The 288,358-nt window shown below is 44.0% G+C and overlaps 2 protein-coding genes, 1 non-coding gene and 2 pseudogenes across 3 annotated transcripts in view; 1 reads left to right on the top strand and 4 right to left on the bottom strand.

The window, feature by feature from the left end:
• Nucleotides 1-4,940: 4,940 nt before the first annotated feature.
• LOC116894642 lies at nucleotides 4,941-5,526 on the bottom strand (annotated as a pseudogene).
• Nucleotides 5,527-62,479: 56,953 nt separating this feature from the next.
• On the bottom strand, nucleotides 62,480-251,973 carry Mthfd1l (methylenetetrahydrofolate dehydrogenase (NADP+ dependent) 1 like). The gene is made up of 28 exons (XM_032894796.1): nucleotides 251,579-251,973; nucleotides 244,869-244,953; nucleotides 243,428-243,478; nucleotides 243,288-243,341; nucleotides 238,879-239,003; nucleotides 237,115-237,215; nucleotides 235,002-235,138; nucleotides 218,739-218,850; nucleotides 211,374-211,465; nucleotides 210,050-210,147; nucleotides 199,805-199,978; nucleotides 189,382-189,518; nucleotides 187,307-187,353; nucleotides 184,960-185,067; nucleotides 183,990-184,064; nucleotides 182,062-182,164; nucleotides 175,865-175,941; nucleotides 170,161-170,301; nucleotides 169,719-169,787; nucleotides 159,755-159,866; nucleotides 131,199-131,338; nucleotides 126,802-126,843; nucleotides 125,507-125,607; nucleotides 124,518-124,695; nucleotides 111,778-111,885; nucleotides 108,228-108,380; nucleotides 69,777-69,896; nucleotides 62,480-62,939 (listed from the first exon to the last, which is right to left on the bottom strand). Exons 1-27 carry the CDS (start codon nucleotides 251,800-251,802, stop codon nucleotides 69,807-69,809), a joined length of 2,934 nt encoding a protein of 977 aa, XP_032750687.1. The 5' UTR covers nucleotides 251,803-251,973; the 3' UTR covers nucleotides 62,480-62,939; nucleotides 69,777-69,806.
• LOC116894907 lies at nucleotides 110,249-110,409 on the bottom strand. Its single transcript, XR_004387109.1, has one exon. It is a non-coding gene; the product is annotated as a U1 spliceosomal RNA (small nuclear RNA).
• LOC116894766 lies at nucleotides 134,079-150,974 on the top strand (annotated as a pseudogene).
• Nucleotides 251,974-261,675: 9,702 nt separating the features above from the next.
• Nucleotides 261,676-288,358, bottom strand: part of Plekhg1 (pleckstrin homology and RhoGEF domain containing G1) — a 197,319-nt gene continuing 170,636 nt past the window's right edge. The window contains exons 7-16 of the mRNA XM_032894795.1: nucleotides 287,775-287,906; nucleotides 285,603-285,785; nucleotides 285,415-285,510; nucleotides 285,222-285,308; nucleotides 279,751-279,784; nucleotides 279,168-279,251; nucleotides 277,291-277,329; nucleotides 275,198-275,220; nucleotides 269,245-270,880; nucleotides 261,676-263,203 (exon numbers count right to left, since the gene is read on the bottom strand). Coding sequence (XP_032750686.1) covers nucleotides 262,152-263,203; nucleotides 269,245-270,880; nucleotides 275,198-275,220; nucleotides 277,291-277,329; nucleotides 279,168-279,251; nucleotides 279,751-279,784; nucleotides 285,222-285,308; nucleotides 285,415-285,510; nucleotides 285,603-285,785; nucleotides 287,775-287,906 — 3,366 coding nt within the window. The 3' untranslated portion in view covers nucleotides 261,676-262,151. The remainder of the gene's footprint in view (nucleotides 263,204-269,244; nucleotides 270,881-275,197; nucleotides 275,221-277,290; nucleotides 277,330-279,167; nucleotides 279,252-279,750; nucleotides 279,785-285,221; nucleotides 285,309-285,414; nucleotides 285,511-285,602; nucleotides 285,786-287,774; nucleotides 287,907-288,358) is intronic.

Here is a 288,358-nt window from a genome sequence, read left to right as displayed (position 1 = left end):
AAAACAAAAGAGATACTAGCAAGCTGAATTCAACAACATATTAAGAACATACAAATGACCACATTGGTTTTATCCCAGAGATGCAAGGTTCGCTCACATATCCAAAATGAAAAAGATTTGAGTGTCTCCCTGTTTAACCCGGGTTAGCCTAGAGGTCTCTGTGCTTCCAAGGGCAAGTGTGCACACACGTGTGCACGTGTGCACACACACACACACACACACACACACACACAGAGTGACTTGAAAGTAGACTGATTTTTGGACTGTGGAGACACTCATGAAGGATTGGTTTTCCATGTGAGCATGTTAGAATACCTAGAAACAAAAAGACAATTCCAGTACATCATGACGTCATTATATTTGTTTATTGACATTTTTCTTTTCTTCTTCCTTTCTGCTTAAATTCTGAATCAGGGTCCATGTAGTCCAGTGTGGCCTTGAATTCAGAATGTAACTAAGGCCACCCTTGAACTTCTGACCTTCTTTCAGGGGGCAGAATGCTGGGATTTCAGGTGAGCCCTACCAGGCTCGGATCCTTTTTATCCTTTAAGTAACTTGCAAACAACGATGACAGAAAGAAAGATACCGTTTTAGGATTTTGAATGTGGTGTCAGATTCATATTCTCATTAGAGTCTCCTGTTTTGTTTTGAGTCAGGATCTCAGGTAGCTCAAGCAGTGCTCAAACTTGCTATGTAGCCAAGGCTAGATCTTGAACCTCAGCCCACCCCCACTCTTTTCTGTCTTCAGCTCCTAAGAGCTAGAATCACAGATATGCACCACACCCAACTTCATTCTTCTCTGAGAAATAATGATGAGATATTGTTTGCCAGCTCTGTTGTCATGGAAAGTTAGCCGCAGCAAACAAACAAAAAAATGACAGGCAAATCCATATATTAAACATAACTGTGCTTAGGCTATTCAGCATACTTTATGAACTTGATAAATTCCCTTCTGTGTTCATGATGACCTCTAGTTTGGAAAGAAATATTCAGATTTATTTCCATGCTTTTGGAATGTTCAAGAAACCCTCTCCTGATGGGGAAAGGCACACGCAGTCTTCTGGGAGTTGCTGTGCAGATCAGAAAGGGAGTGTGATGTGTACAAGAGCCCAGTGATTGTATGTGGCCACACAGGGAAGGGCAGCTTCTGTCACATACAACATGGGGAGATGCAAATCTGAGCCGAGTTGTGGGACAGAGCATATCTTTAGTGTCAGCACTCAGGTCTCTGGGTTCTGGATTACAGAGTGAGTTCCAGGAGAAGGAAAGAGGAGGAAGAAGGAAGAAGGAAGAAGGGGAAGAAAGAAGAAGGAGAAGGAAGGAAGAAAGAAGAAGAAAAGAGGGTTCTTCTGTTCAAAACACAGACTATAAATAACCTCCCTCTGTTTTGTCAATACTGCCAGACTAGACAATTAGATTAGCCTTCCCCATCCAACGCTTCTTGCTGGCTGTGGGACTGAACTGTGCACATGTGTGTGAAGGAGTATCTGTATGCATGGGCGAAGTTCAAGGAGCTGCTGAAGACAGATGACCAGGAGATCAAAACGTCAGGCTAAATGGCCCCCACCCCCCACTTCTTTCTTCTTGACATTTTAAATACCATTATGCCATAAAAGCACATAACCCCTTTGCTCATCAATTTCCCGACCTTTGGAGACAAGAACGGCAAATGTGAGGCCCAAATGAAAAGCATAAACGTAGTGGCTTTCCTTAGCTGTACAGTCACCTCAGAATTAGAGTTTCATAGTTAAAGCCATTAGTGCCAGGTGATTTTACTTGCAAATATGGGATCTTTTACTAGCAGTTCAGATTTGTCACCTCTCTCTTTTTTTGTTGTTTTTAGATAAGATTTTACTGCAGTTCAGGCTGACCTGTGTTTGTTATAATCCTCCTGTCTCCATTTTGGGTTTTTTTGTTTTTGTTTTTTGCTTTTTTGTATGTCTCCCTTTTCTAACAATTCTTAAATTTTATTTTATGTGTATGAGCGTTTTGCCTGCATGTGTGTGTCTGTGCACGTTGTCCATGTCTGAATCGGAAGAGACTGAGGGATTTCCTGGGGACAGGAGTTACAGACAGTTGTGAGCCTCCATGAGGATGCTGAGAATAGAATCCGAGGTCTCTGGATTCGAGTGCTTTAAACAGCTCGGCCATGTCTCCAGCCTCCTCTCCTTTGAAATCATGACGACCCTTTACTTCCACTCAGCCCTGCCCCCTTCCATGTCTTTATCTCTCCTATTTCTTTGCTGTTCTGTAACTACACTGGAATCACTGTGCCATTCAACACACACGTTCCACCCCTTCCTTCTTGCTGTGGTCACAAAGATTCACTCAGGCACCCACACCTGCTCCTCCCATGTGCTTTCTGGGAAGCTGGCTGCCTGGTGGACACAGAGAAGTCATTTGGCTCAGGTCCAGATTCACTGACATAACAATTTTCTTAATCAAGGATGGCCATGTGCAGAGGCCTGCTGGAGCGCCTGGTGTAAGGCTGCCGATTCTTCCTATACAGTCTGGGGTTGAGCATGGTCTCTCTCTGTGCTTGGATGGAGGAAACTTGAGCCCCAGAGTAAGCTTTAAGTCAGGGAGCAGAAGATAGATAGAGACACTGGGTCATGAGGACTTTACCAGCCCTAGCATGACTCTCAGCTCACAGCCTACCTCCTTTTGGGAGTGGTGATGAAAATTGGGTTTTCTGTTATTTAAGCAATGAAATATTACTTAATAGATATATTGAGAATATAACTAGGTCTAGTGATATACACCTGCAGAAAATCATTTGAACCCAAATTGTTTTAACACACACACACACACACACACACACACACACACACACACACACACACACACACGAAGACCTCAAACTTGCTTTGTAAACAAGGCTAAGACTTGAACCCTCGATCACCTCCCAAGAGCTGGGGTCACAGATATCTAGGACACGTAGCTTCCTTCTGCCTTTGTGAGAAGTAAGGACAAAGCATTGCTCGCTGGCCCTGTTGCCTTAGCATTTGTCACCTCCAACAAATGTAGAGCTCTGTGCTGGCTGGTTTGTGTGTCAACTTGACACAAGCTGGAGTTATCACAGAAAAGGAAATGCCTCCATGAGACCCAGCTATAAGGCATTTTCTCAACTAGTGGTCAAGGTGGGAAGACCCAGCCCATTGTGGGTGGTGCCATCCCTGGACTGGTGGTCTTGGGTTCTATAAGAAAGCAAGCTGAGCAAGTCAGGGGAAGCAAGCCAGTAAGTAACACCTCTCCATGGCCTCTGCATCAGCTCCTGCTTCCTGACCTGTGTGAGTTCCTTTGGTGATGAAATAGCAATGTGGAAGTGTAAGCTGAATAAACCCTTTCCTCCCCAACTTGCTTCTTGGTCATGATGATTGTGCAGGTATAGAAACCCTTACTAAGACAAGCTCCATACAAAATCCATTTGTTAAAAGACAATTGTGGGGCTGGAGAGATGGTTCAGCAGTTAAGAGCACTAACTGCTCTTCCAGAGGTCCTGAGTTCAATTCCCAGGAACCACATGGTGGCTCACAGTCATCTGTGATGGGATCTGATGTCCTCTTCTAGCGTGTCTGAAGACAGAGACAGTGTAATTAATATATAATAAATACAACTTTAAAAAAAAAAAAGACAATAGTGCTTGGGTAAGCAGCATGTGTTGTGAGCTTGACAATTTTTCTTTTGTCTTCATAATTGCCTCCAGTTTGGAGATAAATATAATGGGATGTCCAACAAACCATCTCCTGATAGGGAAAAGCACACAACCTTCTGGGAGTCGCTGTGTAGGTTAGGAAGAAAGACTCAAGTGTACAAGAGCCCTGTGATTTTATGCAACTGAGTGTGTGTGTGTGTGTGTGTGTGTGTGTGTGTGTGTGTGTGTGTGCGCGCACGCGCGGTGTTTTCCTGGAAATTTTGAACTACTGAAGGTGAACAGATTATAGCATGACTGTTATTAAAATGGTCCTCACAGTTCCAAGTGGAGGGTTTCATCATACCATGTGTGGGGATGGTGGGTTTGAAGAAGCACCTGAGCTGTTGGAGGCCAAGGTGGAGCTGTGGTCTCTTATGTGGTTTCTGTGTGTGGGGGGGGAACCACATGAGGCCACATAAGCAGTTTAGAATTAGCTGCTCTGAGTCGCTTCAGCAGTTTTGGGGAACCAGGGCCTGTTACTGGTTGTTTGTACCTGGGCTGCTGGGATAACATGTTTGTACAATGGCTGGAGAGAGAGAGAGAGAGAGAGAGAGAGAGAGAGAGAGTGTCTGTATTGGGGAGTAGAATAAGGGAGGGGGTTAAAATGTTGACCCTAGGTTGCTGCATTGCCTTATTGATGAATCATTATTTCTAGGAATTCACTAACCCTGAGAGAAGCAGTGGGTGAACAAGATTCATCTGTGTATCAAAGCCTCAGAGCAAATGGAATAAAGTCATAGTTAATGGATATACACTCCGAAAGTTTGGTCCAGCACTTAGGAGCTCATGATACTATTAGCACAGCAAAGAGAACGGAGAAACCATTAGAGATGGTCCTTCCCAATGCTACTACATTTATCTGAGCAAAAGGAGCACACACAGTCTCACGGGCCGGGGCATGCTCTATTGATGGGGAGGAGGCCTTCTTTGCTGGATTGCTAAGCGGATGGGATTCTCATCCAGAGCACTGGCTGCTATTCTCAGCTTATGAAATGCATGGAGCTTGGGGGAGCACAGCCAAAGCTACACCCTCATGGCACTACATCAAAGAATGAATTAGGTATAAACAAAACCAGAAAAGGGCTGTAGTGTAGTGTCCAGGGGGCTTGGGCTTAAAAATATTAGAGATCTAGATTTTATCATATCCATATCAAACAAAAAATTTTTTAAAAGCAGTCATGACATAAAATAGCAGCTCCTGTATGTAGCTTCTGCAAGTGTCACCTTCTTCAGAAGTTGCATCAATTCAATTTGCCTCATCAAAATTCTCCACCAGATCTGGAACTTCACCCTCCTCCTCCTCATCTCCGGTAGCAAGTGGTGCTTTTCCATCCACAGATTTTTCGGGCAGAGCTTCAGCCAGTCTCCTCAAACTAGTCAGACTGTCTGCAGCATGCTGGTTGAGGATGCCGGGAAGCATTTCTGTCAACCGCTTTGTCTCGGTGTGGCCTGTAACGGGGAAGGTGTTTGCTGCCAGAGATGCCTGGACTTGAGGGTTGTTAAAATGGATCACTGTTCCTTGGTTTGTAAACATGTTCATCTCTTCATACCTGTGTTATTGTTTACTCCTAACTTCTTAAGGAGAACTGCAGCTATTTATTTATTTGTTTGTTTGTTTGTTTATTTTTGTTGTCTTCTGTGCTGTTCTATGAACCACCTTCTTTCTACGAGCATTCTCCCCCATCCCCCCAATAAATAACCTCCACATCTCTCGGTGTCAGTCTCCTTTCCCTCGGATTTGCTAGCTTTGCAAACTTCCCCTGCTTTCCCACCAATGCTCACTTGTGCCTGCAGTTGGCGAGCTTTTCCTGGTTTATGATTGTTTCTTTCATCTTGTTGAAGTGGAAATGGGGCTTCGTGGGGGACTAAGGTTCACGTTCAGGGAGTCTCGGGCAGACCAGCTGAGATAAGGCCCACACACACAAGGAGAGGCAAGATGGCAGCTAGAGGGAGGCAGGACCTTTAGTTCTTTTAACCACACAATCCAACCACCAACCCCCTCCCCACTCTCTCCTTTCTTCTCTTCTTCCTTTGTAGAGCAGGATTAAACTAACTTTACCTTAAGCCATAACCTGAAAGTAAAAGATGTCAACTTAAATACATGGTTGAATTTATTCACTGGACATGTGTCTGTATTGATTGAGTTTATTCCTCAAGGCCTCCATTGGACAACGTGTATCTGTACCCTTTATCGTTTATTTGAGCTCAAGGCTTTCTGGCCTCTGACTTGTCAGAGAACTGATTATCTGAGACACACAGTTTTAGTTGTCCCACAGATGCTGCACTGTCAGATCCACAGAAACTCCGAGTTCATCACTCCCCTGCATCAGCCTCTTTTCTCCCATCGATGCTTGGCATTATGGGCCAAGAGTTCCACCTGTTTTCTCCAGGCCCCTACTCTTATCTTACAAGGCTCTATCTGCCAGGCTGGGAAACAGTAAGTCACTTATTGAAGGTCACATTGTTGGAGTGGGAGGAAAACAGCCCATATTGAGCCTGGGACAGGGAGGACAGCTCAGCGAGTATGAAAGTGCCAGGCATGAAGGTCCTGACAACCCGAGTTCAATCCTCAGAACTTGGGTAACAAGCCATGCAATGGCAGAAACCAGAGGTCTGACCTCAGTAAGGTGGGGAGCAAAACTCAAGCCCCACAAGTTGTCTCCTGGTCTTTACAAGCACACACAGACAAATGAATAAAAAGTAGACCTACAGGAGTACCTCCCAAAGCACAGTGGCCTCACCTAGGGAGAAGTTTACTTTCCCTTCACCCAAAATAGAAAGTGGCAGCCAGATGGCAAAGGTGCGACCTGGGCACATGGAGTCAGACACAGGGCTTCTTCCTTCTCAAAATGCCACACAGAGAGGTGACTCATTTCCAAATGTACCTCGTACAGAGTGCTAGCAGGCAGGAGGGAGGGAAGAAAGAAACTGTTCTTTTCCCATTGGAATCCCTGTCTGAGGCTGACTTCTTCAAAGCTGGCTGCTGACTTCATTAGTTGGTCACCACCATTCCTCCCTTCTTATGAGTACTAGATGAGGTCATCAGAACAGGACTCCAGTGTTGGTGTTTGTGGCTTTAAAAGAAGAGAAATCTGGGGGCTGGAGAGGTGGCTCAATGGTTAAGAGCACTGGCTGCTCTTCCAGAGATCCTGAGTTCAATTCCCAGCAACCACATGGTGGCTCACAACCATCTGTAATGGGATTCGATGCCCTCTTTCTGGTGTGTCTGAAAACAGCTACAGTGTACTCACATACATTAAATAAACCGAAGAAGGAGGAGGAGGAGGAGGAGGAGGAGGAGGAGGAGGAGGAGGAGGAGGAGGAGGAGGAGGAGGAGGAATCTGAGTTAGCTGAATTGCTATCTCACTCTGTGATGCCCTCTGCTGCCATTTTATTTTAAAGGCTTATTTTTAATTATGTGTCTGTGTGCTCTCATGCGCACATATCTATTTGTGTGTGTGTGCATGTGTGCATGTGTGTGTGTGTGCTTGTGCTTGTGTGCGTGTGCTTGTGTGTGTGTGTGTGTGTGTGTGTGTGTGTGTGTGTGTGTGTGTGTGTTTATCAGTGCTCTCAGAGGCCAAGGGCATTAAATCCCCTGAAACCAGAGTTACAGGTGGTTGGGAGCTGCCTGACATGGGCACTAGGAACCAAACTTGGGCCTTCTTCAAGAGCAGTGTGTGCTCTTAAGCCCTGAGCCATTTTTTTAGCCAGCTACTTTATTTTATTTTTTATTTTGGTGCTGGGGATCAAATCCAAGCCCTCATACATATTGTAACTCAGCGTGCCCCTGAGCTGTACTCCCAGCTGCTGGGCCCTGCTCTGAGGCAGCTACAAGGTGTTCAGCAGGTGCCACAGAGATGCTGGCACCATGTCTACAGTTTCACGTAGGCTTGGAAGTTAGCTCAGTTCTAGGATCCTGAATTTACCTTTCAGAAGTTGATGGACCTGGAAAACCAAGTCTCAGCTTTTGGAGTCTATTTTCTTTAAAAGAAAAGAAAAGAAAAGAAAAGGAAAGAAAAGAAAAGGAAAGAAAAGAGAAGAAAAGAAAGAACCCCACAGTATTTTCTGTGTATGAATGTTTGTCTTCGTGTGTGCATAGGCACCATGTGTGCACAGTGCCTCCAGAGACCAGAAGAGGGCAGCAGCTCCTCTGGACCTGAAGGTACACACGGGTGTAAGCCACTATATAGATGCTGAGACTTGAACCCAAGTCTTCTGGACAAGTATTCAATAATCTTAACTGCTGAGCCACATCTCCAGTCCAGGAGTATGTGTATTTTGCCAACATACATGTATGTGTACCACATGCATTTCTGGTGCCTACAGAGGTCAGAAGAGGGTATTAGATTCCCTGGAATGGGAGTTATAGATGAGTGTGAGCCACCATGTGGGTGGTGAGACTTGAACCTGGGTCCTCTGTCAGAGCGATTAGTGCTTTAAACTTCTGAGCCACCTCTCCCATCCCAGAGTCCCTGTGCATGTGATAGTGGATGGGAACAGACAAGAGCTAGACAGCCTTGTGCGTGTGTCCAACTCAGCAGGCGGAGGTCACTCCAGGGTGTGAGAAGTGTGTCTTGGGCGTTGTAACTTTGGCCTTTAAGATTCAGTCTTTGTCCTTCAAGAGGAAAACAAAGGATGATTCCAAATCGAGTCACAACGTTAAGCAAGAAGCAGCTTGCTTCACTCGGGATTGGGAAGGCTGAGTCTATTGGACCCTTTCCTTGCTTGGTGGCTTGCAAGCAGCAACTATAGTTAATTATTCAGTAACATCCCAGTTACTGTCTCAATGCCTCTGCATCTCCCTCTTCTGAAACAACACAGGTCATTCCCTCAGAGACCTTCAAGAAGTGATTTCAAGAGTTATTACCGCTGTAACTCTAAGACATCACAGTTGTAATGGGAGAAACCCAGAATTCTAACTGCCTCTTTTACTGTTTCTTTGAGACAGTAGGTTACTGTTATCTTTCAAGATTTATTTTATTTTGTGTATTGAGTGTTTTCCTTGCAGGTATGTCCATGTACCTTGTGTATGCCTGGTACCCTTGGAAGTCAGAAGAAGGGCCTCAGATCTCCTGGAATTGAAGTTATAGATGGTTGTAAGCTACCATGTGAGTGCTAGGAACTGAACTTGGTCTTCTACAACAGCTCTTAGCCCTAAGCCATCTCTCCATCCCTGTTATTATTTTGAGTCAAGGCTTGTATATCTTAGGCTAGCCTCAGATTCACTGTGTAGCTGAATTTTTTTTAAAGAATTGTTTCTTATTTTATGTGTATGAGAACACAGAAGCTGTCTTCAGACACACCAGAAGAGGGCATCAGATCCCATTACAGATGGTTGTGAACCACCATGTGGTTGCTGGGATTTGAACTCAGGACCTCTGGAAGAGCAGTCAGTGCTCTTAACCATTGAGCCATCTCTCCAGCCTGAATTTTGAAGCTCCCGTCTTCTACTGCTCAAGTTCTGAGAACATAGGTGTGTGCACAAAACCTGGAGGACAGTCGGTGATTTTTTTCCTAGATACTCTTAGCTATCATCGGGGCATCAAGAAGCATCTAACACATGCAGAGTGTAAATGACCTGTTGTTTTTTTGTTTTTTTTTTTTCTCCTTGCCAAAGAGTTCTTTCTATAGTTTAGGTCAGTCAGTGCTGTATCCATAGAGTGTATATCTGTCACTACTTTGTCACAATTCACAAAAGAGACAGAAGTTTCTTAGAACAAGGAGCTATTTCCAAGATTGTTCTTTTCTACTGACTTGGCCAAAGGTGGACTTGCTTAAACATCTGCTGCTTACAATCCGTGCCCCTCCCCCTCCCTCTTTATTTCTTCCTTTGTCCCGCTGAGATTGAACCTCCTGTGAGCTAAGCAAGCCTCTTACCTTCAAGCTGTATCCCCAGGCTGCTTTTCAGTATCTTTGGTTTTTGTTTTGTTTTGTTTTGTTGAAGACGGGGTTTCTCTATGTGTAGGCGTGGCTGTCCTGGAACTCACTCTGTAAACCAGGCATACTTCAAACTCACAGAGATCTGCCTGCCTCTGCCTCCTGTGGGCTGGGACTAAAGGCAAGCGCAGCCACCACCGCCACCACCACCACCACCCAGCACCTTTCAGTATTTTAAGAGGAGTCTCATTTAGCAAAGGCACTGCAGAGCAGTCCACGCCCGATGCCTTCTCTCTTTCCTTACCCTGCTCCAGAGAAAATACTTTTTCTTCATCATACTCTCTAGGTGGGGATAAAACGTTTTCTTGACCAAAAAGAATAAAGTTACGTCGTTACCTGAAAATGGGCACAACTGGACATAATTTAATATGAATTACATAAGTAATCTAATAAGTGAATTAAATCACAGGAAAACAAATATCAATGCTTTCTTTTATTTGCTTATCTTTACATTTTATATAGGTTCATAAGATCATATATGTACAGATACATATAAACGGAAGTAAAATTTTCTAGGGCAACAATCGGGGCTAACAAGAGAAGAGAAGGTGATGAAGAGTGAGGAGTGGCGTGAAAAAAATATGCTCAAGGGGTTGGGGATTTAGCTCAGTGGTAGAGCGCTTGCCTAGTGAGTGCAAGGCCCTGGGTTCGGTCCCCAGCTCCGGAAAAAAAAGAAAAAAGAGAAAAAATATGCTCAAAACCAGTATATGCTTGTATGAAAATGGCCTGGATCATGGCCATTGAAAAATAGCTCAGAGTAATGAGATAAACAAGTTCTGCTCAGAAGATTGATTCCAAAAACCAAAGGGTGTCAGGGCAGATTAATAATAACAAAAAAGGGACAGAGTGTCTAATTACCCTTGTCTTAAGAGGGACCCCTTTGCAGATGAGGACACAGGGCGGATTAAGCCTCTGCATAAGTTCATCTGAAGTTCAATGGCAGCACAGAAACATATGAGGTCCTGGAGACACATATATTATGTAGATACAAATGTACACATATGTAGAAAACTGTGACAATAAGCCAAATTACCCATTATAACCACTGCCCCTGGTTAGGGAAAATTTCCATGTTGTTTCTATCTGCACTCATGTGTACATGTGTGGTTATCTTTCTGTACATGTGTGCTGTGTTCAGTGGCCAGAGGTGTTTGAGCCCCTGCAGCTGGTGTTAGCGATGATTGTGAGCTGTCTAATGTTGGTACTAGGAACCAATTTGAGTCCTCTGCTAGAGAAATACACATTTTCTTTTTTCTTAGTTAGGATCACTTTTTGTAGTTCTGGTTTTTCTGAACTTCACTATGTAGATAGACCAGTCTGGCCTCGAACTCATGAAGATCCATCTGCCTCGGACTCCTGAGTGCTGGACTTAAAGCTGTGAGCCACCATATGTGGCTACAAAACACCTCTCTCTCTCTCTCTCTCTCTCTCTCTCTCTCTCTCTCTCTCTCTCTCTCTCTCTCTCTCTCTCTCTCTGTAAAATCCTTCTCCTGAATTATCTACCAGTAGCCTGAAATTCAATATGTAGACCAGGCTGGTCTCAAACTCCCAGTGATCCACTTGCCTCTGCCTTTCCAGTGCTGGATTAAAGGTGTCACATCAGGCCACCTCATCGTTATTGATGGACTAGTTGCTTGATGCTGTGTATACTAAGCACATATCGTGCGTATTTGCCATGGTGATACAACCCCACAACCCCACCTTGATATTATCTTGCCTTTTTTTTTTATCTTTTCTTTCTATACTTGAGGTTCTTTGTTTCTCTGCTCTGGAATAATTGGCAGAGATTCCAGAAGTGTGTTGCTTGATAATGGTACAGGACCATTCTCATTGCATGCCCGACTTCAGTAGAAAAGAAGCATCTCTAACTTATAAGCATTATTTTTGTAGTTGTTGTTATTATTATTATTATTATTATTAATATTATTATTATTATTATTTGCAATACTGAGGTTTAAAACCAGGGCTTACTCCATGTTAGGCAAACATCTTACCACCAAGAACTTTAGGGACATTGTATTTGGAAGAAACCTCACCAGGTTGCCAAGGCTAGACTGGAACTGACTCACGAAGTCTAGGTTAATTTTGAACCTGCAATCCTCCTGCCTCATCCTCCCAAGTAGCCTGCTCCACCTGTTCAGTCAAACAAGTGTTATTTTAAAGGCTTCCATAATTATAATTTAAACCTATAGTGGTTAGTATTGTCAGCGTGGTAGGATTTTGATTCACGATGGAAACAAAACTTTGGGAATGAGTGTGAGGTGTATGTGTGAGGGTCCTAGACTTTGTTAAGTGGGAAAGCCCACCCTAAATGTGGATGACCACTAAAGTCTCACACAGTATCCCACTTTATTCAGAGCATATGACAATTTATACTCTGAGGGTTAAGAGAGAGTCATGGGAGTAAAGTGTATAATCACAAGGGTAAGGAGCAGGTGACAGATGACAGTTTTTGCCACATGTAGCAAAAACATGTTTCCCATAGAGGTTTATAAACAATAATAGCCAGTTACAATAAATAATATGAAGTGAACTCACTCCTCTCTGCTACACCTGAGAGGGCGTGAAAGCACATTCTAAGAACAACTTCATGTTCTGAAAAAACTGAGGTCACAAGACTCTTGTCTTGCTTTCTTGATGTTTTCTCACGAGCACTCAGAGTTCTCCTGCTATAACTCCATTCTTGGACCATGACTCTGATCTTGCATTGTATTCTGACAAATCAGTAACTAGGAATCAAGGATTCAATGCCTGAATTGTGGGGTACCTCCCTGTCAAACTACCTCAGCCTTTGGACGGAACATAAGAGGAGAAAGTGACCCAAGCACCACCATTCAGCTCTCTCTGCTTCTTGACTATAGGGGCCACATGACCAGTTACCTCATGTTCCGCCACAGTGACATCCTTACCATGCTGGACTTACCTCAAACTTTGAGCTGAAGTAAATAAACCTTTCCTGCGGTAGATTGAATAGGAATGGCCCCCACAGACTCATGTGCTTGAATGCTTATCCCATAGGGGACAGCACTATTAGAAGGTGTGGCCTTGAAGTGAGTGTGGCCTTGTTGGGGGAAGTGCATACGGTGTAGGTGGGCTTTGAGGACTCCTAGTGTTCGAGCTCCATCCAGTGTGGAACAGCCCCCTCCTGGATGCCATGCTTCTTACCACGGTGATAAAGGACTAAACCCCTGACAGTGTAAGCCAGCCCTGTTTAAATGTTTACCTTTATGAGAGTTGCTGTGGTCATGGTGTCTCTTCATTGCAAGGAAACCCTAAGACACTTCATTCCTTAAGTTATTTTTGTAACTTAAGACTTTTAAAATTACTTTTATCAGTATTTTGTCACAGTGATGAGAAAATAACTAATACAATATCATAGAAGGACCTTCACTAGGGTAAATGAAGACCGTTTCTGTACAAGCGTGTAACATAAGGTACGCCATGGGCAATTTTTACCACTGACTCTCTGGAGTACAGAGAACTGAGTATGGAAACATGAAGCCAATACAAGTGTTTGGAAGCTCAACAATGATTCATCCTCTATTTGACTAGATTTTTGAAGACTTAGTTTTATAGATAAAGTTGAAGACAATATAACCTGAAAGCTAAAATTATATTTATCTCAAAGGAATGGGAGGGACTAAAGGTACATAGCTCAGTGGTAGAGCACTTGCCCCTCATGTGCAAGGCCCTGGGCTCAATTCCCAGCACTGAAATAAAAGACGACAAAGCTCAGAGAATGAGGAAGGAGTGGGGTAAAGGTGCAGTCAACAAAATATTCGCATTGTAAATCTGAGGAGTAGAGTTTAATTGACAGGCCAGGTTGGTGAGCATCTACTTGGAATCCCAATGCTGGGAGGAGGAGTGGGGACAGGCGGATCCCTGGGGCTCTCCTGTCAGCCAGTGGATTCAGAGAGTTCCTGACCATTGGCAGACCCTGTTATAAAAAAATGAGGTTGAGTCCAGCCGGGTGGTTTAACAGGTAAAGATACAGGTCATGAAGGCTGCTGATCAAAGCTGGTGACATGAGTTCAATGCCTGGGACACACAAGGTGGAAGGAGGGAGCTGGCTTTCAAAGCTGTACTCTGACCTTCACATGCAAGACATGCAAGTCACAGCACACCTGTGTACATGCACACACACACACACACACACACACACACACACACACAAATATAAGGAAGGAAGTTAAGAAGTTTTTAAAAGCAAAAACAACTCAGGGGCTAGAGAGATGGCTCAGAGAGGATCTGAAACCTTGTTGATCCTTGGGGACCTGCACTCACGTGCACATGCTCCTTCCTGCACACACATGTAGACATAACTAAAGAGAAAACAAATCAACAAATCTAAAAAAAAAGAACTTAGGGGGGACCTCATAGTGCACAGACTTAAGTGAGTTTAACTTAAACTCACTAAATTTAAAGCAAGGCTCTAAACTCTCTGTGAGTTCAAAGCCAGCTTGGTTTACATAGTGAGTTCCAGGAAAGCCAGAGCTACAGAGTGAGACCCTGTCAAAACAAAACAAACATACAAGACCAAAAACAAAAGCCAAAACAAAAACCAAAGAAATGATTTAGTTTTTGTTTTAATTACTTTTAAAAGATGTGTGTATTATGTATGTATGTGTATGTATATATCTATGTATGTGTATGTATGTATGTATATGTGTATATGTATGTGTATGCATATGTATGTATATGTGTGTATATATGTGTATGCAATGTATATGTGTATGTATGTGTGTATGTGTGTATGTATATGTGTATGCATATGTATGTGTGTATGTATATATGTATGTATGTATGTATGTATGTGTGTGTGTATGTATGTATGAGTATATGCCATTCTGGGCAAGTACCTAAAGAAGTCAAAAGAAGGTATCAGATCCTCTGGGGCTAAGTTACAGGTATTTGTGAACCACCTAATACTCAGGTCCCCTGGAAGAGCAGTAAGGGCTGTTCTCTGCTGAGCCACCAATACTCTACCCCCTTTATTTTATTTTAATTAATTATTTTCGTTTTGAATTCAATCCCCCCCAGGGTCATTAGTCACCTTTGTTCCAGAGATGAGTTTTGTAAATAAAAGTAAATCCGAAGAATCCTGCAGAACTCAACATTTTACAAGGACAGTAAAATTCTATTTTAAGGCAGACGTTATGGAAACAATGCTCGGATCAGCTATTTTGGGAATGGGGAGATAATTTTCTATCTTAAAGGGGCTGTCCTGCGACTAGAATAGCAGGCAGAAAATTTGACTCACTAAAACATTGTTTTTATTTGTTCATGAAAAATAATTCCCCAGCTCCACCTTTCTATCAAGATAGCCCAACAGTCTCCCTTAAAGCATTGTTTTGATGAGTTCAAAGTAGCCAAGGTTCATGCCATCTGCACTGTTGCCAGGGTTTGACCTGGGAATGTCAGGGGTTAGCTCTCTCCTAATGCTGCACAACTTCAGAAGACACATTTAGGTCCCTAGTCAGATATAATAAGCAAGAGTCTACTCACCATCTTTGTCAGCATGGTGGCACATGCCTTTAATCCCAGCACTCAGGGGCAGAGGCCAGTGGATGTCTGAGTTTGAGACCAGCCTGGTTTTCAAATTGAGCTTCCAGATCAGCCTGGGAGGGTTACACCTGTCTCAAAAAACAAACAAGCAGAGGACGAAGACAACAAAAACCTGAAGACCAGTTTCGTCTACATAGCAAGTTTGCTGTTCAAGTCCGAGTGACATAAGACCCTGTCATTAAATTAAAAGAAAAGTTTCCACACAGGCATGTACGTGACACATTACATGACTTCATCCTGAGACAGCAATCTCCAAAGGCAGCTGCAATGGAAGACCTGCTGACGCTGAGGAGCTAATGGAGAAACCCAATCCTGATGACAGCGAAAGCTGTCAGTGTGGGGGACTGCCTCGAAGCTGAGAGGGCACAAATTCACACAGAAGGAAAAGGGAAGGGAACAAGGCCCAGCCTGAAGACTGCATATTTGTGGGTTTTTTGTTTGTTTGTTTGTTTTTAATCAAATTAAAACTAAAGGCTTTGTGCTGGGCAGGGTAGCTCCTGCCTCTAATTTTAGGAGGATGCCAAGTTCATGGCCATTTAGAGCCACTTAGGTAGGCTTCATAGCAAGGTCCTGTCTAAAAGACCAATCAATCAACTAGTCAGTCAACCAACTGATCAGGCTCTTAGTGGCATCACTTTTAGATGAAGGCATTGCACTTTCTGAAGCAGTAATTCAAACAGGTATTCGAATGAACCACAGAGTTCATAAGAGACCAAAGCAGAGACAAACCAAATATCCACTAACAGGTGAAGGCCAAGTCTGTGGTGGCTGTGAATGCCTGTAATCTCAGCACTTGGAAAGAGAGTCAAGGGTTCAAGGTTACCTTCAGTAACCTCAGAGTGAGAATTTGGGATCTCATCCTGGGATAACTGTGACCTGTCTCGCACAAGCATAGCCTCCCCCCAAATTAATGGGTAAGTAAAATATGATATATTCGAGCAATCAAGAACAGTCATGATCAGAAGAAATATAATTCTACTGTTAACTACATGACGAACCTCAAAAACACTGCACCAAGTGAATAAGTCAGTGATAAATGTTGTGTAGAAAAAGCTCACCAATAAGTAGCAAACTAGAATAGAACTGGCTGAGGGCCAGGACACAGGAAGGGAGTGATGATGCCCAATGGACTTTCTGGGGTTTTTGGGTTTTGTTTTTGTTTTTGTTTTTTTTTTTTAGATTTATTTATTTTATGTGGATGAGTACACTGTAGCTGTCATCAGACATACCAGAAGAGGGCATTGGATTCCATTACAGATGGTTGTGAGCCACCATGTGGTTGCTGGGATTTGAACTCAGGACCTCTGGAAGAGCAGTCAGTGCTCTTAACCACTGAGCCATCTCTCTAACCCCAGACTTTCTATTTAAAATGATGAAAAAACTCTGGTTAGTTTTACTGAGCTGTGCCCTTAAGACTTACTCCATAGATACTGCTTAACTACCTCCTCAACTCACTGAAATTACTATTGTCAAAGTTCCTTGTTTGCCCAGACCTGAGGTTAATCGGCTGTGTGTCCTCTTTGTAGAAAAGAACCCTCTGCAGCCTGGTCTTGACTTGCCACGCCCTCCCTCCCACAGACAGGGTTTCTCTATGTAGTTCTCACTGTCTCCGACCAGTCCAGCTTTGAACTCAGAGATCTACCTGCTTCTGTCTCCTGAGTGCTGGAATTAAAGGAGTGCCACACTGTTTGGCCGTCTTGACTATTGTAACGTGCCTTTCTTCTGACTTCTAGTTCTTCTCAGAGCCTTAGCTGGTTCCTCCCTGTATTTACAGGTTGAGTTCTGTTTTTCCTCTATAGCTCTGCCTAGTGATCTCAAGCCATCTCTGGCTGTAAATGTCACTTGAAGACCAACAGATGATTCACAGCTTTTACCCCACCTTCCCCTGAATGCCAGACACATTGATAGATGCTGCCAAGGCTGTTGAATGGGCACCTCAAGCTTAAGTCTAACACACAAGTTCCATCCAACCTCAACCATTCCCACCCCAAACATGCTCTTACTACACTTGACCCATCTTTCTTTGTGTTTTCTTTTTTGAGACAGGGTCTCAGGCTGTGTCAAGGCTGTCCTGAACTACCCATTGTGTAGCTCTGGATCCCTGGATCCCTGTCTAACTCTGGGACAGCCTCTTGTGAGCTACCATACGTGGCTCTATTAAAAACATTTTTAAAAAATCTTTTATGAGTGTCTGCCACATGTCCACAGGTGCATTCAGAGGCCAGAAGGGTGTTAGATTCCCTGAAGCTGGAGAACAGGCAGTTGTAAGTTACTCACCTGGGTGCTGGGAACTGCATGGGTGCATGAATCCTCTGGAAGAACAGCCAGGGCTTCTCAGGGCTGAGCCGTCTGTCCAGCCACCTGGCTCTATTTTACCCATCTTAATTCAGTTGCCCTTGGTACCTACCTGTCAGAGTCTTTGGTCCCGGACCAAGTTGGATGCTAATATGTGCAGATGCTCTATTCTTACATGGGGGAAGGGCTGTACTATTAGCATCTAACTACTACATTCTTTTCTATTTGTCCATTTGCTTTTTGTTGTTGTCGATATTATTGTACTTTTCATTTTATGTGTAAGGATATTTTCTCCATATATGTGTCTATGCATCATGTATGTACAGTGCGAAAGGAAGCCAGAAGAGGTGTCAGAGTCCCTTGAACTAGAGTTACTGTCATGAGTCATCAAATCCAAATCCTCTAGGAGAGCAGACAGAGCTCTTAAATGCTGAGCTATGTCTCCAACCCTTATTGCTTGTTTTGTTTGTTTGCTTGTTTTGAGACAGGGGCTCATAGATAATAGGTTTTCTCTACTAGAGTAATAAGCCAATTCAAGCCGAATCAAGACTGCAAGGGTGGGTTTATTAGGAGGCGGCTCTTGTTGGGTTTGCTGATTTCACAGAAGGATGCCAATGGAGTTACATACCCAGGATAAAGCAAGGGCGTTTTATAGAGTTTAGGTGAGGAGTAATGATCCCTTAGCTAGGAGCTGGGATTGTGTCAACATTCGGTCAAACACTGAGCCCCTCTGCAGGCACTCTTGGGTGGGTTGCCGGAAATGCAGAGGCGCAGAGTGATGACGTGTTAGCTGGAGTTTTCTCCCTGTGGATGGGTTTGGGGGAAGAAGAGCAGACAGGGTTTCCCACCTTGTGCAGGGGCGGGCAGAAGTCCGGGCCTTAAAATGTAGATCACTGCGTACCTTTAACTTACGATGTAGCGAAAATTGGCCTTGAACCACTCATCCTCCTGCCTCTACCTCCTGAGTGTTGGGATTACAGGAATGCTTGACTTCCTCTTACGTGCCCTAGATCATCTTCCGCACTAACAGAAGGGAGTTATGTGGTTTAAATGTTTGTCTGTATCATTCAATTGTTGGTACTTCAATCCTCCAGATTATTTTTCATTCCAGTAACGGCGATGGAACCCGAGGCCTTTCACACACAGGTATTTGCCACTGAGTTCCATCCTCAGCTCTTGTGGTTTTGACACTTGAATTCACATGTGACCCAGGCCAGCTTTGAACTTGCCACTCTTCAGTCTTCCCCCTCCTAGAGTGCTGGTATTACAGGCTTACACCGGTGCATCTGGCTTTGGAGATGTGCTTTAATGGCAACTGGAGATGAGGCAAGATAAAGAGACAGGATGCCATGGGAAGGGAATCATAGGAAGGAAACTGCATTCCCAGAACCTGGTCTACTTTGTTGTTGTTAGAGGCAGGAAGCTTTAGACATTACTGAAAAAGCAAAACTGCCTCATCGAGAGTTTTCTAAAGACACCTCAAACAAAGACATCAAAGATAAGAAATCAACTGTGTTTACATTGGGCTCAAAATTAGACCTATAACCTCAAGTTTCTAACACCCCCCTCTAACTCCTAAATCTGGACAAGACCCTTCATAAATCCATCTTACAACCTTATTTACTAAAGAACATTCTTTAACCTTAAAGCCTTGTAAATTATGCTCACTGAGTGAAATGCTCACAAAACAAAACAAAAACTTAGAACGCAAAACATCATAGATTGAGCCATTGTGCAGACAGTTAAAGTGATTCTCCCACACCTATAAAGTAAGTCTTATTTCTCCCATGAATGTCTATATATTTGCTTCTGGGCTTAAGATTTATGTTAAGCCCAGGTGTGGTGACATACACCCTTAGTCCCAGCACTTGAGACAGAGGCAGGGAGATCTCTCAGAGCTTGAGTCTAGCCTAGTCTACATAGTTAGTTCTAGGTTTGGCTAAAGTGGAAGTCTATGTGTCGATTATTGTGGGTCCTGTTTGAGAAAGGGCAAATTGGGACAGCATGATGCTAAGTTTCTCTCTCCTGGACTAGGGGTTCTCACAGTTGATGCCTTCTTGGTCAAGTTCATTCCTGTCAGAGTAGGAGGTAAAGATGGGGATCTGAGGTAGAGGAAAAGATGAACACACACACTCATACGAGTGCTCACAAACATACCCACCCACACACATGCATGCACAAAATAAATAACAATGTAATAATGTGATTTTTAAAAGTGAAGAAGGAACTGAAAATGTGTTTCTGTGTGTGGAAGCCAAACAATAACCTAGGCTGCCTTTCCTCAGGTGAGGCTAACCTTAGGGTTTTTTGGTTGGTTTTGTTGTTGTTGTTGTTTGTTTTGCTTTTTGAAATAGCACCTCTCCCTAGCCTGGAGCTCTCCAAATAGGTTACATATGTTGCAGGATATTTGATCCGACAGTGAGCCCCAAGGTTGCATATTGAAAAACTTGTTCCTAGTTGTGCTGTGACTCAGCCCTTAGTGCACACTGTTAATCCCAAACAATGAAGGTAAAGTTAGTTTGTAGAAGGAAGCACCCATGTTTGAAACTAATTGACAGACAGACAAAGTGACATATCAGAGAAAGATTTGATGGAATAGGATATGCTCAGCTCCCACGAAAACAGAGAGGAAAGAGATGCTACTTAAAAGAGAGCAGTGCAGGGTTGGGGATTTAGCTCAGTGGTAGAGCTCTTGCCTAGCAACCGCAAAGCCCTGGGTTCGGTCCCCAGCTCTGAAAAAAAGAAAAAGAAAAAAGAAGAGAGCAGTGCCGAGGAGAGAGGGGAGGAGGCTGTTTTACTGGGACAGATGTACAGAGACATGTTGCAGAGAGAGAACAAGCTAGACACAGACAGTGGAGACAGAACAAGCCAGAGAATGAGGGGGAGAAGTAGAACACATTGCCAAAGACAGTATGAGGCCAAGCAGAGTGATTCAGTAAGAAAGCGAGAGAAGCCAGACTGAATCAGTCAGTTTGGAGAGGAATTTGGGCCAGTACAGCTGAGTTGAATCATCCAACCAGAGATGAGAAAGAATAAGAATGGGTGACTTAATCAGCAATAAGTCTCAAGCTGAAAGCATTCTAGGCCCACATAAGATTGTACGGAGGTCAGAAGCTTTCAGGACTAGGGCTAGGTTAGCACACAGAGGCAGTGAGCCTGGGAGAAGACAATTACATGTGATTAAAAGTTTCATTTACATATGTGTGTCCTGGAAATGACAAACCTGCTACCACACCCAGCTTCTCTTTTAATTTCTGGGAATCAAACCTAAATCCTGCTTTCAAAGAGAGCAAGCAGTTTACAACAGGGCCGACTCCCCGGCCTATAACTACTATGTGTTAAAAGTAAGGCTTAACCACCAAAGGAAACTCGTGTACCTCAACAGTCAAGTGATCCCTTACTGACTCACAGAAACCAACTGAAAACAGTTTCTGAGAGAGGAGCCCTGATGGATTGTGATTTAGACAGTGTCCGAGAACAGCTACCAGTGTTTTAAGCATAACAGGGCATCGTGTGTGTGTGTGGAAGAAACACCTGTGGTTTAGAGAAACATCCTGGGGTAAAAAGGGATAAAGTTACACCATGTCGGAAAGTAGCTATAGAAAACGAGGAAACTTGAGCGAGATGAAGAACTGTTGTTGACTGTCGGGGTCCACTCCAATACACTCTCTACTTGTGAATATGTGTGACTTTTTCTCATAAAAATGTTTGGAAAGGGGGTTGGGGATTTAGCTCAGCGGTAGAGCGCTTGTCTAGCAAGCACAAGGCCCTGGGTTCGATCCCCAGCTCCGGAAAAAAAAAAGAAAAAAGAAAAAAGAAAAAAAAATGTTTGGAAAGTTAACAGCTGATGCTAAAATTAGGCTATCCCATTCCACCTATAATCCTCAGGTGCGTAAGAGCCTGTTAGTGACCTCTTTGCTGCAGTGTGGGTGGCAGAGGTGGGTGGGCTGCCCCCCAACCCTGGCTCAGCCAGGGTGGCCTCTGATCTGGGCTCCGGAGTTGGGAAAGGGAGCTGACCCATGGAAGACCCCGTCCTCATCTACGCTCAATGGCTGGGAACCCCCGAGGCTGCTCTCTTGGCAGCTTGCACGGCTCTCCAGTCCAGGAAGACAGACTGAAGGATGGGAAGAACAGAAGTTCCTTCCCATTCATGTGTGTCTGAGCCCTTAGCAGCTCCTGCTACCCTACAACTCTCAGCTAGGGTGTGAGAAACAGTGGTTTATGGCGGAAAGTTTTGCTGTTTGTTTTCTCAGAGATCAAAACTCTCATCTCCCTCCGTTAACATAAGCCATCAAGGGGTGATCTGTATTTAATTTTCCCTGGGTGGTCCCTGGTGACATCTTGCCCTTTTGTCTGACAGTAGGAACTTGGGAACCCTATCTTTCGTTCTGTCTACTTAGAAGACAGCCCACCTCCTGCTGCTGGCCTGGCATCGTTGTGTGGATTCTGTTTTGAAACTGCTTCTAAAGTTACAAGGAACAAGAGCTCTTACAAGTGAGTGCTCAGGGCAGAAACCACGTGCCCTGGCCACACCACAGCAGACTGGTCCAGCAAGGCAAGAAAAAGCTGCTGAGGGCTCCCTGCCCCCACATCTTTCCTTTCCTTCTTTTTCTTCTTTGGGTTTTTGAGGTGGGGGTCCCAAGCTGGCTGGGAATTCCTGACAATCATTTAACCTTAGCCTTTCTAGTGCTGGGATAACATTTGAGGCACAATGTCTGGCATAACTCTTTGTACATCTTCCTTCCTTCCTTTCCTGTTTTCACTTCTTTTTTTTTTAAAGATTTATTTATTTATTATATATGTACACTGTAGCTGTCTTCAGACACAGAAGAGAAGGGCATCAGATCTCATTACAGATGGTTGTGAGCCACCATGTGGTTGCTGGGATTTGAACTCAGGACCTCTGGAAGAGCAGTCGGTGCTCTAAACCACTGAGCCATCTCTCCAGCCCCTTCACTTCTTTTAAGATAGGGTCTTATAGCCCACCTGTCAAATTGGGCATCTCTCCCAAGGTTTTTTTTTTTTTTTTTTCTTTTTTCTTTTTTCTTTTTTTCGGAGCTGGGGACCGAACCCAGGGCCTTGAGCTTGCTAGGCAAGCGCTCTACCACTGAGCTAAATCCCCAACCCCTCTCCCAAGGTTTTACAGGAGTATGTTACCATTCTTAGTTCTTTTGTAAGCTTCAAATTTTTAATTAATTAATTAATTAATTAATTAAATTTATTTTGGTTTTTCGAGACACAGTTTCTCTGTGTACTCTTTCTACAGACCAAGCTGGCCTCAAATTAATAAAGATTCGCCTGCCTCTGCCTTCTGAGTGCTAGGTGATCCAGCTATTTTATTTTACTTGAAGACAGGGTTTCTTTGTGTAGTCTTGGCTGCCCCGGAACTTGCTCTGTAGATCAGGCTGACTTTGAAGTCACAGAGATCTACCTACCCCTTGCTCCCAAGTGCTGGCTACCACCCAGCCTCAAAGTACATTGTTGATGCTGTCCTTGAATTCCTGGTTCTCCGGTCTCTTCCCCACAAATGCTAGGTTCCCTGGTTGTACCGCTATGCCTTGAACCTTACAAGATTTATCATTTTATTTTCAGTTCCTTGGGTTGAACCTAGGACCCCAAGCATGCTAAGCAAATGATCTGTCACTGAGATAGACCCCCAACCGCTCCCTGCCCAGACGGAATAAAGCCCCTTGGGCCAGTAGGTGGTTCTGCCTTAGAGTAGTGGCTTTGCCTCCAGCAGCCTATTGGTCCAGACTTCACACTGTCCCATTGGCCTGTGGAGAAGACTCCAAGGAGTGGATTTCAGAAGTACAGATGTCAAGATGAATAGCGCTTTTTTTTTTGGCTAGGAAAGGAGCTCACCTTTCTTTCTTTAATGGGAATAGTAAGACCTTCCCAGGCCATCTCTCCGTGCCAGCCTCCGAAGAAGCCCTTGCAAGAGTGCTCTCCCCGGGAAATGCAAGAGGCTCCTAGCACGTGATCATTCACAATCCCTAAGCACAGCTGGAGCCCTGTGGAGCCCAGGAAGTTCTAGTGTCCACTGTCCTGTATGGCAACCTGGACGCACACCCCGAAGTGTTCCAAGAAACGCACCTTCGAACAACAGGGCTGGGCACAGAGCAGTCATTTGAAATATACCATTGCCCTTTCCTTTCCCTGGAGCCTGAAGTCTGTTTTTGTTGGCTCAGCTAAAAGGTAGGCTTCAACTCATGGATTCAGCAGCACGTCTGTACAGTAATTGTGATACAGGCACTTTGATTTCATTACATCGGTGACTTTATACGATTTACTTTTAGTATATGCACTAACGTGAATAACAACTTTATGATTCATTTTGTTCAACAAGAAGAAGAGAATGAGAAGAAATTAAGTAGCACCCGGGCACCCACACCCTTGGAGAAGCCTCAATACTTTCAGGTAGAGCATGTGGATTCCAGGGACTAACGCACACGCCACGGCACGCTAGCGAGCATGCGCGTTTCTCCCCGGGCCCTGCAATCCCAATTTAAAAGGTTCTCTCTTAACTGCTTGCGAATCTGCTCACATCAAACTGCCTCATTACTTGAAGCCAAATTGTTCACATTTTTCATGTCGATGGAGACAGTTATACATCTAAGAGGCTGAGGCTGTTGCTCACCTGTACACAGACATATATCCAGTCATGCCCAAACTTTCCTGGAGATAAGCCCAGAGATAAATCCATCTGAGCATGACCACGGAACTGCAGGTGGGAACACAGATTTGCAAAGCTGCACCGAATCCATGTTGTTTTTCAGGTGAAGCAGAATTCGGGTTTATTACCAGCCGTTATAAAATGGAGCGCAATCGTGCATTTCCTTGGCATTACCTTCCCCGGCACCCTTATTACAAGGTCTTTATGATCAGTTGGGGAATTTCTGATTATCAAGATAAAATGAATAGTTCCAGCTGGTTTGATGCCTAAAATAAGTCAAAATACATGGAAGAGAGCAAAGATTAGCACATAGTAACCTCTAGCGATTGTTTCAAAATCTACTTTCTAAGCCCCAAGGCGTATGCACACAGACATGTACCTATAAATAAAATAAAAATGTTTTAAAAAAGAAAAAGAAACTAAAAATGGCGATTATAGAAAGGCATATATGGTGTGATTACAAGTGCACACAAAATGATGTAGAAACGTGTAGCTACATACATATGCATAACGTGTCCTACATAATGTGGCAATGACAAATTTATACGGTAGTGAGATTTGGGATGATTTCTCTCTTCGTGCCTTTTCTATGTAGGAAAAAAAACAAACAAAACAATATATTTCAGAATGAAAAAAGGGCCATATATTTGCAGTTAAGTGTTCCCCAAGGAAAGTGGTTTGTTGACAAGTAGAAAACATTAATTATAAGGCAATCAAGTCTGATACCAAGTAGGGTTGGTTTTTAGATTTAGCAAATAAAAATAGAAGATTCCTGTTTAAATATAAAGCTCAATAAACAGTGTCAGTTCATCTCCATGACATAGCTGGGACATGGTTTCTTCAGTTTTTGACAAAGACAGGAAATAAATGTAGCAAACAGTAAAAGAATAGTTTCTAAACTACCAATACATGTAAATACATTCATGGCTGCGTACACCTACCACATATATGTTTCCTTCTTTTTCAGCTTTGAGTCTTGTACATGACAGGCAAGCAGTCCAACATAGGCTACATCTCTGACTTTCTCTCTCTCTCTCTCTCTCTCTCTCTCTCTCTCTCTCTCTCTCTCTCTCTCTCTCTCTCTTCTTTTTTGCCTCCTCCCCCACCCCAAAACAGGGTTTCTCTGTCTAGTCCTAGCTGTCCTAAGATTCACTCTATAGACTAGGCTGGCCTTGAACTCACAGAGATCTGCCTGCCTCTGCCTCCTGAATGCTGGGATCAAATTACCCCCAACCCCCTGCCCCAGCCTTTTCTTAACGTTTTGTTTTGAGGCACTGAATTACCCATGTTGTTCCAGAACACCTTCTGCAGCCTAGGTGGACCTTGAATTTGTGACCCTCTTACATTCGCTGAGTGGTGCCTGCGTCATTATGCCAAACTTATTCATACGCATGTTTTCGTTCTTTTTTTTTTTTCTTTTTTTCGGAGCTGGGGACCGAACCCAGGGCCTTGAGCTTGCTAGGCAAGTGCTCTACCACTGAGCTAAATCCCCAACCCCCGTTCTTTTATCTCTATGTAATCTTTGCTTCAGATGGTACAAGGTTGTACCATGCACATGCTTCTTCCTAGGAAATGGGTATGGAGCCCAGCATTCCAAAAAGTCAGAGGTTCTGTGGTTTTGTTTTGTTAGATTTTATAGGCGGAACCCAGGTCCTCAACACGCTAGTTAAGTGCTCAAAACTGAATCATACCTCTACTCTTAGAATATATTTGACCTGGCCTCTACTCAGTATAAAATTATTTTACATCACTTTATATACAACATTATCTAAGCTGGAGAGATGGCTCACTGGTTAAGAGCACCTGCTGCTCATTGATCCCCAGTACCCCAGCTCACAGCTACCTACAGTTTCGATTGCTCTAATTCCCCTTCTGGTACTGGCCTCAAAATCAGGGAGCTACCTGCCTTTGCCTGAAGAGTGATGGGATTAAAGGTGTGCACTATCGCCTGGCATTGTCTATAATTTTTGCCTGATTTTGTTTAGACATTTTTCCATGGATGTGTTCATTAACTTTATTTGCTAAATTACCTTTGTACTTTTAGGGAGATGATCTTGAAATAATTCTAATTTTCTTAATGACTTTAACTTTAATTGATTAAAGGCACATATCTTTTGTTTTTTAAACATTTATTTATTTATTTTATATAGAAGTACACTGTAACTGTCTTCAGACACACAAGAAGAGGGCATCAGATCTCATTACAGATGGTTGTGAGCCACCATGTGGTTGCTGGGAATTGAACTCAGGACCTCTGGAAAAGCAGTCAACGCTCTTAACCACTGAGAGCCATCTCTCCAGCCCATAAGGCCCATATCTTTAACCTTGAAACTTGGGAAGTAGAGGCAGAAGGATCAAGACTTCAAAATTATCATCAACCACATAGTATGCTTGAGGCAAGCCTGGGCTACATGAGCAAGAAGGAAAAAAATGGGATTCTAGAGAGATGGCTTAGCAGTTAAGAGCACTTGCTGTTCTTCCAAAGGACTTGAGTTCAAATCCCAGCACCCACATAAAAGTGAAGTGTGGCTGCGGAGTGGGGAGGGATATAGGCAGGTAGACCTCAGGAGCTTGCTGATGGGCTAGCCACCAACAAGTAAACTTCTTATCCAGTGAAAGTCCTGTCTCAAAATACATAGTAGAGACCAGTAGAGGAAGACCCTGGACATCCTGCTGTGGCCTGGACTCTCCATGTGTACACAAGATTCATAAACCCCCACACACAGTTGCACTACAAACTACAAACATACCCCAAAACCAAACAAAAACTTGGAAAAGTGAGATCCTTTTGTGTTACATTGTTCTTAGTGACTCCCCTGCCCCTGCTGAAAGTGTTTGTTTATTTTTGGCTATTGGTTTTATTTTTGCTTTTTACCTAGAGCAAATTGACATCATAGCTATTAAAATCTCTTCAACTGTTTCTTAATGTAAAACATCATTTTTCTGCCCACATGTTTACTACGTATCCAATTCTATTTTATTCTTTGTTATATTTAAAAACAGAGATCATCTGGAATTTATTGAGGTGCAGGTTTGTAGTGAATAGCTGATAAGATTTCATTTCTCCAGATGACTTATTTGTTATTTTCAAAGAACGTTCTGTTTTTCTTTCCTTCCCTTTGATTTTTATGACGACTTTTTATCACACATTTAACTTTTAATAAGTTTATCACTAGACTTACGTTCTTTTGATCCATCTAGCTGAACACCATTATCACATTGCTCTGTTATAAAACCTAACAATGTAGTATAGAGAGTGTTAGAACATAGGTTATGTGTGATATAAATTATTATAGCTTTATAACATTTTAAATATTATCATTATTTCCCTAATCCCCTCGTCCTAGAGATTTCTTTCTTTCTTTCTTTCTTTCTTTCTTTCTTTCTTTCTTTCTTTCTTTCTTCTTTCTTTCTTTCTTTCTTTCTTTCTTTCTTCCTTTCTTCCTTTCTTCCTTTCTTCCTTTCTTTCTCTTTCTTTCTTTCTTTTTAAATTTTCTTTTTAAGTCAGGGTCTCACTTTGTAGCCCTGGTTGGTCTGGAATCCCTTGTGTAATCCAAGCCAAAGTCACAGAGATCTGCCTGCCCCTGCTGAGATTAAAGCATAGGCTATCACTCCAGCTTCTTCCTCCCTCCCTCCCTCCCCCCTCCCTCCCTCCTTCCCTCTTTCCTTCTCCTCCTTCTCCTCCTTCTTCTTTTCATTCTTTCTCTCTCTCTCTCTCTCTCTCTCTCTCTCTCTCTCTCTCTCTCTCTCTCTCTCTCTCTCCAGATTTCCAGTAGCCTGAAGTGGTTTTGAACTCTCCACAGCACCAAGGCTCCTGTTACTTCATCCTGAGAACTGGAGTGGGCGTCACCATGACCAGTTTACTTAGAGCTGAGACTTACCAAGGGCTTTATGCAAGCCCAAGTACTCTGCCAACTGAGGGGCACGCCCAGCCCCAATCTATTCTCTTTCTGAGAAAATATTAACTTCTACCTAATTTCCTTTGGGACCAATGAAATTATACAAAGGCTATCAATTGATTGGTTCAGCATGGGCAGGTCTTCACACAAGAGCATCACCTTTCTCCAGGAAATCAATTCTCTTATACATAAGAACAAAATCAGGCCAGACATGGCAGTACATGCCTTTGATCCTAGCACTTGGGATGCAGAGGACTTCTGTGAGTTCAAGCAAGTCAGCGCTGTTACACAGAGAAAAACAAAACTAAAAAAACCCCAAAACCAACCCCCAAGTCTCCCTTATGTAGTTGACATTTGCGTTAGGCAGGCTATACCTGGCTCCCTGAAATCTTTCATGGCTGCGTCCCATTGGGTCCACTTTGGCCCCATACCAGCTCTGCTCCAGTCTGTTCCATGTTCTCGAAGTAATCATGCTAGTTAGTGAGCAAACTGGGCAAAGTGTTAACCACTTCTCCACTCTGAAGCAGGAATTGAAGCTTAGGGCAGGGGGAGTACTGGGAAGTGCCCAAGGACATAAGGTGAATCATTAAACTGCAAGATATCCTCCTTAGACAAGGAGGCAACAGTCTTCCGGGGACATGTTCTTTCTTTGAAAAGGTCAAGCCCTTCTCAGAAATCTGCTCAGGGCAGGGCCCTAGCTTTGCTTAGTCCGGCAGTCCGGTCCCGGTCCCCAACAAATCTGATGCCCTCTTCTGGCCACCTTTGGCTCTGGCATGCACACGGTGCCCGTATACTCACCCAGGCTCACACACATAAATCAATAAAAACATCTTTAGAAAATAATCAGTGGCCTCAAAGAGGACACAAGAAACTATTCAAATGAAGACAGGAAACCAATCCATGATCCAGAGAGAAGCCAGAGACCAGCGAAACAGAAGGGACTGCAAGTAAGGAGATGGAGATTCAAGCAGAGCAGCAACTGGCAAAACCCCACACAATCAGAAACAAATGCAAATACTGAAAAAGGCTGTGCATGGGTAGAATTAAAAACACAGGAACAACAAAGCATACAAGTAATGATTGGGCAAACAGGTTGAACAGACATTTCTCAGAAGGGGAAAAAACCATCTAATGTCCAATAAGATCATGAGAAAATGTTCGATGCCCATAGCCACCGGGGAAAGCACATGAAGATGGTTGTAAGACTCTGACTCATCAGAGTCAGGTGGGAGGCCGACAATGACAAGAAACACTCAAAGGTATTCCGGGAAAGGAGAAGCCTCAGACCCCTTTGGTTGGAGTGTAAACTGGAGCAGCCATTAGGGAAGTGAGGGTGGAGACTCCTCAACAAATAGAAATTAGATTTACCATTGACCCAGCTGTACCATGCCTACCCCAGCCCCCACCACCACGCCCTTGCTGTACTTTTCACACCCGCCAACCTGCGGAAGCAGCCTAGGTATCCATCAGCAAGGGAATGGATAATAAAAATGTGCTATACTCATACACACAACAGAGATTTATCTAGCCTTGGGGAAGAACAAAAATTATGTCATTTGACGAAAATGGATGTAACTAGTGAAATAAGCCAGACTCGGAGAAACTAATCCCGCACGTTCTCTCTAAGAAATGTACATTTATATTTATGTATGAAAGCATGATTCTGGGGGGCAGTGAGGTCTAACGGAGGGGAAGGGTGAACAGGAGAGTATGGGGGAGGGGAGGCCAATGTCACATGTGTTCTCTCATATATTCGATCTAGACCTAACTATATTGCACACCACATATGTAGCATGAAGTGAACCCTAGAGGAAGAAAAGAGACATCGTCAAGGGAAAAGGAAAACTGCAAGATGGTTTAGAGAGAGACAAATAAGAGCTAGGTAGAACACTCCGTGTGTGTGTGTGTGTGTGTGTGTATGTGTGTGTGTGTGTGTGTGAGTGTGTGTGAGTGTAAATGTGTGAATGTGTGAGTGTGAGTGAGTGTGTATGAGTGTGTGTGAGCATGTGTGTGAGTGTGTTTATGAAAGTGTCAATGCAAAACTCATTATTTTGTATTCTTACTAAAAATACAATTATATAGAAGGACAAAGCTTTCAATCATTGCATCAAGGTCTCTCCCTCACCCTCACCCCCTACCCCCCCTTTTAAAGTTGCTGTATTTCCAGTAAGCTTACTCCTGATCAGTGTGGATGACACTCAACTTGTTGAAAATCACATTATCTTTTGCAAATACATCCAGTCAGCTCCTGTGTTGCAGTGGATTAAAAACCAAGGGTTTAAAGAGTGAGCCACAGGAGGGATACCTGCTCCCCGCCCTAACACACACACATTCTCCATGTTTGTCTTCGCAAAGATGTGTGTGATCACTCTTCAGTTACAAAACACTAAAGAAAGCACAAGAAGTTGCTGTCTGGGGCAACTGGCAGCAGTTGTGGGATTTTTTTGCTTTTGTTTTTGTTTTTTTGTTTTTTGCCAACTGGGCTTTTCTATGGTTGAGATAACACAGCACAAACCAAGAGGGATTTGCCTTTTGGATAAAGCAAGGCATTCTGAGTGCATGCTTTGGAAAAAGGAGACCTTTTACATCTTTGCACTTTGGCAAAACATCTTCATGAATGAGAGTAAGGTCTGTGGGGTTGGGCAGGGGCCGCTGGGGTCACCGCAAGCCTCCCTGCCTCCCGCATCCCTCCAGCTCTTCTATCTCAAGCACAGGAGGAAAGTGGTCTTTTGAGAGTCTGCTTTGTGTTAGCTGATATTGAGGGGAGGGAGGTGTTGAATCCAGGACCCCAGGCATATAATCTACTTTGTGTGTACCCAGTCCCAAGGAAATGGTGTGTTTTTGGTGGGTAACTGGGGTATTTCCTGTTGTTTATTCTCCATCATCTAAATTACTAACAATATACAATACAACATAAATGACTATGGTGGCTTGAGTGGCTCCCATAGACTCTGTGTGTGTGTGTGTGTGTGTGTGTGTGTGAGAGAGAGAGAGAGAGAGAGAGAGAGAGAGGCAGACAGACAGACAGACACGGGAAGGGGGAGGGGGGAGAAGGAGAGAGAGAATGCTTGGCCCAAGGTGGGTGGCACTATTAGGAGGTGTGGCCTTGTTGGAGGAAGTGTGTCAACTGTTGGGGCAGGTTTTGAGTTCTTAGAAGTTCAAGTCTGGCCAGCATGGCTCACAGTCTCGCTCCTTCTGTTGCCTGCAGGTGAAGGTGTACAACTCTCAGCTTTTTCTCATCACCACATCTGCCTGTGCTGTCATGTTTTTCCGCATGATGATGATGGACTAAACGTCTGAAACCATAAGCCCCCCTCAAATAAATGTTGCCCTTTATAAGAGGTGTTCTGGTCATGGTGTCTCTTCACAGCAACAGAAACCCTAAGACGATGGGATATAAACAGGTTTTGGATTTATTGTTTACAAAATAATGGTTAAAAACAACAACGAAAGAGAGAACTGTTTGGTGCAGACTAGCATTTCTCTCCAAGTATTTCCCATTGTGCTAGAATTCATAAATTCAGATGGAAAGCTGTCTGAAGCACTCTGTAATTTCGTTCACCCTACCCCTTTTGAGTGCCGGCCGCTGACTCTGAAGTCCTGCACGGAAAGCCTCCCTATTCCTAGTCCCGCTTCATTGTGCTGACTCCTCCAGCCCCTTGTATTTAAACATTGATTTCCTAAGCAGAGCAGGGGAAAGAGCTTTAAATTCGTTGCCCCTTTGGTGCAACCTTCTAAGAGCACACAGCAGAGACAGGCTATACAGGGTCTCCAGAGACAGTATCCAGAGTCTGTCAATGAAGAGTACCGAGAAATCACCTCCCACAAAGGAGGAACGGATGACGAATGTCAACTGTCTGCTGTGGGAGTAGACCAAGCCTTGAGTGCTTGTGTAAAGATGAAGTCCTGTGTGGATGTGTATCTTTGGACACACACAGCCATGTTAAGAACCCCAGGGACTTACTCAGACCCATGGAGTGGCAAAAACTTCCCCAGGTGAGGCTCAAAGGGATGGTAAAGCCACCCTCCAGTCCTCCAGTCCAAAGGTGAATGTTGACAGTGTGTGAAGAAACCTCCACAGATACCTCCTAGTAGATTAGCTAGCCCTGCCTCCTTGTTCAGTGCTACGCTACAAACCTGCCTCCTTCCTCATTCAGCTGTATCCAATAAACCTGCCTCTTCTATTCGGGTGCATAAAATAAATGAAGTTCCAGGTTGTAGCTGGTGCCCTCTCTCAGAGAAGCACAGCCCATCTGTCCCCAGCTTTTTTGTCTGTGTGTCTGTCCAGCCTTCCTTTCCTCAGGACCCCAGTTACACCAATCCCTTACGCCGTGCAGATCTCAGCAGCTTGACCATTCTTGAGTCTGGAAGTCTAACAGCACCCTTTCAGCCATGTGGCCCAGGAAACCTGGGGACAGGGTGATTGGGGGAATGAGGAGCTGGGGGACATTTAGGGGATCATGTTTACCCCAATCCTGGGCTCATAGATCCCTCCTCCCGCCCTCTCGCCCTCTGTCTCATTACATCACCATCTCCCCCCTTCGTTCCATCTTCTCTCCTCTCCTCTCAGATGGCATTTATTGTCCTTTCTATGTCAGGGTGATCTCAGCCGATTCTACTGTAACATCCTATTCTAAGTTTGCCACATTCCCACCTACTTGATCAATAAGTAAGAATAAGAATACAGAAGAAAAAAAGGGAGAGAGAAGGACTGCCTTCTATGCCAGATCCTAAGGGCAGATGCCCCTGGTGAGAGAGAGCTCTCAGCAGAGAGCACAGGATGCCTGAACACTTAGAAATAAGGCAGTGTCTATGGTGCCTATGTCTCAGAGAGGCAGGAATTTTGAGGGAAAACAAATTTTCATGTAAATTGCCCAGATGGGCCCATGCTTGTCCCTGTCCACCAAAAAAATCACTCTGTTCTCTATTTTGTGCCAATTACCAGGTCAGCCTCATGCCTGTGTTCTAGAGTCATGACTCCTGACAGTTACTCCATTTGGACTTAAATAGCAATTTCAGGTTAATTTGAAAATTGATTAGGTCAGGCATTTTCGCAGACGTGATTTTGCCCTTTGGGAGTATGGGAGTTGGAGTGGGGGTCAAAGATCCTTTTATATCTTATGGATCTAGGATGTATTTGTGAAAACAGGCTTTCCAGTCAGTTAGCAACACTCACTGGAGTCAAACCGTGACCACTGGCAAAGAGCAGGGTTTATAGGAGACACCACTAGAACATTTTCTTTCAGTCTTTGTGTGAGTGTGAGAGGGCCAGGTTGCTCTGCAGATGCTCAGTCACTCCAGGACACAGACATATCTGTTTCAGATGATCATTGCTGATCACCCAGCCAAATCAATTAGAGTCGCCGACAGTAATTCTCACATCCTCCAGATGAAGGACACAGCATGGGATGATGCCGGGGACGTCTCCCTTTCCTACCCAAATGTCGAAGTCTAAAGGTCGGAAGTGATTAGATTCTCGTCAGCTCCAGCTGCTTCCCAGATGCCCCAAGGTCAGGCTCATTTGCTTGCAGGTCTAGAGTCACCTCAGCATGCAAAAGCAGCTAGCTACCGCTCTCGTCTCAAAGTGCTCCCTCCCACAGACAGTGCCAGTGCCTTGGTCCTGGCTGATGAAGCAGAGGCCTAGGATTCTCTCTCCCACTGGTCCTGCCTTCTGGTATCCATCCAAGAATCATCCACCCCACTCCAGGCAGCAACCCTTGCCAAGACTAAGCATCAGGATCACCAGAGAGACTTTTAAATAAATGACTTCAGGCTCTCCCAGAGATGCTGAGTCAGCACATCTGGGGACAGGGTTGGGGGATGGGGTATGGGAGGGGGTGGGATGGGGGCAGGGTTTGGCTGAGTGTGTTTTAAAAATCCAGAGGGCATTTGAGGTTTACCAGGATCAAGGAGCCACTGTCCTAAAAATGTTATTACCCTGGTTACATCCCCAACACCTCCATTTAATGTCTGTGTTCAAGTCTACCTCTAATCCTCATGGCCTTGACAAAACATCCATTTTGGTGCCTAGTGTTTTATTTTAGGAATTTTGCTGGACTAGTCAATGTTTTCTAGAATGAACCGCAAGAACGAATATCAAGTAGAATTTATTAGATTGGCCTATGTGATAGGAGCTAGAGAGTTAACCAAAGTCCGATTCTATGTTGGAGGGGCTGGTCAGTCCATGAAACTGGACTCGATCTGGGGCTGAAGGCCTGGAGAGTTTCGAGAAAGCCACTGGTCTTCAGTCTATGTTGACTGTAGGCTGCTATGCTACTGAAATGGGGGGAGAAGGAGTATTCTATGTGACTCTATATATTTGGCTTTCCTTTGGTCCCAAGTTGGAAGTAGGGTAAAAAGGCACTGAAGTTGGCTATCCTGGATCAAGTCCCATCTCTTTGGAGCAGTTGGCCCAGGGCTCAGTGTCTAGTTTCTAGACTGTTACTAGAGAGAGTCTGGCTGGTCACAGGCAGCTGCCCAAGCCATTAATTGTACACATGAGGCTGCTTTCTAAGGAGGTGGATAGAGGTCTCAGGACAGTCTTTTATTCCTACATATGATCTCTTGTCTGATTAACACTCAGTCTTTCAAGTTGAACTAGGTGAAGTAGTAGTTGAGTATTATATTTTAAGTTAGTGTGTGTTGGCACATGTGGAAATTAGAGGAAAATGTGTACCAGTCAATTGTCTCCTTTGACTGTGTGAGTCTCAGGGATTGAACCTACGTTCTCACGCTTGGCAGCAGACACCTTTATCCGTTGAGCCATTTTGTTGGCTTTGCTGTCTTCTCTTTACTTATTTCTGATTATTTTGAGGCAGGGTGTCAGTGAGTTTCTCAGACTGGTTTTGAACTGTTTCTGCAGCCCAGGCACGTCTTGAACTGGCCATCTTTCCCTGAGCTCTGGTGCCACCAGGCTTGGCTTAGTTCAATGACTCTTCTTAGACACAGAATAAAGACCAGATTTGTGGGCACGTCCCCAAAATCTTGCCAAATTCTCCTACCAAGATCCCGTGTCACAGAAAAATGACGCCAGCTACCTATTCCTAGTTTATGCTGACTTTCTGATAACCTTTGATCCTGAACTTGGGATGCCTTTTATGCCCTTGTCTGGGGGGTTGGGTGAATGTGTCATTGTTTAAGACCAGAGTTGAGGAGTGAAGCCTCACTGCAGCTCTTCTGGACCTTGTCCCTTCCAGCTATAGGATCTAACTACATGTGGTCTGCCTCATCATCTGTAGGCCAGGTTAATAATCCGTACAAGGTCAGTTGGAAGATTTCAAGGGAAAAGTGCTCATTAAAACATTCCCAGCCTACTGCCTTCCTTCTGGTCAGGGGTAGGGAGACAGGCATTTATTTACCCTGTGTGAGTTCATTGCTACCATGCCTGTGTACCATTCAATGCCGACACTTGTTAAAACTAGGGACAGCCAGATGTGGTGGTTCATGCCTGTAATCCCAGCACTTGGGAGGCTGAGGCAGGAGGATCATTAGGAGTTTAAGGCAAGGTTGGGCTATATATATTGAGTTCCAGGTCAGCCTAAGGCAGTGGTTCTCAATGACTGTTTCATACAGTTCCTCAAGTTGTGGTGACCAGAAACAATAAAATGACTTTATTGCTACTTCATAACTGTAATTTGCTTTGTTATGCTTGAAATGGGAATATCTAAGAAGCAACAACCCCTGTGTGGGGGTTGTGACCCACAGGCTGTGAACCACTGGCCAAAGGCTAAGGCATGAAACCCTTAAGATATTGTAAAGCTTCACATATTTGAAAGATTTTTTCCCCAAGAGTGACTGGAATTGTTGATTTATTTGAAGGAAAGCTTAGTTTTGTCAACTTAACATGACCTAGAGTCACCTGGTAAGAGCCTCAGTTGGGTAGGTCAGGTTGGCCTTGAGCTTGCTTGTGGGGGATTGTTTCGATGGCCTTAAATTGATGTGGAATGACCCAGTCTGAAAGCGGGCAGTTCCATTCCCTGGTTTGGGACCTTGGATTGCAGAAGAATAGGAAAACTTGTTACTCAGTAAGCATGCATGCATTCATTTCTCCTCTTGATGTGGGCATGATGTTTTAAATTCTATCATCTTCAAGCTGTAGAATAGGCTGGAACCTGCACTCTAAAACCCCACTCACCCTTAGTTGCTTCTTGCCTTTTTGTTTTTTTTGTTTTGTTTTGTTTTGTTTTGGTTTTGGTTTTGGTTTTGGTTTGGTTTTTTTTTTTTTTTTTTTGCTACAAAAATGAAATTAAAACAGGTATTGATATGCTGACATCTTAAGTCTCTTCACCTTGTTGGAAAGTAGGGGCTTTGCAGACAGCATCAGATCATGAGGTCATTAAGATGGGTTCAAATCCCAAATGATGAATGTCCTTATTTGAAGAGAGGAGACATATAACCAAGGAGATATCTATGGCAGACTGTATGGCATGGGTGAGGGCAGAGAACAGAGTCATGTGGCTGCCAGCCAAGAGATGGAAGGAGAGGGAGCCCAACCCTGGTGACACCTTATATCAGATTTCCAGACTTAAGAACTGTGGGAACTCTAGAACTGACAAAGCAATTCTGTTGTTTTAGTCATTAGAACATTGGGTCAGCAGCCCTAGGCTATGAATATACTAAGATCTCTACCCAACCTTTGAGTTATCATTAGGTGGATAGCAGCAGCAAAGGCAGGCTTGTCTTACAACTTCCTCTGGGGACACACACACACACACACACACACACACACATTCACACACACACACACATTCACACACACACACACACTTACTTCAATTGTTGGCTTTTTCTGCTTGGTGACTAGCTACATCTCAGATACTTCTGGCCTCATAGCCCACCTCGGAAACACCCCTGACACTGAGCGCCTGCACATGCTCTACCATACTCTGCTTCTCTCTCTTTATGGAACCCTTCCATGCCCAGGTGGCCCGGGGACAGAGTCTAGGAGCTCTGTGAGACTCAAGATCCAGACGAGGAACTCTGATAACCCTCCAAGTCCCTATCCCCATCCAGAGATCTCTAAGGTTAGGACTTTCTAGCCAGCAAGTCTAGGAAAGGCTTTTTGAACTACTAGGGTTGACCTTCAAAGACCAGTTTATAGATAAGGTTGAGCTACTGTAGTTTACTGAATCAGTCAACAGGCTGGAGACATGCAGAGAGCCCTCATAAATCAATTCATTTCTTTCCACTGAAATTCAGGAATGGCTTATGAGAATGTTTGCTGGCATAGGAGAGTGGTTTGTCTTTCAAAAACTTGTAAATCAGTGTGTCCTCATGACCTTGCCCATCCCAACTACTGTCGCATAGAAACTCCTCTGGGTGTTCGTCCTGGTTGCAGATTACCAACCCCTGTGGATTGAAGGCCAGTGCTAGAGAAGGGAGGAGATGGATGGGAAGTTGTCTCCAAGGACAGCAAAGACAACAGGTCCTTCCTTTGACCTCCTAAGAAAGACCTCTGTGACCTGAGTGCTAAATCCCTTATAGTTCTAGTCCATCCCCATCCCTAGCTGAATGCCTAGACTCCATTGCTTCAGTGTGGGTACCACATGAGATTGCATTTAGAAACTTTATTAATGTGTGTATGTGTGTGCTCACATGTGTGCATGCATGTGTGTACCAATTTGAAAACTACCCCTTATAGTTGGAAGGACACAGTGTGTGGCTTGGTGCCTGTTATGTCCTTACAATGCCCCTTGGAATTGTTGACTTGACTTTAGTTGGGAAAATATCTTTGTACTGAAATTGAGTTCGGGATGTTGAGCTGAGACAATTTGGATGGCTCTGTACAGTCAAAGATGTGTCTTCATGTGACAGAGGTGGCTGGGGGTACAGAGCAGTTGGTCAAGTACTTGCCTAGTGTGCAAGGAGCCCCAGGTTCTGTCCTCAGTGCCATATAAACTGGGAGTGCGGTGCACACCTATAACATCAGCACTCTGAAGTTCAAGAAATTCAAGGTGATCCTTAACTACATAGCAAGTTCAAGGCCAGCCTGTGCTATGAGAGAAAGAGTGAGAGAGAGAAAGACAGAGAGAGAGAGAGAGAGAGAGAGAGAGAGAGAGAGAGAGAGAGAGGATAAATCTCATGCTCACTACCATTTCCTGCTGACGCAAGTTTTCACCGCCCCATTCAGGAGGGCCTCCCAAATCACCCTTTGCAAACTGCTGCTTCCTTATCAGGGGACTTAGCCAGTTTCCTTTTTCCTGCTCAAACTGAGCATAGGGTTAACTACAGAACTCTCAAACTGGACATGGAGGCACAAGTCTGTCATCCTAATCCTTGCGAGGTGGAGGCAGGAGATCATCCTTAGTTATACAGTGAACTTAAGGTCGGTGCAGGCTGCACAAACCCTGTCTCAAAAAAAAAAATAATAAAAATACAAATTAACAGTTGAAAATGCAAGCATTTGGATCCCTCTCCCCACCTCCTCTTCTGCCCCTTAGGGATCAAGCACACACAGGCAGGGGCTGGATGCCATCTCTCACCCTGCACAGGACACAGGAGGCCCTTTCCTGAAGGAATGTGAGGGGACATCCTGTCCTGATAGGAAACTCCTGCATTTTATTTCCTGCCCTATAGCCAAGCACCCCGTTCCTGGCTAAAGTCCTGGCCTTTGTTGACTCCCTTCTTCCTGTTGTCCCTTCCTCTCCTTGCTGTCCTTCCTGTCTCTACAGGGCAGGGGACATTAGTAGGAAGGACAGCCCTAGGTACCTTCGCAAGGGAGACTGATAGTTTTCTATGGCTCTGACTCCATTTCTCTCTTCACTCCATAGCAGCTGTCACCTGTTCACTTGGCCCCAGAGATCCAACTACCCTGCATGGCTAGGCCATTTCCTCTGTAGCCTGAGAGCATCAGGGTCCTCTTCTCTGTCCCTTGCTTCCTCAAACTCCTCCTCTGATGATCTCCATATTCTAAAGGTCAGGAAATTCAGGGGAGAGGGAGGGGAGGGCAAATGAGAGGAGCAGCAGGAAAGGGGAGTGGAGGGAGAGAGAAGAGCAAGAACAAAGTATACATTAGAATGAGATGATGAAGCCCTTTACCTTGGATGCTAAATATACCACCAACAAAGCCCGTACAGTATGTTCCTCTGTCTCAGGGAAGCTTGTCCACCTGGTTTTTTGGTTCTTTCTCTATCTGGGACACAGACATCTAGGCAATTCCAGGGCAGGACCCTAGGCAGCAGGTTGACATCTTGTTGCATAGGCAATTGCATATGACACGAGCTGACCTTGATGTCATCTTCTGTCTCCTGGTTCCATCTAAGCCCCCTTGATCATATGGCCTTCACACCTTGCAGATTCAATGGTACCTCTTTGTTTCCAGAGCAACTGGTTGGGGGCAAAGTCAGACTCCTATGTCAATAGTTTTACACCTTAGCAGAGCTGAGGAGATGAGACTTTGGGCATGTCTGTGAGGGCTTTCCTGGATTAGGTTGATTGGGGTGGACTCCCCCTACCTGTGGCTGGCACCATTCCATGGGTGGAAGGTCTAAGACTAAACAATAAAGGGGAAAGCAGGTTGAGTACTCATCAGCATTCATCTCTGCTTCCTGCAGATCCAACGCATCCAACTGCCCCATACTTCGGTTGCCTTCCCTCCATGATGCCTTCTTCACCATGACGGACTGTGCCGTAAAACTGTGAGTCAAAATAAACCTCCCTTTCTGCCTTAAATGGCTTTTGTCAGGGTATTTGTTCCAGTAACAAGACAATGAGCATCTATGGACAGTGCCTGCCTTGACAACTTCCGATTCAAGATTGAAGGAGCTGGAGACTCAGGTGTCTAAAGACTGACTTTTTCTATGTCGGCAAAGCATTAATGGTCGTAACAAGGCTATAGTTCGGATGCTCACTGTCCCCTAAGCCTATAGGGTGCTACTAATGGAAAGCAGTACAACGTTGAGAAGACTGGGCATAGTGGGACACCCTTGAGTCCCCAGGGAGTGCCCCAGGTGGGTTTTTGGGTTCCTGGCTTTCCTTTTTGTCTTTGTTCTCCGGCTCACACAATTCCATATTGCTGGGTTGCCACAGGCCCAAAGCAATCAGCTCAATGGTTTTTTGATTGGAACCATTGAAATGCTGAGCTCAAAAGCAAACCAAACCCTTTCTTTCTGTAAATTCATTGTTTCAGGTATATTGTTACAGTTACAGAAAAACTGATGAACTGATGAATGTGGTCCTGCCACATTGTAGACGAGTGACCTAAACTCCTTACACATCAGTTTTTGCATATTTAAAGAAGATGATGACCATCATTTGTTTCTTAGGGCTTGTGTATTAATAAGTGTTAAGTAACTGTGTCCAGTACATAGTAAATGCTTGGTTAGTGATGGTCAGTTTTTTGTCAGCCTGACCCAAGGGAGGGCCATCTGGGAAGAGGGAATCTCACTTTTTTTTTCTTTTCTTCTTTTTGGACCGAGGGACTGAACCCAGGGCCTTGCACTTGCTAGGCAAGCACTCTACCGCTGAGCTAAATCCCCAACCCCAAGAGGGAATCTCAACTGAGGGATTGTCTCCATCAGGTTGGCTAGCAGGCAAATCTGTGGGACATTTTCTTGATTGATGTGGGAAAGGTGAGCCCAATGTGGCAGGCTGTCCTGGGTGGGATAAGAAAGCAGACAGAGAAAAGCCAGGGAAAGCAGGCCCATAAGCAGTGTTCTTCCATGGTCTCTGCTTCAGTTCCTACTCCCAAATTTTTGCCCTGCTTGAGTTCCTGCCTTGTCTTCTATCAGTGATGGACTGTGATCTGGATGTACAAGCCAAATAAACCCTTTCCTCCCCAAGTTGTTTTGGGTTATGCTCTTTATTAGACAATCTTCAAAAAAATTTTTTTTCTCCCCTGGCAATGAATATTTTGGCCCGAGAGCTACGTCTGTCCCTTGAGACCATCAAAGCTGGATCATACAGAGAAGATGAGATTCTACTTGGCTGGTCTTATCAGGAGTCTCTGAGGTACCATGTGTGGGTTGATCTCCTGTCTCTGGGATTTGGTATGCTACAAAGAAACATCTGGAACAGTCAGACCAGCTGGAGGCAGCTTTATGTTTGGACAATGGCCATTCTCACGTATCATCCCAACTAGAGTAATCGTGGCCTTCAACGGTTGGCTCAAAAGCTAAGAAAGACAATGGGAGAAAGATGCAAGGACTAAACGACCTTCCCTGTCATATGGGAGTTTTCAGAGAGAAGGGCTTTGGTCTTAAACTCTCCCCTAGGGGCCCAGATGTTCCACACAGCTCTTCATCAATTGGTTTTCACTGATCGATGGGGGCATTTGTGCACCTTTCTCCTTCCATGCAGAGAGCAAGCACAGCTTTGACAGCAGAAACTCCAGTTAGTGGATAAGCACTGGAGACCACTTGCTTCAGCTGGATTGGTCTCAAAGCCCCATTTTCTGTATTTTGGGTTTAACCAGATGTTTCTTCCCTGAGAGAAGAACAAACTTTGGGCAGCCATAATTTCATCTGGGGGCTGGTGGTTAGAGACAGTTAAGAGAGCACAGACCTCTTCGGGGGAACTCAATGGCTTCCAGAGCTGCTTTAGCTGTGGTAGCTTCCCAATGATAGGGTTCCTTCCTATCCCTCCTGGCAGGAGGAAATGGCCTGTGTTAAAGGAAGTATGCCAGTTCAGTCCTTTTCCCTGTGACATCCAGATGGCTTTCTCTACTAGGCACAGGGGTGAATACTGGGGGTCCAGCTGTTAAGAGTCAGACACTGTCCAAGTTCTGGTGTGCGTACCTTGTCAACAGGGAGACATGGGCATTAAACAACCTTCCACTCTGGTCTGGCAGATCTGGACCTCTTGTCTTCTTAATAGCTCTCTCCCCTAAGACACGGCTTTGGAGGCCAGGTTTAGAGAATGGCTGCCCACAGCAGGCACTGGTGACAGAGACTGGCTCTGCTGGCCTGGAAGGCAGTGGGACCCTGAAGCAGGGATGACTATCTGGAAGTCTTTACCTCTTCCAGTGTCCTTGTTCTGGCTGACAATTCTTAATGGAGCTCAGTTGTGACTTCTTGTAGAAGCTTTTCCTGCCTGTCAAGGTCTGAGGTGGCTGCATGGCCTGGTGGCCTTTGGATCTCTTCATCACCCTGCCACTTCCTTGAACACACAATGCTATAATGACCAGCTTCCTGCTGAACTGCCAGTTCCTTGAGTGTCATTAGGCAGGTCAGACAGTCTGTAAGTCTGGATGTCACCTGACATCCATCTTAGCATGATGCCTGGGACATGGCAATCTACTCTGTACATTAATTTCATAAAAGAAAATGGCTGATGGATACACACCTGTGACTCTGGCTAGTAGGGAGCTGAGGCAGGAGGATTTGACTTTGAGGTCAGCCTATGCTGACTATATAGCATTTGCCACATAGTGAAGACTCATCTCAAAGAAAGAGAAGCAGGGAGAGGAAGAACAAAAGGAGAAGGAAGCAAAGGTTAGATAAGATGAAGTCGGGGACCCCGTGATCACTCAGCTACAAGTCGGCTCTTTCTGCCGAGTACTGGGCTGGGAGGGCTTGGCTTTTCTCTCAATTTCTCCACTGATCTTCCCGTTTGACTTGGGGCAATTTCATATATGGTTTCTGCGGCTTCTTTCTTTCATCTTTAAAATGAGGTTAATTATAGACTTGTGGTAAAGTTCAAATTAAATAATGTATATAAAATGCCATAAAGATTCTTGCCAAAATAAGCTATAAAAACGTTTACATTTAAAGCATAGAATTAAGGGAACTTAAAGATGATGGAAGCCACTCTGCACACACGGTTTCTGTAATCATCCCTTCATCATGATGGCTGCTGCCCAGACACACTGAGTAGTGTCACTTCTCAACTCACATCCTCCTGGGAATATCACTCGACTGTATTTGAAACTAGGGTCAGAGTTGTAGACGTGGTGAGCCGAGCTGAGTGAGTAGGCTAGAGGAAAGGGCTATGCTTAGATAGTGTGCAGAAACTGCTTCACGTAGAAAGGTTTAAGACGGGAGGTGGTGGTAGCAAGGGCCAACTAAAATGAAGGATGTGTGCAAAGAAAGCCTTAAGGAGACCCGATACTTGATAAGCTAATTAAGAAACAAAGTAGGGGGCTGGAGAGATGGCTCAGTAGGTAAGAACACTGACTGCTCTTCTAGGGGTCCTGAGTTCAAATCCCAGCAACCACATGGTGGCTCACAACCATCTGTAATGGGATCTGATGCCCTCTTCTAGTATGTCTGAAGACAGCTGCAGTGTACTCAAATAAATAAAAAATATTAAAAAGACAGACAGACAGACAGAAAGGAAGAAAGAAAGAAAGAAAGAAAGTAGGTAGAGAGTGAACTGGAAGTGGGGTGAGGTTATAAACTCTCAGAGCTCGTCCTGAGCGCTTTGCTGGAGCATCCTGTGTGGTTACTGCTGTGTCTCCCGGCCCACCCTGTCTATGACTGCATGGAGTTTGGCAGAAAAGGATTCTTCATTTGCCAGGAGGGAAGAGGAAGAGGAAGAGGAAGAGGAAGAGCCCTGAGAACCAGGTCAGTGACTTGCTGATTTGCCACAGGCTAATTCTTTTAACTAGGTGAGAGTGGAGCCAAGAATGTGGCGAAGAGTTCCAGAAACCTGTAAATGATTCCTCCATAGGTCCTTTGTGCAGGGAAGCCTGTGTATCTTTAAACTTCACCTCTGTGCTTTTCACCAACCTGGTCAGAATATTCAGGAAAAAAAGGTTTGAACGCAAACAGCCTTTGTTCTTGTTAATTTTTTCACAACATGGCAAACGGTTATTTACATATCATTTACACTGTGCTGTCTTCCAAGAATTCCAGAGACAGTACAAGATTCAAAGTATATAGGTTAAATGCAAATACTTCACCATTTTATTGAAGGCTTGAGCATTAAGGGAGTTTGAGATTGTCTCTCTCTCTCTCTCTCTCTCTCTCTCTCTCTCTCTCTGTGTGTGTGTGTGTGTGTGTGTGTGTGTGTGTGTGTGTGTGTATCTCTGTGTGTATGTATGTGTCCTGAACCCAATTCCCTTTGGCTATTGCAGAACAACTGTAGTCATTTGCTACTACTGCCGTGATAAATAGCTTAAATGACAGATATGGGTTGTTGTCTTATAATTCTAGCAGCTGAGGGTCTGACAGTGTGGTGTCAGCGGGGGTGGCTCCTTTTTAAGGATCTGAGGGAAGGGTCAGGCCCTTGCTCTCTCCTAGGATTCTGCATGACCTTCACCTTGTATTGTTTCAACTCATTTGTATGCATGTCTCTAGTTAAATATCCCTCTTCTATTGGAATGCTAACTCACTTTATTGGATTAGGATGGAGGGTGGCGTCCAGATGGCCTCATCTTCATTCAACAGCCATGTACAGGTTTCACAGATTTACCCTGCAAAATGCAGGCTGTCTGGGTGAACTAGGCAATCACTTCATAATTGATGGTAGATGCAATTTAGGCGGGCTTTATTTTAACATGGCTAGAGCTTTTATAGGAAAAGACAGAGATGGAGGTGCAGGGGGAATGAGCAAAGAGACGAAGGTTGAAGTGACAGCCATAAGTCAAGGAGTTCTGGTGTCACTAGAAGCTGAAGAGAAAAAAGACTCTCCTATGGGGGTTCAGAGGAAGCATAGCTCTGGTTTGTCTCTCTCTGTGTGAGAGAATATGTTCCCATTGCTGTCAACCACACGGTCTCCGGTGCTTTCTTTTAGCAGCCTTCAGAAACAAATGAATTCTTGCTTCCTGTGTGAAAATCAAGACCATCCTTATTGAGTAGACTCCCAGCTCTCTCCTCTCTGATGAGTCCAACCTATACCACTCCAACTTGTCTACATCCACACAGTTCTTCTAATGCCTCCCCAGTCTGAGACTTGGAAAGGGTGGTTTATTGGTGTTCAAGGTTAAGTCTCTGCAAACATTCTCAAGCGATCCTTCTCCCTCTCAGTTCACCCTGTCTTCAGGCTTATTCCTCTTATTTTATGTTTGTAGCTTCTTCCACAGAACCTGTGCTGCTTTAGGTTTTCTTGTCAACTTGATGCAAGCAGGAATCATCTGGGAAGAGAGAATTTCAAATTGAGAAATTGCCTGTTTCAGTTTGGCTTGTAAGCAAGACTATAGGGGGATTTCCTTAGTTAAATGGTCGATATGGGAGGTCCTGTCCACTGTGGGTGACTCTATCCCTGGGCAAATGGTCCTTGGCTGTACAGGAAAGCAGGTTGAGTAGTAACGTTCTCTACGGTCTCGGCTTCAGGTCCTGCTTCTAGGTTCCTGCCTTGATTTCCCTGCTTGACTGACTATGATCTGGAGTATAAGCAAGTAAACCCTTTCTTCCCCAAGTAGCTTTTTGGTCATGGTAATAGAAAACAAACTAGTGCAGGCCCCATCCAGTTTCCCCAGTTGTCAAGAGTCAGCATCTGGTGACCAAACCCAGTATGTATTTTCTGCATCTCTCTTCATTTCCCTGATTTCTTCTTCAGCGTGGTCTCCTTCAACAGCCTTGCCCGCTCTTGGCTTCTGAAACACCCTTAGTTCTGTTTCCTTTGTTGACTCTTTTTTCTTTTTTTTAAAGATTTATTCATTTATTATATATAAGTATACTGTAGCTGTCTTCCGACACACCAGAAGAGGGCATCGGATCTCTTTACAGATGGTTGTGAGCCACCATGTGGTTGATGGGAATTGAACTCAGGACACCTAGAAGAGCAGTCGATGCTCTTAACCGCTGAGCCATCTCTCCAGCCCTCCTTTGTTGACTCTTATATTGATAACTATCCACTCTTATGTTGGTGTTGTCTGGAATTTTAGCACATTTTCTTGTTAGGACCATCTCATTGATACCCTTAGTCTGGATGTACACGGTCAGTAGGACCATGATCTCCCTAAAGATGGCAGAGACCCCATCCACACCCCTGTTAGTTTGCTTCCAAGTGTTCTGGGTTTGTGATGGAAGTATCTGCCTCTTTTCCTTCACAGCTTTCTCCTCTGCATGAGTCTCCAATCTCCCTCCCATCTCTTGTAAGTTAATGCAGAATGATTTCATGTCAAGACCCTTAACTTAGTTGGATCTCTGGAGATCTTTTTCCACATAAGGCCACACTCATCTGATTCTGGGTAGATATCTTTTGAGGGACCAATACTCAATCCATTCTTGGCACTCCACCGATCAAGTGTCCTCTGCCGCAATCCAACATCCTTAGCCCTTGTCACTTATCAAATGGCTTGTTCTAAATCTTGCCTTCTTGGCCCATCTGTTCTCCCCTAGTTCATTCCCCAGGGCAGCATCAAATATGATCTTTCCACAATGTGAAACCGACCATATCGCTCTGCCACTAAAAAAAAAAAAAAAAAAAAAAGCGATGTTTCTGAAGAGCCGGGCAGATCTGTAATGTTGAATATTTTATGAACTACCTAGCAATGGAAAGTCCCCTAGCTTTAAACTGCAGAGAATGTGCTCCAGTTTGTAGAGTGGCAGAGCTAAAACACATTTTTCTGAGCCATGTCTGTTGTGTGTACCCCCGGACTATCAGGGCTCCAGGCTCTACCTGACTTTCCCTAACTCAGTGGTTTCCAACTGTCCTAATACTGTGACCCTTTAATACAGCTTCTCATGTTATGGTGACCCCTGGCCATAAAATTCTTTTCATTGCTACTTCATAAACTGTAATTTTGCTACTGTTATGAATTGTAATGTTAATATCTGATATGCAGGGTATCTGATGTGACCCCTGTAAAAGGGTTGTTTGACTTCCTGAAGGGGTCGAGATTCACAGGTTGAAAGCTGATGATCTAACAGGATGCAAGTTAAATGTCCGTACTTGCTTAAAGTGAATTTGGAAAGTCCGAAATCCCTTTGAGGAAACAAGTGTCCAAATGTTTGATACGGTCAAGCAGTTGCCTTAGACCCCAGTATAAGATGGTATTTTCAATGTTCCTCACACTTTGTCTCAAATAAAGAATTCAGTACTCTCAGTATGCACAAGCTAACACAAGAGCAAGAAGTGGTCAGGTGGGTCCTCCCCAATTCGCTCTAGATGGTTTCTGCTTTACCAGTGTGTCTTTTTTTTTTTTTCCGGAGCTGGGGACCGAACCCAGGGCCTTGCGCTTCCTAGGCAAGCGCTCTACCACTGAGCTAAATCCCCAACCCCTACCAGTGTGTCTTACAGAGCCACATCAACACTTAGGGAAGGTAGGTCACTAACCCTCAGAAAGTGGACCATTTAGTATCACCTGTTGGAAACAAGTAAATTTCAACCAAATCACCAAGCAGACCAAACTCCCAAGCACCCATGAACCTTCCCCATTGGAAAGAAAACCATTTTATATATTTATTTAGAGACAGGATCTCACATCACCCAGGCTGAGTTCGAACCAACCATGTAGTTGAGGCTCACCTTAAACTCAAGATACTCCCTTTCCACCTTTGACCTGCTGGTATTATATGTGCTCTATTGCACTCTGTTTATTTGATGCTGAGGACTGAGCCCAGGCGCGGTGCATGTTCAGCAAACACTCCCCGAACTGAACAATATTCCTAAGATGGATAGGTAGTTGAGTGGTAAAGCATTTACCAGGATACATCCTTGAAGCCCTGGCCTTGAAAAACCAACAAAACAAAGTTAGCACCAAATTGATTCTTTCTCATTAGGTTTGCCTAAGACAACTCAGCCAGACCTGTGGCGACCTGTGGCGTGACGTTCCCCCAACCCCCAACCCCCAACCCTCAGAATGGGTTCCTTACAATGTGCCATGACAACTTGGCTCCTGTTATAATTTTAAGTCTCTTGAGGTAGCAAATGACAGAAACACAGCTCAAGGCTGGCAACAGTGTGCATTGGCTCATGAACTGCAAAGCTTTGGGATGGTTTGGTTTAGTCCTGATTGAATCTAGAGGCTTAGAGAAATGTCCTGGGGTGTGGCTGCTTTCTCCATAGTTCACTTTCTTTTGTCTTCTGCTGGTTCCTTGCTCAGGAAGACTCTCACCAGGAGGTACTTGCCAAATGCAGGCTTAATTCTCACTAAGCCAGCAGCTTCAGAGGCAAAACACCTGTCCTTCCTCTCCACGGGGAGGGTTTCAGGCTGTCCCAGGGAGCCCAGATCTGCAGGCACACAAGTCCCTTATATCAAAGGCACTGAACACCTTTACGAATAATGTGATATCCTCTCCAGTCCTTTAAATCTTCAGGTGCAAGGCAGAATGTGCAAATGCCATGCAAGTCCTGTTGTTCTACTGCATTGTTCAAGAATGATGGCAAAGTCCTCGCAGGGTCAGGCCAGGTCCACTCATTTCTCTGAGTCTTTCTAATGCATGGTTTCTTGGATCTCTGGTTGTGAAGGCTGCAGATATTTCATGTCCAACGCCCTTCATTCCTCAAGCCCTGCCACCACCACCATTTTTAAGATTGACTTATACTCTGCCAGTTTGAGTGATGTTTCTATCCTTAACACAATACTAGTACCTTGTAGATCCAGCTCTCTTTTGGATCCAGGGATGAGCTTGCCCTACCAGAGTCACTTAAGCGTAGAAATGTGGTGTCCCAAAGGGTCAGTATGGTATGGTTTCTAGGAAAAGAGGATTGGATGCTGGGCGGGCAGAGTATGAAAGTATCAGAGTATGAGTTGGTAATAAGCAAAAAGAATAAGAAAAGCAATATTTGGTAACCCAAAAGGAAGATATTCTCTGGTGCAAAATAAGATTGTGTGTGTGCGCTCTCGAGTGAGAGTGAGCATGCGCATACACACACATTTCTTTTCTCTTTTTACAGAAGAATCAGGTAAGGGGAATCAGGATGTTCTAAATCCTGACTACACAGAGTCATAATCACTGGCTAGGGCAACCCTAAGCATTCCACCCTAGTCCACCTTCCCAAAAGGATTGTCCCATACAATGTATAATTGGCTTTTTGTTGAAGGTACAGCTTCTGGACCTTGTCAAGTGCTACTCTAAATGAGGTGCTGTTTGTTTGAGATGAGCTCCAGCTAGCCTTAAACTTGCATTCTGCCCTACCTCAGCCTCCAGAATGCTGGGGTTTCAGGCAGGAACCACCATACGGGCTGCACCATATCATGAATGGGCAGTCAGGCTTGCTTGTGATTTACAGACACCATCATGCTTTAGGATTGATGGGGTTCTCGTGTGCATACACACCCCTTCCTGCACAATTGCATCAGGCCTGAGTTTCTGGAGACCTCTCTCAAGAGTTGCAGTCTGGCAGCTTGGCAGAGCAAACCATCGTTGCTCCTAGTTGTGTTTTCTTCTGCCCTACAAAGCAGCAGCTACCCAGCCCTGATTTAATGAGCATAATTTGTCTGTTTCAAAGCTTAGAAATGTTGTTCTTTGGGGAGGAGGCTGGAGAGATGTCTCAGCAGTTAAGAGAAAGTGCTGCTCTTGCACAGGACCTGAGCTCAGTTCCCAGCGCCAATATTGGGTGGCTCACAACTGCCTGTAGCTTCAGCTCCAGGGCGTCTGATGCCCTCTGGACTCTGAGGAGACCTGCACTATACATATGACATGCTGGAGTTCTACCCACGGTTTCCTGTGAGCAAGGCAAATACTCTTTTAATTGACCGACATCCCTGTTCTTTCCTTCCACACTGTCTTCTTTAAGATAGTCTAACAATTCTGTACTTCCCTACAGCGGGAAGTTGGTGTTTAGAGATCACCCCACCTGCTTCATTGTGGAGAAGTTTCCACCATGAGACATTGATCTACAGTTGCTCTGTCTAAATTCGTCTTCTTTCTAGCAACAATGTGAGTTTTTAGTTGTCTCTCTATGCCACTTTTATACAGTAGATCAGGGGTTGCAGGTTATAGGGCCCCTGGCGTGTGCTTTTTGTATGAGTCTAAGGCTCATCACCTTGGTTTCAGATCAGTAACAAAGCAGGCTTCTGGAATGTGTATATGGTTTCAGTATAAACAGTCCCCAAACTCATGTATCAACCTGACAAAGTCTAGACTCTAAAGTTTGTTTCAGAAGAAAAAAAAATGAGGAGGAGGAGCCAACGTTTTTAAGAAAGAACAGCAAATGTGAAAAGCTGAGGTGTGTTTATATAACTAGATTGTATATTCTAGTAAACCAAAGAAAAGTGAGCTAATCTGCAACTCACCATTGTTACTGCGCTTCAAAAGGGCCAGGTGAAAGGGCAGCTCCCTTGTCCTTGCTTGACTGAGCAGATGGCCAGCACCTCAGTGCATCGCCTCCAGCCGTATCTGCTCATTACCATCCTTGCTCTGAGACTCTTCGGTTCAAAGGGATGAACTGGAGCCTCAGCTCAGACAGAACATCCCTCTCAGGAGCCAGGCTGGCCTGTGGGTACTCTAACCTAACGCAGGTGACAATTTACAGCTGACTCATAGGACCCGGGGATGCAGATTAATACCCCAGAGCTATTTCTTGGTTCAAGAGAAAACAAACTCCCAGTCGAATTTTTCTCATATTCTTCAGGGTACCCGGGACGATCTCCGTCTCTCCCATGGTTTTCTCAAACTTCTGAAGTATAGCTCAACTAGCAGTCCTGTTTGCTAGAGAGCCAGGGACACAATTTACCTCTTGATATTTGGCTTATGCTAAGGGGTCAAGCCAGGTTGGCAAAAGACAGAAGGACCGAAGCCCTGTGTTTGAATGAGACATTAAAAACAAATTCAATAAATGGCAGGAGGCAAATGGATGGGGCTTATGAGCAAAAATCAATGCGTTCTAAGACTGTCTAGCCCCATGTTAAGTAAGTACAATTTTAAGGCAAATTGTTTTTAGTGATATATTTATTCTCACAAATGCAAAACTATATATCAAATGGATATTTAAAAAAACTGTATGCTGGGCCTGTTGATATATATCTGTAATCTCAGCTACCTGTAAGGGTGAGAAAGGAGAATTACAACTTTGAGGATTACCTGGGCTACAAGAATGAGTTTAAAGATGGCCTGGGAAGCTAAGTAAGATCCTATCTCACAACACCAAAATAAAGAGAGCTGGGGATATACCCCAGCAGTATAGCCAGCACTTGCTTAGCATATATGAAGCCTTGGGTTCAATTCTCTTGACTGCAAAAAACAAGCAAAAACAAAAACAGATTAAAACTCTGCTCAGTTCATTCATATTAGATGCTGCAACTGTTTGGGTCCTAGTTTCTTTTCTAATTATTCAGAAACAGAAATAGACAAATGGTCCAGACTAGTGCCTCAGGGCTGCAGACAAATGCCATTGTCTAGACTGCTTTTCTCCTGGAGAGTTTCTCTCCCTAATGCTCTCCCTGTTTCTTTGCTAGCCTTTCTCCAAGCCATCCTCTTCAGGGCCATGATTGTGATCTCTGCAGAAAAATGCTTCTGGAGCACTCTAGTGACCCCATGTGACTCCAGGTCCTCTGAAATTGGGCCACAGCACACTTTTTCTGCTTGCTTGCTTGCTTGTTTCCTTCCTTCCTTCCCTCCTTCCCTCCCTCCTTCCCTCCCTCTTTCCTTCCTCTTTTTCTTTCTTCAATGTTGAGACAGGGTTTCTCTGTGTAGCTCTGGCTATCCTGAACTCATTATGTACATCAGGTTGGCCTCAAACTCATGGAGATTTACCTGTCTGCCGTCCCGGTGCTGGCATTAAAGGCATATGCCACCATGCCCTCTTTACAACACATTTTTGTAATCCTATCTTCCCTCCCATCATGATTTTTTAAAAATCTAAGACTTGTTCATAAAGCCTTTGTACCAGGGGTACCTCCCTACAGAATTCAGGGGTACAACAGAGTATTATAAGGGAAAGTTGCACTTCCCAAAGCAGGGCCACACCCAGAGATGCTTCCGTGTTCTACACTCTTACACCATGTGGTGTGGTGTTCTTCTCATGGAGGACTGCTGTGAATTTGAAGCAAGCTCAGCCATACAGTGAATTCAAGTCCTATCTGAGAGGATGAGAATCCAACCTCAAAAAAGAGAAAGAAAAGAGAAAAGTAAGTGTGCGTGTGTGCTTGTGTGCCAGCGGAATTATTACTGCAATGGCCACGAGTTTTGGCCAATTCTGTGGTGAAGGAAGGGTGTGTGGAGAGGTGCCTAGGTCCCTGTTTGTATTTAGGCTGCTTCTCCATTCTATCCTGAACTGTTCTTTAGCCACTGTTGTAACACTGGCTACTATTAATCTAAGAATAAAGCCCTTTGTTTGTAGCCCAGGCTGGTCTGGAACTCACTATCAAGCTGGTCTGACTTTGAACTCCTGATCTTTCTGTCTTCATCTCAGTTGCTTGATGAGAGGTGTGTCCCCCCACTGCCCCCATGCCTGTCTTGGTTATGTATATTAATACTGTTTTCAGATTTGTCTTTGTCACATCCAAATGATTATTTTTCAAGTTGACTGCATTTTTCAAAACTTAGTTCATTGGTTTGAACATTGAGAGGTCTAACTCATTCTTCATGGGTATATAGTATCTCAATTATGGATGTTTTAATTTTTGTTATCTAATTCGATAATTTTCCCCTCCCCCCTAATTTGATAATTTTAATCATCAGAGGTGGATGTTCCATGGTTTTGTTATACATGGTGTAACCAGCAGTCAATGGTTCTTCTGTGGTTTTGCCTCCGTTCTTTCCTGGGAATGACTGGGTAACACATGGACATGTTCCGTGTGCTTTTCAATAAGAGCTCTGATTTTGGATGAGGTTTAGGGAGAAAGAAAAAAATAGAAAATATTTGAATATCCATTGATCTTCATTGCATGCCTGGGAATCAGCTGATGTCTGCTTCCGGGCCTGGTTGCTAGAGGGCATTGAGTCTTGACTACATCATGGTAGGAATGGGGAGTGAGATGGGGGTGTGGGGGAGGTGTAAGACATCAAGCTGTGTCCTCATATACATCTTCATTATATTGAAATAACGGTAGTGCTTAATCCTGGGAGGGCTGTTTCAATGCGCTTAGAGCAAAATAAGGAAGTCTATGCTGCAGATCTGGTTCAGAAAGAGCCATAGGCACCAAGGCTTGCCCTGTTTGTCACCCTTCATCCCCAAAGGGAGTTAATTTTCTATTGCTCAATAGGACATGAAGCATAGCAGAAACGGCTGCTTGTTTTAGACTGTTCTGTACCAGGCTGGTTGCCTTTCCAAATAGAAAGCCTGTGATTAGTTTGGTTCTGGTATTCTTCCTATTGTACAATCAAGCAACAGCTAAGATTATGGGGTTGGGGTTCCTCCAGAGCCTACCTCACCCACCTGATAGCTGCTCATGGGAAAGTAACTGAAGTTCTCTAGGCCTGGCTTCCTGTGTCTCAGAAGAGGCTATCTATATCAGTCATAGGCCCTTTGCGAGGGACATCCTGTTGATAATACAGGTAACAGAAACCCTGTACATGCAGTTGTGGTTGAATCTCAGCACTACTGGAAACATAGTAGGCATTCATTCCTCATTGTATAAAGGAGTCATACTCATTAAGGTGACTTACTCAAGGCAGCTTCATTAGCTTGCGTTAGAACCCTGTCAACAGAACCAGGGTTATTTGAACCCTGGCAATAGCATTGCTAAGCATAGAGACACAAATTTGTGTCCGATGAGTCAAAAGTTCTGGAGGTGTTGATAATTAACATACTGAAGTTTTTGATGCTGGGACAGGAAGTAGCAAACCCCCCAGTCTCTGGAAGAAAAGGCAAGTGGTTCTCTGTGACTGGCAAGGTCAGCCTGGTCTACATAATGAATTCTGGGCTAGCCATAGGTACAAGAGTGAGAGCTAGTGTGGTGGTATTCTTCTCATGGGGGTTTTTCCTCAGATCTGTCTTTGGAACCGTTAGCTGTTCTTAGTCTTTTTTTTTTTTTTTTTTTTTTTGAGATAGGGTTGCTTTGTGTAGCTCGGTCTGTCCTGGAACTCACTGTGTAGACCAGGGTGGCCTTGAACTCAGAAAGATGCACTTGCCTCAGCTTTCCAAGTGTTGGAATTAAAGATGCATATGTACTACCACCTGACTCTTTTTTTAAAAGTGTTTTCTAAAGCCTAGTCTCTCATTTGAAATAATGCAATTTTGTTCTGATAATATTACAATAATAGTTTGAGGCCGGAGAGATGGCTTAGTGTTTAAGAGGGTATACTACTCTTGCAGAGAACCTGAGTTTGGTTCCCAGCATCCATGTTAGGAGGCTTAAACCATCTGTAATTCTAGCTCCAGGAGATCTAATGTTGTTGTTAAAAATCGACTCTCAATCTGTCCAGATAGAGCACACCAACCAACACCAACATGGTTCCATGTGGAGAGACTTAATGGGAGAACAAAACAAGGGGAAGAGGTAAGAGAAAAAAAAGAGTGAAGAGAAGAGAGAGCGAGAGCGAGAGCGAGAGCGAGAGCGAGAGCGAGAGAGAGAGAGAGAGAGAGAGAGAGCAGAAGCTGTCTGCCTTTTATTTGGAATATGACATAACTGCTTCCAGGTGGGGTTGCGAATTGAGCCAAAAGGTCTTCTGGGAATGTATGGCCGTTGCCATGGCAACAGTGACGGAATGGTGTCGCTGCTGAAGACAGTTCCAATACCACATCTAATACCCTCTTCTGGCTTCTGCAGGCACTTACGTGCACATACCCCTGGTGGCTTGTTTGTTATTTGTTACTTTTTTTTTTGTTTTTTTTTAAAATAGGGTTTCTCTGTGTAGCCTTGGTTGTCCTGAAACTTGCATGTAGACCAGGTTGGCTTTAAATTCAAAGATATCCACCCACTTCTCAGCCTCCTGAGTTCTGGGATTAAAGGTGCATGCCCACCACCTGGCTTATTTTGATGTTTTGAGTCTAGCCTTAAACTCACTATGTGGTCAGAGGTCACCTTGAAGTTCTGATTATCTTGCCTTTAAATTTGGGAGTGTTGCAATTACAGGTGTGCAAACACCCTGGTTTTTGGTTAGTTAGATTTTTGGTTTTGTCTGCTTTTTTGAGACAGAATCTTGCCAGCGTAGGCTGATCTCAAATCCTCCCACATCTTCCTCCTGAATGGTGGTATTACATACACGTACCATCAACTCAGCCGTCAATCATGTTCTTGGCAAAGTATTTTCAGTCTTCTCTTCCCCTGTTATTTGGGGCAAGGTTTCCATATGTAATTGAGGCTGGCCTTGAACTCCTGATCTTCCTGCTTCTACTTTAAATCCTGAGATAAGATGTGTGCGGCCACTGTACTTGGCTATTTTTTAATCTCCAAAATTAATTAACTTATGGTAGGGTGAGCACGTTTATGGCATGGCACATATGTGGGGTCAAAGGACAGCTTGCAAAAATTGATATTTTCTTTGACTATGAATGAAGTCAGGTTGTCAGTAATTGGGCAGATTCTCTAAAGGAATAGAACTCACAGTTTCTCAGTTACAAGACAGGTTTCTTGGTAGTCCCAGTCTGACACAGGAGGACCAGAAAGTTGCTGGAGAGCTGGCGGTCCTTATTCCCATGATGACAGCTTGGAAATGCTGATTTTGTCATCTGGGAAAGAAGCAGCAGCAGCAGCAGCAGCAGCAGCAGCAGCAGCAGCTGAAACGGGGCAAATCAACAGGGTGGTAGGAGGGAGGCCGAGCAGGCAACCGGAGAGATTAAGGACAGCGTTTCAAGGAGTTTATCACTGATGCTGCCAGAAGGTGCCGCCCACAACTGCGGTGGATCAATCCCAAGGCAATTGCGACAGTTCTTCAGGTGAGGCTTCCTACTCAAAAGTTTCTAACTTTCAGCAAATTGATATTAAAACCTACCATAGTACCTTGCTGAGCCAGGCTGCTGACGACACACACACACACACACACACACACACACACACACACACACACACACACCAATTGACTGTGAAACTCTATTAAAATTTCAGTTTAATTAGGCTGAATCAAATTGGTGATAACGAAAAGTTTTTTTAAAAGGTTTTTCTGTTTTAGTGCCTGGCATGCAGGCTGTGCTTCACAGAGCCGATCTGGCATTTATAGTCGAGTTCCTTGGGTGTGCACTGACCAGGGGTCCTGTGAGGTGTTGTACTGCAGTTCACACTATGGTGATTTTTACACCCCCCCTCCTTTGTTTATTACATGACCCTGGCAGTACCCAGGCTTCAAACATAGCAATCCTCCTGCCTCAGCCTCCTGAGTGCTGGGATTACATGTCTATGTCACCATACCTGGCTTCTGTACTTTAATAGGCCTTCAAATCATCTGTGTAGAGGTGACATTTTTTCCCCTCTGTTTCCAACTCCTACTGGAAGCTGCTAGGTTGGTCTTAGTCCAAGCACCTTAATGGAATTTCACCTCTCTGAACACAGGTTTATCCCAACCTGGATCCAGGCTGAAGTGTTCAGTGGGGTTAAGCATGGCTCTAAGGTCAGAGAGACCATGCTGAGTCCTAGAGTGTCACTTGTGAGGTCCTAGGCCCCCCGTGAGGTAAGGTCCCCTTACCTGTCCCAGACTCAATTTCCTGAACTAGAAAATGGGGAAAATATGAACCTTGTATTTGCTTCCTTAGATAATAAGTGCAAAACGTCTGCATGGCTCTTGGCAGGTTATCTTTCAATAATGTTACCATCAGTAATGCTGACGACTATTAGAAGGCATTGACGAAATAGCTGCCCACATGCATAGCTTGCTTCCTGCTTCCTGTTAGTGTTTGTAGGCCCTGAGTGCTCCGTGCAGACTGCTCCTGGGTATGCAGTCTCGGGGCATCTGTGGAATCGGGAACCTGTGCCAGTGAGGCTTAGCTGCCCGAGACTCTGCTCCCAATGAGATCTTGAAAAGCACAGCCTTTCAAATTTCATTTGCCCTTCCGTGTGGATCAATACCACTGGCTAATCCTGGACTTCCATTTTCAGGTCGTTTGCTGATGCTGTTGGGTTACAGCGGGGTTTCTCTTGGTTGAGCACATTCGTCTGTGGAGTGGGAACACACTGTGGTGGGCAAAGGTCCTGGGTGAGGCTGAGAACTTGGAGGGCCACAGTGTTCTTTCACCCTTAAAACTTGTGTACAAAATGGCTACTTTGAGTGCTCTCTCTGTATCTCTCTGTCCCCCCCCCCCCCCCTCCCCGCCCCCCCCAGTCTTGCTGTGTAGCTCATGTTGGCTTTTTTGTTTTCTTTTCCTAACCTCTCATGTGCTAGGATTTACTGCTCTGTGCTGCCATGCCTAGCCCTACTTTTAATTCTTTTTTTAAATAGGAGAATCCTGAACCGTAGCCAGTTGCATTTTTCTGCTTCCGAATCACCACTCACTCACAATAGGAAAGAGCTGTTTGTGAGAACTTAAAGAAATGTATATAATTTTACTTTGAACCAAACATCATACATATGTATGGTACACAATACGACCCTCCATGTCCACGCACAATGACCAGGTCAACATGTAGGTGAATCTAGCCCTGACACAGTGGCTTTCTGTTGTTGCTATTGTTGTATCAAGTAGCCTAGTGTACTGTGCTTGCCTAGAACACATGAGGCTCTGAGTTCAGTCACCAATCCAGCCCTCTCCAGGCCTCTCCTCCTTCCCCTCCCCTCCCCTCCTCAACTCTCCCTATGACCAGTCTACCCCTGTCCCTACCTTCTCTTCCATCTGTAGCAGTAGGGCTATCACAGGGATAGCCACCGCTGACATTTATCTATATGACTTATGTTTATGAACTTAAAAAACTATAGCAACGTGGAACACATTAGCTTTAAAAATTAATTAAAAAAAAAAACAAACCTTTTAAGTAATCTAGGTAGTCTTGGTGCTCACCTTTATTTATTTATTTATTTTTTTTCTTTTTCTTTTTTTTTGGAGCTGGGGATCGAACCCAGGACCTTGCGCTTGCAAGGCAAGCGCTCTACCACTGAGCTAAACCCCCAACCCTGGTGCTCACCTTTAATCCCAGCACTCCAGAGGTAGAGGCAGATGGATGTCTGAGTTCAAGGCCTGCCTGGTTTGCACAGTGAGTTTCAAGATATAAGGAACTCCTGTCTTGAAAAACAAACAAACCACATGCATGCACACACGCCACATGTACACACACACAACCGCTCTCCGTTCTTTGGGTTGGGAGTATTCACCGTGCTCCGCACTGGTGATCTGAAATACCAAGTCCATACACTACACGGCAGAGCAAGGGCAGCCAGCCATTTCTCTGGAGAACCTTTGCAGAGCTCTGCAGTGCAGCCAGTCCAGGCTGGACAGCTGAGATGTCTCCTGCAGCGTGCACTTGCTTTTTGTCAAGAGGCCCTATCTGTCACTTCTCCCTCAGTTCGGAACTGTCAGAAGCCAGAACCCCCTGCACACGGCTTTCTCCCTGCACCAGCCTGGCTCCCTCGCTGGCATTCGCTGCCCCTGCTCCACCAGCAGGTCCCTCTCCAGGGTCCCACCCCCTGCCGCCTCCACCTTTGTCCCAGCTCTCCCCAGTGACCTCCCCCCATCCTTGGCTCCAGGCCTCCCTAATTATGTAGCACTTAAGTGGGTTTTTCTGTCCATCTGCAGTTTGCTGTGGATGAGTCCCTTCCTGTCAACGTCTGTTTATACATATTTACAGTTACTTCAATTATCTATCCTAATGATGAGCTAGGTAGCATGAATAATTTAAAAATAATTTCTCTTCGACTTTGGAATAATATCTGTGCTCACATTTTGAGGTTGGTGGGTCCTTGGGATGTTCTGGGAACTCAGATCTTAAAAGGAGGCCCTAAATGCATCTGAAACTCAGCAGGAGGGGTTGTTGTGCTGAGTGCTCTTCTTCCCCTGGTCCCTGTAAACTCCTTTGGCTCCAAACTCCATACTGAAATTGGAAAGCATTTCTGTAGTTGGCTTGTCCTGAACCCAGGAGAGCCTGTATGTTCTCTCACCGTGTCTGTCTCTGCTCTTTGTCTGGTACACATTGTCTCTATCAAGGCGGGGCCTTGTCAGGAGACTGACTTAGAGGAGAATTATCAGGACCTAGGCAATTACCGAGGAAGAAAAATTCCTTAATTGTAAGACTTTGCCAAGCACACATTCATTAAATGGCTCTGCTCTTAAGCATGTGCGTGCAAACAGACTCAGTCTGGCGGTTTTGATAAATTGTCTCTTTGCCATCTTTACAGCGAGCACGCAAGCAGCTCGATGCATGCTTGAAGTATTAACTGGTTTTGAACTCTCCGGGTCCTTTTGCATAAACATAGATGCCCACACAGGGCTGCATAAACACGTGACATTCACGTTGATGTGCTGGGCAGAGGTCTGCAGCCCTGACCGCGCAATGAGAAATATTTAAGTTGAGCTGATTTGTTACATAAACACTGTAACCTCAGGCAAGGGCAGAGTGCTCCTGCGCTCTCCTCTGAGCTCAACTGTCCCAAAACAGAGACGGGCACAGGTCCATTTTTGGAACAAATCTGCCGTAAGTCTAATCTTAATCATGACATGGATACTTAAGAGGCCCAGCTAGACTGTCTGGGGAAACCTTACCAGAATATGATTTTTATAAAAATGAACTCAAAACCTGGAGGGAATTCTCTGACAGGTAGGCACGAAGCCTTGCTTGCCTCCGATTTTTGAGAGAGTTCCTGCTACTCACTTTGTGGGTTCTAGAGCCATCTCTGGGGAGTCTTTCCTCAGCCTTATTTCTGTTATCCTCCCAGCTCTGTTGATGTCCTGTCTGAGTGTGTACTCAGCTCTTGGTGGCTTGTTAGACAAGCTTCGGAGATGGGGGGATGGGAGATGCGGAACTTGTATGACCTCATCTCTCCATTGCTGTCAAATGCATCTTCCTAAGGGGCCACATAAGTAAACCAGGAGCCGGGTATGGGCAACAGTGGAAGGCAGGGGCAGGAGAATCTCAGGTTGCAGGCTAGCCTGGTCTACAGAGTGAATCCCTGTGTCAAACACATGTAGAAGAATTAGACTCGGGGGACTTGGTAGCCTAGAGAAGAAAGCCCGGGGAATCATTTGAGTTACTTGCTCTGAAGGGGAGGGAGGAAGGGACAAGGCCGTAACAGGGACATCTATCAGAGGGGTGGCACTGGGCCAGACATTGCTACCATTGGTGACCATTCAACCTTTCAGGGAGTATTTACTTAGACCTCTCGTGTGTTTAGTATTGTGCTGGCTCAGTGATGATGCGAAGGGGAGGTCAGGTTAATCCTTAATCCTCAGCTCGGAGAATAATCATCTAGTAAACATGTTAAAATAAAAATCCCCAGGAGCATATGGAGGAAAGCTTCATCCATCTATCTGTCTGTCTGTCTGTCTATCTATCTATCTATCTATCTATCTATCTATCTATCTATCTATCTATCTATTTTTGAGATAGTCTCATGTAGCCCTGGCTAGCTTAAACTTGGTGAAGTTGACCTTGAACTCCTGATCCTCCCATCTCTCTTCTTGAGAGTTGGTTTTGTGTGGTGCTGAGGATGGAGCTCAGGGCTTCCAGAATTGGTTGGCAGGCACACTACCAGCTGAGCCACATCCCCAGAAAAAGCTACACTTTAAAAAAGGAGCTCCGGTAATTCTAATAAAGATGGTCGCAGAACCACCTTTTCTAATGCAATGCTTGTAAAGCTCCTATAAATGTAAACATTAGCCCAAGTGTTTGGGGGGAAGGTTCTGCTGTTAATAGTCCAGAGAGATTATTCATGTTCACTCACCACATTGGTGGCAAACAGCTTAAACACACAGGGCCTGATCAGTTACTGCTGCCTCATGGAACAGACCACTGTAGCTAAAACAGAGCACTCATAACCTTGGACTCAGGGAGGCAATGCTAAGTTTGGGTACTCTGGACCTGTGGAACTGCCTAAGGTTTAAGTATCACAGAGAAAGAAGAACAGGAGGAAAGCTAAGATCACAGGAGGGAGACCTTGCTTCAGATTTGATTTAGTTTTCAACTTGAAGGCGCAACGGAGGTCTCGCTCTGATTTGTGACATCTTTTCTTCCATTTCAGGAAGCAAATGTTAAGGAAGGTCAAGCAGTCATTATAATGCATGGCCCCTTGGAAAAGCCATCTCTGTCTTACATGCGTGTGTTCTGTTTAGAACATGGACTGCCGGGCTGGAGAGATGGCTCAGTGGTTAAGAGCCCCGACTGCTCTTCCAGAGGTCCTGAGTTCAATTCCCAGCAACCACATGGTGGCTCACAACCATCTGTAAAGAGATTTGATACCCTCTTCTGGTGTATCTGAAGACAGTTTCAGTGTCTACAGTATATACAATAAATAAATAAATCTTAAAAAAAAAAAAAAAAAAAGAACATGGACTACCTGTGACAGCACCCTCCCCACACAGCTGATAAGAAGTTGGGGATCTCACCTTTTGGGAGCAGGCACAGTTTAGTTTACTCTGACCCTTCTGTGGTGCCCAGTGTTGGTTGCCCAGGCCTGTGGACACTAACCTGTTTTTAGGAAATTGGTAAGTTATGGACATTTTGCTCAGCTTTTCAATCTGACTCCAAACTGTTTTTCTATATAGGAGATTGGATTAGAGGTATCTTTTGCCCTTGTGACTAAATTCCTTACAAAGGAACCTAAGGGGGGAAAAAGGATTTATATTGGATTACAGTTGAAGGGAACACAGTCCACATAGCAGGGAAGGCATAACAGCAGGTGGCGGCCATATTGTGTGCAGGGAGTTGGGGAAGGCTGTGACCGGGACTCCTTAAACATGAGCTCACCATGAGCTGCTGTTTTCTGGGTGCATTCTGTAGAGAACTTATTATCACATGGGTGCAGCTATTGAGAATACAGGGTAAATGTGACTCTGGAGAGGTGGGCTCCCCAAAAAAAGGGCAGAGACATGGAAGGACACCTTAGAATCGCTAAGCAAAATTACTTGGGAAAGGCACTGACTGAATGGGCCTTTTGGTTTTCAAACAGTGTTTTGAAATAAGCAAAACTGGTACATAAAGACACATTATGAGCTGAGCAGGGTCACTGGAATGGGTATCGTAAAGGGATACAGGAAGGATCCCGCAGGATGTGCCCGGGGATATTTAGGATATTTATGGTGACAATTTTACTTATATTGCTTTGAGGACAATTACTTATTGTTTGTTTCTGAATCCTTGGTTTTGTTTTAAGTTTTACATAATTTTATATCATTGTAAGAGGGGAAATGAGAGGAACAAGGAAGGGTCAAAAAGTAGGGAACGGGTCATAGAACGTTCCCTGTTTTGCATTCATTTGGGCCAAAGGAAAAACATTTGCCAAACACCTGACCTTTAAGAGGCACTCTCCTACCCTTGTGGGCTTAGAAAGTTGAATGGCCATTGAGATTCATTCAGAGTGGAAGAAACTCACAAGCTCGGTTAGGTAAAGCGACTTCACTGAGACCCGACAGTCATTGTGGAGAGGTAGTGTACCTTGTTCCAAGAGACCAGCCAGCCTTCCACAGTCTCAGCTGCCTTGACATTTTTCTCAACATGATTGTTTTCTCGTCATTTATAAAGCTCCAAATGCACTTGCAATCTCCTCCACAAATGTGCCACGTGACAACCCCACCGCTTCACAAGGACAGTGACATCTGTTGAGTGGTCTGACTCGCTGGACATTGCTAGGGTGGTTTTCTAGAAATACTTTTATTTCCAGTTCAAAGACAAAAACTGGCTTGGCAGCACAGTGCTGGACAGTGCAACCTGAGGCCTGGCCTCCCATCCAACACAGGTGAGGGAAGGGAGAGCTAAAAAGCTGAAAGAGGAAACCCCACAGAAGGAAACATTAGTTTTTAGTTCACACTCCTGCACTCCCCTAGCCTCCATAAAATAAACTTTCTAAAGTAAAAGCAGCAGAAATGGTGTAAACGCTATCGGAACTGAGAGTAACTTTGCTCCTTCCAGATGTGGTGCAGGTCCCTCTGTTGAACACCGCTTGGCTGGAAGCAGAATTCATCTTGCATGAGGAAAGCGGTCTTTGGCCTGTCTCAGGATTTCTCCAGCATTGCATAACAAGCAGATTTCAAAATTCATTTTCTTCTCCAACTGCAGCAAAAAGGCAAGGAGAGACCTTTTTGTTTGAAGACTCTGAAAAACAGGAGGAGAAAAAGTATCAAAGTCAAGTTGCCTCTTCCTCTGGTGTTAAATTCATATTTGTGTTGTGGTTTTAAAGAAAAATCCAAGAGTGGAGAAAGGGCTGCATTCACAAGTCGAGGCTGGGATTCGTGTGTGAGCTGTTTTCTGTGTGGGAAATGAGAATCAGGGCAGATGCGCATGGGTCCCTGGAGTTCCCTCGCCAGCCAGCCTTGCCTACTAAGTTGTCTAATTCAGTAAGAGACTGTGTCAAAAAACTAGTATATCAGCCGAAGAACAAGACCAGAAGTAGTCTTCTACTCCACGTCCACTTGCGTGGATAAATGCACATATAAGTGGACCCCCACACAAAGACACAGTGAGACTCGGAGGTAGCGCTCCACAACCACATCAGTGTCATCTCACAAGGCAGCCTCTTCACTTTCCCAGACATTCCACAGTTTCTATGAGTTGCAGATTTTGGATCTGTATATTATGCAGGATCCAGGGACTGACTGTTACAGGTTTTAGAGTAACAATCTGGTTGCTTTGGATTTCTGCTCCTGTTCAATGCGGAGAGCATAGAGAGCAAGTTCTAAGACTACACATGGGATACATGGGAGTTAATAGAAGCAGGACTTGGATGATCTGTTGCCTTTTCTCAATGTTATAACTTTCAGCAGAACTTAAATCCTCTAACTTTTTAAAGTGTATTCATTTATCTTTTTTTTTTTTTTTTTTTGATAGGGTTTCACTTAACTCGGGCTCTCCCTGAAGCTGCTACAGTCTACGCTGTCATCCCAATTCCCCTGCCTCCACCTCTGAAGCTGTGTCATTTCAGACATGTTCCACATGCCCAGTTCTCTGCGATCTTTTAGAAAGAGAAAGTGACCAGACTATATCTGAAAAACAATAACCAAGCAAAACAACCAAGTCCCAGAAGAAAACATGCTCCCACTCCAGGAAAAATGTAAACGCCAGTATGTAGCCTTTCATCTGAGTTTACATGCGGAGGGATTTATTTGCGGGCCAAGAGAGTTCACTCTGCTGAAACCGGGTAGATTTGCCTCCCACAGATAGCTGCACAGTCTGGAGACAGGGAGATGCCCAGGCAGCTTAAAGACAGAAGACAGTGATGGAGAGGAGGCCAGAACTTCAAATACCCCCCAACACCAGAGACCAAGTCAGGCAAGTAAACAGAAAACAGAAACACAGCAAGTATAACAACCATGAACGGAAAGAAAACACGTCACGTGAAGAGGGCTGTCTGGTGCAGGCCCTGGCTCTTCACCCAGGGACACAGCAGCCTCACTGCAGTGACCAGAGAATCCTGAGGAGGGAAGGCATGGCTGGGCAAAGGGGCCTGTTTCTGGGCTGGGAATACCTTCAGCACTGTAAGAATTGTTTGCTGAGGTGTGGACTGGAAGATTGGCTGGCTAAGCCACTGCCCTTGTGCCCTATGGTTTGGGTATAGAAGAGTCTGTGTTTTCACGTTTCTTTTGTGAAACCTGGGAGCAATGTTAACCCAGGTTTGAACTTGCAACCTTCCTGCCTCAGCCTCCCCAAGATGTGGATGACAGGCATGCACTACAGCATCTGCAATGGCCCCACAGAAGTCTAATCATAGATGGAAACATAAGAGGGCTAAGGTGAAAATGTAAAATTTAATGAAAATGTAGAAATGAATTACTATTCATTCATGTAGAATGAATGTAGAATGAATTATTATTAGCCCGATGTGGCAGTGCACGCCTTTAATCCCAGCACGTGGGAGGATTTTTGTGAGTTTGAGGTCAGCCTGGCCTACAAATCCGGTTCTAAGACAGCCAGGGCTATTAGACAGAGAAACCCTGCCTTGAAAAACAAGACAAAACCAACAACAAAAAATCATTATAAGAATAATTCTATAAGGAGAAACACCTTGTAGTTTTCCCACTGGGAACATACTTTAGAAGAGGAATATATGAAATAATCTGCACCTGTGATGTTGAGATGGAGCCTGGGGCCTTGCTTATGCTGGGCAAGTGGTCTACTATAGAGCTACATGCCCAGTCCAATATTTATGAATATAGCATTTCAGTAAGTGTATTGTGCCCCAAGGTTCCTCTTAAGGGGAGTTAAGAAGGTCACAGTTGGTACCTAACCCAGATATGGAAGACTCAGTCACAATAGTTATCAGATGCCAGAAAGGATTAAGTAGTGAGGGCTACTATTTCCTTGGACTTCCTGGAAGAGGGAAAAGAATACATGTGTGCTTAATGTAGTGGTGGAGCAAAAAGATAAATTTCCAAAACCCAAATCATAGGGCTGAGGTGTTACTGTGGGCTCCCCTTTGATATGGGAGTTAGGGTTGATCAGGTTTGTCCATGGGAAGGCATGCATGTGGCCACCTGACTCAAGTAATTTCTGATCAGTGAGTATCTTGGAAGTTCTCCTCCCTAAAGGCAAATTAGGGAAGAAATGAGCTGAGATGGTATTTCTTTCTACAGGTGCAAGTCTAGAAAAGAGACTTCTGGCAACATACCAGCATCTACAATGGGACCATAGTGGCTCCCAGTACAGAAAACATTGCACAGCAGGTTGGAGGGTTGGCGGCCTTGGTTCTTCAGTAAGTTGTTGGACTTTCTTGTACAGATCGTTTGGAGGCTCAGAAATATGATTAAGGTGGAGAATGAGAACCCAGATGGATAGAAGGGAGCACAGCACCCCTCTCCACGAAACACAAACACCTTGTAGCAAAACACTGAAGCACGGGATAATTTTCATGAGGCCAAACCTTATTTGAAAGATTTCTATTTAGTGACATCCAAAAGAATGAGTCATGGCTCATGCTAACAATAGCAAAAGAGCTACAGGGAAGTCTTGGGACAAAGGGAGGTGGCTGAGCTCAAGTCCTGGGGACTCCTGGGATCTCACGTTCACATTCAGTCTCAGATGTCTCCTGGAAGGAAAGTGAGGGAGGCAGGAAGGGTGTGAAAGGGGAGGAAGCAAAAGTAGTCATTAGCATCCCTTGTTCCCAAGTGGGGCACAGGTGCAAGGGCCCACTGCAAGGACGGTGACCGCGCTGTGCCTTGCTGCAGCTGAGGCTTTCAGAATGATCAACACTATGTTGCCGTGCCACTAAAATCTGACAAGGCAAAGCGTGTATATTTCTGATGCTGGAACATAGTCCAACACTTTTATTTATGCGTCTTCACCGGCCATAGCCCTCTCTGCATATTGATAGAAGAGGTTCTGGACTGCCAGCCACATCAGAGAGTCGCGGAAAACAGAAATGTCTACAGGAGCCAAGGAGGAGTGGTTTTTTTGTAAAAAGCTTTTATCTGAGGCCACCAGTTCCCTTTTCAATTGTTCCAGCAGTGTCAAATGATGATGGGTTTTGACCTACTGCCCAGCATGCCTAGAATTGTATTTAGTCATTTCACATTCAGTGTCAGATAGATGAGAAGCAATGCCATTTAAGTAGAGGATGAGGTAAGAGGCTGTCCCCTACACTGAGGTCCCTTTTACCCCGAGTGTTGATAAACTCGAGAGTTTTGGGTTGAATACCCACATGCTTATCTTCTGTTATTTTATAAAAACAGCCAACACTTATTCACCAGCTGATACCACCTTTTGGAATGGGCCTAAGCTCATGTAGGGATGGGGTGTAAGGACTGTGTCACACTGTGTGAGCTGGCTAACCTGGGTTGGACCTTGGCTTCTGTGGCTGGTAGCTGTGCGGTGTGTTGATCTCTCTGGGTCTGTGTTGTCACAGCCCTGAAACACAATACCTCACTGGCTGGATCCCTACACTAGTTGACTGGGGTAGCGAAACAGTAACATGCTGGTGATTAAGCACTGGGGATGCAGACTGCCCTCAGGCACCATCCCTCTGTGACCATGTGGAGAGAATGGATCTTCCTGAAGCCTCTGATTTACTGGGACAACACCTGCTGTGCTAAGACCAGCAGTGCGAGGTGCTGAGAGCAGTCTGATATGCCAGAAGATCACTCCCAAAGACCCCTGATCCATTTTAATTACGTAATTTAAGATTCGTGTGTGTGTGTGCGTGTGTGTGTTCATCTGTCCATCTGTCCATCCATCCCATCCACGAGAGGGCAGTAGACCTTTGGAGTTAGATTACAAGTGTTTTTTCATCCCCTCTGATATGGGTGCTGAGAACCAAACTTAGGACCTCTGTTGAGCTATCCCTCCAGCTCCTTACTTATTTCTAAGATAGGGTTTGTGTAGCTCAGGGTGACCTAGAACTCACTACATAGCCAAGATGATGACCTTGAAATCCTGACCCTCTTACCTCCACTGTCAAAGTGCTAGGGCTAACTAAAGCTTGTGTGGCTATTCCTGGATTGCTTCATCTCCAGCGAAAAATCTGGAAGGATGCTTGCCAGGGAAGGTATAGGTAGACATTTACTTAGGTGTACGCACTGGTATAGCATCCCTGACATTATCTCAGTCTTAACCACAATAATTAAAGTATAACTGGGCTCATATGGCCCACTTGGAGAACAGATGAAAACTGGTCAAAAGTCTGAAAAAATATTCATTAGAGATGAGAGATTTGCACATACTTGTTCTGGAGACAAATGGCAGATATGCCATATATAGGATTCTTGACACGAAAAGAAATTAATTAGTGAAAAGTTCAACTTGTGGTCTAAAACAATACTGTTATTTTCCCAAGGCCTCGCTGGGAGATGAGAGCCGCAACAAAAGACCAAAAATAGCACTGTTACCAAAGGTTAAGTTCATGGATCCCTTTGTTAAACTACTCATCTGATTTTCTTCTTGGTTTTCTTTTCCCAGCATCCTGGGAAGATGAAGAAGATATGCTACATGGCTGAGTGTCACAATGGCTCCCACTTCTCAGCAATGCATGCACGCATGCATGAACACATGCACAGGCACCTACGTCCTTCTCACAGCATTTCCACACCTCAGTTCTATACGAGGCCATTTAAGTGGTTCCTCACTTATCTTTTGCACCAGAGTCCAGATCATCATTAATTTAACTAAAAAAAAAAAAAAATCATATAGAAAAAAACCCCTAAAATCAAATAAGGAACCTCCCTAACTTCGAAACAGCAAGGAGACTTGGGATATGACTCAATTAGTAATGTCCTTGCTTTGCAAGCATGAGGGTCTGAGTTCGATTCCCAGAACCTACAATTTCCAGATATAGTGATATGTGTTTGTAACCCCGGGGCTTCCTGGCCTTCAGGCAAGCTGTAGGTCAGTAGGAGAGTACACAGTAGCAAGATTCTAGATAACTCCTGAGGAGGATCTCAGAGGTTGTCCTCTCATTTCCATAAGCATGAGCTTCCCTCAACCCCATAAAACTGTTAGCTGCAATCAAAGGAGAAGAAATCTTAGTTCGCACTTAGGGTCCCAACACACAAGTGTTGAGGGTATTTAGGTCAAAGAAACCCACCCAAAGGCCCAGAACAGGGTTTGATGCCAAGAAAAGGGGCTTCTAGGCTAAGGCATGGAGTTGAACGTTTGGGGTGGAGGGGTGGAGACTGGGGTCTGGGAATACAGTGAGGATACATTGATCTAGGGGTATCAAGGGAGCTACAAGCCTTCACAACTTCTGTTTGGGAGTTGCAGGCAGATTAGAAGTATAGTCATTTTCTCAAGACCTGTGTCCATCTGTATGTGTCTTTCCAGAGGCAGCAGAGTCCCAACCAGTCAAGAGCTGAATTATGTTCCTCCAAAGGTATGTGGGAGCACTATCCCCGGGCACCTGTGACAGTGACAGACTGCATTCGGAGACAGGGTCTTTGGCAGAATGATCAAGTTAAGATGTCTTTAAAGCCCATGGTGGTGGTTCATGTTTTTCATCTCAGTACTAGGGAGGCAGAGGCTGGTGGGCCTCTCTGAGTTTGAGACCAGCCTGATCTACAGAGTTCTGGGGCTACACAGAGAAACCTTGTCTTCCCCTCCTCCAAAATCTTACAGAGCCTGAATCTGATTTACCTGGGATCCTTAGAAGAAGACAAAGAGCTAGGTGTGGTGGTGGGTACTTGTAAGCATCGCACTTGGGAGAGTAGGGCAGGGGGATGGATCATGAGTTCAAGGCCAGCCTGAGCTATTGAGACCTCATCTCAAAAACTCAAATCTCTTAGAAAACAACCAGCAGTTACACCACATATACATACAAACTAAAAAGGACAAGGGAAGGGCTCAGGAAACCAGTAACCATAGGCAGACATGTTAGAGAGAAACAGTAGGGACACAAGTACACAGTGGTGACTATGCCATGACACCCTTCAGAGGGTATAGGGTGCCTGCTCAACTGATACCTTGACCCTGAACTTCTAGCCTATAGGACAGCAAGTCACAGCTCTGTTCTACCCAGGCTGTGGTACTTTGTTATTGCAGCCCTGGGAAAGGAACCCAAGATTTTCCTAACACAACTGTAACTTTGTACCCAGGCGTGGGGTAATAAGGTAGAAGTCAGTTTTAAAAGAAGGTGGATACCCGCCATTGTTACAACCAGAGCCACCCCACTCAAGTTTACATTCACGATCCAACTTCTATAGGATTCAATCCAGGTACACAGAGGGCATGTCTGCGCTTGGGAGGGAACCCAAGTCACAGGCAGTTATTAGGAATGAACATGTAGGGGTTGGGGATTTAGCTCAGTGGTAGAGCGCTTGCCTAGCAAGCACAAGGCCCTGGGTTCGGTCCCCAGCTCAAAAAAAAGAAAAAAAAAAAAAAAAAAAAAAAAAAAAAAAAAGGAATGAACATGTAGTGACCTAGGAAACAATTTACACATTTATAACAAACCCGAGAAAAATGGCCTAAGCTATCATTTGAGTTGACAACAAGACCCAAACCACAGTAGCTCACCTGGCCCAGTCCTGTGAGAGTTCGATTCCATTAGAACAAGCCTTTAACTTTCTCTGTTTCTGTGTCAAGGTCTATATCGTAAAAGCAGGGTCGGGTGGGCAGACCTGGCATTGTGCTCATCTGGAAGAGAAAACAAAACACTGTGCATGAGCAGAGTTCACGAAGTGATTCATCATGTTACAGTCCACTTGACACAAACCAACCATGCAATTCATGACAGTCACATATAACATTATGTTATGGACACGGGCGTCCCTGTTGGCCTGCCCCTGATTTCACACTCTGCAAAGAAGTCAAATATAGACAGAAAGCACGTCACCTCCCCCTGAATGTAGCTTGTTCACCATCCCCTGAGGTCCCACAAGCACAGAGCAGCCACCAATGGTTTTCGAAGCTTGTCTAATTTGCAATATAGAACCCAAGACCAGCCCCTCTGCTGGGGCTAGTCTTGCCTCCTCACTAAGCCCCATGCATGTATTTTCATCAAAGCAAAAGCCTGCAGACTGTAGTAGAGGCCAGGCCCAGTCCTTCGTTAACAGGCATCTACTTTTCCTTCCAACACGAACTCCTGTGTTGTTATGGTTAGCACTGGGCATAGAGCTGAGGGGGTTACCCATTTTACTCTCTCAACACCTTGAAGAGGTATTTTTCTTATTTCCATGGTACACAGGGGAGGTAGTGAGATCTAGAGAAGTTAAGTTACGTGGTCAAGGTTGCTAAGGTAGCAAGTACCACACGGCCTCTGGACTTTCCTAGACACGTTACTCGTTTCCCTATCACTGCCTTGGAATGGTACTGTGTGTTTTACATGGATGACAGCCAGCTTGAGCCACCTTCTAGAGCCTTCTGACATTGATACTTGCCTTCATCTGACCATCTATCTATCCGTCCGTCCGTCTGTCCATCCGTCCATCCATCCATCCATCCATCCATCCATCCATCCATCCATCCATCCAACTATCTATCTATCTATCTATCTATCTATCTATCTATCTATCTATCTATCTATCTATCTATCTATCTTTTTTGCTTTTTTTTTTCAAATAGAGTTTCATGTGGCCCAGGCTGATTTTGAACTCACGATCATCCTGTGACTATCCCCCAAGTCCTCAGATCACAGGTCCATGTCCAGCAAAGTGAGAGGCCAATTACCAAGGGAAGCACTCGTGGACATGGCTAGCTGAGGGCAGAGTCTGGTTCTTTACTGCTTTGCTGAATCAAGGGTGCCTGGTCCCGTGTTGGAAGGCCCCAGTGTCTGAGAAGAGCACACAGGTTACCATATTAACACACTGCTCCCAAGATCTGCACTGCCAAGACTCAAGGATTCAGGCTCCCCTGCGGTGCTTGACAGGCATCCATCTTCCAGTTGCATCTGCCCATCCATCAGCAGAGGAACCCGGTTTCTGGCTCTTCAGAGGCCAGATTGACTTCTGTGTCCTGCAGATACCTTGCCTGTCCCCAGACACTCTTGATAAGATGAAGCAGTGATGGGCTAGCACTGGCCTGCAGAGTGGCTCTGCTTCTTCCCATCCCACAACAATTCTCTGCAGAGAACTAAAGTAGAATGTAGTTCTAACCCGCTGCTCCCTTCTCTCATTCCCTTCTCTGATTATAGACTCTTTCCAGTCAGCCAGGGCTATGGTGGAGCAGCAGCAGTAGCAGGAGTGTGGTGGAAACTCAAAGTCACAGACCTGCCGCATGGGCGCTTGGGACCATAGCAAGTTCCCAGCGAGACAGATACATACTATGGCATAGAAACCATGGTTCACATGATGCCCACAGTCCTTTTTGGTGACTCCTTCAGCTCAGAAGAGCTTAATATCTCAGTGCCAATCTCCTTTATCTGCTGGCCAGGTGGGGTGCCCATGGGCATGCCCTGCAGTTCTCACTGACCACTCTCTGCCCTGCAGGTCCTGGAGTGTGGAGGCTGAGGCAGGGCAAGGAGAAGGCCCGACACATGGTGGTAGGTACATAGAATTGCATAGGATTGCAGTGCAGGAGGATCACAGCTACAAAGACCCCTGAGCACAGCTGGGGATAAGGCCCCCTTTGTCACACATGGGTGGGCAGTGACACTCTGGATCTCAAACAATGAACTAAATGTAGACTCTGGCACCTGACTTAGTGCTGGGGCCCTGCTGTATTTTAAAGCTTACCTTCTTAAAAGGCATGCTCCTAGCATGGAATCAAGGTTTCTCTGGTTACTACTGTGTTACTCTATTGAAAGGAGGGTAGACACGTGTCTTCTCATTCTAAGTTCTGTCACAATATTGGGACATAAAACTAGCCAAGATATTAAGCGTCAGGAAGCGAGAGAAGTCTTTCTTCTGTTTTCAGCTTATTTAAGCAGGAGAGACATGAATGGAATGGCAAAATTTCCGCATTCCTTTCCAACGATGCAGTAATCGCTTCTGAGAATCGAGGCTACTTATTTGGGATAAGGGACAGCAGACAAGAACCCTCAGAGCAAGAGCTTCCGTGCTGAGGAAGAATGATATGGAGTTATGTTAACTAAGACTGTGACTCTTGTACCAAATTCTCCATCAGTAACAAATGGTCATCAGGGTGTAGCTCCTAGACTAGATTCCACACAGCACTACAGAAGAAAGAGCACCTGGGAATTGACCTCTGGCCACAGGCCTGGGGTCAGTGGGGCTCTGTGCTAATTGTATGCTGTCTCATTTAAAATAAACGAGGAGCCATTAAATCTCTGGGCTTGTCATGCCACATTAATAGATTCTTGTGCAAAGGTTGAAGAAAAAAAAACTTTTTTTCTCATGACCTTGATTTTAACTATGATTAATCTCCCAATTTTTTTTCTAACCATAAGGAATCACCCTTTCTATCAACGATGTTTAGAAATATATGTTAGGACTGGTGGAATGGCTCAGTGGTAAAGGCACTTACTAAGTCTGAAGATCTGGGTGACTCATAACTGTCTATAGCTCCAGTTCCAGGGGAGCTAATGCCCTCTTCTGGCCTCTACGGACACCAGGCATGTACATGGTGCACAGTCATACATGCAGACAAGATGCATACATAATTGCTCAGGGCACTGAAAACCCCTGAGCAGACGAAATTGGCAAGGCTTCACCAGAGACTGCACTCTGCTCAACTCACAAACATGGGGGAAACCACATGAGCCTGAGTGCTGGGATTACACATGGGCACCCCCACATGTGGGCCCCTATTTCACATGTCTAATTCTGAAATTTGATTGTCATGGAGATTAAATTGGTAATGAGGTGGGGGGTGCTTTCTAAATAAGAGAAGTAGAGAGAGAGGAACAATACCATGGGCCCATTCTATATATAATTCCAATGGGCTCACTCCTTGGCAAATATGATCTACTAGGGAAAAAGATAAGATGTTGTGAAACGGAGGACTGGAGAGATGGCTCATGGTTAAGGGCACTGACTGCTCTTCCAGAGGTCCTCAGTTCGATTCCCAGCAACCACATGATGGCTCACAACCATCTGTAATGAGATCTGATGTCCTCTTCTGGTGTGTCTGAAGACAGCTGCAGTGTACTCATATAAATAAAAATAAAAAAATAAATCTTAAAAAAAAAAAAAAAGAGAGAGAAACAGAAGGGCATCTCTGCCTGGAGTAAGACCTGGGAAGGAAGTTATAGTTTTAGTCTTGATTCCTTTTCAAATTTAATGGCCATTTTAGAATGGTGTTAGCAGCCAGGAATAGTGGTCCATGCCTTTAATCCCAGCCCTCAGGAAGCAGGTGGATTTCTGTGAGTCTGAGGCCAGCTCCATCTACATAGCAAGTTCTAGGACAGCCAGGACTACATGGAGAGACCTTGTCAGAAAATTACCATCCTCCTTCTCCCCAACAAGAGAATAGTGTTAGCTTACAATAGGGCCAGAAGCTTAACAAAGGTCATCTTTAGAAAAGCGTCCCAGCATGGAGTAGAGACTACCTTCTTTTTTTCTTTTTTTTTCTCTTTTTTCCGGAGCTGAGGACCGAACCCAGGGCCTTCTGCTTGCTAGGCAAGCGCTCTACCACTGAGCTAAATCCCCAACCCCGAGACTACCTTATGAATAGAAAACATTTCTAGTTGAAGGAATCAGAGAAAGGACTGAAAGAGCTTGAAGGGGCTTGAGACTCCATATGAACAACAATGCCAACCAATCAGAGCTTCCAGGGACTAAGCCACTACCCAAAGACTATACATGGACTGACCCTGGGCTCCAACCTCATAGGTAGCAATGAATAGCCTAGTAAGAGCACCAGTGAAAGGGGAAGCCCTTGGTCCTGCTAAGACTGAACCCCCAGGGAACGTGATTGTTGGGGGGAGGGTGGTAATGGGGGGAGGATGGGGAGGGAAACACCCTTATAGAAGGGGAGAGGGAGGGGTTAGGGGGATGTTGACCTGGAAACCCGGAAAGGTAATAACAATTGAAATGTAAATAAGAAATACCCAAGTTAATAAAGATGGAGAAAAAAAAAAAACATTTCTAAAGTGGTATGCATAGAGAAACTACCCAGAAACCACTCAGTTCCTGTTACTATTTTAGGTTAAACATGGATTATTGATACCGTTTAGAGAAGTCTGTAACCAGTTCTCGCTTACATGACCTCACTGAAGAGTTACCTACACACTCAGTTATAATTTTCTGGCTGGGGATGTGGCTCAGTGGTGTGCTTCCCTGGCTAGCTTACTCTAGGCCCTGGGTTTGACTCCCTCCCCAAATTACGGCTACACACAGCCTTTTTGGGAGGCTGAGGAATTACCATTATAGTTGAGGCTGCTTTGCCTTCTGACTCTAGAGGGTTAGCAAAGCCTAAGGATGACAGTTCTAAGGCAAGGACACACACACACACACACACACACACACACACACACACACACACACACACACACACACACTGCTTCTTCATTGCTCACGTGCTGTATTCTGTCCATTCCCTAGGAGATCCACAGAGATCACCAGTACACAGCGGTAAGCCATTCACATGTAGCTCTTTCCCCCAACCCCCATTGCTACAGAGACCCCTTTGGCCTTTCCCTATGCCAGCATGAGCATCATTCCTGAACTACTCAGAGCCCTGAGGTAGGTGGAGGCTGATAGACTTTCCCCCATCCCCTTCTATATGTGGACATAGATGTGGTGATGGTCTCTACGGTTGTATCATGTTCCTGGTACCAGCCAGGGGGATCTGCAAGGACCTTGGTTTTAGATGAATAGACAGTCTGAGGGGCGGGTAACTATGGGAACCAGATCAGGATTTCTGCGTCACAGGAAGGGGCGTGGCCCCTGAGCAGTTAGCTCACTGAGCCTTCATTAGTGATTTGTAAGTGCAGTGTGACAGTGTCTATATTATGGACTCGACTTTAAAGTTAGGGTGAGCTAAGGCCAGAGTAGGCCCCATCTAGGCATTCCATGTTATTTTATTTCCTGTGTTGAAATAAGAAATAAGCAGCTAGAGAGACAGCCCAGCAGGTAGAAAAGTATCTGCCCTACTGTGCTGGCCTGATGACTTAAGTTTTATCCCTGGACCATATGAAGGTTGACTTCTGACCTCCACCTCATGTGATAACATGTGTGCTCCTTACTATCTCTCTCTCCTCCCTCGCATACACACATACACACAAATGACAACAAGACTGTTAATTATAGTAGAGACAGACATAGGAAACGCAGAAGGAAACCTGGTCCATGACTGCATTCCTTTTACAGGACAAATAGAGCAATAGAGCTCATTGAGACATTTCCCGAAAACTTCCTTGCTATGTGAAAGTCGATCTCAGCAGGGATCTAGCTCCCAACTCCTTACTTTTCATAGTTTCAAGTTACCACAGTCAAACCTTAGAGTAAACTCAAGAACCAAGATACAAAATATCTAAGCTGGTGGGGACAGCCCTGATCAAGACAGAGAAGTAGAATTATAAATCAGACAATGTGTGATCTTAAACTGAGCTGCCCAGGTGAGCGCTATACGCAGGCCCAGAGTGGAGGTGCCTCTGCCACCCACCTTTGTGGGTCTTTTTTGCCATTTGGCACTGAACTCAGTCACCAGCCATTTGATCTGCAGGTGGCATGCCCTGAGACTCTCTGCCAACTCTAGGGACACAAACGGATTTAATAACAGGTTTCTGAAGAGTGCCTCCCTTGAAATAGTAATAGAGATCCTCTTGGTAACCAAAACACTATCCTTTGAGGGAAGGGGAGAGCGGGAGCTGGGAGGGAGGGAGGAAGGGAGATTGTTTCTGCTAGAAGTTTACTATTTTTCCCCTATGCTGTGCTAAACTTAGGGCCTCACACATGTCAGGCAAGCACTGTACCAGGAAGGCACAGCTCCTCAGCAGTTTAATGTCTCTCTCTCTCTCATTTTCTTCCTCCATTTCTCCTCTAGACTGAGCAAAGTTCCTCCATAGAGATTTAGAAAGCTGCTAAATTGACAGACTTAACAGGAGGATGGAGAGAAGGTTCATGGTATTGAATTGTCCTTGATGCTCTGCCTGCTCATGGAGCCAAGGGTGTGTGTGCATGTAAGTCTGGTGGAGACGAAGAGAAAGAGAGGTGGGAGACCTCAGACCATGTCTACCAACCAGAAACTTGGCTAGCCGACACATGCTGGATCAGACACATTGGACCACCAATAGCCCGTCTTAACTGTCAAAGATGTAGGTGGTCTGCATTGCCATACAGCCTACTTTTCAAGATACCAGTCTGGGTCTGGGACTGATTTACTTGCTTTGTTTCAATTTTTTAAATAGATATAGGATCTTACCATCTAGCCCAGGCTGGCTTTGAACTAACGGTCTTCCTACCTTGGCCTCCTCGGGATGGAATGACGGTAGTGTTTTTACCATCTCCAACCCTTGTACATCATAGGGGGAATGTCAACATTGCCCACCCCCACAACTTTCCCCAGATCACTGGCTGGAAAACACCTCAATGATTTGCTTGCATACATAAAAGATACAGGGGCTCTCTCTCTCTTCCTGATGCCTGCCGATTCAGATGTAGAAGTCTCAGTTCCTTTCCCAGCAATGTGTGCATCCGGATGCTGCCATGCTTCCCAGCATGACGATAACGGACTAAACCCCTGACATTGTAAGCCAGCCCCAATTTGATGTTGTCCTTCATAAGTGTTGCCGCAGTCATGGAGCCTCTTCACAGCAATGGAACCTTAACTAAGAAACCTTCCTCTTCCTATACTTACTCTGCTTTGCAGATCCAGGTTTCATCTACTGCTTTCTAACATAGAAGAGGAGGATCAAGCACCCCACATGCCCCATGACTGGCCTCTTGAGTCTTTAACTAAGAACTACCTTAGGTCAGAATGGATGAGGATATGCAAATATGTAAAGCAAGGCCATCTTGCTTATCAATCATGTCCCCTTGTACCTCTTCTGTCTCTGAGCTAATATTTTCTTGTGCTTCCTATATATCTGCCTTCCATATATCAACATGTCTTCTGGGAGGCCTAAGGTCATCCCCTCCACACCCCCACCCCTGCCACAACACTGTTCTCCGTGTACACTATATGTATGCAGAGGCTAGATGCCTGCTTCAGGTTTCTTCTTCAATCTCTCCCACTATTTTTTGAGACAGGGTCTCTCCACACACGTGCAAGCATGCTAATTTGGCTTGCCTAGCTGGCCAGGGATCTATTCCTCTTGTCTCTGGCTTCCTTGGTGCTTAGATTAAGCTCATGCACAGCGTTAATGTTTAGTGCCAGGAGCTAAATTCAGGTTTCACTGAGCCATCTCTCCAGCCCTCCAACTCATCTCTTAATGCAGTAAAAAAAAAGATGAATTTTCTTTGGCGTCATCCTTCCTCGGCATCCTCCTGTAGGGTTAATAAAATAATCCCCATCATGGGCCCTTCCAATTTCCACAATCAATAGAAACTTTCTGTTCTCCCAGGAGTTTCCATTTCCTTGACCCATCTTGTAGCAGACATGCTTATGATGACCCCAGTTGGCCTCAGCCTTTGATGGAGGTTGACTGGTGTCTAACAGCAGAGGTCACATTTGAATAGGGCACCGCCCTTCCTAACATAGTCAAGAGAAAGTCTTTCTCTCTTGCTGGCTTTCAGAAACTAAACAGGAACAAAGAGGCCAACTGGCAACAATCCTGTGTCCTCTAGGACCCGAGGGTGACTGGCAGCCAGCAAAAACTGGGCATAGATTCTGTGAATACCCCACGAGCATAAAAATGGACCCCAGGCCATGGATGAGGTCCTGCCGCCAGCTGATGCCAGCACTGAAGATGTAAACAGAGAAGGCAGCCAGGCTGCATTCAGAGTTTTAGGCTGCGGCTACTATCAACTCTAGCTGCTTTAATCTACTTCCTCTGTGGCCATCTGTTAACAGCAGAAGAGAAACACAAAGACCTACATTAATGATTAGTACATTGATAGGTAGCTTGGCTGGGCATAAAGATATAGGGAAGTGTTTTTTTGTTTTTTCTGAGTGTGGATATAATGTTCTTTTATAGTCTAGCTTCTTCACCACTGTTGAGAAGGTGCACGTCACTGTGATTTTATTCTCCTTTATTCTCTGATCAGTGTTCCTTGGTACTTCATGATAAGGTGTTAGACTAAGAATCCATCTTGGTGACCCCTTTGGCTATAAACTTTTAATTCTGGGAAGAAGCCCAGGGAGGAAGATTATTTCATTCAGACTTTGACCCTTCCCCTCTGGTTTCAACTGCCTCACTGGTTTCTAATTATTTGAATGTTTGGTTTACTAGACAGTTCTAATCATGGATTTTTTTTTTTAAATAAAAGGTGGGTCATGCACTAAATGTAGACTAGGCTGACCTTGAACATGGAGTAATCCTTCTGCTTTAGCCTCCTGAAGGCTTCCTGTAACTTGCTTGCAAACCCAACTGTATCACCAACAGTTTTTTTTTTTTTTTCAGAGCTGGGGACCGAACCCTAGGCAAGCGCTCTACCACTGAGCTAAATCCCCAACCCCACCAACAGTTTTATTGGGAAAACTTGGCATGTAATAAACTGCATACATTTGAATATAAAAATAGGGTTCACTAGCATATAAACAAACTGGTAGATCAAAGGCAGACTCGTTGCTTAGCACACTCAAGACCTTAGGTTTGCATCCCAGTATATGCAAGAAAACAAACAGCAGTTATGAACACTTATAGGTGCGGGTCTCTACACGGGTATAGACTTCATTCTTTTTGTAAGTAAATATAAAGGATGAAATGGTATAGTCATATGGTAGGTATATGTTTAAGATTTTATTTTGTTTTCAATGCTAGAGGTTGATAGCTTGTATTACTACAAATTCCTATCATCAGAGTCTGGGAGTTCCAGTTTCTACATCCTTGCCAGCCTTTGGGATAATGAGTCTTTTTAAAGTATAGACATTCTCTCTAGGTATGGTGTACATGCCTTTAGTCCCAGCACTCAGGAGGCAGAGGCAAGTGGGTCTCTGTGAGTTCAAGGCCAGACAAATATAATATCAAGTTCCAGAATAGGTAGGACTATATAGCAAAACTTTGTATCTACAAAACAAAAAGAAAAAATTTACAGAGTCTCAAAGCTATATAAAGGAATCCATTGTAGTTATGATTTGCATTTCCTAACTATTTCTACTAGTAAACATTTTAATGTGGAAAAACCAGGACTAAAGGGGTTATAGAGAGAAACTGAAGTTTGGCCCTATGTGGCAGAGTTGGAGTCCCTGAAGACAGGACAGGAGGTAAAGGAACAGCCTCAGTTGCAATGGAGGCTCCAGTATATTAGAGATGCCAGAACCATGCACTGACCACCAAAGACAGCAGCGGTGTACAGTGGAGCTAGCCAGACTTATAAGACAAATTGTTTGTGCTGCAGACAGCAGAGCTAGAGAAGTAGAGCTGCTCAGGGTCTTTGGAGCCCAGAAGATCGTGAGTGAGTCCCACACGTTAGACGTTAGACACTGAGCTACAAGTTTGGAGCTATACTTTTGGATTTTAGATTTGCATAATTGAACATTCTTATACCCTATTTTTTTCCCATTTGGAGTAAGATGGTATTTACCTGTTTTTTTATTTTACACGGACTCTCAGTTAAAGAACTTTGGATATTTTAAAGATAAATCAAACTTTTAAAGTATTTGAATTTTTAAAACACTATAAGCATTAAAGTTATACTATGTTATACATTGTATATTACATGCAATCTTGGAGATAAACAAGAAAGGAAAAGCTATGGTTTAATAGTGCTTTTTGTGTCTGTGTTAGGTTAACAAAGGACAGACTTTTGACAGCTAATGTTCTTTGTCTACTTTACAGATGTAGTCACCTAGAAGGAGAAAACCTCAACCAAAGAAGTATCCAGATCAGATGAGTCTGTGGCCATATTTGTGGGGCAATTTCTTAATTGGTTATCAAAGTAGGAGGGCCCGACCCACTTCGGCAGATACTATTCCTAGGCAGCTTGACTTGGGCTATAGAAGAAAGGTAACTGAGCAAACCAAAGTCGGGGAGCTAGTTACCAATGCTCTTCCAGGGTCTCTGATCCAGCTCTGGCCTTGCCTCCCCTCAATGATTGACAGTGACACAGAGTATAAGCTGAAATAAGTCCTTTCTCTCCCAGGTTGTTTAAAAGCTCTGCAAGGGAGAAAGGAGTGGCTTAGGGATTAACAGTACCTGTTGTTCTTTCAGAAACCCTGTGTTTGATTCCCAATATGACATCATGGCAAATATAGCCATTTATAACTCAAGGTCCAGGGATCCGACACCCTTTTCTAGTCTCCACAGGCACCAGACACAAGAGATACACACAGGCAAGACACTCAAATCCAAAAAATTGAATAAAATGTGATGCCCCAAATCTTCAACCCCAGCATGGAGGCAGGGGCATCTGCAGAGAAACCATCTCAAATAACAAAGACAAACAAAAGCACTATCAACAAGAAATAAGACAATCCCTTCAAAAAGGTTCACTGTGCTGAGTTCTCTTACTCCCTTCAATTCCAGAATAGCCGTCCTTACAAGAGATGACTAGTGAATACAGGCTCTCACTGAAGTGTGTCTGGTTTCCAAATACTTGGAGGCTCCCCAGATGTCTTTTAGTTGTGATTTCTCATTCAATTCCGCCGTGGTTACTGAACATACTTTGGTGTGATCCGAATTCTTTAAAATCTACTGAGACCAGTCTTGTGGCCCAGACCATAGCTAGTCTTGGCAAATGTTCTATGCACATTTGCAATGGCTCTGTGCTCTGCTGCTGTTGGGAGGAGTGTTCTAGAACTGCCAATTAGGTCAAGTGCAGCTGTAGTATTATTGAAGCCTCCTATATCTTTATTGATTTTAGCCTTTTTTTTTTTTTTTTTTTTTGAGTGGGGTTCAAAATTGTCTAACTCTACTTGGGGACTCGCCTGTTTTCCTTCATGAACCCCTGTCATGGTTTGAATATGCTCAGCCCAGGGAATGGTATTACTAGGAGGTATGGCCTTGTTGGAGTAGATGTGTCACTGTGGGCGTGGGCTTTAAGACCCTCATCCTAGCTGCCAGGAAGTCAGTATTCTGCTAGCAGCCTTCAGATGAAGATGTAGATCTCTCAGCTGCATGTACCATGCCTGCCTCGATGCTGCCATGCTCCTCCCTTGATGACAATGGACTGAACCTCTGAACCTGTAAGCCAGCCCCAATTAAATGCTGTCCTTAGAAGTCTTGCCTTGGTCACGGTGTCTGTTCACAGCAGTAAATCCTAAGTCACTCCAACCCCACTTCCTGTATATTGAAAATGTTATTTTATCAACAGACAGAAGATTATAATGTCTGTTGACAAAAATGCCACTTTAATTAAAAAATATTTTTGTATTGTGTGTCTGATTTGTGAATATGTGTGTTGTGTGAATGTGTGTGTGTGTGTGTGTGTGTGTGTGTGGTATGCATATAACAGTGCATGTGTGGATGTCAGAGGACAGCTTCCACGTTCTCTGAGACGCTGCCTTGGTATTCACCACTGTGTGAGACAGGGCAGGTGTCCTACAAGCTTCTGGAGACCCTTCCTGTTTCCATTCTGCATCTTGCTGGAGAACACTCAGATCACAGACACGCACTGTGTCCAGGTTTATATGGGTTTTGGGGATTTGAAACTGGGACTCCCACACTTGTGTGGCCAATGCCTTACCCACAGAGCCATCTCCTCCAGCCTCCCATGCTGTTCTCCAGAGCTCTATAGCCCCGCCTGCCTTTGGATGACTGTTGGTGTTTGCCCTCCACCCTTCTCTTGCATTCTACAATATGGTAAGATCCTTTGAGAGAGTCCATGTTCATGTGACTTAAAAAAAAAGTTCTATACATATGGGTGTTTTGGTTCAGTGTAAGTTTGTGTGCTGCATATACGCCTGGTGTCTGCGGAGTCCAGGAGAGGGCATTAGATACCCTGGAACTAGAGCCCCCAGAAGTTGTGAGACACTACAAGGGTGCTAGGAACCAAACCTGGGTCACCTACAAGAGCAGCCAGTGAGTGCTCATACCTGCTGTTTTTAGGTCTAATTGCAACATTTGTTAAACGAATGGGTTAATTCTGATTGGCTTTCTTCAACATAAGACATGCTTGTATTTCTTTAGGCTTTGTTGGAATAGGTGCCAGGTGTTTTATTTTGTTGTGTATTCATTGTTTTTATATCTGTTTATTCAAAACTTATTACAAGTATGTATATGTATGTATGTATGTACGTATGTATGTATGTGTATAGCACTCATAAGACAAACTGTCAGAGTTGGCTCTCTCCTCCTACCAAGTGTGTCCTGAGGGTTAAATTCGGGCCGTGAGGCTTTATCTGAGGAGCCACCTCACTGGCCCGGATATTCATTCTTATATTCTGTTCTGGGACAGTTAGGTTACTTTTAGTCACTCCAACACAGGCTGACCTTTTTGGGTTTTGCCTTTAATCTCTGTTAGGGAGAACTAGAGTTATGTTTAGTCTGGGATTAATTTTATCCTTACCACCAAGGCAAGCCTTTTGAATATTTTGACAAGTTTGTCTTCTTCCTCCCTTCACAGAAGTCACACACGATTCCCTTAATCCTTTTGGGTGACCCCTCCCCTGGATTTATCAGGTAGTGTTTCCGTATGTGTGCAGATCAGACTGTCTTGAGTGGTCTAGGAAGTCAGTTTTCCTCCCAGAGACCCTCCACACAAATGCTAGCTGCCTTGATTTCCCAGAGGGACACCCTCTCTGTTTCTTCAACCAGGGAAAAGGCTGAGCTCCCGTTCTCTGGGATTCTCCTTACACACTAGCCTGGAACTCTTTTCCAGACAGCACTACGACCATTAGTCCTGGGGCTCTCCTTGCCAGCTTGCTACTCTCTGCAGACTAGGGTTCTATTCCAGCGACACTCAGTGTCTTAGGTATGATATTTCGTATTCTTTCAACTTTCTAGTTATTTCAGGAAGAGGTTCAATTTTCTCCTGTGACTCCACCTTTCGCAGCACGAAGTGCACCCTGAAGAGTATTATTTCCCATCAAGGGAGATAATATTGTCTTACGAATGTGTGTGTAAATTTTATAGGCTCGTGGAGCTTTTCAAGTTAACTCTAATTCCAACCCCCAATTAGAGAGCAATGTTATAAGGAACATGATACACTGGGAAATCAGATGTTAAGATAAGGACCCCAAGAACAAAATTACATTAATAAGCTCCAGTATGCAACACCCAACTAACATAAAATAAACACAAGAACACAGTCTTTCCAGATAAAACGTTCGTGATACTTAGAACAGGGCACAAGAGAGTCTATACTTAAAATGTAGTTTAAAACAATATATATGCTTAAAAAAATAGAAACAATACTTAGAACTAGGTATGGTAGTACATACCTTCAATCCCAGCACTTGAGAGGCAGAGGCAAGTGCTGAGTTCAAGGTCAGTCAAGTCTCTCTCTCTCTCTCTCTCTCTCTCTCTCTCTCTCTCTCTCTCTCTCTCTCTCAGTCCAAGCTAGCCAGGACTACAGAGTGAGAGTCTTCTCAAAATACAAAAATTCCTAAAACATTTGTAAGAATGAGCAGGCAAACAAGGGTACACTCATTTTCTATTTGAGCTATAAACGGTGCCTCCTTCTGCTGCCCTCTCGGTGACCCTGATGATTGACAGCTTCCTACCAGGGCACATTCTCTAACACAGGTCAGGCATTTGACACATATCTGAGTAATTCTCTAGCATGCTGACGCAGACGGATGCCATCAGTCCATTAGGTATTTTCCCACAGAAATCAGGCCAATAAAGGTAGAGTTTTACTTACACATAAGGCCCTGGTTACCAATGGCAGCACACTTTATGGAGGGTGGGGTGTACATTCTCTTGGCATGCCTCCTGCCACAGCTTGGATGGTAGTGAAATGGTGTTCAACTTCAGCTAACGTGTCACTTTTACTTTCTTTGCCTCCTGCAGTCCAGCGCTGGTCATTTTAGTCACGGTGAGGAATTATGACACACGCCTACAGCAGATCTGACGCTTGTGTGGACACGGTATTTCTAAGCCTCCCAGAGGGGGGGGCATCTCTTCCAGTCCTTCTCCCACTCTGGAACTTAGGGACAGTGACACAGAACAGCTCTTGGAATTCTCTGAATAATTCTCTGCTAATGCTTTGCCTCCTTGCCCTAGAGCCGTGGATTACCATGAGCAAAGGCAAAGGACCATGGCCGGCTCTCGGCTTTAAGAAGGAGCTTTCTTAGCCCCTTTCACCTTGCACCTGGGCATGCTGGGTTTTCTGGAGCAGTTTTGCATAGTTACTACTGAAATACAACGTCGCATGAACCTCTCTTTCTGAGTCAGCCACACAAGGCCTGCAATAACCAAATCTGGCTAGCTGCCTTTTTTTTTTTTTTTAACAAATAAAGCTTTATTAGAACATAGACAGTCACGCCTTCACAGTGGAGCTGGGCAGTTAGGATGGAGACCCTCTGGGTGGTCTAAGCCTGGTTCATGAATCTGTTTTTGGTCCTTGCCCTAGGAACTGCATCTCAATCTCTGTGCCAAGAGACAATGTTACAGACTGAAGGGTTTAAAAGCAAGAGAGTACAAGAGTAGGGAAGAATAGGGGTATTCTCTTTCCTTAAAGATGCCATGGCCAATTGAAGTGCAGATGTCCACCGACACTGCTTCAACAGAACACACATCCTAGCAAGGCAAAAGTCAGAGGCATTAACTTGGTACAGCAGAGGAGTGCCCTGGGACACGTGAGAGTCCACCATAGCATTTTTTACTGATAATCTATTTGCAGGATTTAAGTCATCAACGTTTTTATGTATGTATGTATGTGTATACATGTGTGTGGATATGTATGTATATGTGCATATATATGAATAACACAAAGTACTTTTTTTTCTTGAGACAGAGTTTCTCTGTGTAGCCCTGGATACTCTGTACACCAGGCTGGACTTAGACGCACAGAGATCCACCTGCCTCTGCCTCCTCAGTGCTGGGATTAAAGACATTTGCCACTACTTCCTGATCTAAGGAAGTGGAACCTATATGGAATCTCATTGACAGGGCTGTAAAGACCCTTTAAGTTCTTGGGGATGTGCTCCTAGCCCCAGTAACTTTTTCATGTCACTGTGCAGACATAGTAAGTCCGGTCCTGTCACAAAGTATCAGTCCAGAGCTGGCCTCTCTCTATTGACATCAAAGTGTGGTTTCTGTTGGCTGTCTTGGGAACTGCTGTTGTGACTCTTGGCTACAATAGGAAAAGCAAGTCTACGTCATGTTCAGTATATCCTCAGGACCTGCAGAGGGGTGTACTGCTGGAAAACTCTGAGAAGCACCAGGGGGTGACACCCTGTCCTTACCACTGTCCCTCTAAATGGTGCATACTCAAATGCCTTCATCGACTGCAAGGTGAGGGGGTCCCTGGAGAAGACACTTTGACAAGAAAATGATTTTGGACAAGTTGGGACATAGGACCAAGGACAGAGAGGATGCTGATGAAGATAACCCTGGGCCCTCTGAGAAGAAGAACTGGAGGCATTGGGGTTGGGTTTCCAAAGACAAAAGCAGAGCAGAGGAAAACACCACCATGGCGACTTGGTTCAAGGGTGGGGAGTGGAGAAAGCAGAGCGAAGGAGAAGCTAATGGATGGATTCTGGGTTTAGCTTTGCCATGAACAACCAGCACACAAAGGTCCTCTGGCCTACTGAGCCAGCAGAGAGGGAAAGCGGGAAAGGGCTGAGGTGAGAAAGCTAGCAGGAGAAGACAGAGAAGAAGAAAAGAGAAGACGGAAGGAGAGAGGAGGAGAACAGAGAGATGGGGAGGAAAATAGAGTGAGGCCTCACTAAAATTATGTGGGTTTTTTTTTTTTTTTTACATAACTAGATTTGGGCCATATGGCTGTAGCTGCTTTAGAATAAAGGCAGCTAAGAATCCACAAGGTCGCGAGGTGGCTGAACTCAGATGAAGTAAACAGTGCATTCTATCCCTTTGCCCCAGGACCCACTTCCCCAGCCTCCCAGTCTGAATTCCTCGTCTTTCACCAAGACTGCTCCAAATTATGATTGATGTGAAAGCTGCAATAAAATGATACCATAGTTTCAGTTCTTTCCAAAAATTTAATGAACTCAGGAAAACTGGCACAAGTCCACAGAGTCAGAATCAAAGCTGGAGACTGTGATCATTGCTTCAAAGACACGTAGATGAGTTCAAAGGAAACGCAGCTGTAGACAAGTATTGGTGCTGTCTTTATGGAGACCGATGACCCCTCCAGTGAATGGACCCTTGTTGACAACGCCAAATGTGGGCAAAGTGGTAATACTCTTGCCAACTTGCGAGAGTTTAAATTTCCTACCTTTTCTATACTGTCACGTTAAGCAGTCTCGGGATAAGGGGTTAAGTTAAAATGTTTAGGCGATTTATATCAAACTTAAGCAATTTCTATTAAGTTAGCTTTTGAGAAATGATTGGGCGGTCCACTCCAAACACTTAAGAGACTCTTCTGGGATTAGAGGGTAGAAACATGAAAAAGCCAAAATAGTCCAGAAGAAGAGGGGCTGGGGAGGGAGGTCAGGGAGGGAGCTGGGAAGCGTATGGATGTTGTAATGAAACCCTCAGTTCAAGAGGGAGCTGACCCAAAGCTGCAACTCAGAGCTCCGAGGAAATGCCTCAGGATTCAAAGATCTGGTAGCATTATGAATCAGGTCCAAGAACAAAATAAGTGAAAAACAACGCTGGAAGATCCTGAGGTGTTTCCATCTCCATCACTGATACAATCTTGGCTAAAGTTCCTTTCGGTGGGTCACCAGACAAAAGTCATCCTCGCTCTGTTAAACCACAGTGTAGGTTTCCTACTCCAGTGTGGTCCTGCAGGCATGCCCTGGTTACTATACATGAGAGGACCAGAATAAGCTTTTCTTCATCATCCTTTGATTTAACCAAAACATGGGGGCTGCCGTCAGATCTTGTTCTAGCTGTTATTTAGGTTCACACAGAAGTTTCCTCGGTGGCCAATGGCCCCAATCAGAGCTGAGTTGTCTGGTTAATGTAGCTCATCTCTTTCATGGTATCATGTCCAAGAACAAACTTATTATGCAAATGAGACTCTCAAGTCTTCTCAGGTCTCCTGCAGAAGTTATAACATTTATAATACACCTACGGTTCTCAGGCAAACAGAAAGACCACAAGACATGGGGTGCATCGGAATACATTGGCTGGAATTCCCACAGCGTTGGCAGGCAGGAAGAAGTTAATGGTGAAGCCTGGATGGCAGGCTGCCGTCCTGTTCCAACTTGGGAGTAAAGGATTAACCACACTGCAATGCCCTGCCACTGGACGGATCAATTGTGGACCATGAATAAATGAAAACACATTATTTATATGTCACTATCTGCAATGCAAGCTTCTAATCCATCTATCCATCTACTTGTCTGTCCATCATCCATCCATTCATCCACCCCCCATCCATCCATTCCATCCACTCAGCCATCCATCCATCCATTCCATCCATCTACCCTCCCATCCATCCATCAGTCCATCCATTCCATCCATCTACCCTCCCATCCATCCATCAGTCCATCTATCCATCCATCCACCCCCATCCATCCATTCCAATCACTCACCCATCCATCCATCCATTCCATCCATCTACCCTCCCATCCATCCATCCATCCATCCATCCATCCATCCATCCATCCATCCATCCTACAGTGCTAAAGATTGAATTCAGGGCCTTGAATTACCCAGTAGGCATTGTACCACTATTTTTTAATTTTTTTTTCTTTGAGATGAAATTTTAGGTATCACAAGTCAGCCTCAATCTCACTATATGCCTTGGCAACCATGTGCCCCCTCCACTCCCACACCGTGCACGTGCACTCAATAAATAAATACATATAAAATTTCAAATTTAAGGGCTTTCCTTTACTAGCATGTTTCTAGGTACCAGAGTTGATCTTTGAAAGTGAGGATGTTCTAGAATTCCAGATCCTCCTGACTCTGCTTCCTGGGTGTCCAGATCACACTTCATCATTTCTTTCTGATGTTTTCAGACTGAAAATGTGGAATCTACCAGTTATGATGTCACCACTGTTAAGTTGTCCATGTTCCAATAAATAAATCCCTAGCCATGTTCACAAGCAACCCAAATTAAACTGAGTAAAACGAACGTGCGGATACACGCACGCATACACACACTAAAACAAACAAAGCAGACAGGAAAATAGGAGGGAGACTTGGAGACAACAAGGGCCTTAGTGGACGTGGATGAGACGGTGCTGGGGAGTGAGGATGAACAAAGGACATTGCATACATGCCCAAAGTTGTCAGCTACCCAGGTTTCAAAATGGCGGAATGGTTTCTGGTATTTTTAACTGGACAACCCAATAGAACTTGCTATCCTAGTTTTAACACTAAAATGGAGTACACTGGTCTACCTACACTGCTTATATGTGCTGAGAAACAAGATGGGCAACGGTAGGAAGTTCATGTTCGTACCAGAATCAGTTTAAGTCTGAGAGCCCTCTGTCTTAGGCTTTCTATTGATGTCTGCAACTTGTGTTTGAAGAAGAAAATTAAGTCTCGCAGAGCAGACTCTGTTCAACACAGAAAACACACGATGAGAAGGATCTGTTGTTATATATTAAGTTGTGCAGCAAATGACTTTTTATCTCATGCATTCCAACCGCCCCTCCCCCAACAGAGCAAACAGTAGTCTCTGCTAGTGGGAAATCTCTGGTTTAATTCTGCAGTCTAGTATGAGCGACAATGACAGTCATGCTTCCTGATGTCCTATGAGACCGGAGGCCATTCTATCAGGCCCAGGCGTATCCCTGCTGGTGGGTCATGTCAATGGTGCCAGACTGGCCTGACAAATAGGACCACCGAGGGACGCTGAATATTGGTTGGTTTGCAATGGTAGAGGAGGGGTCCCTTTTCCGGAGACTGTGAATCTTAGCTGAGGTGGGCCACGTGACAGGCACAAGGGGTGGAGTGGGTGAAGCCCACTTTGAGGAACAGAGGACAGAAGCCACCAGCCTGCCTACAGCAGTGGCTGAGACCAGATCAACTGCAGAACTTCTCTGTTACATGGGCCAATTTCTTCCTCCTCTTTGTCCAAGTCTGAGTGGAGTTTCTGTTATTTGAAACCACAGGAGAGTTCTGACAAACAGGTCTAGTTTAAGCCCTTGCGGGGCAGGAAATAGCAGCTTGGAGAAGGGGCAGTGCTGGATCAGGCCAGCAAGGAATCAAGACCATGGGTAACCTAGGGCTGGACGGCAGGGCTGTGCCTGAGCTCTAACCAGACCTTTTCTTCAGAAAAGACAGCCCAGGCAACATCATTGCTCCCTTGAAAAACGACAGCACAAAGTCAGAAAGTGAGCAGACATTTGCTGCCTTGGATAAGGATAGGCAATCATTTTTTTTTTTTAATATTAAAAAAAATTGGGGGGGGGAGATGATAGCGAATCTTAAACCAATTTTTGCTAAATTGGAAAAAGAAAACCTTCCATCTCCAAGTTGGATATCTCTCAGGAATTTAAAAGATGTCATAGAGGGAACGTTTCAAATTTATCACATACGATGTGAATTTGTTTGGGAAGCCAGCTTTGTTAGCGAAGTCAGAGGGCTTTGGGATACAACTCCGCAATTTGACTATTTTTGCCAAGTATTAGACTCTTCTCATTCTTGGATTTTTCTGGAGACTTTAAAACAGCATATTTTTAAAGACAAACAATTCAGTCTTGTATTTTGCAAGCCTCTCCCTCTTGAGTGAGTTCATCCAGGAGTGGCCTGGTCCCAGTGGAAGCATTTAATGGGGGTCCTTTAAACTTCTGATGGCTTGTGCAGGAAAATATGGTTCCCTAAAATGCCAGTCATTTCCTATCACTACAGTGTGCTCTGTTTAAGTCTGAAAACAGCAACGAAAATCCAGATAAACAAAACAACAACAGTAAACCAACCAAGCACAACCCAGACCTTCAGTTTTAAAGGTGTATTTTTCAAATGCTTCATTGAGTGCCAACAAGGAGCTGTGAGGACAGCTGGTGCTGCCTCCCATCCCCCACCCCCACTCCATTCTTGCGGGTCTTGGATGTTATTATTCTATTCACTTAACTGTCTAAATACATTTGCATAAGATTGCAACAGTATCAGATGGAAGCCTTCATGGGTTTGTCAATATTATTTTTGGCTAGCCTCATGGAAAGGAAACATGTTATGCTAAAGAGCCACAAATTTAAACAGGGAAACAAACAAATCGCCCCTACATCTGCATAAGCCATGCTTGCCAGTGAGGTTGAAAAGAAAGGTTGGCGTTTAGCAAGATGAATTGTCTTACAAAATCTTCAGGCTTTTCCTGATGGCTAGGCTGCACAGTGGCATCAATGAATCATGTTTGAAGGCTAACAGGACAAAGGCTGTGGGTGACTCCTGAGACAGTGAAGAAAGCTGAGAGGAAGAAGGACCCAAAGGGAGAATTCCTACTTTTTTTAAACATATACTTCGAGACTATATAGAAGAGCTGCAATTTGCAACTTATTTTCTATTGTTACATTTGACTTGGCACATTTTTTTCATGCTATCTGGAGACACTTGCTATTCTAAGCCTTCCATCCAAGTTACAGCCACCCAGAATGAAATTCCAAACTAAATAAATAGTGATTTCCCTCTTCAGACTATGTGTGTGTGTGTGTGTGTGTGTGTGTGTGTGTGTGTGTGTTTGTTTGTGTGTGTGCGCATGCATGCGTGCGTACACATACTCATGTGGAGGTCACAAGTCAAACTTGTATTTCCTCCAAAGGATGCCACCAACCTTTTTTGGTGGGAGGGCGATAGGGTCTTTTATTGGCCCGCACATCACCAAATAAGCTGGCAAGCACCAAGGATCTGCCTGTCTGTACCTCCTCGATGCTAGGACTACAGGGGTGTGTCATCATACCTGGCTTTTTACTTGAATTCATGTTTGCACAAGGCAAGCCCCTTATCAGCTGAGAGGTTTCAGTTTTCAAGTTCTATTGTATCCTTCACCAAGTTTTATGCAAAAATTCATGTACTTTTATTTGACCTTTTCCCTCCTTGCATCCAAGGGGCCATACACCCTGTTTCTGCTCTCCACACACTCCCGAGATGTATGTGGTATCCCTTTCCCAGTCCTTGAATATACAAATAGTTGAGGGCATCTATCTTTTCTTCCTAGTGGCTAACAGTACCTGGAAACAAAAAGTGTTGGTCAGGTAACAAGAGTAGAGAAGCGTGATCTTAGTTATCCTTTGACAACTGGGTTGATTGAACATGAACAGTTGACTTCAAAGGCTGGGTAGAAATTCCTTCCAGGTGGGAGCCTTGATGTGACCAGCTCTATTGTGAAAAGTCTGAGGAATAGGCTCTTTGAAATAGGAAACAGTGTAAGCCACGTGGTAGAGCTTAAGCTTCTTCTCCTTACACAGTCTCCAACACAATAGCCTGAAGAGGAGGTATGGAGTTGGACTTTCTGTGGACTGGTTTAGGAGAGACTGTTGCTAGACTCCTTCTGTCAGAGGCTCCTGAATGCTAGAATTATAGGTGTACCACTGTGTCCAGCGTAACCTTGTTTTTAATGCCTACATGAGACGCTCATGTCTCCAGAACCCTAGGTTGAGAACAGATCTTATCACTGAACCTCAAACCAAGTGTCCCGGTGTCTGCACTTGAATATACAATATAATATTGCTTCTCTTAACATGATTTTTTTTTGTAACAGAAATGCATTGTTGTGCAGGACTGGGATACTGTAACAGGTGGGAGAACATGGTCCTCATGAAACTGCCTGTAAGAATGGTGTTGGGGATGTGGCTGAAGGTGGGGCTCCCATTATTTTCTAAGTAGGAATACTAGCTCACTCTGTCCAAGCTGTTTAAAGAAAAACAAACAAAAAGCAACAATTAGGTTCATCTTAGTGTCTGCTTTCCTTTTGAGATTTACACCGGCTAAACAGAAGATGCCCCCTGGAGGAGTCCCAGTAAAGACCTTTGAGTCTCTAATGAGCTCCCTTGATCTATTTCAGGTACTGTTGTGATTCACAGCGGGACTCCAGGTGGAGAGCTGCCTGGTTGCCTTTCTAGATTAGCCTGTGGGATGGGTCCTTCTGTTTTGTTTTGTATTCCCCTGCTGCAATAAACCACAGTACGGTTGTATGCTGACTTTGTAAGTCTTCCTAAAGGAATGCTGTCTGTAAATGATCCAGGGGATCCCCCAAAGAATTACCTTTCCTCTAAAATGGTCCTACCCACTTTACTGAAACTCTAGGGGAACAATAACTCCATCATCAATAGACCATGCCAGAGGACACGGAGAAGTCCTTTTCCTTTTTTCTAGTCATTGGACCTCTGTAACCGCCTACCTGATTTCCTGTCTCTATCTCACTTAACCTTATGTAGTTCTTTGTCTTTGTAACTGTTACCATCTTTTTGTTTGTTTGTTTTGATTTTAGTTTTTTGAGTTTCTGTGTAACATTCCTGGCTGTCTTTTAACTTGCTTTGTAGAGGCTGGTCTCTAAGTCACAGAGATCCGCCTGCTCCTGCCTCTCCAGTGCTGGGATTAAAGGTGTGTGCCATTACCTCCCATGGTAACAGTTACCATCTTAACAAGGTTAACTTCCCTCTGTTCCATCCATCATGTGGTCTTTCTAAAGATGTGAACATAAGTATATTGTTCCAGGCTCTGTAAGATAAACTCTAATTGCTAAGTTTGATATTCAATTCCATGTGACCTGAGTCATGCCTTCCTGCCCAGTGTCACAACACTTGTAACTCTTGTAAGCTTATACAGGATTGGCATATTCAAGGACATTATTAGCAATACTGTTTCAGGCCTTGAAGTTTTGTATCTTCTGCCTCTTTGTCTTGTATCACCTGGCTAAACTCTCCATGGCTTGCAGGCCCCTGGAGCCTATCAGCCTCACCCTGCTGTAAAGCCCTGGCTCTGTCATCTCCATATACAGCTTAAGTATCTCACTAGCTTGTTCATTCCTCAAGGGCAAGGTCCAGGCCTTTGTGGTTATTTTATTCTTGGCCTCGTACCCAACATTCTTCTATATATGCTGAACAAGTGAATCAGACTGCTGGCATTTTGTGTGCAATGGGGTACGTTTACTAGGCTCGACTGGTTTAATGAATGTTCCCACATGCCTCAGGATGGATTATCTAATAGAAGAGGGCTAGTCCATTCTGGGGGAGAGTATTCTAGTGCCTGGACTAGTGCCAAAATCTTCGGTGCTCCCTCTAGGGTGCATATCCCATGCCAAGGAAGACACTCTGAAGCCTCTACTATCTAAATACATTGGTTGAGTAGTTTTAGTACCTTTTTCCATGAATACAGCACTGCCTCCCCTTGGAGGTGTTTCCCTGCCAACTGTGGCCTGCTTTGCCTTGTGATGAACTCCTATGTCCTTCCTTGAGCGACTAGAGAACCTTCCTTTGCAACACAGGAAAGGCTTCAGTCTGGAACTCAGTAAAGCCAAAAATCCATTGAAAGCATTGACTCCCCAGCGTATTATGCAATATCCCGAGGAAGCATCCTTTCTCACTGTGCCAAAAGGGAGCTGGGCGTGCTCACAAGCACTGTGCACAGCTGCCTCCAGTGAACGGTACAGTGTGCAGCAGCACCCATGCTCTAGAAAGCGCCCTGGGACATGCCAATCACCAAGTGGCCCAGGTAGCAACAGTATCCCACTGTGGAGAGTTTTCAATAGGGGAATTTACTCAACAAAATGGGAAGCACAAAACTCTAGCATTTTCTGTCTCAAGAGGTTGTCAACGTCACAAAAAGCAACAGCAAAACCAAAACCCCAATACCCACCAACGTTTATAGTTTGATTTTATAAAAATACCAATTACATCTAGTTCAGAATTACAGAAGCACAAAACAGAAGTGGAGTGGAAGGGCATCAGCGTACCCAGGAATGAAGGTATCAGCTACACAGAGGTGGACACTAAGCCTAAGATACTATTGCCTTGAGTCTCACAATGTGCTCACCACTAGAGAGAATAATAGTTTGAGGGTCAGGAAGTGGTGACTAAGGAAAAGTATAGAGGAAATACATACACACACACACACACACACACACACACACACACACACACTTATCTTGGGAGGACAGTAGGGATGTACTAAACAGTTGCAGGTCAAGATATTCAGGTGGGGACAGGTGTTCTCCAAAGAGGAAAACCATGGCCTCACTACAAGTGTGGCAAGGGGGTGGGGCATTAAGGGCATGGGGTTAAGGGAGGGCACACCTGAGTCAATTCTCTCCTTTCTCACAAAGGCAAATTATATGTATGCCCATAAATAATTCTTTTCATGATATCCTGTGGGATCCATGAGACTCTGTAGACACACAGAGTCATCCAGCCTGCGGAAAACTGCAAACATGTCAGGCAAATCATGATTTTGGTTGGCTGTCACTGGCAGGGCATCTCTAAAACAAAATGAATCATGTTTCTATACTTTTGGAAGACTGGGAGTGCAGGCCATGTAAAATACAAGCCATTGGTGCCCTCACCAGCTGCTCTGTTCCAAGTTCTGGTGCCACTCATGCTAGTTCCTGCCATGGTCCTTCCTCACTATTTTTTTTCTCCAAAGAAATATTTATTTATATGTATATGAATACACTGTAGTTGTCTTCAGACACACCCAAAGAGAGCATCGGATCTCATTACAGATCCCATGTGAGCCACCATAGGGTTGCTGGGAATTGAACTCAGGACCTCTGGAAGAGCAGTGGGTATTCTTAAACACTGAACCATCTCTCCAGTCCTCCTTCCCCAGTCTTCCTTTTTTTTTTTTTTTGGCAGCAAAAAGCTATTTATTTCATTCAATTAATGTGGGAGATTGGCTAGGCCTGCTCTTATTACATATGGAAATGAACTGAGACAAGAGGTTTCACCTCAGCCCATTATAAATACGCCACAGGCTGTGCCTGACACACAGAGAAATTAACATCCTGTGTCCAGCTGTCCTCATAACGTGACGGTTCCCTGGCATGTCTTAATTTACTGTGAGGAGAGGAGGCAGGACAGAGTGCCATCTCGCTGTGTATGTATAGATGTTTTCCTTGGTGAGGAGAATCTGTCTCTTTGGTGTAAAAGCGTTTGGAAGTGCCACTGCCATTTGTAAGTCACCTTCTCATTTTTTAGATGTCAGTCCCTGAAAGGGGGGTAGGGAGGGCTCAACTAAGAGTTTGGGAAAGCCTCTCTCATAATGAAATTTATTTGTGTGACTATCTGTGGTTCACATGTGAAGCTAGAGGGCGATACTGAGTGTCCTCCTCAGTTGCTCACCACCTTATTTTGAGATAATGCCTCTCACTGAATATGGAACTCACTGGTTTGTCGAGGCTGCCTGTTGAACTCTAGGGATCTGTTCCTTCAGTGCAGGCTGGGGTTCCAGGTGAGCTCTGCGATGCTCACTTTATTATGTGAGCTCCCGAGGTTTGAACCCAGGACTTCAAGCTTGACTGGCAAGTAGTTGGCTGACTGAGCCATCTCCCCAGACCTTTAAAGGCATTTGACTCTGTAGAGGTCAAAGGACAGCTTTCAGGAGTCAGTTCTCTCCTATTGAGGGGTCCAGGAATCAAAACTCAAGTCTTCAGGCTGGTGTGCCAAGCACTTTTACCTGCCGAGCCAACTTGCTGGCCCATTTCACTAATTAGTATGGAAATGTACGCTAGGCACAAAGGTTTTGCCATCACCTACCCACATAATGGGCAAATAGTTTGAAGCTGCCCTTTCTAATTGGTTGGCAGAAGCAAAGTTTAATTTCACTAACCCACAGAAAATAGGACCATATTCCTAGCAGGAGAATCGGGACATTTCTAAGAAGGAAAGACAGTGATGGATCCTGACCTACCACTTGCCATCTATGGCTGGGTAAGAGACTTAAGTCCTCTGGGCTTTCATAGCAGTGTGTGTGATTCTTCTGAAAGGACACTGGGAAAGCAAAAGAGTCAGTACATACAAACAGCTCTGAGCACTGCCTGACACACGCAAGTGCTCACTAAACATTAGCTCTGATGATAGTTTTTCATTGCGATTGGTTTAAGCATCCCTTTACTTCTCTTCCCTTTTTTTTCTACGCCCCTTTTCCAGGATGCATTGATGAGATGGGTCTCTTTGATGCTAGGCAAATTCCTGAGCTTGCTTCTACACATTCATTGCCTTTTAAAGGTTTATTTTATTTATCGGATATACATAAATACTCTACTTGCATGTGCATCTATGTGCCAGAAGAGGACATTATATCCCATTGTACGATGGTCATGAGCCACCATGTGGTTGCTGAGAATTGAACTCAGGACCTCTGGAAGAGCAGTCAGTGCTCCCAACCACTGAGCCAGAGCCTTGGGCTGGAGAGATGGCTCAGCAGTTAAGAGCACTGATTGCTCTTCCAAAGGTCCAGAGTTCAATTCCTAGCAACCACATGGTGGCTCAAACCATCTGTAATGGGATCCAATGCCCATACATATATATGTATATATATCTTAAAACAAAACAAAACAAAACAAAAAAAACCAACAAAAACCAAAAAACCAACAAAACAAACAAACAAAAAACCAGAGTCTCACCGTGTAGCTCTGTCAAGGCCATAATGTGCTATGTAGGCCTGCCTCTACCTTTGAGTGCTGGGATTAAGGGTGTGTACCATTACACCTGGCTACTTGAATGCATCCTTATACCATGAAACCTTATCCCTAGCTCCCTATGCACAAATTTGTTTTCTAAGTCATAACACATTTTAGACATGGAATCATAAGATATATTTAAAAACAATAATTTCTGGCTGGAAACTATCTGGAAAAAGTTATATATTATATTTGTGAAAAAAGGGATTCTTTTGGAGCCAGAAAGAGAGCAAACTCATGGGTTGAGTAAAGATCTAGGGGAGCTGCTGAAATAGTTCAATGTTTTCCATAAGTTCGATGACCTGACTCAACCCCAGAACCAAAGGTGGAAGAGAGAACTACTGGCTCTCTAAAATTGTCCTTGGCTTCCACACGGTACTGTAGTACATGTGTGTCCTACCCATCAACACACACTGAAAATAAATAAAAAAAGGTTCAAAGCAAGCAAGCTCACTTCCACGGCAGACCTCAGGATTCACTCAACTGTAGCAGGCAGTCTTTGCTGAGAGGAACTGTACAGGGAGCTGAGGCTGTATACTGATGATGGGGGGAAGGGAGGATGGGGAGTTGGCTGTCCCAGCTTGCTAAGTGGACCAGTGCACTTCACATGAACTGCACCACCGCTCCATCACTGTCTTCAGCTTGGATCTGTGATCTCAGGAGTTTTGGGGGAGGATTTATGGGCATATTTTACAAAAAGTGTTGCCAACATTCCCCACCGTGGTTGTAATATGCCATTAACTACTTACTGCCCAAGGAAAAGAACTCTGAAGTTCTGGTTGGGAAAGCCACTTCTGTTTTCCTGCACAGAACAGATTCCTCTTTTTTCTAGCAGCACAGCCCTAGTAGTGGATTTTTTTCCTGAAATCCTTCCTACCCCAAAGACACAAGCTTCCAGCTTATGCCTCAAGAGAAAAACCAGGATCTTCTATAAAAACGGAAAGGGATCCCCTTCGTTGTGTGGGGTGCAGTTTCTCTTCTCTCTCTCTGCCAAAAATGTTCCCAACCCTCAAACAGAAGCACATTCCACTCCTTATGACAAACATCAAAACGAAAACAGACTCCAGTTGTCAAACAGCTTTGGGGGGAATCAGTTACAAGGACACTAAATAGTGAAGAACTTATAGCTACCCGTGCAACGACTTTGATTTGTATGAAAGGCACTCAGTAACTTGGGAAGGAACATCAATGACCTCATGGGCTTGGGAGCTATGCTTAATGCTCTCAGTGGAGAGGACTGAGGGGGTGAGTCCTTGTAGAAGACACACTACAAATCAGGTCACAATGGACTTGCCCCTTGTTTTTTGGAGATGGGCGGTCACAGTGTAGCTAATGTAGCTCAGCCTTGAGGCCTTCCTGCCTGGAATGAGAGGTAAAACTTGTCTCTTAAAGATGAGTGACCTTGGGCTGGAGAGATGGCTTAGAGGTTAAGAGCTCTGACTTCTTCCAGAGGTCCTGAGTTCAATTCCCATCAACCACATGGTGGCTCACAATCATGTGGAATGGGATCTGATGCCCTCTTCTGGTGTGTCTGAAGATAGCTACAGTGTACCCACATACATGAAATAAATCTTTAAAAAAAAAGATGAACAAAGTGGGAGAAATGTGCACTGCTTTCTGTAAACACAGGCAGGGGAGAGAAGTTGTCATCTGCCATTGTGACTATGGCTTTGATCTCTCAGCCCTTGGGGCCCCTTTAAATAGAATTGATGGAGAACCAGGTTAGTGTTCCAGTGGCTTTGGGCTGGCCTTCATCACAGCTAGAGAGTTGAGAATGGGAAATTAAAATGTATCATTGTACAGAGCAGGCATACTGAGAAGGGCCTCAACCAGAAGATGTGTCACCTTCATGGACTGACAGCTCCACTAATTGGTGTTGATATAGTCTGAGACAACCTTCGAGGCTTCTGGTCTACGGTGAGTGAGCAGCTCTGAGTTAGAATCTGTAGCACATCTGTGAAGGCCAGACACGGCTGCTGTTCCAACCACTGGTTGTGCGTGTGACATGGGGGGTTTGAGAATGCGCAGGCCAGCCAGCCTTGCCAGCTTCCCAGGTAGTGAGGTCTATGCATACTCACGAGCATGTACCCCTGTCCCCCAACACATACACTGCAACACAAAACACAATGAACACATATGCTCACATAGACACGGTGATAGTAAAAAAAAAGTCTGAAATAACTAATGCAATGAACGCATTGACACAAATTACAGACAGAAAGCTGTAATGCTCAGGGTCCCATTTTGGTGCGTGGGGTACTGTATGAATACAGGCATCCCACGGTATCTGCAGGAGACTGGTTCCTGGGATGCGATCCCTACTTATGGATACCAAAATCCACAGGTGCTTAAGTTCTGTCTGTGAAATGCTGTTGGACTTACAGATAACCTACAAGATCCTCCCCTACATAAATAGAGCCTATTTCTAAATTCCTTACAATATTTATAGCAATGTAAAAAAGGTCTAGACAGTTGCTATTCTGTGCTGTTTAGGGAAGGATAAGAGAAAATGTCTATGCATGTTCAGCACAAACACTAACAATGAACAAACAAAAAGAACCCCTCGGGTTGGGGATTTAGCTCAGTGGTAGAGCACCCTAGCAAGCGCAAGGCCCTGGGTTGGTCCCCAGCTCGAAAAAAAAAAAAAAAAAAAAAAAAAAAAAAAAAAAAGAACCCCCTCACTCCCAGTACCTTCCACCCATGGAAGTGTGAATGCTTATACATATTTGGTGGTTCTCCTCAGTTGCAGTCCTGAGGGCTCCTAAAACCCAAGGAATTTCCAGAGTGACGAGAACATTTTTTATTAGTTCTAATATCCATAACAATGTCTTTCCATTAACACCGCTCTCATGTTAACAAGGCAACCGCACTGGGGTTCCTAGAGAGGCATAGGAAGGGTCTGGTCACAAGGAAAATCAAATGCTATGGAGCCAACTCGCTATAGGAAAATTCACATTTTTTTTCCCTCTTGTAAGAGGCCTGAGACATCAAATTCAAACTCAAAAATCAAAAGCACTTCTCCACATTTGAAATTCCTAGACAACCTTAGCAGGTCCCGGGCAACAATGCCATAGGCAATGGTCCAGGTTCACACTCACCTCGGTAACACTGACTTTCAATTAGAATAATTTTTAGCAAGCCTTGTTGAGCTCATACTGGCTGAAACATTGCCTCCCCTTTACTGGTCCCGTAAAAAGGGCTCCATGGGTAACTTATTGATGCCAGAGGGCAAGCTTCCACTGGAGTGAATGCTAATGTACCACTCAGAGTTGGGTTACGATCTCCTCCCTCTGACCACCGTTCTCTGTGTCTCAGCACATTCCCTAGTTTTTTTTAATTTATTTATCTTTATGTTACATGTATTGGTGTTTTGTCTGCATGCATGTCTGAATGATAATGTCAGTTCTTGGATTAACAGACACTTGTGAGTTGCCATGTGGTTGCTGGGAATTGAACCTGGGTCTTCAGGTAGAGCAGCCAGTGCTCTTAACTGCTGAGTTATCTCTCCAGGCCCCACACTCGGACTCTTAATGCCATAAATATCTCTAAACTCCATCTCAGAGGAGGCAGATTTGAGTTGAAGGGCTCCCATCTCTTCTAACCATCTCTTTACCTACAATTGTTCTCTTAGGGATAGAATTTCTGGAATGTGGGCAGACATAAGCCTGCTTAGGAAACAGACAATAAGAGGACAGTAAGGCAGGCGTGGAGCTCAGTTGTAGAATATTGGCATGAGTTGGTCCCCATCACTAGAAAAGAGGTGGGGGCTAGACTGGAATCTCTAGTCCCATCCACCCATCTACCTCTAGGAAAGGCAGGATGGGGATTGATCGCTACATGCACTCTAGAATAAACTTGGAAGACTGAGCATGGTGAATACCATAGGAACAGATGCTCCAGCAGTCAAGGCCCTTCCAGACAGCACCTGACTCATCTCGTCTTCACCCATCTCATTCACAGCAATCAGAACATGACCCCTAGCAGTCGGGCATGACCCCTAGCTCTAAGTCACCCTAGCAGACTAAGTGAAGCTAGGAAGAGGGTAGTAGAACAATGGTTTTAGTCAGCCAGCCATTCAGAGGCCCAATCACAAGTACCTGAGCCTCATCCTATAGCATTTAACAAGATCTATAGGTAGACAGTCTCAAAATAGAATTACAGGATGGAGTTGTACTTGGTATTCCCTGGTTTTGAACTCGTCGTGCACATACTCATAGCTGGTCAGTGTTTATTTTAGAAGCAGGATGACAGCATACTTCACTTTGCTTCTTCCTCTATAGTGGGATCCCTGATATATAACTTCCTGTTTGAACACATCAGTAAGGCTGATGAATTTGGACCTGGTTTTATGGCAACACTTAGTTGGGTGAGGAGTACCAGGACAGATAGGATTTGTGAACCCCCATAATCCTGTACTCCTAACTCCTTAGTTAGATTACTATAGACTGTTTTGAACTCAGGACTGCAGTGCTGGTGAGATCATCAAGGCAGAAGACTCCTAAAGGCTGCCTCATCCACTGTGAAGTTATGGTTCTACATGGAGTGTCTCATCGCAGCAAGGTGCACAGAGCTGAAACCAAGAGATGAATGGGGGTGGGGCAGGGGGGTGGGGAGGCGGGGGATCGGGCTTGGATTAACAGGAGACACTGGGTAGGGTGATCTGGTAGACCAAGAGCTTACCCAAGGGAAGCACACGTAACATGCTTCATCTGGGTGTAGCGGGAGGCACGAATGTGTGTGCTTGCCAGAGAAATGGAGCATTCGGAGAACAAGCATTCTCACAGCATTTCCCCAAGGCTGCCCACTCTCAGTCTCATCCTGGGAAAGTCTTGGGAGCTGCAGTAGCTTTGTATTTCGCGGAGAAACAGATATGTTTGGAAAATGAAAGGTGAATGTTGGGAGGTACAAACAGACATGGGTGCTATCCTACTCCCCACAACTGATGCTAGGAGAGGGAGTGCCCAGTCTCAACTGGGGTGACATCACAATGGGTGCAGTGTCTAAAACTCCCAGCCCTCAGTTTCTTTTTTAGCCAACTCGAGTACCTTTACTAATGGATGACCCGGGAAGCATTCATGTGACTACTTTGTAAGTTCTTACAAGGGGCTAGTGAAGAGGTTCTCAATTTGTTCTGAGTCTTCTATAGGCCTGATCATTTAAACTGATATAAATTATTTTCCTAAACCCATTTATAGTTGTCCTTTGATTTCCCATCACTGAGTTGAGCTAGGCCAAATTAAACGCTCTGTACGTTCAGTGATCATCAGAGAAGGCGGCAAGAGTGGTTTAGTGGGTTTAGTGCATTTACTACTCAACCTACCATTTAACAGACACATACTCAGTTCAGCTTGTAAAAGGCCATGAATTCCAGATTCGATCAGTTAAATTTCTCCACTTACCATCATCCAAGTTTTACAGAAGGATATTTTCCTACGAGTTTATCTTTTCGTTTTCATTCATTCTTCCCACTGAGCCCTCCGGAAGGCTCTGAGGGTGGCCTATTATTTTTTGCAACATTGGCATTTTTGGCTTTAATTTTATTTCATTTGCATAAATGCCCCCTCCCCCCACCAGCCTCCTGCTTCTGATTAGAGGCTTCTTGGCAAAGTCTGTGACTAAGGAAGTGTGATAAAGAGACACAGACTATGACAAATCCCGGAAGCAAGATGACTTGATGGGTGTCTCTCAGGCGCTCGCATGAACGAGGGTGTATTTTTGCTAACATTCCTATGCCTGGAATCCAACCCCAAACCCTGGGGAATGAAAACAAGGAGGCTGTATGTGGAGGTGGGAGAGAACGGAATTAGATCATATCAATCACTAGGGAAAACAATAGGTTCATCAAGCTGATTGCAGGGTGGGCAGAGAGTAGCCACATAGGCAGAAAGCAAAAGAACAAATGTTCAACTCCATTATGGGATTACAGTTCAATGGGAGAAGGCTGGGCGAGCATGTATAAGGCTGGATTCCACGCATCACAGAAAGGTAAGTCTGCCACTCAAAAGGAGGAATCATCTTTCTTCTCCTCTCTCTATTCCCCCACAGTCCAGGTTGGCTTTGAACTCATGATTCTATTGTCTCCCCACTCCTGCTCCTAAGTGCTGGGATGTGCCACCATGCACAGGTAACAAGGGAACTGCTGTCATTTAAAGTAACTCTGCTTATTCACAGTTACTTTAATCACAATGAGTCACAGAGCTTTCTCCTCTTTTTGGTTAATAGTTTTTGGAAACTGAGGACACCAGTCACCTTCCTCTCCCTTGGACATACCATGCTGAAAAGACAGGAAGGTCTCCTTTGTTTCTAGCCAGACATGTGGGATTTCCCTGGAAGGAGGCATGCTGCCATGCAGGCAGAGAACACCCTGTCAGTACACCACGTCAAGAGGAAGCAGCTGATGCAAGGGCCGTCTCTGAGGGAAAGCAGGAAATTCTGATGTTCAGATAGGGAAGTGAAACCTCGAAGGGTAGGGAAAAGGAGGGACCTGCCAAGGGCTCAGCCAGGGGCTAGAGGTCACAGGGATCAAGCCAGAGCAGTAGCTGATTCATTTCAAACTCGGGTATAGATGCCAGGAGCTGGGGGCACCAGAGAGGGTAAGATGTTTTGTTGAGACTTTTGTGAAGCAGGCGGAGAGTTCCTCCACGCATCTATGAGGCAGGAGAGCAGGGGAGAGGGGTGTAGGTGATTCTGCAGGAAGTACTATGCCCTGAGCTCCCCCGATGGACAACCTGGGTTGGTGGAAGCTTAACTCTTTACTATGGTTCGTACACCTCACTTAGAGCACAGCTTGGGGAGTATTTGATTTTTTGCACTGTGTAAATAAAAGTCAATCTTTGGAAAATGCCACAAACCATCCCTCCGATTGAAATCTGCAAGGTCTGCATGGCTTCACCTTCACGGGCAGTGGAACTTAGAAAGCGCTCTGCTAATCATGCATCCTGAAGCTGAGGGGGTGGGGATGCACCCCAGCATGCTGAAAGAACTTCATCACTGACCTGAATCAGCCCAGCAGGCAGCTCTACATTCAGTACATACTTAGAGTGCGAGGAGGGGAAAACAGAGTTCAATGGAACGTGAGAAAGAACAAACTGGCCATGCCTCTGGAGGGTGAGGCCTGGGCTTGCTGTTTTTACACCCCCTCCCCTTGCACCAGGTCCAGTAAAGTCTCCACCCAGTGTCAGCTGCGTATGCTGTCACTGATTCCCCCACTGGCTCTGGCAGCTTCCTGCTTTCTGGGGGCCAGCTAAGGCAATGACATCAGGGGTGCACCTAGTAGCCAGATCAGGCCACCCATAGCAGAGACAAAAGCTACAGCAAGTTGAAGCTGATTTTTTAGTTCTTTGTTCCTGAGACTTTCACTTTGAGATAGGTCCAGCCTTCACTCCTCCACTCAAGCAGAGACTAAAAAAGTGTGTGCATGCATACAGAACCATCTTTTTTAACCTTCTCTTTAGGCAGGGCACAGAGGGCATGGACTAGAAGACAGAAGGAACCAGATGGACAGCCACAATGCCAGACTGGGTGTCATGGATGTCCCTGCCTTAGCATATGTTTACCTCACGAGTCTTCTAGACAGTGGCCCTTAGAAATGCCCTATATGGTGCGGACTACCCCGGAAATACCACTAGAAGGCTTAATCTCTTCTGGATGAACTGTAAGATTGTTAGAGCCCAAGAGTCCAGACAAAAGTCTCAACCAAAAAAAAAAAAAAGAAAAAAGAAAAACAGCCTGCACGTCCTAAACCCCATGGTGCTTTAATAAAAGAATTCTTCCCAGGCATAGTAACTTAAATAATTGCAGCATTTAGAAGGTCGGGGCAGGGGACTGTGAGCTCAAGACTAACCTGGGATGTATAGGGCCCCTAACCAGCCGCAGAGAAAGGACTCACTGTAAATTCCTCTGGAGCTTTGCTCGCAGCCTCGATGTGGTACCAAAGCAAAACAGTCACAGAAAACACTAACTTCAAATGGACATCTGCTAAGAATTCAAGCGTGGCTGGATACCTCTCCATGCTGTTTTGAAAATGTGTCACTGCTTAGGAAAGCTCTTTGAGAAGAAAGAAGTCCATCGCTCCCTTTCTACCCGGACACTGAATGTAAGAAGGGCCCGGGACTAATTTACAAAAAAATACTGAGCCGATTCAGACATACCACCCTCAGAGAACACTTCTCTTAGGGCCACTCTAGCTCGGTCCCCTTGCTTGAACGCACCAGGCCACCCCTAGGACACCAACAGCAGTCCAAACAGGCAAGACGGAGACATGGGGTCGGATCCCACACTGGGACACTCTAACTCTCCCGAAAGTGTTTGGCCCAAGTTAAATATTGTTCTAAATGCTTATGGTTTATCCTCTCCCCATTTATCATATTTTTCATGTTATAAAAGTGATATATGCTGCTTCATGCTAAGGGTTTGGTATGGCCTTTCTGGTCCTTTCTCTAAGGAATTTATGTTCCAACATCACCTCCCATATGTGGCTTACAGAGAAAATATTTCATGCCAAGTGATTAAACAGGCTTTTTAAGTAATTAAAGGCTGAACCAACGTGATAGGACAGAGACCACCTGCTATATATATTGTTTTTTTTTTTTTCTTTCAGCATGAGATTATTTTCTGCGAAGTTGTACAGGCGCTTGGGTTCGTCAGCTATTATAAACTGCCAGCTCCAAGGAACAGAGTAGTTTATAAAATTTGAGGTTGGGAAAAATTATAAGAAAATATCTACTCCTTCTGTCCCCACCACCACAAAAAAAGAGTACATTTGGCAAATTATTTCTTAGGAAAAGAGGTGGTGAGTGGCGTGCTGTATCGGCTGACCACCTTACATTATTTCATACTTTTCAGTAATATGTTGGGGAAAATGTGTATATGTAATGACATTCCAAAAGCAAGGACACACGGGAATGTGTCCCTTAAATGCTTTTACAATAATTCATTTTGTGTCTGGGTGTGTGCATGTACATGTGGAGTTCTGAGAACAACTTCTAGTAGCAGGGTCTCTCCTTCTACCATACCCTGGGACTGAACTCATGCTGTTAGGCTTGGCAGCAAGCATCTTTATCCACTGAGCCATCTTGCCAGCCCAGAAATTCATTCTTACATAGGAACGTAGAAAGTTACTGTGGGAAGAAATACTTGGCCACCCTAAAAAACGTAGAATGCCCCCCCGCCCCCTAACCCCCAAGGCAAAGTCTTCTGGCCAGTGAGCCGAGGAGTTTCTACAGAAAAGCCTGGAGAGGTGACATGGGCCAGAGAAGCTTCCACACTGGTGATATACTGACCGTTGGAAGTGAGTGTTGTCAACCAGCACCAATGAAAGCAATTACCAAATAGAACGTGATATGATAGCTCGGACACAAAGATACACGGGACAGCTAGGTGAAAAAGGGAAGTATAGCTAACATTCGGAAGGGACAAAGAAGTGACCCCTTTCTTGAGTTTTTCCATGTGACTTCCCAGCACCAGTTAAGCTGAACATGGTTATTACTCCCGAGTGGCCTGGCTTATGTTGGAACTCTTTGCTTTCAAGACTCATGCAGTAGCAGAGTTACAGAAGGGTTTTTACCACCCTTTGGGACATACCAAGAGGGGCCCCTGCCCCTGTGTTCTAAAGCCACAGCATTCTGTCTATGGTGGACATTTATTTATCAGAGTCTTTATCAGAGGCACACAAGGGAGGGACGGGATCTGCTTCTTCCCCATGCATGCTGTAAGTACGTATCAATGACTTGCTGAATAAGTGAATGAATGAATGAATCAACGACTGATTTCTATTGAAGAACAGAGAACTGTTCTGATGGTGAGGTCCCGGAGCAGGGGGTTAGGGGGTAGGGTGGGGTCGAAGTAAATGGCCTTGAATCTCAGATGCCTGATAGCAACTGAATGTGGAATGACTAAGCGTAACACTGATTCATTCTGTGGAGAATTTTCCCACCTGCAGGGGTCAGTTCCCCCTGTGTCGCCCCCTGCCCCCTCACCCCATTCCTTCTCCTTAGTCATCCCATCAGGAAGTTACCACAATGTCTCTCAAAGGCATGATGAACGTTAGAGGCATTCCCATTCCGGCAGCCTGTGGTAGGGCCCAGAGTGCAGTCAAAGAAAGTAAATTCCACCCTTGTTTGGAGATCCTGGCCTCCTTGGGGTAATTCGCCTCGCTTGCATATGGCTTCCAGCACTGTCACAGAGAGCAGGCTTGTCACTGCCTCCGAGTGACAGTGTCCTGCCTTCCTGGACCCCCTTTTCTTCAGGCCTCCCTTCCTTCCTGACACCTTAGGCCTGATTGTTTCAGGATTGCACCACGGTGCAGGCAGGCAGGCAGGCAGGGACACTCCCTCGGTCCCTGAGAGCAGCCGCAGGAGGAACTGAGAGTAGAGATAATGTCACAGATGGCTCACTCCAGGAAACCCTGCTAGCTGCTGCTGCTCCAGGGCAATTGCATGCATTCATTTATTACAGGTCAGAAGTCAAAGAGCCAGGCCCAGGAACAGGCTGCGGGTAAAGAGTCCACACTGATTTTCCAGGACAGCTTTGGTCTTAGCCTGACCACGGAGGTGGTGGGTGGGAGATTCACCCCCAGGACCATCTCCCTGGCTTCATCTATGTTTCTAAGAGATTTATTTCCTATGTCGTGACCCTACACTCAATTCTCTCTCTCTGTCTCTCTCTGCCTCTCTGTCTGTCTCTGTCTCTGTCTCTGTCTCTCTGTCTCTCTCTCTCTCTCTCTCTCTCTCTCACACACACACACACACACACACACACACACACGCATTCGTACATACACCCAGTATGTAGATTAGATTGACTGGCCTTGGATTCAGAGGGATCCGTCTGTCTCGGCCTCCTTAATCCTGGGATTAAAAGTGTACACCACTGACTTTTCTTATGTTTTTTTACTTAAAGGAGTATGTGTGATGTCACCCCAAAGGGACACTCGAGATGTGTTGAGGAAGGAATTAGGGGGTAGGATGCTGATCCCCCCAGCTCCTGGGGTAGCTGTTATGTCCTGGCTAGTGTGAACAGCCAGCTCCAATTTGCCCACAGAAGCACAATACGGTATGTGTGAGACAACAGTGGTTTGTGAATTCGGTCACTGGGCCACACTGCTGCTGAGTCAGCAGACTGCTTTCGAGGCTACTCACTCTCTCCTCTGTCCCAGAAGGAAACTCGATTTGTGCCTCTATGGATCCTGAACACATGATCCGAAATTACAAGGGCCTGGCCCGTGACGGCAGAGGTGTGTTTTCACCCTGCTATTGGCGGATGAGTGCTTATAAAAGCAGCAAATATCGTAAATTCCTCCCAGCTGTGCGATTTGTAGAGTTGGCAGAGAGTGGTTAAGATGTGACTGCAACACAAAGGAGGAAAGGCTTTGAGGCCCTGTACTCACCATTCCCACCAAAGGGTAAATGAACCCAGCCCCGATGCTGGCTCGGACATCAGTGATGGGCAGAATGAAGTCCTTTGGCACCCCCTTTTTGTCAGGTTCATGAGACAGAGAAAGGTGGGTCTTTGCCATGCAGATGGGCAAATTTCCAAAACCCTGTAAGGTGAAAAGAAATTGCATTCACTGTGGTGAGTGCTGGTTTCTTGCACCGGATCTTTGGTTCACACTGGCTCTGCGGCAATTGTGTGCCAGTGCAGCTTTAGCAGGTGCGGTTACCGGGTGCTCGCAGCTGAGGACTGGATCTCTGTTCATACTGCCGTTACTTAGCAGGGGTGAGGTCTTCTGTTTACTCTGGAGGTTCTCCTAGAGGGGAGGCACGGGGGTGTGTGTGTGTGTGTGTGTGTGTGTGTGTGTGTGTGTATGAAGCAAGGTTATTTTTAGGCACCGTACTTGGAAACACTGTAGAAAGTACTTTCTGAGGCTATTAATATCCTGGAAGGAGAAAGGTAACAAGAACAAGGCTCCTAATGAGGTTCTTAGTGTCATTGTCCTGGCCTTCTTGGAGTCTGCTGGGAAGCAAAGGACCCTTTGTGCTGGTTTATGAATCATGGCTATTTGATCTGTGATTACATTATAGGAACTAAGATGAGGTCACTCTTTCAGCCTCTTTATTTTTAAGGACCAAAGTCTGTGCCTGACCCAGAATTCCAAAGGTGAAAGGGGAGGAAGTCATGTGCAGCATTTTACAAAAAGGGCAGTGTCTGGGAAGGATGCTGTAATTACACAGCACATAGCGTTCCTTCAGAGACCTTACTAATGAATTGCAACCACATACTCGACACTAACGTGAAGGAATATTCCCGTGGTAGACAGACAGATGACAGAATGTAATTGCTATGATTCAACCTACAACTATTTAGAACATTTTAGAGCATTAGCAATTGTGTGTGGGGGGGCAGGTGCTGTGTCCTTGAACCCCCTACTTTTACAGGTTAATGAGGATTTTGGCAAGAAAAAAAAAATCACAACTGGTACCTAGAATTTCTGATTTTGTAAAATGAGTAAGTATTGAAATAATTCCTATAAAATTATATGCATAACCTTTGAAAATTTACTATGAAAATTTTAAAAATGTATCATTCCATTAACATTTTCCATCATAAATCGTATTTTATAATGGAAAAAGGCTATTAGGCTACATTATAGCATTAAAGAACATAAACTGTTACATATAATTTATAATTTTAAAATATGTAACATAAATGTATATATAATAGTATATAAAATCATATATACTGTACTGCATATAGTATATAACTATATAATTATATAATATACAACATATTAAATATATAACAAATATTACACATGTTATCTATAGTATATGTAAATATATATGGCTGTGCATGCCTGTAACTCCACCGTGATGGGAGTGGAGTGAGTACAGACAGGAAGATCCCAAGAGCATGCTGGCTAAGCAGCCCAGCCAAAAACAGTTACCTTGGGGGCTGGAGAGATGGCTCAGAGGTTATGAGAACTGACAGTTCTTCCAGAGGTCCTGAGTTCAATTCTCAGCAACCGCATAGCGGCTCACAACCATTTGAAAGGAGCTCTGACGCCCTCTTCTGGTGTGTCTGAAGACAGCAACGGTGTACTCATCATATACATAAATACATAAATAAATAAATCTCTAAAAATGGTTACCTTTTAGCTCAGTGAGAGACCCTACATCAAGGAAGTCAGGTAGATCACGATAACAGAAAGCACGTGACATGCTTTCTGCATGTCTATGCACACACGCACACATGCACACACCCATATGCTCCCAGCTGAGCACACACACTCTGGCACACAAAGAAGGAAGAAAGAAAAAGCTGGGGCCAAGAACGGAGCTCAGCATTGAGTACAGGCAGAGTGCGTGAGGGAGGCTTTTAGTTCTATCTCTAGTACAATAAAACTAGAACATAACCAGCTACACCAAAAGAACACACGTTCAAACTGCAAGAAAAAGCATTCTTTTCTCCAGGGGACAGGGTGAATGGAGTCCCCATTACCACAAATTATGCAGTTGAGTTTCCCAGAGTTGGGAACATCACAGGGTCAACAAATCCTGAGTGCAATGGATAAGCCTCACCCTGGGAAAATCGACTTCATGATTGTGGTATTACCCTTGTCAGGTAAATATACATTTTTTTCTGTTTAAGATTTATTTATTATATGTAAGTACATTGTAGCTGTCTTCAGACACACCAGAAGAGGACATCAGATCCCATTACAGATGGCTGTGAGCCACCACGTGGTTGCTGGGAATTGAACTCAGGACCTCTGGAAGGGCAGTCAGTGCTCTTAACCACTGAGCCATCTCTCCAGCCCACATTTGTTTTTTTTTAAGACAGGGTTTCTCTGTGTAGCCCTTGTTGTCTTAGAACCAACTCTGTAGACCAGCCTCAAACTCACAGAGATCCACCTGCCTCTGCCTCCTGAGCACTGGGACCAACAGCGTGAGACACCACCATGCCTGGCTGGAAAAATGATTTTTATCAAACCCCAGAGAACATTTGCTTGGCACCGATAGGATAGTATTTAGCAAGATATCACACATATTTCAAATAGGATAAAGGAGTTGGAGGGAGAAAGGCCGACAGCATTATTTGTAATTGTAGTGTTCTGACAGCAAGCTGAGATGCCGACTTCTAAAGATTTATTTATTTCATGTATGTGGGTACACTGTCACTGTCTTCAGACACCAGAAGAGGGCATCGGATCCCATGACAGACGGTTGTGAGCCACCATGTGGTTCCTGGGAATTGAACTCAGGACCTCTGGGAGAGCAGTCAGTGATGCTGACTTCTATGTAACAAGGCTTAAGCAGGTGGGAGCATCTGAGGTACGAAGACCTTTCAGCTACATGTTCAGATTGTATGTATGGGTCACGGCTGCTCCCACAGCTCACCAGCCCTTGTCCCTGTCTAGAGGTAGAAGATGGTGGAGCCTTCAATCCCGGAGGACAAGGTAATGAACCACCTGCACACAAACCTCACTGAAGACGCCCATTGCATCCACCTCACCGGCAGCATGCAAGGATATTTTAGACAGTAGAGCCCCACAAGGAGGAGGAAAGTGTTGTAAAGAATCAAAGGCTGACTTCCTTCTGCAACACCGAAGGGACACTTCCCAATGCTTCTGGCTGAGTGAATGGAAGTATACGTGAGCGTGGATGACAGCCGTACCACATACACTGGAGAGAAATGGAGGCCAGAGGCTAAGTGCTGACTTAGCACAGGAGCCAGGCTCTGGGTTCCACCCCCGGCACTGCAAACCAGAGCCACATCCACGATCTCAGAGATCAAGGCTGCCCGAGTCAGAGAATAAATGTATTTATCACGATGCTGTACTTAACCAATGCTACCAGTGTTATACTTTAATCGCTGTTGATCCTCAGGTCATTGAGTAGAGTTTAACTAGGAGACAACTTACTTGTCCTAAAATCAAGGTGTGCATTTGGAGACTACGAGGCAGTTACCCCACCTAAGAGTACGGGGATCTTGTTTACCTGTTGCGTATAGCGGTCGACTTTGGCCTGTGCCTCAGGAGACAGCTCAATATCCTTGGCTCCATAGACGGTCTGGGCAATTATTCTTATCTTTGCCACGATGGGAAGCTGGAGAAACACAAGTGACAACAGAATCACTGCACTTGACGTGCTTGAAGAAGTGGGGAAATCTTAGTGAGATTTTACAGTTTTGACTGAAAATCCCTCCACTGGCTACTTGTTCTCCCTCTACCTTCCAAGCCCTGAAAATGTTCACATCAGAAGTCAGCTGTTGGAAAGGAAGCCTTGGTGTTTAACCAATGGAAGGCCTTCAACCTAGTTAACCATGTTCATCCATTTCAAGATTAAAATAACAATTTATGCAAAGCAAAAAACATTCTTAAAAACAGTTGGGTTTCACAGACATTAGTGCTGATACGTTTGGGTGTTTCACAGGAGAGCCGACACTGACTCTGGTCACATTAGCTAGCTCTGGGAAATCAGGCAGTGAGGGAGAAGCTCTGAGAAGACTAGAGATTAGCAAGTGGCAATAGCTGCAGTGTCCCATACCTACATCTCAGCACCTGGAAGGCTGAGGCAGTACTGTAAGTTTTGAGTCAACCTGGGCAACATAGGGAGGCTATCTCGCAGAACTGAAATGTAGGCTGATATGCAGGTGAGGGCTGGCACAAGTGAGGCCAAGGTCCATGATTAGACAGTTAAAAAGTAAAAGTAAGGTGGGAGAGGAGGGGAAAGGAAGAGAATCAAATGGAGACGGACGACCCAGATCTGGGAGATCTTGAATGGCCCTACGTAGTTTTGTATATTTCATAAGGGATGGATTTCTACAGGGAATTTTATCTTACATAGGTGGGTGGTTTATATCTTTATCAATCGATTGTGAGTTTATTGTGTGGATGTCTTGTGGATAGAGAATTAACATATAAATCTGACTGTTAAGTTACAGTTCGTTGAGTCTTGATTGATATCACCGGGTAGTTGGGAGGTTATACCTTAATTATCAGGGGGTGGTTGTTGGGAGCGTGGACAGAGTTCACGACAAGGAGCCGAGATAGGCCAGCCCCATGCTGGACTTCTAGAGCCCTGATTTTACCGGGTAGCTGGAACCAGAGAGTTCGCAGCTATTAGAGAGCCGCTGGGAGAGATACTAACCAGAGATAAATTATGGTTAGTTCCAATGGCCCTCCAGTGCTGGAACTAACTCTAGGGACCACGTGGCAAGGTGCCATGCTAGAACAGCCTGGGTCTGAGAGCCACAAACTGCTTAGAATCACGCTTTTTCAGGGGGTTGGGGATTTAGCTCAGTGGTAGAGCGCTTGCCTAGGAAGCGCAAGGCCCTGGGTTCGGTCCCCAGCTCCGAAAAAAAAGAACCAAAAAAAAAAAAAATAAATAAATAAATAAATAAATAGAATCACGCTTTTCAGTACAGCAGACTATGGTTACTGTCAAGTCATTCCGTGGTCTGGAACTTAAATATTGGACCTATAAAAAGACATTTAATAATGGGCAAAACTAGTAACCACATAAAAAAAGTATCACTAGTAGTCGAGAAAATAGTTATTAAAATAGTAAAGGAAACTAACTCATGGACTAGGGCTGGCTCTGTGGGTAAAGTGCTTGCTGTACAACCATGAGGATCTGAGTTCGGATCCAGCTCTCACACAGTTACGGCTCTGATGCACCCATACTTGTAGCAGTGCGGGGTGGACACAGGCTCGCTTCATCTGCCAGCTTAGGTAAACAGTGAGCTGCGGTTCAGTAAAAGACTCTGAAGAATACAAGGTGGAGGCTGGCAAAATGGGTAAGAAGCTTGCTGTGAGGCCCAATGACCTGAGTCTGATCCTTAGGACCCACATGGTGGAGGAGAGAACCCTTTTTGCAAGCTGTTTTCTGACTTCCACACTGTGGTTTGTGTGAAGACACACTGATGCTGGAAGGTGACAGGGAATACACTCGAGGTCAACTTCTGGCCCCCAGGCGAGCACGCATGCGCGTGCGTAAGCCCACTCCTCCTCTCTCTCCCACCCTCATCTAAGAAACAAACCACACTGACAACAAAAATGTGAACGAAGCCTAATTCCTACTCCTTAAGTGCCAAGCACAGGTGAAGAGGCAGGAAGTTACACGTCCTTGCCTCAGTTAGAGGATTGGGGAGGGCACCCGCTGGCTCATGGCTGAGGTAGCTTCTCCTCACTTTGAACAGTCTCTACTGCAAGTCCAACCTCCCCAGTACATACCTCAGCATGAAAAATCCCTGCTCTGGGGTTGGGGATTTAGCTCAGTGGTAGAGCGATTGCCTAGCAAGCGCAAGGCCCTGGGTTCGGTCCTCAGCTCCAGAAGAAAAAACAAAACCCTGCTCTGTATACACTGTATGGTCTGCCAAGAGACAACCCTGCTTGAGGTATCTGCACCCTATGTCCTTGCTTCCTTCTCCCTGGCTTCTGGGATTCCCTCTTTCCCTGTCCTCTTCAAACATCGTGTTCCCTGAAGCTCTCAGGTCTACCTTGAAGGCCACCTCTCCCACAAATCCTTTAGAGTAGTGGGTTTTCAACCTGTGGGTCATGACCCCCTTGGGGGAGGGGTCATGTTTCTGAATATTTACATTACAGCTTACAACAGAAGCAAAATTACAGCTATGAAACAGTAATGAAATACTATTATGGTTGGAGGGTCACCACAACACAAGGAAGTGTATGAAAGGGTCACAGCATTAGGGACATTATTGCTATGCACCAGCGTTCCCTTCTTTGACATTGGGAGCACCTGTAGTGTTCTTCCCCGATGGAGGGGTTGCTGGCAAGCCTCATGATGCTTCAAAGGACTGACGGATTCAGAGGTACTGATAGATTCAAGTGGCTTTTATAAACCACACACGATAGGAGATCCCATGTGAGTGCTCATCTCTGAAAAGGGACAACTAATTACTAATTACTCGTTACTTTCCAGCATGGCAGAATGTGGAGCCAGAGGTCAGGGAAGTTGTTTCTGTCCCAGTGTCTGAGGGAGAACCTCTGTTATCGCAGCTGCCCCGTAGGCATAGACTCCGGGAGAGCTCAGAGCAAGAACAACGGGTGTGGGAACCTTACAGAAAGAGCTATGGCATAAATGCGAACAGAGACAAGCTTGAGGGTAGTGTTGTTTTCAATACTGGGAACTGAACAGTGGGCTTTGCTCCAACTACACAAATGCTTCACCACTGAGCTACATCTCCAGACCCCAGCCCGATTTCTTTCTTTTTCTTCAGACAAGGTTTCAGTAAATTGCTCCAGTTGGCCTTGAACTTATGGCTAGTCTTGCACTTGCAAGCTCGGTCTCAGCTTCCTGGGTAGCTGAGATTAAAGGACTATGCCATGAAATCCAATACACTTCTAACATACACAGCTCAAAGCTCATGTTAGCTGAAGTAAAGATGGGCTTCAAAGTCTCTGAGGTTAAGGACTGTAGCAGATACTTTTTTGAACCATGTCTCTCTCTCTCTCTCTCTCTGTCTCTCTCTCTCTCTCACACACACACACACAGATCATCCATCAATCATCTGTCTGTCTGTCTGTCTATCCATCATTTATCTATCTTTCAAGCCAGAATTTTTCTGTGTAGCCCTGGCTATCCTAGAATTCTCTCTGTAGACCAGGTTGTCCTTGAACTCACAGAGATCCACCTGCCTCTGCCTCCCATGTGTTGGGATCAAAGGTGTGTGCCACCACCGCCCAGCGGTACTTTTCTTATTAGTGTGACTAAGTATCTGAAGAGAAGCAACATAAGGTTGGGTTCCTTTTGGCCCACAGTTGGAGGGCATGCATTCCTCGTTGTATGAAAAGACCATTGACGGAGTGCATCATGATACTTGATACATGGATGCCAGCACCCACCTCACTTTCTCATTATGATTCAGTCTGGGATGCCAGTCCACGGAATGGTGTCAGCCACATTTAGACTGGGTCGTCTTACCCCAGTTAACCCAATCTAGACCCTCCCTCACGGACATGCCCAGGGGTCTGTCTCCTAGGTGCTTCTAGATCCTGGCAAGTCGACATTATTAGCAACCATACCATCTATTTACCTAAGTTACTCCAGCCACTGGGGTGGACAGTCACCCTTAGTATTCTAGTGAGCAAAGGATGACACATTTCCTGTCATCTAAGCACAAGCTCCTGGGTGTGTAAAGGTTCCAGAAGAAACAGGAAAGCTCAGATGGGGAGGTGCTGGGGTAATAGGACTTGATATAGGAACCGTTGATCTCACTTCCTGCACAGCACATTACCACACAAGGAAGTGCTTGCTTCAGACACTATACTGAAACTACCACCATCTCCCTCTGGTCAACAATGTCATGGGTCCAGAGCTGGCAGGTAAAGGTACTCGCCAACAAGCCTGACAGGAGTTGTATCTATGGGACTCAAATGGTAACAAAGTGAGAACTGACTCCTGACATTTGTTCTCTGCCCTACACACGTGCAACACAGACATTCCATGGTGGTGATGTGGGATTTCACAGGACGATAGAGGATAAAAATTCTCTCATCAAGTATAAGGACAATGCCGTGGGGAGGATGTCAATCATCAGGAGCCCTGGTCCTTAAGCGGGGAGAGGCAGTTTCTATACATCTTTTCACTCGAACCTTCTGTAAGCATGAGTGTGGCTATCTTTTGCCAATAACTAATATCTTCCTTGCTAGTGTTTACTGGAAAGTGCTTTGGTAATACCAAGCCCGCGCCAGGCTGACTTTGTGACCTATTCTAAATGGGACTTCAATAGAATCCATAGTGGGAGGCAAAACAGGAAGGGGCGAGCATAGGGATAGTCTCTTCCCCTCGGGTTCTCACTGTCACAGCTGCGTGGCCCTCAGCAGGCACTCCAACCCACTGAACTGGAAGCCCCAGGCCAAGGTTCTGAGAGATTTCTCCTACAGCGTTTAACAAGTAAATAAATGAAAACATCTCTGTTAACTCACCGCTTAGGGTTAGTGTGAAAACGGCCCCATCGGAGTGCTACCCTCCCCGTGGTAGTATATATATTCTGTGTCTTCAGCAAAGGAACGTTCTATTATTTCCTTGCTTGGTTGTGAAGAGAAGTATAAACTCTGGTGGAGCAAGCCCAGTCTAAATGATCTTCAGCTGAACTAAGATTCACTTAAGCTGCTTTGAGGCAAAGGACGGCTTTTATGAAAACAAATAAAATGATAAAGTAAGTTATGAGTGTTTATTCATTTGTCAACATTCTCCTGATTGTGTATACAGGGGATGAATCTGTTTATTCCCTTACTCTGATCCGCCTAGTGTCTAGCAGAGTGGCTCACACATAGTAGGCCTCTCCCAAGCCCGTGCTAAGTAAGAAAATAACCATCTATGGCAAGTACTTTCACAACATCAAGAGGTCATATACAAGTTTTGGGGACCTTTCGTGCAAGAATTCCTGATGGAGTGCAAACCATGGCACAATAAACAAGTGTGGAGGAGAGGCACTCCTGACAGTCAAGGCTCTGAGTAAACATGGAGGCAGTCAGGAGGGGGCAGACTGCATGGAGATCTGTAAAAGCTGGCCAGACATTAAAGGAAACTTCCAAGGGCGTAGTTCGATGGTAGAGCGCTTACCCAGCATGTTCAAAGCTCTAGGGTTGATCCCCAGTATGGAAAAACAAAACAAAACAAAACCCAAACAACTTGAAGAGTGTCCTAAAGGAAGAACAAGAAAGAACAAGCAGAAGGAAGAATGATCATTGTACAGGAAGTGAAAGGCAGAATCCTGGGCCCAAACAGCAGGGACCTTAGGTACAATTAGACAGCTGTTGGTGACTGCCACTGAACATGAGCACCACTGAATAGCCCTGGCTGGTCTAGAATTTGCTTTTAGGCCAGGCTAGCCTTGAACTCACAGAGATCTGCCTCTGCTTCCCATGTGCTGGGTTAAATGCATGCTCCACCATGCCTAGGCTGGTGTGTGTGTATATCACAAAAAATATGTATACGAGTTTAAGTAAATACATTTCTGGGATGTACTGGCTGCTTTATTATACTAAAAAGACAAGTTTTTCCATAGTTTGATTTTACAAGTTTTTTGGGTATTTCCAGAATCTTTTCAGAATAATATTATATTAAGTGATATTTTCAGTAGCTTCTATCAGCCTGGATCACCACCATAGTAGGTATGCTCAAGAGGAGGAGAACCATGCCTGGTACTGGAAACCTCACCAGCTATCCAGGCCTAGTGAGATCTTGGATCTCAGAGGAGAATCCACTTTTACCAGCAAATTCCTAACTCTGCTCTAAAACTTAACTCTTAGACCCGCAGGTGAGTGTTGCTCTCAGTCCTCCTCAGCAGAAGCAAATAGAGGCCCTTACAGAAAACAACAACTGGTCCCAGCACAGAGGTTAATGGCTTGGGGGAACCCAGCCCCGGTGGCTAAACCTATATTTAACCCAACTCCTGCACCTAAGGCTCAGGAAACATCACAGAAGAGCAAGGCAAAAGCTTGTAGGAGTGAGAAGATCAAGACACTCGCCATGAGACCGTATTGCTTCAAAATGGTGGCCTAAAGGATGACAGCATTAATAGAAATTCGACTGTGCAAGGGGAGATGATGGGTTCCCACCCATAGGCAAGAATCTCAGGCAACTAACGGACTGCTGAGGTGAGAATTAGCTTCTCTCAGAGATGAGCCCTTTAATCCATTATCCAATACAAAGCGGCCAGCCTTGAAACCATATACACAAACAAAAAGAAACTCAGCTGATAGAATTTATATATTTATGCATCCCCCGTATATATTATATATAAATATTATATAATATTAATTATATATATATAAAACAAAGAGGCCATTAATTTGAGAGAGAGTAAGTGGGGAACAAGCAGGGTCAGAGGAAGCAAAGGGTGGACAGATGAAATTACATTTTAGTTAAATTAAAAAAAAAAAACCAAATAAAGTGAAATAGAACTAAAGGATAAAAATTAGGCTTCTAGAAATAACTATGTAGAAAGGCTTTGTGGGGCCGGAGAGCTATCTCGGTGGTCAACAGTTCTTGCTAAGCAGGCATGAGGAACTGAGTTTGAATTTGTGGCATCCATGCAAAAAATGTGTGTGTGTAGGCCTAGTGCTATGAGAGGCTTAGGTCGATGGAGTCTGCCCGCTGCCAGTCTGACTCCAGACTCAGCAAGAGACCCTTCCTGTGACCTTCAAATGCATACAGAAATGCATATCCCTCCTGTAGTTACACACACACACACACACACACACACACACACACACACACACACACACACACACGGGCAGGCAAGAGAGAGAGAGAGAGAGAGAGAGAGAGAGAGAGAGAGAGAGAGAGAGAGAAAACAACACAATAAAACCAAAGCAATGGATTATAAACAGTTATGCTTCTGCTCCCTTGGAGACCAGATGCTAAAGGCAGCAGTTTGGAAAAAATCCCCTTCACGTGATTAAAAACACTATCCAGCCTTCTGCTACCCACCCCTGACCACATCTTAGCAAGGCCACACTATTGCTGTTTCAGCGCTGCACCAACCAAACAAACTCATTGGTATGCATCCTGACAGACAGAATAAAAGATAGCGTTCTTTTGTGTCTCCAAGGCCACAGAGCTGAAAGCACGTAGGTTAACCATTTTTATTCTGTGATGCTGAAATCATGTATTTTGATGCTCATAAAATATTCAAAGGATCAATTAATAACTTGTAAGTCGGATATAAATCTCCAGGTGCATGGTAATTATTCATAGTCTATTTTAAATGAAGCTTGAATTTTAAAATGATGGACATGTGGTTTGGCAGGCACCCTTTCTGGTAACTCGGACAGTTGTACAACTGGAAACAGTCCATGTTCATTTGCACTGATCAGACTACACAGGTACAAGGGCTGCATGACACATGTACCACCTGGTGTCCTGGGAGCAGCTGTCATTGTTATTAGGAATATCAGGGATCTGTATCTCTGACACAAACCATACTTTGTGACAGAGACTAGCACAGTGAGCTACCGAGGGGTGAGTGCATACTTCTAGAAGCCTGGATCCCAAGCATCCACCCTGAGCAGCAGGTTCACGTGAGAATCCCTGAGAAATCTCATCCTCCCAAGATAAGTGCAATGTGTGACAGACACTGGGCTCTGGGAAATGAATAAATGTCTCACTGTTAGACAATCTGCATTCGTCACTGAGAAATACTGCAAATAAGGGACTTGCAAGGGTAATGTTTCTGGTTATTATGCTCAAACAGGACACTGCAGGGACTACCAATACTTCTTTGTCTTCTCCCCGGTTTTCTTGAACCTTTGATCTTCTTGCCTCAGCATCCTGAGTGCTTGGGCTTCCAAGTGTGTACCACCATGCCTGCCTGAGCATGTATGTTCATGATGTATCCTGTCCTGTGTGTCTCACAAACCTGACTTGGAAATGTGTGTGTGGTGTGTGCCTGTGTGTGTGTGTGCACGTCTGTCTGTATATGCTTGTGTGTCTGTGTCTATGTGTTTCTCTGTGTGAGTACCTGTGTTTGTCTTTGTATGTGTCTCTGTGTGTGTTTGTGTGTTTATGTATGTGTATCTGTGTGTCTGTGTATTTGTCTATGTATGCCTGTGTGTCTGTTTGTGTGCCTGTGACTATGTGTTTCTCTGCGTGAGTATCCGCATCATCCGCATCTGTCTTTGTGTCTCTTCGTGTGTCTTTTGTGTGTGTGTGTGTTTATGTGTGTGTGTGAGTGAGGGGGGGAAGGTATGATGTGTGTGTGTGTGAGAAGGTATGGTGTGTGTGTGTGTGTGTTGTGTATGTGTGATATGTGGTGTGTTTGTGTGCGTGCGTGCACGCGAATGCACATTGTAAGAGCAATGAAAGCGAGCACAAAGCACGGCTCCATTTTAGTTTCATGTTTGAGGATCCTGTGTACTTTTAGGTTTTCCTCACTGTATAGCAAAGCTATTTCATGTCCACAGAGATGTCTCCCCTGAATCTGAAGGGAACTGTTTTCTTAAGATCTATTTTATAATATTTGGTATCTCTAAAGTCCACTTTTAGCCCCTACAGTGAGGCTACTATATTTAAATTTAAGCTAGAAAGGCCCTATGAGAACGGGAGGTAAATGGTAGCCTCTCAACTTGTAGTGGAATCTTCATAGCTTGCCATTGGAGAGTCCCTCATAGCATTAGTGGGAATAACATATTTCTAGAAACTTCCATCCCGATGATGATGTTTTTCATAGGGCACATAAATGAAACGACACACTGTTTTTTGTTTTTTGTTTTTTTTTAACCTTCCTCATCCAAATGCTGTTTCCTCCATCAGTGATACAGAGATGGGAGGGGCTTTGCCAGACTAAAATGGGACAGTGAAGGGGATGCTTTGAAAGTCAGGGTGGTTCTTGTGTGAGGCTCAGATCTCTCGTGGCCAACTAGCACACAGGAATGAAGCACCAGATGGGCTATGGAGGTACACGCAGGTCAGAGGAGAATCAGAAGAGCCAGAGTTGGGAAAGATCTGTTCTGGACATTGCTTCGGGGAATTGGGGATGAATCACATCGAAGGCTGCTGATGGGCAGGACGGAAGACTGGGCCTCTGCAGAGGCAGCTGACGCACAGATAAGAAATCAAGAATAAAGGGTTGGGGATTTAGCTCAGCGGTGTAGAGCGCTTACCCTAGCACGCAAGAAGGCCCTGGGTTCGGGTCCCCAGCTCCGAAAAAAAAAAAAAAAAAAAAAAAAAAAAAAGAAAGAATAAAATGATACAGAAGTGAGAAAGGGAGCTTTCACCAACAGGAAACACAACCATCTAGGACACATGCAGATAGCTTGTCACAGACAACCCCACAGGGCCTGGTACCTACAAAGGAAAAAGGAGAAACAGGGCAAAGGCCATGCAGGTGCAGGTGCCCAAGGGAGAGATGACAGAAGAGGACACAGAAGGGGCTTGTAACCTTTCTTTTTTTTTTTTTGGTTCTTTTTTTTGGAACTGGGGATCGAACCCAGGGCCTTGCGCTTCGTAGGCAAGCGCTCTACCACTGAGCTAAATCCCCAAGCCCCACTGCTTGTAACCTTTCTTATTGCATGTGTCCCCTCCCCTATTTCCCTAATGGCTATAAAGTGGGTAAGACCTAAAGAGAAACTTTAAAATTCTACAGATTCAACCCCATATGCACAGTAATGTATGTAAAGAACATTTAAAAGCAAATGGCTTTAAGTTAATCACATCTCTCCGCTACAATCCCTACTTCATATACATAGATGTAAGCACATGTGCATGTGTATTTAAATTTATGCAGATAAGATTTGAGGATTTTATCTCAAAGGTGGCAAATTCCTTAAGTTTCAATGATAAGAAAAGTCACAATGCCCACCCTGAGGCTAACTGGAATATGTTTAAATTTGAATCTTTGAAGAAAAATGAAGTGATTTTCTCAATAACCAACTAGAAAAAAAACAACAAACAAACAAACAAGAAAACCAAACACTCTGCCTTGAAAATGGCTGGCAGAGTAGAAACCAGACTTAAACTAGGTGCTGGGAGTGTGAGTGTCCCGTTCATAAACTCATGACTAGCTGTGCTTTGATTTTTCTTCCATGCAGCTCCCATTGTGCCCCAGAGAAAGGCTCTAGAGTTCTATGTACCAGGGAAGGACTAACAAAAGCAAATGTGAGCCTGCCTCATTGTGAAGGTCACACCTCAAAATGTATGCAAACCTAGGGAAGGGCACAGGGAGGAATTTTAATCTCAATCCCTTGTTTGTTAGCTTTCAGGGTCATCCTTCTAGAGCTTTGCAAAAATGTGTTTTTAGGATTCCGCTCGAAGCTTCGAGTGTCACAGAGAAGGAAGTTGTGGTCTAATGTAACTCTGCCGGAAGTCGATGGTGCAGTAGGAATGCACCTTACAAGAAAATACATATCGGGTTGGGGATTTAGCTCAGTGGTAGAGCGCTTGCCTAGTAAGCGCAAGGCCCTGGGTTCAGTCCCCAGCTCCGGAAAAAAAAAAAAAAAAAAAAAAAAAAAAAAAAAAAGAAAAAAAAAAAAGAAAATACATATCGATATGACACATTTTAAAAAGGAATAGATACTCGGGAAAGAAAATAGGTAAAATAAAAGCGAAATACACATGCAGAAAGGAAGGGTTCCTTTGAGTGATGGTGAATGTCAAACTTTTTAAAACTTAGATTTTGTTTTCCTGAGACGGGGTTCCATGTAGCTCTGCGTGGGCGGTGGTGGCGCACGCCTTCAATCCCAGCACCTGGGAGGCAGAGGCAGGCAGATCTCTGAGTTTGAGGCTAGCTTGGTCTAAACAGTAAGTTCCAGGTCAGCTAGGGCCACACAGAGAAACCCCGTCTCAAAAAAAAACAAAAAATACTACAAAACTGTTGGTTTCGAACTTACTCTGTATCGGAGAACAATCTTAAATTCCCAACGTGCCTCTTCCACTAAGGCTGAATGGCAACATTAGCTTAAAAATGAACTCTAAGGCTGGATACAGTGATACACGATTGCAACCCAAGAACTAAGGAGGTAGGGGCAGGAGGGATTAGAAATTTAAGGCCAACCTTAGCTATATATTAAGTTCAAGACCAGCTAGGACTATCTGAACTTCTTTCAAAAGACTGAACACAGGAACCCACCTGCCCCCAAGAAAAAGAGAGAAACTAAGCCAGAAAACCTAGGACTACCATTGATGGTTATACAGCCCCCAAACTAGAAAGCTTGTTGACACACACACACACACACACACACACACACACACACACACACACGCTAGTCACAGCAGCATTTATAGAAGTCATGTGGTGGAAGCAACCCAGGCCTGTCAGCAGAATGTGGGGCATACATCTAGTCTTAAAAGCAATGAGGTTTCTCACATATGCTATGACACCATCCATGGATATTACGCTGTGTGAAAAAAGTCATGGTAAAAAAAAAAAAAAAGAAAGAAAAAATGAATACAGCAAGATCCCATTCGTAAGAGGTGTCTAGGAAGTCAAATTCTAAGACATAAAGTAGGACGGTGGTTCACTGAAGGATCTGTGGGAGGGGGTGTGGCCAACGCTTAAATGGAGACCAGGCTTCAGTTTTCTAAGATGAGAACAGTCCTAGAAACCGGTTGCACAGTAAGGTAAGTGTATTCAGAACTGCTGAACTGCACACGTATGCATAACTTAACATAAGCTATGTAAGATATTGGGCAAGAAAACCACAATGAGGGCTGATGGCTCCGTGGATAAAGGTGCTTACTGCAGAGCCTCACCACCCTTGGTTCCATCCCTGGAACCTACGTGGTGGGGGTCAGAACTGACTTGTACGAACTGACTTCTGATTTCTGCATGAATGCTATGGTGTGTGTGTGCCCACATATATCACACATATGCATGCACCCACGCACCCATGCACGCACGAGCGGAAAAGAACCACAGCAGATATGAACACACAACATGCCTTCCACTGAGTAGCTGGGACACTATTCAAAAGCCTTGTTGCTGGTGGGTCAATACCTGCGAGTTAACCACCCAGAGCTGTCCCATCCCTTGAGCCCAATCTTTGAAAGAAGAGCTTTGGCTTTAAGAGCACAGGTCTGGGGCAAGGGCATGATCTACCCTCAGCAAATGGCTAATTGGGGAGCTAATGCCTTTATTCATGAGCTTCCTTCACTGTAGAAGCTCCAGGAAGGCCACCCAAGATGGGTCATGTAAACAGTGCTTTAAGTGCTGGCCTTCTACAAGATACAAGGGCCGACACTCCGCTGTCGTCATGGTAGCTGGGACTTACCTGAACATCGTACAGGAACCGGAATCGGCTTCTCTTATTGGCAGCTTCTCTCACAGCCCGAGCCAAGTCCACGGACCCTTTTCCTCCAGCTGACCAGTGATAGCAGGGGACCGCATCAAAGGCACCGGCCCGTTTAGCGAGCTCACACACCAGGTCAATCTCTGCACGGGTGTCCGTCCTGGTGATGAGAATGTTTGTGGATTCTGCATCTGTATTCACTTAGCAATGTTTTGAAAGAAAGACTAATGGTTTATACAGAACTTCACTCCCTAACACTGAATATATTTTGAGCATCAAAAGTGGTCACATTGTGTCTAAATAACTCAGACTTGACGATAAGCATGTAGAACGAATCCCCTTTAACATGACTCAAACGTTCTTTTGTTAGTTGGTTTTGTTTTGTTTTTGAGATAGGGTAATCCTGGCTTTTCTGGATTTGCTCTGTAGATCAGGCTGGCCGAACTCACAGAGATCTGCCTGTCTCTGCCTCTGCCTCCTTGTTATGGGTTTTTAATCAAGAAAATTCTGTAACAGCTCCTTTTGATCATTCTTTTTTTTTTTTTTTTTTTTTTAAAGATTTAGTTTTATTTTATTTATATCCACACCAGAAGATACATGAATCCTATTACAGATGGTTGTGAGCCACCATGTGGTTGGGAATTGAACTCAGGACGCCTGGAAGAGCAGTCAGTGCTCTTAACCACTGAGCCATCTCTCCAGCCCCTTTGATCATTCATTCAGTCTATCAGACAGAAATCACTGGGTAAAATGGGAAAAAACCAAAATAGCCTCCCCCCAATCCAAACAGATGGTGATTTACTGTGTGTTTCATTTCCACAGTAACACTAGAGAACACATTTGGGAAAATGAAACCAAATCAAACAAACAGAATTCTGTGTCTTTCAGATCAAACTGAGAAAGCCAAGTGCCCTCAGGACACAAATGTAGTCAGCAGCGTGGCCCCACAGACAGCAGAAAGCTGGACTCACTTGAAAACATTCAGTGCCACCACCACGGGCACCCCGAAGAGCTGAGCGATCTGAATTTGTTTCTGTAGGTTGCAGCAGCCATCAGCTACCAGCTGAATGTTCTGGAAGGAAACGGGTCTCTGTGTCATTTTGCCTTACCTAACTCTTCCATCCCCCAACCCCCAAGCTAGACCAGCCTTATCACACTGGCAGCTTTCCTTTCTATCTTTTCTTTACTTTATTGTCTTCAAAATGTTTAAAAAGAAGACCTAAGTCATCTTGAGTTTCCAAGAAAGATGTCTACAGACAGAGGTGATTCACGTTCAAGTTGGGTTCTCAAACTGTTGTGGGTCCAAGCACAGGTATTGAGACTTGGGCCAGGGAACTATACTGCCTAGCAGAACTTAGGCAGTCCATTCTCTGGTTTAAACCCATGGCGCCACCTGTAGGAGCTGAGTGGTACTGTCACTAGCTAATCAGTTTATCTGCAGGATAGATACTGAGTGCAGTCTTATAAGCCATAAAAACAAGTGTGCATCATCTCCCAAGAGACAACTTTTGCTGCAACAAAAGAAGACACAGTTACCTGTGTTACCTTCACTCATCTCTGGGCTTTGATAGCTGTCTTGTGAGAAGAGAACAGCAAATAAGTCTACATCTATCTTTTCTTCAGCTTTAAGAGTTAACTGAAAGGGTTTCATCCTTTTATCCCACATTCATTTTCTTGGGGATTTTTAAAAAATGAAGTTATAGTGTGTGCACATGCGTGTACGTATGCATGTGGAGGTCAGGGGACAGTCTTGGCTGTTCTTCAGGTTCCTTTCTTTTTGAGGCAGAGTCTCTCACTGGCCTAGAGCTCATGAAGAAGGCTGGCTGGCTATCGAGCCCCAAAGACCTACTTGTCTCTGCCTCCCTACTCTTGAGAAAGCAAGCGTGAGCCACCATGCCTGGCTTTTGAGGCGGATGCTAGGGATGGAATCCGGGTTCTCTCGCTTGGAAGGTGTTTATGCACTGAGCCATCTCCTCAGTCCACATAAGCATATTTCTGGGCTGGAGTGATGGCTTAGTGGTTCAGAGCACTGACTGCTCTTCCAGAGGTCCTGAGTTCAAATCCCAGCAACCACATGGTGGCTCACAACCATCTGTAATGGGATTCGATGCCCTCTTCTGGTGTGTCTGAAGACAGCTACAGTGTACTCACATACATGAAATAAATAAATCTTAAAAAAAAAAAAAGCACATTTCTAAGTTGTACATTCATTGACAGTCAACTGGAAGCTAATCATTGATTGGGTTGAATGATTAGCTCTTCTTACCTCTTCTGTATATTCTTTCTTGAGAGGAACCCCAGCGGTTACCTGAAATAAAGAGACAAAAACTAAGACCCATCCTATGACTTAAAACAGTGCTCTTCCCTGTAGCAATGGGCCTCCTTTAAAAGGAGAAGTCTACTCCTTTGAATAAATAAACCACTGTAAATTTTACACAAACCTTCCATAGTTAAGAAGAAAAAATACTTCAAAATTTTAATTTATATATAGCTAACATCTTACTCATATAAATGGGGGAAAAAACTTGACTCAAAACATAAAATTGACTAGTAAAATCCAGTTATATGTAAAGCAGATTTAGCTGCCTAAATCAGGCATGTTCCAATTTCTTGTAAGTAATGATAATTTAAGCAACACTTACAATCTTAAAGAGAAAACCCAAATTGTCATCTCAAAAGATGGAAGAAAAACTTGCCTCGGTTTTTATGCTAATTGGGCCAATTAAAAATAGAAGGTAATCCCTGAGTCCTCATTACAAATGGATCCCAAGCATGGTACTTAGCAACCCCCTTGAAGATGAGGACTGAGAAAACGCCTGCAGCCAGCACCTGTCATACAACGCTGCATTACAGTTAGGAAGCCCTTGCCGGTGACAAGGGGACAGACATAGAGTGGAAGGAAGAAAAGGAACTCATTTTGAGCACAGAATGGCAGCCCAGAATCCCCCAAAGACTTGGTAGGTTAAATCAGTACGACAGTTAAGAGAATTCAGACAGGTTAGTGACAAAATAACATAGAAGGACAGAAATAATCTGTTATTTAAAGGCATAAAGCATATGGGAACAGATCTGTACGAAGGCACAATCTTTATGAAACAAGCAGTAACTTCCATTGGAATAGAGTCAAGCAGCACTATGAAGAGATGTCTGATGCCATTGGAGTAGAAATCCCAGATGGCCTGCAGAACCTCCAAGCTGATTCTCAGATACACACAGGGCTTTGAGCATGTGATGCAGAGCTGGTCTTATGGAGGCTAGATACCTTAGATCCCCAAAAGAAAAAGAAAGTCCACTAGCAAAATGCAGATATCCCTGAAAAGGGTCACGTGTAGGTCACACATGAAGGAACTGCCTGGCTTTGGATCTCCGCAGTGCATCTGCCTGCACGAAGAGACATAACTAGATCAGATCAACTGAAGGCAGATCCTGGAAAGTGGCTTGCACACAATTGGGAAAATGCAGTCATCCCACCTTAGGTCAAAAAAAGAGGGGGGGGGCAGGGCAGGAACAACTTAAGATGTATTATGGAGGCAATTACTTATTAACATGGAAAAAATTGATATTAAATCCTGTCAATGCCCTATACTCCAAAACACATGGTTTATTTCATGTGTTGACTTGTTGAAAATTTAGGGTGTCTGGATATTTGGTCAAGTATTATTGTATGCGATTTTGTGAGGATATTTTTGATGCGATTATACACATAATTCAGTAGATTTATGAATATGCAACGCAGACCGGACCTCCACCATCAGTGATCCCAGATGAATCTGTGGATCCTGGATTCTGGACTTGCACACTTTATAGTCATGTGACCTGGTGCTTTATTACCTTCCACCTCCTACCACATAGCTACACACCCAGTGACTTCTCCTGTCTCGAGAAACCTGATTACCGTAGTGCACTTAAAGGATTAATTGAGAAAAGGCTGTAGATTCAGAGTATACGGATGTCAGTTCTTACACTGCACCAAGAGCAGTTAGAGTACTGGAAGACAGCCTATGGATTTAAAATGCCAATGGTGTAGCTGATAAATCTTCATACACAGGCTGGACCTAGGCCTCCCCACTCATATGCAGCAGAGACATAGCACGGTCTTCATGTGGGTCCTGAACAACTGGAGTGGGGGCTATCCCAAAAGCTGTTGCCTGGACTTAGGATATGCGCTACCTTGCCTGGCCTCAGTGGGAGAGGAAGCACCTAGTCTCCCAGAGACTTGAAGTGCCAGGGTGAGGGATATCTAGGGGAGGGCCCATTCTCTCAGAGGAGAAGGGGAGGTGAGGATGGGGGAAGGCCTATCGGAGGGGGCAGGGGGCAATCAGGAGGGGAGGCAGTGAGAGGGTTGTAAAGTGAACAAGAGCTTCCAAGAGGCTTAAGGGAGGAGGGAAGAGGCATGGTGGATGTAGGCAGCAGCAGTCTATGGGCTGGGATGACTGAATACAAAGGGGAACAGGACAGTAGTAGAAAGCAAGACGGTACCAGCATCATCACTGCTTCCCGCTGTAGATTCATGATGGTTTGTCTATGCTCAGCCTAGGGACTGGCACTATTAGACTGTGCGGCCCTGTTGGAGTAGGTGTGTCACTGTGGGTGTGGGCTTGTCCTAGCTCCCTGGAAGCTAATATTCTTAGCAGCCTTCAGATGAAGATGTAGAACTCTCAGCTCCTACTGTACCATGCCTGCCTGGATGCTGCCATGTTCCCACCTTGATGATAATGGACTGAACCTCTGAACCTGTAAGCCAGCTCCAATTAAATGTTGTCTTTATAAGAGGTGCCTTGGTCATGGTGTCTGCTCGCAGCCGTAAACCGTAAGACTGTAGCCTCATGCTCCAGTCTCGGTTCCTTCCTGGCACCAATGGCCCCTATGCTATTGTCTCAGATCATGAGTCCCAGCAAAGCCCCTTCCTCCTTTAAGCTGCCTCTAGTCAGGTATTTGGTCACACCGATGAGAGAAAGAACTGTGTTAAAAATGGGCAGGTTCAAAGGTCACAGGATTTTCCACTGCCCAAATAATGGATTAAAAACGCAAACCTCAGCTGTAAACAGACACAAGGCAGCCATGGCTATTGGTGTAATGATGTTGAAAGGAAGCAGAAATTGTCCTGGATCAAAACTATCACCCCGGAGCTGCCTTGAGTAAGAGGCAAATGCACTGAGGTGGGTGACGTGGATTAAGATGGATATCGGACTAGAAGATCAAAGTTCATTTGCTACTTAATTACTGAAAACATTTCCTGGATATGGAATACGCCAGGCCCCGGGGGCCCGGTGACTAATAAGACAGTTCCTGAGTTCAAGGGGATCAGACTCTGAGGAGGAGAGATCCTCACAGAACACCATGAGGCCGGGCCCAGCCTTCGCAGCTCTGCCTGGTTACTGTCGCTCATTCATGTGACAGTTTGGTCCTTCAATCTTCTCCACACATTTGTTGAGGTATGTTCTCCTGGTGGAGAGCTATTGGGAGGTGGTAGAGTCTTAGAAGGAGGGCCTAATGGGAGCTGTCAGGGGAAATACAGGAGTCTCCCCCGCCCCCATCCCTACACAGGAGGTGAGTGGTCTTGCTTTGTCCCGGACTCCCAGCCTGATGTACTTACCTACTGCCTTGCTTCAGGCACAAATGCTGACCAGAGGATCACAACTTACAAAGCTAAGTGTCAAAAATAAATCACGTCTCGGTATGAGCTGAGTAGCAGGGATTCATTTCAGGAGTGGGAACTGACTTAACGACTGGCGTTTCTACTTAGGGTCCCGAACCGTGTGTTACCTTCTCTGCCAAAGAACCAAGGCACTAGGTAGGGAAGGAAGATGCAGAAAGGAATAACTGGGAAGAAATAACAGCCTGGCAATGGGGCACACACGAGCAAGGAGACGTGCAACAGGACTGGACACCGTGCAGAGCACTTTTAGGGTATGGAGGTCTGAAAAAACTCTGGGCTGCCAATTCTAAGTCTGACCAGTTACCTAAGCCAAGGTGTGATATTATTACCGCTGGTCTCCGTGTGTCTCCAAGATTTCTTCCTTTAGTTTATAAAGAACAAATCAGACCAGACAGACTTTAAACCTTTGGGAGGCTCAAAGCTGTTTGAGTTAAAATGTAGGCATGGCAGAAGAAGAAAGCATCTCAAATTATACATACATATAATTTTTCATTCATTCATTCATTCATTCATTCATTCATTCATGTGCATTGGTGTTTTGCCTGCATGTTTTTTGTATGGAGGGGTGTTGGATCCCTTGGAACTGGAGCTACAAGAGAGTTGTGAGACACTATTTGATTGTTGGTCACTGAATCCAGGTCCTCTGGAAGAACAGTCAATGAGTGTTCTTAACCACTGAGCCAATTCTACGGCTCATGTGTGTGTGTGTGTGTGTGTGTGTGTGTGTGTGTGTGTGTGTGTGTGTGTGTTTGTATACTGTTTATGTATTATGTGTGTGTGGAACCTGTGTGCTTATAAGCACTATGTTTGCGCAGGTGCCTATGGAACCTAGAACAGGATGTTAGATCTCCTGGAATTGGAATTATAGGTAGTTGTGAGCCACGTGATGTAGGTGTTGGGAACTAAACCCAGATCTTAAGAGTGGCAAGTGCTTTTAACCAGAGCCATCTTGCCAGTCCCTGGCTTTTTGTTTTTTTAAAGCTAGGAAGAAACCAAGAACTTACACTTGGCCCACCTCCATGCATCTTCAGAGCTCGAACGGTGGCCACCAGGACAACAACATTGGGCACCAGGCCAGAAGCTCGGCATTTGATGTTGAAGAATTTCTCCATCCCAATATCAGCCCCAAAGCCAGCTTCAGTCACTGTTCGGAAACAAGTAGGGAATGAACTATTAGTGTCAGAACACAGCAGCAGGTGCTGGCAATCAATGTCTAACAACAGTACAAGCATTCACAAGCCCTGCTCCTGCCACACAAGGCGCTGCGTCTCCTGTCTATACAACTGTAACCTGGCATCTCCCTACAATGGAAGATGCTTAACTTCATCGCACAAGGCAGGTCTCTCCCCTGTCAGACCCAATAGGCCACAAGGACTCACTGTAAGGCCAAGGGTTGTCTTCCTAGTATTAACTCCAACCAAGGCTTTTCTTAACATAGATGAGATTTTCAACTTTGGAACTAGGCTCCAAACTTTATCAAAGGGTCAAACATATGTTATCCTTTCTTATTTTTGCTGAGCAAAATTCAAGTTGGAGGCATGGCTTAAGGATATTGATCAAGGGATGTGAGGAAAAGCAGCAGTTTGATTCCAGAATCATATTCCTCTTTTCAGATTCCTTTCCAATTGATAGAAATGGTACTGTGGGGGCGCAGTGGGTGAGAGCAAGTCCTTGTTGCATAAGCAGCAAGGAACTGGGTACAAATCTCCACATGGATGAAAAAAGTCTAGATGTGGCCGTGTGCACCTGTCACACAGTGGGGGGCAGAGACAAGATTGCTGAGGCTCACTGACCACCAGCCTAGCTCCAGGTTTACAGAAAAAAGATCTTGGGCTGGAGAGGTGGCTCAGCAGTTAAGAGCACTGACTGCTCTTCCGGAGGTCCTGAGTTCAATTCCCAGCAACCACATGGTGGCTCACAACCATCTGTAATGAGATCTGATGCCCTCTTCTGGTGTGTCTGAAGACAGCTACAGTGTATATAATAGATAAATAAATCTCAAAAAAAAAAAAAAAAAGAGAGAGAGAGAGAGACCTTGATTCAAGGGAAGAAGGTAGAAAGTGATGAAATCAGACATCCTATGTCTTCCTCTGGCCTCTGTGTGCACATGAGCACACGTACACACATATATGTACCTGAAACCAACCATCCCATGCCCCAAGACATGCTTTCATGCCATTTGTGGAGGTGACAGTTGGAACTTGAGTATTACTTTCCAAAACTACGATAGATACTGGGCCAGTAGTACTGTCTTGCTTGAGGGCCTTGGTATTCAGCATGTAATTCGTGGACCAAGAGCAACAGCATCTCTTAAGAGCTTGTTAAAAAGGCGGAACATTGGGCCCATGAGATCTACTCAACCAGAACTAGCATTAAAAATAACAAATCGGAATTGATTTAATGTGCATGAATGTTTTGCCTGCTTGTATGTCTGTGTATCACTCGTGTGCCTGGTATCTGCAGAGGCCAGAAAGGACCATGGGTCCCCTGTTACAGTTGTAAGCCATGTGGGTGCTAGGAGTTGAACACAGTCCTCTGAAGAACAGCCAGTGCTCCTAAATCTCCAGCCCCAGCAGAATCAGTATCTTAACAAGACAATCACGTGCAATGATTGCCCATTATCATTTGGGAAGAATACTATTGATGTGAAAAAATATTTTGGAATATGCACCATCTACTGACCACAGGACTAAGGCCATAGTTAATGGTACAGATAGGAAGTAGAAGTAAATGAATATACTATGGTCTTACAAAATTACTTAAGGGCTACTGTTGAAGCCAGGTAGCACAATGCTTGTCTTGCATGAGAGAATTCCTGAGTTCAAATCCTCAGTAGGACCCAGAGGCAGGGAAGAGTAAAAAATGAACAAATGAACATATTGTTGGTATTCTGTCTAAGCTCCACCCCCACAGCTACGGGGCAACAGACAGGTATGCTCCACCCCTGTTACCTGGCAACAGCCAGCTATGCCTGACACTATATACAGGGCTGCTCTTACCCCCACCCCCCTGCCGCCCCCAATTCTCTTTGCTCCCCTGCTCTTCCCCTCTGTCCCTTCTCTCCCCATTCTCCTCTCCCCTTCCCTCCACGTGCTCATGGCCAACCTCTATTCTTCTACTCTTTTTCTCTCATTAAACCTCTCCATGTGCAACCATGTTGGTTTGGTATGTTCTGTCTGGATGCAAGCCAAGATTTAAACCTGAACACATATGGCCCTAGTGTTCATGGGAAATAGAAATTTTAACAAAAATTGATGAAAACAATTTTTTTCGGATGTGATTTTTAAAATATATATATACACTCAATTCTCTTTTAGCATTTCATGTACCTGTTTTTTTTAATAGAATACACATAGTTCTGTAGTCTCCTTTAACTTAAAAGTATAATTTTCTATCTGTACTAGAAACCTTTACAATTTGCGATTATAAAAACAGTAGTTTATAATTTTGTTAAACTGATGTGCCAAAACTTGTCAAACTGTTCCCTCTGTTGTTGAACATTTGGGCAGTCTCCAGCATACAGAAAAACCCCTGAAGCCGTGCTACGTGTGTGCTTCTATCTCTTTCAAAGTGTATTCCTGGAATAAATTTCCAAGGACAAGGTTATGGGCAGTGGACATAAAACATCTTTTATGACCACTGATTCACATTTGACAAGTCAATTTTCTGGTTTGAAATTAATGTTTTAGCTTACTATAGAACGGATAGGTTTCATAGCTTTTTTCCCATTTATTCCCCTTCCCTACTGCCTGCCCTCCCTGCTCCCTGATTTTTACTAATTTTTCTTCAAAAAGATTTATAGCAGAACAATTGAAAGAATGCCCCTCCTTTGCATGGGAGATGGGACCATTTTCGTGACTCCATCCATAGTGGCAAAGTTAGAAATGACGTTCAGTCCCCGTGAGGAGGCCCTGAGAGGCTATGAAGGTGAAGCTTACTATGCCAAAGAGATTCTAGAACGTTGGGGACGGAAGGACCACAGGAAAAGGAGAGGTTGGACTGAGAGGGATACTCCTCTTTCCCTGCTTCCTGACTGTGGATGAAGTGCCAACCACTCCTGCTACCAACTTGGCCTACCGCAATGGACTACAACCTCAACCCGGGAGCCAGAACGCACTGTTTGCCTTGCTGCTGCTTTTCTCAGTATTTTATCCCAGCAGCAGGAAGCATAGGCAACATAAATACCAGGCTCTTAGACACCTGCTCAAAGACCCAGAGGATTTCTTTTATACCCATTCCTCTACTTAGCATTAGCTTCTGTCTTAAGTCTCAGTGTGATCCCCACACTTTCTTCCATTCATAGATTTTCTGTTACCTAAAGGAAAAAAAAATTCTGAGCATTTTTGTCATGAAGACTTGAAGCTTTGCTCAGTAAACCAGCCTGACTCTGTTTCCCTCCACACTCCAGAGCAGGGAAGGTACTCGGTTGGTACAAGGCTTGCATAAACACAGGAATGTGAGTTTGACTCCCAGAGCCCATGTTATAAAAAGCCAGGCATGGTAGCTCATGTTTATAATCGCACACTGGGCAGGTAGAGGCAGGTCAATCCTTGGGGCTGGATAGGCAGCCAGGGTAGCCTTCATCGGTCAGTTTCAGACCTATAAGAGAGTGTCTTCAGAAGGGGTGAGGTGGGTGGGTGACATGCTGAGGACCGACACCTGCATTCACACCCACATGCGCACGCGCGCGCGCGCACACACACACACACACACACACACACACACACACACACACTCATTCTGCAGTAGCATCAAGCTACCCCGCTTCCTGACACAGCTATATTATTATCATCTCTGCTGTTCTTTTCCTTTCTTTTCTTGCTGCTCCTTAGACACAGCAGCTAAACCTCAGTTCAATGGCTCACATCCTAGAAGCTTGCCTGGATCTCGGGCAGGGGAATTCCCTTCTTCTTGTCCTCTAGGGCATCTTCCACCTCTGCTACTGTTTCTCCCCCTCTCCCACTCCTGAGATTTGCATCCTTGTGAGCCCACTCTGCTAGCTCTTTCTTGCCTGTCTCCAACAGATAACACAGTCCCTGACATGTTAAAGTGCATAAATAAACTCACAATTCAACATTATAGACACATTAAAATAGGGAGAACAACATGTCTGTCTCATCTATCCTCTTTCTTTTTCTACAAAACTGTTTTGATAATTTTAATCACGGATGCCAACGGTGTAAATGCCACATGTATCTGACAACGAATGACATCATCGCCTCGAATATCTAAACAGAGTAATTAAGCTCAATTCCGTACTTTAAGACACAAATTGGAAATAAACAAGAGTAGAGAAAAAGAAAAAGAGAGTTTCAGTTAGGGGAAGGAAGTGGGCTGTGGCTGGGAAGGTTCGTGGACTCCAGCTGCCAAAACGCTGCACAGGAAACAGGGAAGAGTCAGATTCCCATGCTTTGAAAACTGTTCTGTTTTCTGAGCATGTGATCGCTCTTTGGTTTGTTTTTTCCTTGCTGCAGGATGCCTAGGGAGAAGGTGAGCTGATGGGTGATTGGCCTTTCCAAAGCCAGAAGCCCTTTGCTAAGGCATGGACAGTGGCTGACTTGGAGATTGACAACTGCAGGGTTCAGTCTTAGCCCCGCCCTGCCCCACCCCACAGGGCCATACAATAAAGCCTGGGCCTGTGAGAAAGCACAGGTTGCTCTTCCTGTAGTAGGTTTTACTTTCTCAGGACTTCCTGAGAATCACCAACAAGTTAAACCTCCGTGGTGATCTAAAAGAAGCAACCCATTCCCTTATCTTATTTGCTATTCCTAATAAAACATTCAAGAGCCAAGTCAAAGATCCATCTCATGTCAAATTTAACAGTTCTTAAAACATGAAGCCTAGTCCGCTTAGCATCACTTGGCTTTCCTGAAAAGCACGGAATGTAGATTTCCGAAGGCTGCCCTTTTAAAAGTGGCTTGTGATAAAAAATATTTGTGCAAGCCCCAGCCAGTATTTGTCTTGGCAATCTCTTTTTGTTATAGCTCTTTCACTTACAGCATGAATGAAAACAGGAAATGCTGATGGATGGGCTCATTGAGTAAGCACAGAAGTTATCCTGCAGGATGGCTTAATTCAAACTTCAAAAGCCTACAAGCAGCTCTGAAAAGGGGAGAGAGGGCCATTGGGTCCCAGCTAGAAGGGACTAGGAGCTCTGGGTTCAGAAGGGGCCTGAAGTGCAGGCAGCTGGCTTAGCCATGACAATCCCCGAGAGCACTCAAGAGCCCTGGTGTAAAGATCATACAGCAGGAGTGACCAGGATGGCCACAAAAATGTGACATTGCCAACAACATGAGGCAGGCCATGTGCTCTCTACACCCTGAAGGAGGGAGCTTCTATTCACCAAGTTTCCCTCTGTTATCTCTGGCTCCTTATATGCAATGAAAAACGGGTGACAACTCTCAGATTTCAAAGTAAACACCCATCTTTATAAATCTTCTTTTCCTAGAGAAGTCCTATCAAATACAGGTCCATAAAAGTCTGGACTGTGAGGAATTTAAGGATGACATTCTCTAGAGAGCAGACAAGGAACCCATTGTGGGTCCATGCTCCTCTGTTGCCCCTGATTTCACTGCACATTGCGTGACCCACTGTTCTACAACAGAGTACTTCTCAATAAATGTGTACATCTAGGAATTCTGGAAAAACTTTCATTTTTTCTTCTTACTTGACAAGTCCCGAGCCTCTGTTGCCCTGTGGTGTGCCTATGCACTTGCCTGCCGGAGACAAGTAGGCCTGCAGCTGCCCCTTACTGCTGTGAGGAAGTAAGGAGGCTAAATTACCCAATGAGCAAGCAGCATGACTCTGCCTTCCTTCTGCTTTCAAATTCTTCCCCTCCCTGTTATCTACCTCCCCCTTCTGCTTTCCCACCAAGCCTTCCTCTCTTCATGTCTTGTTATCATTTTTAGGATCTGCTTTGGGGCCCACCACATTTAATTATGATTGCTGTGCAAGCAACGGTGATGTAGCTATACCACCCAGATATGATACCTCCTCCAAGGCCAGCATTAACTGACTACAGGCCTCCTGTGTGGGGCTGTCACGGGTCACTAACCCATCTGTGATGGATTGTTGCTGTGGCCTTTTCTTCTTGAAACGACTTCTGCATTTCAATTTTCCCCTTTTCCCCTAGATGGGGGGTCTTACTAGGTAGCCCTGGCTGGCCTAAAACTCACTATGTGGACTAAGCTGGCCTCAAATGCACAGAGGTCCATCTGCCTCTGCCTCCCAAGTGCTGAGATTAAAAGGCTTGCACTTGGCATTGAAATCCTACTTATTTACTTGTATGCTGGCTGTTCTCATGCCTTACCCCCTTTACCTATCCCAGTGGCATCACAAACCATAAACTGACATTGAGTTCTTCTTGAGTGAACTCTTGCCTGCATCCTCTCCAACTAGTGGGGGTGGGGGAAACCCAGCAGTTTCTGGAGATATTTTTGTGGTCATCACTGGCATCTCACTAAGACACACTGCTAGGGATCTTATAATGTTCAAAACTACAAAAACAAAACAAAACAAAAAACAAGCAAGCTCACTGCAGTCTATGAATCAAGCAGAACAAAGGAACGCTGGACTTTCTAGACACTCCTTCTGAGAATATCATGAATGCACCAGAGGTTAGCCAACAGGATCGCGCAAGTTTATTATGTTAATCATTGTAACCTCATCCACTGAGATCCTGGGGTCCAAATTATCCGCATGAAAAATTTCGCTCAGCACAGCTTTGATGTATTGCAACGACAATGGGGTCAGCGCAACTGGCAATTTGGGACTACGGTGAGTCCTGACTTTGCCTAAGGAGGAAGGAGGGGCCAGGGGAAACCACTCAGCACAGAAGGTGCAGGTGACTATGGTTGTCAGCCTTATGGTTAGAATGTGTATTTGTTGGGAGGTATGAGACTATTTAAAAAAAAACAAAAAAACAACTGGGTATGAGAAGGGGCTAAATGGAACATTTATTGAACATTTCTACCTGGCCATTGTTTTCCAGTTTTCTTCTCTTGCTGTGCTAATACACTCAGAACAAAAGCAACTTGGGAAATAAAGGGTTTATTTCAGCTTACAAATACCAAGTCATAACCCATCATTGAGGGAAGGCAGGATGGGGACTCGCGCAGGAACTGGAGCACAGGCCATAGAGGAGTCAGTCAAGCCTGCTCGCTGGCTCAGTCGCTGGCTCAGTCGCTGGCTCAGTCGCTGGCTCACACTCAGGAAGTCTTCTTATGTAGCTCAAACTCACTTGCCTATGAATGGTGCTGCCCACAGTGGGATGGGCCCTCAGGCATCAAGACAATGAGCACAGGGAAATGTGATCTGGGTAATTCCTTTCCTCTAGCCATATGACCAGCATAGCTCTTTGCTTAAAGCCTGTGATTTGAAGGACGGATTCAATAATTGTTCTTGAGGTTACTCTGGTATTGAGCTGCACTGAAACCCAGGCTCATGTGTTTCCTCCATACCAACATGCTGATCCATTAGGCAGCCACAGACATTTCTTTAGCTGAATTGCTTGCAACAAAAAGTCCAAACACCTTGTGCTTCAAGGGTATTTCATTCTCTGGATTCGGAAATTTGTTTTTTCTTAGAGCAATTCACGTACAGATTACCCATTTACTCTCCTAATTGTTGGTTGCCATGCCAACAGAGGTGAGACTTGGGCAGGGTGGTGGTGGATGAGACTTTGGATGAACCAAGAAAGGTTTCAGAGAGGCCTCTTCAGGCACCAGGTCTGTCTGGACTTCACCAGGCACACAGGCCATACAAGCACATTGTGGTGTTCTCTCCTTAAAAACAAGTGGTCTCCCAGAGCCACTTATCTCCCTAAATCAGGCATCAGATTTCACACCACTGGCTGGAGAAGTGGGTGATTGTAATTTTCTAGCTTAGATCATCTTTACCCAATGGGCAGATAGGCTGGGGAAAAGGAAACCGGTTTAGTTAGGAAATCCTCGTTTTTTGCTTTCCAACTGAGGAAACCCTTCTTAAGCAAAACAGGGTTTCCTTGAGTTTCTCATACTTGAAACACCCAAAGATTATCAACAGAATTGTGAATTTAATTTTCTCCTTGTTATGTCACCAAAGTGCCCTTTGTCCCATATGCACTCAGAAAATAAAATGAGAAATTGGTACTGTCAAATTCCATAGCTACTTTATGATTGATAGTGATACACTTTTCTGTGTGATGCACACAATGCAGTCATATAATATTGAAAATATTGAGACCCCCATTACTCCTGGACATGAAGCTTGGATTTATGAACTGCGTTCTCATAGTACTAGTCCTTGCAACCAGCTTATCTCAGAATGAGCTAAAGAAATATGTCTGCACAGGACAGATTTGGTTAATTCTCAAAGTGAATTCTTATAAACAGAGAGGGAAATGAAACTGTAGCTTGCATTCACTCCACGGTTTACTTTCTCAGGACTAATGAGAGATTGCAAGGGAGGCACATGTAGAAAGACCTGGGGCACGACGCGGAGCTAGGCTTCACTGAAGCAGGGTGGGTTATAATTTCTGTGCAGAGCTAAAGGAAACAGAGAAAAGCCTCTACCCTGCCCCTGTGTAAACATAGTTATTCCTTGCAGCTGCCTGCAGATGAACTCAGGAAGAGTCAGTTCAAAGTCACCGTGAAGCACATGCTTGCTGAACTAGAGCTCAAGGTGGGTTAGGCTTTGAGGATCTTTTAGTTATTTTCTCAGTGACTGGAGGGAACCTAAGCAAACGGGGAGGAGTTGTCAGATGAACCACGAGAGAAGCTCAGCATTATTGTTACAGCTTAAAAAACAACAATATTCTTGCTTTAGACTGCGTGAATTATGAGGATCTAACTCATCTTAGGTCTATGAAATTTTACTAAAAACAAAAATCCTTTCTGCTCTGTAGGGTTTGTTTGTGCAATCCATGGCCCCTTGATTTTATTAATGTAATAAAGTTGAATTCCCATAGAGAATACAAAAATCAACTTAGTGGGTGCATATTTGGAAGCTGAAGTAAGAGATGGGTAAAACCACAAAGTAACATCATTTTGAAGACCTGTCCCTCTTGCCCGATGACCAGGTTTATACAAACTGGGGAAGGTTGGGGTTGCTGCAGAGAGCATGAGGAAAGTATTCAGGGTGTACTCTGGGGAAGGGGAAGAGGACATTAACAACATATAATGAGTCTACAGGGTCAAGAATGCCTTCTATCTCAGACTGGGGAGCCAGAGGCAAGGTGCTTGGGAAGTTCAAGGCCAGCCTGATCTACAAAGTGAAATCCAGTATCAAAAAGCCAATAATAAATAAATAGGACACAGGGACACTTGAATAAATGTGTGTACAGAATAACAACGATTTAAAAATTTAAAAAAATACCAGTGTACTTTAGAAGAAGGATTCAGAACTTGTCCCTTCTTCACCATCCCCAGAATTAGTTATAGTTAGTTCATTTAGGAACTTGTTTTATAAGTTGATTTTAGCCAAAGAGAAATTTAAATTTGGAACCAAATGTTTAGACAGGGTCTTACTGTGTCGCCCTTACTGGCCTGGAACTTGATATACTGACCAAGATGGCCTTGAACTTAGGGAGATCCATCTGCCTCTGTCTCCAGAGTGCTGAGACTAAAAGTGTGTGTCACGGCGCTCAGTGTTATGTGTTAGCTTTATTTCTCACATTAAAAAAATTCTGTGCTCTGGCTTGGAAGAGTTAGCTTTCTGGATGACTGTAAGGGGCAAAAGTTTCCCCTTGCAGGTTGTGAGAAGTGTGGACGTATGCTTTCTTCACACAGCATGAACTCTGAAGCTGAGCATGCACACCAATAATTCTGGCACCCAGGAGACAGAGGCAGGGAGACTGCCAGTCAGGTCAGCCTGGGCTCCACAGTGAGGCTGTGTCTTAGAATAAAACAAAGAATTCTATCTGGCTTGGCTACTAGCAAATATGTCTTAACAATGGGACAGAACGGGGTTGGGGATTTAGCTCAGTGGTAGAGCACTTGCCTAGCAAGCACAAGGCCCTGGGTTCGGTTCCCAGCTCTGAAAAAAAAAGAAAAAAAAAAAAAAACAATGGGACAGAACATTTTCTATTAAGAGTATCATCATATGGCTAAAGAATGAATGGATGAATGTGGAGGTATTCACATCTTACCATAAAGCCCCTGCTGAAAGCCACCATAACTCATTCTAACTCGGGATAACTTGACTGCATTAATGTAGCAAGAGAAACTCTGATCACTGAGTCTGAAAACCAAATAAACAGACTGGCTTTTCTTGAAGTTCCTTTTACAGTTGCTAGATTCCCAGAAGCCATGAAGACAGAAGGGAAATATTTTAAACATAAAATCTAAAGGTATAGTTTTTTTTTTTTCTTTTTTCTTTTTTTCGAAGCTGGGGACCAAACCCAGGGCCTTGCGCTTGCTAGGCAAGCGCTCTACCACTGAGCTAAATCCCCAACTCCAAGGGTATAGTTTTTATTTTTTATTTACACGTGTGTGGAGTGCATATATGTTTATGTGCTTGTATATACATGTCTATGTGTGCACAGAAGCTGGTGATTTCAGTTGGGGGTCTTTTGGTTTATTCTGTATCCTATTTTAACAATTTTATATATATATATATATATATATATATATATATAATATATATGTATATACACTGTTGCTTTCTTCAGCCACACCAGAAAAGGGCATCAGATTTCATTACAGATGGTTGTGACACCATGTGGTTGCTGGGAATTGAACTCAGGGCTTCAGGAAGAGCAGTCAGTGCTCTTAATTGCTGAGCCATCTCTTTAGTTCCCCTGTACCCTAAATTTGAAGCAGGGTCTCTTACTGAATCTGGAACTTACTGACTCAGCCAAGCTGGTGAATGAGCGCCAGAGGGCTGCCATACCCTCCTCCCCCACCCTCCATGCTGGGGATTCAAACTCAGATCTTCATACATGTATGGTAGGTGCTTTGCTGGTGGAACTCTCTCTCTGAACCCTAGGGATGATTCTTGAACACATATGGCTGAAGGATAATTTACTTCTGCCTCTGGAGGTTAGTCAAATCTTCTCTGGAAAAAGATTTACTACACGCGATCTTTATCTAGGAGAAAAAGAGCTGGGCTTGCCCGTTTCTTGCAGCAGACCCTGGTACACCACACTGTGGCCGACCAGCTGTTTCCTTGGTGATGGTGGGGATGATTGCTTAGCATCACGCTACTTATCACCAGCCAAAAGAAAAATGCAGACTCCGAATATCCCAGGATGCTGTCCACTGAATGTAGGCCTATTCTGCTCAGCATTGGTACCCAGGACAGAGGAAGTCATGAAGCATCAGTGATTCCAGTGTTAGCATAATCTGTGTTTATCTTTACAGCTCAGTCGGGAACAGAGCCAAGCAGCTGATTTCCAGGAGAACTTCTAGAATACTAATGGATGACTTACTTGACTATGTAGCAAAACAGGTAACACTATTCAATATGGGATAGTAGGCCACAGCAATAAGAAGGCCACAGAAAAACGCATGCAAGAGTGTCTGTCCTTAATGTTTAGCCTGTGATATGGAGATCAGTAAAGGTGGTATTTCAATATGGTAGTGAGTGTGCGTGTAGGGGGTTCTGATTAAGTGATATTGTGACAATTGGCTGGTTTTGTCCTCAGAAAAAGACTACTGGGCAGTTAGAGGGGCTCACACCAGAATCTGGGGGGGGGGTGTTAAGCTACAAGGCCAGAGCTTAGAGATGCATGACAGGAGAGCACTGTGTATACGAAGACTCTCGTTTGTCCTGATATACACAGGCTAAGTTAGCAATACATTGAGCTGATAGTGCATTCATTCATGCCCCTAATCTATCGGAGTAGCATAGCACAATGTAGCCCATCAGCCGTTTCCTTGGTGATGGTGGGGATGACTGCCTAACATCATGCCACTTATCACCAGCTCCCCCCCCCAATATGGAGATCCTGAATTTCCCAGGATGCTGTCCAGTGAATATTGGTCCTCTTGTACTATTACAAAGTTTGTGTCAAATCTGTACGTCTACTATACAGCATACAATAGCAAATCATATTTCTTCCTGAGTGTATATGCTCAAAATGTATGAGAACACAATTGGAACAGGGTCTGTGGTCCCAAGGGCTGTGACTTGGGAAGGACCAGAATTAAGTGCCTGGTGCATTACAGCACAAGGACACAGTCTGGTGTGCTTGGTAGAGGGGAAGAGGAGGAAAACAGATGGTAATTTCAGAGGGCGTGGCTGTTGTCTGTTGTCCACAGAGCTTAATATAAATGTTAATAGCAAGGAATTAGTAGGCTGGGTGCTTCATAAGCTGTTGGGTTTCATGGACAGCAGTTCAGACTTGCATTTCCCCTGGGAGGAGCGGAACAGATGTGGGCAACAGCCAACCAGCTAAAGGCGGCAGGTATGATCAGGGCCAAGGCCTTTCCTGTGCAAACAGAAATGACGCAGGCTGGCTGGTATTTCTCACTGGTTTCCAGTGTAGCCTGCAATGACAGTGGCAGATGTGCCCCTCTAACTCCTGGCTCAGCACCGAGATGAGAACTACATTCTACAGTTTCCAGATGCTGGGTGTTTGGGTGTTTATGTGTACAAACATTCTGAGTTCCAAATGCGAGCAATCTCAACTCCACCCACATCTGTGAATTTCTCCTCTTTTGGTTTGCTTTATAAAATTGTATGAATATCTTAGATGAGTGTAGATAACTTTTCATTTTAAAGAGTAGGCAACAGTGTCACGGTGTAACCTCTACACATATTTGAAATAACCATGAAAATAGTTTGCTTCTGAAATCCACTTCTTGCATTCAGAATATAAACAAAAGAGATAGAGTGGAAATGATTTTCACACACCAGGGACAGAAAACCCTTCAGAGTCCTACACGTTTATCCTGTGCCTCTCCAGGCTGATATGAAATAGTAGTTTCTGTTTCTTGACTCAAGTCTGAATCCAGAGCTTTGAGGCATCAATCCTAGAGTCCTGGGGCTAGGGAGATGACTCAGTGGGCATGCTTCACCCCTCACAAGCATGAGGACCTGAGTTTGGTTCCCAAGCACTATATCAAAGCTGGGCATGTATGCTTGTAACCCTAGCATTGGAAGAACCAAGCTAGGCAGATCAACTCAATGGCCAGCAAATCTAGATGGAAGGGTGAGGTCCAGCCTCCCCCACGAACCTGCCTCTAAAACTAAGACACTGGGGACAATAGGGGAAGACACGGAACATCTACCTCTACACGGATTCACACACCCCATAGAGTTCTGACCACATTGCAGCCTCTGGAAGTTCAGTTCTTTCATCAGGAAAACTTGGGGTAAACTCCACACCTCTCCTCAATTAGACATGCCACCTCGACTTCAGTCCCAGAGTCAATGCTCTGCACTGAAAGAAAACCCTGCATAGCCTGCAAGTAATGCACAAGAGAAATGTTCTAAATGAAAAAAAAAATGCTAGGATGTCTGTTAAGTAGGCTCCATTTTCACAAGTGAACCAATTGGGATGACGTTTGCCCACAATTACAAGGAGCCATGAAGAAGTGGTTCAATTCCAATGAAAGCGTACTTTTCTCTCACTTGAGAGAAGATCACAGTTGGCGCTTGGCACTGGTACGCCAGTTTTTCCATCATTGGCAGCTGCTCCAACCCAAGGGTCCACAATGATTGCTGGAGCCCCTGCCATCATAACTGAATGTCCTAACAGTGGGGAAAGAGGACGAAAGGCCTTTTCAGAAGAGATGCTGGATGGGCTGGGGATGTGGCTCCCTTGGTAGAGCCTTAGCATGCACAAGGGCCTGGATTCTAGCCCCGTCACCTCATAAACTGGGCGAGGCTAGCACATGTCTCTACTCTTAGCACTCCAGAGGTGGAGGCAGAACAGTCAGAAACTCAAGGTCATGTTCAGATCGTGACTTCAAGGCCAGCCTTGGGAGGGGGGAGAGGGGGAGAGGAGGAAGAAAGGGAGAGACAGAGAGAGAGAGAGAGAGAGAGAGAGAGAGAGAGAGAGAGAGAGAGAGAGAGAGAGACAGAGACAGAGACACAGAGACAGAGACAGAGAAAGAGACACAGAGACAGAGACAGAGAAAGAGAGGAGAGAAAGGCACATAGAGAGGCAGGCACACACACACACACACACACACACACACACACACACACACACACACAGACAGAGATAGAAAACAGAAAGAGGCAGAGAGAGCAAAAAGGGAAAGAGATGCAGAGAGATGAGGGGGATAGGAGGCCGGGAAAGTTAAAACCTTTGGTGATTCTCCCCGATCACCCTCAAGCAGAAAGTAGCATGGTTCAGAAAGCATCTCCAGGCAGAAGTAAACTCACGCCATGTCACCTGTGTGACCATCCGCCTTGTGCCTTTTCCTGAAGAGATGTCAACAAAGAGGGATCCACCCTAGGTAGGGCACAGGCTGCAAGCCAAAGAAAGAATCTAGCCTACGTCAGTGAAACAAAGTTTTGGGTGTGGCTACTGAGAGGAACGCAGGGGACTCTCCAGCAGCTGCATCAATGAGCAGCACCCATTCCCACCCCCAGCAGGAGTGGAGTGACCACTAAGAACAGCTGCATCACTGGAGCTCACCGTCCAGTTTCTTGGCAGCTCTTCTAAAGAGACACCCACCACAGAGTCTGGTTGTTTACCGCTCAGATGTCATCCCAGGGAGGGGCTTGGTGAATCTTTCCGCTTCCTGAGAGAGTCCAGAGCATCCCTTGTAAGTTGCCTTAGCTTCCTGAATCTTTCTGATCTGTTCCCTTCTCTCCTCCAGCTGCCTTGCAAGGTTTGTTTTGAGGCCAGGAGGTGGGACCTCTGACTCTGAAAGGTTTTTTATGGCACTCAAGAGGGCCACTGAGGTAAACTGTGGGGGACATGGGGTTTATTACTAAACACTATGGACAGACAAAGAAGAACATGACAGGTACTCTGAGGGGAGCACAGGTCCCACCACTGGAGACAGACAGCAAAGTGGAGGCTCTGAAGAGAAGCATCACCGGTTGTGGTGGCGCACACCGGTAGGATTTGCTGAAGGAGGCAGAGGCAGGAGGATCACGAGAAGCATTGGGCCTGCATGGCAGAAGTTGGAGACTTCTTATTCTGACAGTGGAATGTTCCATGATGGAACGCCCATTTAAAAAAAAATATGTGGGCTGTAGAGATGGTTCAGTGGTTAAGAGCACTCACTGCTCTTCTAGAGTTCCTGAGTTCAAATCCCAGCAACCACATGGTGGCTCACAACCATATTTAATGAGATCTAATGCCCTCTTCTGGTGTGTCTGAAGATTTCTACAGTGTGCTTATATATAATAAATAAATCTTAAAAGAAGAGATTTAAAAAATGTTTGACTCAAGGGAGAATTCTTCTCATTGAGTTAACTGAAAAGATCAGGATGTGAACTTGTCCTTTACGGTGACCTCATTATGCCAAAGCTGGAATATATAGCTAAGGACTTACAATCTTTGTGGGAACAACTTCAACCTGTCCTTTGTGAACCTTGCTCCAAGATTTGGCAAGGCCAACAGGCATGCTGAAACATTGATTTGGGGACCAGGGATGTAGCTCAGTAGGTAGGTTGGTACCTAGGATGAACAAGGTACTAGGGTTTGGTCCTAACTACTATTGCATAAACTGGATACACCTGCAATTCTAGCACCCAAGAGGTGGAGGAAGGAGGATTAAAAGCTCAAGGTCCTCCTTGATTACAGTGAGTTTAAGGCCAGCCAGGACACCACAAGGCTCCAATTGGAAAAAAATAGAAAATAAAAGGTAAAAAAAAAAAAAAAAAAAGGTATGGAAAGGAAAAGAGGGAGGGAGAGAAGAAAAGCTTTGTAATATACACCTTTTGCTGATCTAATAAGTATAATAAAATGTTATATATACATGACATGCTCTGTGCCACACAGATAATATTTGTATAGCCCAGTGTTTCTTAACCTGCAGGCTGTCCACTTTGGGGTGCTGAACAACCCTTTCAGAGGGGTCGCATGTCAAGATATCCTGCACTATCAGATATTAACGCTATGAATCATAGTAATTTTTATTATTTCAAATAATTAATCAATTAACTTTGTTGTTGTTGTTGTGTATATGTCTGTGTATATGTTTTTTTGAGGGAGAATTTCTCTGTTGTAGTCTGAGCTGTCTTGCAGCTCCTTCTGTAGACCAGGCTGGCCTTGAACTCAGAGATCTACTTACCTTTGCCTCCCAAGTGTTAAGACTAAAGGCATGTGCTACCATGCCCGACTTAAATTATGATTCATAGCAGTAGCAGAATCTCAGTTATGAAGTAGCAACAAAAATAATTTGATGGTTGGAGGTCCCTATAACATAAAGGAAATCTACTAAGGGGTCACAGCATTAAGAACGTTGAGAACCACTGGTATAGCCATTTTCCCATGCCAGACTCACTTGTCCTGAATAAAGACAAGAACCAGGCTGAGAATTTCCCAAAGGAGCCAGGAGAGGTAGTAAATTTAGTGTTTGTTCTTTGTATTTATTTTTTTCATATAAACCCAATTCTCTAGAGTTTAGACAATTGAAGCCAGAGATATGCCAGCAAATGGAGGAGGAGGGTCAGCAGCTCCTGGCCAGCTTCTGTTGGAAGCTAGCATGGGCCACATGGAGTCCTGGGTCTAAAAGAAAAATTATAAATGGGAGCTGGATCGCTTCTCGGCCTTTTGGCTAAGATCAAGTGTAAAAATGGGAGCTCAGACGTGAGAAGCACTTGCTATTCTCCCAGAGGACTGTATTCAGTCCTCAGACAAGCAGGCACCCACAAATACAGATATAAAAGATACCAAATGAAGAGATTCAGGAGCTTCTGATGTCATGTGATGAAAACGTTCATAACGGTTGGAGAGATGGCTCAGCAGTTAAGAGCACTGACTGCTCTTCCAGAAGCCCTGAGTTCAATTCCCAGCAACCACATGGTGGCTCACAACCATCTGTAATAGAATCCGATGCACTCTTCTGGTATGTGTTTGAAGAGAGCAATAGTGTACTCTTAAAAACAAAAATAATAAATAAATCGTTAAAAAAAGAGAAAACATTCATAAAATACCCCTTTAAAGAGTTAAAAGGAGTCCCTTTTAAAAGGCTCTCATTCTCTCATTGCCATTGTCTTGCAACACAGCTCGGTTCTGGGGATTAGTTGGGGAGAATGATGGGAATCACTCTTCACTCTGGCCTCATCGTATCTGTAACTCTCAGTTTCAAAAATGACTGTATTTTTTTCCCCTCCGCCTTCATGTTTTGCTAAATTTATTCTTAGGTACTTTATAGTGTGGCGGGTATGGATAAATAGGATTGTATTGTACATTATAATGTTTATTCCTGACATAAAGGAAGGCTATTGACTTGTCCATATTTATACTGTAGCCAACTGGGCAAACTAAAACTTTTATTACTTATGATAAATTTTTCAGTTGGCTTCTTGAATTTTATCTCCATATGATCATACATAAATAATAGAAACACTATGCCTTTCATATTGGTCTTTCCTTTATCCCTCCAGAGGCAGGGTAGCAACAGTGGTTGTGGACATCCTGGTCAGCCTCTGGGCACGTGACTAGGTTTGCCTGAGAGGGGTGATATCTATCCATTGTGATGCCGTTTGCTAGTTTCTACTTTTGATTTTGTTTTATTCTTCTATTGCTGAAGGTCTGCCTTTATCATTTCATTCAGACACTTCTTCTGCCTCCAAAATGTTTTAAACTCTGTTCTGCGGTGAGCAAGACAAGTAGGCCACAGGACCTCGGACCCTTATGTGGACTTTGCAGCAACAGCCTTTGTACAGAAACATTAATGGGAATGATGAGAACATTTACAGTTACAGGTAGAGAGAGGCCTGAAGCTTAGAAAGCACTATCAGCCTGCTCCAGAATGCCTTTCCCTAAAGATGCAAAGAAATCCCTGACAAGATACACTAAGTTATACTTCTGCAGGAATTCTAAGTTTCTGGACATTCCATGTCCCAAATTCTATTACACGACTTGTACAGGAACAGTACAATATTGTAATGGCACCAAATACTGCTTAAGAACTGTAGAAAACGGGGTTGGGGATTTAGCTCAGTGGTAGAGCGCTTGCCTAGCAAGCGCAAGGCCCTGGGTTCGGTCCCCAGCTCCGAAAAAAAGAAAAAGAAAAAAAAAAAAAAGAACTGTAGAAAACAATCTCACATAATTGCAATTTTTGAAACTATAAAAGGCAATTTGGCCCCTGTCCAGCATCCCGAGGCCAGATGATCTTGGCCCAGATGGGCTAGGATAGCAGTCGTGTAACGTAATCTGAAAACCTATTGTGCAATGGACATTAAAGAAAATCCCTTAGAAGGTCCGTGCAGTTGCGAGTTACAAAACTCTAGCTTACCTCGGGAGCACTTTTAAAAGTCGTTTTATGTCAACTGCCACAGCACTAATCTCTGCATCACGATGTTTTGACAAGGGCTGTATTTGAATTCCACATTATATTATGATAAGCAGGATGATATTCCAAGCACAATGTTTGGAATACACATAAATCTCAAGAGGAGGAGCCCCTGCGCCTGCGCGTCACGGTGGGTTGCGTGTGAGGTCATCCCGCGCAGGCAGGCAGGGTCGGTTGGTTTAAACCGGACCCAGATGGAAGCAGAGCTGGGCGCGCGGACAGTGGACACGGGTCCTGTGAGAGCCAAAGGTTGCAGTGAATGTGTACTTGACATCAGTCACCAGTCAGTTACCAGTGATAACCAAGGTTGATAACCTAAGGCTTGGATCAATGAATCTCTGCAGTTGAATCTGACAAGAACGGTTATGTTCAGGGGCTCCATACTGTCAGTTCATGGACATGCTTTTCCCCAGCTCCATTGCCTTGAAGAAAGTGAAATTCCAGGCTATCTAGTTAGGTTCTTATTGCTGTGAACAGACACCATGACCAACATGAGTTTTATAAAGGACAACACTTAATTGGGGCTGGCTTACAGGTTCAGAGGTTCTGTCCATTCTCAAGGCGGAGCGTGGCAGCACCACAGTATCCAGGTAGGCATGGTACATGAGGGGCTGAGTTCTATGAAAGCCAGTAACAGACTGAGCATCCCCAGGCAGCTAGGAGGAAGGTCTCCAAGCCCACCCCCACAGTGACACACTTCCTCCAACAAGGCCATATTTTCTAATAGTGCCACTCCCTGGGCCAAGCATATGCAAACCATCACATAAGCTAAACTAGAAAATGAATATATCCAGAACTTGAAAATACTACAGGCAGGCTTCAAGAGGATGGGTGTTGACAAAATAATTCCTGGATAAATTAATAAAAGGAAAATTTCAGGACAATTTTGAATTTGTTCAATGGTTCAAAAAATTTTTTTGACTTAAATTATGATGGAAAAGAGTTTGATCCTGTAGCTGCCAGACAAGGTAAAGAAAAATGGTGACTCCTGTTGCTCCAGCTTTGAGTAAACCAAAGAAACCTCTCGGCTCTGGTAGTGCAGCCACACAGAGACCCATGGCAACACAGAGGACTACAGCAGCTCCTAAGGCTGGCCTGGGGGTGTTGTGAAAGAATCCTGGAGTGGGCAACGGAGATGGTGAAGCAGCGGAATGGATGCAGCAGGTCCAAGTACTGACGCTTACTGTTGAAGACCTGGAGAAGGAGAGAGGCTTCTACTTTGGAAACCTAAGGAACACTGAACTGATTTGCCAGGAGAGTGAGGGGGAAAATGACCCTGGACTGCAGAGGACTGTAGATATTCTTTATGCCACAGATGAAGGCTTTGTGATACTCAATGAAAGGGGCCCACAGGAGGAACAAGAAGAGTATTAACCAGCCTGGACCAGCAGAGCAACATCCAAAGTCTTTACTCTAAATCAGGTGGTTAACTGTTACATCCTCCCTTTTAGTAATCTTAGAGGATTCACTGGTTTCTTTTCATAAGCAAAAAGAACCTCTTCTTCAAAGTGCACTTTGCAGAAGTCTCACCTTTTCTGATGAGTTTGAGTTAGGTGTTTTGCCTTTTTTAAAAAGATGTATGTATTTATTTTATTTACGAGTACACCGTTCTCTCTTCAGACACACCAGAAGAGGGCATCAGATCCCATTACAGATGGTTGTGAGCCACCAAGTGGTTGCTGGGAACTGAACTCAGGACCTCTGGAAGAGCAGTCAGTGCTCCTAACCACTGAGCCATCTCTCCAGCCCAGCTTTTGCCTTCTAGCAGCGGAGTATCAACATTTAGTTGGTTTACCAGGGAAACAAGAGGCCAACCATGGGGCTCTTCATGTGGATGCCCGTCACACTGACTGATGGAGAAAGGAGGGGTTTATAGCGCATGAGGTGACAACCTCAGAAGTGTAAAGACTGAATCGAATTCTGAGCTAATGTGAAATTCTGGCAGAGAACGTTTAAATAAATAAATAAATAAATAAATAAATAAATAAATAGATGAATAAATGAATAAATAAATAAATAAATAAATAAATAAATAAATAAATAAATAAATAAAATCCAAAGAGGGATGAGCCACAGAGCTTATTTTAAACACATTTGCAGTATGTAGGGCATGAAGAAACTGGTCAAGGCCAGGTTGAGCACTCCTGGGGTTCAAAATGTCTTTTAAAAACAGGATGATTCTTATTCTGTTTGTAGGCTATGTGTGTTTGTGAGTGTGTATGTGGGTACATATGCCTGCTGCAGAGGCCGGAAGAGGGTGTTGGATCCTGTGGAGCTGGAGTTAGGTGTGAGCCGCTGGCCCTGCAGGCTGGGAACCCCACTTGGGTCCCCTCGAAGAGAAGCAAGCGCTCTTGATCACTGAGCTGCCTCTTAAGCTCCCAACTAAAAGTTTGAGACAGAGTCTCAAGCAGACCAAGCCTTCCCAGGACCACAGTGTAGCCGAAGCTGATGCCGAACTTCTGAGCCTCCACCCTCCTGAGGCCAATGACCACGGGCAAGCGCCACCAGATCTAGTTTTTATGGGGCTCTCGGGCTTCTACCCATGGAGTTATGTTAAGTAAACACTGTATCAACTGCTTATATCTCCACTGCCTGCCTACCTGCCTGCCTTCCTTCCTTCCTTCCTTCCTTCCTTCCTTCCTTCCTTCCTTCCTTCCTTCCTTCCTTTCTTAGATGGAGTCTTTAGGAAGCTCATTCTATTTCCCAGGCTGGCCTTGAACTCCTGAACTCAATCCTTCTGCTCCAGCCTCCTGAGTAGCTGGGACCTTAGTCACCTTCCACTACAGCAGGCTTCATTTACTTCTAATTTAGTTATTTGCTACTTCAATAAACCACATGGTAGATACATTTACGTTCACCATTAAAAAGTCCACTGGTATTGCAGACAACCCTGCCATTGGAGAAATCTTTCATATACCTGATGTGTTCTATTAGGTTTTCATTCAACAAACAGTCCTGTTGTGTGCAAACACAGGGCTGGGTGATGGTGGGGTGGACCAGAGGTATACATTCACAAGCAGTAAGACCTAGAAGCAAGAGTTCAGATCAGGGGCTCAAATTGCTGCTCCTTTAGCCCAAGCTTGTCCCCTTGGAACAAACTCTTTCACTCTGGGCCTCAGTCCTTTCATGTGGAAGCCGTGCGCAGTGCTAAACTCCTTCAGAGACTCTTACTGCCAGGCAGTGAGCTCTCAGGCACAAAGCTCTAATCCAGTGTCTGGCACATGGTGGGCTTTCAGGATCTAAGTTGTTCTCAGCAAAGATGCATCAATGCCAGAAACTGCCTGTTTGATTTATAAGTACCATCTCTGTCATCCTCAAATAAATAAACAAATAAATAATTTAAAAAAATCTAAAAAAACTCAAAAGAATATTGAGATACTGTTACTCCCTCCCTCATTCTCAGACTAGCTAGGGCCTTGGTAGTTTGCCTGAGGTTTGTTCTGGGAAGAAGGGTGGGTGCTAGCTCATCTTGACATACTTCACATTAAGAAAAACCCTATAATTTACTACTATTATTAAATTTTATGTGGATAGAAATTTTGTCTGCATGTATGTTTGTGTATCACATGCATGCTGGTACCCTCAGAAGCTAGAAAAGGGCATCAGATCCCTTAGAACTGGAGTTGTACAGATAGTTGTGAGCAGCCACGTGGGTGCTGGGAACTGAACCCAAGTCTATTAGAGCAGCAAGTGCTTTTAACCACTGAGCCCTCGTTTCCAGCCCAGGATATTTTACATTTGAGGGTAAGAAGGTGGTATGACAAGCACTACTATTGTGATGTTGGTTGATGATTCAAGAGATGTGTCTGTTAAACAACACCCTGTTCATTGTGAATCTAAGATCAGTTGCCCTAGGAATAATGCAGGCCCTGTATGGAGAAGCTGAGTGGCACTTGACTGGTGCAGGTGTCCTTAACAAGGTACAGAGGTTATTTAAGAATGATACAGTATTACTTTCAACTGCTATGCGTTATTCCCGCAGACAGCCAGTAAGTTATTAGGTAACAAATAGCTGTTACATTGTTTGACCTTTAGTTACATAATAAATGGAGATGTCTGGTATTTCTGGGTCTGTCTAGGTTGTTGTCCAAAAAATTTATTGTACCCTAATGTAAACATAGTAGGTTTCAGAAGTTTAATTGATGTACATCTTTTGTGGTAAAAGTCTTACTGCACACCTGGAAACACGACCTCTTCCGCACCTGGAGAGTGCTTTTCTTTAGAGAAACAGACAAAGAGATGCAGCTAAGGCACATTTAGTTTCTTGTTGCTGTGACGTTTGTGATGGGGTAAATTTTTTAGAGAAAATCGGTTTATTTTGGCTGACAGTCCTAGAAGTCAAACAGCATGCTGTCACCATCTGTTCTGCTTATGTGAGAATCTCCTGGGACACAGTAGAAGGGTGACCCACATAGAAGGCAACTTCCTGACACAGCTAAGACAGGAGGGGTGACCTCAGAGGAATCAGGTCTGTCTCTGAGCTCGGGAGCTAACTTCAAACCAAGGCTTTTTAATCCATTCACCACTAGGCTCTGCCTTCCAGTATTGTTGCAAGGAGGAATCAGGCAGCAATGATTCAAGTCACAGCAGCAAAATGTCACAGAGGGTTGATAACCCTCATGTCTTCTGGAGTGCTAGGAATTGATGCTAAGGCTCTACCCATGCTAGACTCTGCCATGGAATCTCATTTCCAGGTCATCTCCATCTGTCTTATAACAACCCGTGAGTGTGTGTGTGTGTGTGTGTGTGTGTGTCTAGTCTGATCTATAAACAAGTTCCAGGACAGCCAGAGCTACACAGAGAACCAAAACAAACTAACAAAGACTTAGTGACGTGGACTGGAAGACGGGGATCAGGTAACTTAATCTGAATACTTTCCCAAGTAGCAGATAACTAGAATATTCCAATCTTATTTACTTATTTTCCATCTTCCCACATGAGTGTTTGCCTGCACCACACGCTTGGTGCCACGAGATACCAGAAGAGGGCATCATATCTTTGAAACTGGAGTTGAAGGCAGCTGTGAGCTGCCATGTGGGTGCTGAGATTTGAACCCAGGTCCTCTGTGTGAGCAGCAGTTGCTCTTAAACATCAAGCCATCTGTCTTGCCTTTGTGCCGAGGATGAACCCAGGGCTTTGACTATGCTGGAAAAGCACTGGGCTTCCTTCAGTGTTTCTCTTATTTTTTAAAGGCTGGACTACCTGTTAGAAACTAAAACCAAAATCAAACCACGAAGAGGTCTAGTCTGTATGGAAGCATGTGTGGCAGGGAGAGGTTAGCACAGAGAGGTGGGAGAATGGGAGTTGGTGAGGAGTTCCAGGATTAAGCCATCCAGGGACACCATGAATCAACATTGCCACAGTGAGGCTTGCTAAGTACACGGTCTAAAAATCCATTCCCTGGACTCAACGGCTGCTAGGGTTTGCACATCCCCACCAGTCAGATCGCTAATAATCCAGTTCTTACCCCTGGCGTGATTATGTATAGGATTATGCAAGACCTAAGAATGAACTTCATAACAGAGTGAGGCCCCTGACCAAGAGCAGAGTTTTATATGTCAACAGGGTGAGCTCCAGGAAACTCAGCTCAGAAGCTGGACACTACTTCAACTTAGATCTCAGATATTTTTTCTTAAAGGGTGGACAAAATTATAGGAATGTTTAGTTTGGTCTGGCTTTCTTCTACCTAAATGATGGAGTATTTAACATTTCATTGCAATAAAACAGATGTTGAGAATAGGCCAGTAGCTGGGTGTAACTATTTAGTGGACTCTTCTGAAACTCGAGGCAAGACTTCCTTCCTACACTATTTTATTAGAATAGACACTGTGAGGCATGAAAGGGTGAAGCCTGACCCAAGCTCTGGTGTTCAGAGCTGATGGGGACTCAGTGAGGTCGCCAGGGTGGGTGTCTTGTGATGGAATACTCGTGGGTTTTTGAGAAGAGGGATGAGGAGGTGCCTGTGATCCAGAACTCAGGAAGCGGAGCTAGGAGAGTCTCTGCTACCCTAGTTTACACAGTGAGTTCCAGGCCAAATAAAGCTTCTAATCGAGACCCTGTCTCAAAAGGCTCTCTCCTGGGATTGAGAAATGGATCCTTAGTAAGAGCTCTGGTGTACTGCTCTGGTAGAGGACCCGAGTTTGCTTCCAAGTACCAATACCATGTGTGCTCACAGCCATCTGTTGCTCATGGGATCTGATGCCCTCTCTGGACTCCTAAGTCATCTCCACTCACATGTGCAAAAGGCATCCCCCACCCCGCCAAAACAAGAGACAAAACAAACTTTAAAAAAAAGAGTGAGCAAGCGAGAGCAGGCAGAACATGAGTGCATGTGTATCCACAGCCATACATGCGTGTAAATATGCCCTACATTCCCCATCCATGCACGCACACATACCACACCCATGCATGTGCGCACACACGCACGCACACTCCATGCATGTACATAGTGGAACCCACATACCCCACACCCATGCATGCACACACATGGACACACACCATACCCAGGCATGTGCATGTACACACAACATGCACACCTGTATACTCTCTCTGTCTCTTATGTGGCCTCCCAACTCTGCCAGTTAGAAGGGCATCAGAAGATATAAGTCCTCAACCATCCTGCACTACAGTGATAGAAAATGGTGAATCCTGAACCATTGGGGGGTGATACAAACATGACCTATTACTGCACATATTAAGATGTACTGGCAAGGTACCATATCACAATTATGTTGATTTATTTATTGATTTAGGTAGAGGATGGATGAGTCATTGAGAGGTGGGCTGGCCTTCCAAGACTACAGGCATTTGCCATGACATCTGGTCCATTTTATCAGTAATTAAGTACAGGAGGGGAGAAGTAGACCTTCAAAGTCTATCTATGGATTCCTGTGGCTGTGAGTATTTTGGCTATAAGGGCCCTTAGAGATGAGCATGTACAATTTCAGGTCCACATTCTCAAGGAGAGGTGAGTCTTGAGCTCAAAATTGAAGTCAAAACAATTAAAGAAAGAAAGAAAGAAAAAGCTAAGGTTTGTAACAATTTTGAGATTCTTACAAATACTTTAAATGAAATAATAATTAAGAACATAGAATGTCAATGCTACTTTTCTTTTCCTTTTTTAAAAAATAACCCTAGACTTGTGTTTGATGCCCAAGAGGAATCTGCCTTTTCGAAGTACACAGAGGTTGAGTGGACGCCCATGGGGACCACTGGCTCATGAATAGAGGCCATTAAAGTCGCCGCTGCACTTCCTCTAAAATTCTTATGAAGCACTCTGCGCTCATCTGACAAATTCATGCAGCTAATTAAATAAACACCACTCTGTTGTAAGGCCAAATGGACTGTTGATTCCATTATCTCAGAGTAATTATTCTGGGTAGACAAAAGGATTCCTTGCCTGGATGTTGGGGCAGAACTGAAAGTGATATTGAACGGCAGTAAACAAAGGAGACAGCCCTGTTTCTTTCCAGGTTCCATGTTAATCAGTATAGTACTCAGCTCCCCCAGTGCAACCCACTGTCTGCAGAGACTCTACCGGTTTGTCTTTCCTACCACATCCTTATTTACTAGAGGGTAAACCACGTGTCTGTCTGCAAACTAGAAGCAGAGGGCTCGTACCTGGAATCAGGCATGTTCTATTACAAAGGGTTCTGCAAATCGGTGTGCAGTAGCTGACTATATTTCTGTGCAGTTCCAATAGCAGGCTCTTTCGTCATTGGTTCTCAATCCTCCTAATGCTTTGACCTTCTAATACAGTTCCTCATGTTGTAGTGATCCTTTACCATAAAATTATTTCCATTACTACCATGACTGTATTCTTGCTACTGTTATGAATTGAATGTAAATATCTGATATTTGACCGCAGTGAAAGGGTAGTCTGACCACCAAAGGGGTCATGACCCACTGGTTGAAAACACTACTCTAAGTATACTATACAAAAATTAAAATGAAAGTTGTTATCACTATCAGAATAAACTCAATTTAAAACAGGACTTTAACTTTTATTAGCCACATGTCAGTAACGGGGAAGAGAGACAATGTCTAAAGGTTAGTGGGTGTCCAGCCAGAACTTGACAAGCACAACGTCACACACAATCTTTTAAAATCCATTCAGAAAGCCTTCTGAAGAGCCTTATTTTGGCTGGTGAGATGGCTGAGTCGGTAAAGGTGTTTGCTGAGCCAACCTAGTGACCTGAGTTTGAAACTCTAGGACCCTCACTAAAGAGGAAAGAGAACCAATGCCACAAACTTGTCCTTTGACCTCCACATCTGAGTCACGGCCGCCTTGTTCCTCCCCCCTCCACCTATCTCTCTCACTTTTACACACACACACACACACACACACACACACACACACACACACACACACAATTATGATATATATTTTCAAAGACCTTATTTTACAGACAAGGAATTGAGGCACAGCGAGTTAACACGACTTTAAGAGAGTTCTGACTCTCCCTACGGGCAGGATGATTACTATGGGTATCTGCTTTCAGGCTACAAGGGATCAGAGGAATAAATAGCATGGGGGACATAAGCATAATTCCCTCTATTTTACAAATCAATTTTTCCTTGGATATTACTGAATATTATAGCAAAGGGGGAGTTGGGCCCTAGGAAAGCTCTTACTTCATGCTTACCCCAAGGCTCCCATTCCACAACTTCAAAGCCTGGATGAGCACCAGCTCTCAGTATCCCAGCCCCCATCTGATCCACCTTCACATAGTCTAAATAAGAAAGCCTTTAAAGAACACTCCCAGAGGCTAATGTCTCGCCTGGGCCACAGGAGGGTTAATGTGCTTTGCAGACCCCAACAATATGCATCTCTAAAGTTATTTTGTGGGGGTGATGCATACTCTGTAAATACTTGCTTGATAATATCAGGCAGAGAGCTCTGTCAGCATAAAACGGAGTGCTTTATCCTGGAAGCCCTTTTATCCACAGTCGATATCTCTGACGCTTTTCACTTAAGTGCCCATCTCTTCAGTATTTGCCTTTTGCCAGCCTTCTCAGCCATTAGCTCTATTGCTACGTATGCTCAGCAGAGCAAATCCACCCAGACAGCGTGCCTCGCTACCGCTGACTTAGTGGGTAAGCAGCAGAGTACATGATTGCCGAATTACATAGATCTTTGAAGGGTGGAACTACATAAATCCTCATTTGACCCTGTCTTTGGGGTTCTTAAGTCAGTCTTGATAACCCCAAATGAACCCTAGGATGTCACAGAATCTAGGTTCTTCTGCCCAGCAGATTTTTTTAAACTAATAAATAAATAAATAAATAAAATCTGAATTTTGAGTTTGATACAAGGCTGATGGTAAGTATGCAGGAAGTAAGTGTTAAACTTGATTATGGGCATTTACATGATAATGGGAACTGTCTGCTGGCAGGGGAAAATCTGATAACAAAACCATCATGATATCAAAACTATCGCAGTGTCACAGGAAGCTCTCTTCTACAGTCCTTGCTTGGTTTTTTATTTCTTCATAGCTTTACCATTATAGCCTAAGATTATGGCTATCAACCGTGGGGCAACCACTGTGGCAGATGCCCCCTCCTGACACCGCTAGACAGTATAAATCTACCAAAGACAATTTGAGAAGATTGGCTGGAAACTTCTATCACAAAAATAACACGCCAGGATTCCAGGAAAAACAAAACAAAACAACAACCATTTTAATTAATGCTAGCCCTATGATGGCTGCTAATAGCTCAGTCAGTGACCATAATTTCCTGTGCATACACCACTGACAGGAGATTCCACAAGGCCTGCTGCTAGACCTGTCCTGCTAACCAATGCATCCCCCAGCTTCAAATGTGGTAGGTTCTGAATATATACCCATTGGATGACTAATTAAAATAATTTCATTAGCACCATTTTGCAGATAAGAAAACCAAGATTCAGTATACTTAAAACCATGTCCAAGGTCATCCAGTCGATGAGTATTAGACCGTCAAAGGCCTATGTGCTTGACTGCAGTCAAACACAATGTAACTGTGCTGTTCTAGAACAAGAGTTCTCCAGCACTGAGACCCTCTACAAAGGAAAGTGTAGAGGATGAGATTTCATGTCAAAATTTGATCCCAGCCACTATCTTTTCAATTTTATCAATATTTTATAATCAATAATTTAAAACAAAACCACTTACCTACAAACCCTTCTTCGCCGACCAGTTTTAGTGCGATTTTATCAGCTAACACCGATGAGTTGCCATGAGCGATATTAGCAAAGGGACCAGCGTGCACAAACACAGGTGTTCCCTGCAGAAGAAAGAGGACAAATCAGAGTCTCAAAGGAAACAGAAGAAGGGAGACCAAATTTTTACTGCATAGTCAAAGCACACCAAGAAATCTAAAAGTACCATGAGCTAGGTAAGGTGTAATTCCCACACTTGGGGGTAGAGATCCAAGGATTAGTAGCTCAAAGTCACATCAAGTTACAAAAGGGTTAGAAACTAGCCTGGGGAACAGGGTACCCAAAAATAAAAGCAGGGCTGGGGAGAGGACTCAGTCAGTGCATGCCAAGAAACCACAAGGACCTGAGTTCGGATCCTCAGATCTCAAGTAAAAGTTTGGTATGACGATGTCTGCCTGTAACTTTAGCATCTGAGAAGTGAGGAGGGGGATGGAGGCCAAGACAGGTGGATCCAGGGGGCTGCTCTAGCCCATCGGTGAGCCCTGGGTTTAGTGGGAGACTGACTAAAAATCAAAGTGGTGCTGAACAGAGGAAGATACCCAATGTCAAACTGAGGCCTCCATGTATGTACACATGTACACATAAACACCATCAATACGTGAGTACACACACAAAAAGACCAAACGAAAACCTTTAAACAAACAGACAAACCTTTAAACCTTTAAACAAAGACACCCTGATTGACTCAGACACCAAGTGCTGTCTCGAGTTTCCTTAGATGGAATTAACCTAATGTTAATGCTGAGCAAGAGATAAAATCTCTAAGAATGCAGTCACCTCTGATTACAATTTTGATAAACAAAGTTCATTGCCTGTTTATTATACAATAAGCTTTGCATCTCATTTCTTCTACACTATATATTTAAAAAATAATTTAATCAAACCCTGATAGTTTAAGCAATATCTTCAATGTTCTGGCTTTTTTTTTTTTTCTCAGCGAACAATTAGTCAAGTTAACAAAACTCTTTCTGCATTCAGGAGGCAGAGGCAGGCAGATCTCAGTGAATTCTTGTCCACACAGTGAGTGCCAGGCTAGTCAGGACGACATGGTAAGAAGAGGAGAGGGGGAGTGAGGCAGAAAATGAGGGATGGAGGAATAGTGGACTGGGGAGGAGGAGAAGGAAGAAGAGAAGGAGGAAGAGGAGAAGGAGGAAGAAGAGGAGGAGGAAGAAGAGGAGGAGGAAGGGGAGGAAGAGGAGGGAGAGGAAGGGAAAGAAGAGGAAGAAGATGAAGAGGAAGAGGAGGAGGGGTAGAGGAAGGGGAGAAGAGGAAGGTGGGGAGAAAAATCCCACTGTGCTGGCATTTGGGTAGTTAAAGCAGGAAAGATTAGAACTTCAATGTCAGTTTAGATTTATATGAGATTTTGTCTCAAACAAACCTAACAAAGAACTGAGCACACAAAAATAATATAACTCATGAATTATGAAAAATGGACAGGCCAATTACATATAAAGGACAAGCTTAGGTTATTACGTTTGTTTTCAATTTCTAGGCTAAAGTTGTCTTCTCACTAAAATAAAGTCTGATTAAATGTTTTAAAATGGCCTATTTTACATGTTAGAAGTCTGGCAATTAAGATAACAAAAAGAAAAAAACACCCCACCATGTGTGAAATATACGAAGGAGAGAAGCGATTTGCTGTGGTTGTTTAGACAGTGTGTTATGTAGCCCCCGGTGGTCTCAAACTTGCTCTACAGTCAAAGATATCTTTGAACTGATGATACTCGGTCTCTATTTATTAAACACTGGGATCGCAGCCAAGCACCCACCACACACAACTAAAGTTAAATCTTTTTAAAAGAAAGCATGCAAAACAATGGGTCTCCTCTTGATGTTTTAATATGTGTGTACTTTGTTCATGAGCAGTTCTTACTAATTTTTTATTACTATGATAAAACACCACAACCAAAAGCAACCTGGAGAGGAAAAGGCTTATTTTAGATCACAACTCTCAGGTCACTGAGGGAAGTCAGGGCAGGAACCTGAAGGCAGAAACTGATGCAGATGTCACGAGGGGTGCTGCCTACTAGCTTGCTCTTTTGACTTTCTCAGCTAATACTACCCACAGTAACCACGTCAACAACTAGTACTGCCCACATCAATCAGTGGCTCGCCCACAGGCCAATCTGGTGGGGGGCATGGTTCCCTCTTCCAGAATAACTCTAGCTGTGTCAAGTTGACATAAAACCAGTCAGCCTAGTTACAAATAAAACAAAAACCAATAATAGGAACTAATTAAAAATTCTAGGCTTTCAAAGCCTTAAAACTAACTTTGTTAATGTAGTCATTTTTAAAAAAGATTTATTTTTATTTATATGAATACACCGTAGCTGTCTTCAGACACACCAGAAGAGGGCGTCAGATCTCATTACAGATGGTTGTGAGCCACCATGTGGTTGTGGGAATTGAACTCAGGACCCAGTCTGGAAGAGCAGTCAGTGCTCTTAACCACTGAGCCATCTCTCTAGCTCCAATATAGTCATTTCTAGAGTGTTTTCTTTTTTTTATTTCTCCTTTATTGATAACAACAGACTTTAGATCTATCTGAAAATAATTTTCTCATGAAAACATTCAGGTTTCATTACTGCCCATTGGGTTATTGGAGTTCTGCTCAGGCAAGGCTTGGCTCCACCTGTGAAAATACAGCCTGCCCCTTTGCTGACACAGCGGAGAGCGGAGAGCAGGGAGCAATGTGGGGCGGGGACAGGGCAGTCAGGGAGTGTGGAAAATTCCCATGAACTATGATGGGCTATTAGCTGAACATGGTTCAAAGACGAGACAAAAGCTGGACAAGAGCAGGAAGACAGTCTGAGATGAGAAAGCTTCTCAAAGGCACCATGTGAGTTCACAACCGAGCGTTTCTGTCAAGTCCTCCAGAGAGAGAGAGCAACACAGGTCCTGAGAAGGTCAGGGTGATGTGAACATATGAGGATTATAAAAAATCCAGCAAGCATGCTCATTCACACGTATGCACAGCTAGTATCTGCACACCACCTCCCGAACTATTTATTAACACCTCTTCTCTCTACACAAACCTTTCAAGTGCTCAGAGAAAAACATCTCACAAAGACCCTGAAGTCTCCATTGGCTTCCAACCCTGCTGCCTGGGGCATGCTTCTGCCCTGGAGAAATGTAACGAGGACAAAGTCACAGAGTATCCCTGGATGGCGGCCAGCTCGTCTGCTCAACAGACTGTAACCCTCATTGCTGCCATCTGTCAGGGAGGTAGTGGGCCTGGCCTCCAGGGGACACAGGTGACAGGTTGTGGCTGAACAAGCACAGGCTTTAGGATTCTGGAATAATCCCGTGGGGGTGGGGGGTGCTGCTGTTTAAATCAAATCTTCCTTTTTATAGAGCTATACTTTATCACCCAGGCTATACGACTCATCTGTCCGCAAAAACGTTTTAGGGTTTAAGTCTTTATTTCACGTTCTAAAGTGTGTGTGTGTGTGTGTGTGTGTGTGTGTGTGTGTGTGTGTGTGTGTGTGTGTCTGCACGTACATGCAGGACTCAGTCCGCATGTGGCAGTCAGAGGACAACCTCACGTTTGGGTCCTAGCCTTCCATTTCATTCAGGACAGGGGTTCTTGTTTTTCATTGCCTACATTCCAGGTTAGCTGACCCCGGATCCTCCCTTCTCTGCCTCCCACACAGGAGTGCTGAGGTTACAGGTGTGCACGACCACACTTAGCTTCTTATGTGGGCAGTGATGATTCCAATTCAGGCCCCCACGCTGGCAGAGCAAGCATTCTTATTCACTGAGCCATGTCTCCAGCCTTTACATTTTAATTGGCATACTCAGGAGTCCAACTTTGATATGTGTGCAATATAAAATGTGTTGCCGCAGTTTGGATCCTGACTATCTTCCAAAGGTCTCTGTGATAGTCTTGGCAACAAGGAATCGTAGTAAAAGCCTAAAGAAATGGGGCCCAGTAGGAGGATTTTGGTCCTGGGGAAGGGGTATCTCCATGAAGAGGACTATTAGACCCTGTTCTTGTACAGCCTTCATGTGCTGCGTATGAGGAGAAAAGTTTATTCTGATGTATTTTCTGAGCAGAATATCTGATTATCAGAACTGTGCTATCTGACTCAGCCCCAAACCAACAGGGCAATCAGATACAGATGGAAAAGGCCAACATGGTGGGCCAAAGGAAACCTTTCTTCCTTCTATATTAGAGGAAACTCTTACATAGTTGTTACAGTAATGAAAGCTAACTGGTTATATTAGGTCTGCTGGCACACCCTGCAAGACACCCCTCCTGTTTCTTATTTTGTGAACTGTTATCACAGTTGACAGATGTGGAAAACCCCTTATTCCCATCTAACTGAACACAAACCATTTGATCAACTTCTCTTCAGCCTGTTGATCACAATTCTACTTCCTGCATCCCACTCTCCCTGCCCTTTATAATTCTGTGTAGACGGAACTTTAGTTGGAAATCCCGGAACCAAATAATGTGAGGGCAAGAGCTGACCTCTTCCTGACTCGAGAACCCCAAGGTCTAGGGAAGCAAGGAGTAGCCAAAGCCAAGGAGGAGACTGAGAACCTTAATAAGATTACCGTCCTGCTTTTGCAACTCCCAGTCTGGAGCCCTACGCAGACTAAAGATCACCACGGTGCTATCAGACACTCAAACAGAAGGACAAAGACTCGTATTTAATGGTGGGTGCAGCTATAAAATAAACCACTTTGAGAAAAACACATTGTCTACAAAAAGTACAATCTATAAGTGTATTTACTTGATTTTTGTTTCGTGCACAAAATACTTGGGAATGTAACATAGGGACTACCTTGGCTTCTCCTGATGTATAGTCTCCATAATGGTCTTTCTAGAAAGCTCCTAAGTTTATTACTTCAATGACTTACTTGCTTGATACCAGAACATTGACAGGGTATTATACTACTGTACTGTCCAATACTGTAGCCTCTGGCCATGTGTGGCTGCAAAGTACTTAAAATGTAGTTAGTACCCCCTTCTCTCAAACCTAAATAAATGTGACAGTAGAAATGTGGCAAAGCAACCAAAAGACTGTGTTTTGAATTTTATTAAACTTTAATTTGGAATAATGCATACAGTCTGCAGCCACAACGGCCCTAGATATTTGGTGACTTCATCAATGCTCTATGTGACTTGGGAATATTTTGAGTTCTTAGGATTACTTTCCCGTGTTAAGTCATCAGTAGGTTCTCAGTCTGGCTCTGGAAGAGGTTTGCTAGGAACATCCATGCCTTATACACCCAGACTCCTGCTCTTCCTAGTTTATGGCGGAACTTGGTATCGTTCAGTGTCCCGGAATCTACCAAAGTCTTCTGAGGAACAGCTCAATGAAAAACTGCCATCGGCCACCTGTAGTGAGGTAGGGGGTACCCAACGCTCTCTTACGACACTAGCAATAGGTGTATCCAAAACAAGATATTGCCTGCAAGTGAGATGTTTAGGCTGTCCATGGATGCAGATGTGTCACTGATTCCAGAAGCCTCTCCCAAATGTGTATCTAAGAATCAAGAGTTCACGCATGCAAACATCTTAATCAAATTCTATGCTTTGTTCTTAATATACATTATCTGTTCAAGTAATCTTAAAACAGCCAATACCATAGATGAAAATTAGACACGATGTGAATGTCCCAAGCATTGCTTAGGACAAACTCATTTATTAAAGAATTAGACTCACAGAGTGGAAGATATCTTAAAGGTTTAATAATATCTATTTACTTAATTACTATTATTTTGCTAGGCCCAGGAAAGCACTGTACCACTGAGCTACCTCTCTGAACTGTGATTCTTTTAAGACAGACTCTCATTATAGAATTCAGGCTGACTTGCAGTTCTTTTTCATTTATTTATTTATTTATTTATTTATTTATTTATTTATTTGTTTATTTGTTTATTTGTTTATTTAATTTACATTTTAAATGTTATTCCCTATCCCGGTTTCCTGGACATAAGCCCCTTATCCCATACCCCTCCCCTTCTTGTATAAGGGTGTTCCCCTCCCCATCCTCCCCCAACACTCCTCTACACTGGGGGTCCAACCTTGGCAGGACCAAGAGCTTCTCCTTCCATTAGTGCACAACAAGGCCTTCCCTTGGTACATATGCTATTCAACAAAACTAGAAAATCTGGATGGGGTTGGGGATTTAGCTCAGTGGTAGAGCACTTGCCAGCAAGCTCAAGGCCCTGGGTTGGGTCCCCAGCTCGGAAAAAAAAAAAAAAAAAAAAAAAAAGAAAATCTGGATGAAATGGACAATTTTCTAGACAAATACCAGGTACCAAAGTTAAATCAGGAACAGATAAACCATCTAAACAACCCCATAACTCCTAAAGAAATAGAAGCAGTTATTAAAAGTCTCCCAACCAAAAAGAGCCCAGGACCAGATGGGTTTAGTGCAGAATTTCATCAGACCTTCATAGAAGACCTCATCCAATACTGTCCAAACTATTTCACAAAATAGAAACAGATGGAGCACTACCAAATTCCTTCTATTAAGCCACAGTACGCTTCATAGACCCACATAAAGACCCCAAAATAAAAAGAACTTTAGACCAATTTCCCTTATGAAAACTGATGCAAAAATACTCAATAAAATTCTGGCAAACCGAATCCGAGAACACATCAAAATAATAATTCACTAGGATCAAGTAGGCTGCACCCCAGGGATGCAAAGATGGTTCAATAAACGGAAATCCATCAATGTAATCCACCATATAAACAAACTCAAGAAAAAAACCACATGATGATCTCATTAGCTGCTGAGAAAGCATTTGACAAAATTCAACACCTCTTCATAAGTCTTGGAAAGATCAGGAATTTAAGGCCCATACCTAAACAGAGTAAAGGCAATATACAACAAACCAGTAGCCAATATCATACTAAATAAGAGAAACTTGAAGCAATCCCACTAAAATCAGGGACTAGACAAGGCTGCCCACTCTTTCCCTACTTATTCAATACAGTACTCGAAGTCCTAGCCAGTGCAATCAGACAACAAAAGGAAGTCAAAGGGATACAAATTGGAAAGGAAGAAGTCAAAATATCACTATTTGCAGATGATATGATAGTATACTTAAGTGACCTCAAAGCCTGATAAACAACTTCAGCAAAGTGGCTGGGTATAAAATTAACTTAAATCAATAACCTTCTACTCAAAGGATAAATAGGCTGAGAAATGACACCCTTTGCAATAGTCCCAAATAATATAAAATACTTCGGTGTGACTTTAACTAAGCAAGTGAAAGATCTGTATGACAAGAACTTCAAGTCTCTGAAGAAAGATTGAAGAATATCTCAGAATATGGAAAGACCTCCCATGCTCATGTATTGGCAGGATTAATATAGTAAAAATGCCCATTTTGCCAAAAGCAATCTACAGATTCAATGCAATCCCCATCAAAATTCCAACTCAATTCTTCATAGAGTTAGAAAAAAACCCCAGGATAGTGAAAACTATACTCAACAACAAAAGAACTTCTGGGGGAATCACCATCCCTGACCTCAAGCAGTATTACAGAGTAATAGTCATAAAAACTGCATGGTATTGGTACAGAGACAGGCAGATAGACCAGTGGAATAGAATTGAAGACTCAGAAATGAACCCACACACCTATGGTCACTTGATCTTTGACAAAGGAGCTAAAACTATCCAATGGCAAAAAGACAGCATTTTCAACAAATGATGCTGGTTCAACTGGAGGTCAGTATGTAGAAGAATGCAAATCCATCCATTCTTATCACCCTGTACAAAGCTTAAGTCCAAGTGAACCAAGGACCTCCACATCAAACCAGATACACTCAAACTAATACAGGAGAAAGTGGGGGAGAATCTCGAACACATGGGCATAGCAGAAAATTTCCTGAACAAAACACCAATGGCTTATGCTCTAAGATCAAGAATTGACAAATGGGATCTCATAAAACTACAAGGCTTCTGTAAGGCAAAGGACAGTGTTGTTAGGACAAAACAGCAACCAACAAATTTACTTGGAGTTCTTTGTGCAGTCTACACTGATCTCCATTTTCTTTCTCTCTTTCTTTCTTTCTTTCTTTCTTTCTTTCTTTCTTTCTTTCTTTCTTTCTTTCTTTCTTTCTTTTGATTTATTTATTTATTTATTATATGTAAGTACACTGTAGCTGTCTTCAGACACACCAGAAGATGGCATTAGATCTCATTACAGATGGTTGTGAGCCACCATGCGGTTGCTGGGAATTGAACTCAGGACCTCTGGAAGAGCAGTCAGTGTTCTTAACTGTTGAGCCATCTCTTCAGTCCCTGACCTCAATTTTCTTATCCTCCTGCCTCTATCTCTCAAGTACTGGGATCACGGGTGCATATCCCCAGATCCAGAGATTGCTAAGACTAAAGACAACAGACAGCACATCCGTGTGCTCATGAGAAAGAATTCAGGCTATGGGGACAGGGTCGGGGGAGAGTGGGGTGTATATGTATAGAAGAGTTGGGGGCAGGCCTGGTACTTTCAGGACTCTTCCTTGTTCAATTGGGGCTACAGTCATGTGTTGAATGGGAGTCTGGCCCTTGTCTCCAAGCCCAGGGATGCCTTCTAATCACCTCACAACTTGTCAGCACAGCTCAGGTTCACAGGCCTGCCACATTGGCTGGTAACTTTCGTTTCACCCTAGGCCTGTAGTTCTCAATCTGAGGGTCCCAACCCTAAAGGTTGTTGAACAACACTTTTTCAGGGATCGATTGAAGTTATAAGGTAGCAATGACAATTATTTTATGGTTGGAGTCACCACTGTGTGAGGAACTGTATTAGAAAGGTCGAGAGCCCAACTTAGACATCTTTTAGTCCAAATCTTAGAAACTGATAGCTAAGAAAAGGATTGGACAACGGCTAGGTCAAATGAATAAGACCAGCAACATAGAAACTAGATTGTAATGTGTGTGTGTGCACACGTGCACATGTGCGCGCGCGCGTGTGAGAGAGTGAGAGAGAGAGAGTGTGTGTGTGTGTGAGAGAGAGAGTGAGAGAGAGAGAGAGAGAGAGAGAACAATTTGAATCAAAGAGGCCAAGACAAAATTTAACTGTTTGTATACAAGATTACAAAACCAGTGTCACCACAAAAGTGAGGTGAAAACATGTTCTTAGAAATCATTTCTTAGTATTTACTGTAAAAAAAATTTAGTTACAAAGCAAACAATTTATAATTAACATGATAGATTAAGTAGCTTAAGAAGTAGGCAAAGTCATGCCAATGTGGCAGTACCACCTGTGGATGTATTAGGCAGATATTTAATTTCTATGTTCCTACTTCTAGTCAGTAAGTCAAAGCCAAGATATAAGTCACACCTAAGAATGGACGAATTTACTTTTAACTTTTTATGTATGTATGTATGTATGTATGTATGTATGTATGTATGTATGTATTTACAGAAGACCAAGAAGTTATGATGACATCCTCCTAGACTCTCCTTGACTGGGAAAGTTCATACTGCCTTATAATCTAACATCAGTCCAATGAAGGCAAATGCTACGCTAAAAACAATCATTTAAAAAAAAAATCAGGGCTGGTCAGATACTTCAGTCAGCAGGGTCCCTGCCCTGAACGATTTGAGTTTGAACAATGGAAGTTTGAGAGGGGGGTGAGAGGTAGGGAGGGAGGGACAGAGAGAGAGAGAGAGAGAGAGAGAGGAGAGGAGAGAGAGAGGAGAGAGAGAGAGAGAGAGCCCAGTGTTGGAGAGGGAGAGACTGAGAGACTGTGGTGCTGGCCGGCCAGTGAGTTCCAGGCCAGTGAAGAGAGTCTGACTCAAAAATCACGGAATAATATCAGAGGTTGGCCTCTGGCTTCCCTAGCATGCATATATGTACATGTATGTACATGTGGCACCCCTGTCCTAACACATACACATTAAAAAATCAATCAAAATAAATAAACAAATAAAAGGTAAACTCCTTACTTCCAGGGTCTGCATTAGATTTGGCTTGATGGCGTCTTTCATTAAAACTGTCAGAGCACCTGTCACTCCCTACAGGTGAGAAAAAGATACATAAATCAGCAGAACTGGGGCCATGACTGATTTGTCCCCTTCCCCCATCCTGTTTCTAGGTGGCCCCGCCCCTGGGAATGCTATCTTTGCCAATGTCTGCCCCACCCAGACTGGTCAAGGCAAACCAGGCATCACGACAGGTGAGAATGAAATGCTTATAAAATACATTTTGTGTGTTCTGGTCCCAGCGAGGTTCAGACCTCCTATTGATACAAATGGAGACATTAAGAAGCAACAAGGCTTGTTAAGAGGTTAATGGGCAGTGAAGAACTTTCCAGAATCCCCACTCTACACCTGCTCTTAATTCTCCTGACGGACTGCAAGCTCCCCAGGGCTTACCAGTGATACTCACCAAGTCCTCAGCTGTCACAGGCTGCCCATCTTTGTCACTGGCCACCACCATTCTTCCTAGCCGCTCTTTCATGTCAGCGAGGCTATCAGTCAAGGCCAGCACGGCCATGATCTCGCTGGCCACTGCAATGTCAAACTGTGCCTGTAGACCGCAAAGCAGATCCTATGGTCAGCTGAGGCATGACATTGGCTAGACACTTCCACAGGAGCAGGGTTTTAGCAATCATAGCTGGGGCCTATCCCTTGTGGAACAGCTCACACTCATAGTGGTTTTCCTAGAGTGCACAGCATGTGGCCTCTGTAGACTGCTCACATTGTCCGATGCCCAGTAGGAGTCACCCGGGTCAGGCCCATGAAACCTGCTGCTCAGTGGAACACATAACTGCAGTCTGCTTCAGTCTAACAGTTGAGTACTTACGAGGACAGGGGTGCAGCTCAACGCTGGAGTTCTTACCTGGGACATATGAAGCCCCAGGTTTGGTTCCTTCTCATCCCTAAAAGTATTATTGTCACTATCTGTCTTCTGAGCTTTATTACTAGAATGTCTGGCCACAAAGGTGGGGACCACAGAAAGATTGCTTCTGGATGCCCAGCAGGGACATCAGTCTGTAATACCCAGGGGGTTTCTGGTCTACCCTGAATGAACTAGTCAGTGACCTAATAGTTACCTCTATTCACAGCAGTCAGTCTGTCATTCTGTTCCCCTCCACTCTGCTGATCTTGTTTCTCTTCTTTTTGTTGAGATAGGAATTAAACCCAGGATCTTATGTCCACTAGAGCATTCTACCACAGAGCAGCAGGCCCATTGATATGTCCATGAGGGATGAGAAGAGAGTTGGATAAGAGTTCCTGTGCATGAGGCCCATTTCTCAAACAGTTAAATTTCAGCATAGGTTTGGCCTAGCAGCTAAGGAAGGGCAAGGAACCATTCTGTGTTCTGCTCTCTGATGATATGGCCACATCATATCTGGCAATGGCAGCCAGAGAGCTCTAACTTTCTTCAAAAACTTCCCAGGGCTTCTTCCTCCCTCCTCTTGGCTCAACAGCAGGTTGTACGGAGTCCAATGGGAACAAAGAGTGGAGACAAGGAATGAGTACTTCTTTCTGCTTGCAATCCAGACACTGGGGGACTTCTGCACAGAGCCACTTCCTTAAGCTATAGCTTAATTCTCCAGATCCCATGGGGAGTGTGAGTCAGACAGACTCAAACACACACACACACACACACACACACACACACACACACACACACACACACACACACGCATGCACATGTACACACAGACACAGACACAGACACAGGCACACAGATACACAGACACAGAATGGCTCTGCCCATGTGGGATCACCTCATGAGACATTTTATTACTCACTTCCATCACTGACAGATGAGGAAATGAAGGAAGGAAGAAAGGAGCTTGCTGGCTCCTTCCTGATTGAGATTGTATTAACTATTGATTTACTGAAAAAAATATTGCCTGAAAGTTAAATACAGCTATATTAAATGATTATACTCTCAATGTAAAACATAAGTGATTTTTCACTGCATGAATTCTAGGTTCCAATAGCACTGTAAATATCACATAAAAAAATGATGAAAATTGTACAGTTTTCTCTGCATAACCTGAGCCTGGAAATATTTTTGCATTTTGAGCTATGTAGAAAGCATCTTGTAGAATTTACAATATGTGTAGAAGTGCTTCACTTGGAATTGCTTTATTTCTAAAACTATAAGCCAGCCTCATGGTGGATGCTTCTAACTCCAGCATTTGGGAGGCTGAGGCAGGAGGATCATGAATTTGGGGCTATCCTGAGCTACCTACTGACAATGGATAAATGGATGAGGTTCATACTGTTTCTCAATTAGCCACATGTTTAAACACAAAGGACAGTGGACAACACTGCTAGTTCTGTGAGTGGACTTAACATTTCTGGAAAGCAATGTAGAAATTCACACCGTTGTACACCGACTCTACAATTACACCCGTGGAAATCTACCTTCAAAATCATACCAGAAAAGTACACATCTGAACACAAACATGCTTGCTACGGCCTATTTATTTAGGAGAGACAACCACTGTGAATAGCCCGCATGTCCTTAAGAGAAATGATGAGTTAGTTGACATATCTATATGAGCTGATGTAGCCTATAAAACCAGTGACATATAGTTCTACCTTTATTAATGTAGGACGCTGATCTACAGAGCCTAAGGGTCATACCAAGCAACCAACACCCTAATATAACACTTCATTACTTTACGTAATACAAAATATAAGCAGCCTGGCAAAGTAATCTCAACTTGTACTATGTATACTAGGCTGTCCTCAAACACAGAGGGATCCATCTGCTTCTGTCGCCTAATGCTGGGATTACAGACATGCACCACAGGTAGCTTCCACAACTGTCTTACTTTGTAGCAATATAGATACCATTTTACAGTGTTATTTTATTTTCATATCTGTCAATTGTCATTTGTTTTATTTGTTCAACAATCTACTGACACCAACCACCTACTGTGTCAAATGTTTGCCCTAAGTATAGAATACAGAACCCAAAACTCTGCTTTAAGGAGGGGACAAAATCCAGCATGATAGGAAGGGATTCAGGTGCAGGATTTAGTTGGCGAAGAGAGGCGAGTTTGGGGATAGGACCCTTTGGTGTGATATAAGATGGCCAGGGGACGAGCCCTGTCTGAGTATTAATTGTTGAATGTCCTTATTTTAGGTACAATAACTGTCATATGTCCCAGATGACCACTAGCCTTAATGTTTGTTTTATGCTCAAGTTCTTGATGTTTAGACACATCAAAAGTGATGTATTGTTTCCTGCATAGTCTCTGCCTTTTGTCAGCAACAGTCCCTCTCTATAGTGACCGTCAATGGCTGTCTTGGTCCAGGAGGAGTGTCCCCTCTTCTCTAAAGTTCTCGATGTGTTCCGTATTAGCACTGCTGTTTTTCTCTTCCTGCTGAAGCTTCCATTATCCGTCTCCTGCAGGATGCTGAATGAATTTCCCCAAGGCCACCTGGCATTTGGTGCTGTTGATTGAGAATTTTTTTATTCCTTTGTGAGTCATCAGGACATTTTCTCACTGGCAGCACTTAGGAGTTTCTTCTTCATGTTCTGAAATTTCAGCCTGATGTTTCCTCCCCACTTTCTGTTTTCTATTTGTTTTTAAAATGAAAATGCTGCTTTCCTCAGACTGAGAAGATCCCTTCTCATTAGTTCTTTGAATAGAGTGCCCTCTCTGTTCTGAGGCTCAGTTCTCTGACCCAAACCTTTTTGCTTTTGTGTGTGTGTGTGTGTGTGTGTGTGTGGTTGTGTATGCATGCACATGTGCATACACCAGTGGCTGGCATCAGTGTCTTCTTCAATTGTTTTTTACCCATGAGTAGTCTACACTTGTTGTACAGCAGTTCTCAAGGATTCCTCTGCCTCTGCCTCCCCAATGCTGGGATTACAGGTTCATGTCCTCTCCCCTGACTTTCCTTACATGGGTACTGGGAGCCTGAACTCAGGTACTCATGATCAGGCACTTTACTCACTGAGCCACTTTCCTGGTCCACTCAGACTATTTTTGAGATAGGGTCTTTCTATGTAGCCAATGCTGGCCTCAATCTTGCACCACTCCTATCTTAGCCTCCCGAGTGCTGGCATTATAGTCCTGTGCTGTCACGTCCTGCTAGAACCTTTGTAACGAGGGGGTGGGAATGTTTGGGAATCAGACCTACAGCCTTCAGGATTTTCAGATATGTGCTTTATGTTTCTCAAAATTTTGTATTGTTTTCCCTCTAAGAATCACTTCTAAAGATTTCTTCGGCTAGAAGTACCTCTCTAGTGTACTTAACCCTATGATCCCATGGTATAAGTTCTTAGATCTTAACACAGTTTTTGAAGCACCAGTGAAGTCTCCTTGGGCTCTACAGCTCTTTAACTCCTTTGAGAATTCACCCTCTATTCAGTCTCTGTCCATTGGTCTCATATTTTGTTTCCTTGGGTATGTGAGCTCCTCTTCCTGGGCCAGGTCTGTCTTTATTCTATCTATTTCTTTAGATGTGAGGTGATGGCTAGCTTGAGGCTCTCTCTCTCATATATGTGAGGACACAATGTCAGACAAGTCTAGCTTCTGCACCCATATCGCCAAGAAGGGTGAGCTGCTGTTGGCTCCTTCAATGGAGCCATTCCCAGGGTCATTGCTATTCTTCAGGTATTTAACATACAAACATCAAAAGGCTATGTTCTCATCAAAAAAGGACCACACTGAGCTAGTGTTCTCTAAATGTGACACTTGACTGTTAAGATAGCATCATGTCAGACTCACAGTCTGTGACTCCTACGCAATTGGTTCCCTATGGGTTGGACAGTAACCCTATCCTATCTTGGACTCCAACTCAGGAACTGCAAGGCTGAGTTACACTTATGTATAGGCTATGACCAGGTGTATAAGTACCATAGTTATGTCACCATCCAGAAGCATCTAGGTGTTGTCCCAAATCACTAACCCCAAAGGGTGGCTGGTTTCCCCTTGGTCTGAGAGGTAGGGTGCCTCTCACCTCTGAATTTAGAGGCCCTTCCTCTAAAATCTAGGCTGACCTCTCTGTTTATTGAATTCCCTCCCAAACTTCTCAGGAATAACTGTTGTTTTCTAGTATAGATAATGCTAACTGTATGAAATCTGTTTGTGTGGAATAGTTCTGGGGCAGAGGAAGGTACATGGTCTTAGCCAAGCTTCTTGATTCAAGCCCAAATTCAGCTTCCTTTCGTGTGTGTGTGCATGTGTGCGTGTGTGCGTGTGTGTGCGTGTTATGCATGCGTACATATATATGTGTGAGGTTAAATAAGGAGAGTCTCCCTTGATCACGCTCCATCACTTGAACCCAGAGCTTATCAATAGCTAGCTGGCCCAGAGTATCTCATCTTTGTCCCCTAAGTACTTGGGTTACAGGTGGTTCACCATGTCCATCCAACATAAATATGGGTGTGGGAACCCAAATTCTGACCTTCACACTTGTGCGGCAATCTCCCCACATTTACTGTTTAATTCAAAATAGAGCAGAAGTTCCCGAAACCTATTTAGTATGAGAAATGGCTATTATCATAAAAGTAACCTTTTCCACTAATAAAAATTTAATGAAAAGGCCATAAATTAAAAACTTTCCAAAGAAAGAGTTTACTATTAAAAAAGGGAAATTAGAGGGCTTTTGAGCCTGGCTAAAAAAAAAATCATGGAATGAATTTATATTTCCTAAGTGCCACTATCCCACATGACAGACCTATTAAAGGGAAGGCAGAGCTCATAACTCCCCTGCCCCCACATTGTCTGCTTTTGAGTTATAAGCTGTGATCCTTTGAAAAATTCTCTGTGTGATTACACCTAGTAAGTGTTTATGAAACTGGAGACTTTCACTTTTCCATTGTTATACAGTTCTTTTATTACAGGACTTTCCCTAAATGAGTCCACCCAGAAACGTAGCCAGAAACACAGAGAAGAGGACACTGGAACCTTCCTGTCTCCTGATACTGTTACTTCCAGACCAATCCTGATACACTCCTGACTCCTAGGTCATCAGAGCAGCTGGGATCCCACCCAGAGAGACTGGGAGTGCCACCAGCATTGCAAGCCGGGGACCAGAGCAAAAATCAAAGACTGTACACACCAAGGTGAGGAGGAAAGACCAGACGCTTCCGGGAATATGGCGCCACCTACCTGCCGGGAATATCCTTTCTCCGTGCTTCCCTGCCCAATAGTTATTTTTCTCAGAAATCGGTCATTCGTGTCCAATACTGAAAGAGAACGGGCAAGTTATTTAATCAACAAATACAGACAGGCCGTGCTGGGAGACGCTGAGGAAGGAGGAGAAAACCAGAGTTAAGGTCTGCTTCACTGGAGGAGTCAAAACACATGCCAGCGACAAGTAAGTGTCTTAATGATGGTGATCAGGCGAGGATGGGCTGGGCTGAGGTGCTTTTGATTAGGGCAGCGAGACAAGTAGTTCTGAAAGTGTATTTTCCAAGGACACCTAAGGCACGTGGAGAAGTCAGTTCAGTTTCTCATACATTTGAAAGCCAAATGGCCCAGTAATTCCACTCTTAGGTGTTAGGCAAAAAACCTAAGCAGACTCAGGCATACAGCAGCTCCATTTGCAATGGCCAGAAAGTAGAAAGAACCAAAGTTCCCATAGATAGATGACTGGACTAACGCACAATGTAACATTACACAGCTATAAACGAGTGTTTTGAGACAGGCTTCACATCTGAAATGTTATGCAGATTTGAAGGGCAAATGCTGTTTGGCTTTTCCTCCGTCGGGGATCTAAAGTAGGCAAATCCAGAGCAGCATGGCCAACAGCAGAAGAGCGTTTACTATGTCACAGGTCTAGGGCAGCACTTCTCAACATGTGGTTTGCATTCTCTCTGGGGTCGCATATATCAGTTACCCTGAATATCAGATGTTTACATTGTGATTCATAACAGTGGCAAAGTTCCAGTCATGAAGTAGCAACAAAAATAATTTTATGGTCAAGGGTCACCACAACAGGAAGAACTGCATTAAAGTATAGCAGCTGTGATCTGCCCTGTGGGTGCTAGGAATTGAACCTGGGTCCTCTGGAAGAGCAGACAGTGCTCATAACTGCTGAGCCCCCAACTCTTATTTTTCAAGATAGACTAACACCTACAATATTAACAGGCTGCACCTCCATAGTATCAACATCTACTACCTTCACTCTAAGATGCTAGGCACTCCACCACAGGAAATACAACATCTCCTTTGGTGCTGTGTAGTATAGACACACCCTTGGCTACTGACTGAGGTCACCTCCCCATCAGATGTATTTTAAGTCTATCGCAGACAATTCAAATTTTAGTTTGACAAAGGGAAGATAAGCAAACAAGGTAAGATCAAACTACAGCATCATCCAAACGGCACTTGGGATGTCACTTGGATTTGGAGTCTTTCTCAATGCCTCAGTAGAACATTGTGATCTACCAGGATATATACACACAGGGAAAGAACTATATGAATTCAGCACCAGTGACACTGACAAGAGACATACACTTCAACCCACTCTTCAAGACAGATGTGGCCAGAGCTCAAAGAAAGCAACAGGAACACACTCAGCTGGTATCTAAGTGGTAGAGCTACACTCCCGATTCATCCCTTCCTGGAGCAGCAGGTACTGAAGACTGTTTCTGTGCTCAGTCCTGTGCTGGTTGGGGCAGGATCATGAAGGTACCCAAGGGGCCAATCTTTGACTCTCCATGTCCATGGAGAAAGCTCCAGCGTGCATGCATGGAAGGAAGGCAGGGGAGCTTAGGGGTGGACTGGTTTATTTGTAACTTGTTCTAAGTAGTTCCTTTAGCCCATGGTATTGATAGTGCACCAGCCAAGAGCTAGAGCACAGGTCCGGGTGCCATACCAGGACAGGCCCATCATTTGCCTTCTGTAGAAGTCATGGCATCCCTATCTCAGAGTGTCATGGGTTTAGTGTTGAAAAGCAGAGACTAGGGACTGGCAATGAACAGGGATAATGGGCCTTTAGCCTGTGACAGAGAGACGGACATGTGTGGGAGAAGGCAGGTCTATAAGTTTCTGGGAAGTTGGGCTCCCTAAACGACTGGGGCTTTGAGGTGTCCAATATTGTAAAGCCCATTTCTTATCCATTAGGGGACAATACATTCCTGTAGATATTCTTCCCCACTGCCTGTGACCTGTTTCTGGAATGAGTATGATAAGCTGCACTCATTGTCTAGGCTATACTAGTTCTCAGTCAAAGCCAGAAAACACTGCCCATACAGGCACTCCCTTCATACCAACCCATTCATCAGAACAAAACTACTATCAAATTTCAGCCCGAATTCCTCTGGCCCAGGTGGCTTGTCCTCAGCAATAAAGCTTGCTTTCCTCTAACATCCCAAACAGTAATGTAAGTCTGTTATTTTTCTGGCATAACTTTTTGAAGCTGTCACATCCGTTAAAGTTGATTTGTAGCCGCAGAGCATTCCAGTCCCTCCTGTCTTTGCACAGAGGTTCCAACTGCACGTTGGCCCTCCCTGAAGAGGTGATATGCCATGATTTTGGAGGATGGGGCCCAAGTGCGGAGGTGCAAGGATGCCGGTTGGTCTGAAAGTTTCTCTTTCAGTACGGTTGAAAATATACTCATCTCCGATGCCTAATTTTCTTTTGACCAAAAAGGCCCCTTAGACCAATTTACAAAGTAACATGAGCTGAGAGGGGCCTTGAAAGGCTGACTACGCATTTTGCAAACAACGGTATTCTAATAACGGGATCTTTATGGTTAAAAAAAAAATACACTTAGAAAAAAAAATATTAGGTTGGGATTTAGCTCAGTGGTGAGCGCTTGCCTAGAAGCGCAAAAGGCCCTGGGTTGGTCCCCAGCTCAAAAAAAAAAAAAAAAAAAAAAAAAAAAAAAAAAAAAAAAAAAAAAAAAAAAAAGAAAATATTCATGCCAGCTGTTAAACAGAATGTTGGTCTAATTTAGACTTGTGGAATATACAAGTCATGGCTCACCTGCAAAGGAATATTCTAGAGTCACTTAAAATGACTACTTCAAATGCTGGGGATATAGCTTAAAGGTGAAGCACCCGTGTTTTGCCTGCCAAAGGCTGTGGTTTAATCTCTAGTTCCATGAAAAATAATAAATAAGTGGAAAAAAAATAACCTAAGAAAGAGCTAACCAAGGAGAACGTCCTTAGGATATAATTGAATTGGGCAGGAAATAAAATCTGCACACACACAAATGGTAATAGAGCTGAACAGAAAAATCAGATGATCCAAAAACTATGATTAGCAGTTATTAGCGTTGTGAAAAGTTGCACTTTGATGAAGATCTTTACAACGGTATTATGTGTTTTAAAATAATAAAATGGATCCTTGCAAGAGCACTCAGGGAAATTTTAACTCAATCTCAGGAGGAGACAAAGGCTGCAGAGAAATAACATAACACAGCTGCTCTGCTCTAAGGATCGGGGGAGGCACTCCTGAGTTTTCGCGTGTTCACATTTCAGTGGAGCCTCCCCGAAGGGTGGCTGGTATTACTACAGGTTCTGCGTCCAAAATCCAAAACTTTTTGGGTGTTAACACAATACTGCTAGTGGGAAAAAAATCCCACATCCTGAAACAGCTCCATGCATGAAGTTGTTTAAATAATCTATATAGCATATCCTTCAGGCTACCTGTGGAAGATGTAAATATAACAAATGAACTTTGCGTTCAGACTTGGCTGTCATTACTGTGCTATCTGCCCAAACCACCAAACTTCTGAAGTTTGAAACACTGCTCGTCTTGGGTGCTTTGGATAAGGGCTACTCTATCTAGATGGGGAAACATAGGAAGTGGTTTGTCTGAAGTAGCTTGGTGTTTGTCTCTTGGCTGCAAGGTCTGCTGCTGGGAGACACTCAGTTCTTGGCTCAGCTATTGGCTTGGCTGAATAGGGTATTGGGGGAAAAGCTCAGGAAGTGTGGGATGATGGCTAAACCTGGGAGGAAGACTGGCCTGGGAAGGAGATAGGCTAGGTTTGGCCATGGCCAAGAAAGGGCTGGCAAAGGATGAAGCAGGCCCCCTGGTGGGCAGAAGACAGAAACTAGGCACCAGTAGTTGTGAAAGGCAAATTGCCTACAGGCGATTTTAGGCCTAGGATGGGGGCTCCTGAAGCTGCTGACTGAGGAAGCAATAAGCCAGGATCTCTGTATTAGGAACCTACTGAATTAAGGAACGGAAATGGGAACAGGAGAATGTGCTAATTCAGGCATTGGTTAAATATATTCTGAAAGAGGCTAGAAGTGAAAGAACGGGGGACAGGTCTGAATATACGTCATCCATCATTTCTGTATCCCATAGGTATGACTGCCACACTCCTGTAAAGTACAGACACCATCAACTCCATGAACACAGACCACCGACACCTATTCAAGGCCACAGAGCTAAGCAGGGTGGTGGGGCCATTCTCTAAGTCAAATTCCATGGTCGATCCTTTGCCCACTGAAGTGACTTAATGACAGTGTTGGAAAGGAAGGGATGTCACTGCTGAGAGAGAGGCAGGAAAGTCTGGAGAGAGCACTGAGCAGCTCTCTGTAGTGTGACTGCCATAGTGATACACACCCAGGGAGGGTCCAGCTGGAGACACTTGCCAGATGTGGAGAAAAAGCCAGCACTGTACATGAGGACTAGAGAGCTCAGAGCTCCTGGGAAATGAGTAGAGAGACAGTCAGGCACAGTGAGTGTCTTAGTCAGGGTTTCTATTCCTGCACAAACATCATGACCAAGAAGCGGAAAGGGTTTATTTAGCTTACACTTCCATGCTGTTCATCACCGAAGGAAGTCAGGACTGGAACTCAAGCAGGTCAGGAAGCAGGAGCTGATGCAGAGGCCATGGAGGGGTGTTTCTTACTGGCTTGCTTCCCCTGGCTTGCTCAGCTTGCTTTCTTATAGAACCCAAGACCACCAGCCCAGGAATAGCACCACCCACAATGGGCTGGGTCCTCCCATCTTGATCACTAGTTGAGAAAATGCCTTACGGCTGGGTCTCATGGAGGTATTTCCTCAACTGAGGCTCCTTTATCACCTCTGTGATAACTTTACCTTGTGTCAAGGTAACACACAAAACCAGTCAGTACAGTGGTAGACATCTTGGAGGGCAGAGGAAGACGGATTGAGGCAAACCCAAGGCCAGCTTCGTCTACATTAGAGTTCTAAACCAGCTAGAGCTATATCTCAAGAACTTGTCTCAAAACTAAAGGGACCGGGGAAATGGCTCAGTTGATAAAGTGCCCCTCATACCATGAGATCCAGAATTTGATCCCCACCACCCAACCAAAACCAGCAATGTCCCAGCACTAGGTAAGCAGGGAAAGAAGGAACAGTTGGGCTTTCTGGCCATTCAATTTAACTGTAGGTTCAGAAAGACGTCGGATGTCAATTGTTGGCTTCCATGTGCGCGCGCGCGCGCGCGCGCGCACACACACACACACACACACACACACACACACACACACACACACACCTCCCAAAAACCCAAAACCAAGAACCAAAAAACCAAAAATTAGAAAGAGGGGTCACACAGCAGTTAAGAGCACTTACTGCTCTTGCAGAAGACCCAGGCTCAGTTCCCAGCACCCACATGGAAGCTTACAACCACCTTTAACTCCAGTCCCAGGAAATCTGATGTCCTCTTCTGGTGTTCATGGGCACTGAACATATATGGTGCATACACATACATGTAGGCAAAACATATGATTAAAAAAATGAAGAAAAAAGAATGTAGAGTTTATTCCCAATTCTCCTCCCACATTGATATCCTGAATGTAACAAGTAAATAAAGGAATAATATATAATTTAAAATATTCTTTTTAAAAAGTAGAGAAAAGGGGTTGGGGATTTAGCTCAGCAGTAGAGCGCTTGCCTAGGAAGCGCAAAGGCCCTCAGGGCACGGTCCCCAGCTCAAAAAAAAAAAGAACCAAAAAAAAAAAAAAAAAGTAGAAAAAAAACAGGCTTGGGGAAGAGAACTCACCGTGACAAGAAGTGATCTTGTCTTAAAAATGGAAAAAGGAAGGGAGAGAGAATTTTCCTACACAGTTGGACAAAGGCAGTGTTGCTTTGTGGTGTTTAGCCTTGCATGTGCCAGATGAGAACCCCTCACTGAGCTCCCCGCAGCCCATCCTCAGCCATTTGAAAGAGGATAGAGGGAATGGGACTTCGCCCAGAGAAAGGCAGTGGAAAGAAAGAGTAATGAAACCAGATGGTAAGGTTCTGAAGCCAGGAGAGGCAGCTGCAAGGATTGGAGTTTTTATTAATTGAAGACTGAGTGTTGATGACGGACTTGTATTTTAAGAGATAGGGCTCAAATCCATTCATTGTCTGAATCCCCCCCACTCCCCATTACCTACCTCTCTGCCATGTGATGGTAGAGGGGTCAATGTTGAGGCGGGTGAACTTCCTCACTTCCTCTTCTGTCAGAGCGGTGGGATCAGTCTTATGTATCCCCAGTTTCTAGTAATTGGGGAGACATGCCATAAGAACAGGAAAGAACAGGAAGACAGACCTGAACAAAATTATCTCCATAACTAGGGGAGGTCCTGAAAACACAAATCTGTGACTTAAGTGAAATTATGTTAGCAAATGCCTTCTGCAAGCAGAAGACAGCGGGGATCTGTGAATGCCCTAAAACCCCATCTGAAAATGGGGTCCAGTCAGGAGCAAGCAATGAACATGTGGGCCTGGTGCCATGCAGCTCGTGTTACCAATTGGTGGCCCTGCATACTAAGCTCAGAGGTGCTAAACCCTCTGTCACCCAGAAAAATGTTATCCACCAGCCTTTTCATATGTGGATAACAAGTGAAGTGGTATATTCGGTTATACTTAGGAATACATTCTACTTGGAAAAAATGAATTAAAAAATTAAGCTGGGGTTGGCGATGCAGTCATGCAATCCCAGCCCTTGGGAGGCAGAGGCAGGAGGATCAAGGCTACATGAAATCCCTCCAACCAACCAACAAACAAACAAACAAGACACAAAGATTTAATCAATTAAATTCTGTAAAGAAAATATTCTAAGAAGTACTTAGAATATATTTAATATATTTAATATACTTAGAATATATGTACTTAGAATACATATATTAATATGTATATTTTAATATTTACAACCAATGGTTATAAATTATACCATAAAGATGGTTCCTCCCCCACCCCAGTTATCTTTTGAAAAGAAATAATGAAATAGGGCAGAAGCAGTGAATAGCACCAGAAAGCACAGGGGAAGAATTAAGATAAAATGGCCTTTTCAACTTAGGGTGGTATCAATTGCCCAGGAAGGAAAATAAAAGCAAGCAAGCAAACAAAAAAACCCCAAGAGAAATGGCGACCCAAAGCTGTCTCATCTTTCTTTAGAGCAGTGGGTCTCAACCTCCCGAATGCTGCAACTCTTTAACACTTTTCCTCATGCTGTGGTGACGCCCCCATCGTAAAATCATTTTTGTTGCTGCTTCGTGACTATAATTCTGCTACTGTTATGAACTGTAATGTAAGCATCTGAGATACAGGATACCTGATACATGACTCCCAAAGGGGTCAAGACCCACAGATTGAAAACCTCTGCTTTAGAACTTTTACAAACAGGAAAACGTTTGTGTTCAGAGGGAGACGGAAGGCTACGTAAGAACAGACGTGTCGGTTAACAAGGGTGCTTGTAGACTGTTAGCAAAGCAGCCTTCCCACCTCACGTCAGGAAACGAAGCCCTAAGAAAGTGGACTCTTTGGGGTGGGAGTATGGGAATGTGGATTAGCTGGCAAAGGTACTTGTTGCCAAATCCAACAACTCAAGTTCAAGGCCTGGAGGAAGGAGATACTTGACTTCTGTAAGCTGTCCTCTGACCTCTACACATACACACAAAATAAGTAAAACAAAACATAAACAACTGTTTAACCACATGATCGTAATTGCTTCCTTGGCTTTTTGGTGTAGGGACTTATCTACAGATCTCACCGTGATAGTCTGAGTTAATAATACACAGAGGTTCTCAACCTGTGGGTCCTGACCCTGTGTCGGGGAGGATCACATATCAGATATCCTGCATAGCCAATATTTACATTGTGATTCACGACAGTAGCAAAGTTACAAAGTAGCAAATGAGTTAATTTTATAGTTGGGAGTCACAACAGGAGGAACTATAAAGAGTTGTGGTATTAGGATGGTTGAGAACCAGTTAGAGTTTAATATCCAAAGGAGTATATGAAAATCCAGATCAAGTCAGGTTTCTAGAATGTTCTCTTCTTAAAAACAATAAAATAAAAGCACTATTAAGTGGAACCTTACCTTCAGCCGAGAAAGTTGAATTTCTGAAAATTTTCTGACACCATTCACTAAGGGAACCAGTCGATTGTACAGAGCCTAAGGGGGGAAAAACCCATCCACCAGAGCTTTAGGCTCAGCCATGAACTTGGATAACTGCACATGTTCTTTACATATAAATGGATCATTCATTACATTTATAACCAAATCGGCTCTATTAGTATATAAGGCTAATATAAACAGCCTAGACTTAAATTCTGTCATTTTAATAAATCTTAGTGGGAATGATTCACGATACAACCACTTCGTGCAAGTCTATTTGATCTGTGGCCTTACAACCTATCAAATAGTTATCTGAAATCTGTATGAAAGATAAATATTGGGATTGTAATAGAAAAAGTCAGGCCCTTTATTGCAGATCATCAGGAAGTACCTCTCTCATCTATGACCGATGCCTGTAAAGAATTAATAACCTAGAATCCTGTCACTTTCGTGTGAGCTGGCTCCTGGATATCATGCAGTGAAGCTGGCTCATGTTTGCTGACTGTGAGTTCACTATTACAGATGTCCAGCCATTTAATGCCACAGCTCTTGCATAGCATGCACAAATCTCTGGGTTCAAGTTCCCCTACTGGAAGCCCCAACTGCTTCCCAAACAAACAAACAAACAAACAAACCCAAGTTCAATTTCCTTTAGAATGGACCTATGTATCTATGACCACAGTAAAACCAAACACTTGTGCCACTGATCTTTGAGACTGAAAAGACTCATCTGGAATAATGTCTTAGTCGGTACATCACAGTTCTTCCATTGCTCTGCGACAATCATAAGTCTGAGAATCTGATTAAAGTGTAGCTGTCCTCCTCTGGAAGTCAGGATATGGGTAAAATTCAGCAAATTTTTAATACAATTTTAGAGAGCAGATGGGCTCTAAGAATCTCTCACAGAGTCCAGGGTAATATCCTCAGATGGCTAACAAGGGCCCCTCCTTACCTTGTCTGTCTGAGTGCTCTCATGGAAAATTCTCGTGTCGATGGCCGCAGCCAGTAAGTTATTAGCGGCAGTGATGGCGTGGATGTCCCCAGTCAGGTGAAGGTTGAACTAGAAATCAAATGTCACATCTTTCGACTTGTATCATATAGCCAGGGACATTTTAAATGAATAAAACAGTACACTAATTATCTGTCTGTACCATGAGCTGAGACAAGATGGCCTACATCAGAAAATCAAGGTCAAGGCCTCCAACTTGACAATAAAGAACTCAAGAGGAGTTCTTCTATTCTCTGCTTAAAGATGACACATTCCGATGGGCCTAAAACTTCCTTTCTCATGATTTCTTCATTTCAGTTATTTATTTGTATTTGGGGAACTGTGCTATAACAAATAACATGTGGGAAGGAAACAAGGCTTAAACAGTAAAAATGGAATAAGAGCAAACACAACTGAACTCTAGCTTCGTGTTAACACACAATTACTGTTTATAGAATTGACATGCCCCATCATTTGGAGGCTTTAAGTTTTAAAATGAACTCTTTCAAGTTTTACTTATTAACATGGGTATATAATGTATAGATGGTGGAGGGAGGGGAGTGAGCATGTCAAAGCATGCATGCGGTGGTCAGAGGACAACTTTGTAGAATTGGTTTTGTCCTTTTACCTTTACTTGGGTTCTGGGCTCGGCTGGCCTGTGCAGTTAGCTGACGAGCCAACTTACTGGCCTTCTGTAAACCCTCGAGGAAGTTATGGGTTTCACATCGTTAACCTCCAAATCTGAGGTCCAAAGCTCTCCAAACTTTGTACCACTTTTAAACATCCACGCTAGGCCACAAGTAGAAAATCCCACCCATGTTTTCATGATCGAAGTCATTAATAATGTCACACAAAATGCAGTGCGACCCTATTACTCTCCCAAGATTCTTTTAATGGCTGAGTATGACACTTCAAATCAAACATAACCTCGTGATTATCAATAGAAGTTTGGTTCCTCTGTCTCAGCTTACCGAGTCTGTCTGTCCTGGCTCTACTTTCTGGTCATGTTCAGATGTTCTGAAGAGGCAAAGCTCTTTTTTATCTCAGGGCTTTCCTTACAGAGTTTCCCCGGCCGGGAACGCCTTCCCTCAAATACCTTCAATCCACCTAGAGCTCCTTGTGACATTTCTCCATACAACTTTTTATGAGTCTCTGCTGCCTGTGGATGGCACCTGGTTTGTCCAACACCCACCACATGGGAGGCACTGTGGACACAGAGATGGAGCAGACACACAGTTTGTCCCAGCTTCAAGGGACAAACCGCCTCCCTCTATGTGTGGAAGGGCAGTTACCCCTACACTGAGCCATGGAGTTGAAGACTCATGCGGAGGTACACCATTATTGTGTCCATATTTGTGCTAAACCTCAAACTGTTCCCCTGGCCTGTTCCTCGTTCTTCATCCTGATTAGGCCCCCAGGCCTTGGATTCTCCTACCTTGTGAAGGGGATGAGGGGATTTTGGAGTGAAGCATAATCTCAGGCAGGGTAGTGAGAACCAGGAAGGGCAGAGAATCCCATGCATGGGAGAGTCTTCTAGTCAAGAAGAATCAGGGAGCCAGTACAGCTCAACGGTATGAGGCATGCTTAGCGCTCACAGGACCCTGCAGCATAGCCGCCATGCATAAGAGAAAACAGGTCAGGCACTTCCAAGGAGCTACAAAGCAGGAGCCAAGACCTGTCATGACCCCTCAGGCCAGGTCTGAGAAGTGACAGGTGGGATGGACAGGCTCTTGCTCAGACCAGAGTTGTAGGGAGAGCTCAGGACTGACCCGTGATGCTGATGCAAAGGGCACAGCTGAGGGAAACAAGGCCTGGTCAGGCACGGGAGGCCAGGGAGATGAAGAAAGAGCTCTTGGAGAAATAAGAATCAACACCATCCACTCTACTGCCCACTTCCTCTGAGATGATTTTCTTCTGGCCTCGCTGGTAGAGCAAATCATTCATGTCTTTCTAAATTTGGCAGTCTAAGGGATGACTGATGGGGACCCAGGACAACACTGTCTTATCTAAGATGGCCTTGAGTCCACAGAAGCCTGGGGATATGGAATTGTTTTAGAATTTAGAAAGGCAGAATGATTTGATATGTGTGTGCACAAACACACACACACACACAAACACACACACACGCACACACACACACACACACACACACACACACACACACACAAATCCAGGGACCAGGTTAGCACCTATTTGCTGCAGGAAAATATATGCATATGAATGGAACACGAGTATTCACACCAAATGGCACACACATATTCGTACGTAGCCACCAGTGTCAGGTGTCCAGGTGGGTATTTCATGGCCTTACCTCCTCCATGGGAATGACCTGAGCATATCCACCACCTGCAGCTCCTCCTAGAGAACACAGCAAGTACAGTGAAGTGAGTCCCCATGTTCAGTTGCAGGACAGACACAGACCTAAGGATGCTACTTGCACTCAACAATGAGGCCTACTAAGGTCCAGAGATTCTGTCCAACCAAAACAGAAATAAAACAAAACTAGGGCACTCTATCCAGTGATGCCATTTTAGGTCTTCTATTTCTTTGTTTACAAAGAAAGGTTAAGACCTGTGCTTGCTGAGGCAGACCTCCAATCACAGCTAGCAGGGAAGCTTCGAGGAGCATCATGGATTCAAGACCTACTGGGCAACAGAGTGAGTACCAGGATAGTGTGGACAACTTAGCAAGAAGTCTGCTTTTAAAACTGTGAATAAAGGGCTGGGATATAGCTGAGTGGTAGAGTATTAGCCTAGTATGCATGAAGTCCTAGATAGCAAATGTCAGTGCTATTAAAAAAAATGTGAAAAAAATGTGTGAAGGGGCTGGAGAGATGGCTAGGGGTTAAGACATGCACTGCTCTTCCAGAGGTCCTGAATTTGATTCTCAGCACCTCCTCCAGCTGACTCACAACCAGCTGTAAGTCCAGCTTCAGGAAGCTAGAATACCTCTGGCCCTATGAGCACCTGCACTTATCCCTAACCCTCGCCCCCAATTAACAACAACAACAAACCCAGAAGGAAAAGGCTCGGTGTGGGGTGCATATGATCCCAACAGTTGGGAGACAGAGGCAGGCAGATCTGTGAGTTTGAGCCTAGGCTGGTCTACAAAGCGAGTCCAGGACAGCCAGAGCTGTGTGACACAGCAAAAACAACCCAAACCAAAACAAAAAAAAAATGTTTATACTTCAGAATACTTATATGTTTGCTATAAACCATACATGAAATAAAGCAGACTACCTGCTAGGCTTGGTCGAGCACTCAGGACCCAGAATCAGAAGGATGTACTACAAACCGCAAGCCATCCTGGTCTGCACAGTGAGACCATACCCCAAGTTGCTGAGTTCAGTCCTCAGGAAGAGAACAACCGAACCACAACAAAACCAAAAAATACTTACCCATGAATACCTTAGACAAAAAGTGTATTAATAATTCTACCGAAGACACTTGTTTTTCACAAGCAGATGTCATTTTATAATGCGCCCTGTTCTTTCCTGTTATCCTGAGTCTCATAATAGCCAGATGTGTCTGGTACTAGAGGCCTTTTACACTTACAGATGTGGTTCACAGACTTTAAGACTGGCTGTCAACCCTGCAGAGACATAGCCATGGGTAAAACCACTGCCTCTTTGCACTAAGTCTCACCTGCAGTCGGCTCCATAAGGCATGGCCCACCAGGAGGAAGCAGCACTTTTAATAGCTTAGGAGTTACTAATATTTGTATCAGCAATATAAATAAAATACAGTTAAAGACCACAAACTGCCAAGAACACGCGGTAATTGCCACAGCGAGGGCCGAGGAGTGACTTGATAAATCAGCCGAGGGAGCACAAAGAAGGGGAAGATGCCAGACATCAGTTTAGCTAAGCCAGGGAGAAATTTCCTCACAGCTCTGTGCGCAGCCAATTGCTTAGTCTCCAGAGCTCCTTGGCCTCACACAACAACTCCCACAGGCTGCAGCTAGGGGCCTGACCCGAAGAGCTCATATGAGTACAGGAAGAGGCCTTTCATGGAGGCTGGGATGATAAAACATTGATAAGACGGGCAGTGTTTCAAGTTGCTTGGCGAAGGAGGTGGGGTGATAGAAGGCGCTGCTGGAGGCAGGAGGCCTGAGTGACCAAGCCAAGGGACCAGCTTCCTGAGTGGGTGGGCGGGGACTCCATGGAAGATGCCCTGACCTTGCAGAAACCTCTTACAGAGATTCAACACAGGGCATGACTGCTATGTCCTCAGTGTTCAGGGGCTGTAGAGGTATGAATGTACAGCCAGCTCTTTTGCAAAGCATTTGACTCCATCTTTATTCTTTACGTTGAATCTGAATTTTTATCACCCTCCCATCGCCCCCTAATTTTTCTTTGAGAAATAGCTTAGTTGTGAAGGAAAGTACCTTTCACTCCAAAAGTGGGTCCCTGGGAAGGCTGTCTCAGACAGGCGAAGGAGTTGACGTTCAGGTGAGCAGTTAGCGCCTGCACTAGTCCGATGGTGACTGTGCTCTTCCCTTCTCCGAGTGGGGTGGGTGTGATCCTAATTTTGGGGAGGGGGAGAGGGATGAATTTAACTATCTTTCTAAGACAACCTTAGTAAATAAAGCCAAACTAAGATTTCAAATCTAAATTCGATCTTATAGGCAGTGAGCAACATTCTCCCAACATATTTGCTACCATGGTTTCTTGGATTGTTCCCAGGTGGAACACACAGGCCACATTTGAGCTGATGCCTCAGGTATAAAAAAATGAAAGACAATGCAACCAAAAGGAATGTTACTAGGTTAACGGTGTTGATGAGGCTCATTTTAGGGAGTGACACACAGCTAGTCATTAAAAAAGTTGGAACCAGGATTGGGGATTTAGCTCAGTGGTAGCGCGCTTGCCTAGGAAGCGCAAGGCCCGGGGTTCTGACCCCAGCTCCGAAAAAAAAGAACCAAAAAAAAAAAAAAAAAGTTGGAACCAGGGCTGGAGAGATGGCTCAGCAGTTAAGGATCACTGGCCGCTCTTAAGGAGCACTGGCCGCTCTTCCAGAGGTCCTGAGTTCAATTCCCAGCAACCACATGGTGGCTCACAACCATCTGTAATAGGATCTGATGCCCTCTTCTGGTGTGTCTGAAGACAGCAACAATGTATTCTTAAGATAAATAAATCTTAAAAAAAAAAAAAAAAGTTGGAACCAGCAGCTTGACCTGATGTTGCTATGTGAGTGAGACAGGGACAGATTCTCCAGATTAGAAGGGATCCCAAAGTCCCCATCTGCCCACAGCTTCTGCTCAGGCCATAATATTTAACAGGCAGACATAAGCTCATTACCACTAACAGGTGACATTTCTAGGCACGGAATTCTTTTTTTTTTTTTTTTTTTTTTTGGAGCTGGGGACCAAACCCAGGGCCTTGCGCTTCCTAGGCAAGAGCTCTACCACTGGGCTAAATCCCCAACCCCTCAGAATTCTTTTTTAAATTTATTTATTCTTTTATGTATATGAGTGCACTGTCACTGTCTTCACACACACCAGAAGAGGGCATCAGATCCTACTACAGATGGTTGTGAGCCAACATGTGCTTGCTGGGAATTGAACTCAGGACCTCAGGAAGAGTGGCCAGTGCTCTTAACTGCTGAGCCATCTCTCCAGCCCTTAGCCACAGATTTTATAGTTAAATCTCTTGTTCCTAAGGAGACATCGAATCTCTGTAACTGCCTACTCAGAATAGACACATATTCAGCACAAAATCATGAACTTCCTTACCACTCTGAGTTTTATTATTGTTATTGCTTAATTAAATTATGTGCTTTGCTAAATTTTGTAGAGGACAATGTTGTGTTTCAATTGCTGCTTTTTGCGATATGTCATTCCCAAGCACAGTCCACAGCGCCGTTCTGCAGCACACTTCAACCATCATTAAAATTCTTTAAATTTCTCCTCAGTGCCAACAACCTCATTTTTTATGAGTTAAACGGTGTGAGCCAGGGTGTCTAGGAAACTTAGCCACAGCGAACCTAACGACAGAGTTTTCCCACCTACAAAACCTGGTGCTGCTGTCAAAGGAGGAAGGCGTGCCTTTGGGTCCATCTTTATCCCCAGCCACTCAGAACACCCCTGTGTCACAATCAGTCACTCTTACAGTAAATATTTACTCAGTACTCTCTTGAGTCAGGGACTGGGCCAGACCTTGGAACACAAAGACGATCATGTCAGACTCTGTGTCTCCTCCCAGGACTTCTAACTGATGGGAGCTAGAGATAACCCAGTGATTATAGCAACTGTGATAAACACCAAGTTGGGGAAATGGGGCAGGCACCGTATTAAGAGCATGCACGATGGGGCTTCACTTGCTTTGGAACATCAAGGGAAGCTTCCTCCAGACCTGACATGTAAGCTGGGACATGACCACCAGAAAAGTATTACCTAGCCGAAAGGCACAGTGAGCTGAAGACAAGGCACTGCTCTCTATGCCCTCATCTGCCTTAGTGGGTTTTCCTACAGATGGAAATTGTGGCTATAGTCAACAGTTCAGAGGACCGAAGGGGCAAGCAAGATCACCCTGGGGAGAGCAAGCTCAGCAAGAACAAAGGTAAGGCTAGAGACACTGGGTGAGTTTTCCTTTAGGAAACAGGCGGAAGAGACCAAAAGAAGTCAGACAGAAACATGGAGAAGGAAACAGGTCACGACATAGCTCAGAAGGAGGCAAGAAAGACAGAATACACTGGAGAGATAAAGAGCCACCCAGGACTGAAGAAAGATAAGGACAAAGAAGTGCTGGTGAACTTAGCGAGGAGGCGGCCGCTGCTAACCACTACCTAGCAGAGAGGTTGGATGAACCAATTATGTACTACTTGAAGAACTAAGCCGGAAATGCCCAGGTCACAGGAAGAGGGCTTATCAGGCCCCCCTGCTACTGTCTAAATAGCACAGCATTGAGTGGAGTCAAAGTGAAAACTGCAACACAAGACCCCGAGCCGACCTCATACTTCTGTAGACACAATAGTAGTAAGAGTGGCAAGGAGCACGCAGAGCCACCATCTTGCAGTAGGTGCGCATGCACCTAAAGATGCTGCAAGGGATAAGCACTGTGCTTTATGTCACATGGGGGATTCCATTTCTCTCCCAAGGGTATGCTGGCAGAGCTGAAGGAGACAAGCCCAGCGATGACCTCAAGCTTCAGCCATCTATCCAATTCTTAATTGGAAACACAGGACTACTCAGCTTACTGCCAACGAATACAATACAGGAAAAGCACAAAGTAGGAAGTATTTATTGGAAGCAATAAAAGGAGGGCTACAATACAATCCTATTTTGCTCTATCTCTGTATTTGATATCAAAACTGGGTTTAATTCTTTCCCCATATCCTTAGCTCAGAGCGCAAAGCATCAAGTCTCAAAAGGAATAACTCCAAGCTAAGTTTTCTTTTCTGCCTCCGCGAAGCTATTTTCTTTTTTTTAAATGGGAATGAGAGTGTGAGTTTTTCTCAATGGCTCCAAACTCCTGTGGCCAGACTGAATCTACATTTATCACGTGATTCTTTTTTTATGACCTTTCAGATGACATTATAATAAGAATTCTGACATGTCCATTGCTAAGGGGAAGAAAAGTGGCCACACTTCCTGCATTGCTGTCTCTTGTCCAGGGCACCAGTGAACAACAAAAATCACCTGACATTACCATGAAGCCTTTTCTTATATTTTTGGTTGCGAGCCTAGCCTTTAAAGGCTGAGCCATCTCTCCAGCCTAAACCTTTTCTTATGATAAGCACTGCTCACTGTGAATGACCAAGTTGTCCGGTGGCAACGGGAAAGAAGTTTATTTGAAAGTCAAAGGGATTTCTTATGCAGAGACAGGAGGTAAAGATTTGAGGCACATTTAAAAACATGAATTTTGTCAAACAATATCAAACAGGGCACCACTAGCCCTGTATTGCCTGGCCATGAACTCAAAAGTTACATGCACAAACATGTAAAAAATATAAATCACTCACCCCAGGTACCTTTATGATTTGGAAGGTTTTTAAAGGCCTTTACTATCTGACAATAAATGTGACAGTCCATTTGCTTGTGATTCCCATTACAGCTGACTGAGGGGAAGAGTTCAAAGGCTCTGTTGGTACTAGTTTCTCCTAATGACCCATGTCCTTTTCTGCCATTAGTACAACTTAAAACAAAACAAAACAAAGCCTCACAGATGTTCACATGGCTACTTAAGGGAGAAAGGGAAACTCTTACAAAGTCAGCACAGTTATTTCTAAATTGCAACACACGGGCAGAAGCACTAAAGAAATTTAAATCAGGTATTTGGCACTCTAAAAGGAAAACAAGACTTAGGCGATGGATCTTTTTTCCCTCCAGTGAGAAATTCAGTCTATATTCACAGAGCAGCTTGGACTTTTAAAAACTACTCTGTCCGATGAATTCACAGAAATTCTAGAATCTTCTACAGGGCCCAAGGCACACTCAAAAGGCCAGGAGCTATAACCCACGTTAAGTCCTTACACAAAATTCCTTTTCACTAGTGTAACTGGGAAAATACGTAAAACTCAAGAGCCCCTGAGAATCTAAGAATCTTCTGGCATATTTCCCTGGGCAATTCCCAATAATTTTAGTTTTGTCAGGCAAAACAAATACAGTCACATGTAGCTGTAAACAGCATGCTATGTGTAGCTGATGAGAGACGATTTCCAGAAGATGAAAACCTACAGTCTGAAGAACAGCTTAAAAAGGGTGTATGTGATAATCTGCTCTGTGTTTGAGTTATCAACTACTAAAAAAAATAAAACCTTCACTCTTTCAGATACCCCAGTGTAGCCTCTTCTAACCCACATTTACACTTCCTTCAAATGTATGGCAATTTAGGTTTTTTGAAAAATTCCCTGGATATCTAAATTTTCTAAAGCGTGGGAGAATGTTTACGTTATAGGGTTTGGAGAAAAGGGCAGGACACAAACAATATTTATAGCTCGGTCCTTAAGTATAAACAGGGTGGGTACAAAGGTAAAATCGCGGGAGGAAACAGAAAAGAAAACTACTTCTGAGTTATTTCCTCTGACTCTCCTTTATGCTGCATTTTACGCAATAAGCCAATATTATTTTCAGAATAAAAAGAGACTTTTAAAAAGGGGGAAATAGTTTTTCTCTAAACTGAGGGGTTATTTATATTTTTTTTAAAAAAAGCAGCAGTGCATGTAATAGTTGATAATCACTTTCCTCTGGCTTTTCATCTGACTTGAAGTAAAAGGGGGAGAAGGGTGACTTTTATGTTAAATTTAGTTTTTATTTTTTAGATTATAACTGTGTCTGATGTCAGTCAACGAGCTGCCCAAACTATGTAACACATCGGCATTGTAAATACATTGTATTTAAAGGAGAAGTAATTCACTGAGACTCACTATGCAGCTGTGGCTGGCCTGGGACTCACTGTGTGGGGCAGGCTGGCCTTAAGCTTCCACTCTATCGCATCTGTCTCCCAAGTGCTAGGACTAACGGCGCGCCCCACACCTGGCTCCTGAATGTTTATTCTTAGAGAATACAATGTAGATTTCTGCCAGGGATGCTTTGAGCTCAACATTATCATTTCACTGCTTGCTTTTTGCTTTCTTGTATGGTTTTTCAATAGAGGAGAAAGGAAGACCACTTTACTTGTGGCTTAGTTTCAGAAAAAGAACAATTGCTCTTCTGCTGCTTAATCTGCTCTTGAGGACTCAAAGTTCAGCCTTTAGTTGTATTTACAAGGTATTTACAGATAGGCTACACATAATTGTGCCAGCAAGGGGCTAGTGTGGAGCAATACTTTAATGAGTAGGGACTGAGGTGAATGTGCCGTCAGCCATGCTGGCCAGCAGTCTCTAGCACAGGGTCTGCCTTTCTTCTTTCTCTCTTTTTCCTTTGAGACAGGATTTCTCTGTGTAGCCCTGGTTGTCCTGGAACTTACTCAGAGATCTGCCTGCCTCTGTAGTCCAAGTGCTGGACTAAAGGTGCATACTACCAAGCATGGCTTAGCACAGGGCTTCTTAATGCTATTTTTGTTGTGAATTCATTCAACCAAGACCGTTTTGTGCAATCTTATGTTTAAAAGATAGGTATGCAATTCAAACATTAATAATAAATTATAAATTTAAAACTTAATTCTTTGGAATATATGTTTACTATTTAATAAAAAGAAAAGCAAATTTGCATACTATGATGGATGTGCAAATTTTTTATATGAGAATTAAACCATGGATGAATACTTAATACTACAGAACACAAAGCATGTTTAATATTTTTCAGAGTTGAAAGACACTTTGATTTAATAACCATCAATGATCAAATGCTACTTTGCATAAATGTCATACAAAAAACCTGGTAGAAGTGTATTTAGGGCCATTGTGGAAACTGAGGGAAAGTCTGGTCTAATTCTCAAAATCTAATGACTGTTCTTAAATGAAATTCAAGTTAGCAACTCACATAGCAATTTTAAAAATCAAACCCTCTAATATAATACAACCTAAAGATACACCAACTCGATACTTACAAGCTAAAATGTTGGGAAGAAAGTATTGAATATCAAAAGTCTTCTTTCCCCAGTCATTCGACCAGCATATTTCTATCAGAACATTAAATTCTGTATACATAGCTAAAAGTGTGAGTGTGAGCTCATATGTTTCAGGAATTTTAATTGGTGTCGTGTGGTGTGATGGTGTGCCCAGCACAGATGTCGCACATTCAAGACACATGATGAGTAAGGGTATACACTGCCAAGGACATGTCAGGTATATTATGTGCTTTGTGCTGAATTAATTTCTAATGGCTATGCATTCAAAAATCCTTTACTTTTGTCCTTTTTTAAAAAATTACATTTGGAGACATGACTCCAGACTTAAGATGTAGCATGTGGCCAGAGGCCAGGCCTTAATGGTTTAACTCCCACGTAGGGAACTTGATAACGATATCATCATAGCTTTTGTTTAAGACATGTCAACTCTGTTCTTAGCTCAAGGCAGGGCCATGTCCAGATCTGGGCTTTATTTCTAAACTAGACAAGCCCCAGATGGAGAATATCGCCGCCACTTCATGGAAAAAAAAATGCCTCATGAATCTTCCTTTATTATCAGATGACACATTTCTCCTGAGATCCTTGGATCTTATCCTAAAGGTTCTGGAGATTAAACCCAAGGCCTCACACATGCTAGGCCAGGGCTCTATAACTGTGGGACAACTCCTGTCCCCCATCTTCTGAACTGAACCATGGTGAGAAAGCTCAGTGAAACCCGCCAAGACTACCGAAATCCCAGAGAAGGGAGGCAAATCCATGTATTAAGCAGATACATTTTAAAAAGGGTGCATGTGCTTCTTTAGGGAGACCATCTACTTCAGTGGTCATTTTTAGCATATAAGTAGCAACTTGGTATATCTTTAGGTTGCATTATGTTAAGAGTGATTTTTAAAATTGTTATTTGAGTTGCTAATGAGTTTCACTTAAAAACAGTCATTAGATTTTGGGGAATCACAATAGAATTCCCATCAATTTCTGAAATGGTCCTAAATATGCTTCTGCCTCTTTTTTTTTTTTTACATGACATTTATGCAAAGTGGCATTTGACCATTGACGAACATATACACTGCAGGTACACATCTCCTTTCCCAGCTCTAGGATGCTCTGAAATATCTAAGTGTCCAAACATGTGCTTGCTCATTGCAAGCTTGCATCAAGCATGCTTGCCTAAAACAACTTTGAGTAGAAGACGCTCCAAACTGAGATGCAGGAGCAAGGCATGACTCTGTCCTTCCTGCCACTTCTCTCGGTGGTAGGGTCTACAGGGTACCTGAGGGTAGGACCAACATCTCTATGCCCAGCTGTAAGAATATAAGGGTTGGGCTCTCAGGGTAGAAAGGAACCTGGGGGATGCAAACTCTGGCAGCCTGAGCCGCCTCACTTAATCAGCAGACAATGAGGGGCTACACCAAATTATTTGGAAAAAGGAAATCTGTATGGACCAAGTACAGACTTCTTTGTCCTTACTCCCTAAACAAGATAGTATAATAAATATTTGCATAGCCCTTACACTGTATTAACTCCTGGAAGCAATCTAGTGATGGCTTAGTGTTTATAATAGGTTATACGTAAATTATATACAAACACTACAACATTTTATGGGAGGGATGTGAACTTTAGACTTCCTTGCTTCTAGCCACCTGGAACTAATCCCCTGGCAGAGGGTAAAGGTTGATTACAACTTATTTCCCCTCTGGAGAATCCAGAAGATTCTGGAGAATATTCCAACAGGGGCAAAGACACAGATATGGAATCCAAGGTTATTAATTTTAGCAGTTTACAGTGACCCCAAACTTGGAAACAGTGGAAATGTGTATCATTCCAATTGCGGAGCATCCTTGTCACGTTCTCAGGCCATCTTCCTGTTTCAATCTACTAGAAGAGTGGTTTGTAACCTCACTAAAGCTGCGGCCCTTTAACACTGTTCCTCATGTTGTGGGGACCCCCAATCATAAAATTACTTTTGTGGCTACTTCATAACTCTAATTTTCCTACTGTTATGAATGTACTTTAAATATCTGTTTTCTAATAGTCTTAGGTGACCCCATGAAGGGGTTGTTTGACTCCCAAAGGGGCCTTGACACCCAGGTTGAGAATGGGTGTACTAGAAGAATTAGTGACACTCTTTACTAGTAATTGCGAGCCGTCATTAATACGTGTTCTCCATTGGAAACAATGGAGCTCAGAGGCAATGGAAAGATATGTCACATGCATTTGGGAACCTCAGATGTAAACACTTGGATGTCTGTCATGGGGCTCTGAGAAGAGCAATGTGCATGAGCTCACTGCTAGAAGTGAGCCATGGAACACATATGGTATGACATCATTTGAGGAAGGGCCTATCAGTGTGAACACTATCCTGACCTGAGAAACAATTGTGATATTTTATTCTCTTGTTTATTTTCAGTAATTTTTTTTAAAAAGAAGATTGCATTATTTTTATAACTGCCTTAGTTTGCTTTCTATTGCTATGATAAAACCCCACGACCTAAAGCAATTTGGGGAGGAAGGGATTACTTCATCTTACAGCTCTCAGGCACACCCCATCACCGAGGAAGCAGGGCAGGAACTCAAGCAGGAACCGCAAAACAGGAAGTGAACCAAAGACCATGGAGAAATGCTGCTTACTGGTTTTCCACCATCTTGTTACACGGTCTAGGATTCCGTGGCTCAGAGTTGGTACCCCTTACAGTAGGCTAGACCCTTCCACAGCAATCATTCATCCAGAAAATGCCCCACTGCCTACAGGCCAGTGTGATGGGGGCATTTTCTCAATTGAGGATTCCCTCTTCCCAGATGACCCTAGCTTGTGTCAAGTTGACAAAAACAAACAAACAAAACCCCAAAAAAACGAACATCCCCCCCACAGAACCCCCAAACCAACAAAACCAACCAACAACACCCCCCAGAACCAACCAACCAACCAACCAACTCAACCAGGACAACCAACAACATGAAAACAAAAAGTAATCACACGGATAACTATGTTAATCTAAATTAACTAGGAGTCAAGTCTGCAGCTAAGAAATGTCTCTGCCTGATAAATGGATTTTGTGACTCAAGCCTCACCATTATCTATCTATCTATCTATCTATCTATCTATCTATCTATCTATCTATCTAAATATCATCCATCCATCCATCCACCTATCCAACCATCTATCCACCCATCCATCCATCCATCCATCCATCCATCCATCCATCCATCCACCCACTCATCCATCCATCCATCCATCCATCCATCCATCCATCCATCCACCCACCCACCCACCCACCCATTTATCCACCTACCTATCATTTGTGACAGTCAATGGCAAGACTAGATGTGTGTAGAGGTTTCTAATGTCAGAATAGGTCAAATTTTTGACTGAGTAGTTCAGCTAGCAAATATGTTTTTAAAAAACAGAAAAGAAAACAACAAAACCCTCCCCTTTTCATAAAGAGTACCAATTTGCTTTTCATGTAATAGTCAATACAACTGAAAATGGCCCAACCTTAGTTTGAAACATAATGAGGTTTTGTAGGTCCACGTAGGACAATGAACTACCAAGGACATTACCAAGAGAAGGTACATTTCACAAAATATCTTAAATTGAAGGTAGAGTACAAAACGACATGTTCCTCAAGCCCTTACTCAGTTCAAAATAATGTGCTTCTAATTGTTATTTTAATCATGGAAAATGGAATTTAAATGCTTAGGACAGCTGGTTCTGGTCACACATGCCTGTAATCCTAGCACTTAAGAGTTAGAGGCAGGGGGATGAAGAATTCAAGGGCATCCCAGGCTACTTAATATGACTTGGTGTGAGGGGGAATGAACCCCAGGTAGTAATACTGAATAAAGTAGAAGAACAAAGCACCAGGGGCTGAGAGGGTAGCTCTGTGTTACAGCACTTGCTTGGCATACAGGAAGTCCTAACTGTACTCTCCAGCACCATCAAAAGAAGCCACCCACTCCTGTTTTGGCTGGTGATGCAGTTCAGTGGTAGACACCTTGCCTGTTGCGTGCCAGACTCTGGGTGTGAGCCCCAGCATCACAAGTTAAAAAGTAACTTTAAAAGTAAAACAGCAAAATTAACAGCTTGTTACTCTATGCACAATACAGAGGTCAATTCGCTCAGCCATGGGTGTTGAGGAGACTTATCTCACAGCCCATGGAGGCTTGTCAATCGAGACGAAAAAGGACAAGGTCAAAACTGAGAGTGCAATATACTTAATTAAGGGATATATATGGACAGAGTTAAAATGGAAGACAGTTCTAGAAACATGTCTTCTCAGTAGAGTCAATGTGAAGTCTTACCCAGCAACCAAGACGTATTTTCCATCTGTTTGATCCTTTAACCTCTCCAGCAGGGACAAGCGGACTTTGGCCTTGCTCTTGCCGTAGATTTCAATTTCATCTGCAAGCAATCCTATCTCCTTGGCAAGGACATCCACAGCTTTTGGAGTCTGTCCTCGTGAGATCTCAATATCACTGGAGGGAGAGAAAAGAAGCGTGACGGAGGCAGTTGCCTCAGCTTAGGTGGTCGGTGCTCGAGGGAAAAGCATCCGCACACCCCGCCAACCATTAAATCAACCCAATTGCTTTGTGGTCCCTTTTCCCAGGCAGAATTAAACACAACTGCTAACAATTAAGATGCATGAGAAAGTGACTTTCCCCCCTTTTCTTTGTGAGATATTATTACAAAAACACCAAGACCCTAGAACGGCGTCAGGCACAGAGTTAACGCCCATGTCAGAGGCCAATTGTGTTCTTCATGCTGTGGCTATGGCAAACTCATTACGGGACACGGTTCTGTGAGGGAGGGGAGGATAGAATGGCTACTTCGAGATGCTTTCTCACCCGGCTAGCCAAAGTATCTCTTGGCTGTTCAGAGATATGGAAATGCTATTTTGTTTCATCTCCATCCAGACTTTCTCTCTTTCCCATTTCCAGTCCAAAAATAATATTGCAGAGTATTTTATTAATTATGTAATGGCCCGTGGAAGGATGCAGTACCCGAAACTCAATCTCAGACTGAAAAAAAGTCAGGACCTTCATTTGGAGGATGACTGGGCATCAGACTTGACTGAGGTGAGCACACGGTTGTTGTTATTACAGGGGCTCTCAGCACCCATATGTGTACAGTGGACCACCCAGAGAACACTGCTGTGGCCAACATGCCCAGAGATCTCTATGATTTGGGGCCAGACTGTTCTTTTATCCCACTACACACCTGCCTGAGTGGGAGAACTGAAGACACACTTATTCCTAGAGCCTTGAGCATTGCATGAGAGAGGACAATGACCCTGGGACACACAACAATCTTTGAAGATGGCAGGAAACCACCCCAACTGCTAAAGGCAGAAATGTTTTCTGTTGCTACTGCTGACAACATGCTCAACCCCAATACAACTCTACAATTCTCTTCAGACCAGAGGACCAGGGCAGTCTGACTTTGGGATAGGGAATAAAAGTAAACAGGCTGCATCCCTCCTGCTTGGAGGAGAAAGTGATGCTTCAGGCCAGGGTAGCCTAAACTCTGAGCTTCCTGTAGGGCACTCCCTCCCCAGGTCACCATCGTAGCTCTCTATTTCTCTTCTCACCTACCCTTAGCTTCTAGAATTTTGTTTTATCTCGTCTTGCTGGCTACAGTGTCTCAGTTAGGGTTTCTATTGCTGTGACAAAATCCCATGACCAAAGAGCAAGTTGGGAAGCAAGTTCCAGATCATAATCCATCATTGGGGAAAGTCTGGGCAGGAATCTGGAGGCAGGAGCTGATGCAGAGGCCATGGAGGGATGCTGCTTACTGGCTTGCTTCCCCTGGCTCGCTCAGCCTACGTTATAGAACCCAGGACCACCAGCCCAGGGATGGCATCACCCACCATGGGCTGGGCTCTCCCCCATTGATCACTAATTGAGAAAATGTCCTATAGCTGGATCTCATGGAGGCATTTCCTCAACTGAGGCTCTTTCCCCTCTGATGACTCTAACTTATGTCAAATTGACATGCAAAACCAGTCAGTACACTAGAGTTTTTCTCCTGTTTCTCTCAGTTGATCATTCTTGAAGAATGCTTAAATCTTAATCTTGGGGATGTTTTTCTTGTTTCTCCCTTTTATTAGCTTAGCCACAGTGACATCTATTTTGACTTTTGTTTAGTTGAGATGGGAACCTGGTTGGTTCTAAAACCTTCAGTTCTCCTGCCTCATTGTCTTGAGAGGACTGAGTTAGCCAGCGCCAAGCTGACTCCATGATAGGCTGCAAACTGGTAGTTTGGGAGACTAGGCCAAAGTTTCATTTTCCCAGAAATGAAACCCCAATCCAGGAACCCATGGTCAGTCAACCACAGCCTCAGGCAGCCAATCTGAGGACACCTTGTCATCTGGCCTGAAGCAAGAATAGGTAAATAGACCGAGTAAGCAACCCCCTGGGAAGTCTCCAGAACCTAACCAATAGTAGAGTCAGTCAGACCCCCTAGAGATAGAGCTGACCAACAAGGTAAAGAGCACACACCCCTCCCTGGAATTCCCTTAATTGGCAATAAAAGCTAGGTCTGTGAGTGCACCTGGGGTCTCCATTCCTGAATGGGGAGACCCCTGCCTGCATGCAGGTTTATTTTCCTGAATAAACATTCTTTGCTTTTGCATACTATTTGATTCTTGGACCCCAACAGTCTTATATGCTGGGATTATAGGCTCTTTTTGACTTTTTAGTGATTTATAAACTATACAGTCTGCCTTCCTTTCCTCTGTGGCTATAGAAATCACAATTGGCTAAATAAAGTATCCCTCCCTAAATAGGAGATTTTGGTACAAAATCTGATAAAAATCAATCAATCAATCAATCTATCTATCTATCTATCTATCTATCTATCTATCTATCTATCTATCTGCCTACCTCTATATCTGTGTATCTATTTGTCCGTCTGTCTGTCTATCATTATCATTATTATCGCCCTCCAAGTACACTGTATTTGGATGCATGTAAAAAACAACAAAACGAAGAAGATATTTTACAAAATTGATTGTACTGATAGGGATAAGATTAAAGAATAGCATTCCTTCTTGGATTTTGTGTTAATGCTTCAAAGCAAGCAGGTCTATGATACACAGTGTATTGTGAAAGTGAAAACAATTTCATGGATGTGCTGAAACAGTAATCAGTGACTGAACAAGGAGAAAGATGTTTCTGAAAAGGAACTGGTAGTTGGGCACAGTCACCCTTGCCTGTGGTTCTAGCACTTAGGAGGCAGAGGTAGGAGAGTTACTGTGAATTTGAGATCACCTGACCTACTTAGGAAGATTAGGCTGGCCTACATAGAAAAGACTTGTCTCTCCTCGGCTATCCCTAACCCCCCAAGTATGTAACCAAGGAAACACTCACCCGGTTACTGTAGGTTTTATCTATTTAATACTCAGTATTACCCCATCTTTGCTGGAATGGAATGACCTGGGGCCTGACATTGTACACCTGGATAAGGTTGTGTGGCCAACTCATTGGGATGAAGCAGGTCGCAATGACCCTGGTTCATATATGGCATCATTCAATTATTCTAAATCACATATTAAGGTTATATCTGTATTTCCAAATTACTCAGACAGAATTGGTAACTTAGATTCATTAAGATGCTGGTGGAAATGCCCATTCCAATCACCACAAAGTATTTTGGGACAACCCTGAAGAAAGCTGAATGCATCTTCCATGGCATATTTGGTCATTTTTCCTAACACTAGAAAAATATCTGCCTTTAGAACTAAGTTGCTCCGTATTCTGGGTGTCACTAACCTCGGTCAACACTTTCCAAATGCTGCATGACACATATTCGTCAGACATAAAGACACTGCTTTTCACATGACAAAGGAAAGAAATTGATATGTGTCCATTTAATAATAGGACACGCCACTGAGACAAAACAAAATGCGGAAAGACTATGGTGAATGTTTCACCAGGATATAATCAGGGGGGACTTGTGAAAATGACACCTCAATTTGATGATTAAAGAAAATTATCTATGACCAAAATCCAAAACTTGCGCTGGTAAGCTCAGTTACTTCATGCTCGCTTGGCCTGCAGGAAGTCCTGGACTTCATCTCTGGCACCCAAGCACTGCATAAAACCACATATGTACACACATAGAGTCCCAGTATTTGGGGTTCAGAGGCAAGGGGGTCAGGAGTTCACAGCATCCTTGGCTACAACAGTGAGTTCAAGATCAGCCCATGTTTCAGATAAAGAAAAACTCAAGCCCTGTGGCCCAGACACCGCCAGAACCTGAAGGGACCGGATCAACAGTTTTCTGCACCCAAATCCCATGGGAGAGAGAGCTAAACCTTCAGAGAGGCAGAAAATCTTGGGAAGCCAGAAGAGACTACACTCTGCCCACATTTCTGACTCCAGAGGAAAACACCAAACGCCATCTGGGACTCTGGTGCACGGGGGCTCCCGGAAAGGGCGGCGCAGGTCCTCCTGGTTGCTGCCCTCGCAGAGAGCTCATAAGCAACACCCCACGAGCAAACTTGAGCCTCGAGACAACAGGTAAGACAAACTTTTCTGCTCCAAGAGACCTGGCTGGTGAACTCAGGACATAGGCCCACAGGAACAGCTAAAGACCTGTAGACAGGAAAAACTACACGCCCGAAAGCACAACACTCTGTTCCCATAACTGGCTGAAAGAAAACAGGAAAACAGGTCTACAGCACTCCTGACACACAGGTCTATGACAGTCTAGCCACTGTCAGATAGCAGAACAAAGTAACACCAGAGATAATCTGATGGCGAGAGGCAAGCGCAGGAACCTAAGCAACAGAAACAAAGACTACATGACATCATCGGAGCCCAATTCTCCCACCAAAGCAAACACTGAATATCCAAACACACCAGAAAAGCAAGATCTAGATTTAAAATCATATTTGAACATGATGCTGGAGGACTTCAAGAAAGACATGAAGAACTCCATTAGAGAAACGCAGGAAAACATAAATAAACAAGTAGAAGCCTATAGAGAGGAATCAAAAAATCCCTGAAAGAATTCCAGGAAAAAACAATCAAACAGTTGAAGGAGTTAAAAATGGAAATAGAAGCAATGAAGAAAGAACACAAGGAAACAACCCTGGATATAGAAAACCAAAGGAAGAGACAAGGAGCCCGCAGATACAAGCATCACCAACAGAATACAAGAGATAGAAGAGAGAATCTCAGGAGCAGAAGATGCCATAGAAATCATCGACACAACTGTCAAAGATAATGTAAAATGGAAAAAGCTACTGGTCCAAAACATACAGGAAATCCAGGACTCAATGAGAAGATCAAGCCTAAGGATAATAGGTATAGAAGAGAGTGAAGACTCCCAGCGCAAAGGACCAGTAAATATCTTCAACAAAATCATAGAAGAAAACTTCCCTAACCTAAAGAAAGAGATGCCCATAAACATAAAAGAAACCTACAGAACTCTAAATAGATTGGACCAGAAACGAAACTCCTCCTGTCACATAATAGTCAAAAACAAATGCAAAATAAAGAAAGAATATTAAAAGCAAGTTAGGGAAAAGGTCAGTAACATATAAAGGCAGACCTATCCACCAGACTTAGCCAGAGACTATGAAAGCAAAAAGATCCTGGACAGATGTCATATAGACCCTAAGAGAACACAAATGCCAGCCCAGGTTACTGTATCCTGCAAACTCTCAATTAACATAGATGGAGAAACCAAGATATTCCATGACAAAACCAAATTTACACAATATCTTTCTACAAATCCAGCACTACAAAGGATAATAAATGGTAAAGCCCAAACATAAGAGGCAAAGCTACACCTAGAAAAAGCAAGAAACTAATCGCCTGGCAACAAAACAAAAAAAAGAAAAAACACAAACATAACTTCACATCCAAATATGAATATAACAGGAAGCAATAATCACTATTCCTTAATATCTCTCAACATGAATGGTCTCAACTCCCCAATAAAAAGACATAGATTAACAAACTGGATACACAATGAGGGCCCTGCATTCTGCTGCCTACAGGAAACACACCTCAGAGACAAAGACAGACACTACCTCAGAGTGAAAGGCTGGAAAACAACTTTCCAAGCAAATGGTAGGAAGAAGCAAGCAGGAGTAGTCATTCTAATATCGAATAAAATCAATTTTCAACTAAAAGTCATCAAAAAAGATAAGGAAGGACACTTCATATTCATCAAAGGAAAAATCCACCAAGATGAACTCTCAATCCTAAATATCTATGCTCCAAATACGAAGGCACCTACATACATAAAAGAAACCTTACTAAAGCTCAAAACACACATTGCACCTCACACAATAATAGTAGGAGATTTCAACACCCCACTCTCATCAATGGACGGGTCATGGAAACAGAAATTAAACAGAGACGTAGACAGACTAAGAGAAGTCATGAACCAAGTGGACTTAACAGATACTTATAGAACATTCTATCCTAAAGCAAAAGGATAAACATTCTTCTCAGCACCTCATGTTACTTTCTCCAAAATTGACCATATAATTGGTCAAAAAACAGGCCTCAACAGACACAGAAAGATAGAAATAATCCCATGTGTCCTATCAGACCATCACGTGCTAAAGCTGGTCTTCAATAACAATAAGGGCAGAACGCCCACATATACATGGAAGTTGAATAATGCTCTACTCAACAATAACCTGGTCAAGGAAGAAATAAAGAAAGAAATTAAAGAAAGACTTCTTAGAATTTAATGAAAATGAAGGTACAACATACCCAAACTTATGGGACACAATGAAAGCTGTACTAAGAGGAAAACTCATAGCTCTGAGTGCCTGCACAAAGAAACAGGAGAGAGCATATGTCAGCAGCTTGACAGCACACCTAAAAGCTCTAGAACAAAAAGAAGCAAATACACCCAGGAGGAGTGGAAGGAAGGAAATAATCAAACTCAGAGCTGAAATCAACCAAGTAGAAACAAAAAGGACCATAGAAAGAATCAAAACAACCAAAAGTTGGTTCTTTGAGAAAATCAACAAGATAGATAACGAGAGGAGACAGAGAGTGTGTCCAAATTAACAAAATCAGAAATGAAAAGGGAGACATAAGTACAGAATCAGAGTAAATTCAAAAAATCATCAGATCCTACTACAAAAGGCTGTATTCAACAAAACTTGAAAATCTGCAGGAAATGGACAATTTCCTAGACAAATACCAGGTACCGAAGTTAAATCAGGAACAGATAAACCATTTAAACAACCCCATAACTCCTAATGAAATAGAAGCAGTCATTAAAGGTCTCCCAACCAAAAAGAGCCCAGGTCCAGACGGGTTTAGTGCAGCATTCTATCAGACCTTCATAGAAGACCTCATACCAATATTATCCAAACTGTTCCACAAAATTGAAACACATGGAACACGACCGAATTCCTTCTATGAAGCCACAATTACTCTTATACTAAACCACACAAAGACCCAACAAAGAAAGAGAACTTCAGACCAATTTCCCTTATGAATATCGACACAAAAATACTCAATAAAATTCGGCAAACTGAATCCAAGAGGACATCAAAACAATCATCCACCATGATCAAGTAGGCTTCATCCCAGGCATGCAGGGATGGTTTACTATACGGAAAACCATCAATGTGATCCATTATATAAACAAACTGAAAGAACAAAACCACATGATCATTTCATTAGATGCTGAGAAAGCATTAGACAAAATTCAACACCCCTTCATGATAAAAGTCCTGGAAAGAATAGGAATTCAAGGCCCATACCTAAACATAGTAAAAGCTATATACAGCAAACCAGTCGCTAACATTAAACTAAATGGAGAGAAACTTGAAGCAATCCCACTAAAATCAGGGACTAGACAAGGCTGCCCACTCTCTCCCTACTTATTCAATATAGTTCTTGAAGTTCTAGCCAGAGCAATCAGACAATAAAAGGAGATCAAGGGGATACAGATTGGAAAAGAAGAAGTCAAAATATCACTATTTGCAGATGATATGATAATATATTTAAGTGATCCCAAAAGTTCCACCAGAGAACGATAAAGCTGATAAACAACTTCAGTAAAGTGGCTGGGTATAAAATTAACTCAAATAAATCTGTAGCCTTCCTCTACACAAAAGAGAAACAAGCCGAGAAAGAAATTAGGGAAATGACAACCTTCATAATAGACCCAAACAATATAAAGTTCCTTGGTGTGACTTTAACCAAGCAAGTAAAAGATCTGTACAATAAGAACTTCAAGACTCTGAAGAAAGAAATTGAAGAAGACCTCAGAAGATGGAAAGATCTCCCATGCTCATGGATTGGCAGGATTAATATAGTAAAAATGGCCATTTTACCAAAAGCGATCTACAGAATCAATGCAATCCCCATCAAAATACCAATCCAATTCTTCAAAGAGTTAGAACAATCTGCAAATTCGTCTGGAATAACAAAAAACCCAGGATAGCTAAAACTATCCTCAACAATAAAAGGACTTCTGGCGGAATCACTATCCCTGAACTCAAGCAGTATTACAGAACAATAGTGATAAAAACTGCATGGTATTGGTACAGAGACAGACAGATAGACCAATGGAATAGAATTGAAGACCCAGAAATGAACCCAGAGACCTATGGTCACTTGATTTTTGACAAAGGAGCCAAAACCATCCAATGGAAAAAAGATAGCATTTTCAGCAAATGGTGCTGGTTCAACTGGAGGTCAACATGTAGAAGAATGCAGATCGATTCATGCTTATCACCCTGTACAAAGCTTAAGTCCAAGTGGATCAAGGACCTCCACATCAAACCAGATACACTCAAACTAATAGAAGAAAAAGTGGGGAACCATCTCGAAAACATGGGTACTGGAGAAAAGTTCCTGAAGCTAAACACCAATGGCTTATGCTCTAAGATCAAGAATTGACAAATGGGATCTCATAAAACTGCAAAAAGCTTCTGTAAGGCAAAAAGACATTGTGGTTAGGACAAACGGCAACCAACAGATTGGGAAAAGATCTTTACCAATCCTACAACAGATAGAGGCCTTATATCCAAAATATACAAAAAAGAACTCAAGAAGTTAGACCGCAGGGAGACAAATAACCCTATTAAAAAATGGGGTTCAGAGCTAAACAAAGAATTCACAGCTGAGGAATGCCGAATGGCTGAGAAACACCTAAAGAAATGTTCAACATCTTTAGTCATAAGGGAAATGCAAATCAAAACAACCCTGAGATTTCACCTCACACCAGTGAGAATGGCTAAGATCAAAAACTCAGGTGACAGCAAATGCTGGCAAGGATGTAGAGAAAGAGGAACACTCCTCCATTGTTGGTGGGATTGCAGACTGGTACAACCATTCTGGAAATCAGTCTGGAGGTCCCTCAGAAAATTGGACATTGAACTACCTGAGGATCCAGCTATACCTCTCTTGGGCATGTACCCAAAAGATGCTCCAATATATAACAAAGACACATTCTCCACTATGTTCATAGCAGCCTTATTTATAATAGCCAGAAGCTGGAAAGAACCCAGATGCCCTTCAACAGAGGAATGGATACAGAAAATGTGGTACATCTACACAATGGACTATTACTCAGCTATGAAAAGTAATGACTTTATGAAATTCATAGGCAAATGGATGGAACTGGAAAATATCATCCTGAGTGAGGTAACCCAATCACAGAAAAACCCACATGATAAGCACTCATTGATAAGTGGCTGTTAGCCCAAATGCTCGAATTAGCCTAGATGCACAGAACACATGAAACTCAAGACGGATGATCAAAATGCGAATGCTTCACTCCTTCTTTAAAAGGGGAACAAGAATACCCTTGGCAGGGAATAGGGAGGCAAAGATTAAAAAAAACAGAGGCAGAAGGATCTCCCATTCAGAGCCTGCCCCACATGTGGCCCATACATATACAGCCACCTAACTAGATAAGATGGATGAAGCAAAGAAGTGCAGGCTGACAGAACATCTACATCTACTGGATGTAGATCTCTCCTGAGAGACACAACCAGAATACAGCAAATACATAGGCGAATGCCAGCAGCAAACCACTGAACTGAGAACGGGACCCCCATTGAAGGAATCAGAGAAAGGACTGGAAGAGCTTGAAGGGGTTTGAGACCCCATATGAACAACAATGCCAACCAATCAGAGCTTTGAGGGACTAAGCCACTACCCAAAGACTATACATGGACTGACCCTGGACTCTGACCTTATAGGTAGCAATGAATATCCTAGTAAGAGCACCAGTGGAAGGGAAGCCCTTGGTCCTGCTAAGACTGAACCCCAGTGAACGGATTGTTGGGGGAGGGGTAATGGGGGGAGGATGGGGAGGGAACATCCATAGAAGGGAAGGGGGGGGCTAGGGGATGTTGGCGGGAAACCAGGAAAGGTTTACATTGAAATGTAAATAAGAAATACTCAAGTTAACAAAGAAAAAAAAAATCTCTAACAAAAAAAAAAAAAAAAAGAGAAACTCAAAACCTTGAGTTACGCCTCCAGTCTGCGACTGACTAGAGAGAGTGTTCGTGGGGTGAGCCCCCACTGGTACAAGCCAAGCACAGTGTCACCTACCTGGGCACAGGGGAGAGAGGCTGCAGTTTCAAGCAGTGGAGTCGCCATCTTCTATGCTGCTGCTCTCGGAGCCATCTCCTGCCACTGTTCACCATGTTCTTCAGGAGGCCGGGGGAAGGGAGGAGATGGTAGAGATGTGAGGGTAACAGGGAACCCACGTCAACTACAGGAAGACTGCAAGGGGCTTATAGAGCCGAAGGAATCCCCCAGTATGATAATTATCACAGGATACAAGCAACAATGTGATGCCCATGCACTTAGCCTTGCAGGCTTTGTTGTGGGCCTGTAGACATAGCTTAGTTATTCATAAAAGATACCAGTCCGCACGTATATTTGTTCTGAGTGTATGTTTTAAAAAGATTTATTTATGTGTATGTGCGTGCTTACATATAAAGGACAGAGGCTGACGACAGGTATGGTTTCTTCTAATGTTTTCCAACATATGTTTTTATAATCTGTTGTTATTATTATTAATTATATAATAATAATAATGATAATTATTATTATTATTATTGTATGGGCATTTTTCTTACATGTATCATCTATGCACCATGTGTGTGGAATGTCTCAGAGGTTAGAAAAGAGGGCACTGGATCCCCTGGAACTGGAGTTCCAGATGGATGTGAGTTGATCTCTGGGAAAAAAATCTGGGTCCTCTGTAAGAGCAGCCCACATTCTTCATAGTCTTTTTTTTTTTTTTTTTTTTTTTTTGGTTTTTTTTTTCGGGGCTGGGGACCGAACCCAGGGCCTTGCGCTTCCTAGGCAAGCGCTCTAACCACTGAGCTAAATCCCCAACCCCGGCAGCCCACATTCTTAACCACTGAGTCATCTCTCTAGCCCACCATCTTAGTTTTAAGACACGATCTCCCACTGCACCTGGAACTGTACTGTCTCCCCAGCAAGTTCCAGACATCCTCCTGTCTGTGTCTGCCCCGTGCTGAGATGATAGGCTCTTACCACTCCTCCCAGGTTTTTATGTGGGTGCTGGGGATCAAACTCGGGCCCCTGTGCTTGTGGACTGAGCACTTTATTGACTGAACCATCTTTCTAGCCTCTTGGATGGATTCTTCATCTCAAACCTCAACCAAGCCCTGGCTGACATCTTGATTTCAACCACTTAAAAGGCTTGAAGCTAGCCAGCTCCCAGGTCTCTGACACAAAAAATGTATGAGACAAAACATGCTTTAAGTTTCTGTCTTCCATCAGATGGCCTTGACCCTATGTGTGGAGTGTCTGAAACTCTACCTGACAGGCAGAAGATACTCATAAAACATTACCAACTACTACTAAGAAGCCCAAACTCAAATGGCCGCATCAAACAAACCTGAACCCGCAGAGCTGCAGCAAGGAGACTCACGCTCTCGTCGGCAATGAGTCTGTTCATGGGGACCCCAGGAGAACCTCCTCTCAGCTTCCCTGCAAAAACATTGAATAGAAAAAGGCTTGGAGCATATTTTCACTAATAAACAATTGCCCTCTGTAAAAATCCAACATTGTGTAAAAACCTGGTGTCCATCACCAAAGAAGTTAGTAGGGAGGTCAGAAAATGTCTATAGGCAAGTCACCTCTGGCTCAACCTTGACACTCTCAGCTGGGGCTATTTTGTATTTTTATATTAGAGGAATGTCAATGTCCATTTAAACTGTTAACCAGGGGAACACATCTCCATGGTTTAACAAGGCACACGAGGCATGGGAGATATCTCACACCGAAGCGAAGGACACAGAAACATCTAGGCATAGGCTCTTTAAGAACCCCACGTGTGACACTATGATCTATGAAAACAAATATGCAATTAGCTGGATGTGGTAGCCCAGCCCTGTAAACACAGCACTTGAAAAGCTGAGGCAGGAGAATAGACAGTTTGAAACTATCTTAGACTACACAGCGAAGTCTAGGCTACACAGTATAACCCTGTCTCAAGAATATACAATAAGATTGAACAGATACAGATATCATAGTAGCTTTAGATAATTCTAGTTTGGTCTGGTGGTCTGTAATCCTAGTTACTCAGGAGGCTGAAGCAGGGGCACTACAGGTTCAGGGCCAGCCTGAGGAAGAGAATCCAACTCTGTCTTAATATTAAAAAGTAAGAGGAACGGAGATACAGCTCAGTGGTAGAGTGTTTGCTCAGCATGCTTGAGTCCCTTGGTTCAAGTCCCCCCCCCACACCTCTGCCACTGCCCCATCCACAGACATCCACAATAATCATCGTAGAGGTAGTGTGGCCTGTACAGCAGGTTACAGGCTCACACCTCCACCTCTGAGCCAGCCCTGCATGAGTTGTTAATTATGAAGGATAAAATCGAACCTGTTAGAACTGTATGAACTAAATGGAGCATGGTCCATGAGCTGTGTACCATATAGGATGTTCATTTTAATTACCAGATATATTTGTTAGCCAACCTTTGAATATCTGACATAGTGGGGCCTAGAACCTTTACAGCATAACCCTAGAAAAATAGTACACATGAATTTGCTTGCAAATGCAAGGCACAGACAGAAGTAAAAACACCCATAGCATAAACCTAGAGCTGTGAAAAGAGCAAGCTTTGGTCATTAAACAACAACAACAACAACAACACCTGTCAGTTTATCTAATACAAACATAGTCACTTAAAAGAAATTAAATGTCGCAGATTCTTTATCAAACAACATGACAGAGTCAGAAGACGTGCGTATAATTTGCAGATTATATTCATATTTTCAAAGTAGTAACTGTAGATTTTGTTTCTGTTCTGAGACAGGGTCTTAGTGTGTAGCCCTGGCTGAACTGGAACTCACTATGTAGAACAGGCTGGCCTCAAATTCACAGACATCTGCCTTCCTTTACCTCCAACTTCTAAGATTATAGGTGTAAGCCACTACAGCCATCATAATTGTGGAGGATTTTTTTCAGTGTGTATGTATATGTATTCACATGTGTGTGCAAATGTGTTCACGCATGGGTATGCGAGTGTGTGGGTATGTGTGTATATTCAAGCACACATGAACTTGGTTGACGCCAAGTGTCTTCCTTGGTTACTATCTATGGAGGCAGGGTGCACTGTTGATACCGGATCTTACTGATTCTGCTAGTCTAGCTAGTCAGCTTGCCACAGGGATCCCCTATCCTGCCTTCAGGGTGCTGCTGGGATTACAGGTGTCTGCTGTGCCCCCCTGGCTTTCATGTGGGTGATGGCAACTGAATTCCGCTTCTTTTGCTTTCGTGGCAAGTACTTTATCCAATAAGTCATATGCCCAGCCCATAGCTTGTTTATTTTTTAATTTATTTTTATTTTTATTTTTTTTTAAAGATTTATTTATTATATGTAAGTACATTGTAGCTGTCTTCAGACACACCAGAAGAGGGCACCAGATCCCATTACAGATGGTTGTGAGCCACCATGTGGTTGCTGGGATTTGAACTCAGGACCTCTGGAAGAGCAGTCAGTGCTCTGAACCACTGAGCCATCTCTCCAGCCCCCCATAGCTTATTTTTAGTGTTTTTTTTTTTAATCATCAGAAGAAAATTCCTGTCATAGAAATATGACCTAATTTCTACCAAAAGCAATTATGTTTTAGGATATTAACTTTAGGGATTACATAATGCTGTTTTGGGTCTGGAATGTCCAGCAAGGTCCACATGTATAAGGGGGCTGGTTCATCAGCCTGTGGCTCTAGTGCAATGAATGTACTGGCATTTTAAGAAGGTGGCATCTAGTGGGAAGAAGCGACGTCCCTGGGGCCATGGCCTTGAAGTCGACACTGGGACACTAGACTCTTCCAGTTCCTGTTGGTTTCCTTGCCCCGACTACTGCCAGAATGTACTGTCCCCATCACAGGCCTAAAGCAACATGGAATAAACTCTTACAAGCCATGATTACCAGTTGATTTTCTCAGTAATTTTTCACAGAGGCAGAAAGCTGACAAATACATCTATTTTTCAAAATTGGGAAGCATGAATAAGAATTTCCCTTTCCCCTCCTTTAGTTATAACATTTATTAAAAGAAAACACATATGTAAGATGCTTTGGTGTGCATCTTCTCTTAGAGGATAAAAAAAAATACTCCTAATAGCAACATTTTTGAATTGAGACAATTTTTCTAGGTTTCTGGACCACTTGACTCCTAAATTATCCAGTATGCTGACAGTTTTTTACAAGAAATCGTACAAAACACTTAAGGGTATGTGTTCCGTAATGTTCTATTGTCAAATGCAATGAGGGTGCTGGAAAACCACATCCCCTATGTATAGTTTAAAGATTAGCAACACTGCAGCTCTGTAAATCACATCTGGCCAGAAGACAGGAGTCAAAGGATGGGAGAGATTTGTTTTGCTTTCTTTTAGCCACCAGAGACCTGCTCTTAAAATCCTGTGCAACTACTATAGAAAGAAAAGAAAAAAGTACTGTTTGTCCTCCTGCCTTTTAGCAATGTAGAATCGAGGCAGCTACATTCCAGGGGCTGGTATCAATTTGTGAGTGCATGTTCCCAGAACGTAAGGGACACAGTTGCACAGAAAAGAATTTTTATCATCATTTTAGGCTCTTGCACAGCACAGGACTCAGGAAAAGAGAGACCTCGATGTGGTTTCAGTTGCTTTGGTTGCTACACCTAAACCAGACCATCAGTGACTTCAAGGTATGACACTGTGAAGAACAGGTATGAGCGAAACAGAACACCTTCCAGTCCCTGGGCAGCTGAACGAAGGGAAATGAACCCAGATGAGACTACAGTGGCATGATGGGACCAGAACTCAGGAGGAATTTGTGGAAGGAAGCAGCAGGGATTAATGAAGAGATGAGAAGCCTAGTGGAGGGAGCTATAACCCCAGCATAACATAACATAACAGAAGCCAGGTCAAATCCAGAGACCCGTCCCTGACCCTAAATGCACTCAACAAATACCCAAAGATGCCACTGAAGCTGTAGGTGTCAGGGCACCAGATGTGCCCACACAGCTGGGCAAGCTGACAGTCGATGTTCACACACAGGGCTCTAGACACTAAGAGACAGACTAAGACTTGCCCTCTCACACATCTAGACAAGTGAGTATTACTGAGTCACAGTGCAGGCCCTTCCCACACAGGAACGCATGCCAGCACACTGCAGGAATCTTACATACAGAGGCCAGAACCTCTCTTCTAGCAATGCTTGGGGTATCCTTTGCTTTTGTGCTTGGGTCAGAAGATACTTTTATTTGATTCTGTATACTTACTTGTTCATTTGGCAGATTAGCTCTGATAAAACTTTGTATTCTTTCTGGAGTTGGGGATAAATACTGAGACAGAATTGATCCCAGAGACTCTGAAGCCATTAAGACGAGAGGCTCAGGGAAGTAGGGCTACTTTCTCAGTACATTTTAATGCTCATGAGCCTGAGAAAGGAAACCTTTGTTTCAGCCTCCTTCGGGGTGAAGGAAGGACTCCCCTGGCCCACAGCCAACAGTAGGTCCTGTCCCAAAGCACAGATGGATCTTTTCATTTCTCACCAAATACCCCTCTCATTTAACTCATGGCTCCTTCAGGAGTGAGTCAATTTAAAAGATGGCATTCCATTTAAAATTTTTAAAAATGATGATAACCAAAACTTTATGCAGAAAGAAAAGTTGAGGCTTATGTGTGTTCTTCTGCTACCTCTGGGTCAGAAGGGTCCCTTCTTGGACCACACTGGGATGTCTAGCAGACCACTAAGTTATGTAGGAAGGGAGCAAGATACCGAGTTCAGGGCCTGGCTCTGACACAGGGGCAGCTTTCCATTGCAAACCTATGATTCTACGGACAACTCTCTCACAGTTTTTCCTTCCAGGATGACAAGTTAGTCCCCCAAATCCAGACAAGGTAAAAACTGGGAATTAATACAGATAAACCGTCAACAAAAGAGCATGCTGTCATCACTTTCCCAGTCCCGTAGAGCACATGTGAGAGGAGAAATGGTGATGTGCAGTGAAGGGAGCCAGAAGAAATCCTCTAGTGTCACTTTACGACAGTGCCCTCGAGAGTGGCCATCATCATTTACACCGTGACTCCCCTCACATCGCAGTATACAACTCAGGTTCTGAAAAAAGGAAGTTCTGAAGGAACTAAAATACTGTAAACATTACAATTTTCCTGTATAACTTTACAACCTCTAAGACCAAACAAACTAAGGAGGAATCAAAACACTACATGCATAATCTGAAAAAAAAATTTTTTGAGGAGGACTTTATGTATTTAAGGTTGACCTTAAATTTAAGGCAGATCCTCAGTCTCTACCTCCCCTGTGCTGGGATTCCAAGTGTACACCACCTCTGATTTTATGCCTATGCCAAGGTGAGGATCGAACCCAGGGCTCTATGTATGCTACGAAAGAGCTCTAACTGAGCTACATCCCCAACCCTTAAAAAGTTACCAAATGTAGTGAGAATGAATTGAAATTTGAACTAGAAAATTGGCGAGATACCTCAGGGATAGACCTAGGACAAGAGCCGGCTAAAGAGGGCTTGGATCTCAGAATAAAGCTCAAGGGTCAGAAGAAGCGTCCTCATCTTACTCTAAACACACAGGATGACTGAATCCCGGGTCTGCCCAACTTCTCTGAAGCGGCTGCCATATTGTTTCAGAATCTCCTGCACTTCTTACTTCACTGACATCTACCCATTGGTTTGATGTGGCTTTACCTGCTCGTGGTCAACGCTCAGCTCTCCTGAGTGTTCACTATGGGACCAGGCACTGTCTCGTTCACATGACATTCCAAAACCAACAAGGAAACAAAAGGGGCCAGAAAAATTGAAAAGAAACTAGCTGCAATTAGTCTACTTACAGAGCAAATTAAACCAGTGTGGAAGGCTGCTAGTCTTTTATGCCTTTGCAAGTACTGAAACATTGAAACCTAATGTTTTGTTCAAAAATAAAATATTTTTTACTTCTTCTTTGAGAATTTTACAATTAATCTCATGCAAACTCTCCAATAAAACCTAATGTTTTTTTTTCCATCCTTATTAACTTGAGTATTTCTTATTTACATTTCAATTGTTATTCCCCTTCTCAGTTTCTGGGCCAACATCCCCCTAACCCCTGCCTCTCCCCTTCTCTATGGATGTTCCCCTCCCCATCCTCCCCCCATTACCACCCTCCCCACAACAATCACGTTCACTGGGGGTTCAGTCTTAGCAGGACCAAGAGCTTCCTCTTCCACTGGTGCTCTTACTAGGCTATTCATTGCTACCTATGCGGTTGGAGCCCAGGGTCAGTCCATGTATAGTCATTGGGTAGTGGTTTAGTCCCTGGAAGCTCTGGCTGGTTGGCACTGTTGTTCATATGGGGTCTCAAGACCCTTCAAGCTCTTTCAGTCCTTTCTAAGATTCCTTCAACGGGGGTCCCGTTCTTAGTTCAGTGGTTTAATGATAAAACCTAGTGTTTTATTTATCACCACCACCACCATCATCATCACCACCACCATTACCACCATCATCATCATCACCATCACCACCACCACCATCGTTCATTTGTTTTGTCTCACTATATAGCTCTTAGGTGGCCTTTAGCTTGGTAGGCAGACCAGGATTATCTAGAAGTCAGAGATCCACCTGTTTTTGTCTCCTGAGTGCAGGGATTAAAGGTGTGATGTCTTTAGAAAAAGCTTTATCAAAACCAAGAGCTCTAAAAGAAACATTGAAAACCAAGTTTTCATTACACAAAACGTTATCATTTTTTAAAACAAAGCTTCAAGACAGTTCAAAAGAATATTGAAGTAGATTTTGTCTCCAGATAGGATTGTGCCCAGACTGCTCTCAATAGAAACGTTAACAAAAACCAGCAGGTAAATGATCTTGCAAAGAATATAAAAGTCTTTGAGAAGGAGGGGTATTATACTAAGTTCTTCATCTAAGATTCTGAGCCCAATCTGTTTCAGTCATTATTTATAGGTTAGAGATTGTTTTCTTAGGGAGGACAAATGAAAATGTATGTACATCTGCAGGAAATATGACATGTATTTTATGAGATTTTGTTTTTGAAGCACAAGGGATGGGAATGAGAGTTTCATGCTTGTCAGGCAAGCCCTCTACCACGGAGCTACATCCCCCAGCTTCACGAAACATGCGTTTTATTCTTTTAAATGTCATTTTAAAAAATTATATTTGTGTGTGTGTGTGTGTGTGTGTGTGTGTGTGTGTGTGTGTGTGTGCGCTTTTGAGTATAAAAAAACACCATTTCAGGTCTACCTCACGCATGTCTAGATTGCCCCTTGAAGTCACAGTGTCACGTCTGGCAGATATCAGAGGTCAGCAGAGGCATTTTGGGCAGACACCTCCACTGATCTCTTGGTTTCTCTCTGCTCATAATATGAACCTGGTATCAACTCCAAAGCCTTGGCTCTCAATGTCCCTAATGCTATAACCCTTTAATACAACTCCTGTTGTAGTGATCCCCCAATCATCACATTATTTTCACTGCTATTTTGTAACTGTAACTTTGCTACTGTTGTGAATTGTAATGTAAATATCTGATATTTGAAAAAGTGTCATACAACTCCCAAAGGGTCGTGACCCACAGGTTGACAACCTCTGCCCCAAAGGTGGGCACACCAGCAGTCCAGCCTCCTGTTCTGCACACTCACGCCTACAGCAGTCAGCATTTCAAGAATGTTTGGTCTCCCAAAGAAGCAAGGTGACCGTCATCCAACCTGCCTCACTCATTGCCCTGCCCCACCAAGGTGAAGACATCTACCTGACAAGAAGTCATGGAAGCAATTGAGCATGGTGGCTCCTGATGGGATCCAAGCAGCAGGAATCTCGTCGGGCTTAGGTGAGCCCAAGACCACAATGTCTGCCTCTCGAAGCTAAAAGGAATAAGAGAGAAAAGCACACACATTAATCTACAAGCATAAAGACAGGAATAAATCAGATGTCTGATGACTCCAAAGTAACAGTAATTTTAATAAAAGACCCCGAACTTCGTTCTAAATTGTGGACCAATTCTACCCAAGCATTTTTAAAAAAAGATTTATTTATTTTATGTGTGTGAGTACACTGTAGCTGACTTCAGACACACCAGAAGGGGGCATCGGATCCCATTACAGTTGGTTGTGAGCCACCATGTGGTTGCTGGGAATTGAACTCAGGACCTCTGGAAGAGCAGCCAGTGCTCTTAACCGCTGAGCCATCCCTCCAGTCCTCAAGCATATCTTAGTATAAGCAGAACATGACTAACATGTCTTAAAAGAAAATGAAACTTTAAAAATATCGTCATGGGGTTGGGGATTTAGCTCAGCGGTAGAGCACTTGCCTAGCAAGCGCAAGGCCCTGGGTTCGGTCCCCAGCTCCGAAAAAAAAAAGAAAAAGAAAAAAAAATATCGTCATGGTAACCACCTCAGTGTATATGCTACAAGCTACACATATGCATCATTTCGATGAATTGTCTCTCCATGGATTATCTGTGTTCAGAAAGAGGATTGGGAGGAGAGCTCAGTTAGTAAAGAACTTGTAGTGCAAACATGGGGACCAAAGATCAAATCCCCAAACTCACATATAACCAGCCCGACAGTGTGGCTGTAACCCCAGCAAACCAATGGCAAGCTCGGTGATGGAGACATGGAGAGTTCCCCAGAACCTAGGGGGTGAGCTAGACTGGGGTATGCAACTGGCAAAACATCAAAGAGATCCCGTGTCAAGGGAGGTGAAAACTGAGCCACTGACCTCCACATGCTTTCTGTGGCTTCATTCACACTCAGATGAGCACGCAACACACTCTGGTGCATACTCACATTCACGCACCCACAACACATGCTCATGGAGGAAGGGAGGAAGAGGGCAAGGAGATAGATAGATAGATAGATAGATAGATAGATAGATAGATAGATAGATAGATAGATAGATACTTAAATAGAAAGAAGATAAGCGATATCTCTGCTGAAACGATTGCCTAACTAACCAGTCTTCTTCTTCTAGGCTACGCAGCCACGACACAGTTAAACTGCACCAAGACCTGTGTAGCTAGCATCCCCAGGAATCTGACCGGTTCAAGCTGTGCATGATCTCTGCAGACAGATCTGAGAGGCAGCTAGACTTGCCAGTGATGTTATGTGTAGGGGAAAAGTGTTCTGGTGGGAAGACAATTGTAAACATCTGTTTCAAAAAGCCACTCCTCATTTACATACTTAAATGACTGTCATAAATCCAACCACAGCGATCCCCAGAGGAAATGCAAATGCTTAAGGCTGGCTCCAGAGCAGCAGATAAGAAACATCATTTTTGCTAGGCTTTTCTGCACAAAGACGGCGAGACCAGAATATGTTAAAACACCTATTGAAAGGATGTATAGAAGAACAATGAAGTGTTCATTTTGGGAAAAGCCAGGGACCATAGCTTCATACCAGTCCCCTAGGAATCCTCTGGTTCCCACACGTGACGTCTTTGATATAACCCGTTCTCTTCATTACCTATAAATCTTGAGAACCTTAATCCGTCTCCTCAGCTACGTACCTACATACATCTTTAAAGCAGCTGTGCTAATAAGCAACCAGGGGGCAGTTAATCCTACACAGAAGGGACAAAAGCCACTCCCATCCCCAGCTATGATCGCCGTATAGATACTCATTCTGGAAAGAGAACGTGAGAGATGCTTAGATCAATTAAAAAAAAAAAGTGCAAGATGCTTAGATCAATAAATTACCCACTGAGGACGGGATAAGATTTTAATGAGCTCAAACTCAAGGAGAATTATCGTCTTCCTGGCTGCTCCTACTTCTCTCTCCCCACATGGGAAAGGCTCTGGCCAGGGCCTGGCTTGAAACTTTACCTCATAACAAAATATTGCTTTCTCTGTGGAGACTGGAGTGGCGTAGCTTAGAGGGAACCGCCCACTCCCCAGGCAGAGGACCAAATGTTAAAACAATAGTAAGAGACAGATGGACATGCATGTGGTGCATGTGGGTGCCGTGTGGTTTAGGTAACAAGAAAAGTATTTCAGTGATCCCTGCTGGGAGGGGCATCAAATATGGAGGAAAGAAGGCAGATGTGATTTGGAAGGTTCCATGAGGGTTTGGTCTTTTCCATTTAGCAGATGCAATACATTTAAAGACCGGACTGTGGCTAGCACAGCCCTGTCATTGGGCTAGACTGGACACATTAGTGCAATGTGTTTTGAAGGTGGAATAAATATGGGTCTTGGGTTTGATAGATTAAAGGGGGAACAAATAAAACAACTTAACTAAACAAACTGCCCCCTCCCCTAACCCTCCCTGCAAAACAAAAACCCTCAAAAAACCCCAAACACAAACAGCAACATCAAAAACGCCAAACAGTTGATGGGTTGACAAGATGGCTCAATGGGTAACCCACTCCTGCCAACCAAGCCCAAAGATCTGAGTTCGAGCCCCGGTGCTCACATGGTGTTAGGAGAGAACTGACTCCTACAAGTTGTTTTCTGACCTCCACATGCATGCTCGGTGATTTCTTCCTGTTCCCTAGCCCTCACCATGTCACCACCAATAAGTAAACAGAAGTGTAATTAAGTTGAAAGTTTTTTTTTTTTAAAAGAATAGTGCTTTTTAGCACCTGAGAGTTAAGAAACTTGCTTCCACATCTCTTGAATGTAACCAGAGCAGTTAAGAATATGACGTTCAAACTAAGAATGCTACTTAAAACATAACTGCTTTCCCTAGCAAAGATAAACTTTTGAAGTTATACTAATAGTGTGACTAAATGAAATTTAGGATTCTTCATTAAAAAGTCTCTCTCATTTCACTTTTGAAGGTAGGCAGGGGTGTGAAGTCCCTGAGTGTACAGGTCAGAGTTGGGGTCTTCAGACTGGGGAGACATAGGGCAAATTACTGAGTTAGGAGAAGGAAACAATAGGTGTTCAGTAGTGACTTCTTTCCCCCTGGCATTTTGGAATGTAAGACTTACCAGTATTTAATGTTTGGATAGACATTGGCGTCCAGCCAGCACCTGTGGCAGCCACCAATTGTCACATATACCAAGGGGACAGGGAGGACCAGCCAAATGTATATGGCCTCTGACTTGGTCTTTTAACTTCTAGCAAAAAGAGGGCACAGCAGGCTCAGTGGCTTTACAGAGTCTATAAGGATCCATTATAGACTCTCCATTGTAAGGAGACGGGAAGTACCCACGAGCATCGGTGTGGACGCTCCCTCCCCATCTCTTAGCACCATCCTAAAAAGAACTCCAAATTTGTTTTCTAGAAAGTGTCATTTTCATTTTAGAAAATATTAATATTTCCAAAATTGCTGACATCTTCTCAACAATGGACAGGGATTTTTGATACAAAGTATACTAGCATTGCATTGTTTAAAACTGTTACCTTTTCTTGTTCTCCTTTCTAAGTGTTACACTATCTCCTCACATACATTTGTCTACACACATACACTTGTACATTATAGGTTAGGATTTGCATGAGAGAAAAATGTGTTTTATTTTTCTTTCTGAGATTGGATGACCTCGATATTATTCTAAATTCATCCATTTTCCTGCAAATTTTGTGATTTCTTTTAATCTAGAAATAAATCACTCTCTTCTCCCTCTCCTCCCCCCACTCTGTACACACCAGATTTCATTATCCATCCACCTGTTGATGGATAATTCATTTGACTCCATTTCCTCCCGATAGATAACAGAACAGCAACAGACAAGTTTGCTGTTGCTTTGAGATCTGTAACCTGAGCCTCCTTGACAACTGTCATGCTTTAACATAGTAATTTTGAAATTTCTATAAATACTCATTTATTGCTCCCTAATCTCAAAGAGCAACAAGCCAGGGATTTCAAAGCATAGAAACTTGCTTCTTTTAAACTTAAGGTATAATTCTAAAGTGTTTCACTGTTGCTCGGTAAACTTCAATGTAATGTAACAGAAACCAGTCGGACTGGTTTTATACTGTATGCGATTTGTCTCAGGAAGATCTCAGGAGGCAGGATTAGGGCGGGCTGAAGGAGGTAAGGGGAGCAGGATACTGAGACACCTAAGGAGACTGAGACTCACCAGGGAGCCAAGGGAAATGTGGGGCCCACCCCATACAGAGCAAAGGTAGAACTAGAAGGCTGAGTAAGATTCTCATCTTTGGGGGGGTCACAGGTGCTAATTAGTGAGTGAGGAGCTAAGGATGGGAAATGTACAGGGTGCAGCACAGGATGAAGGTAGGAAGGATGTGACCCTGAAGGGCAGAAAAAGGGGCGTGGCTTAGGTGTACACTATCCCTAATAATGACACAGAGTAGAACTCAAAAATTTACTCCTGGCAACCAGGAATTGTTGGGTAATTTTACCATGGCAACAACACCTGGCACATGCACTTGCAGGCTACATAAAGAGCGTTCACTCTGGTGCAGTTTTTTTGTTAGCAAAGTCCCTGTCTATTCATAAAACTTTAAAACTTAGAATGCTAACATCTGAAATTAGCTGAGTCCAGCGTCATTCCACACTGAATGTGCCTGGTCTCATCTGAAACTGGCTCAGTAAGCACCCTAAGTCTATGCCCTGTGTCAGTGAGTCAGCAGCCACGGTTTCCTGCACTAGTAAAGCACAGAACATGAAGTGAGCTGACTTAAAGTGTCAGTGTGCAAGAGGTTCCATTCAGATGTCAGGGTGTCAGTGTGCAAGAGGTTCCATTCAGATGTCAGGGTGTCAGTGTGTAAGAGGTTCCATGAAGATGTCAGGGTGTCAGTGTGCAAGAGGTTCCATTCAGATGTCAGGGTGTCAGTGTGCAAGAGGTTCCATTCAGATGTCAGGGTGTCAGTGTGCAAGAGGTTCCATTCAGATGTCAGGGTGTCAGTGTGTAAGAGGTTCCATGAAGATGTCAGGGTGTCAGTGTACAAGAAGCTCCATGCAGATGTCAAGCTTTCCGCAAGAGAGGACAGAGACTGAGCAGAAGCTGTTCGTCTCTCTCCCTGTCCACCCACTGATCTCATGCTGCAAGAATTTTTTTTTTCCTTTCAGGAACTGAGTGTATTTCTGTTGTCTACGCTCTCTTGTGATCAGTAAAACACATTATTGTCTTTTAAATTCTTAAGACTTATTGCATAGAGCAGAAGGACTGGGAGCCAAACGGACAAGAGGGAATTATGACATATCTAGCAACATCTCCTGAAGGGTAATAAATGACCTTCCTTTTCCTAAGTGTTCCCAAATTCCACTCTTATTTCATGATTCTATTGCATATCTAAGTTATTCAGTTATGTCCAAGAATGCTAGGAAAGACAGCTAATCTCCTTTGAAGTGAATCATATATCCAAAAGTTAAGGCAGTGCTGGGGATATGGTTCAGTTGCCAGTGTGCCTGTCCTGCATACAGGGAACCCAGGTTCCATATGATCAAGCACGATAGCACACACCTCTAATCCCTAAACTTGGGGTGTAAAGGCAAGGAGGATCAGAAGCTTAAGGTCACCCCTGGTTATAGAGCTGTGGTTCTCCACTTTTTTATGCTGTGACTCCTTAATAGAGTTTCTTATGGTGTGGTGACCTCCAACCATAAAATTATTTTCGTTGCTACTCATATCTGTATTTCTACTGTTATGAATGAGAAACATCTGCTGTATCTTAGGTGACCCCGGTGAAAGGGTCATTTGAACCTCAAAGGGGTCATGAGAACTGCTGCTATGAAGCAAGTTTGGGGCCAGCCTGGGAAACATGAGACTGTAAACACACACCACCACCATCGCCACCACAACAAATACCTTAAAAATCAGGCGAGATGATTAAAAGAAAGAAAATGGCCATAAATTCAGTAGTAGATATGCTTTCAGAGATTATAAAAATGACTATTTTCTTCAACTCTTGAGAAAAAAAAGTCATGCTGAGAAGAGAAAGGGGAATAGAAAGAGGAGGGAGGGGTGGGGAAAGAGAGAGACTGGGAGATGGAGGGGAGCGAGCGGGGGAAGAGAGGAAGGGATAGGGAAAAGGGGGAGGGAGAGAGGGAGAGGGAAAAGAGGGAGAGGAAGGGGAGAAGGGGGAAAGGGAGGGGGAGGGGAGAAAGAGGAGAGGGAAAAGGGGGAGAGAGGGAGGGGAGAGAATGTGTTGTGGTGAAGGCTCTTCAGAGCAGGTGGGCCTCAGACGCACCTTCATGCGGACCACACAGTCTTCACGCACACAATAGGCTCGAGTTCAGGTACACAGACAGCTGGGGCTGTGGGGAACAAGGCTCTGCATCTCCTGGCACTTAGACTTTCCAAATCCCAGTCTCCCAGGGCACATCTGCAGATCAGATTTCTGCATCTGCTCTCTTGGAGGAACTCTCTGGGCCTAAGCTGCTTCCCCTGAGAGGTGAGGAATCCAGACTCAGGGCAGGTGGAGTCACAACACCTGGACTTGGGCCTAGATGCTGCTTACCAGCAATGGTCAGGATCCAGGCCCCATGGTGAGCCTAATATTTGGTTTCTAGTGACTTACAGGCATACCGAAAAGAAGGAAAGGACTCTATATTCTATATAGATGGTACAGATATGTACAAGAGCGTGCCATTAAACTTCTCACTTTGTCCTTAGAAACCATTCGCACTGGAGAAGGGAAGTACAAATCATGTGCCATGGTCTGAAGGTGACACACCCAGCCTGTTTTCTGCAGAACACAGGCCCAGAGCCCAGCAGGACTGATGTGGGGACTCTGCTGTGCTCTGTGTGCCTCACTTCCACAGTGGACTCTGATGACACAAATGACTCTGATGACTGAGGTTGGCCGTGGAGTGGGCTGTCTGAAAGCTGAACCAAAACCACAGCCTGGAGAAACCCCATCCAGGTTTCTCACAGAGAGGCAATGCTAGCAACACAATTACACTCCTGATTTGCTCAACCACTTTCTGAATTGTTATGCTGCCATGGCTAACACTACCTCTGAGAGAATGCATTCCATGCTCAAGCATCTGCAGCTCCACCCACCCAGCCTGATGTCAAAATAACCTGTAGGGTGGGGGAGGGCTGAGTGGGGGCAACTGTAAAGTGGAGACAGGTCCTGGTTTCATTACATTTGCCCCACAAATTCGTTATCGGATCTCTATGGCAGTACCCCCTACATTTCAGGGTCTCGGCTTACATTCTGAACCAGCTGAGGCTAATCATCCTGCTGATTTACACGGTTCCACTCAACCTCATGCTAACTCATTTAAGTATGCTCATGAATCCCTTTCTCGACACAGGCTGATACACTGGCTTAAAAAAAAAAATCCAATCAGCTCCTTCTTTGGCGTTGACAAGTCACATGATCAGGCAGAAGGCAGGGTGAAGTATGGATGCCAACATCTGAATGCACTTAAAGACAGCTAAGTGGCCACTATCCCAGGAGTCCACCAATACAAACACTCCTGAGAAATCTTCACTTAGCATTAGGTTATGTGGTACCTGTTCTGCACGTCGAGGGCAACATGGCAGCACCCCTGACTAAGGTGCCAACTCCACCCCTTCAAAGGGCACATATGACTGTTTCCTTATAGGGGGTCTGGAAGCTCTGGCAAGTCCAAAGCCTGGGATTAAGAGTAGCATTCACCTATGCATTTGCCGTATTCTGGCTGTGTCTCTCAGGAGAGATCTACATCCGGTTCCTGTCAGCCTGCACTTCTTTGCTTCATCCATCTTGTCTAATTGGGTGGCTGTATATATATGGGCCACATGTGGGGCAGGCTCTGAATGGGTGTTCCTTCAGTCTCTGTTCTAAACTTTGCCTCCCTATTCCCGGCCAAGTGTATTCTTGTTCCCCTTTTAAAGAAGGAGTGAAGCATTCACATTTTGATCATCCTTCTTGAGTTTCATGTGTTCTGTGCATCTAGGGTAATTTGATCATTTGGGCTAATATCTACTTATCAATGACTGCATACCATGTGTGATTTTCTGTGATTGGGTTACCTCACTCAGGATGATATTTTCCAGTTCCATCCATTTGCTTATGAATTTAATAAGTCATTGTTTTTGGTAGCTGAGTAGTATTCCATTGCATAGTTAATAACGATGGAGAAAAAATAAAGAGTTGCATTCAGTCTACTTCATTCCGACTGCGTATCTTACAAGGTTGTCTCTGGGGAAATCACAGAGTTGGAGTGGAGGAGTTGGGTGTGGTGGCCTTTAATCCCAGTGGTCAGGAGGTAGAAGCAGGTGGATCTCCCTGAGTTTGAGGCCAACCTGGTCTACAAAACAAGTTCTAGAATAGTCAGGGCTACACAGAGAAACCCTGTCTCAACACTCCACCCCCACCCCCGCCTGAGCCCCCAAAAGAGCTGGGATGACAAACTGGTAAGCTCAACCCAAGGCCATTGGCTTGGGCCCTGGTGGCGGAGTTGGGCAGTGTTTTGGGTTCAGAGATTGAACTCACAGAACATTTGGAATAAATGCTACATGCACAGAGGGGGAACATATGGTCGCTTCTCTTCCCCAAAAGATTTATTTATTTATGTATGAGTATGCACATGTGCTTGTGTGAGTTTAGGCACACCACATACGTGCAGGTATCTGAGGAGGCCAGTAGAGAGTGTGGGGTGAGGGGAACTGAACCCGAGTCCTCACGCTCTCAACCTGCCGAGCCATCCTGCCAGCCCCACACATCTGTTCTTAACTGTTATGATCTAGAGCAATCTCTTCTGAGTCTCAGTTTCCTCACGTCGGACATGCTAGTCCTGCCCAAAAGGGTATGAGCCTTGAAATCATTGAAGACAATCCAGGGAAAGGACAGAGCATACATGACTGTGACCAGCCACTCAACTAAAATTGACCGACATGACTGATTTTATTCCTTTATAGTGTTTCCCTACAAGGGGAGTCTGTATAATTCGGTGACCCAGTCCACTTAAAAGGCTCGGAGGTGGGAGGTCTACTTATCTATCTATCGATTGATCTATTGATCGATCTATCCATCCATCTATCCATCCTCCATCTATCTATCCCCATTTTACACACACACACACACACACACAAGCACACGCACACGCACACGCACACAGCACAATACATTTAGAAATTTCCAGCTCACTTTTAAAGCCCTTTTATTAGGCATACTGTGAGCTAAATTTAAACTACATGGTAATGTAGTTTGGCTCCAAAATCTCAGCCATAAGAGTGAAAGACCCACGTTTTCCTCTTTTCTAGAAACACTGTTGTTGTTGTTTTTAAGTGTCTCTGTGAAATGAAGAGAAATCAGACTCTCAGAGAAAAATGAATTCAAACCCATCTCTGATTTCTAAACCATTTCTTCTGCATGCAGCTGGGACCCAGTGGACTCAAGCCAGCTGAGGGTTATTCCAGTTGCAACTTCCAGCTGTGCTCTAACCACGACTTCAGTGTGACTCTCGAGGGAACAGAGCTCTGCAATGCCTAACAATTTCTCTCTTCCAAGGACGCATAAGCACCCAGCATCTCTCTCTCTCTCTTTTTTTCCGGAGCTGGGGACCGAACCCAGGGCGTTGCGCTTGCTAGGCAAGCGCTCTACCACTGAGCTAAATCCCCAACCCCGCACCCAGCATCTCTTACTGCAGATGGGGTTGGTACCAAGGTGAAACCCTCAGCGGGAAAGAGGGGACCAGTCAAGGCCAATTCCCAACAATAGGATTACACACATGCAAACACACACGGGTTGTCTGTCTGACCCATTCCTCTGCTGCCAAGGGGCCTGGGAAGATACACTTATGTGGAGAAAAGTGAGAAGAGGTAGGGTGGGGGTGAAGGAAGTTTCTCAGCCTGACTCAAATGAACATGGCCAAGTCCTAGGTCTACACTCATTAGCACATGAGAAATGTGGACAGCATTCAGCTAACTTTCCCTCCACACCCCTCCATTGAGGGATATCTATGATGTTCAATGCACTTGTAAGCTTTCAGTGACATTCCCCAGTGTGCATAACCATCTGCTCACTGAATGCCGCTCCATTCTGTCCTCTGTAGGGCTCCATGATGTCAGACCTCGGTTCTTCCTGCTCATGTTCCCTGGAGACTTTAGGTACAGACAGCAATGCATATCAGTTCATTTGCAGTTACTGTAAGGAAACGCCGGAGATTGGAAGAGAGGTTGAGTCAGGTTCTGTGTTTTCAGGTTCAAGAGCTCAGTGCTGGCTTCTGCTTAGCTCTACTGAAGGCCTCTGTGGTGGTTTGATTGAGAATGGCTCCCATAGGGCTCATGGGTTTGAGTACTTGAGTCTGCAAGGTGGTGTGCGCTTGTAATCCCACACCGAGGAGGTGGTGACAGACAGATTCCCAGCAGTCAATGGTCAGCCAGCACAGATTATTTGGTGAACTCCAGGCCAGTGATAGACCCCATCTCATAGGGCAGATGGCCTGTAAGAATACCTAAGGTTGTACTCTAGTCTGCGCACACATCGGCACACACATCCACCCAAATAGGGATGAGCTTCACTCTGCAGAAGCATCTAGATGATTTACTTTCATAATAAAAAAGCACTTTAAAAAAGTCTTTGTTTTTCAAAAATATAGATACAACCAGCCAAAGTCTCCAACAGCTGTGAAAACATTGAACCATGGTGAAGGCATCTTCTCTAGCTGCCACAGCTGCCCAGTACAGGGCACAGCTTATTTTCCTCTTCCACGACAGCTTCCAAACCAGAAATTCTAGGTCTCAGTGTGCAAAATAGGGGCCGTAACTCAGTGATGGCCAAGCTAAGCAAGCACAAGGTTTGAGTCTGAGAGAGGGAGGGGCGGGGCAAGGCAAGCCAATCGTTTTTTTAATTTTCTTGAGTAGGCTGCCCCCGTGTGGTGACTACTATAAACACACACAAATTTCTTTCCCGCGCATCTAAGTGTGTATTTCTGTCTTAAAAGCAGCAAGCTTAGCATCAGGTAGATCAACCTGCCAAGCTCCACCTTCCAAGCCACCATTCAAGCGGTGAATGGAGACCCTGCCCTCCATGTAGGGCTCTCTAACCTACCCCTTACTGCCTATCCCTTAGCACAAGTAACATGTATTTTTAGATATCATTCAGCACGTAGCAGTCCCCATTATTCTGGGTCAGAGTATATTCTAAGATCCTGGGCGGATGCCAGAAGCCACATTATGCTAACTCCATTTATACCATTCATGGGTATACAGGCACACTCATAACTTGCATGTTTTTCACTCAAAGGAAGCTCTTTAGAGTTTCTACTTTGGCTTCTCTGCCCGATCCATAGTACCAGCTTTACAATTCTCATGTCTTGGGGGTCCTTATCACATAGAGCAATGCTCAGCTTTCACATTGCCACACTATCTGATGGCCCGGCAGAGCCACTGAGTGACAGGCAGGTGGGCAAGCTCATGATGTGAAGCTATGTCAGACAGAGATAATTCACCAGTGCAAAAGGGAAGCACAGGTTCAGGAGTTCATTGTGCTATTCAGGATGGCGCCGTCTAAAACTCATGAAGAGCTTGTTGGGGGATTTCCCACCAATCCTGGGAACTGACACAGGCGAGCTAGAACTGTCGATCAAGATTCTGCTGGAGCTGTTGTATTTGATGGGATCACCGACTGCTCTTGTTTTAAAATGAAAAGCTCTATAAGTATCTCACACATGGAAAGACACGAGGATAATACAAACTCAATGTCCAGATAAAGAAAGCAAGCCAAAAGTCAGGGCCATACCTGACTTTAAATCAATTCTTTTTTTTTCTTTTCTTTTTTTTTTTTTCGAGCTGGGGACTGAACCCAGGGCCTTGCGCTTACTAGGCAAGTGCTCTACCACTGAGCTAAATCCCCAACCCCAAACAATTTCTTAAGATAAAGAAACAAGGGGTTGGCAACCCCATAAGAACAGCAATACCAACCAACCAGAGCTCTCAGGGACTAAATTACCATCCAAAGAGTACACATGGACAGACCCATGGCTCCAGCTGCATATGTAGCAGAGGATGGCCTTGTTGGGCACCAATGGGAGGAGAAGCCCTTGGTCCTGCCAAGGCTAGACCCCCCCATTGTAGGGGAATGTCAGGGTGGGGAGGCACCCTCATAGAAGAAGGGGGAGGGGGACGGGATGGAGGTTTATGGACCGGAAACAGAAAGGGGATAACATTTGAAATGTAAATAAAAAATAATCAATTAAAAAACATTTAAAAAAAAGATAAAGAAACAAATGTGGGGCTAGAGAGATAGCTCAGTGGTTAAGAACACTGACTGCTCTTCCCGAGGTCCTGAGTTCAATTCCCACAACCACATGGTGGCTCACAACCATCTGTCATGGGATCCAACGCCCTCTTCTGGTGTGTTTGAAGATGCTACAGTGTACTCACATACATTAAATAAATAAATAAATAAATAAATAAATAAATAAATCTTAAACAAAACAAAACAGAACCCAAATGCTTGGGGCTGGAAGGATGGCTCAACAGTTAAGAGTGTTGGCTGTTTTCCCAAAGGGTTTGAGCACCCATAAGGAGATTCACAACTATTGGTAACTCCAGTCCTAGCAGACCAATGCCCTCTTCTGGCCTCTGCAGGCACCACAAGCATGTAGAACACAAACATCCACCCAGGCAAAGACTAAAAAAATAAAATGCTTCCTCTCTTAATATATATGCTCTAGTAATGTTAAAGTCTCAATTAAAATTTATAAACAAGTCCTCCAAACTCATATATGTAGCCAAGGTTAACCCTGAGATGGCCTCCTGGGTACTGGGGTTACAGTCATGGGTCACAGTTCCTTCTTCATTCCTTTCTAATTGCAGGTAGTCAGCTCCTACCCCAAATGTTTGATGTGGGACTCAGCATGGGAACGAGCTTGGCTAAGCTGACAACCACTACCAGTTTAGGGGTGGATGGTTAGCTACCATTTTGCTCCAGTTTTATACTCTAAATGGTCATTCATGAGTATCAAGAATAGCAGTGCTTCTCATTGATATTGGCTATTAGCCCAAATGCTTGAATTACCCTAAATGCACAGAACACATGAAACTCAAGAGGGATGACCAAAATGCAAATGCTTCACTCCTTCTTTAAAAGGGGAACAAGAATACCCTTGGCAGGGAATAGGGAGGCAAAGTTTAGAACAGAGACTGAAGGAACACCCATTCAGAGCCTGTCCCACATGTGGCCCATACATATACAGCCACCCAATTAGACAAGATGGATGAAGCAAAGAAGTGCAGGCCGACAGGAACCGGATGTAGATCTCTCCTGAGAGACACAGCCAGAATACAGCAAATACACAGGCGAATGCCAGCAGCAAACCACTGAACTGAGAACGGGACCCCCGTTGAAGGATTCAGAGAAAGGACTGGAAGTGCTTGAAGGGGCTTGAGACCCCATATGAACAACAATGCCATCCAACCAGAGCTTCCAGGGACTAAGCCACTACCCAAAGACTATACATGGACTGACCGTGGGCTCCAACCTCATAGGTAGCAATGAATAGCCTAGTAAGGGCACCAATGGAAGGGGAAGCCCTTGGTCCTGCTAAGACTGAACTCCCAGTGAACGTGATTGTTGTGGGGAGAGCGGTAATGGGTGGAGGGTGGGGAGGGGAACACCCATATAGAAGGGGAGAGGGAGGGGTTAGGGTGAAGTTGGCCCGGAAACCGGTAAGGGAAAGGGAATAACAATCGAAATGTAAATAAGAAATACTCAAGTTAATAAAGAAAAAAAGAAAAAAAAAGAAAAAAAATAGCAGTGCTTGATTTCTTTAATTTGAGATAGGTTCTCTAGCTGATCTTGAATGTCTGACCTTCCTGCCCTCACCCCCAGAGCAATTGCAAGCTAGGATTCTAAGCAAGCAAGCACCACCAGGCACGCCACACTGGGGACCGAATCCAGGGCTTTGTGCAGGCGAAGGCTAGCCCTCTAGCAACTGAGTTACATCTCTCCCTTATTCCCCTGTATAATAGATATTATTTCATTAAACTTTACTCACCCCAGACATAGATAAACTTATGCAAAAAACACTTAGCATTTTTCTTCAGTATGTACAAACATTCAATATTAAGTGTACTACACACGGAACTCTCTAAGTCAAGGAAGGAAACGGGAAAGATAGAAAGATAGATTGTTCCAACCCTCTGAGCCTCATAACAAGCCAGGCAGTCTGCTAAGTGCTGTCCATAGACTTGACTGTCCCCTCGGCCATCACGTAACCCAGGGAAGGATGCTCAGCAATGATCCCACTGGGGTGAGTACCTGACTGACTCTGGGAGGAACGGAGATGGGAGAGGGGAGAAGTCCGCAGAGGGGAAGGAAAGTGCCTCATCCAGTCCTCCCTCCCACGCTGAAGGGTGAACGGTTTTCAGGACTACAGAAATTCCCGTGGAGCTGCTACCCCATTCCTTTCTCTGATACTCTAAGATGAGTGATGTGTGTGTGTGTGTGTGTGTGTGTGTGTGAGTGTGTGTGTGTGTGTGAGTGTGTGTGTGTGTGTGTGTTCACGTGTGTGTGTGCATGCGGGCTCAAGCACACAGTTATGCACACTTGGAGTCAAGGGGACACTGGATGGCTGTCCCTTTCCATCACTCTCCTTATTCCCTTCAGACAGGGTCTCTCTATGAAGCTGCAGCCAGGCTGGCAGCTGCAGGACCCCCTTGTTTTTGTCGCTATAGTAATGGGGTGATGGGTGCACGGGAACATGCCCAGATTTTTATCTAAGTGAGTCCTGAGGTTTGGAACTCAGCCCCCTCATGCATGCTCAGCAGTTGGTCCTATCCAACCTTTTCTCTCCAACCTTAGAGCTGAACTTTTAATGCAGAAAAACAAGAGTGATTTTATTATTAAAAGGAAAAGGAAAGAAGTCCCCTTGGACTTCCTCCTTGCCCATCTTGTCACAGTACATGCTTTCAGATTTCCTATTTTCTATAGTAAACATGCTGTTCTAGGGCCATGTGCACACAATGCAACTGTTAACTATTAAGCTATCTCCCCGACTCCCTGACTATGGCTTCTTGTGTGTATGTCCAAGAATTTGTCTATGACATGTTCAGACAGGAAAACATGAGGGTCAAAAATGTACCTTAAACTCTATTAAAGGACTTTTTGAAAAGCTTTTTTCACTTTGAAGTCTTTACGGCAATATGTTGGCTCCGGACAAATTTGTCAATATCAATACTTGTCACTACTCATTGCTAGCACGGCTGGTGAGCATAAATCATAAGGAGCTAGGCAGCTTTCACCACATGCCTCTAAACGGCCATCTGCTGTTTTCCTATAGATTGTTAATGTCTCATTTACTTCTAAGCCTTTTATGAGACAGCAACCACTAACTGAATGTTTGCTGTAGCTACCCCTAATTTGTAACCACCTTTTAGCTTTTTTGAATGTAGTCTTAGTGTATGAATACCCTGTCCATCATCGGTGGTGCCATTACCTACGCAGAGGGGGAGAAGGGAGTCAGAACACTATAAGAAGAGAAAGCTAGCAAGCAAGGATCCAAGCATTTATCCTCTCTGCTCCGGACTGTGCCTATCATGTGTAATGTCCCTGCCTCAACTTCCCCACGGTGATGGACTCGAACCTGAATTGTAAGTCAAGCAAACCCTCTCTTCCCTAGGCTGCTTTTTTTCAGCACATTTGTTACAGAGACAGAAATGAGACAAGAGCAGTGGCTGGGTCTTTTCTTTCTTATTACAGCTGGTGTTCTTTGTGTCTTGTGTTGGTCAGCTGTATATATGTCTGCTATCTTTTCCAAGAACCAACTCTGGGCTTTCTTAAAGATCCTTTGGTGATCTCGACCAACCAATGGAAATTTAATAATACACACCACAGAAAACTTCTTCCCAGATAGTTTTGACTGAAAGAACATCTTTTAAGACATTTGTTTTCTACCATGTTAATAACTGCTCGTTGTTATTTTGTTTTATTTTTAAGATGCTGCCTCATCAGTAGCCTAGGCTGGCTTTGAACTACTGTCTCAGGTTTCCAAATGCTGGGGTTGCAGAAATGAGCCCGTAACCACGCTTTGCTTTTTACCGTCTTCCTCCTTCAGGATCCACCTCTATCTTACCTCTAACATCCTGCTCAGTGCTCACTTGACACACCCCCAGCCTTTCCACTCTTACCATAGGATTTCAAGGTCATAGAGTCCCATGGGAGACCTACCTTGTCTTGAAGCTGAGGTGTTTTCCACGGGGAGCTCATTGTCATGGATCCTTTTCTCTGGAAAAGACATTGTAGGGCAGCTTCCAGAGGCCCATGAGCCCCTATGACCAAGACCTTCTTTCCATCCAAGGTGATCCCTACTGACCAAATAGTCAATATTAAAATTCACACCACTGAAAACTTTCGCCCACGTAGCTTTAACTAAGAAAGAACATCTCAGTGGCTTTTCTTGGAGAACACCTCAGAAGAGGGAGTGGGAATATGATAAGAAACAGAGGGTCAGAGAGGATTACTGCAAAACAGTACCTTCTGGAGGTGAGAGACAGTTTCAACCAGGAACCCTTAAGAACTGGGTTGCCAGCCCAGGACTAATCTACTCAACATTCCAGCATGGAATGGGTCTTGCAAAGCCCTCTCTCTAGTTAAGAAGGCACAGGCAGTTGATAACTACCAGGATAGAGAAAGTCTGTATTCTTCAGGAGTGGGGGCCCTGGTAGGCTGTTCATGCTACATGGACAGCCCATGAGCATTTGGGTTAACACTAATTGTACTCAGTAGGTTTCCTTTTCTTAAAGAATATGAAATTGGAAGGAAGATTAAAGGGTGGAGGGTCTGTGAGGAGTTGGAGCAGAATAAGAGGTGGACTTGAAAAATAAACATTAAAAGATAGTGAAAGTAAATGAAGAAAAAGAAACATACAGAACGTGGTTGTCTCAACAACAGTGTGCTGACTACATGCTTGGAAAGAAGGCCGTGACTAACAGGGTTCTCCTCACGAACGCTTTGTTTCTGAGTCTTACGGCTCACTTACAGTTCTTTACAAATATAGTATCAGCTGTAATTTGCCTCTAGGAGTCTCTGCAGAGACCTACAGGACAGGACATACCAGACTATCTCACAGACCTTAGTCGCTGCTGATTATAAGCTACATCTTGAAAGTTAACTTTTTAATAGAACTTCACCATATATGTTTTGCATTTTGACCATTAAATGTTTGAGGCCTACTAGGAGAGGGGCATCTGCTTCTTTTCTTTGCAAATTAGGATCAAGAAAAGTTGAGCTCCTGTGTTCTCAAATTAGGAAGCCATAAAATATGTGAACTATCTATCCCACAGTATCTTCGTTAAGCTGCTAAATACATGAGCTATTCCACAATGTCTTAGTTAGGGTTTCTATTTCTGTGACAAAACATTGTGACCAAAAAGCAAGTTGGGAAGGAAAGGGTTTATTTGGTTTACACTTTCAGATCACAGCCCATTAATTGGAGGAAGTGAGGACAGGATTCAAACAAGACTGGGGCCTGGAGGCAGAAGCTGATGCAGAGGCCATGGAGGACGTGCTGCTGACAGGCTTGTTTCCCATGGTTTTGCTCAGCCTGCTTTTTTATCAAACCCAGGACCCCCAGCCCAGGGATGGCAGCATCCACCATGAGCTGAGTCCTCCCCCCACTGATTACTAATTAATAAATGCCTTAAAGCTGGGCTCATGGAGACATTTTCTCAACTGAGGTTCCTTACTCTCTGATGACTCTAAACTTGTGTCAAGTTCACACACCAAACCAGCCAGTACACACAGCAATTATTAAGTTCAGTAATCAAAAAAGGCGAATCGTCTTTTGTGTCTATTTTCCTGGCACAGGGATGAGAGGTCAAGAAAAGAATGTAAGAAATTAAATAGCACTGGCTACCGAAACAGACCCACTTATCTTTCCGTGCAAAATCTGCCTGCTCAATCAAGCCCGCTCTCACTGTGAGGTTTACCTGACCCTACAGTGACAGACATGCTAAAGCAGGAGACATTTTCACTGTGGCTATTTTGACTGTTTTTTGAGAGAAACCAATGTTAACGTTAGCATTCATTTGCAGCCATCTCGTTTATGTACAATTGCCCATTTACATCCAAATTAAAAACTGAGAGAAATAAAGCCAACATTAGATTGCACTCTAAGACATCAATTAGAATTTTCCAGAAGCAAGTCATTATTCAAAAAAAAATTATAAGTAGAAAATAGAATTTCTCTTCTATTTTTCATTTAGGGTCTTCCACCAACAAATGCTCATTGAAAAACAAAACAAAGCAAAAGCCCCAAGAAACAGAATTGATCATCTCAGACCTGATTTCTCAATGAGTTCTACTGCAGCTCTGGCCAAGGGCGAAACAAAACACTCAGGAGCGTCACCTCGCACCAGCTTCCCTAGATTGACATCGGTCACCCTGATTTTGAAAGGAAGAGAACAGGTGAGTCACAAATCATCCAGGGGTGGCATACAGGAGCAAGCCATGACGGAAGAGGAAGCAGGAAATGGGAGGATGCCCTCTCTCATCTCAATGCAGGAACCTCCCTAGGACCCAGAACAAGGCCACACAGGGCTGCACTTCCCAGCTCCAGAAACACTTTGTGTGCATTGGCATTTTGCCTGCATGTTTGAAGATGTCAGAGCCCCTAGAATTAGAACTAGACAGTAGATTACAGACAATTAGAGCCACAGTGTGCTGTCGTGCGGGTGCTGGGAATTAAACTCAGGACCTCTGGAAATGCAGTCTGCTCTTAGCCACTGAGCCATCTCTCCAGCCCCCCAGAGACACTTTCAATGGCTGCAACAATCTCCCCAATCAGCTGTCTACTTTCAGACTTCAGGACTGAGTCTCTCAATCCAGAGGTCGCAGGTCAACTTCCACATAACCTCAGTATTAATTTCCTTGCAAAATGAAGGGAGAACATCAAGAAACCACACACTTGCTATTCAGAGCGTTCTGTGAGCTTTGCTCCACTCAGGTCTAGAACAAAGAACTTACACGGGTTGCCAAGATGATGTTCTCTACTTCATTCTGAAGTAACAGAATGAAGACACTCAGGAGATTTTTATGGTTCTTTCTTTGTATGAAATGTCTGAAACTATATCCTTGGGCTTCCTGGTCCACTACCGCATCTTCTTCCTTTATGATCATTCTGCTATAGAATTGGAGCTTTTATCATCCATCCATCCATCCACCCATCCATCCATCCATCCATCCATCCATCCATCCATCCATCCATCCATCCATATCTATATTCCAGAGAACTCAAGTGCCTTACCTATGCACACGTCCTCCCACTGAATTACAGCCCAGCCCTTACACAACATTCTAACTCTTGTTTGAGTCTGTCTAGCCCTTGTAAAAAAGGATGAAAGACAATAAGCCAGCATAGTTTAGTGAATTACCAAGCATTCAATCCAGCTGCTGAGAGATACATTAGGCAGAAGTCTAACCTTATAAATTTGTTTCCAACCTTACCGTCTGAAAAAAGCCCTGCTGTTCAGTTACATGTCGAATTATTTCCTGTGCCTCCATATAAGAAAATAGAGTGTTTACTCTCTAGGAAACACACTTTTTCCCCATTGTAGGCTGACGGCATTCACTATCCCATGATACTTACTTACATTTTACCATGGCATTCCACAAAACACCCAATTCTCATAATCCCTGCCCCCACCTCAAATTTAATTAGATGCTCGCATTATTAATAAAAGCATGCGTTGTTATTTTTCCTCAGCCAGTCTAGGAGTAAAGGATGCTTTGGGGCTCCGGGGAATCAGGTCTCAGTCTTTCTTTCACTGTTTGGTAGAATTACCTAGGGAAGATTATTTCTGGCTAAAGACTCAGTCAGAAAAACAGGAGCTTGCTCGAGTAGCTATGATGGTGCAGGATTATCTCCAAACAAACATATATTTTCCAAGATACATGACTTTCATCCACAGAATCTTAAAAATTCTCTACCTTCTAAGCTATTTAAACTAATTACCGAGTTACAAAAAATTGAAATTTAGATTAAAAAAAAAATCACTACAGTTACTTATCAATAAGATTGACTACTACTGGTTATTTCCTTTCTTACCCGTCCACATCTTTTTCCGGTTTCAAAGCATTGAGAACTTTGTTGCACAATGAATCTTCAGAGATCTGAAGGGCAAGGCCATGCACTCTGGGGTCTTCATTAATCTTCAGGATTTCATCTATGATCTAAACAGAAAACAGCTCTGTGAAAGGAAGAGCTAGTAAAAAGAGTTGATAAGGGAGAAAAAGGATTTCTCATAGACCCAGAGGTGGCACACTGGTAACATGTGTGTTCACTGGTGACTTTATTAAAACAAAAAAAGAGGTGTTGAGGATTTAGCTCAGTGGTAGAGCGCTTGTCTAGGAAGCACAAGGCCCTGGGTTCGGTCCCCAGCTCCAAAAAAAAGAACCAAAAAAAACAAAACAAAACAAAACAAAAAAAAACCAAACAAAAACAAACAAACAAAAAAAACAAAAAAACAAAAACAAAAAAAGGTTGGCCTTGGTAGTATAGACCTGTGATCCCAGTACTGGGGAAGTGAGAACATGTAGACCTTTGGGATTTCCTAACCAGTCAGCCCAGCCTGCAAGGTGAGCTCTCTGCCAATGAGAGATCCTGAGCCACAAATGCAAAGAGATGGATGGCTCCTGAGTTTGTCCTCTGGCTATGGTGTGCATGTGCACCTGCAGCCACATGTGCACACAGACACCTGTGCGTGTATACACACATACACACCAATTCCTAAAAATGTATCCGTTAGTTTCTTTTTATTCCTCAGGAGTGAGGTACAGAGAAGAGTCTGTTTTCCTCTTTACAGAATGCTTAGAGGAGCCCCAAAGAAACCTGCATGGATAAAGCTTTCAGTGGCTTCATAGTTCCCAAGGTCCCTCCGTGTGCCAGAAAAGAATGAAACGCCAAAGCATCGCCGCTACTTCAGTTTAACAGACAAAAGCCAAACTCCCTGCCAATGACCACGTGAAGTCAAGCATTCCAGTGTTGAGGGAGATCTGCAAGCAGGCAGCCAAGGACCCCAAACAGGTCCAATGGAACCTAGGGGTCCAAGCAATCACTTGATCTAGAGAGGTCTCCCAACAGTGAGTCCAGCCAGTCACAGCCCTCTGGTTCACTGGGTCCAAGTGTCGCACAAGGAGCCTTTCCTGAGGCTTCGAAAGAAGATCAAACTCTCAGACTTATTCACTTCACTTAGCAAAAAAACTGACTCAGAAGTAGAAAGATCCCGTGTACGTGCGTCCCATTCAAAGGAAGTGTCACTTTGCCATTTTTATTTTATTGCTTATTAACAATATCTGTGTTATTACTACCATCTGGTAGAGAAGGAAAATGTTATTCTGTACAGAAAGAATATTTGTCTCATTCATTCAGTTGTGAACTGAAGTTTCCAGGAAAAGGTAACATGTCAAAGATCCGGGGATAAATTATCCTGGGCTGTCTTTAATCCCCTTTATAGCCGTTTGCTGCCTACGGATTTATTTAATCTAACACCCTCCTGACTGGCTGGCTGGTGACGTTCATTCGGAGCGTAATAACACACGTAGCTTCCAACAACTCCAGAGGCCTTCAGAGGCTTATAGCAGACAACACAGAGGTCTCAACACAGCCATCAGAGAGCCTGAGGTTTATAGCAGAGACTGGCATTTCTGGCTACAACCCACTGGTCTGCTGTCTTCACCAAAGTATTTTTAAAGGGCTTGGATTGACAACTTTTTTGTTGTTGTTGTTGTTGTTTTGCCTCTAAAACAAACTTTGTGCATGAAGTTGGGAGCTGGAGAAGAGGCTCAGCTGCTCCCCTAGAGGACCTGTCCCACATTTCCATGTCAGGGGCTTGCAAGCTCCAGGGGCTCCCTAGGCACAGCACTCACATACTTAAATCAAACAAACAAACGCTCCAAGCATCAGTTTTGTACAAGTTCTAAGCAAGGTATCTAACAGCTAGCTGTGAGCAAACCTACTGTGGAAAACATGATATGCTAATAAAAACATGATATGCTAATAGGGAAGCAAGCCCCACCCCAATTGTAGTAATAATATAAGTTCTAAAGGTGATTGGCAATGTAAAAAGTAAAAAGCAGGTCAAAGGGAGAAGAGTCACAGGGTGAGTGTGGTCAGTGAATCCATGGAAGCAGAGTACAGGAGAAAGTAAGGGACTTGCCATTACTATAATGAGAGCAAGAAAGCACTAATAAAAACAAAACGAAATGGGGAATATAGAAGCTTAATGAATTAAGATGCTCAACATAGTAATTCTACACTCACTGAAATTTCAGCCCCTACACCGAAGGAGTGGGAGTAGACAAATCCTTATAAAAATATGTTGGGTGTGCAACCATACATAATCTTAGGAGACTGGGGCAGGGGGATCATGAGTTTAAAGCCAGACTGAGCTTCATAGTGTTTTCATGGCTAGCCTGGGCTACACCACTGAAACTGTCTAAAGAAATGAAGATGTGATGGTGTGCAGTGGGTGTCCTGCAAATGGCCGACCTGCTTCTTTGGATTCTGTCTCCGCTGGTGCCTTCATGGTTGGTACACACCACAACTGTCAAACACAGTATTAACTGCTTGTTCAATACTTAGCTTCCCTTCTTCCTTAGAAATGATCAAAATGGCATTAAGACTTCATTTCCCCTTCTCCTTTTCGCAGTGTGGCCAGACAAGTAGGTGCAGCAGAACAGATTTGTGGTTTGCAGAAAACATCATTAGAGGGAAGAACATCTGCAGGGGCTGGCCTTATTAGTCAGGCAATGAACTTTACCTGAGATGCTAGGAAAGAGACACTGGAGACCTTCACCCACAACCTATAGAGAATCACTTTTCCCCATAGGAGAAGACTCAGTTCATGACAGTTCCTCAGAACACAGGAAGACAGACTACAAAAGCTCACTCCCATGTCATCCGTGGCTGGACTGACTGCTAGTTCCCACTAACCAAGCAAAACCTAGAAACGTCTGAAAGCAAACTTTTGGTCAAGCTTTCTCTCTTCAGATGCCTGAACTTTGGGACACCCTCAGGCTGAACACACAAGACAGTGTCCCTTGGGAACAGGCTGGTCTGGGTAGCAACTTTCTCTGATCTATTATCACCAAGGTTTCATGAGAGAGGCCTCATCTCATCTCACACATAAGCTTTTACTCCTTCCTATAATTGAAAACCTTTCTGCCCAGCCCTACAGGGGACTACAAGTTACTTCACACTCCAAGGTTTCAGTTACCCTTCATCAACTGTGTTACAAAAAGACAGTCAAGGGAAAGTTCCAGAAATAAACAATTCATTAGTTTGAAACTGGACACCTCACTGAGTAGTGCGATGAGACCTAGAACCAACCGGACATGAATCGACACCTTGTCTAGCACATCTACACCTGTGTATGGGGGCGTTGTCACTTCGGAGCACTTGGGCTCCGTAGTCAGCATTGTAGCATCACAGTGTCAGTGCTTATGTAACTTTTCTTTTCCTGAGTAACAATACCAAAGCATGAGAGCATCAACAATCTTAGTTAAGCCAGAGAGAAGCCATACCGTGCCATACGTAGGGTCTGTACGGCTGGCAGTTTTAGGTATCTGCTGGGTGTCGTTCCTCATCTAATAAGTCTCTGTACCTAGTCATAATTAGCGGAATGGCTCTGACTCCGGTGAGAATGTGGCTATGACAGATAGAGTTGACTCTACCATCTTCAATTTGGCAGCACACTACAGAGATGCTAGTGGGATGGAAGTACAGCAGCTCTCTTGACTTTGGGATGCTTTTCCTAGCCAGTGACTACTGATCTCCGAACGTCATTCATATCTGATCTTTACACCCCATCCCTGCAAACAAACCATCAAACTTTATCAATCCAGATCCTGTCCCAGGAAGTCTAACCCTAACTCTGATCCTATCCCTAACTCTCCCTGCTGCAATCAGCCAGAAAAAAGTTAGTCACAAGGTCTCATGCCCCAGCCCAGGACCACGGCACACTGGGGAATGATGCTGGCAGACACGACTAGAACGTGTGATCCAGGATGGAGAGTCTTTCAGCTGTCTCCAAAATGCCAATGGAGGAGTCCCAGAGTGTTAGTCCTAGAGAGGACTCTTGACAATCACCTTGTCCTGTCCCTATATTGTATCGGTAATGCTGTGCTGACCCTAAGATGTTGAAGGAATGGTCCAAGTTGATGCTTTTAGAACAGAGTAAATAAAACCAGAGCTGAGTTTCAACACACCCCCTGACCCCAACAATTTTTTCATGAGACCCTGCTGCTTCTACTGGATATAAACAGCCGCAGTCACCATAACGTCCCAGTAGAAACCAACTGCAAGGGAGAAGGCGATCAGGAGCTTCGACAGCACAGGGAAAGGAGATCACGTCTCCATGGAAACTCGGCCACAAGAGAAGGCTGGACCTGTGCCCACCACCCCAGAAGATGCCCATAGGCCCGAGGAGGAAAGGAAATGAGCTAGGCCGACATTACCTCATCCTCTCCACTGTCTGGAGGTAGGCAGATGTGAGTGATGTCCAGGCCAGCCTGAAAGGGAACACAAGATTCTTGGTCACCACAAGAGAATACACCGTTGGGAATTCTAATGAACTGCTAGAATCGCTGGCTCTCACCTCCTTGGCCAAATTCTGGTTCACATTCTGCATCAGGTGGTCATCTCCTGCCTAAAGGCAAAGAAGCAGAAAGGAGAATGTTACGGTGTGAAATACCTTGACAATGTGTACCAAACACAACACAGACATCACAGTTGTGAAGACAATGAACAGGAGTGGTCTTAATAAAAAGATAAGAAAATGGCAGAAAAGACTCTTATTGCCTATCAAAACTGGGCTAGCAGCTGGAGTTATATACATATAAACTTCTTAGACTAACAAATTATATCCTTTAAAAAATGATAGATTGCATGTTACAAGCTATGGTGGTTTGAATGAGAATGGCCCCTATAGGATTATAAACTTGAATACTTGGTTCTCTATTGGTGGAACTGTTTGGGAAGGATTAGGAGGTGTGGCCTTGTTGGAGGAGGTGTGTTGCTGGGGGTGGCCTGGAGGTTTCAATAGACTTGCATTATTCCCAGTGTCTCTCTCTGCCTCCTAGTGGAGGATCAAGATGTTATTTCCTAGTCGTTCATACCTCCTTGTCTTTGCTAGGTAATAAGCTCTAACTCTCTGAAACTATACCCCAACCGACTACTTCCTTTTATAAGCTACCAGGGTCAGTTATGGCGTTTTGACACAGCAACAGAAAAGTAACTAAAACATGGGATATAGAAAAATGACATCATCATGGCTACATAGCTAGCACTGTGCTGTGTGAACCACCAAAACAGGAATTTGGATGTTTGTACTTAGGTTGAATGGCAACATGTAACCAGATTCTCAGGAGCCCAAGTTCCCAAAGCAACTCCTCTGTTAGGAGGGGATATGGAAGCTTCCCAAAGGATTCAGGTTACATAAACACAGTCCTACAATCTCACAAACCGAGGCACCATTGGCCACATACCACAGGCTGCTCTCCTGATACTGGGCCAGCCTGCCAAGCATCACAGTAATAGATCAGCTTCTGGGCCAAATTGCTTCCAGGCCTGGCTCATGCTGTTATTTCCCTGCACCTGCCACCACACAAGGATGCCAATGACACTGCAGCTCAGGACTAAGGGGCAGCAGCCAAAGGACAAACACAGAATGCCAACACACTCGTGCCTTTGGCATGTGGGCTGTCATACATTAATGTGCAGATGCCATTACCCACTTGTCTTCCCCCAGAAACAAGAGAGAACGGACTTGCCAGCCATATCAAGTACACATAAGTACATGTGGGTGAGTAACTACTCTGTGTCCTACGATTTACGGTGCCTACCTCCTGACCTCAATGAGTCACCTACCACTCGGAAAGATAACTGACTCTTAACAGAGCTGTGCCTAACCTACAATCCACCAGAAGAAAACTACATAACAGTGCTCGCCACTGACAGGACATGCGTCTGGTCTCTGCTTATAAGCATTTGCTAAATTGCATCCTAAATACTAAAAGAGCACCATGTTCACAGCTTACCTGAATCACAGCAAGAACTGGCTTAAAGGCAGGGTTCTTTTCTTGCAACAAGCTCAGCACTTCTTTGGAATTGTGAATGACGTCTCTACATGGAGGGAGGGGGAGAGGGAGGGAGAGAGAGAGAGAGAGAGAGAGAGAGAGAGAGAGAGAGAGAGAGAGAGAGAGAGAACACAGTCATTTCTTTGTTGATGATTAGACAGGACAGGCACAATGTGTGTCTTTACAAAGCTTGCTGCTGGGAGCGAATCAGATAACAGAGACTGATCAGAGAGTGAGGGAGGGCACCCAGGCATCAAGAACTACTGATGCCGGCAGCATGTACTGGCACAGAGTCTCCAGCAGTCTGCTGTTTGTTTCTGCCTCTCAGAACAGACTGAAAAGCTACTCAAAGCAGCACCCAGTTTCAGTGTTAAAACATCATTCACCTCCAGAGATGGCTGGGCAAGCCTGGGGTCTAACAGCAGCTGGACAAGTATTGCAAGTGACTGATGGCTTCAGGACAACTTTATTTTTATTTTTTCTTTAATTGACTAGTACACCATAGCTGTCTGCAGACACACCAGAAAAGGGGATCGGATCCCATTACAGATGGCTGTGAGGCACCACGTGGTTGCTGGGAATTGAACTCAGGACCTCTGGAAGAGCAACCAGTGCTCTTAACCACTGAGCCATCTCTCCAGCCCTTCAGGACAACTTTATTACATGCACCTAACAACTTTCAAGAGTAATCATTACTCTGTAACGCTAATAGTAACTCACAAAAAAATAACTGTCTCCCACCTTGTAGAGTGGTGGCTGAGGAATTGTGGAGTGGAAGGTGCTGAGCCCCCATACAAGAAGGGGATGCAGGGAGTGGTGTGCTCAGAAGACCACGAAGAGCTCAAAACTTGCATGGGCGTTAACTTTCGTAATGTCACAGAGGCTAACAGAGTCAGTGGCCAGGCAAGTGTGCACTGTTAGCAATTATCTGGTTTCTAGTTTCATCCACTTGGGAGGAGGCAGTTCAGTCCCTGGGGAAATAACTTCAATATTGTGCTAATGCGTGAAACCATTCTGAAAACATTAGATTACTTCTCCAGCCATGGGTGACGAGGTTTCTATGCTGCGTTGTCACCCAGTCTGGCAGACCTGCTGCTAAACTACTCTAGGCCCAGCTGAATCCATATTTTTGCTTGGTCCAGAGGAGGTAACACACCAAGCACTTCTGACTGAGAATCCTCTGGGAAGCATGATCAACATCAAGGTTCATCTCAGAAAGTCTGATTCAATATTCTGGGCTGGGGCCCAAGAATGGGTCATTTTAAATAAGTGCCAGAGGTTTCTGGAACATGGCCCGTGGAAAACAGCCATACCTGGCACTCAGGCCTGCAGTATACTGGGGGGCGTGGGGGTGGAGGGGACATCTATAGATTCTGACATCCTCACTTACATAACAGGTAGATCTCAGTGGCTCTTCCCCTTTTTGTTATTGTTTTTATGTTTATTTTATTATGTTTTCTTCTTCCTGTGACTAAAACTGCCTGTATGAATGTGCAGCATCCTCCGTGAATTATGTGTTTGAACCCTTGACCCCCAGCTGCTACTGCTGTCTTCGAAGGTTGAGAACCTTTAAAGAGGCAGAGCCTTGCTGGAGGAAGTGGGCCTGAAGGTTTTATAGCCTGGCCCTATTTCTGTTTACTCTCGCTTCCCTTCACTCCAGGTACAACGTGCCCAAGTGCCTTCTGCTCCTAGCACCATACTTTTGCTGCAGACAATGTCCACTTGAACTATAAAGTCAAACGAACCCTCGCTCTCTCCTGTTGCTCCTTGTCGGGATCGGTCATGGTCTTAAACATAAGAATTCATAACAGAAACCCCTCCAGTCTTGCCCACCCTCAATAAACTAAACTTAAAAGTTAGCTATCAAGGGCTTAGAGAAATGGCTCAGCAGTTAAGGGTACCACTTGCTCTTCCAAAGGACCACTGTTTCATTTCCAGCACTCACACAGAGGCTAACTACCATCCGTAATTCTAGGTCCACAGGTTTGGATGCCCTTTTTAGGGCCTCCGAGGGCAACAGGCACATTGTTGGTGCACAGGCATACATGCAGACCAAACTCCCACACACACAGAATAAAAATAAATAATTAAAAAAACAAACAACCAGTTGTCAGACCTAAAATAGATGAGGTACGGGGCAGAACGAAGATAATAGCTACACAAGGCGGCCCAACAATGCATTAAACATTAAAATTGGCTGGGGTACCCACCCGCAACTGGCTAGGTATATCTTATTTCCAGAGATAAACAATGCAGGAGCATTCCCAGGCCCCAAAGATCCAAAAAGTAGCAGAAATGTTTCCAAAGATGAGTCTATGCCCTTGGGGAGAAAACTTCAATTCTGACTGGGAACAGTGTAGCTAAAACTCATTTTTTTTTCTGTTACTGAAGATTGGTGGGTAAAGGTTTAAGCTTAGCATGACACTAACACGACCCCTGTGAGTGATCTGTCTCTAATTCTGCCCCCACCACCAGCTTAGTCGCCTCTGCCTGGCTAACTGCATTAAGCCTGCAAGATGAGCACAAAGCTGCCTTGTTCTAACAACTTCATTCCTCCTCGTTCTCCCTGTGGCTAGCTGTGACCACGCCTGAGTGTAGGAGAAAACAGCTGGCCACGTTACTGAATATCATCAATGCACTGCACGCTTATCCTCATCCCCCAGTGCCCAGAGCAAGCGCTTGTTAACAGAAGTCTTCATTTAACTTCTCAGCTCTTTCAAAGGTAAAAGAAGGATCCTTCTAGGAATACAGAGCTGACGTCCACAGACAACTCCTCCAAAGATGGCCAGTAGTGTTGAGAGAAATGGTCCACGGTTAAAAAAAAGAGTGGAGAGCCGGTTTATAACTCTTTGCTTTGGCCATTATCAGATACACTTACATAATATCTTCAAAAATAAAGCTAACCCCAACTACTTCCTCTGGATAGTCTTCTGAACTCTTTTTCAATAATAAGATTCTGAGTTTCAACTGCACAAGTATCCCAGTCTCTCTCCGGCAGCTGGCTGGGATCACGTGATTAGCTTCTGGCCACAAGAAGGATTGTGTAGTAAGAGGACCACACACAACCTGGCTCCTTTTATCTCTCACTAGCTCGGAGGTGACAAGACCAGAGATCAGGAGTGATGAGTAGCCATCTTGGGGGCCATTCTGGAGCCTTTGCTTAGGATGTTATCTTTGGGTTTCACTATGGTTTGAGAGGATTCCCCCAAGCTTATGTGTTGGAGACTTAATTTCTGGTGTAATGGTGCTGATATGGGACCATTAGTAGGTGGAATGGATTCATGCCGTTGTCATGGGATGATGGAAAGGCTGGCTAGTTCACATCTGCATCTCTCTTGCCTTGCCCTTCTGCCTTCAGCTTTGTTGTGATATAGCAAAGCCCTTGCCATATGCCAGCCCCTTGGCTTCTCAGCCTCCAAAAGAATGAGAAATCTTTATAACTATTCAGCCTGTGGTGTTTTACTATAGCAGCAAAACGGGGGTGGGGGTGGGGGACAGGCATCATGGCTCTTTTTCAGTTTTATGCATGAGCTGAATCTGAAATTAGTAATGTTGTCTTATATACATTATTCCAACAAATCTAGGTTGGACAAGGAAAGCCACATCACCAATTTATGAACCACTAAAAAAACAAAAAAACAAACAAACAAAAAAAACCAAACGAAAAAACTGCTGTTGGTTAAATGACTGCATACTCTTTTCTTTCCAAAACATATTTATTATATTGATGGAAACTACTTTAATTAAGTGTATATGTATGAAGGATACAAGAGGGATTAACATGTCCTGAGCTGAGGTTATGGATGGCTGGGAGCCAGCTCACCAATGTGAGAGCTGGGAGCCAAACTTGGATCTTCCACAGTAGCAGGATGTGCTCTTAACCAATGAGTCATCTCTTGAACTCCATTAAAGAATTTTTAAAGGTATCTAGACAAAAAAATTGTTTTATCCTATGTATCAAAAGTAAAACAATAAACTGAAGAATTCTCAAGCTTTGAATTTAGGATCTGACTTTCCTAAATGAATCTTTAAATAAAAAAATAAAAATCTCATTTTTATGGTTTGACAGTTTTTTGTTTTTTTTTTTTAATATGATCATCCTGTGTATCGTAAGAATTCTGGTGAAATAGCAATCCTTAAACGATGCCATTGTCCACAGGTATATTAGTCACTGCCCCATTACTCTAATAAAATATCTGAAGCAATTAACTGGTAGAGAAAAGGTTTGTTTTGGCTCAGGGCCTGGAAGACGTTCCAGTACGATCTGGTAGCCTCTAGCAAGGACAGCCATTGTCACAAGGGGTGTCTCAGAGCAAAGCTCCTCTGGTCAGGAACCAGAAAGGAGAGGAGACGTTGAGTCAAATCCTCACCATTCCCTTCAGGGCAGACTTAGAATACTCATCATAATAAGCGTCTCTTACAAGGCCCCATTTCTCAAAGTTTCCACCCCAGAATGGCCTCAGGAGCACCATTCTGTGGCCTAAGCCTTCAACATATGAATCCACGGGGAACCGTGAACAGCCACACTGCAGTCACCCACTTGGTGAGTTTTGGGGGCTGATACTTTCTGGATTCTATCAGATGACAGACAACCATCAGAGATCACGAAGTTTCCAAAAATGACTTTTCCAATCACAAGTCATGGAGCCACGCCCCCGTATAAAAGTCACTATGCTTCTTGGTGATTTTATGCCATATCATCTCTGATGCCCATGGATGATGTGAGAACTTCCACCCTAAGGTTTCGAACAGGTGACATCTAATCTGATCACTTCTCCACTTTTCAAATCCTATCAGGCAGTGCTACATTGGCTAAAATGGCCACCTGGCCTACAGCAGCTACAAGACCCAATCGATGGGAAACAAATATGAGGTCCAGAGGTATTCAGGATACACACTCTAGGATCGCTGAGTTAGTATAAATCTTAGAATTGCTTCATTGAGGTAGATGGCACTATGGTTTCCATTTGCAGTTAAACATGCTGAGACCAATATCTTGTCCCTGCTCACACACCTGATGCTACATACAGGCTTCTTGCAAAAGGAAGGCATCAGATTCCTAAGCACAAATCCTCTGGTTCAGAAGCCAAGCCAGGGAAACTAACACCCCTTAGCTAAGAGCACATGCATACTCTTACTTATGTAAGCACATGCATGTTTTTACTTATGGGTTCATGTATGTATGTTCCAGTGCGTGTGTGTTGTTGTTTTGTACATACCACAGGTTAAATTTGGATGCTGTCCCTCAAGAGTTGCTCACCTTGGTTTTGGAGACAGCATCTGGCATTGGTCTAGAGCTCTTGGATCATGCTACGTGGGCTGGCCAGTGAGCCTTGAGATGTTTCTGCTTCCCAGGGACTGAGGCGTCAAGAGTATGCCACCATGTCCACATGGGTACTAGGGATGGAACTTGGTCCTCATGTTTCTTCTAGCCAGTACCTTGTTAACTAGGCAATCTCCCTAGACTGAGCTTACATTAAAAAAAAAAAATCTTATTTATTTTATGTATATGAGTATACTGTAGCTGTCATCAGACACACCAGAAGAGGGCATCGGATCCTATTACAGATGGTTGTGAGCCACCATGTGGATGCTGGCAGTTGAACTCAGGACCTCTGGAAGAGCAGTCAGTGCTCTTAACCGCTGAGCCATCTCTCCAGCCCCTGGCTTACATTTTTAAACAATAAAAATGGGAAAAAGAAAAAATAGAAATAAGGTTATTTCACAGCATGTGAAAAACCACATGAAACTGAAACTTTTGTGTCCATAAAATGTTGGATTTTATCAAAAAACTGTGAGAATTTTGCTTTCCTTGTTACAAAAGTATCCTTGTAACATTTTAAATCCTGCTTTTTAGTTCACTAAACCTTAAGTTTTTACTGTCATGCCCATTACACCAAATGTGCAGAGCTCAGTTTAGGTTATTGTAAAAATGATGACTATTTGTGGCGGGCTAGATGTGTGACAATCCCTGGGATCAGATAATTTTTGCTCATGTAATCTTTTCCATAGCCCCAGTTGGGAGTCAAACCGAAAAAATGGCTTTCCCGCCTTTGGCAGGTAGGTGCCTCTGCAGAGCAGTGGCCCAACAAACCCACTACTCGGGGTATAGGGCCTGACCAGGCGACTCGGCGTCTGCACAGATCACTAATGGACAGGGAATGAACTTTCCAGATACAGCCACACCGCAGCCTGTGTGCTCTCTGAGCGGCGATGCTCCGGACCCTATGCCCAGACCTGGAGAGCTTCCGCAACGGGTTTCACCCGCGCCTCCTCCAGTAGCAGTGCAGCAGCAGTGGCGGGATGGCAGGGCCATCCTCCTTGCCTCTCTCCCGCCCTTGGCCGCACCGCCCCTTTCCTGTCGGCGCCACGCCCGGCGCGGTTGCATCAGAGCCGGAGGCGGGCGGTGCACGTGGAGTGGGGCGTGCGGTCCGTGAGGCGCGCTCCGGCCGGGGGATGCCCTCATCTACAGAGTCCCTTACTGCGGACGTCTCCCTTTGCCCCCCAGGCCCTCTCTGCCAATCGTAAGGCGTCTCTAGTAAGTCCGCACCAAGCACTTTCTGCCTCCTGCCCTACGAACCGGTCCCTCGGGTTTCCCAGCCGCAGAGTGCCGTTGTCCCATCCTTGGGTCCCTGATTAGGGACCTGCGCATAGACAAATCGGACACTCACCTAACGATTGAGTCCATCCCGGGGTCTTCCGGACTGCCTGGGCTATGGCTGATGAAGGCTTGGCCATCCTGCAGCCGCCGCCCGCGCAACCCCTCGGGGTCACCACCTCCGCTGCTGCTGCTTCTGCTGCCGGATCGACACAGCTCACGGAGGCGACACGCCGGGCCCGGGGGCAGCTGCTGGTGGCCGAGTTGGCGTAGCAGGAGAGGAAGGCGGGCACTCATGCCGCTGCAGAGCGCGGGGTGACTGGTCCTCCGGAGGCACCGAGATGCGGCTGCAAGTTCCTCCCCTGGTTGGCGAGGGAGGCAGTAGAGAGAGAGAATCAAGCGGCACAGTAAAGGACCAGCAAGCAGGAACGACCAGGCTCTTCCTCGTGGGAGGAACTGAGGCCCCTAGGGGGCACTGTACCTAGTGGCCGTGACGTTAAGAGGGCGGGGGCCAGCGGACGCGAGGCTGCTGGTTGGAGTTGCCAGAAAGTCAAGGCAGAGGAGGTGGAGCATCAGCTTGGTGCTGAGCCTTTGCCCTGAGATTGTATGGCCAGCCCTTCTACATCAAAACCTGATGCCACCTTTGGTTTTTATAATGAAGCTCACTTTATCTGCAGGAAGTTGTGGCTCTAAATCCAATTTAGACCTTCAGAAGGAAGGGTTTATCACGTGGTAGGTGGCCTAGGGCTAAAAGTGGTTTTTGGAGTCTGCAAGGCAATGCTGGTTTTGTAGCCTTAAGCAGGTTAAGGTCATTGGCTTCAGGACTGAGTCTTCCGAGTTTATAATTTCCAAGCCTAGTGGGAAAACATTGTAACTCTGTTAGTCCCAAAGTAAGGTAGGCTAGAATTCAGAGACAGTTTTGGATTGCTCACCCTGCCCTGTGCTGGAAAGATATACCAAGTAACCCCAACAGATGTTAAGAAAGCTAGTGACATCGTCTGATTTCTCACCAGGAGAACTTGGGATGCAGAGAAGTCATTTGGTTTGTTGGCAGAGCTGTGAGCCTGCCAAACTCCTACACCTCTTCCTCCTTTTAATTATTTTCCTCTTTTTAATTTTACTTGTGTCCATGAGCAAGGGAAGGATAGGGCAACATGAACAAGGCAGTTCTCTGTTTCTATCTTGGGGGCAGTAGCAGTGTGCTAGGGTGGTAGGCGGAGGGATTGTTCTGGGGATAGAACTCAACTTCTTAAGTTTGGCAGTGTATTAGTCAGGATTCTCTAGAGTCACAGAACTCTATAGTAAGTAGTCTCTATATAGTAAGGGGATTTGTTGATGACTTACAGTTTATAGTCCAACTCCCCAACAATGGTCAGCAGCAGCTATGGATGGAAGTCCAAGGATCTAGCAGTTGCTCAGTCCCACAAGGCAAGCAGGCGGAGAGAGTCTTTCTTTTTTAATGTCTTTGTGTAGTATCTAGCAGAAGGTGTGGCCCAGATTAAAGGTGTGTACCACCACACCTATATCTGGGACTTGCTCTGTCCCAGATGACCTTGAACCCAAAGATCTCCTCGCCTTAGTCTCCTGGGATTCATAGCCACTATGTCTCAAGATCTCTATGTCAAGATCCAGGTCAGAAACTTGTATCTCCCAGTCTCAAGATAAGGATCACAGGTGAGCCTTCCAATTCTGGATTGTAGTTCATTCCAGATATAGTCAAGTTGACAACCAGGAATAGCCATTACAATCACCCCTTCTCAACATAACACAAATAATATCTCATGTCCACAAGAAACAATAACAAGGTCATGAAACGCCTACCATGATATAACTATTCCTTGTACAATCGCAAACACATTTGTAAATTTACAATGGGGCAATGCAATTACAATAAAATTTACAATGTCCCTTGGGAACATTCTTTTAGTATCTCAACTTAAATACCAACTGATGTTAAAGAAATTGAAAGAAAGACAATGTGTTCTTCCAAAGTAAAACAAGTATTCATATTACTTATAATCCTCATTTCTGCAACTGGTCACGTGGCCTTAGCTGGTATTTATAACTCCCTTCCTCTACTATCTATCCTGTATTTGCTCCACCCTCTGCAAGCACCTTAGCAGGTCTTGGCTCTTTTCCTGGAGGAGTGACCCGTACCTTCATTCCTCATGGGTCTACATACTTTGTCATCCTGCTTGGATTAGGCTGCTGTAGTTTCCCATTGACTTTAATCACAGGATATGGTAGTACCAAGAGACATCCTGCGGAATCTCCTCTACTCCAGACATAATCCTTCTTATCTCCATTGTAGAGAGGCAATCTAATTTTCCCACGGTAATCTGGATCTATCACCCCTCCTAACACTGTTATTCCTTTCTTAGCCTGTTCTTTTAAGGGCATTAGAAGCCCAAAATGACCAGGGAGAAGTTTGACCTTACAGTTCAATGGAATGTTTGTTGTGGCTCCTGGTAGGAGCACTTCCTACCCTGGAACCAAAACTTCTAGGACAGCAGAACCTAGAGTTGTGGGGTCAGGAAGATTCTCCTAGAGGCTCACTAGGAGTGATAGTGAGTGGAACTATTCCCTTTTCCACCCCAAATGCCTATCCCTGTTGAGCCACCTCACTGACACACGGAGATCAGGCTTTTGAATTGAATGGCCAAGCAGGTTCCAAAGGCTAGTTTTTTAATAATTATTTTTAAAGATTTATTTATGTATTATATATAAGTATACTGTCACTGTCTTCAGACACACAGGAAGAGGGCATCAGATCTCATTATAGATGGTTGTGAGCCACCACGTGGTTGCTGGGAATTGAACTCAGGACCTCTGGAAGAGCAGTCAGTGCTCTTAACCACTGAGCCACCTCTCCAGCCCAGAAAGTTAAAGAGAAAAAATATGCACCTAATTGGAACTCAGAGCCACAGAAACTTACTCACTATGAAAAGTTCCGATGATGGAGTTGAGTCAGACACTGCCTTACAGGATGCCCTCAGTCTTGCTCACTGCTATGGATTGGATAAGTTTCCCAAAGGCCCATATATTAAAAACCTGGTCCCCAGCTCGGGTGTTTGGGAGATGGAGGCATATTTTAAGAGTCGAGACCTACATGGAGGAATTTAAGCCCTTAGAGATGAACCTATGGAAGGGGTATTGGGTTCTTTCTTCCAGCCAAGTCCATTCCTTTATTAGGGCAGGTTTGATAGTTGACCCTTTAAGACTAGGGATCCCTAAACACAGCATTTCTCATCTGTGAAATAAACTCAATACTGTGTGGCACCTCCCAGGGCTGTGGTGAGTCTGGAGGAAGAAGTGCCACTGCAAATGTGAAGCTCATTCTGCCTGCAGGGATGAGTAGCAATGCCCTTACCCCTGACCCGAGGAAACCAAGGCAGGCTAACTTACTAGCTTGCAAACACATGAACTCCCTTCATGTTTCTTAGCAATGAGTTCGGGGCTAGGATCAAGCATGTGGAGAGATCAAACAGGTAGAGAGACAGACCACAGACCGCTGGGTGGATGATGTCATCATGCTTGTGTGTAGACATACCATGCTGGCTACTATCAGGAAGGGGAGGGATGTGCATGTTAGAAGAGTGGAGGAGACAGTTGCCAGACCGCCAATGTCCAGGTAATCTCAAAGAAAAGATTGCATATGGGGAGGATGCTTTAGAGGAATGCACAAGGGGTCCAAGGAAGTGACATCAGTTTTGGACAGTTCGGGTGGGGAACTATGAAAGCCTCCTGTCCCTTAAGAAGGGAGCCTAAGCTAAAGAGGGGACTTTAGGAAACAGAATATGAATAGTCGTTTAACCTTTGTATGAATTCCTTGCAGTCAGGGAGATTCTTGGATCTCCTAGACCAGCAGCCTATGGACAATTGCAGAGACCGGGCAGAGCGGAGCTGTCAGTGAGTTGGCTTGGGTGGAAAGTTCCCTCAAGGAGCATCATGTTCTTCATGCTTTGCGAGATAGGCACTTATTTTCCCTTGAGAGAAGATCCTTTATTATGTATCTAGAACATCTGTACTCAAGCTGCCAACCAAGTCCATAAAGGAACCAACTCCTCCAGTGGTCAAAGCAAGTGACCATCACTAATGATGCTTCTTCACCATTTGTACCTTCTCCTCAGATTCTGGGCTGGGCCACCCTCTGCTCTTTTCTCCTTCTTCTAGCCAAATTGGAAATTCGGATTTTTATTTTTAAATTCCTTTATACATGTACAAGTTCCATTCAGGCTGTGGGCCAGCAGTTGATAGCCTCCAACTTAACTTGTCTATGGAAGAAGGAATTTGCTTACACTATGGTCTTGTTTGAGGGTTCCACGAGAGCCCTGTGGACAGCTGCAGATTGCTATGCCAACAAGGCATCTGGGGCCTGCACTTCCGCACCCAGCAGAAGTTCTGATCACTATCAAGGTCCTGTTCTTTTGTGCTATGCTAAAATCACATGGCTTTAGAATTAGTGAGTCTGACTGCTTCCTGTTCTCTTGAATTGCATGCTGTATGTGAATAAAGCCACTGTCTGAGAAATAAGGCTTTGTTTCTAATCTAGAAAGGGGACTTTGCCTGTGTTATGGACTCCATAGTAAATTAGGCAATTATGTCTTTTGATCCCCCAGACTCCTGGGATTTCCCCCCGCCCCGACCTGACTTCTCTTTCTGAATCTATGTGATAGCTTATTCTGTGCTTCCTTTATATCCCCAGAAACAACTAATGGGAAAGGCTTTTATCAAATGAAACTCCCAGAATAGTATGAGGTACCGACCTGATACATTGATGTTTAGCTGAGAGCACCTGGAATTCTAAAGAATAGACATCTCCAGAATCCAAGAGTTAGGAAAGAGCAAAGGACTTGTGAAACACCGCCTTCCCATGATAGGGTGACACTATTACTCATGGTGCTATGAATCTTAAAAAAAAAAAAAAAAAAAAAAAAAACCTTAGTTTTATTTTATGTGCATGATTGTTTTGCATGCACTGTAGGATGACGTCTTTATGCAACAAGGCAGGTCAAGGATAAGGTGTAGCCTATCATTGGATGAGAAGGAAGGAGGGAAGAGGTGGAGGAGCGAGAGAAATCAAGATGGAGACAACGGAACAGGATGGTCTAGATCCAGGTGGACTAGGTCAATTTTATCTTGTGTAGGTGGGCGGTTTAAACCTTTATTAATTGGTGTTGAATTTATTGTGTGGATGTATTGTGGATTGAGTATTTAACATATAAATCTAATTGCTAAATTACAAGTTTCTGGAACTCTGATTTTACCCACCAAGGGGACAGTGTGTGAAAGCGGATGGCAGAGAAACAGCTGGAATGCCGGCTTCTGCAGGTCTGCCCAGGAACCAGTTCCGCCAATTTTTATTTTTGACCGCAGCATGCATGTATGTATGTACACCACGTGTGTGCCTGGTGATGATGGAGGTCAGAGAGGGTGTCAGATCTGCTGGGACTGGAGTTACAGAAAGTTGTGAGTTGCCATGTGGGTGCTGGAACTGAAACCCAGGTGCCCTGCAAGAGCAACAACTGTTCTTCATCACTGAGCCACTACTCCAGTCCCAGATATGAGTTCCTAAAAGCTAATTATTTGTTATGCAGGCTTGACTCCAATTAAATTAGGGCAGGCTTGCCCTAATTTAACTATAATCTCCTGCTTTGGGCTTCTGTAAGTTTTGAACTCTGCTTAGTCAATCGTCAAATACTCATTGATCAAGTACATATTGCCCCGTTCTGGGCAGAGCTGGTGCAAAGCATCGTAGCGTATCAGAAGGCAAGAGGTGTGTGTGCTACCATGGAGAACATTTATCTGAAAGGGAACACTGAGCTCTTGCAAAAGAGCTTTCAAATACATTGTAGAGCAAACATGCTAAATTAGTCTAGTTATATAGGTTGATGGACAGAGCGAAGGTTGTACCATTCCAGAACATGCTTAATTGTTGAGTTGATTAAGGTAAAATCAGTTGACATTTTTCTAACTTCAGGAGTGGGGCACTGGGCCTGTGTTAACTACAATGAGCCATATAGATTCTTCTGGAGAATAACTTCAATATCAGAGACGGGTCACTGGTGAACCTGTATAAAGCTGTGAAGTATCCCTCATTTCCCTCAGACTCTACATCTGCCACCTGACCTCTGACTTCATATCTGTTCATATCTCTCAAATGTACTGCTCTGCCTGAACGCTCTGTTTGTCCGTGCTTGCATTCTTTCAGTTATTGATGTGTAAAACTACCACTCTAGTCATTTCTTTTTTTTTTCCTTCTTCTTTTGGAAGTATCCCATGTCTATGCAAAACTAATAATATTTTTTTCATGTTAATTGGTTATGTATTTACTGGGCTCCTAGATCCAATTGGAGTATCCAGGTAAGGATCAAGAGGGGAGACAGAGACAATCTCTCCTCTACATTGTGCAGTGAGGTTTTGCATTTATCTAATTTTTAAATGTAACACAGTGCCCCAGTAGCTTCGGAGCTCCATCGCTGTAACCTAGTTATGAGGATGGGAGGTGAGAAGACAAACCCGAAATTGTATTTACGTCTTGAGGCTTTTTAAAGTAAAAATTGATATATACAATAAGGCTTCAGATCTCATGCTCGCAAGGTTTCTAATTACAACCACATTGACATAAAAATTGTGAAAATCCAGCAACCGTTTCTTTTACTTAATTCTTATTCCTGGGTGAAAGAATTGAGTGTAGCCACATCTGGCCAGCTAGAGAAAGCCATAGCTCACACAGTGGACTTGGGGTACATAAAGGACTATTAACATTTATTCTTCATATTGTTTTTGTTTCCTAACATCAAAAGACAACTTAGTAGACATTGAAATATTTACCTCTTTCTTCTGAGGAGTTAATGCAGAGGATTTATACATGGCATTGGTTCATTGTTGCAATTGGCTTATCTGAATTTAACCCATGACTTCTAGCAAGTCATCACAACCAGGGAGATCAAACGCCTCTTCAGCATGATGCTCAGAAATGCCTAGAAGTACTCCAGAGAAAGAATCTCGACAGCTTTTCTCCATGGATGGAACAGGCAGCCTGTATTTTCACCTCAATTGGCTAGGGCTTTAGGTTTATATTTGGAAGTGGATTGCTTTAAAAAGCATCAATAATTACCCATTTATAGAAGCACGTTTCTCTCTCCCTCTCTTTTGTCTCTTTCTCTTTCTATTATTTTATTTTGTTTTGTTTTCTGAGACAGGGTTTTACTCTGTAGCCCTGGATGCCCTGGAACTCATCCTGTAGACCAGGCTAGCCTCAAACCCACAGAGATCCCCCTGCTTCTGCCTCTCACATGCTGAGATTAAAGATGTGTGACACCACCGGCCTGGCTTTGTCTCTGTAATTTTAACAAAGAGAAGTTGGAACATGAAGTTGTATGACATAAGCCTTACTTTGTAGCAAAAATTTAGATTAACTTTTCAGTTCAATAATAAAGGGATGTCTTGTTATTACATTTTCAATGAAAAGATTTAATTTAGTGACTGACTTACTTTAGACTCCTGTCAAGAAAACAAAAACCATTTCAGACACTAAGCTTACTACTTCAAAAGCAATCCAAATCTGGAAAATTTATTAGTCAAAGAGATCCTCTGGTGTGATTCCTTTCTGCTCTTGTGAGAAACACCATGAGCAAAATCAACTTAGAGGAGGAAAGGGCTTATCTCTACTTGCTTACACTTCTAGCCCACAGTCTATCATTTAAAGGAAGTTGAGGCAGGAGCTCAAGACAGAAACCTGAAACAAAAACCACTGGAGACATGTGGCTTGCTACCTTGCTCTCTGGCTCACAAGGCAGCAAGGTATGCTCAGCTAGCTTTCTTACCCAGGACCGCCTGCCTAGGGATGGTGCCACCCACAGTGGGCTGGACCCTCCTACATCAATGAGTAAGGAAGACAATCCCTCAGAAACTTGCCCACAGGTATTCCCATAAGATGATTCTAGGGAATTTTGATGTGTTAAAAATTGATAAAGCTACCTGGGACATACTTTTACTTTGAATCATTTTCTCTGTAGTTCACAAGGCAAGAAAGAGTATGATAGTCAAGCAGTATGGAAAAAAATCAGAATGTTCTAGTGCAAACACATTAATTCAAATGAAAATTTACTTTCCACTTTACAAACTTTATTAAATAATGGACATTACTAACTTTCATTGTCTTATATACAGTATTTAAACTATGTTTTCCAAGACACATTGCTTTACCCCCCAAAAAAAAAAAAAAGTAGGTGAAAAGTGAACTTATAAAAAAAAAAAAAAAAGATGGGACCTTCAGTACAGGAACCCAGTTAAGGACATTTAAGTACAGAAAATGTTCCCAATTATATACACCCCCACCCCCACCTTCAGAAGAAACTATTTTAAACAAAAGCACTAGATTGATAACATTGAGGGAGCATCTAAGGGCGTGTGCATGCGCAAACACACACACACACACACACACACACACACACACACACAAACACACACACAGGCTCTCAAAGTCTGCAGCTTGGTCCACAAACATGATCAAGAAAGCTACAGATTTATCCTAGAACCTAAAGGACCATTTACATAAGATATTTTGTACAACATGACATTCTCCTTTGCAGGTGACACCAAACCATGTGACAAAACACTGGTGTGAAGAATTGCTAATTTCTGAGACTCAAAACAGTAACATGAACTGTATTGGAATGTGGTTCATTTAAACTAAAAGTAAAAAAAAATCAGGAAACTACATTCTTGGATAAGAGTTAAGTAACTAAAAAAAAAAAACAAGCAAACAAAAGCAAGTGATACAACTGTTCACACTTGTCTAGCAAATTCGAAGGACAGAGTTCTAATCTTTTTTGCTACTGCTTGATCTGAAACCTTATGTCATGTTTTAAAGAAGCAATGGAGAAAAGGGGGGAATGTTTTCAGAGCCACATCATTCAGTGCTGGGGAAAAGTCAGGGTCTCAAACCATTGGGCAAGGGCTCCGCCACCAAGTGTCTCCTTCAGCCTCAAACGCTTTGGACAGGAAGAGTACAGGGTTGAAGAACAAGAAATTAAAAAAAAAAAAAAACAAAAAAAACAAAAAAAAAAAAAACAAAAAAAAACAAAAAAACCCCGAAACAACAACAACAACAAAAACAACAAAAAAACCCCAAGAATACCCCACCACCACCACCAAACAAACAAACAAAAGAACCCAACCAAACCAAAAAACCCTCAGAGGCATATTTGGGACATAAAATGGTCACATTTTTTATGTTGTCCAGTTAAGAATAAAAGGGACTAGGAATTAAAGAGAGAGAAAGAATTGTGGGAAGCTTACCATTACACGGAAGGTCAGACATCTTTCTCTATGCTTACTGTCATATCTTTTTAAATGGAACAGATTGTTTAATTCTAATAAAAAGAAATGTTAAAATGGAGACTGAGTGGGTGAGGGAAGAGTCCAGAATGTTTCACGGTATAAAATGGGAACAGAAAGGACACTCACAGAGTCTTCAATAAGATGCTTTTATGAAGTAGCATCAAACTTGCCTTTGTTTCTTTTTCTTTTGTATCACAGCGCCTTGCTTTTCATCCTCTGTTCCTATCTATCCTGCGTGTTGTCACAGGGAAGTGCTGTGTGAGACCGTGAGGACAGTGTAAAGTTACTAGTTGGAACCCAGCTACCAGAGTCTCTGTTCTTCTATATGTTCCAAAACATTGAGAGAGGCCCTGGGTTACCAGCTGTTTAGAAAGTACACTCTTGCCCATTACTGGCAAGGACTCCTCCAGTAGGGCAAGCTCAGGAAAGTTCAAGCTCAAGGAAGTGTCTACAAAGAACTGCTCTAGATGGGTCAGTTAAGTGCATTTTTACTCTCTATCGGTAAGAGACAGGTTTCTACAGTAGTCCGTCCAGCGGGATGTTTTGTTCTGTTGTTTTTACAGGGGCAATGCTGCTTCTCTTGCAAATATGAAGAAATAGGGTGTTTCCAGAACTCTCCCTGTCTTATCTAATAATCAACTTGACTTGCATTTTATTAAGACTGGCTTCTTTTAAGCCATGAAAGAGTTTATTTTACCTCAGAAATTGTAGAATTATCCTAAGTAGTGGCACACCATCTGGGCCTTGTCCTGGAACACAAGTAAAAACTGTTTTTTTCCTAAGAGCAAGTCAGTACTAGGGCTACATTTTAACTTTTTAAACTTTTTCAATAGTCACAGCATGTTGGCATCTCAAGGAAATGGGATCGGGACACCAGCATGGTTTCCTTAAAATACGTGACGAGGCCACAGTCTATCTAGCGGTCCCTGGCATGTGTCATTCTGAGTCTTGTCACGAATATAGAGGTGTTGCATATAAGCATAATTCTTTAAATAACTCTAGTTTCTCTTTTTAAAAACCGTGAGAGAGACTCACTTGCAGTGCCTCTGAGTCACAGTATAGAACTCCTTGGGATGTGGGGAGAAGGTATTCTAAAAGTGGGTGCTACTGTCAGGATGTGGAGGGGTAAATGTCATGGTCAGCCACTCAAAGAGTTGTGCTATAAAGGAAAGCACACTTACCCTCTTGTTATTACAAAATTGTTTTAAACTGGCATATATTTTAAAAAAAATACAGCAAAACCAACCTCATTCGTATTGGTAACTTGCTAAGGAGCTAATTCGGACAGTTCTAGAAACCTAGGCGAAGCTGCTTGAGCTAAGACACTGAAATTTCTCCCTCAGAGATTGGACAATGTTTTGCTGATTGGGTGATGGCCCCCTCCACAGATAATCGTTCAGTTTATCAGAGTCCTTACATGCTGTCAGGTAAGGAGGAAGCCCAAGTCTGCCACTCACTGGCTCTTTCAAAGAGTAAGGTGTGTTGTGGCGACAGATGTTATCAGAACAGTCAGGGTCCGGGATCTTTGGGTCAGACTTCCTGTTCCGCCTTGGAGAGAGATCCAGTCCCACTTCATCCTCTTCTGACTTGATTTCCACATAATCGTCTTCATCTCCCTCGGTCTCTTTGAAATTAGAAAAGTAGTTCTGGCTCGCGATTTGGGCGCTTAAGGGTAAATTTCTATTTACCACCAGAACCTTCTGTGAGTCTTGCAGCGTGAGATCGGACTGTTTGCCAGTGTCCTGTTGACATGAGTCCGCCAGCCCCGACAGCAAGTCCTGCTGGCTTGCGCCTCTGGGACTTTTTTGTAAAGAGAGCAGTTGCTTCTTTTCTGTCTCACTGGGGTAGTTGATGGAATCCAGAGATTTGTTGATCAAGACTGAGGAAGATGACTGAGGTCTACTATATGGCTGGAGTTTGGCGCTGATTGCTTTGCGACCCAGCGAGTTGTAAAGATGACCCTGACCGGAGTTCTCTTTGTGGGGCTGGCTAACCACCACGCTGCATCGCTGCTGCACAGAGCCCAGCAGAGGGTCCGACCCTTGGAGAGAAGGCACCGAACAAGCAGCAGACAACTGTCTGGGCATAATTTTTGTGATGCTCTCTAACGTGACGGGGTATTTTGATTTTGAGTCTTGCTCTGTCTGGGGAGAGAAATCCGCCACCTCTCTGTTACTGTAGGACGAATGCCAAAGCCAGTCCTCACCAGCGCCCTGGACCTGGGGAGGTGATGCAGGCCTGTGGAGTGCGGGTTCTTGGGTACTGGTCCAGCCATCCTTCTGAGATTTAAGGGGTGTCTCTCTGAACACAATCTGGTCATACAGTTGGGAATATTCAGCGATCCTGGCACCTGGAAGGTAGATAACGAAGTAATAAATACACGTAGGATTATCCTTGTATAGGAAGATTAAATAAAGACTACAACACCCAAAACGACTTATTAAAAAAGACTTAAGATTAAGGGGGAGTAGTCACTGAATGCCACATTAATAAAAATAACTCAGTTTAATAAAGAGTTCATTTCCTTTGATTGGATTTTACATTATTTGATCTGAACAGCAGATCTGCAAGAGTACAGTGCATGTCATGAAAACTCCTTTAACCCACAAAATGGTTTTAGTCCCCAAAACAAGCATTGTCAAATGAGAATGCCAGGATTTACATTCTGATGCATAAAAATACCTCATGTCCTAAAAGAAGCAGGACCACAATGCTGTAGCCTCTCCTGGCTTCATACTACTCTCGTTTGCCCTCTGACAAGTTTTTCTTAGAGAAGCTGGCTCCTGAGAGCTGTTCCAACACCCCTGGTTTCCAGATAACCTTGTAGCCATTGCCTGGCAGCCAACATTAGGAGAATTCTTTCCTTTAGCACAAGTAAAGACTAGCTCATGTATCCTTGTCCATTCTTCCAAAGCCAAGAGTTATCTCAAAACCATCAATAACCAATGCTCATAGACTCCATAGCTGAATGCTCTCTGGCACTGACTGAAGGACAGGATTTGACAGTTACTTTCACAAAAACACTTGCCAAGAAAATTAAGCAGCAGCACATTCTCCATGTTGTCTCACTTCAGAATATAGTCATCTCTAAAGACATGACCTAGATCTTGCTATTTAAGAGAGGTCGTTCTCTTGGGCCAGCAGTTCCCAGCTATGATCCTGGCCCACATGACTTTTCTAATATCGAGGAACACTGTGCACCCATGTATTGCTTAGACCTCATCTGTATGACATTAGTGAAGGAAGTCAAGCCCGCCTATGACAATGAGCAAATCATATATATATCTGTGTGTGTGTGTGTGTGTGTGTGTGTGTGTGTGTGTGTGTGTGTGTGTGTGTGTGTGTGTATGAACTATTTAGATGGTTGGTAACCTATTGTTAATTGCAAAGAGATATGCATTTAGTGGAACTTTTGTTATTTCTTCCAGTCTACATTCCTCGAAGATGGAATCACCTCACTAGTATCATGTGCTCTTAGGTGTAACCCCTCCAGCCTGTCACCCCTTGACCCCTACTGCCTGATAATCAAAGCATCTCGTTAGAGTTTACAGTTAGATGCTTTGGGTTTCAAACTTCAGAGTGCATTTAAGGTCAGAGATTATTTTTCAGAGAATTCTAGAAGCAAAACCTTGGCAAATCCCTCCTTAAGTAGCATAGTAAAGACTCATGACATGAATTCAAATGTAGCAGAGCCTGAAGAGACACTGCATAGCCATCCACTGCATTTCAACATTTTCTGTCACTGTTCTCCCAAAGCCTGGTATGTTGCATTAACTATGACACCAAACCACAGGGAATTGGGGCTTTAGGCAAAGTCATATATGATTCAGCCCATGCCATCCCTTATATGTTGTATGTAGCCCTGCGCTGACCTATAACTAGTCAGAGAGCACTGAAATTCCACAAGGTGACAAAGAGACAATAACTTGAGGGAGAACAGAGCTAATTCACAATTCAAATAAAAGTATTCTGGTATAAATTTACCCATAATGTCTTATAGGAGGACATGGCTCCTTACTTTCATCATGTCTAAGGTATCCATTGTATTTCTCAAGCCATTCCTCTCATACCATCCTCTTCTTTGCTTGATCAAGTCTCATCCATCCCTCAAAATCTCCCACAGTCCCTACTCTACTCAAAACCCTTTCCCCAACTGAAATTCTAAGTGGGGCTAGAGAGAAGGCTTAGTGGTTGAGAGTGTTTGCTGTTCTTCCAGAATGCCTATATTGGGTGGATTGCAACTGCCTTCAAACTCCAGTTTCTGGGGATTCGACACCCTTATCTAGCCTCTGAGGGCACCTGCACGCACATGGTATATATACACATATGCAGGCACATATTTTTATACATATGTAAAAGATAGATGTTTTAAAAGTCTTATATGTATATATTCACATACACACACACTGAAAAGTCATACAGCTAATCACTTTTATAGCTTAGTTTATTTTTGCAGATAGCCTGTGAGTTTTTGGTTGTAGAGAACAATGTTGTACACTTTGCTCTGAGAACCAAAAAGCTTCTAGAAACAAATTGGTCTCAATTATTTCATTATATGGGTTTTCCCTCCTTTCCTTTTGAGCATAGGATTTTAGATTTATGGGGCCTTCCTGAGACCACCCAATAGAGTCAAGATAGTATAGAAATCAGGCCACATCAGCAGGAAAGGGGAGGCAGACAGATGGCATTGGATCAAATCTTTAGATAAAAGAGAGAGGGCCGTATACAGTTCTGAATTTGATGTATCTCACTAGAAAAGGAAATGTTTTTCAGTTATTTCTTGTCTTAATATTCCTACATGAGAGAGTTTACAACTTGCATGATGCCAATAGGAATAAGACAAGTTTTCAGAGCTCAAGTTGTGATTAAATAGACCCTGTTAGCCAGATGTATAGGAAGGGGGTGGCCACCGCTGGTCTCTCAAGCGGAGCAAGTCCTGTTGGGTCAAAGTTTGACTGTGATCTTACTATCTACACAGGACATAAACATAACAATTATATGGTAAGATCAGGCTAATTCTGGTTTATTTTTTTCTGAAGGTTTTAAAATTGGAGTTCTTGTTATCAAAGACAAAAATTGAAATAATTCTTGGGGCAGGAAATATCAGACATGTTGACTCCAAGACAGAGGGTTAGAAAGATGTTGATATTTCTGATGTTGCTCAGACAGAAGCATAGAAATGTGCCTTCCCTACTTTTTCTGAGTTCTCAATTCTATATAGAATTATCATCCAAGATACAGAAACCCAAGCAGCCTCTTTGGTCTCGAATACTAGCACTGAACAATTTGGCCACATGCTGCAACAGGCTCTTAACGGTGGGTGCAACTGGACCTGGTTGGGTGATTTATAGGTGGACATGTGACCCGGGGCCGGTAGACCCGGGGGACAGAGTTCAATAAAGGTGCTCGAGGGTTTCAGCAGGTGAATAGGGCGCTCTTCCTTCCGCACAACACCGAGAGCAAGCTCCTGGCAAAGTGGTAAGGCCCATGCGCAGAAGTCTGGAGAATCGGTCCAGTCGATTACGACGTCCTGTGCCCAGATAAACGAGAGAGAGAAAAGGAGTCACATTGTCAACGGATGGAAAGCCTAGTGGGCACAGGAAGTGGCCTCGATCGCCTGGATAGAGCCAGGGCTGAGAGATGGCAGGCCCCAGGGGTACATTCCTGCCATGTGTTGGGGAATCGGCATTCTAAGAAGACACCTTGGGGGTGTTGGGAGCACCTCGGATGCTCCTTGTTGCTGGAGGAGGAAGTCAGTAGTAGCCTAGTGGCCCAGCACGTCCAGAAAAGACCTGGATACAAAGCTGAGGAGAGACATGGGGCCCCAAGAAGACAGCAGGACAAACCAGAAGTAAAAATGGCAAAAGGAACCCCAACCAGCAATCACGATACTTAAAAGGTGGGCAAAAAGAAATTTATTTACAGAAGTTACAGGTCTCAAATTCTTTTGTTCTGAGCTCTAGAGATTTGCATCTTAGTGGCTGGTTCATAAACCAGGTGGACCGGCCCTGGATATTATTGCTAAATTATAGTCTGCTGACACCATTAACATTGTCGTCATCAGAAACCTTAATAGTGTATTTCCTCTGAATCTAGAAAACAAGGGCCTGGTCTGTCTCCACCACTGGCTGAGGTTGCTGCTATGCAACAGCTCCCAAGGCCACCTATTCCTGCCCCCAGAGTCCCCCTGAAGTCACTTCCTGTATAAAACAAGTGGCAAGACAAGCATTGGAAAGGAGGTGTAAATGACTTAGCATTATCAGGACACAAAGCATTCTGGTCTCTCTCGAAGCCACTCAGAGATCAAATTTTACTTTAATTTTAATTATAAAGAAGAACTCAGAAGAGCCTGAGAAACCTTTCGGAAACCAAGTGCGAGCCTTGGTTTCCAGGTCTGCTAGGAAGCCATTGAAAGGGAAGCCTCTCTTTTCCTCATTGATCTATTGCGCTCACTTACAATGTAGATCTGTTCTTCCTACTGATTGGTTTTCACTGAGAGAAAGAATTTGAATCTAGGGAAAGGAGGTTAGTAACATCCTCTTGTCTAAGTGGTGCTATGTGCATGGATGTGCCTTGTCATGAGGCTGATTTAGGTGGTTTTGTTTTGTTTGTGTTTTGATTTTTGTTTTTGAGACAAGGTTTTTCTATGTAGCCCAGGTTAGATTCAAACTAAGATCTTCCTGCCCTGGCCTCCTGGGTGCTAGGATTAGATGTGTGCAACACGGAGTCTGACTTGGTTTCTGTCTTTTTTTTTTTTTTGTCAGAAAATAGGAGGATTTCTGCTTTTCTTCTTTCTCTTTCTTCCTTAAAACAAACAAACAAACAAACAAACAAACAAACCAGAACCTCACTACGTAGCTCAGGCTGGCTTGGAACTGGGTAGAGCTTATAGAGCTCCCTGCTTCCACACCCCAAGGACTGGAGTTTCAGGTTGTGTCACAAGGCATGACAAGAGCAAGGTTCCTAAGAACAAGATGGACTTTAAAGTGCACATCCCAGGGGTTATGGATGTGGCTGAACTGGAAGGCTACACAGAGAGCTCTCAGTCCAATCCCAGCACCACATAAAATGAGGTATCTGTGACATCCCCCTATCGTCCCAGCACTGAGGAGGTTGGAATTTGAGGATCAGAAGTTCAAGATGCTCAGTGATACAGAGAGTTTAAGGCCAGCCTTGGCTATGTGAGACCCCCCTCTCAAAAGAGAATAAAAGAGACAGATTCCTGGCTCCAACCCAAGAGATCAGAGTCTGGGGATGAGCAGAGCCCCCAAGGAGAACGTCCCTCTTATGTTTTCTTTCATTAAGCCGCATACTTTCTTCCCAGCCCAGAGCTTCAGAGATCATCCTTAAACACGTCACACTGTGACCTACTTGCTGCTGCACCCCCGATCTCACCTATGTCACATCTAAAATCCCAGTTATACCCACCAAGGAAGTCCGATTGAAGAATTCAAACTTCTTGCAAGCATTATTAAGTGATGGAACCAGGTGAGATGCTGTTGACCGAAGGGAAGCTGCTATTTAAAGTAACCCAGTAGTGGCTGAACTAGGTGGGTGCCAAAGAATTGCAGATGTGGTAGTTTGGAAAAATGCATACAAACAGGTCAGCGCTTCTGTACACACAGAAGATAGAAGTAAATAATTTTTTTTTTTGTCTTTGCTAGCAGGACTGGAAACTTCTGTGTTGTGTGTACATGTCTGTGGCTGTGGAGGCCTGTGCATGTGGAGGCCTAGCCTATGTTACACGTTTTCCTCAACTGCTCACTTCCTTATCTTCTGAGACAGGGTCTCACTGAGCCCAGCTTGACTGGCCAGCCAGCTGTAGCGACCCACCCTCCTGGTCTCTGCATGTCACACAGCTGGCTTTTCACATGGGGTCTGGGAAGCTCAACTCAGGGTCTTGTGTATGGCAAGCACTTTCCCAATTGAGCCATCCCCTTACCTTCATACTAGGGGTGAGCACTTTCATTGGTGTTCTGTAAGAAACAGCAGCCCCAATCTAGCTGATTCTGAACCTTACCAGTTTTGAGGCACATCTGCTCCCTAACACATTGTAGATGTGTTTCATAGGAAAATGCTTATGTTTCTTGCACAGGTTAAAATGGGGAACTTCTTTTATATTTCTGTCTCTCTTTGAGAAATGTTTTCCCAATAGTACCAACTCTGTAGCAATATTACATGTGTACCAAACCCTGAGGCCCAAACATGCTCTAGTGGACACGATCCAACTGAGGTAAAGTGGGAAGGGCCAACAGTGGCTTTGTGGCCTGTGTGGTCTGAGACTTGAATGGCAGTGTCCTCATGGGGGTATTCCTTCTAAGGACAATAAGAATTGGGAAGCTTGTTCCCACACATGATTCTGGATAAGGAAGAATAGAGTATGGAACATACCAATGGCAGGTCCTCCTTGCCTCTTCTCTTCCAAGATGGCCACCAGATCTTTGTGAATGGGCCTATGCTGACTGGACGGTGGCTGCTCCAACTCTGGGCTTTTCACTTTCAAAAGCTGATTTACCTTCTTAATCTTTTGACTATACTGCCTGGCCATCATAAAGACCCTGCTCTTGGTCTTGTCTGTGACCTCCATCCTAGGGTCAGGGTTTTCCGGGTCTGTTTGGGGCAGGCTGCAGCTGGCCAGGTCATAGGGATTGTCCTCAGAAGGCTCGTCACTGGCCAGAGAGAGTTGGTTAAGACTCAGGAAGGAGCCTTCTGTTGAAATAAGGTCATCCTCCAGGGAGCAGTTGGCCCTGCTAGCTCTGACAACCGTGCTTTCCCCAGGCGTGAGGAAAGTCTGGCTTCCAGGCAGGGCCAGCATAGATGTGGCACGTCCTGCATCTCTGCTCAGCTCATGGGTGCTCTTGACATACAGCCTCTCTGGCACATCATCTTTGCTCACTGGAAAGGCTGCAAGGAGACGGTCTCTCGACTTGTCTTCGTTTTTCTTGATGTAATTTTCCAGGTCATTCCAGATTTCATCTACTTCTTCAGACAATTTGTCCGACAGAGTCTTATCTGCAATAGGCAGGTTACAGCGGGGAGAGTCATATAACAAACTCAAATAATCAGTATCCGAGGGTCCCTGGTGGTAAGATATGTCATCCTCACTGAACTGGAGTCTATCCTGGGAGACAAATGGTCTCAGGCTGTCACAGCATGCAAAATCAGCTTCCAGACCCAGGAAGGTGCTCCTTTTGGGCTGCTGAAGGCTGCTGCGTTGAAAGTTCAGCGATGGTGGGTCTGGAAGACCTATGGTGTCATAGATGTTTTCTTCCACTTTCTGGTGTTCATGTATGCTTTGGTTGGATGCCTCTTGACCGCTGGAGGCTGTCTCTTTCTTTGAGTGGAGAGAGCTCGTACTGTGGCTAGCCTGTCTCTTTGAGAAGGCTAACTCTGGGGTGCTCTTGGGGCGAACAGAGTCTCTGGATGATTTGGAGAAAGAGGATTCCGTTTCATCCCGCTTAGCAACCATTAACTTTAAGTCTTCAAAACTAATGTTATCATAGACATGGTCTATATCATCAATAGTCAACTCTACGGATGACCCAAAGGGAGTCATCCCTCCCTGTCTTCCTGGTTGAGGACTGCTCTGCAGTTCTCTCCCTGGACAGTACTGAGAGCCATCACTGTCCCTAATTCTTACTTCAGGAGGGCAGGCGTTGCTTTCACCGGCACTGCTGGCCCGTCGGACTATCCTGTGACCAGAGCTGGAGATCTCTGTGGGCTCAATCAGTCCCAGATGCCAGCTGCAAGGGCGGCTTGAAGTGTTCTCTTCACACAACCTGGTGGAGTTGAGATCCGAGGAAGAAAAGGATGGGACGAACATCTGGTAATCATCATCATCGTCCTCATTCTCCTGTGGAGTCCGGCGGCTTGGAAAGAAGGGCTGCTGGATGTGGTGATCCATCCACAGGCCTCTAACACCGCCTCCCCCGCGAAGCATATTGAGGACTGCAGCGTTGCCGGGCTGGCGGTTCCTCTGGGCAGGTATGGCAGAAGTTAGCTGGGAAGAGCTTTCCTCTCTAGAAACCTGGAGAAGACAACAGACACATATGAACTGAATGATTACACCACAAGGAAGATTCCACAGGTGACTGGGGAATGTCACCTGTGCAGCCACTTGTGCAACCAGATGGCCACATTCTTAAAGAAAATGACCAATAGACATTGTCTGTTTTCACTGACTTCAGATTTTTGAAAAGGGGGAAGACGTGGCAGAGATATTTACTTAAAAACTGGGCTATAGGGCTGGAGAGATGGCTCAGGGGTTAAGGGTACTGATGGTTTTTCCAGAGGTCCTGAGTTCAATTCCCAACAACCACATAGTGGCTCACAATGGACTTTAATGGGACCAGATGCCCTCTTCTGGTGTGTCTGGAGACAGCTACAGTATAATCACATAAAATAAATAAATTAATCAAAAAAAAAACAAAAAACAAAAAACAAAAAACCCTGGGCCATAGACAACTTGCAGATGTCTTCTGTCTGTCTTTTTATGGTCAGTCTCTGAACTAGGATACAGTTATATTAGTATTATATTGAGGAAATCCAGACTGCAAACTAGTAACTCTCCCTTCCTGGTTAAAATCTTTGCTCCCAAACAGAACAGAAGCAAACATCTAGCAAGTGTATAAACGAATATGCATTGGGGCCTATGCCTTAACACTTGGTTGTATGCAAGATTTTAGGGAATTTTCATTTTAGTGCCTTTCTCCTGAGAGCCTTTCATAATTTCTGTTCCTATCAAGAGCCTCTTCCAGCAACTGCATGATATATATCAATGGTTTCCTTAAACTGGAAGGCTCACTGTGAACCTGACCTTGATTTATAGATTCCAGGCAAGGAGGCTTTAGTACAGGAGCTGAATTGGCTGTTTGAGATAATGGTAGTTTAATGTTTGTTTTTAAAAATATATTTAGTTAATACTTAGTTATCTGTTTGGAAGTAAAAATCCAGACAATCATGGTTTCTAATCAAAAATTAAAACAAGGGAATATTTTGTTAGAGTCTCTCTTGATGAAGCCTGGCCATATAGAATCCCATCTCTTAATGAGAGCAACATGCCAAATGTATTCTAAATGTAGAAATGTATCCTGCATCCTAAATATATCCTAAAACCTCCATCTCCTGAGGAGATGTATGAGGAGAATAGACTGGCCCGGGTCTTACAATGGGAGCTGCAGACAGGAGTGGATATTGCCCAGACACTATTCTGTACACAGAAGAACTAGCTTCAAGGAGCTGAAGTAGTTACAGCTTGTTCAAACTAAATAGGACCACAGAGAGACATGTTTCTGACTAAAGCCCTACAAGTAACCTACTGGAAACATCAGATTAGCAAGGCCTGCTTATCACTTGTCAGTCTGTAGTAGCAGAAAGCACAACAGGAAAGGTAGGAGTAGGTAGTACAGAAGTAAAACGTCTCCTAATGTTTTTCTATTAAAACTTTAAAATGTAAAATTAATCATTTAATAATTAATTAATCACTTAATCTTTTAAAATAAAATTTCACACACAGAAAATATCTGTGTATCATTTTATTGCCTTTATAAATATTTTTATCTGACATTTTAACATCTTTTCCTGAGATGATGCTTGTAAAAGACAGGGACCCAGAAGCTACTTATAATGGAGCTGAGTTAATATTCACTCATTAAGTCATGACAGCCTTTGAAGGCCTAACAAAATTGCTTTGTTTTTTGCACCAAAAATGATTCTGGAGCTTGTCCATCCCCAGAAGTCCCAGAGGTTTGGGTTACTAGGAAACCTGATGTTACTCTGTATCTTAATAACACCTAAAATGAACGAAGATGGCAGTGTTTTTTGAAGCTAAAACGTTGTGTCCAATATGTCATTCAGAGACCTGATGAGGTTCTAAGATTAAAAAATAATAAATGTCTTGTTGGTCACAGCATAGAATATAAGCCAGAAACCTTTACCAGGACCAAAGTGACCTTTTTTTTCTTTGCTTTTCCACAAAGTTTACTTTGGGTGTTTATTAACTTGATAACAGCTATCATTTATGGTGGATACATTTACCTTTTACCAAATATTGTATTAAGCATCTTTAAAAATTATATTATAGGGCTGGAGAGATGGCTCAGTGGTTAAGAGAACTGACTGCTTTTCTAGAGGTCCTGAGTTCAATTCCTAGCAACCACATGGTGGCTCTTGACTATCTTTAATGGGATCTGATGCCCTCTTCTGGTGGGTCTGAAGATAGCTACTGTGTGTGTGTGTGTGTGTGTGTGTGTGTGTGTGTGTGTGTGTGTGTGTGTGTAATAAATAATTCTAAAAAATTTATATTATCATAGTAAGTCTTGATAATAATATTATAAAGTAGAAAGCTAGATCCTGGTAATGTTAAATAGCTAGCAAGAAGTGTTTATAAATGGCAAAAGTAGATTGAATCCAGGTCTTAACCCAAGCTTAGTCACTGTAGACAGAGGATGAAGGGTCCAGGATATATATTCTGGAAAAAATACCCAACTGTTATTAAGTAACAGGTCTGTCTGTTCTTACACTCAGCACATTATTGTTAGGAGATGGAATTTTGCTACTGAAGCAACACACTGGTAGTTTTTGTTTTGTTTTGCTTTTCCTTGTTGCTTTTGTCTTCATATAGTGTAGCAGTTCCTAAGTGGACTTTCCTGGCTGGACTTTGTTGAGCATTGTTGGAAAGTTCCGGAGATGGAAAAGCTTTACTTTTAGCATTTACTTAGGTACTGAGAGAGCCTCGGCTCCAGGATTACCACAGCTACATGGAAGGGCAGGGTACCTTCTTCACTGACCCAATTTAAGCAGAGCTCAGAAAATAGGTTTTATAATGATGAATCAATAAAGTTACAACGTTTCAAATGTTTCCAAATGAAAACCAAGAGTATCTGAAAAAAAAAATGAGTCCATCTTAGAGCCACTGAAATCACCTCAGAAGTTAAAGCTGATTTTTAGACAATTTGAAGTAGGGTTTCTTTTGTTGTTGTTGTTGTTATTTTTGTTATTGTTTTTGCTTTTGCTTTTTGAGACAGAGTCTCATTGTGTAGCCCTGGCTAGCCTGGAACTCACTTTGTAGGCCAGACTTCACTTCAACTCACTGATATGCTCCTGCCTCTGATTCCCAAGTGCTAGGGTTTTAAAATGAGAAAACAGCCACCCCCCACAATCCCCCCAACAGCCTTTATAAACAAGCTCATTCTGTCCTTGGACTAAACCATAATGTAGAAGGGATTTGGAGGAGAGATTGCCAGGCCCATGCCCTCTTGGATAAGGAGGACAGATCCTTAGCTTTTACATAAGAAACTACAATAAATACCCTAGGAACACCAGTGGTCACTCAAGTCAGGATACTCACAGCTCCTCTTTCCAAGTGATAAATCTGGGCACATAGCTTTCAATAGGACTAAACTATTTTCTTTTTCTTTAGTGGTGAGATTTTTTTTAAGATTTATATTTATTATGTATACAATATTCTACCCGCATGTATGCCTGTTTGCCAGAAGAAGGCACCAGATCTCATTACAGATGGTCATGAGCCACCATGTGGTTGTTGGGAATTGAACTCAGGACCTTTGGAAGACCAGCCAGTGCTCTTAACCTCTGAGCCATCGCTCCAGCTCTTCTGGTAAGATTTTAACTCAGCACTTCTGACATGCTAGGTTGCAAGCGCAGCTCTACTAGGGAATGTTTCCCACCTCCTAATCTTTTGTCGGAGGAATACAAGCCCTGACGGATACAACTTGGTGTAGCAAAGGTTTATTGTATTCTACGCATCATACTTGCTATATCAGCAGAAGGAATATAAATATATATATTTGTTTTTTGTTTTTTTCTTTTTTTTGAGATGAGTTTCAGTATGTTGCCCAGGCTGATCTTAAACTCCTGGATTCATGTACTCTTCCTGCCTCTGTTTCCCAAGTAGCAGGGATTTTGGGCGCTACTGAACCTGCCTTAGGACCATATTCAAGAGGTCACCTGAGCCAGTGCTTTGGGAAGGGAGCTATACCTAGGAGGTCAGGGGCTGGCTTTAACATGAACAGAGGTAATAGACCAATCATACTAGCTTTACCCAAGGGTTACTTCCTAAGGGTGGGCACAGCTTCTAAGGAGAGAGGTGAGCCATAGGGATAGGTGGGTAGAAATTCCTGAATTGAAAGAGGTGCGACAGGGAGGGAATAAGTTGAAAAGAATTAGTTTTCCCTTAAATCAAGGATAAACATGCAAGTTGAATAAGAATGTCAAAATGGAAAGTAAATGTTGACACTTTAGGCTGGGCCTGACCAATAAGGATAGACGCTAAGGTGAAAGGCGCCCACAGCGAGCCCTTCAGGAGAAATGTGGCTGTGCTTACCTTCTGGATATCTTGTGCGGTTTCTGAAAAGTAAATACAAATGTTTTAAGTTTGAGAATTTAAAGTTTATCCCATACATAGGTAAGCACTCATATTCTTACATGGCTTGTATATGTATTGCTACTAATTGAGACTTAAGAGCGTTGAGCCTTTTGGGTCCCTCATGTATCTGTTCTACATCCTTTCCCACTGCAGGACCACTTTACATTAAGAGCCAAAGCTGTCTCCTGCATCCCCGAGGGCAACAGCTCATGGTAAATAGGTCCCTAAACTTCCCAACAAAAACATAGAAAAGAAAACCCATGCCATAGGCCATGGGAGTCCCCTGTAGATGCAAGGAGGCTTCTGTTGGTTTTTAGACATTTGGGGGTTTTAAATGAAGATGAAGTCTTTATCCACAGGTCTCCTTGGCCGTGTCATTGAGAGGGATTCATGCCTGTATTTTATAGATACCCCAATGATACAAATTTCACCTTTAAGAGTTGTTTAGTTATGCAAACTTATAAAAAGGACTTCTTTCCCCACAAATTCCTCCTCCTAGAGCAGAGGTTCACAACCTTTCTAATGTTGTGACTCTTTGATACAGTTCCTCATATTGTGGTGATGACCCCCATACCCTCTATGGCATTATTCTCACTGCTACTTCATGACTGTAATTTTTTAAGTGTTGTAAATCATAATGGAGATATCTTTGGAGATAGGGCACCAAGACGGTCATGACCCACAGGTTGAAAACCATCTCTATAGTGGGACAGTTCAGCTCATCTTTCTGGATCCCACAACTACTCTCTCCAGCTTATTGCAAGGCACAGTTGCTCTGTTTGTTTTTAAATAAAGATGCAATACACCTCAATATATTTTCTGCTAAATCTATAGGCATTTGGTAGTAGATAGAGACTGACTTTTAACAACAGAACATCCTATCATGTGCATAAACAGACCACTTCCTACTAGATAGACATTTTATGCTGCGCTATTAAAATGTCGCAAAAAACCCCACCAAGTCAAGTATTCCTTGTACAGAACTAGTAGTTTATTCACATCTTAAGAGCTCTACAGGGGAGTGGAGAGATGGCTCAATGGTTCAGAGCATTGGTTACTTTCCCAGAGGATCCAGGGTCAATTCCCACCACCCACATGGCAATTCATAGTCTGTAACTCCATTCAAGGGGTTCCAACACCCTCACACAGACATAGGTGTAGACAAACACCAGTGCAGATAAAATTAAAAAGAGCTAGGTAGTTTAAATTATATAGAAAAGAAGAAGAAACATTATTTCCTTTTGTTTTTAGCCATGGTCTGGTGTACCTCAGGCTGGCCTTGAACTTGTTATGAAGCTGAGGATGACCATCATATAGTGATAGTTTCTGCAGTTACTGTTCTGTACCAGGAGGAACACAAGAGTGATACCAAGTGCTCTGAGCATGTGGAATGAGACTTGGCCTCCACCATACCAAGGCCTAGCCCCTTGTGAGACTCTCCCGACTTGTGAAGAGTCCAGGCAGGGTTCTAGTCATACTTGCTGACACATCTATATGGGCCTAGAGGTCAAATTGTTGAGTCAAAGGCAAATGCCCGCTTTGAACACACATGGGAATTACTAAATTTTCTTAGAACAAGCTGTAAAAATTTACCCTCCTCCTCAAGAGTTTTGCAGTATCTTTTGGTCAAATTCATAGCTTCCTTGCCTCTATTTCTCTCATTTAAATGAATGTTTTTTCTAATTATGGATGCAGATGATGTTTCAAATTTTAAATTTTATTGGTGCTTTGTTTCTTCTGTGAAGCTGGAGCATGTGTATGTGCTTAGACATATATAGCATATATATTAAATATATACATTTAAGGGGTTTTTCCCTCTTGTTTTTGTTGATAGTATTTCTGTTTTTCTGATAGATGGTAATTATGTCTGTCAGATCAGATTGCATCAATTGACTGTTTGCAAAGACTCTTTTGCTTACAGACATAGCTAATCTTCCTGCAGTCGGGCTAACGAATTCACCAATCTACAATGCACCTAACGCACAATTTTCTTCTGTTACGTTTGACTCAGAATTAATGAGAGTGAAAAATGTAACTATTTTTGGACTTACCACTGGTCTTCAACACTTTGTGTGATCGAGAGGAAGGCTCTGAGGAGAGAGCAAAGCCACCATCATTTGCAAATCAATATTTCCCCTCATAAATAAATTAGTATCTTATTGATGTTTTAAGAGTTCTAGACAGTTCCCTTTTGTTTTAGACAGATCTCATGCATCTCAGGCTGGTCTTGAACTTGCTAAGAAGCTGAGGATGACCTTGAACTCCCAACGCTCCTGCCTCCATTTCCCCAGTACAGAGATTACAGACCTGAAGATTGCAGGCATGAGCCCCACCTATGTGGAGCTGGGGAAGGAACCCGGGGCTTCGTGCATATTAGGCAAGCACACTGTCAATGGAGCAACATCCACAGCCCTGAGCTGTATTAAAGCTCTGTTGAATTTATCCAAATTCTCAGTGGTCAGGGATACTCAGGTACCAGCCATTCACCCTGCTGAAGTGGCTAGATAAACTCTAAAGGGTCAGGAGTCAGAAGGAAAGAGCAGGTGCTACTGTACCAATTCACCACCCTCTGGAAGGACTCCCTCCCTCAGCTCCCACTGCAGCTTCTCAGCTGGTAACTGGGTGTTATGTTCTAGGCTGCACAGCTTACTCATGCCTTGGCTATGCCAGCTTGCTCCTCCCAGTCAGAGCTCACTTCTTCCTCTTGAACTTTCACCTCTATTTGCTGCCAGTTTATCAAGCTAGTGACCGTGATGCCATTCTCAACTTCTCTGGTTTCCCCCAATGGATGCACTAGCTCACTAAAAGTTACCACTCCGCATCCCTAAACCTGATGCAAGTCACTGTTCTGCTTCCAGGCCTTTGTCACTTCTCCTGACCAGCAGGGCTGCTGGTCTCCATCGAGTTGCTGTATTTACTCATGCACGGCCTGCTGAGTCTTCATGGTCAGACTCCTATCTGCAGCCTTCCATCCTCATCTTTCTACCGTGCCTCATCTTCTTCCACCTCAGCTCCTTCCCTCACTCCAGCCAGGCAGAACTGCAGGTGTATCCTGTCTGTCCCAAGGGCTGCTGGTTCAGGTCCCAGGGCTGTGCTTGGATGATCTCAGCTCTACCTGCCTTGCCCTCACATTCTGTCAAGGGTATTTACCAGCCTTTGGCTTTGTGAAATCTTTCTTCTTCCTGGAATCTCTCTCTTCTATCTTTCCACTCTCTTTTCTATCCACACATGCCAAAGCTTTATCAAAGAGACTGTTGTTTACGCCTTAATTTTTTTTTTTTTTTTGGTCTCCTTCACAAAGGGCCTTAAAAGCAGAAATCTTAGGCATTATCTACCCTAGCATTCCTTACCTACAGTAAAGGGGAAAATGGACTTGGTAAGCATCATATAAAACCAAAATCTGAGAGTTAAGAGAATATGACATGTGACATGACATCTGACTTAGCAAACACATATCAAAATGGTAAGCTTGAAGATGCTGTATGTGTCAATCACAAGGTATACTTTCCATCAGCAACAGCAAACAGGCCTTAAGGGGGTATTTGTCATTGGCAAGGTGCTGTATAAAGCAGCTGTCTGCCTGTGACAGAGTCTCACTGTGGAGCTCTGTCTGGCCCAGAACTTACTATATAGCATCAGACTGGCATCCAATTCATTGAGATCTGCCTGCCTCTGCCTGGGACAAAAGGCAGAGTCATCACACCTGGCTGGTTGACATATTTTATATTCATTAGGAGAAAATTAAGTAGAGAGGAGTTTTAAAGAAAAGCTAGAGAGGTTTTTTTGTTTTGGTTTTGTTTTGTTTATCTTTTTAATGGTAGCCTTGGTTGTATTCACACAACAAGCAGCCGGAAAATGCCTATCGGTTAGAAAGTACTCACTTCCTGTTCCTCTGGGCATTACAGTTTGATGATAACATCCTGCTTACCTGACTTCCGCCTCAGCCGCTGTGGTGCTGAACCACATGGTGTCTTCATCTCTCCCTTAGGATCGTAACAGAAGCCTGGATGGTCTGCCAAGAGAACCACAGGAGCATGTGAAGGGTAGTGACTGTACAGGGTGGCTGGAATTTTCAGAATTTGGTGCTACATCAGAAATACCAGTAAAACACAAGTGTTTCGCTGTTCTTGTAAATAATCAAAAGGGACTTTTGTTTTTTTAATGAGTGGATAAAAGGATAAATGAACTGTATGTTGTAAAGCTGGGCCCTTTGTGGAGGCAGCTCTGACAGTGTTAGGATCTACAGAAACCAGAAGTGAGGCTAGCCATCCAGTGCCCCACAGGTAAACCAGAGACTCAGAGCAGAAACAAATGAGTGTCTTAGGAAGGGATGGTCATGTCTGCTCCAGCTGCTAAGGCAGGGTGGACTGCTGCTAGTGTCTTATAAATGACAATGTATGGGCTTTGAAACAGAGAATGGAATGGTCACAAATGAACAACAGTATCTCAAAGAATACTAAGGAAACAACAACATAACACAACACAAAATACAACAACAACAACAAACTTACGGATAGCATCCATTTCAAGAATTGCTTGCTTGGCCTGAAAGAGAGAAAATGTAGATAGAATTAATTTGTTTTTCCTCCCACTAATTTTTTAAATGACCAAGTGTGACGGAGATCTTATCATACCTAAATAAATGGATTTTAGAGAAAAAGAAAACCCCAAAACCCTCACTATTTCTTTTAGGCATTAATACATAGTTCAGGAGATTCAAAGATTATCCTGATGAGGATTAGCATATGCTGTCCACTTGATCCACTACAGCAAAGACTTGATGGTTAGTTTTAACTGTTACTTTGACACAATTTAGTCTCACTTGGGAACAGAGTCTCAATGAAAGACTCCCTAATGCTTCAACTCTTTAATGCAGTTCCTCCTGCTGTGGTGGTCCCCAAACATAACATATTTTTGTTGCTACTTCATAACTATAATTTTTCTACTGTTAAAAATCATATTGTAAATATCTGGTATGCAGGATATCTGATCTGTGACCTCTGTGAAAGGGTCATTTGACCCCACAAAGGGTCTTGGCTTACAGGTTGAGACTCTCTGGCATAGATCAAGTTGACCTGTATGCATATCTGGGGGTGGGTATCTTAATTTTGTTAATTGGTATGGGAAAACCAATTGGTATGTGTCATAACCCTGGGGCTGTGTTCTTAATTACTCCAGAGACAGTGAGCTAGTAGTAGCCCACAGGTACTAATTTCTCTTTGCTCTGGACTTTGGATATAATGTGACTACTGGCTTTAAGTTCCTGCCTTGATGTTCCTGTTATGATGAAGTGTAACTTGGAACTGTGAGCTGAAACAAACCCGCGCTCCCTAAGCTGCTTCTTTCCTCAGGGAATCACAGCAACGAGGCAAGAACAAGACTGTGATACCCAAGTCTTCTATAGAGAGATACAGCATTTATACAGCACTTGTACATGTCTTCCTATAAACTTTAAATTGGCTCTAGATTACTTATAATACCCCCCAGGTAAAGGCCTTATAGATAAGCTTTATGCTGTATTGTTTAGAGGAGTAAAAGCAAAAGCAGAAACAACCCGGAGCATACTACGTACACTTGCAGTTTAATCATTTGTGTCTAAGAGCAACCCGTGGGGGCAGCTCTCTCACCTCTCGGGATTAGTTTTCTCAGCTGTAAGGTGTGTGTGTGGGGGGGTAACAGGACCCACTTTTCCCAGTGCCATTAGGATCAACTGTCATGCACAGGCACAGCCCCTATCTCTACCCTTCTGGGGAATAGAGCCCAATGCCTGAGGCTTCCTCTCTCCACACACTTGGCACTTCTACCCAGAATGCTTTGAGGTTTGTTGCTATATGTTGCTAATGCTTAGACATAGACAGGTTGTCTTAACCCATCATTTTACCAATTGATTCAGGGGAGGAAATCAGTTGAGTTGATGTTTCTTCCTTTCCAATGCTGTTTACATTTTCCCCAAGGGTAATATAATTTAATTGACATACGCTGTTATATTAACTAAAATGATTTTGTTTCTAATTTGCTGCAGTCTGCGATATCATGTAAAACTATTTGGCCTGAAAGGTAATCAGAATTTAAAAAAATGGAGTCACAGACAGGAAAATAAAACAGTAATAGTCACTTTAATTTTGAGGAAAATAGTTTTCTACTTCATATACTTATCTTCCTATTTTATACTGAGGTCATAGCTGGAATTAATTTCAAACTCAAATGACAGCTTGATCTCTGGAAAGTGGCTAAGTCCAATTTTAACATTTAACACATAAAAGCACTTACTTCATCTTTATGCTCAATTAATTTGGCTCAGTATGTATATAAATGGGGCATGTGACAAGTTCCAAGAAATTCCTTTAACAAAGCTATTCCATAAGAAGGCTTAATCCCCTCAAGTCTTGTAAATTACTTCAGAAAAGAACTCTTTCCATGTTGTCCACTGGGTGTCAGCCAAGGACCACTAGGGAGCTAGAGGTCTGGCTAGAGGTTGGCAGAACTCAGTGACTCATCAGAGATTGTATTGACATTACAGGATGGGGTATACAGGTCTGGTTGTTTAAAGTGTCCTATTACACATTTGTTTGATTTCACAGAAATAAATACATTTGGAAAACCTTAAGAAAACAATTGAGTAGCCTTGATGAAAGATCTTAAAAAAAAAACTTTCATTTAATAACTGTACTTAAATAGAGCAAAGAATTACTTTTAACATTATAGTGGATAAAATATATTAAGTCTGTTTTAATTTCTAGTGGGAGAAATATATTTAGAGGCTCCTTGAAGTCAAATGATTGGGTCTGAATCTGAGTTAGGCCATACACACTAATTGTAAAACATGGACAATTTAGTTCCTCTTTCTGAACCCTGATTTTATTTCTATCAGAGGAAGAACATAATCCACCTCTGAGATATTTTACTGAGTGTGAAATAAGAATGCAGTATACTTTTCGCAATGTGTATGTGTTAAATATGTTGTAAATTAAAATCCATTTTAGATTCTAAATGGACTAATAACTAGGATAAAAAAGAATAATTTTATTGTGGCTGTATTAATTGTTTTAAGCACTAAGGGAAACCCACCAGGAATACATAGAATGGAAGGAAGAGGGCAGGTAGGCAAGTGATCTGTCTCGTTTGATAATTGACTATAATTGCCTTTCAGAATCTAATTAAGCAATTTGATTTTCCCAGGATTCTTGTGAACAGTGGGTGGGGCATATCAAAGACACAGTGCCATCGTGCAGAAGGGTATTGCCTCTGAGTAACCATAAAAGAAGGTGACCACTCTTCTGCATGAGCTCCCTTCTATGCCACAACAGTTGATAAAGTGAAATTCACACCTGAGTCCAAGCACACACCTATCTGCACAATCATTTCCTGAACATAAAACCACGACTGGCACAGACTCTAGAGACCAGCCTGGAAATCTTTTCAAACTATGTAGAAGGTAAGTAAGCTGGGCATACAGGGTACACATGTGATCCCAGCACTCAACAGGCAAAGCAGGGGGTTCCAAGTTCAAGGCTTGCCTGTGTTATATAGTGAGACCCTGTCTCAACCAACAACCAACCAACCAACCAACCAACCAACCAACCAACCAACCAACCAACCAACCAGCCAACCAAAGGCAAAACTCTCCTTTCCCAGAATTCCTTCCGATTTTTCCCATCAGTACCACTCTTATGACCTTGATGTCACTTCCTGTCCTACTTCCCTCCTCCTGATCTCATCATAGACATGCCACCATCCTCATGGATGGCCACTCACCCCTCCATTTTAGTCTGTTGCTACTTTATCTATAATAACTGTTTCCTCTACTCCACAGCAGCAGCCTGGTAATAAGGCCATCCCAGAACATGAACGCACCAGAATTGCCCTGCTTCCCAGATAGGGTACCAGGAACCGTCTTCAACTACAGATTCCATATTTCCTGCAGAACCGGCTGACCACAGACCAGAAGTCTCTTTTCCCTGCTCATAGTCACTGCAGCTCTAGGCTCATGAGCGTGCACAGTTCTCTGTTCCCCAGCTCCACCTGCCCCCTTCCCACAGAGGAATCCTGTATGCCATACTCTCTTAGGGCAGTTCCCATACTGCTAAGTGGTTTGTTATGACGCCAGACTGATTCATGTAGCAGCCCCAGGCAGGTCTTTGTCGTCTTCCAGAAGGGACCTGAGTCACCTCCGGTGACAGACTTCCTTTGCATGGAATCTGACCCTCTCCACTTTCAAGGACAACCCTATTCCTGCGTCATCACTCACAGCAGTGTCTCTGACCCTTCATGATTTCCTAATTCCCCTCAGCGTTGCCCTCCAGACTCCTTCCAAGTCTGGCCTCTACTATCCCTATGTTTATGGGTCCTATTTCTTCCACCTCCCCTGACAAACCGCCCTTCCACATCCTCTTGCCTCCTAGTCTCCCCAGACAGCTCAGAAACCTACACTGTGTCTTTCACCCAGATAGAGAGACTTGCTTTGATGAGTTGTTCTCTAAACTGCACCATTTTGAACTTTGTGGGGTTGGGGGGTGGGGTCCGCATCAGCCTGTTCTCTAATTTCTTTCAACCCACTGCAAATATCCTGGCTGTCAAACCCACACCCTGCATCTGTTTGTCCCCTCCTTCGTCATCATTGTCCTCTCCTGCTCTTTACTGTAATCCTACTGGTCTCTACCGGTCTCTCTGGTTCCAAGTGCCTCTCCCCCAGCAGGTGACTTGCTGGAATTCCCAAGACTCCTTGTCTTTTTCTCCCAATAATTTTTTAAAAATCCACTTGACATCTCAATCAAAGCCCCCTCCCCTTCCTCTTCCTCTCCCTCCCTTCCTGCCATCACTGCTCCTTCCCCCTTCCCCCTTCCCCTTCTCCTCACAGAAGAGAAACCTTGTTTCCTTTATACATTCTTGTGGGCTGTGTTGCCAAACTGTAGGGCCTCAATCACTGCCACTCCTCCTAATCCTGGGCTGCTAGAACCTGAATTTCCACCTTTATTCACTCTGCCAGATGCTTCTCTGCTCCCACCTAACTGTCTGGCTAACTCCCAACCCAGAGCTCTTCCACAACTCAAGCACAGTCTCAGAGGGTGACATCTGTTCCCGTTGCCTGGGTGACCCGTCTTGCATATGCGCCTTGTGCTCTGCTTCATAGGTTACTCAGGCACCTCCCACTTCCCCAGCCTCACTCCTGCCCTACTTCCTGGCCCTCCTGTCCCAACACCAGCTGTGTTTGGTGAACAGGGTGTCACTTCTGTTTTTGTGTCTTTGTTATCTCAGCCTGGTTCCGCTCACCCCCACCCACCCCCAACTTCATAAGGACATTCCTCATACTTCAAGAAAGCTGGAGGTAATTTCCTTCCTGTCCTCACTGGCTAGAGCTGAACACTTTGTCCTTCTGTCCCCGGGCCACCTGGCTTTCAACACTATTGTTTCCCTGCCACCAGCAAACAGATCTGGGTTAGGCGGGCAGCTGGCTCTCTGCTGGTAAATTCCTTTCCCCACCAAACTGGGCTTGTTCCCCACCCGCCCTGTTCCCATAGGACCCAACACAACCACAGGAGGCTGAGGGCTCCTGGGGAAGTGGGGGGTGGGGGTTCCCAGTAGTTCCTATTCTCTATAAGCTTCCTTATGGTCTTTCAGTTATATCTTTCTCTCTCTCTCTCTCTGTCACACATACACACGCACACACACACACACACACACACACACACACACACACACTCACACACACACGGGTGTGTATGTGTGTTTTATTTAATTTTTAGTTTTTAGTTTTTAGTTTTTAGTGGGTGCCATTGACTCCCTATTGTCAATTCGACGACAATGTAACCTCTGAAATGCTTATTGCAGACAGGGTTTTAATTGGCCATCCTCGTGACTCGGCCTCCTGAGTGGTGGAACTTCAGGCTCCATTGTGAAACTAGGCCGTATTTCTTGTCAGACTCTTAGCTCGGGTCTGGGCCCTCTCTACATTTTGGTGTGCTGGCTGACTTTTCTCTCTCACCTTAGCTGGGATCTTCGCTGCGTGGTTCTCCAGAATCAGCCTCTTCAGGTGCAGAATCCAGAGGCGTTTTTCTTGCTGGGATTTGGCCTACAGGGGGAGATTTAAACAGTGAGACCTGAAGCAACCTAGAGATGGTGGCTGGGTCTGGACACACCTCTCCCGTTTGGGGACCCAGGAGTGGTCCGCCTGTTACCTGAACGGTGTGCTGAAGCTTGGGGCTCTTGTAGTGGAAGACACTGAAGCTGAGAGGCTCTTTTGGTATGACCTCCACAAGCATGAGGTTGCCACACTGCAGCAGAGAGAGCACAGTGCGTGAGGCACACACGGAACAGAAACAGCCACCCCCAGGCTTTGCCATGCCAGCCCCCCACGAGGACCCACCAGGATGTGAGCTTTGTATGTAAATGTGTCATCTCTCTTCTTTGTGATGAGTAGCAGCTTGTCCAGGAGAAAGAGTGTCCTCTCATTTTTGGCCCTCTGGATGCGGAAGGTTCCCTCAAGAACCAGCTCCCCATAGCTGGTAAGGTCTGGCCCCTTCCAGTTAGTTAGCAAGCTCTGGATCTCCTGAAAAAAGAAAAAAAGGTGAAATTTCTCAGAGCTGAACACCAGGCAAACTGCAAGATATCATACACTCAGTGGCCTGCTGTTGGATCTCAAGGACAGTGACTGACATATCTGTGTTTATGGGGCGAGGCCATTAGTCGAGGGTTATCCAAAATGGACTGAACTTTTAGTTGCTGAACTGCCAGCTGCTTACTGTCACTCCTGAATGGTCCAGTGTCATAGCCGGCGGTGGCAGCAGCAGTTAGACCTTTCTAAAGCTTCATGGGGTAGTCAGCAGTATGGCGTCATCTAAGATAGACTCCTCTCTTGTTTATCAAGAAAGGATGTGGGCATGTCTTTGCCACTGTTTTAGTGCTCTCCGTGGAACTTAGAAAATATGAATTAGGGATATGATTGACATCTCTTTAGGATTTGTTGCACATCAAATTTTAAGAAAGCTGACTTCATCGCTTTAAAACTGAAGATATTCACAAGCACCACCTGAGAAAAGCCACGAAATGGCAGAAGTCTTCATTTGGGAAGCTGGGTGTGTAGCTCAGTGGTAGAGTGTGTACTTTGTGCAATCCCCTGGGTTCATCTTACTACCGAACAAAATCAAACCAACAAAATTACCTTTGTTGGCTACAAATAGAAATGGTGTATATGGAGTAAAGTTTGAGACAGGATTTAGTAGGATCTTCAGAATGTCACACAGCTTGAGACAGCATGAAAAATTAGCCATTTGGTTGGTTTTGATGATATAAAAGATGTCTGATAATATATTTGTTACAAAAAAACCTTGAACAATTAAACTTTTGCTAATGCTTAGAAGACAACAACAACAACAACAACCAACAAGAACAACAACAAGAACAAGAACAACAACAACAACAACAGAAACTCCTGGAAATAGAATGCTGTGATCTTTTGAGGCCTCACAGGACAGGCTCGATATCACACCAAACTCTGGTTGTTTACAGGGTGACTCTAGACTTTCTTCTGACTTTCGAAGAGAAAGGTGCATCCTTTCCTGACTGGAACACTGGGTGGATTCTCTCTGCATCTTTCTGTCTTATTTGCAGGGTCACAAACAAGTTTGGAATGAACTGCCTGGCTATGTGCTTTCTTTTTTCCTTTTTTTAAGATTTATTTTTACTCTCAGTATGAGTGTCCTGACTACCTCTGCGTCCATACATACATCATGTGTGAGCCTGTGCTCATGGAGCCCTCAGATGGTGTCAGAGCTCCTGGAACTGGAATTATGAACAATTGTAAGTCTCCATCTGTGTGGATGCTAGGAAATGAACCCGATTCCCCGCTGCAAGAGCAGCAAGTGTTCCTAATCACTGAGCCCTCTCTCCAATCCCAAGTATTTAAGTGGTTCTTTTTTTTTTTTTTCTTTGAGGAGGCAGGGACATAATCAAAAGTTCCTGAGGGGGGAAAAGGTTCCTGAGAATTTAGGGTTCATATTGGTACTGGATGAACCTTAGCAAACCTGTCACTGGACTGTTAACATTTTAGAGTTGAGGAGACTAAAACAATGTGCTTGGCACTCATGTCTCAAGTGAAATACAAAGGAGCTACTCCAGCCTCCCAATTAAGTCGCCTGGCCTAAGACTACTCTTACACTGTATGCCGCCATTTTGTATAAACTAGTAAGAGAGAATAGGGGCTTTAGAAGTCCTTAAATAGTTTAGAGAAAATTGCTTTCAGCAAGAATTATTGATTCATAATGATATAAAGCCCCCAGGAGACTCATATTTAATCACTCATCAAAGGAGCTATAAGAAGCTATTAGTTTAAAAGTAATAGTCCTATGTAGCTACTCTAACAGACAGTTAACACTGTCCACATTCGACCCATCTTCAGGGAGAACTATGGTGAGGATCATAAACGAAGAATATTATTTATGCAGCCTTGAGTATATGAAAAGTATATATCATCTGACACATTGGAAAACAGCAATGTGTCGGAGCACCTGTCTGGTACTGATGCTGTCTGTGTGCTCACCTGCAAGCGGACAGCATGCTCATGCTTCCGTTTCATGTCGTTGATGTGCCAGGCCACTCGCTGCATTGTGTCTATAGCATCCAGCACAACATCATAGCCTTCTGTATCCTTATCAAGGTGATTCTCTATTTCCTTTCAAAACATAAAAAATAACCTGTTATAGAATTTTTTCATGTACTCAGTGAGGCAAAAGGGATCCTCTATGTTTGGTTTCATAGCTACATAAACACACATACACCATTTATTTATCTATTGCCATCATTCAAAAAAATCACAAAATGGGCAGGAATAATGAAAGTTTCTTACAGTCCCAGTATAAAGTGTACAAAGCCTACAATAAGCCACATGGAGATATAGCAGTTGTAGTGTTGGCCAGCATAAGAGAGTATTAAATAATATAGTTCTCATTCTCAAAGATGAAAATCTTTTAAAAATACATTGCTTAGCTAGCCAGTGGTAGGGGTACAGGCCTTTAATCCCAGCACTTGGGAGCCAGAGGCAGGCAGATCTGAACATAAGGCTAGCATGGTCTACAGAGCAAGTTCCAGGATAGCCAGAGGTACAAAAAGAAACCCTGTCTCAAA

This window comes from Rattus rattus, chromosome 2 (assembly GCF_011064425.1).
Source record: "Rattus rattus isolate New Zealand chromosome 2, Rrattus_CSIRO_v1, whole genome shotgun sequence".
Taxonomy (NCBI): domain Eukaryota; kingdom Metazoa; phylum Chordata; class Mammalia; order Rodentia; family Muridae; genus Rattus; species Rattus rattus.
The sequence above is the reverse complement of the archived record's forward strand: the minus strand, read 5'-3'. Positions and strand labels throughout refer to the sequence as shown.

Bases quoted from the DNA above. Each gene is read 5' to 3' on its own strand.
- Mthfd1l (XM_032894796.1), bottom strand. From the start codon at position 251,802: ATGAGTGCCCGCCTTCCTCTCCTGCTACGCCAACTCGGCCACCAGCAG. The intron at 210,148-211,373 runs GTTTGTTTGATG...GGCCTCCTGAAG, and splicing joins CTGCAGCTCTGCGGGTTCAG to AACATGGTGAACAGTGGCAG. The intron at 108,381-111,777 runs GTAAACAAGATC...TTCACCTTACAG, and splicing joins TCGACCGCTATACGCAACAG to GGTTTTGGAAATTTGCCCAT.